This window comes from Pleurodeles waltl, chromosome 4_2, assembly GCF_031143425.1.
Source record: "Pleurodeles waltl isolate 20211129_DDA chromosome 4_2, aPleWal1.hap1.20221129, whole genome shotgun sequence".
Classification (NCBI taxonomy): domain Eukaryota; kingdom Metazoa; phylum Chordata; class Amphibia; order Caudata; family Salamandridae; genus Pleurodeles; species Pleurodeles waltl.
Window position 1 is genome coordinate 383,184,584 of NC_090443.1, and position 288,358 is coordinate 383,472,941.

A 288,358-nucleotide genomic window follows, 5' to 3' on the forward strand; every position below is an offset into this window, starting at 1 on the left:
CTACTTCTGTCATAAAGACACCTTACTGTTTGAACCTCGCCTTTTGGGCTAACACCCTGAGTGCCTATCCTGAGAGAGGAGGTAACACCTAACTCTGCTGCAACTGCCTTTGTTCTTGAGTCTGTGAATCATTCACACATCTCCCCAGGCGGGCAGGAAGCTGTCTGTGTGCCAGGGCCTTTGTGAGGCCGCTGGGATAGCTGGACCACAGAGTGGAAATGTTCTAAAAAGTTGCTAAACATTGACTGTGACATTAAATCAGACCTGGGCATCAGTTTGAGTTTAATGCCATGAATAATTTGATATCTTACATGACCCAGTTAGGAAGTCCTATTCATAAGTTATCTAGGCTGGGGTGCCAACCGGTAACCCTGTGTTAGCCAATGGGGCTACTAACATATTCACAGCAAAATGACAATTTGTTTGTTAAGACATATGAAACTTATATATCCTGGTTAGCAACATACAGCTCCCTGCCCTAGGTAGACAAATATATTGTTAAAGGAAAGAGTGGCATTGCCATTGGTTTGCATGGCAACTTCAAAGTGGCAGAACGGGAACAATTTTGGTTCTTTGCCACACAAAGGGAGGCACAAACAGTGCTCCAGCCCTGAGTGGACATGCCCTGAGTAACATGTAGTAGGGATTTATAAGTAAGTCAGTCCTTGCCAATTGGGTATAGCCAATTCAACATGCAATTTGTATAGGGCCAGAGCACTGGCACTGAGGTCTAGCTAGCAGGCATTTCCTTACAGTACCATCTATCTATCTATCTATCTATCTATCTATCTATCTATCTATCTATCTATCTATCTATCTATCTATTTATCTATCTGTCTCTATCTATCTATCTAACTATCTATCTATATTTCACTTAAAAAAATAAAATCTACAGGGTCTTTATAGTTTGGCTCACATTTTAAACGTACAAAACCATAGAAATTCACCTGCTAGAGTTATCTCAAGTAACTATAACTTGTGCTCTAAGGTAACTATAAGTGATGCCCCCTGCCATCACAGTTTTTCATCAAAAATGGTACTATAAATATTACATTGATATTATCAATGATGTAATCAAAGATGCCATGAGTGCTGTAATTTATGGGGTAATTAGCATTGCATGGCTTGGGCCCAAGTTATAGTTACCTTAGGGCACGAGTTGTGGGGCCAGATGTAGGTAGGTAAAAATTTGCGAATCGGAAATAGCGACTCAATGCAAATTGCTATTTCCGACTCGCAAAATCTAATTCAAGAAATAATTGCGATACCAAATTGCGAGTCGCATAGGTGTCGCATCGCAATTTGCGACCTTCGCTTTTAGAGAGGTCGCAATTTGCGAGAAGGGTGTCGCAAATTGCGACTGACTAGCAAATTGCCTGCAGGTGCTGCACAACAGTTTGGAAACCCACTTCCTGGCTCTTGGTGGTGACTTCAGAACCAGGAAGTCACCAAATACACCTGGAAGGAGGAAGGACCACACCCTTTCCAAACTGCTGTGCCACACGCAGGAGAGGGGAGCTGCTGCAACAATGGAGGAGACAGGCAATGCTGGCAGGAGAAGGAAGGTGAGGTTTTCTGATAAAGAGCTGGAGGTGCTGACTGAAGAAGGCTGCCTGCACCACGATGAACTATTTGGGAAGGCAGCCATGAGTGTCCCAGACACTAAAAAGAAAATGATATGGCAGCAGATCCAGGAAAAGATAAATGCCATAGGGGTGAGCCTCCGCACCCTTGAGGAAATTAGGAAAAGGTGGTATGACCTGCGCTCCAGGAAGAAGGAGAGGGTTGCAGAGCGCCTGAGAGAGATGAGGGGCACCGGAGGAGGCCCATCCACCGTCCCACCCCCCACAGCCATGGAAAGCATGGTTGAGCAGACCCTGGAGCCAGAGGCCGTCATTGGCATGGGAGAAGTGGACAGTTCAGCGCCAGGGACATCCAAAAGTGAGTACCATGTGATATGCTTTGACACCCACAAATGCAGTATACACACTCTCCCAGTACACAGCAGCAGGCACCACCAGACTAGCTCCATTCCAGTCTAGCAACCTCTAGAATAGTGCATTATGGGAAATGTAGTACAGTAGTCAGAATACAGGCAAATGTTTATTGTGAGGCATAAAACAGATGTGAGAGACTGACAGTGTATCCCCTATGTCCCACAGGTCTCCCACAAAACACCCCCAGCAGCGGCACCAGGCAGGGAGGAGAGCATGGGCCAGAGACACTGCAGGAGGCTGCTGCTGAAATTGCTGGGCCCAGCAGGACACCACCAGGGTCCATTGAGGAACATGCACAGGACATGGGGGCAGCTGACATAACCCAAGGGCCCAGCTCCACAGAGAGGCAATCAGAGCCAGCAGCTGGACGAATGCTCAGACGCCGGCGCAGAGTTCAGTCGTTGCCCGAGGAGGAGGTAGGGGAAGCAGGCTTTGTGGGCTTGGAGGCATCCCTCATCCATGGTCAGCGCCTGCAAAATAGACAATTAAGGACAATCACAAGAACCCTCAATAGGATGCAGAGCAGCATGACCAATGGGCTGGCGGATGTGAACAGTCAGTTCACCAGGATGAATGAACATTTGGGGGATTTGACACAGGCCATCCGCCATCTGGTGACTGAACTAGTGGCAGACCGACAACATGCAAGGCGCAGGGAGCGCCACACAGCGGCACATTTTGACCGCCTGGCTGCATCCATTGGGTGTCTTGCAACCAATACTACAGGCCTCTCAAGACGGACAGTCAGCCTACAGGTAGAACTTGGGCACTTTGCTGGCGATGTGGCGCAAGGACTTGCTGTGGACCTGATGGAAAGTAGGCAGGCTGCAAGGGGCACAAGGGAGACCCCTCAGGACAGCGAGGAGGGGTCAACCATCAGTGGCGTGTCTGCAAGTGAGTCCCATGTGCTACGGAGTGGTAGTGCACGGCAGGGGTCAGGGGACCCACCAGGGATGAGCCATGCTGGCCGCTCAAGGAGAAGGGTGTGAGCCACCATACAGCACTGTTCATGAGGCACATGACTTATAATGTGTCTTCATTACATTTGGACAATTACAGACTGTGACAGACAGCACTTTTCTTTTCCCATATAGTTTAGTAATAAAAAGGTTTTGTTTGTTTCACTACACAACTGGGCTATGTGTGTCTGACATCAGTGAGTGTGGTGACAATTGCCACGTACCTGCCAAAGTATTGGGTTGCAATGTGGTTCCGTCTCTGTCTGCCTTGATTTGTGATGCTTCTATCCCCAGGCTGTCGGTGTGGTAGCTCTTGCTCCTCATCCTCCGTGTCTGTGTCTTCAGGGGTGAGATGTAGGCCACGTCTGGTGGCAATGTTGTGTAGGATTGCACAGGCGGCGACAATCTTGAATGCTGTTTCTGGGGCATACTGGAGTGCACCTCCACTTTTGTGGAGGCACCTGAATCTTGCCTTTAACAAGCCAAATGTCCTATCAATGACAGTTCTGGTCCGCCGATGGGCACTGTTATATCACCTCTCGTTCTCATTGCCAGGTGTTAGGTACGGGGTAATTATCCATGGTCTTAGAGCATATGCACTGTCACCTGTTTGACAAAAATAAGCAATTTTAGCAGGGCATGAATGGTTTCCACAGTGACCTGTATGTAAGGCTTCAGGGTGTATTCAGCAATACCTAATGGATATCCTTCTCCAAACTCCCCACATTCTAGGCGTTGGTGTATCCCACTGTGCCTGAATATGTATGAGTCATGTGTACTGCCTGGAAATTTAGCTACAATGTCAGTAATGACATTTTGTGCATCACATACCACCTGGATGTTTAGTGAGTGGGTACATTTCATATTGCGGAACACATATTCTAGATTTGCAGGAGGGCAGATTTGTATATGTGTCCCATCCACACACCCTATTACATGGGGGAAGTTGGCAATTCTGTAGAACCCCAACTTGGTGTTGTTAATTTCTGCCTCATTCCTGGGTAGGTGTATATATCTGGACATGTGTGTGAGTATGGCATCTAGGAATGATCTGAAGAATTGTGAGAGTGAACTCTGGGATACCCCACCTGCTAGGCCAAGAGGTGCAGTGAGCATAGCACTTGCACATGTGTAGGGATGGCGCTGCCGAGCATTGTCTGTTGTTCAAGCTGAGGGTTAAGTAGTTCAATTAATTCTAAAATTGCAGCACTGCTCAGTCTATATTTGTCATAAATCTCCTCCTCAGTTTGTTGAAACAGTGTCTGCCTGGTTCGGTATATCCTCTCCTGTCTCTGCCTCCTCCTCTGCTGGGCGGCGTGGACTCTCCTCCCCCATGCAATCACATACAGTTAAGCCATTTTGAGTAACCCAAATGCCTTCTGGGTCTCCTTTTATACTTATTTTCTGGTTACCCCCTGCTCTGAATCAGTGGTAATCTAGATGTGCAAAATGGGCTTTTTGCGCCTGGTCGCAATTTGCGACTGGCTTTTGCATATGGTTTGCGACTTCCTATTTGCGGGTCGCAAATTTTGCGAGTCGGTAATGGCTTGCATCGCTATTTGCACTTCGGAAATGGGATTTTTGCATCCCATTTCGGATTTTGCGAGGTCGCAAATAGCGAATCGGGCCATTTGCGACTCGCAAATGTTTGCTACATCTGGCCCATAGTTACTTGAGATAACTCTAACTATATTAGGTGAATTTCTATAGTTTTGTACATTTCAAATGTGAGCCTAACTATAACATCCATGTAACCTTTGTTTTTGAAGTGAACATCTATGGTTTTTTTAAATACTATTTTCTAACTATAACATCACTGTAACATTTGTTTTTTTCCGAGAATTTCTGTGGTTTTTGTAGCGCAAAGTAATTTTCATTACTATACATTTCTCCAACCACCGCTGCACATGGCCTTCAGCCGTGCACAGCGGCGGTTGGCTGCAGCACCTGACCTGAGGTCAGGCCCTGTAGCCAACCCTGCTAACCACCCAACCCTGAGACAGAGAGAAAGAGAAAGTGAGAGACTGGGAGAGAGAGAGAGAGATTTAGGCTTTGATGAATTATATACTTAAAATGCAATATTTCCGGACAAATTGAAAAGAAAAATGTTTTTGTCAATTAAAAAGAGTAGGATCACCTTTCAGTATGTAACTTAAATATCTATAGCTGAAAAGAAACTAAAACAGGAAATAACCACAGACTCAAACCATTAACCTTTAGTGTGCATGTCTGAGATCTTAACCACTAGTCCAGAGGTAATTCCTTAATGTACAGTCCCCAGACTTAGGCATGACATGCAACCCACAGGTTTTGAGGAGGAAAAGACTTCAATGTTCCATCATTAGGAATATTTAACAGTGAAACACTAGAAAATAACCAGACACACTGCCAAGCAATACTAGGATTTGAACCTTCAGACTACTGAGTGACAGCAGAAGACCTTGACCATTAGGCCAGAAGTGACTCTGTTCTGTTCTGCATCCAAACGTAACAATAACATTCTTACCAAACATCTTGCGAGTTTGACTCTTTAAAGTCATTGTATGGAGAGACCATTGCAATAACAATCTCTCTCTCTCTTCCATCCCTTTATGGGATGGAAGGGAGAGAAAGAGTGACAGGACCGCAAGGTGAGCCTGAAGGCCCCCACAGTCCTAGCCAGCACCCTATGTCCTGCGGGAGCCAACACTGATCCAACAATGAGGGAACTGCTTCAAATAGCAGCTGTCTGCTTGTGGGGGCACTGTTTTAATCTGTTTCCGTGCAAGCATATTTGTGTGCTGTTTAACAGCTCTCACTTGAAGTGAAGAGTTTGCTCTGACTTGGCGGGAGCTGTCAAAGCTGCCCCCGCATTGTATTTGATTAAATACCCTGGGAAGTTGTGGTCCACAGGGTTAGGGGGGGCACGTGGCCCCCCATATTTACTTCAAAGAAAGCCCCAGGGGGGTGGCGGTCCCCTGGTATGTGGGGGAAGGGTGGCCCCACCACATTTACTTTGATGATAGCCCCTGAGAGGTGGTGGTTCCTGGGGCTGCGGGAAGCTGCGTCGTCCCCGCATTGTATTTGATCAGAGCCCCAGGGAGGTGGTGGTCCCCAGGGCTGCAGGGGGGTCGTGCGCCCCCGCATTCTATTTGCCCAGAGCCCCAGGGAGGAATGGGGCTGTAGGGGGGGCTGTGTGGCCCCTCTACATTGTACTTGATCAGAGCCCTGGAGAGGTGGCGATCCCCGGATCTGTGAGGGGGGCAAGCCCCCCTCCCCCACATTCATTATAAATAAAGCTCCAGGGAAGTGGTGGTCCCTGGGGTATTCAAATGCCCTAGGAGGATGGCCTTTTGTGTCCCCCTCCTTTATTTCAAAATGTTTCTGGGACGAGGTCCACCTGAGACTCCATAAAAACAAGCATGGAAGCCCACACTTCATGGATTTGTGACAATGTCGCAAAATTGTGGTAATGTTTTTTTTTAAAGTGCTTTTTTGTTCTGATGGGGTCCCTCTGGAAACCCAGCACCAGAGCTAAGGGGTCAGGGTGTACCTACCCTGGCCCTTTTTCATTTATTCTCACTTTATTTCTGGGACTCGCTGAAGCCGAGTCCCAAGTTGGATGCGAACACTTCCTAGTTTGAAGTGTTGTAAGCCCATCAGAGCTCTGCAGCTCCACGCATGAGCACTTATTATTCGCAAAGTCATTGAAGAGGATCCAGGGCCCTAGATATACAAATGTATTTTCCCTTTAATAACTCAAAAACTACTGAACGGATTTACAACAAATAGTTCAAAGCGTAATCTATGTACTGAAAGCTACCTTTCGGTCAAATTTGGTGTAATTCTGTCCAGCAGTTTGGGCTGTAGTCATATTCAAATCTCCTATGGGAATTAACATGGGAAACGCATGCTTGTTTACCACCCCCCTTTTTTCTTTTCCCCCGCTTAATGGATCACTTTCAAACTTCCCATGCGCAACAAGAATCGCCAGCACACTTGTTTTGGATAATTTTGTGAATATTCGTCAAACGGTGCCAAAGATATAGACAAGTCAAAAACGTGTTTTCTGTGTAAACATGGTCCTAACTATAACTACCTTGGTGAAATATATATATATATATATATATATATACATATATATATATATATATACACACACACACACATATATACACACACATATATAGTTATATATATATATATATATATGTATATATATATATATACATAATTCGTAACCAAGTCCCGAAATGCAGGAGCTCCACACAGCGGTCCTGGATGGGTTCCGAGAGACCCTAATATAACCTTAGACACTCCTTCAAATATCAGGAGAACCAGGACACCTCCAATATGAAAAATCAATTTATTTCAGCACAAAATCCAACGCGTTTCGGCAACAGCCTTACTCATGGACACCACATAAATAAAGTGCTTCACATATATACAGCCCAAGTTGGTCATAAAAATAAAAAACAGACAAATCCTAATACACCCACAGACGAACACGTCTTTGTGGTGGCCATCTTTAAAGTGCAATTTCAATCTTAATACACTATAATAAATGTTAAATAGTTTTTAAATAATTTATAAATCACACTGATATCCCCCATGAGATTTTCCATATCAAAAGACTTATTCAAAATTACTTCTCATGATGTTGCTCTTCAAACAATTGATAGAAAATATAATAAATAAATAGATATTTGATACTCCATTACAAATTTATAAAATAATTAAATTATTAAATATCTCAATTATTAAATATTTCAATCATTAAATAGTTCATTTCCTGACGTTTGAGTAAAATGTCTATATATATTATCAAGTTGAAATCCAATATATTTTATAAAATATTTCATATAAGTATTTGATACTCAAACCCATATCACAATTATTACTAATAAATCCTTTGTTGCCCAAGTGGGCATATGCGTTTGCAAATAACTGTCACGGAGGATAACATATCACTTCCGATGTTATATATAGATGACCTCGTTCTACTGGTGTATCATGCCTTCTTAACCCCAGTGAGTAGACATACAGATTTCATTCATAATAAAAACTACCACCTCTCCATATCTAAATATACAACACCAACATTACAAACTCATAAAAAAATGCTCATTATAATGCAAATCTCCACATATCCTCCAAATATATCAATTACTCTAGATGGATACTCAGCTCCTCACTCGAATTGAGCCCTACAGGTTCCAATGTCTCAAACTCAATTATGTATTTAGACTCCAAAGTACGTAACGTCTTTACTCTGTTACCACCCCTTTTGTTGATCTTAACTTGATCAATGACCACAAATTTCAATAAATTCTCATTACCAAAATGTTGCTTAAAGAAAGGATTTATTAGTAATAATTGTGATATGGGTTTGAGTATCTTCACAAACCAAATTTATTTTAAAAAGGGAGGGGGACAGCAGGCCCTCCTTCCCTGAGCTGATCCCGGCCTTGGGGGCCCCATCCCCCAGGATCTGAAACTTCACAGTGCTCTGGGAGCACAACCCCAGGACACTGTAGTTTCTTGCTTGGAAGACAGTGGGCATAGGCTACCCACACTTTCCCAGGAAAGGGAAAGAACTTTCCTCCTGCCGAACAGGACCAGTTAAAAAATGCTGCTCCAGCCCAGACAGGAGCAAAGGAAAGTTCTGGCTCTTGCCAGCTCCCAGTATGGGAGCATTGGGGCTCCCACCATGGCCCCTAATGATCCCAGCCTGTTGGGTGCCCTGAGAACTCCACCAGAGGTTTTAAAAAGGGACCGGTTCCAGTCAGGGGAGTCAGACAGGGCAGCTGGGGCCCCGGGGCTCCATCCTGTGACACCAAACAAAATTTAAAATGTGAGTGTCGTATTTGGGCACTATAACACCCAAAAAATAAGTTTCAAAAAAGTGAAAACTAAATGAGAGACAGGAGCTGCTCATTTATAGTTCACTCCCTCCTTGAAGGAAGGCATGCCCCATAATGTCCTGCAAAGGCTCTTTACACTTTTCGTTGCAGCTTGATGATGCAGGGGCACCCTAAGCATTTTTTGTAATATTGTTGGTGGCTGTAAGGAGTGCAGTGGCCCCCAGCAACATTAAGGGGGTCATTCCGACCCTGGCGGTAAAAACCGTCAGGGCCGCGAACGACAGAAAGCACCGCCAACAGGCTGGCGGTGCTTCCTGGGCCATTCCGACCGCGGCTGTAAAGCCCCAGCGGAGCGGCCATATGGCGGTTCCAGCCTCGGTTGGAATGAGGCCCTAAGTCTCCTGGGTAATTAAATCCTTGACCCCAGGAGAACTTCCCATATTATCGAAAAAGACTTCCAGCTGGAGCTCTCGGCTCCTCAGCTTAAGTGCAAGGCCCTCTTGTGGTTGTCTTTATGAAAGAACTAAAGGGTTGGGCTGAAAAATGTTAAAAGAAGACTCAGAAATATGTTTGTTTGATTTGTTTAAAAAAACATGTTTGAGTCTTTCTTTTAACATTTGTCATCCCACAAAATGCAATCATAAAATATATGTTAAAAGAAATACTCACAGACATGTTGATTTTACTTTTTAATAAATATATTATTAAATATTTTATAATAATCACTAATATTAAACATTGCATTGTGTGAATGTCTAACATATACACTTCTTTAAAAATGTTGGAGACCCCATTATTGTTCAGACGTGAAGGCTAGGTACACATATTACCCATAAAAGCCACAATAACCTGTTGAAGGAAGCAAACATGTTACTTCACTCTGCAACTTGAATCTGCAAATAATGCACCAAAGGAATTCTTTCGGACTGCAAAGGATTTTCTTCATCCCAAAGTTTCAACTATTGAAATCCAGTCTATGCAAACTCTGTATGACAGTTTGTCTGAATTCTTTCAACAGATTACTGATTTGATCCAATCAGGGTTTTTATTAAAAAGGTGGAGTCAGTTGCAAGATTCTCTTGCTCCTCCCCACCACAACCCGCTCCCCAGTTCTAACATCTTATTAGCTGACTTTCAACCAATTTCTCTTCTGCAATCTAAACGTGCTATTCAGCTATGTAAATGTGGCTCTGGTCCCAGCCGTCAATTCTTAGAAAGGCCTTTGACATCATAAATCCCGTCCTGACTTATATTTACAATTCCTCATTAGCTTTGACCTTACTACCAGAGATTTTTTATTTGGCTATGTTTAGGCATCTGCTGAAAAAGCCCTCAGCAGACCCCAATATACTTTCTAATTTCAGACCTATTTCCTTGTTCTCTGCACCTGTAAACATATTAGAAAAGCTAGTAAATGTACAAGTAGTAGATTATTTAGAAAGCTTCAGGCTCTTACATCCACTGCAGTCAGGTTTTAGACAGTGGCATTCTTAGACTTAGCCCTGTTTGAAGTGTCTGATTCAGTCAAGATCATGCTGGATAAAGGTTACAATGCTGTCTTTATCCCTTGATCTGTCTGGGGCGTTCAACACTGTGTTACATGCTTTGCTTCTTCAGCGCCTTGCCAACATTGGAATTTATGACCAGGCCTCACCTTGAATGCAATACTTACTTGCTAACAGGAAGCAGGTGGTTACAATTAGTCATTTTATTTCAGTAGAAAAATTACAAAAGTGTAGGGGGCCCACAGAGCTTATCTCTTCGCTTAACTTTTACATGTCCCCTTTGATTTTTTCAATTGAATTGTTTGGAATCACCACCACTTCATATTCAGATGACACTCAAATGGTCATGTCTTTGGATAAGATTTCCTTTTGCTCCAAACAAAATTTCAAGAATTGTTTTACCCAAGTTGTCAGATGGATGGAGTGCAATCACCTGAAGTGCAGCACATAGAAAACAGAAATTCTTCTGTTTGGGAAGAATAATGTGTTCTTGACCCTGGCCCGGGATTGGTGACCTGATGGCCTTGTGAGCCCCCCACCCTTGGGACTGTAGCTAGGAACTTAGGGGGAAAATGTGACAGTGATTTATCTTTTCATCAACGAACTTTGACAGTGTTGGGAATCTGCTTTTCACTCCTTAAATCATGTAAGACTTTTTTTTATTTCTTCCTTTAGCAGCTAGACAAATGGTAGCCCATGCTCTCCTTACCTCCAGAATTGATTCCTGCAATAGTGTCTATCTAGGCATGTAAAACAAATATACTTAATAAGTCACAAGTGGCACAAAATGCAGCCCCTAGGATTGTGTTCAAGGTCCCTCACAGGACCTAGCTACCCGAGGGGCTGAGGACATTTAATTGGCTGCTGGCACATACATTGATTTAATTTAAATCTTTGATTATAGTTGTCAAGGCCCTCCATCTAACAGGTCTGAAATACTTTTCTGACCAGTTTATATGTTATAATACTCAGAAGACTCAGCTCAACTAATAAAAAAACTATTTGAAAGTCCTACTTCATGTTGAAAATCAGAGGAGGAAGATTTATTTCTGTTCTTGGAGCTAGAGCCTTGAATCAGCTCCCTCTCTCTTTGAGACCAGCTGAAACTGAGGCAGGTTTTGGAAAGCAACTTAAAAGGTGGCTCTTCTTGCTGTCGAATGAGTCACTTGGCTGTTTTTTAAGAGCTCTGTTTTTTCCTTCTTTTTCTTTCTCTTTTTGATCTTTTCTTAGCAGTAGTTGTTAGTAAATGTTATGTGCTTGGAATAGTGCAAGGATGTTATGTTGAAGTAGTGTTGTGCTTTATAAATAACACTTTTCATTTTCATTTTATTTTCACTGGGTGCTTGTAGGGGTTTGGGTGCAGAGCCTGTCCACAGGCCAGGCCTTGCATCCAACCCTAAGCAGCACAGGGCTGGAGGGCAAATGCAGCGAGGAGTAGGGTGCTCACAGGAGGATTTGCAAAGATTCTGACCACAGGCTAGGCCCTGAAGCAAACCCCATCTGGCGCATGAGCTTTGGCCATGTGCGGAGTGGGGTTGGTGTTGCAAATGGTAATAAAATATTACTTTAATTTTAAAAAAAACCTAGAAATTCACTGGAAAAAAACAAAGATTAAAATGATGTTATAATTACGTTTGGTCATAATACTTTAGCTTCAATTAAATAAAACTTAGAAATGAACTGTGCGTTAAGACAGTTAAGTCAACATTGGTCTATAAGCAGCCAGTTGTCTCTCCTCAACAGGTCACAGGTGGACTCAGGTGAATGTGATCACCCCACACTGCTTTAGAGGGAGGTACTCGAAACACCTTAACTCAAGGCAATGGGAGGAGCCTGAAAAATATTTGTGGTGTATTTTTGTTCTCTACCCCTTCTCTTCTCGTCTGCTTGCATTTTCAACGGGTGTAAGGCTTCATAAAGGCTTTTAATGTGACCTAAGGGTATTTCTAACTCTCCGTCCCACTGGCTGCACCCTCTGTCTGTGACAATGGCCCAGCAGGAGGTTATATTTGGATATTTTCCTGCCCACCAGTCCCCCTTACACGTCCTATAGAGGACTCATGAACTATAGAGGTGCTAAAGCAGAAAATAAATGTTTTAACAGCAAAGTTAACTCTGAAACAATACATCAAACCCATTTAGTTTACTGTGTACAACGAGTTTTACAAAAATGCAGTTACCAACTTCCACACTGTTTACTTTTTGTTTCACTTTCAGTTATTTACAACGTTAATTACACATTAACAAATGGAAATTATATGTGACTCATGACGAGTAAAGTGGACTTCAAACATTTTTCACATTTCTTTGTGACCTTTTCCCTCTGGCATAATGTAGGGTGCAACTTCACTCTATCTGACATTACTGCACACACTTATTAGAGTCTACCAATATTTTATAAGACTTGTGCCCTGCTCTCCACCCTTCAAATAAATATTGTTTCCAACACCAAACCATTGCTTTCCATTTTCAATATCCGCGAAGGCAAAAAAATAAACATTAGTTTGTAAGACTCCAGCCATCGCACCTTGCTCTGAAGATCAATGCACAAAGTCAATTAAACATTGGTCTAAGGACACAGTCATTAGTTCTCGATTTCCCCGTCCATGTGCACAGCTAGAACATCATTGATATCTAAGGACCCAGAAACGTATTTTATAGTTCCAGATCCATACATCAGCCAAGCCAGCATTAGTCTATTAGTTTGTGGACAAAGCAGTCACATCTCAGCTTCTAGATCATTGAACAAGGCCAAGTGCCCATGTTGTGCTGGCCCCAAATTACTGGGTCACACCTAATAGATCCCTTAATCCTCAAAAGGTAACTTTGACCTTTGCAGAGAAAAGGAGAATTGGCAGATGTCTCACCCCTACTCTACTGCGTTGACAGGCCTTGTCAAGGAATCTCTCATCTGCAGGTAGTTGATACAGAACCCCATCCAATAGCCTGAAATCAGTAAGCGCACACAGTAGTTGGTATTTCACACTATATCACTTTATTATTGTTTTGTATACACTATTCTTCAATTAATCGTATGTATTTAAATGACTGCAAGCACAATAAAAAGCTCAGAAATAATTATACTAATTGGAGCGGAGGTTAAATGAGCTTAAACCATATATCATCACACATCCCTTTCAGTTTTACATCCTACCAAAGTTCCAATCAGTGGTCTAACAGCATGGTTGCATTAGTTCTGTAATATGCCAAACCATGTAATGCCTCCATGTCTACTTTATTGTGCCATAAGGCCTGAAGTCAGAACTTTGTATTTCAGCATTCACCGATCTTCACCATTCCTTAGGTCTCATGCTTTAATGGGTTTTCTGGGGAAACTGGTAACTGATGTGTCATTGCAGTAGTCTGAAGGTTAAGTGTTCGGTTGTTCTGTGATTCTACCATTTGTCTTATGGAACGAAGCATGGTATGTGATGGGTGGTAGTCATGAGGCTTTTAGGTTTGACCGCCTCCTGTGAAGGGGAATAGAAGTGAGAGTGGACATTGGTAAATCACTCTTCAGGATTCCTTTCTGCTTAAATGTTAATTCTGTTACCTCTCCTGATTTTTGTCCCCTGGAATCCTCTTCTCTCGTATGGGGTAAACACCATTTCTTACCCCCTACTCATGTTCTTCATAAGTGTATTGTCTTACGCCACCTCAGAGACTTGTTTCTCTATGATATTTTTCCTCTCTGTCTCCTACCCCATCCAAAGCTCCATATGTAAATGGAGAGCTAAAGTCCATCCACCATCTTGAAATTCAGGAACAAGATTAGTGCGCTAGGCTACAGCTTCAGTACTCATCGCATGGCTCCTTCTCCAGACAGAGTCAGACTCCTAATGGTCCACTGCATTGTACCTGTGGTCTGGTTTTCGTCCCTTGAGTCCTTTTTTCTTGCTAGAACTTTGCCATTCCGAAGACAAGTCTGTCTCTCCTGCTCTTCAATCTGTCATCCTAGTCAACATTGAGCTGAAGTAGAAACCATCATCTGTCTGATTCATGCACGGATCTGTAAGGATTTTTTTCCTTAACTTTCCTGAGCTCTGCTGCTGCAGCTTTTTTCAGCGGCCTCTCTCTACTGCCGTATGTGGGCTCTGCAGTGACAGATTTCCTCTGTGGCCCTAGGCCATGGAACACTACCTTGAAGCGTGTATGGGTCAGCATCCTCGCTGAGCGCCAGTTTGTATTTTTTGCGCTTGTCCGGTTTCCTGATCGTGGTATAAATGATGAGGTGAGTTACTCTGCATGTTGCTTTAGGAATATGTTGCATGCAGGAAAATTATGACCATTGTTTTCCTAGAAACAGTATTAGGAAATCCCATTTGTTTGATGAGAATATGGTATCTATGCACGTATATACCTTTTTTATATTGTCTGTTTAACATTTCTTTCACAGTCCAATCTTTTTGGAATTGTGTCCTGTTCTTCACTATAAAAGGAGCTCTGTTGTTAGTCCAGTTGTGTCGCAATTGTTCCTGAATTATTACTCCCTTCCTGGACTCCATGGACTCTTCTTGGTCTTTCCAGCTCCTGTTACTGTTTCCCAGCTTTTTTCCCTGTTGTGTGGCCTGGTCAGCTAGGTTTTTTCTGGCCTCCAGTTTTTCCTCCTTCGTGCTGGACTATTTTCTGGAGCAATGCTAGACATTCTGTTTCAATCTAGCATCTGGCATTGCCAGGTAAGGGGCCCTTCCTTCAAACCAGGAAGGCACCTAGTTTGTCCGCAGAAGAACAAGCACTTGACAGTATCTTAAGTCAACCACAGTCTCCAATCTCCAACCACCCCTTCCCACTCTTCAAATTAATGCATGCATCTACTGTAATCTTGGTCACCTGAAGGGTGTAGCCGTCGGCCTCCATCCTTAAGGTCCATGTACGCATCCATGTCAACTTTGTCTTCAGAAATTTGTGTTGGCTTGTCGCAGAGTGGCATCTCATGGATGGGTAAACATGCCTCTTTCTAAGAATATTTTCACAAAGATTTAGCAGGGTGGATCCTGGTGGAGGAAATACTCATGAAGCAAAGCAGAAGGGACGCCAAGTTAGGGGAAGACCTAGACACATGGAGGGCCCTAGGAGATAGATTAACCAATCCCAAAGATGTTCCCTCTAGTGAGGTAGATAAAAACACTGACCCTGAAGCCTAGGATGTATGCGTCCCCTAGAGGGAAAGGACTGACTGCGATCTGTCTGGTGAGTTTTCAATGTCTGGTGGTTGGATGAATGACCGCTGATTGCTTATAAATATCTTTTTCAAATTGGGGTCATTCCCTCAGCTGTACACTGTAATTTGCGACTATTGTCTCTTGATGCTGCACTATTACTTTAATAAAAACTGAAAAGAAAGAGTTTTTTTTTTTTTTTAAAGCATTGTCTTCAGAATGCATGCTTCGCATATGGGGGTATATGTTCTGCAGAGTTAAGAGCGGTGATAGGAATGTGTGATTTAAGAGAAGTGTTTTCAACAAGGGCAGGGACCGAAGCAGAGAGAAAGACTTAGAAAGATGGCAGATAACTCTGTAGAATTACTCAGGAATGGAGTCAGCCTGTGACGTGATACATGTTTGTTTTGCATTTGGTGTTAACGGAGATAATCTTTTTAAGAAAATCTACTGTCCCTACCTTCTCTGTCAAGTGAACTTTACCATTGAAAAGACTATGACATTAGTAAGGGCTTCTTGGAAGTCTCCCTGCACTGAAAGAAATGCAAACGTCGCCTAGGGACGGCGCTTTCTAGGTGTGAGATTGTTTTTCTGACATAACCAGTGTGCTGAAAAAGCACCTGCTAGGGTAAGTGCAGTGGCGGAAGGGCGGCATCTTTTTGGATGTCACTCAGGGGCATATTTATGAAAGAGTTTGGTTGCCCTTGCGATATGCAATGGGATGCAAGAGCGACACAATTCTTAAGTAACAATTATCATGCCAGACAAAGCCACCTTGAATGGCCTTGCCTGGCTTGATAAATCTACAGTAGTGCAATGCAGCGCATATCGCTGCATTGCATTACTCTGCCTTGGAAAGGCGTTCAATGGGTAGAGCGTGGGTGTCCCCAGGCATCCATAACTGTGGCACATACCCATATTTACCATTACTGGTAGACTAGGGAATGCGTCAAAATGCTACGGCTCCCCCAAGTGCAGCGTAACTAGGAGAAATACCTTTATTTCTCCTCATTACTTCCTCTTCCTATGTGTGCTGCACTCTGCAGCACGCATAGGAAGAGGAAAATGCCTCTTGGGAATGTTTTTGTGCAGAAATGTGTCTCTTACTGCACAAAAACAGTTCTGCTTACAACACAGGCACCCTTGCGCCATACTCCAATCAAACAATCAAACAGGATTTGTAAAGCACAACTAATCACCCTCAATGGTATCCATGTGCTTGCAGGTCTCAGACGCTCATTAGAACGGCTAGGTCATGATGACTCTGCAGAATTCCGGATGTGAGGTGATGGTCCGGAAATCCATGGGGGGGATGTTCCAGGTTTTTGCTGCTATGTGGGGGAAGGCACGTCCTCTATTTCTGCGTTGGTGGATGACCGGAGTATGGGCAAGTGATAGGGAGGCAGAGCATAGTCTTCTTGACGGGTGGTGGAAATTTAGAAGGTGGTTAATGTAGGTGGGTCCTTGATTGTGTAGAGCTTTGTTTGCGCGGATCAGCAGATTGAATATGCACCTCATCTGCACGGGAAGCCAGTGGAGTTGACTGAGGTCCAGTGTAATTTGGGATCATCCGGAAAGCTCGAGGATGAGTCTTGAGGACTCTGCAGTATTCCGGATGAGAGGTGATGGTCCGGAAATCCATGGAGAGGCTGTTACAGGTTTTTGTTGCTATGTGGGAGAAGGCACGTCCTTCACTTCTGCATTGGTGGATGCGTGGAGTGTGGGCAAGTGATAGGAAGGCAGAGCATAGTCTTCTTGACGGTTGGTGGAAATTTAGATGGTGGTTAATGTAGATGGCCTTGGTTCTGTAGAGCTTTGTGTGTGTGGGTCAGCAGCTTGAATATGCAACTCGTCTGCACGAGGAGCCAGTGGAGTTGACTGAGATGCGGTGTAATGTGGGGTCATCCGGAAAGCTTGAGGATGAGTCTGGCTGCAGCGTTCTGTATTGTCAGAAGTCTTTGTAGGAGTTACGGGGCGATCTGTACATAGAGGGTGCCTGTGTTGGTGCTAGGCAGCACATTGTGCTCCATTGCAAGGGAAAGAACAGAAATAGGAAGTACAAAGTGAAGTACGACGCATTCCTGCCCTTTCCCTATCATACAGCACACACACCACGGTGACTTGCTGCGCTGCATGATTTTATAATGAATATTCCCCTTGGTGCTTAATTTGAGACAGAGGTTTCCTGAGAGGTCCATCAGCATTCTCTTTTGGGGGCAGGGACTTATTTGTGATCCTCGGACTTAGACCCAGAAAGAAGGAGAAAGTGAAAGACGGACAAGAGTGGGGAAGGAAGAAAGTTGAGATAAAATGGAACCTGTGAAGAGTTGATATTCAGAGAGTGCCCATGTGGGCCCGGCACTTATTCTGCTAAAGATTAAACTCTTAATGACACTCATTTGCAATATGAGCTCAGGAAGGAATACAGACCTCTGTGGAAACAAGTATCACCTGGACCATAATACATCCAAAGCTCAGCACCATGTAACCCCTCAGTAAGCCCTGACGTTTTAATACAAAAACATTTTACAAGCTTGGATTTTTAAGCCTATGTGTTAAAACGGGAACCATAAATCCCAATACAGTAAAATCCCAGAACGTGAAAAGCCCATATTTTAAAAGAACAGCTATAAATCACATAATACAAAATGATGTTGACTTAAAAAGTCAAATCTGGTGAAGTTTGTACCCCAGCAGAGTGTCACTTTTTTCCTCTGGTCACCTGAGTTTTGTGAAGTACGTGGTACTTTATTTGATTAATGCTAGCTGTTATAGAGCAGGCTTCGGGTGCAGATACGGATAAAATCAGGTTTGTATCTTTCCCCTCCCAGGCTTTGGCTAGATTCACTGTGTGATCTGGGGTAAATCAAGTTATCTTTGTCACTGTCCTTTGAAGCATCTTTGGGGTGGCATTACGGCAGCCAGGGATAAAAAATCATGCTTCAATCGACTGTAAAGTTCCATGTCTTCCTGTCCATGACATTGTGGGTTAAATAACAGCACTGGGAGACACTGGTGCTTGAAAGATTCCCTTTAATGTATGTAACCCCGGGCTGTCTGCCTTCATACGTTTATTCTTTCATGACCTACATTAATTAAGTCCCCAAGGGTGTCAATCTAACGTAGATACACGTTTACTAATCAGTAGCTTACGAATGGGCTACTTAGCAGTAATGTGATCACGTTATCCACCAGTGATTACGCACATTATTAATTTATCCCAAGTAATCTCTGCAGTAACTTAATTATTTGTATGGAAAACAACGCAGGACACTGTGTTTCTTATCCTCATTTTCTTTCGAAATCCTGCAAAATGTTTTGTTTTCAATTTATCGGGACATAGAATCCGACACCTGTGGACTAGTGTAAAAGGCCATTTATTAGGACAGGCTTGCTCATCATGATAATACATCAACATAACTGGAACTTTAAATGAACAACTTTTCATCTTTAACCTTGTAACTCCCTGTCTTCCATTCTCACTTCAATCCACCACTTATCCTTCGCTCACCCAACTTTCACTTCCATTCCCACACATCCCCCTTTTCCTTTTATCCCCTGCCTGACTTGGGCCTCCCCCAGTCTGTCATCCTTCACCTGCTTCTTTTCCCCCCCCGGAAGGGTGGACAGGCCCGCATCTGACTCCCCACCTTCCCCCATCTACTGCCCTCACCGAGCAACCTCCCCTAAAACTGGCAACAAAATCCACACCCCTCAAAAAAACCCTCATACACACTCTCTCCTTACCCAATGCTTTTCCCCTTCCCTTCATGTAGGGCAGGCTGGTGGCCATCCTCAGCGCAGCGCGACAAGCTGGCGCTGAAGAGGCCGATCCCTTAAACCCACCCCTTCCTGTACCCTCCCCTAAAGCCCTCCCTTGCACACCCCCCAGCTTATCCCTAACCCGGCCGTCTACATCTGGCCCCGAAAGCTTCCGTGGAGAGACTCAACTGCATCCCACTCTCCACGGGGCCCTAGGGACATTCATATGTTCTTCCCCCAAATCCCATACAGCCGTTCAAGCAGTGTGGGTGGAGCATTCCCAAAGTAATCTGTGGCATGTTAGTTACATGTGAAAACTAGTACCTGCGGGATGGTTTCTGTTTCAGCATTCAGAAATATGAGAGATGGGCTTCTGAAAGATATTTTTAAAACCAGTTTAGATTTGTTTGTGCAGCACCAAAGGCACACCAACCTAAAGCATCTGACTAGGTAAGAATTAAGTTGTGCAGTGCTTCGAGGCAGTTATTTGATGCATACGTCGTATTCATTCATCAAAAGTCCCATTTCCCTCTCGCATGCTTAAAACAAACATAACGAGCACGCCTAGAGAGCACACTACAAAATCGGTTGCAGCCTCTCTGAGCTTGTAACAAGCATTACTATTAGTATACTACAAAAGGTCAGTTAAGACACCTTTGGAAGATGAGAGCTCGAGAGGAGACATGAGGGGTTCAAGACAGTGACCAACAGGAGCCACACAGATCTCAGCAGCAGGTACATTAACTCACCGAGCTACTCCAATACGGAGCCATTCTTCTTGCACAACCACATTTAGGGCCAGATGTAGCAAAGGGTTTTACCCATTCTGTGTCTATGGGAAAATGTGTTCGTACATATGGCCCTTAGTGCTGTATGCAGACTGTCTCTCGAGACCTGTCCTTAAACAGCCCAGGTAAAAATGACATGTGACTCAGGGGGGCTATAGCCCAAGTCTGGAAAATTTCCTTTACACTTTAAAGGCTAAAGGCTAATTTCGACGACTTCACACATGAGCTGCCGCACAACCATTCAGGGGCTCCTAAACCTTCAAGGGGCTCCAGGGCAATGCATACCTGTGATATCTACTGGACCCAGGCACCTAGCCTCATCACATTCCGGGGGCCGGGGGGGGGGAGGGGGCAAGGGGGGCGCTACCATTTTATGTTACGCCACTGTTTTCTCAGGCCTGTGCGCCGGGTTGGCTCACGACAGACACCAAATGCAGTTTACGAGTCATTGTTGCTGCACACGTGCTTGGTTACCAAGCGATGGCTTCCAGCATTCGCTCCCTTCCAGCCACAAAGTGCTGCCCATTCGTCTTCTTCCTGGCAGTCAAAAGTGACAAAGGCACGGGGCCAGAGAGTACAAAACGAGCTGCCAGAGAGACGTACCTGCATTCCAGCCTAGGCCGCGCGGAGTACATAGCCAGCTGCCAAGAGGGCCTGGCAGGTATCTAGGCCTTCATATCACTCCAGGCCAAGAGGCTTGCACAGCCAGGATCCGTCAACAACAGCCTGTCTGCTGGTTCTTGCAGAGATCCAGATCGTCGTGCAGGCCGTTTGAGATCACTGAATAGAATTCAGCAATCCTTCTTCATTTTTGTAGGGTTTTGCCTGGAGAAGCTGCCTGCACTTGGACACTTCTTTCGTGTGTGGAGATTTGGAGGGCAGAAAGGAACCCGTGACAGTCCTTTGCCCCTTGGGCAAGACTACAGCGTGCTGTCGAGGTCTTAAGTGGTGTCAGCATCCAAAAAAATCCCACTGCGCTTTATCACTGTACCAGGTAAGTGTCGCCCAGGACTAATCAACATATAACATTAATGCTATTAACTATTTGCATAGCAAATGCGCATCCTAAACCACCTCGCATTAATAAGATGGCTACTCATTTTGCTATCACTGGAAGGATGAAATACTAAGTCATGTTAACTCTGGGAATGAATGACTGCTCTTGTTAGCACACAATGTGAAATCAATCATCTTTATGCCCTTCCGGATTTTTGGTAGATTAGGAAAATGAGGAACAGGTATTTAAAAAAAAGGTTGCCCAGGATCACACTGTTTGATCAAGTAGGGAAGGTGCAAAACTAGGATATAAATATGCAATTTAGCCGCTAGACCTATGACCTACAAGCGGGAAGGCACTTTTGATTTTTTTGAGTTGGCAAACACCTGTTGTGTTGGGCTACTGACTCTGATATTACTGCTGTAACTAACTCCTAGCAAACAAGCATTGGCAAAACCAGTTTGGATGGCTTGCTTTTTGAGTCATGACTAAAATATATATTTTTTATTTCAATCATATATAGTTAATTAAAAAAACTTTACACACACAAAAAGCTTTATAAAGCAAATGGATAAAATAAAACACACAATACATATTTAGAATTGTTCATTTCAAATAAATGAAAAAAGGACAAGTGTTATTGAAGTTCGAAAGTGCTTTGGAATTGATTGAGTAAAACCCACGAGTTACTAAAAATGCATATGGGCTGGTAGGACTGGCAAGCATCAGAAGGGATTCTCTGTGACCAAATACGCCATTTTGGATATGTGGTTAAATAAAATAAAGTACTGGAGTTGATGAAGTTCAATCACACATTTGGGTCGACAGAGCAAAGTGCTGTCATCACAAAAGTGTATGTGGGCAGGTGGGATAGTCATTTCTCTGGACAATTCTTTAAGACCACGGAGACACTCTGAGACCTTTAGATTAATCGTAGATTTTATAATAATCAGAGCCACTAGATAATGCGAGTGTGTGTCCGCAGCATTTTTCGCACAATTATATATTTGCTGCATTTACATCTTAATGCACCCTCTGCTGCATAACCTGCAGATTTGAACAAAAAAAAATCTAGTTGAAACGGTTCAAAAGTTAATAAAAATGCAGTGACACATGTTGAGGCGCAGTGGATGGCCCTTGGCAATGGTTGACCGGTCACCTTTCTGTTGCTGCAGGGTCTTGTGTTACACTCCTGCCCATAACACGCTCGCTACACCTCTTCACACTGTCCTGTTTATAGAAGTGTGGCATGCGTATAGACTACATCCCGGTGTTGTGGCGCTTTGTGATCTTGCTATATGCTTGCCACCATCTTTAAAGTCTGTTGCTTCACTTTTAAGGCACGAAACCCAAGCATCCCACCAGTGTTTAATTTGCAAATACAAAGGTGCCGGTGCCCAAAGCCCTCTTAAACATGCGGCTGCTGTAATTAAATATGTGAACATGGAATACTGAGGCGGCGTAATTCTGAAGCCATCTCGGGCCTCTTTAATCCATTTACAGCCACTTGCTGTCCCTTCAGCTCACTCTTGCAGTTTTTTACTTTCTCCCTTTGTGACGCTTTTTCGTTTTTCCCTTCACCCGTCTTTCCTATTTGTGTCTTTTGCTCGCAGCAAATGCTTGAGGCAGGAGAATAAGCCCCGGTCCTCAAAAATAGGTGCCGGTACTCAGCACCGGAAACAACAAGCACAAATTAAGCACTGCAACCCACCAAACAGTGTGTGCCACACTCCACCCACACCAGCACCGCCGCAAGGCGCAGAACCAGTGCTTTCAATGGAACACAAGAAGCGCCGGTGCTCACTATTTAGGGTACCTGTTTACTCCTGAGAAGTGCCGGTACTGTCCCTGTCAAATTACAGAAGTGCAGATACTCATTACAGCACAGTACCTGTCCATCCGAAGCACTGGGGATAAGCATGCTCTTGGAGCGGGGACATTGAATGCAGCACTTGGCCGAGGGCGAGGCTTTGGAACAGAGCTTTCTTAGCACAACTGAACTTTACTGTCCTGTGCCTGTGTTTGGAGCAGGGTGCAGGGCTGGTCTAAAGCCAGACATAGCACCCAAATGGCTATACAGTGCAGGTGGATTGAACAATTTTAATCATGTCATCCGTGATTTCAATGGGCACGATATAGATGATTGATGCAATCAATGACGTGATTGGTAATATCATCTGTGACTTCATGTGTAACTTTGTACATGGAGGCCCATATTTATACATTTTGACGCAAAACTGCGCCAACTCAGTTTTGCGTCAAAAAAATTAGCGCCGGCTAACGCCATTCTGAAGCGCCATGCGGGCGCCGTATTTATTGAATGACGTTAGCCGGCGGCGCCATCTGGTGTGCGTTAAAAAAAACGACGTACACCAGGCAGCGCCGGCGTAGGGGGATATGGAGCTTGGGCGTCGAGAAATGGGGCAAGTCAGGTTGAGGCAATTTTTTCGCCTCAACCCGATTTGCGCCATTTTTTTTCACTCCCAACCCCCATAGAAATGACTCCTGTCTTAGCAAAGACAGGAGTCATGCCCCCTTGCCCAATGGCCATGCCCAGGGGACTTCTGTCCCCTGGGCATGGTCATTGGGCATAGTGGCATGTAGGGGGCACAAATCAGGCCCCCCCTATGCCACAAAAAAAAAAAAAAAAAACTTACCTGAACTTACCTTAATGTCCCTGGTATGGGTCCCTCCAGCCTTGGGTGTCCTCCTGGGGTGGGCATGGGTGACAGGGGATGTCCCTGGGGGTATGGGGGGGCACCTCTGGGCTCCTTCAGAGCCCACAGGTCCCTTAACGCCTGCCTTTTGCAGGCGCTAAAAAACGGCGCAAAAGCGGCCGTACGTCATTTTTTTTGACCCGCCCACTCCCGGGCGTGATTTTTGCCCGGGAGTATAAATCCCACGCACATGCCTCGGAGTCGATTTTTTAGACGGGAACGCCTACCTTGCATATAATTAACGCAAAGTAGGTGTCCACGCTAAAAAATGACGCTAACTCCATGGACTTTGGCGCTAGACGCGTCTAACGCCAAAGTATAAATATGGAGTTAGTTTTGCGTCGAAATTGCGTAAAAAAAAAAAACAAGCAAATTTCGGCGCAAACGGAGTATAAATATGCCCCGGAAAGTTCTATTTGCGAACACCACTTAAACTAGCGCATTTCACAGTTTTTTTTTAAAAGTTTCGGATAACAACTGTAACTTCCAATCAACTGAAGTTTTGAAAATATGTCTAAACAGTTGTGAACACTCTTTCCAGACTGCAGAAATCTAAAGATGTAATAACACTTTTTGAATTGCCCAATGTTTCGTGCATGTGGTTGTAAGTTCTCAAATTCCTACAGTGCACATTTTACCGGGACCCATCTCCTCTCTAAAATGATTTATAAAGTGGTAATATATAGGAGCAAAAAATATTTTTATATAAGTGTTTTTATTGACATTTTGCATGTACACAGTGCTTAATTTGTGCTTGTTGTTTCCGGTGCTGAGCACCGGCACTTATTTTTGAGGGCCGGGGCTCATTCTTCTGCCTCAAGCGTTTGCTGCGAGCAAAAGACTCATATGGGAACGACGGAGGAAGAGAAAAACGAAAAAGCGTCACAAAGGAAGAAAGCAGAATGCTGCCAGAGTGAGCTGAAGGAGCACGGAGTGGCTTTAAATGGATTGAAGAGGCCCGAGATGGCTTCAGGATTTCGCTGCCTCAGTATTCAGGGGCATATTTATACTCCGTTTGAGCCGAATTTGCGTCGTTTTTTTCGACGCAAATTCGGCGCAAAACTAACGCCATATTTATAGTTTGGCGTTAGACGCGTCTAGTGCCAAAGTATGAGGAATGAGCGTCATTTTTTTGCGTGAACGCCTTCCTTGCGTTAATGAGATGCAAGGTAGGCGTTCCCGTCTAAAAAAATGACTGCGACGCAAATGCGTCGTATTTATACTCCCTGGCAAAAATCACGCCCGGGAGTGGGCGGGGCAAAAAACCCCGCATTTGCGCCTCTTTTTAACGCCTGGGTCAGGGCAGGCGTTAAGGGACCTGTGGGCTCAAAATGAGCCCACAGCTGCCCTCCCATGCCCCCAGGGACCCCCCCTGCCACCCTTGCCCACCCCAGGAGGACACCCAAGGATGGAGGGACCCATCCCAGGGACATTCAGGTAAGTTCAGGTAAGTATAATTTTTTATTTATTTTTATTTATTTTTTTGGCATAGGGGGGCCTGATTTGTGCCCCCCTACATGCCACAATGCCCAATGACCATGCCCAGGGGACATAAGTCCCCTGGGCATGGCCATTGGGCAAGGGGGCATGACTCCTGTCTTTACTAAGACAGGAGTCATGTAAATGGCGTCTGGGCGTCGTTAAAAATGGCGCAAATCGGGTTGAGGCGATTTTTTTGCCTCAACCTGACTTGCCCCATTTTAAGACGCCCTAACGCCATTTTCCCCAACGCCGGCGCTGCCTGGTGTACGTGTTTTTTTTCCACGCACACCAGGCAGCGCCGGTCTGCTAGCACCGGCTAACGCCATTCAATAAATACGGCGCCCGCATGGTGCTTCAGAATGGCGTTAGCCGGCGCTAAACTTTTTGACGCTAAACTGCGTTAGCGCAGTTTAGCGTCAAAAAGTATAAATACGGGCCTCAGTGCTCGCACATTTAAATGCAGCAGCCGGGTGTTTAAGAGGAGGGCTTTGGGCACCAGCACGTTTTTATTTACAAATTAAGCACTGCATGTACAGCCACATCAAACAGCAGTTAGTAAAGCGACATGAGCATCAAGGAAAACTCATGTTTCAACCTTTACAAAGTTTAAAATACTTATAGCATTCAGCGAATTGCCTTTTGGCTTTTTTAGGAGCCCACAGTAACCTCTCACAGGGGCGCTGAATACAGGGATCGGCAACTTCACCCGTGGTTCAGACTTCTGATGACATATCTTCGCTGCAGGCGCTCGGCCGCGGCCCAATGCTACCAGCTAGTCAGGTTGATGACAGACACCACTTAATCTTTTCCTGGCAGCCTCGCTGCCTCCCGTCACGTTACGTTTGCTGTACACAGAGCAGAGGTGCTCAGCTGTCAGCACATAGAGCCAGTGACCTGGTACATTAAAGAGAAGTGCAGAAACAAAGCGTCCAAAAGGAGCCTTCCTGATTCGGACTCTGAGATCCCCTGTTTCACACAATTCTTCATGGTGCTTGATCAGCTTTCCTCAGGCCTCTCAAGTACCTGTTTGTCACACTGTAAAGACAAAACTACAAGTCCCAGAATGCAAAAACTACCTGGACTGGATGGTTGAACTACTCAGACACTGACATGGGAAGCTTGAGAGCTGAACTGTATCTGTTTTATTTCACTTCCCAGCCACTTCCTATGTCTCCCCCTTCCCAGGAAGTGGGCATGGTCCTGTGGAGTCAAGTATTCCCCAGCCACTGAACCCTCTGTAGACCCCTAACTCCAACTCACAAGAGGCCTATGCAGAGCTCAGGCTCTGTTCACCACATGGTCACTGTGTCTCTGTCTGATGTTAGTGGGGTTTCCAGACTTGTTCAAGAATACACCTGGGGTGTGCTAAGCTCTACTAACTTCTCCACCCAAAGAACCTACAACGACCAGAATTCAAATCTGCACACTCTTGAAACTGATAACCCCCATTCCTGCAATACTTTCTTTAATGCAGTGGTTCTGGCTAACATGAAGCTGATATATTTCTCTGCAAGACTGCCGTCCTCCTCAAAGCACTTGGAATTGGTGGGAGGGATCCACTGAGGAAACTGTGGAGATTGAGAACTCAATTATTCCTCTTTCTAATTATGGATCAGAAGATGGGATGATGGAAGGCTAGATGAAAGAATTGAAGAAAAGATGTACAGAAGGATGCCAAAGTGGAAGAAAGGGTGGAAAGAAAAACTGAAGAAAATTGAGGAAAATATCCAAGGTTGGGAGAAAAGTTCATAGGACGGAAGGACGAATACCCGATAATGCAATGTTTTTAATTCAAAATGAGTATTTATGTTTCTCTGGGAATGGAGTTGCTGCACTGGCTGAACATGTTCACCTAAGGCCTGCAATGCTCACAAGACAACTCAAGGTTAAGTTGCCGGCTGTTTAAGAAAGAGACAATCTCTCTCTAAGTCTCTCCTCGACAGTCACCACTATCCAGTTATTTTCAGACCAACCAAATTCAAACATGAGAAGTGGATTCGTGATTGGGGCCTCAGGTGGCGGAACTCCTTACTACCAATCAGCGTTTGTTAAAAAAAAAGAAACATGAGAACTTTTATGAAATTCTATTTCGAAAAGAGCAAACCAGGCTCATACCTTTCCAAACTGGAACTGCTGAACACCAGCTTCTAGAAATGGTATAGCGCATAGATCAGCACTATACGTGGGTGATCATTCAGTCATTCATTCATTTAGGACGGAAACCTGGCCACTCCCATTCATAGCTGTTATGTTCATCCTCCCAATTTGTGTACACAAGTCCTCTCATTAGGACAGCACTAGTCGGTGGATGGAGGTGCTTAGTGTAGTAAGGTCTCTAAATATGAAATAAGCTTCTCTTCCCCCTTTTTTCACCCCTGCCCCGGAAATGCTTGCTTCGAAAAAGATTTTCTAAGTTTTCGGTTGCAAAAATACCAATCAATTCATGATAGTTGTCCAGCTTGCTCATTTCTCTTTCTACGTCCGAGGCTGCTTTTGATTGGATGTTTTAGAGTGTTTGAAGAGTTTAAGCTCAACAAACATAATGTAGGCCTCTCCTTTGTTTAAACACACTAGAGTTTTTCAGTACCAAGCACACTGAACACTTTAAAAAGCGTTGTGCCTGGCCAAGGGTGGCAGACCTGCTGTCCCTCTGGCTGGCAGCAGGACATGCTGTGCAGCAATTTGTGGCTTCAGGCGAGACTTGGCAAGTCTTTAACAGACGGCCAGGCAGAGCCTGGTCTTGGTTCAGAGACATTGTGCTGTCCACTGTACCAGATGAATGCCAACATAACTACGCCGTCACCCATCTGGGTGTAGCAGGTGCTTACCAACGGTATTAGTAGCAAGCCACTAGCAGTCAGTAAAAGAAAAGGCTGAGCTTTTGAGCCGGGTGTTGGCTAGGGTAGGAAAGGTTAAATCACCCAAGAATGTGAAAATAGGCGAAACCTCATCACTGGAGGCAGGAGAAAGATGATCAGCAAAGCTGTTAACACAAATTTGTTACTAATGAATATTGTTGGACCTGTCCTTTTTACAGGGTCATCCCCCAGACTTTTTGCCTTTTGCCTCCTTATTTTTCTGACCTTTGTTGGCTGACGTTATGATTCTGAGCACTTTTGCACTGCTAACCAGTGCTAAAGTGCATGTGCTCTCCCTTGTAAAATTGGTATGATTGGCTTATACCTAATTGGCATATTTAATTTACCTATAAGTCCCTTGTAAAGTGGTATCCCTATACTCAGGGCCTGTAAATTAAATGCTACTAGTGGGCCTGCAGCGCTGCTCGCGCCACCCACTGGAGTAGACTTTCAAACCTATCTCAGGCCTGCTAGTGCAGGGCCTGTGTGCACAGTTTTCTGCCACAGGGACCTGGCATCTAAATTTACTTGCCTGGCCCAGAACTCCCCTTTTACTACATGTAAGTCACCCCTAAGGTACGCCCTAGCTAGCCCTATGGGCCGGGTGCCATGTATGTAGAAGGCAGGAGCTGTACCAGGTTGAGTGGCCTGTCCTGGTAGTGACAAACAGCCTAACTTGGGGCCAGATGTATCAAAGGTTTTTACCCATTCTATGTCTATGGGAAAACGTGTTCGTACATATGGCCCTTGGTGTCTCACTGATGTGAGTGCTGACTTCTCATCGAATTGCATTAGAAATGCCCTGCCTTATGTGTAAGGGGTATTGTCTGATTTATGAGGGGTAGTGTAGGCATGTTTGGTATGGTTGTGATAGTGATAAGAAATGGTGCATACTGGTGTAGGTGTATTTTTTATTACTATTACAGAAATGCCGCTTCTAGAAAGTGCACATTTATCTGTGCTTATGACTCTGGTGTTTTGCAGCTTGCCTCCAATCCACGTCTGGGCAGAGTGACAGTTGGGGCTTTGTGCATACTTTTCAGACAGCCTGTACACAGGGAGGGTGGAGGTGTCACAGAGGTGCATCTACACATTGTATAGCCTTCCTGGGCTGAGAGAAGGGAGAGACGGGGCACACTTGCATTTGTAAAGGCTGTGCCCTGGCCTCGCACAATAGGGTCGCTTACCCCCCACTAATGTTTGGAGCCTGTGCTGGAGGAGAGAAAGGGCACTCCCAGAACCAGTTGCAACCGGTTGCAACCCCCTTTCCTCCCCATTGTAAAACACACTGTAAACTTAGTATAAGTACAGGGGAATTTTCCCCACAATTTAGACATTTTTTTTAACATTCTTGGGACTTGAAACTGGACACAGGACACTGCTGAATGAACTCACCAGGAAACCACCTTGGACTGTTGCTGCTGTGCTGACCTGTGACCTGCCTGGTCACTAGGAGGAACTGCCACCATCTGCACCCCTTGTGCTGGCCTGTAGCTGCGCCCACCAGCCCTGTGCTTCTCATTGCTTTCACTGTTTCCAGTGGCAGGGTGCCGCGGCCCCTGACCCCTGTAATTATTTAGAGCCTGAGGAGTGCTCCAGCTTCATGGGATTCTGAGTGTAGCACTTTGGAGAGTGCCTTACTTTATGTTTGCCCCCCCTAGCGCTTTGCAAAGTGCTTCTTACCATCACCAAAATCACCGCTGCAACCTGGGAGCTTATTTATGCCTCAATGCTTACAAAGCACTTTTTGGTTGCCCGAGATCACCGCCGCAACCCGGGCGCTTGATTGTTGCTCCCTGCGCCTAAAAAGCGCTTTCCAGGCCGCTGTGATCACCGCCTGGGCCGGGGCTCCTTAATTACTCAAGCGCGTTTGAGCGCGCTGTGTTTTGTGCCTCCAGGGCACTTGGAAGACAAAGAGAGGAGCCAGCGCGCTCCTCTCAGTGCCCCGAGGACCAGGCAACCTGAGCGGGGCCCCTAGGGTAAACGCCGGATCCCCTGTTGCCAAGGGGATCACCGCCGCGACCCAGGAGGCACACGATCGGCTCCAGAGAGGAGAACAGCGCGTTGCGAAGAGGCGGCAGCCTCTCCCTTCTTCAAACAGGCAGATGTCCCTGCTGGACGAGGGCAGCTGCCTCCAGTATTGCAGGGCACGGGGCGGAAAGGGAGTTCCTTTCCCCTGCCACACTGCCTTAGGGGTGCGATCGCCCCTTAACTAACTTTTTGGCAATTGTTGGGGGCCCCCCTTTGTGAGAGGGCCATTGGAGGCCCGGGAGGTGGCCCACAGAAATCGCGGGCCACAGGAGGGGCCTGTTCATCATCACAGAGAGGGTGCAGTCCACCCCTCTCCCCCAGGAGCACCATGTGGCCCCCATTTCGCACATAGGAGCACCGGGGGGCCCCATGCTCATCTTCTAGGCACAAAGTGTGACTCTTCTCCATTAAACCAGGTACTTTTAGGGATATATTGGCTCAGTGAGCCTAGTATGGACCTTGTGGGGTTTACATGTTTCCTACCTGCTTTTATGATGCCACATATATGTGCTAATGTTCCTTTTATGGGCATGACATGCGGATTTTCCACTGCATTGGCCAAATGCTCATAGCTGAAATTCTTTCTCATGAGAACTGCTTGCTAGAATATGCTGTACTAGCTAGGGATACATTGTATAATTTAGTTTGTGTAAGGATGACCTTCCCGGGAGAAAACAATGCATGCACTGACTGGAGTATAAGCTGATACAATATTGATAACTGATAAACCCAACAAAGGGAACAGGCGAAGAGGAGCCAATCATATAGACATGTAAACCGGGTACTAGTAAATGCTTAGATTTGGGGTTCTACTTTCATTGGATTAAATGCAAACGTACGACTCTTTGATCAATAGCAACCATGGGAAGTAGTTTTAGGAAATCTAACTTAGCCAGTGTTAGGCCTGACAGCCTTAGGGTGGTCACCCCTAACTTTTGCCTGCCTCCCTCCACTTCTGAGATACTGTTTTTGCTGTTTTTTTTAGACTCTGTGCACTTTACCATGGCTAACTAGTGCTAAAGTGCATATGCTCTCTCCCTTTAAACTTGGTAACATTGGATCACACCCAATTGGACTATTTAATTTACTTATAAGTCCCTAGTAGAGTGCACTATATGTGCCCAGGGGCTGTAGATTAAAAGCTACTAGTGGGCCTGCAGCACTGATTGTGCCACCCACTTCAGTAGCTCCTTAACCTTGTCTCAGGCCTGCCATTGCAAGGCCTGTGTGTGCAGGTTCACTGCCAATTCGACTTGGCATTTAAAAGTACTTGCCAAGCCTAAAACTCCCCTTTTTCTACATATAAGTCACCCCTAAGGTGTGCCCTAGGTAACCCCTAGGGCAGGGTGCTGTGTAGGTAAGAGGCAGGACATGTACCTGTGTAGTTTCCATGTCCTGGTAGTGTAAAACTCCTAAATTCGTTTTTACACTACTGTGAGGCCTGCTCCCTTCATAGCCTAACACTGGGGCTGCTCTCATACATTGTTTGAGTGGTAGCTGCTGATCTGAAAGGAGTAGGAAGGTCATATTTAGTATGGCCAGAATGGTAATACAAAATCCTGCTGACTGGTGAAGTTGGATTTCATATTACTATTTTAGAAATGACACTTTTAGAAAGTGAGCATTTCTCTGCACTTAAATCTTTCTGTGCCTTACAATCCACGTCTGGCTGGGTTTATTTGACAGCTCCTTGTGCATTCAGTCAGACACACCCCAAACACAGGATACTCAGCCTCACTTGCATACATCTGAATTTTGAATGGGTCTTCCTGGGCTGGGAGGGTGGAGGGCCTGCTCTCACACGAAGGACTGTCACACCCCCTACTGGGATCCTGGCAGACAGGGTTGAACTGAAAGGGGACCTGGTGTACTTCTAAGCCACTCTTTGAAGTCTCCCCCACTTCAAAGGCATATTTGGGTATAAAAACAGAGTCTCTACCCTCCCAGCTCAGACACTTCCTGGAGAAGAAACCTGAACCAGAACCTGCACCCTGACAAGAAGAAAAGAAGAACTGCTGGCTGCCTAAAGGACTCACCTGGCTGTTTTCTGAAGAGGACTGCTGCCTTGCTGTTGCCCTGCTGTCTTGTTGCTCTCTTGCCCTGCTGCAGAAGTGCTCCCAAGGGCTTGGATAGAGCTTGCCTCCTGTTCCCTGAAGTCTCAGGACCAAAAAGACTTCTCTCCTGCAGTTGAAATCCACGTGCAGCAAAAATTTGATGCACCGCCTGCCAAGAACGACGCACAATCTGCTCTCGGTGAAAATTTCACTGCACGCAGAGTCCAACGCACAGCCCTCCTGGATCGACGCAAGCCGACTCAGAACGACGCCGCCCGACTTCCTGAGAGGAATCGACGCAGCACCTGCAGTGTGGAAAAAAATTCCACAAATCGACACAGACACTGTGACTTTGCTCCGCAAACCCAGGATTCCCCGCATTGTCCCCGGGCGTCTGAAAACCCTACAACCCGAAGAGGATCCAAATCCGCACGCCGTAAATCGACACAATGTTTTCCCTGCGTAGAGAATAACGACGCAAGTGCGAGGGGGCGAAATTGACGCACATTCACCGTTTTCCCTGCATCTCCTCCGCTGCGGACCCTTGCTAGGAATTTTCAATGCAAACCAGGTACTTTGCCTTGCAAGAGACACTTGTTGTTTCCAGGAGAATTTAAGACACTTTTTATTGCTTTTACCCTAATCTTTTAACTCTAAAGACACTTGATATCACTTTTAGTGATATCTCTACATTTGCTTATTTCATCTTTAATCGTTTTGACATGCATTTATTCAGAGAAATATTATATATTTTTCTAAACACTGTGTGGGGTATTTTCGTGGTGAGATATTGTGGTATTGTATGATTTATTGCACAAAAACTTTACACACTGCCTTCTAAGTTAAGTCCGACTCCTCAGTGCCAAGCTACCAGAGGGTGGGCACAGGATATTTTGGATTGTGTGTGACTTACCCTGACTAGAGTGAGGGTCCTTTCTTGGACAGAGGGTAACCTGACTGCCAACCAAAGACCCCCTTTCTAACAGCCAGGCTGCACTGAGGAGAGAGGCCATTCTCCCCATTTCTTTTGAGCATTTAGATATTATTCTTTCCGAACTGCATGAAGAGACTTTGCTTTCCTGAACTTTAATGCTGAATTCCGATGGCTTGCTGACCGAACTGATGTCCAACTGACGAAGACTATCACAGCTTGCTGAACCCTATTGAGGCAAGGTAAAAGACGATGTTAATGATTGTTATATCTATTTGCTTTTGCTCCTTGGTACCAACCGTTAATTTTTATAGAGCCATAGTTAGATGTTTTTCCAAATGTATGTTGACTAAATTGTTTTTGCATGAAGTCCAAAATGATATTCTAATCTGAAGGTTAGTTAGGGCGCTCACTGATGATGCTCGCTACATGTAATAAAAGCTGATGTCATTTCTTTGCTGAATCTAAATGTATGCTATTTCGTTTTGCCCAATTATTCTTGCTGTTAATTTGTACTGTAACCTTGGAATGTGTAGTGGCCCACGCTTTAATTAAATTGCAATTCTTTAGGCGATTCGGGCAGCCAGTATTTTTTTTGTATGCTTACCATTTGATTTTGAGACTAAGTTACGTGATATTAGCATTGTTAATATAAGGAAATAAACACGAACTTTAACATAAAGGTGTGGTTATTCATGACTGAAAGGTCATGGTGTGTAGAAATTACTGACTCTTATGATTGTCGATGCTATTGATTGTTATTGCTGTTGATTTGTATTGGTAGGGAGTCTCATGGTGGCAACTACTCTAAGCTCAGTCAAAAGGTTTATCGACCTACAAACGCGTCCCCTTATAAATTAATGTAAATTAACCAAATAAGGTCTGATGCGCCAAGAGAGAATCTGAGTACTGGGCCAAGGTGCAGACACATTCTCTAGTTTCATACAGCACCTGAAGCCAACCAAACCCCTTCAGGGTCCTAGATTCCACAAATCTTGTTTGTCGGTGTGTGTGTATTGGGGGCTGGGTGGGCGGGGGAAGGGAGGTGGTAGAGATAAATCTGTTCCTGGGCAGTATGAGAATGATTCTAAAGGAATCTGTAGGGCCAGATGTACGCGTCAGTCTAGTGGAAAAACAGAAATCACCCAATTTCTTACAGTTTGCGCTAGTTTATTTTTTATGTTCTAGTTTGGATGTCCTCTTACTGTCCTTCAGAGATTCCTACACTCAATGTGATGTCCCTCTGATAAAACATGAATATCCATTAAATGATTGTTTCATCAAATCTAAATATTCTGGCATAAATTCACTTAAGAACAGGAAATTATTTATTCAAGAGTAAGCAATGGAAAACATTAAAACATTGCTAAAGTCTAATTCTGTAAGTATATACAACTACCTCTGTTTCACAAATTTCAGTACTCCCACAAAATGCCCCCCCCCCCAAAAAAAGATCTGACGCAGAAAATAAGGAACCGGGGGTGATGATAGGGTAAGTGTGTATTATAAAGAGGATCTATCCAGTTGTATATATTTTAGCAGCTTTAATGAGCTGCTGATTTGTGCGCTACATATTTTGTGCAATTTGGTTTTAGGTATGTTCAGCATATTATATATCACTAATTGCACTTCCCATGTATTTGAGATAATTTTTTCCCCGTGCTGCTTGTGAGCAGAGCCTCCAGTAATATTTTGGCCCGTATTTATACTCCGTTTGCGCCGAATTAGCGTCGTTTTTTTCGACGCAAATTCGGCGCAAAACTAACGCCATATTTATACTTTGGCGTTAGACGCGTCTAGCGCCAAAGTATGGGCAAATAGCGTCATTTTTTTGCGTGAACGCCTTCCTTGCGTTAATGAGATGCAAGGAAGGCGTTCCCGTCTAAAAAAATGACGGCGACGCAAATGCGTCGTATTTATACTCCCGGGCAAAAATCACGCCCGGGAGTTGGCGGGTCAAAAAAACCCGCATTTGCGCCACTATTTAACGCCTGGGTCAGGGTAGGCGTTAAGGGGCCTGTGGGCTCAAAATGAGCCCACAGGTGCCCTCCCCTGCCCCCAGGGACCCCCCCTGCCACCCCTGCCCACCCCAGGAGGACACCCAAGGATGGAGGGACCCACCCCAGGGACATTCAGGTAAGTTCAGGTAAGTATAATTTTTTATATTTCTAATTTTTTTTGGTGGCATAGGGGGGCCTTATTTGTGCCCCCCTACATGCCACTATGCCCAATGACCATGCCCAGGGGACATAAGTCCCCTGGGCATGGCCATTGGGCAAGGGGGCATGACTCCTGTCTTTACTAAGACAGGAGTCATTTAAATGGCGTCTGGGCGTCGAAAAAAATGGCGCAAATCGGGTTGAGGCAATTTTTTTGCCTCAACCTGACTTGCCCCATTTTAAGACGCCCTAACGCCATTTTCCCCCTACGCCGGCACTGCCTGGTCTACGTGGTTTTTTTCCACGCACACCAGGCAGCGCCGGTCTGCTAGCGCCGGCTAACGCCATTCCATAAATACGGCGCCCGCATGGCGCTTCAGAATGGCGTTAGACGGCGCTAAATTTTTTGACGCTAAACTGCGTTAGCGCAGTTTAGCGTCAAAAAGTATAAATATGGGCCTTAATGTGTATGAATTGTGCACACATGACTGTATTATTCCTGCATTTCCAGTTTTTCTTGAAATGGTCTATTGAACTGAATTGTGAGTTTATGTACTTTTTATTTAATCGGTGTCAATGGATTCAGTGATTTTTTCATATTTCTGTGCACCCTAGAGTAAGGCATGCAATCTGCTAAATGTGTTTGCAAGCACCTCCCTTACATGTATTTCTTCATATCAAGGGTCCCTTTACAAGATAGCCGTTTATCTACTCAGCCCCCCACCAGGAGGCACAAATACCAGGAACATCGGGTACTCTTGGGGAAGGAAGGGAAGCGAAGCGGTTTTGGTGGCAAGCTAAACGCATCTGGATCACAAACTGATCCCAGAGGATCCTCTAAAAAACGAGGAATTACTTAGGAAATCGGCAATACCTTACCCAATTCCCATTTTCCTCCATGTTTCACCTGGTCAACAGGTGAAATATCAGATAAAAAACAGCTTGTGGTGTTTCTGCAGGACTTGTAATTCCGTAGCGACAATTGTTCTGAGCATTAAATGGGGACCTGAGTCACAATGTCCAGGTCTGGCATAGATAGCACATGTGCTGTCTCTTCTGGACATTTTGGGGCATATTTATACTCCGTTTGCGCCGAATATGCGTCGTTTTTTTCAACGCAAATTCGACGCAAAACTAACTCCATATTTATACTTTGGCGTTAGACGCGTCTAGCGCCAAAGTTCATGGAGTTAGCGTCATTTTTTGGCGTGAACACCTTCCTTGCGTTAATGAGATGCAAGGTAGGCGTTCCCGTCTTAAAAAATGACTCCCAGGCATGTGCGTGGTATTTATACTCCCGGGCAAAAATGACGCCCGGGAGTGGGCGGGGCAAAAAACCCCGCATTTGCGCCTCTTTTTAACGCCTGGGTCAGGGCAGGCGTTAAGGGACCTGTGGGCTCAGCATGAGCCCAGAGGTGCCCTCCCCTGCCCCCAGGGACACCCCCTGCCACCCTTGCTCACCCCAGGAGGACACCCAAGGATGGAGGGACCCATCCCAGGGAAGAAAAGGTAAGTTGTGGTAAGTATTTTTTTTAATTTTTTTTTGTGGCATAGGGGGGCCTGATTTGTGCCCCCCTACATGCCACTATGCCCAATGACCATGCCCAGGGGACAGAAGTCCCCTGGGCATGGCCATTGGGCAAGGGGGCATGACTCCTGTCTTTGCTAAGACAGGAGTCATGTTAATGGCGTCTGGGCGCCAAAAAAAAATGGCGCAAATCGGGTTAAGACGATTTTTTTGCCTCAGCCTCACTTGCCCCATTTTTGGACGCCCAAACGCCATTTTTCCCTACGCCGGCGCTGCCTGGTGTACGTGGTTTTTTTTCACGCACACCAGGCAGCGCCGGTCGGCTAACGCCGGCTAACGCCATTCAATAAATACGGCGCCCGCATGGCGCTTCAGAATGGCGTTAGCCGGCGCTAATTTTTTTGGCGCAAAACTACGTTAGCGCAGTTTTGCGTCAAAAAGTATAAATATGGCCCTTTATTTACTGTCAGTGGGGTTATGCCCACCCATTGCTTACCATGGGTTGGCTCCATTGTCACTCTCATTTGGCTGCTTCTATTTGGTCAGTGCATGCCTGCTTGACTTCCTTTTCACCTGGTTAACCCTTGCCTAGAGCATGAAACAAGTACTTGTGTCCTTTCACTATTTCTCTTGTGGGAGCTCCTTTTTAATTCTTCCTCAGACAGTCCTTGAGAGTGCTCATTTTTCTCTTACATCCAATCGGATACTTAGTTTTATCTTTCTTTTCGACAGTGTTCAGATACTTTAGGTTTTTGATTTCTTTCTTTTTTAGTATATGTTTTATTGAAGAGTGTGTGTGTACTTTTCCTTATTTGGCTTTTAATTATTGTTAATGTTTTTCCTAGTGTTACATTTCCAACACGTGTTCTAAATAATCATTACAGCACAAATGACTTTACTGTGCCAATAAGACTTTGAAACTTTTGGTGTTGCTTGGGAAAAACTAAGCATTTAGGAGCGAATTTATTAAAGGGTTGCACAACTTTTACACCAGCCAACAGGGTGCAAATGTGACATGGCCCTGAGTGGCTTGATAAATTCAGAGTAATACAACGTAGTGCAAATCACTGAATTGCTTTACTCTGCCAAAGAGAGGCATTCCATGGGTGTTGCTTTGGTGTTCTCACGCAACACCCATGGATTTTGATGCATTCCCAGATTTACTATAAGTGGTAGACCTGGAAGCATACGAAAACTGCTACGTTTCTCCTGGTGAGGCATAACAAAGAAAAATATGTTTATTTTTCCTCATTTTTTCCTATTTCTGTGTGTCCTGCATGTGTGTCCCTTCCTGCACAAAAACAATCCTGCGTACAACTCAGGCAGAAACTTGTGCACCAGCGCTGGCAAAAGGCAGGAATATCCTGAATAATGGTAAATACAGCACATTCCTGCCCTTTCTCTGTCTCACAGCGCATCGAGGTGACTTTCTGCGCTGCATGACATTTTGGTAAACGTACCCCTTATTGTCGCCATCACACATGTTCTTACATTTGTTCACGCAAGGATAACAATTGCCTTCATGTTCGTAGTCTTTATATTCATTTTTTTTTTTTACCACCAGGCCCTTTTATGTTCACGGCATACATCCTTGTATTCAAATGTTATGCCAGAGGTCAAGTTGATTTTTTATGCACAAGCAGATTAAGTGATTTGCCCAGAGTCACAGGATGTAGAGCCCGCACAGGTACTCGGACATGGTTTTCCTGCTGCTAAACTGGCAGTTACGCCTGTAAAGGTACACATAACAATGCTGAAAACGGCACTGAAATCTGCATACTAAATTATTGATAAGAAGGATGTTGCCTTTTTTCTTCCAACATTTCACCTTTGAATTGCGAATAACTTAATGGACGCTTGAAAGAAGTCTCACACATACGTTTTAATACTAAAACTGCTGAGGATCTGTTATGATGGGCACCTCTGTGTTTAAAATATCTGCTTTATGCTATTAAAATGGCAAGCTATAAAGAAACTACACCTTACTGCAGTAATCCCTTCACCTTCTTTCCCTCATGAGTGTTCAACATTAGCCCACAGGCAGTTGCTTATGTGATTACTTTTTCTGCTTCGTTCAGTTCGTGCTAAGACAGCAGCTGCCTTCATGTTCCTGTCCTTTACATTGCATTTTTTGGATTAGTACCCTTTAGGTACACAGCATTTCTCTTTTCTTTCATACACAAAGCATTATTTTTTCGGTGAAAATCCTTTGCCACTTTTTTTTTTAGGCACTCATAAATGGCATGTGTTTGCAGGCCTTCTCCCTCATGTGCTTCTCTCCCTCGCCTCCATGTGCTCTCTCTTACCTGTGTGATTTTGTCCCCCTCCATGTTGTTGCATGCCTGCCCTCCTCCTGCCCCCCCTATTGTGTTTGCCCCCTCTCCCCCTCCATGTTGTTGCTTTTCCTCTTCTGCTATCTAATCTAGTTGCTTGACCCTCCCTGCCCTCCTCTTGTCGTCCATCTTGTTGCTTACTCACTGTGCTATGCTTCTGCCATTATCCATGGTGCCCCAGCCACACCCACCATAGCAAAAAAATACTCTGTCACAGCCCACTGTGATGCGGGCAGCACAGGCCGCATCTTAGCATTTTTTAAACTTTCAGCTATGCTGCACAGCAGCTGCGTGGCTGTCCAAATAGCTTAAAACATTGACAAAACCAACTGTTCGAGCAGGTGAGACCAATTGACTTTGCCAATGCTTGTTTTTAATTGCACACAGGGGTGACCTGTGATCTCATGTCTTAATCTGCATGCTGTTACTCTAGTCACACTTGGTTTGCAGTTCCCATCATGTTTTTGTATTTAGAGCAATGATTAAAGCTGAGACTACAACCATGATTGAGAGTCAGAAAACTGGTAAAAACATCAGATTTATAGTCCGCGCTACGGTGACACATTTACCTATTGATGGTGAGGCGGGTTTGCGAATGCCTCACCAGCCGGAGCTCATAGTACTCTGCCATGTCCCTGGTCATTCTATAAGGGTATAGTGAACATAAATGGTGGTAGTTCGAACACTTGATCCAGAAGGTCTGATGGAGTCACCCCAGTGAAAGTCCATCCCGCCTGTAGTGTCGTACCAGTGACAAAACTGGTCGCGAAACACTACCATAATGAACGACATGTAAACAGAGGGGAGCCGTGCTCCCCTCCGAATCCAAGTTCAATGCGCCTGGCCTGCCGGTCGTCTGCAGGAAGTTATATAAATAAATGGTGGCCAGTGGGAGGGGCAGTAGAAGCGGAAGTGCGGTAGTCCACGCTGCTGTGGCCACTGGTAACGCGTCCAGCCCTTATAAATTACCTGTACCTGGACACGTTGGAGGTCGGTGAATCTTTTAACCGAGTCGGGTTCTCCTCATCCTAAAATAGTCGAGTCACTCAGATCAATAATCAATAACTATTGTAATCGGTAATCAACACTCAATTAATAGATCAATATAACACATCAGAAATCAATAACAGTTGGTATTTCGGCGCACCATGACCTTTCAGTCATGAATAACCACACCAGTTTATTAAAAGTTAGTGAATTTATTTCCCTATATTAACAAAGCTAGCACGATATATATATGTCTCAAAACCAATTGATATATGTATATGAACATTACTAGCTGTCCATAACGGCGGAAGAAACGCAATCTTCGTAAAATCTGAATAATGATACACTCTGTTATCGCAATGCAAATCACCAATATGACTAACTGTATTTGACTAATTGCATACATTGGTCAGCATAACAAGATTTCAATTTAGCATGGTACGTTGAATGAATACCCCGACTAACCTCTAATTAGCATCGGCATGTGGGGCTTCATGCAAAACGAATTTAGTCAACACAAATTTGGAAAACTTCTAGCTAGGACCCTATCAAAATAGCAGTTGGTACCTAAAAGGAAAAACACAATGCATAATACATTTATCCTTTCATATTTACCAAATACAATCAGCATTCAAGAAAAGTCTTCGTCCTTCAGGTACCGGTTGATCAGCATGGGGCAAGTTTCGAAGGGGCAAAGTTAAGGGCAAGCTTCCTTGCAACGGCAAGGAGAATGGGGCAAAGTTACTGCATAGGCAAGACGGGGCAAAACAAAGTTAAAGTCTCTAGGGTGAGAATTCTTAAGTCTCTTTCTCTCGAATAGAGAAAAGGGTATCAGGGTGTCGTCCAAAATGGAGTCTGGCATCAGGCTTCAAACTGGCATCGAGGAAAATGGCTGACTTCTCTTTGTCCGGTGGGTTTAAGTAAGAAACATTCCAAATTCTGCAGGGTCTTCCATTGGAGGGTTCATAGGTTGGCTTCAAATTGTCCAATCAAAATTGTCTTTTGCTAGCGCTCATTTATGCATACACTGTCCTTGGAGCCTTGGAACACAAATTGTAACATGGTTTGCCAATTATTTTACTATCTAACCTTCATTGTCCGCACCTGCAGAGACTGACCTTGTATCAAAGGGGATGTAACCGGCCTAGCACGAAACCTTGGATATAAGTGTACCAGCCAGTTTCTACTGGAAAAAATACAACTTCAAGCAAGAATACATGTTTCATTAGTTCAAGGAAAAAAAGAATCACGCAGTTAGAATTTGAAGCCAGGCAACTAGGCCAAAGCCTATACTAAATTTAAGCTAAGCAAAACAGTTTTCAAACAAGAAATCATGGCATACATTTGCGATTATGACGGATTAGTACATTTTAATACTTCATGATTAATAAAGCTTGTTTATACTGATGGCAAACTACCCCGAGGGCACAATTTCCCTCGTACATTATTTCATTAACTTAAAATCACACTTCAATATATATATCGGTTACACGGTGTACATGAATATATGTCGGACCTTCTATTTCTGCGTCATCACCACCACAGAGAAAACGTCCAGTGTCGGCCTCTTATTTCAGCGCATGCGACCGCGCTTGTCAATGCATAGAGTACCACAACACTACACCGCCAAGAGTGACTTTCTATAAAATACATGTATAATGTCAGAGATCCAACCATCTCCCCTCCCCATCATAGCATGTTTGAGAGACTCAGTTTATAAGCACTCATTATCTATCCCAAGTTCTTGTATACAGTTCCAGTGCCCACATTGTCTGGCAGTATTTCCGCCGTAGTGCCAGACATTGGTGGATTTTCTACTGGAGTGCTTCCGCACTAAAAAGGGCCAGTGGCGAATATAGCCACTTGCTTGGAGGAAACCTCGTCTGCTTTAGCAGAGTATTCTTAATTTAGTGGATTTTTACCCACCACTTTGGCGGGGGAGGACATTCTACTGTAATGGCAGATGCACAATCCACCACCAAACTCTAAATCAAGCCTTAAATGAAACTCAGAATGTATTCTTGGTTCCCAACTACTCTCCTTTTCCCTTCCTCGGCTGTTCTTTAACACTTTTTGGCAACTTCGGAAAACAACACTTCTTATAGGTTTTAAGTAAATGGGTCTCTGTTGCATGAGTTTTAACGCTTGCACTATAAGCATACCTGTTCAGTGAGTGCTTACTGCTCTCACCAGGTGAACATGAGTAAAGTTTCACTGTCCTTGCCTGCTCACTTTCGTCTTGCCTAACACATCCAAGTTGTTTAGCTCTAACCATGACTCTCGTTGGCTCAGCATATGTTTTGTAACCAGTAGCATAACAGCTGCCTCTGAAGCTTAGGAAGGTGTGCTACTTTCTGCAAATATAATCCTCCAAGCATTCTTCATTTACTTAATTAGAGCTTTGAAATATTGTGAGCTTCCCTGATGAGGAAGGAGTGATACAGGGCCAATAATGGCTGGTATAGGTCAGCTGCTCCAGAATGCAGAGATTCGTAGTTACTCCCAGTTTATCGCCTGCTTTATTTTGCATGACAAAAATATTGCATCCACTATATCAAGCTAACCATCACATCACAAGGTAGGTCTAGGTAAGTTGATGTGGAATGAAGAAACAAAATGATATGCTTACCTTGACAATCTAGCGGTAGGTGATGTAGTGGATGCAATATTTCAGTAGGTTGCTGCTATTGACATTGAAATAGTGTCATACAATCCAGTTTTTGGCCTGAACTAAATCTGGGTCATAGGAAAATTTGAGAAGCTGAACTCACCTAAGCAAGACCGAGTGGCATGTACCAGCCAACCAGTATGTTCATATTTTTAGTATATAGTAAAATATATTTTACACAACTGTCCCAGATCAATATAAAGGAAGTCCAAATATTGCTAAAAACACTTTGGATGCTTACCTGGGATAAAAACAGGCTGCTCATGATCAGGATCATCCTTGAAGGGCCAGTAAACAGTGAGTGAGTGATGCCGCCACACACACGCATTTGAGTTTCAGTGGCTGTCATCCTCAACTATCTTGTTTCCTTCGACAACTAGGCTTCTCCTCTGCGTACTCTGTCAGAGGATCACCAATCTCTACTGCCATTCCCAGCTCCAGGTGCTACACATGGTAATTATTTTGTCCGCAAAAGCCACTCTGCATCCCCAAACATAACACTTAACAAACACCCTAATATGTTCTTCAGCAGACATCAACATTCAACAAACATCAATAAACTAGAAACTAAAATACGCAGTGGCACGACCAGACCACGCATAAATACCTCCCACGTCATATCCAACTTGCCACAGAGAACATAGTAAAACAATACACTCTTTAAACCAAATATACAGGCTCGCTTATAATCACCAAAACACTTTGAGAACTACAATGCTGCACCAGTGGTAGATGCAAGCTAGGTAAATGCTCGATAACATAATATATGCACCAAAACCACCTACATAAAAGTGTACTTTGATTGTCGCTCCCCTACTTAATTCCAGGTACTGATACTTGGATCAACCACAAAGACAATGTAGTATTAACTGCCCTCAACACTAAATACACCACCTTCATTGATCCACCCACAGCAACATGGCAGGGGATATAGCATAGGGATCATCAAAACCAATCCCCTAAGTCCTAACCCTCCTTATAGTGTACTACCATAATAGATGAGTTTTTTAATAACATCCTACAAAAAAAGTGTGACAACCTAATGTTGAGGCAAAACTCTAGGAGCTACGCCATCTAATACAAGGCTCAATTGTTACGTTCTAAATGGGCCAACTCATAAAGGTAATTGTAAGTCTTAAATTCACAGTGTAGTCATGATTAATAATGAAGATATAGATTGGACCCTTTCTTATTAAAAATATTGTTGGATTTTTCAATTAAGAAAAGTATTAGAGTCCAAAATGTATCATTTGCTCATATAAATATTGTCTTGGCCAGTCTTGTGATATTTGAAGGTCTTGAAATTCAAATATTTATTCACAAAATAAAACCGACAATTGCGAGCCAAAGAGTCTCTCTGTTACAGTTGTGGCCATCATGGAGAAGATGCAGCTACATTATTTTTTAATCATTAGTTGTACTGAAGAGAGAAGAAAGAAGGACAAAAAACAAAAACTAATTCACTAATACACTGGCACCAAAATATTGCATCTAGAACATTGACTACAGCAATATTGTGAATTTAAGTACATTGAAAGACGTATAGATTTGTTATCCACAATTCCACATCTACAGACCTTGTAGTTATATCTTCGTGGTACTTTCATTCACAATATTGTGGTAGTCAGTATTCTGGATACAATATTTTTGCAGGACAATAAATATCTTCAAGGTACATAGATGTGGAGTGAAAAATAGCAAATCGGTTGTTATCCTTACAATAATGTGGAAGTTGATATTCTGGAGAAAATGTTTTGAAGGAGAATATTTTTGTTATCAATATTCTTACATATCGCCCCGCCCTGACATGTACACACCCTAAAACACATGGCCATCACAGTAAGTGCCTTGTGCACATTATTGTAATCTAATAATCCCCAGTCCCTAAATAAACCTTCTTTGAAGATCTTGACTCAATTCTAGATTCTATTCCATCAAAACACCTCTCAGGTTCTCCTAATTTTCGATGTTGATATGAAGAATCATTCACAAATCACTACGGTCCACCAGATTATTACTGGTTACTTGCTCTCCAGTACACGCCTCCTTTCTGCTGTGCCCTGCACACTCTCTTATACACTGTCTCTCCTCAACATCCACTCTGCTCCAAACTAACAGTTTCATCTCACCACTTCCGTAAAACTGATCTTTATATTTTAAGTGTCCATCCAGCATAATGCTTGCTCCAGCTGTCTCTTTTATCTTTAATTTATCAAACTACTAGCACCATTGTCTAGGTTCCTTATGTGTCTTTAGCCACCGCCTTCTAAATGGCTCCTGCCTGGAATAGTTTTAATCTATGGTTGTCCTATCTTTGCTAACAGAATGAGAGCTGACCCCCTCCTCACCAACTTATTAATGCCCTCAACCTTAACTACTATATATTTCATGGTTTTCCTGTACTGAACAACACAAAAAGTGCCCCAGACATGTTGGAATAAACCTCCAGGCATGTCAGAGACACTTCTCATGTAGGAACTCGAGATGTAACATTCCTTGGAGGTACATATGGCAGCATTGACCCCGAGATGGCTGCCCTGGTGGGGGCTAGTGGGAGTTGCCTTTGGGGAAACAACAGGGAAGGGGGCAGAGGGAAAAGGCAGTCAAAGCGGAAAACTTTAAATGTGGCGGGCCATCCTCCACAGATGTGGGAGAGGTGTTTACTTAACCACAGTGGTGATGGGGGAGGGTGACAACCAAGTGTAAAAGATCCTTATAGTCTCCCTCATTTTAAGACTGTTGAGCATATGTTTCATTGCAGTTCATTTTACATAAAGATATAACTGACAGGTGATTTGACATAAAATCATGTCTGTTTTTAAGCCTTCGCAGAAATGCATCGGACGAACACACAGGTGCAGGACCCAGACAAGCAATGGGAGATCGGTCGACGCGATGACCGACGGGCAGACGTACGGCTGTCTCATGGGCTGCAAGACATTGAGGAGGCCCGGCAGTACCACATCAACAGCATGGCCTGGGAGAAGAAGCGCGTGCAGCAGGATCTGCTGAGGATTAAGCAAGGTGAGGTTGTGAGGGGGCGGGATGTGGAACAGAGGAGTTGGGCTGCTGCTGCCCAGAAAAGGGCTCTAATCCCACTAGCTGGAGGTTGTGCTTAAGGAGATGGGTCAATCTACTGCTGGTCATCGAGGACCCGAGGATCCCTCAAATGAGGTTGGGCAGAGCGAAAAGGGAATGGATAACAGAGAGGTTAGGGTGCTGCTGGTCTGGAAGGGACTGAGGGCCTACCAGCAGCGGATTGGATAGAAATGGATGTATGAAACGGCAGTGTTCTAGGAGAAACTTATGACCCCTCAAGTGGGGTCACTTCCAGTTTTTAATGGACAGCCCTGATATTTTAGGTCGAGCCTAGGCAGCGTGCATGTGCTGTCTCTTGACATGCTGTGATCTACTTCTGTGGGCTTTCACCACGCCCATCACTTTAATTCATTCCTTGGCCTGCCGCTCAAAATTCCTATGGTTTGTTAGGTTAATAATTTAGGTTTGTCCCGCCTTGAAGCTGTTTTGTTACCACCTCGGAGACTGACCCTGTTACATGGATTATTGCACGATTGACCAAATACCTTAGTGTTGGTGTATTACATTTTTCTTTTGCCTCTCAACTTCGAGCTTTTGGCGATATGTTGTTTCTTCCTCTCACATCTCATTGTTTCTTTGAGGTGTCTGCACTTAACAAGGGCTCCAAGCTGGAGGGGGATTCTTTTTTATTTACTTATATAGAGTAAGCTGGACCCGAAGTTTGAAGCGCTTTACATGAGCGTCGGTTAAATTTGCAGCCCCATTCCAAAATTCTTCCCAAGTTTAGCAGTTGAAAAATATACAAACTGGCACCTTTTAAATAGAAAAAAAAACAAGGGAAACCCTCAACACGGCTCTCCCTGGCTCAGGGGGAGCGCCAATACTACAATAATCACTGCACTCGGGAAACTCGCCCCATAACGCTTTGCAGGACATTCCTTTTACAACACATTTGTGCCCATAACTCAGCCTGTGGTGGTCCTAGGACAATGGGACTGCCACCAAAATGTTCAGCACAACATGCTCATCTTCTGGGTCCCCACACTAGGTTGGAGGGGGCAGGATCATAATCTTTCCCACCATTCAATGTCTTTTTCATCTCTCTCATGGATGGAGCTTTTGCTTTACAGCTAGGAGTAGTTTGTCTTTTAAGGGCCTTGTTTGTAATAATATTCTGGTAGGCCTGAAGATGTGTTATACACTAGGCCAGTGGTTCCCAACATTTTGACTCCTAAGGACCCCCATGGAATCACTACTGGAAGCCGGGGATCCCCAAGCAATTTCTACAATTCAAACATTAGAAATGTAATTCACAAAAAATACACAAACGAGTTCAAACCAAACAAATACTCAAATTACTAAAGATATAATTATTTCATATTGACAAAATATGCAAATATTGAAACACTTTAATGGCAAGGTTGGTGCTGCATCTCAGCATCTAACTTTTCAGTGTTTGGTTTTATTTAGGAAAGCTGAATCCTCAGGTCAGATTCTACATTTCCCAAGCGATTTTTGTTTTTATTTTTTTAGGTACGTAAGATCTGAGAAAGCTTTTGTCATATAATATGTGGTAGGGAAAGGAAGTAAAACCATAGGGCCTCTCATAAGGGCTTCTCATCTCTCCACAGCCTCTCTATCACAAGTATTTATTTGTTTTATAGCACCTCTTACACCAGTTTAGGGTGTGGGAGCACTGTACAGGGGTCTACAAGGTATAGGATTCACATGCCATCCTTACTGGTAGGCATTTTCTAAGAGTGCTTGGTCTGGAGAAGTACAAACTCAGGATTCAGAACATAACAAAGTGGCTAGCATTAACTTTAATAATAATGTATTCCTATGCAAGCACACCTTTATTTAGCAGCACAAGGATAAAAACATAACTTTCTAATTTGTTCCATGCAGTTCTTTGTTGGCAGTTCGTAGCTCACTAGATTTCGATTGTAACTTATGAATTGCACAGTAACAAAAGAATCTCTGTGACAAAAAGCAGCAACCCACTATGCTATGCACATAAAATACTTTTCTTTGCATGACACACGTTCTTAGCAGCAGGTATTTTAACCCTCTGTGCTACCTTAGATGAGTCAAAACTGTCACCAGACAAAACTCCCATCTCCCTCCAGCAGGTACATTAATCACTAGAGTTATCTTGACACTTTTATTTTTGTCGGAAAGCTTAAGATACTTTGCAGTGGTTTTAATGCTGCTGCACAAATGAACTACCAAATTAAAAAACATGCACATGTTTCTGTATAGGCCCCAGCTGAAGAAGTGTCTTCCTGCCGGCCCAGACCTGTGGACCTCCTGGGAATGTGTCATGGACCCCTGGGGTCCCCGGACCACAGGTTGGGAACCGCTGCACTAGGCCCTCTAGGGGTCGAATATATGGTTACATAACATGTTTCTTCCAAATGCTGTTTTTATTGTGGTGTCCTCTAGGGGATGTTCTGACCATTACAATCTAATGCCAAGTGTATGAAGGAATACACAAACACAGTTTATTTCTGATAAATGTTTAATGTGCTGCATGGCTAAATACTTATAAGGTCCCAAAGGTGAGACCTATGGGCTATGCCAATGATTGTTTACATCTAGGGCCTGATTACAACTTTGGAGGAGGTGTTAATCCGTCCCAAAAGTGACGGTAAAATGACGGATATACCACCAGCCATATTACGAGTCCATTATATCCTATGGAACTCGTAATACGGCTGGTGGTATATCCGTCACATTTGGGACGGATTAACACCTCCTCCAAAGTTGTAATCAGGCCCCAAATGTTTTGTCCCAGACAACACGTATAGGGCAGAAACGGTTGTTTTTATACATAGGAATGATGTTTATCAATACCTTAGCAAATCAAGAATAAAAGCTTTGGTACGGCACGGAAAAGCAAGGTGCTCAGCATCTGTGCCATTGGGGAGACAGAACAGGGCATGTAGCTATCTACAGTGCAGCAGGTGCAGTGGCACCGGAGTCCAGGGATGTGAGGGGCCCACGGCACCAAAATTACAGTAGTATTAGAATATCCAGCCAGTGGCAAGGGGGACCACTGCTCTTGCATTTGGGCCCAAGACACCCGCGTTGCACCTCTGGAGAACATCTTAGGATGAGGAGGACATTACCTGCAAAGGCGCCCTTACTTTGGCTGAACTCTGCTGCTGTTTGTATTTACCATATGCTGGATTATTATTCTCATTCATTATCCTTTTGCTCACTTCAAAGAATTTAGACCCATTTGCTCGTAATTGTGGGTCTCATCCAGTGGTCGAAGTGGGCTGGATCGGTAGGGAACAGCATACCCATACTTTTATGACTTATGAAACACAGTTCCCCTACTTTTTGTCAAAAGACTACCGTCCCAGGATGGTTAATTCTCACAGTTTAAATGCCTCAATTGAAGTGTCATTCAGTGAGTCTCCTGTGCAGTGAAACCGAAGCTGGAAAGACAGCTAAACAAGCCTTCCTGCCAGGCCGTCTGCTTTCCTGAAAGAAATGCAAATGTGCGCTACAAGTTAATCTGCAAATGTAAAGGATGCTTTGGAGCCAGTATTGGCTTTAATTGACCTAATCACTCAAAGCATTCTGATGACAAAGATGTATTCTTTTTTAATTGGTAGTGCAAAGAGTTAACAAGTGGTCTGTGAAGTGCTTGCTTGTAATAGTATTTATATCTCACTCACTACACCCTGAGGCGTTGAAGGGACAGTAATGTAAAACAATTGCATTATGCACACTCTGGATATTACTAAAATCTATATTTTGAAAGCACCATTTTATCTTAAACATTTTGCACATTTTGTAGCAGTCCGGTCTTATACTGTGTTTACTGCAAGTTAAAAATAATTGAATTACTTATTCACAGTGCTTTCTGTCACAGGCTGTGACCTCAGAGCACAAAAAATACACAAGTCACTTCTCCACTGCAACAACCAAGATTTAATTCTATGGCAGACTGGTTACTTGCAGACCTCTGCAGTATATTAACTAATAGAGGTCTCATAATGTACTATAGTGCATTTCCCAATTGGTAACACCTTTTTTATTTATTTTATCATTTAAGCTGCATGTTATTTTATATGTAGCTACCTAAGAGTAAAAGACCAAAAGAAGTACAGAATATTTGAGTGCCAGAGGTGACCTAACCTCACTTTAACACCTGTGTTTTACTGTGTGATTTTGCAATTGGTTTGTCTCTGCATTTCTGTACCCCAGGTACAGAGAGGCATTACAAGAAGAAATATCTTTATTTCTCCTCGCTATTTTCTCTATGTGTGCTGTATTTTGCAGAATATATAGACAGAGGAAAATGCTTGTAAGGGTTGATTTTGTGCAGGAACGTATCACTTCCTGCACAAAAACAATCCTGCCCATAATGCAGACACCCTTGCACTGTGGCTCAAGGATGCATGCGTTAGTGCTAGGTAGCACACAGCGCACCAGCGCAAAAAGAGGGCAGAAATGCATTGTCAATATGGAGCATTTCTACTCTCTCCCTTTCACACAACACAGCACAGCAACAACTATGAAATGTAATGTAAGGTGAATTTGTAGAGTGGTGATGTTCACACTTAAGGATATCCAGGCACTGAGAGGCAAGTGTAGGTGTGTGGAGAAACTGAGCCTGAGTACAGGCAGTCTCAATGGTCCTGAAGAGAGACTAATTGAAAAGCCAGGTCTTTAGCTTCTTGCAGAATTTAAAAAGTGAGGAGGATGCCCTGATGTATTGGGGTGGGTCGTTTTTAGGATTTGGCATCTTGGTAGGAGAATGATTGACCTCCCGTTCTGCTTCTGTGGATGCGGGGTGTGTGTGCGAGTAAGAGTGATGCTGAGTAAAGTTGTCTGGTGGGTTGGTGGAAGTGAAGCCTATGATTGAGGTATGCGGGTCCTGTGTTGTGTAGTGAGTTGAATGAGTGGGTGAGAAGTTTGAACTGGCAGCGCTTCTGAATGGGGAGTCATTGGAGCTCTCTGGGGAGTGGTGTGGATTCAGCATGGCAGGTCCAGGATGAGTCTGATGGCGACACTTTGGATGATTTGAAATCTGTGAAGAAGATGGGTTAGGATGCCGGTGTAGAGTATGTTGCTGTAGTCCAATTTGCTTGTGATTAGGGCCTGCGTAATGGTACATCTATTGTCCAGTGGGAGCCACTTGAAGATTTTACATAACATGCAGAGGATAAGGAAGCATGAGGAGGGGATGGCCTTGACCTGGGACTTCATGATGAGGTTGGTGTCTAGGATGAGACTTAGGTTCCTAGCATGGTCGGTTAGGATGGGTGTGGGTCCAAGTTCAGTGGACCACCAGGTGGAGTCCCAAGGTGAGCTGCTTTTCCCAAAGATCAGCACTTCCATTTTGTCCTTGTTGAGCTTGAGGCAGTTTTCATTCATCCAGTTGGCCACACTGGTCATGCATTGTTTGAAGTTTGTCTTGGTGGTGACAATGCCATCTGAGAGGGAAAAAAATGAGGTGGGTGTCATCAGCGTAGGAGATGATGTGGATCATGTGGGATCTGATGATGCTAGCCAAAGGAGTCATGTACATGTTGAAAAGTGTGGGTCGGAGTGATGATCCATGTGGGACTCCGCAGATAGGGTTCTTGGGTTCTGATGTGAATGGCGTGAGTCTGACTCGTTGAGTTTCCCCATAGAGGAAAGATGCTGTCCATTTGAGAGGGAGACCTTGTAATCCTGCTGTGTGTAGTTTGGTGATGAGTGTGTGGTGGGAGACAATTTCAAAGGTGGTGGAGAGTTTGAGAAGGATGAGGGCGGTGGTATGTCCACAGTAGAGTATGGTGCGTGTGTCATTTGTGGCAGTGATGAGGGCTGTTTCAGTGCTCTGATAGTTTTGGAATCTCAATTGAGTCGGCCAGGAGTTTGTGAAATGCTGGGTGGTCAGAGGATTGCCTGTTGATGGTCTTCTCAATGACTGTGGCTGTGAAGAGGAGCAGTGATATGGGTCGGTTGTTGCTGAGTACTTCTGGGCCAGCTGACATGTTTTTTGAGGAGGGCGGTGACTTTGGCGTGTTTCCAGCTATCTGGGAAGGTGGCTGTCCAGTGATGATGGAAGTGTGAGCAGTGCTATCGTTGCTCTTCCCAGATTGTAGATATGGTATGGGGAGGGGGCTGTGAAGGCCCCTAAGTGGACTGTCTTCATTATTGCTGCAATGTCCTCAATGGATAGAGAGTTCCATGCTGTCAGTTGTTAGTCTTTGGTTGATGAGGTTAGCAGGCTGGGAAAGTAAAATGGGGGTGGCTGAGGTTCTAAGTTGCTGTAGATCTTGGTGATTTTTTTGTTTATGTTGATGAAGGTGGAGAGGTTGTTGCAGAGTTCTTGTGTAAAGGTGATGGTGTTGGTTGCGGCTTTAGAGTCAGTGAATTCCTTGTTGATGGCAAGAAATGACTTGCAGTTATTGAAGCTAGACTTTGAAGCGATGTGACATTCTCAGAAATACCTTTATCACTTGCAATAAAGTAAGAGGTCAGATTGTTGTAGGTCTTAGTTTGAGGTCTAGAAATGGAGAGGCAGGTGGAATGATGTGATGCTAACAAAGACCTACTACAAACATTTCTGCACTTTTAGAATGTTATTATTGTGGAAGACAGCTTTAGACTGTGTTATAGCATTCTTTTATAGAGCCCGTTCGGCTACATAGACTTTTTTTGTCTGACCCTCTATTGCAGTGGTTTTTAACCTGTGGTCTGAGCACCCCTGGGAATCCATGACTGCTTAGAAAATTAAATTATATTAGTGTTAATAAAGTGTATGTAAAGAAAGAAGCAAAATGTAAAATTGAAAATTTTAAAACGTTCTGTAAATGTGAAAGAATTTGAAATTGTAGGCTAAAAAGTAAGTTTGCATCCTCAGATTGATTAATGAGAGCAGTGCAAGACCATCAAACCAAATATGGTATGAATGTTGAGTAACCACAATTGAATTTAGAAAAGCTCCAACCTTCCCATTAAAATTAAAATGTTGATTTTTTAAAATATTTTTTTGTTAATCAAATAAAATATTTCTAATTTGTGTATTCATTTGATGAATATTTGTTTCTGTATTTGTTGTTTATATGTTTGTGTTTCAAATCATTGAAAATACTTAGGCTGGGGTCCCCGGCTTCCATTAATGACTCTGTGGGTGTCCCTGCTTTCCAATAATGATTCAGTGAGGGTCTTCAGGTTCCAGAAATGATTAAATGGAGATCCACAGAAGTCAAAAGGTTAAGAACCACTGCTCTATAGGATTTCCTCCACAGGTATGCCATCATTTTTTCTGGTGTGGAGTTTGATCTTGTGCAGAGCCTCAGAAAACCCTTGCATTTCGATACTTAGGGACTCTGCTGGAGGGTTTTTTACAGGCATATGTTCCTCAAACATCTCACATTATATAGAGGACATCTCCTGCAGCAGATGTTAGTGCCCTTCTAGTTATAATTCTCTCTCAGATGCATTGAAATGTAATTTGCTATGAGCTTGAAGTTTTTTACCACCTAAGTAAATGGGTGTCTCTGCCTGCGCACTTTAGGAAAGGCATATTTTAGTAGATGAAACTCAGAAGTGCCCACTCTTAGAGTTGCTAAATGACCTGCCTAATGAATATTAATTAGGCAGGTGGTTCTGGTTATTTGGGACCTGCTGTGGTTAAGTGTGAAAGCAGACATGGTGGAGCTGGGGGATGGGCACTTCAGCTACTGTCCAGAGACCTTCACAAGTACTCCAAAGCAATGCCCTAGGGAAGTGAGGAGAAGGCACTTATGGTACGGGACCAAGTTATAGTTGGGTTGCCCAGGTCTATCCTCAAGGGATGCATGGGGAGATCCCTCATTAGGGCAGCCTCTGGCATGGTGGTTTTGGGCTCAGTTTACCAGTTGGTCCAGTTCCCTGGTGTTGGGAGTCAGTGATTTTGGTCTTGAGTGAATTCTGTATGGGGCCCAGAGTGTTAGCTGAGGGAGCTCAATTCAGTTATATGATGCTCGAAGGGCCAGCTTGGTTGTCAACCCTAACTCTGTGAGGATCAAAGTTACAATTTCATATGTCTAGTTATCTGTGCAGGTGTTTTGAATTGGTGATGTAAAATAAATGGTGTTGGTTCATGATCTTATTTGAAATTATTTTTCCTATTGTGAATAAATAAAACCTGATAATTGTTTTCTCAAAACCAAAAGATAGGTCCTAGGCAAATTTGTGGGGAGGGAGGTCTGTATCATTGCTCTTTCTATTTGGTCTCCTCCCACTCATTGGTTCTTCAAGTAGTGCCCTGTCAGCATGAGAGTCTGAAGCTGTGCACCACTGCTTGAGATTAGCGCTGTTTCAGTAGAAAAGCAAACACAAACTGCACAGGTCTAGGCTGGCTCATCTAGGCGGTTGTGCGAGATCTGTTTTCTTAGAGTGCTTACAGGCAGTGCTCTGTTTTAACACAGGCAGGCTACTCAAAGGCCTCACAGCCCTCTAAAGGAGCACTGCGTCTCAGCACTCTGATCGATATCAAGGTCTTAAACAAGGCTGTAGCTATGGGGGCTAGAAGGGCCTGACCACCCATATTTTTAGTTGGTGCCCAAAATCAATATCCCAGACTGGTCTAAACAGTCATCACTGTACCCAGTGCCAGCTTTAGTGTGGCAGCATTTGCCTGCCATGCTGAGGCGAGACAACAGCTGCCCACAGATATCTTTGTTTGCCCCACATTTTCCAGGGGATAATAATAACAAGAAGATAACTCTGGTGGTTAATGCACTCAATAGAGAGATATGTGTGTCGTTTAGTCACAGTTTTGACTCACTTAAGTATACCAGTGTAGAGGGTTAATGTTTCTGCTGCAAGGACCCAACGTGTAACATGCAGATCACAGATCTGTATTTTATGCAGATAGCTTGGTGCATTTTAGTTTTCTCACAGCGATCCTGTTGTTACTTGCAGTTCATAGGTTACAGTCCTTCTAACATAGTACAATGAGCAATAAACTATCATCAAAGATCTGCATACAAACTGCAATGGAAAGGTTTAAAGCCTTATTGTGTTTTACTTTCTTTTGTTATTTTAAGGTTATTTAGAAAGTGTTCCTTTGGGTAGTAATACATCCTTATTAGGAAAGGCAACTCCAACCACTGTGTTACGTTTTAAATCCTGAGTTTATGTGGCAGATTTTCTTTTTGAGCCATGTGGTACAAACGGGGTCATTATGAACATGGCAGTGTTTACCGCCGTGTTCATGCTGGCGGTCATTTCACTGACCGCCAGCCACCTCGAGACCCCGCAGAATTTAGGGTTGGGACATTGCCATGCCGCTGTGCGGTGGGTGCAGCGGCACCCATCGCGCAGATCACTGCCCGTAAATTGGGCAGTGACCTGCGCGACGGGGCACTGAACACCCCTTCCGCCAGCCTTTCCCTGGCGGTGGAACCCTCCAGGGAAAGGCTGGAGGAAAAGGGATCATTATCCGGAGGGCAGCTATTGGATAATGATTTCCGCCATCGTCAGGCTGCCTGTCAGCGCTAGCCTGGCGGTGGTGGAAGGCCACCTGTGCGGTCCCCACAGCCTTCATTATTTGGAGGCTGAGATCGCCATGCCGGTCATTACCGCCGCCACCGGCATGGCGGTCTCAGCCGCCAATGTTCATAATGAGGGCCAAAGTGTTGTGAGATTTACTTCCCAACCAAAATCCTAATTTCCACTGGATAATAGCCCTAAAGCAGAGGTCTTCAAATTGTGGGGCACATCCCCTGGGGGTCCGTGGCTGCATTCCCTGGGCAGCATAAATGGCTCTTCAAATGCTTGTAAGTGAAGGGGGCCTCGAACTGACTATTTGGCACATTTCCAGACAGTCTTGATTCACAAACAGTAGCAGATGGATTCTAAAACATGATTTGAACTGTGATCCTTGATGCCATGGGGTCGAGGTCAAAGAGTGGGGTGACGGAGTCAAACATGTGGCTATAAAGAACAGTATATTCTGTAACTGTTTCGCTATTTTTTAACCTTGGAGTAGCTGCATATAAAATAATGTGCACATTTTAAATGAGAAATAAATGCAAGTTAAACTAATTGACTTTACTATAAAACCTCAGTTGGTAATCAATGCAGATATCTGTGTTATGAGCAGTAAACGGCCACTAGAATTATGGAGGGGAGGGCCAAAATAATATGTCAGGGTTGACTAAATTATGTTGCAAGAAACGGCAAATTATGCAGCTTAATGCTGCACATTTTATGATAGTATTTCAAAATGTAACCATGTTTACACATTAATGAATGCAGTCTAGGCAAAAATGTCAACTCATTAGTACCAGTTTAACACCCATAAACACCTATTATCAATTGAAAGGTGACCAGACACCTTAAGCAAAGGGCTGCCCACTGTGTGGCAACACGTGTTGCTGCATTTTAGTAACTTTTGATCTGTTTGCGCTAGATTTTTTTTTTTTTAATTCTACAGATTATGTAGCAGATGACTGATGAAGCGGTAAATGTGGAAAATCCATAATTAAATTGAACGCATAGCCGAATCACATAAATCTAGTGGTCCAGTCAGTTCATCACATTGAATCCTGTGTGGCACAGTGGAAAATAATGTGTATTTAGAGTGCTCAGAAGTTCGAGCTTGTGACAGAACGCAATGTGAATATGTCAGTTATTATTTATATCTAAATATTTTAGTATTAATTAATTAGACTATATCTGGAAATATTTTGATGTGTCCATTAAAAGGATGCCCTCAAGAACCTAGCTGGTGACACCCTTGCATTACCTCTCAAGAAGAATAAGCCTCCGTGCAGCTCCAAGTGACTTCATCAGTTAGTCTATGCTAACTCCAAAGCTGCCTTTATATTTGGTGATTAACTAGTTGCACACATTTACACTTCGTTCGGGTAGCAGGCACCTAGGTGAGAAGGCTTGTTTATTCTTTAGTTTTATGTCCCAGCTTGGGCTTCACAGCAGAGAAGACCCCCTCTCCATTTACCTACCTTTCAGGCAAAGGCATCTCAAGGTCAGCCTTAACCTTTAAGGCATGGTTGTTTTTATAAAAAGGCAAGTCCAGGGGGTGGAAGGGAAGAGGCCAGCAGTGTTAAAATCAGATGCACATCCTCCAGACCCCTCTGGGCCTCAGAATTGACCAGGAAAAAGAGAAAAGTGAGCTGGGTCCATGGATAGTATTAGAGATGTAGAGTCTCTATTAAAAAATATCAACAAATGGATAGAGAATTGACAGAGACAGCTTTGCCTGATGCATGCCCCTGGGGACGAGGGCAAAATATGGGGGCCTTCTTTTAATTTTAAGACCGTAACTACTATTAGTGCAGCAGGTGGTGGTGAGGCATTGGGACGGGGGTGAGAGTGTCCACTGCTCCCAAGTTATGGCTGTCTTACTATGAGAAATGGGAGCAAAGGCCTGTTTGCTAGTGTTACAATCCATGCTAACCAAGGAACAAGGCCCAAACAACATGGGTGGGTGAGATGTGGGGTTTCTTTATGTTTTTTACACAAAAGTCTAGAAAGGCTGTTTTGTGCTTCAGGCCTATGCCTAGGAGTGATGGTCAAATGGAGTGGGCAGAGTAGACTGCCTGCTTCAATGAACTATAGGTATTGTTTAGTGCTGCAGGTGCAGTTGCACTAGAGCGCAGCGGTTTGAGAGGCCAACTTACTTATGCCTACTACATGTCCTGAAGTATAGGCTGTCAACCAGGACTCTTCAGCCATCTCTGACTTGGGCTTTTCTTTCAGTCTGACTCCAGGTGTAGCCCATCTCCTTGCAGTCACCCACAAGGCCTTCGTGCTAGGTGTTTCTTGGCCTTCTTCTTTTCCTTTTCCTTTTTGGGTTCCAGGTAAGGGCTTGAGTCATGGTGTTTGACGCAGACTTGCGCAGGGTGGGACCTGTCCAGGCCAAGCATATTTTCATGATTTCTTCATCGGCAGGAATTTGGGAAGTCTGTTGCCGTAGATCTTTGTTGCTGATGATGTTTGGCTTGCAAATTTGTAAGATTTCCCTCAGACAGGTGTTGATGACGGTTTAGACTTTGTTGGTGGTGGTTATTGTTGTCCTCCAAGTTTCTGCTCCATATAGAAGTACCGACTTTACGTTAGTATTAAAAAGCCTGATCTTGGTTTGCTGCGTTAGGTCCTTGGAGCTCCACATCTTCTTTAGCAGAAAGAAAGCAGCCTTTGCTTTGCAGATTCATGCCTTGACATTGGCATCTCTGCTGTCCTGTTTGTCTGTGCTACTGCCCAGGTAGGTAAAGGCCTCAACCTCTTCCAACGCATCACCTGCAAGAGTGGCTGCATTGGTGCTGGCTGTGTTAGCCTTCAGGCTCTTGATTTTTCCCCTTTGGATGTTGAGGCCAAGTTGAATTGAAGTTGCTACCACATTGTTGGTCTTCTCTTGCATCTGCTGATGAGTACGGGAGAGTATTGCTAGGTCATCTGCAAAGTCCATGGTGCTGAGTTGCATCAAAGGTGTCCACTGGATCCCATTTGTTCTCCCTGCTGTGGATATTTTTATTATCCAGTCTATGGCCAGCAAGAAGAGAAAAGGTGAGAGTAAATAACCTTGGAGGGCTTTAGTTCTCACTTGAAAAGCTTCTGTGAGCAGTCCTCTATGGACTATCTTGCCAGTCATTCCCTCATAAGAGATCCTGACAGTCCTTATGAGCTTATCTGGTACACCGTAGTGACGGAGGAGTTTCCAAAGGGTCTGTCTGTCCACGCTGCTGAATGCCTTCTCATAGTTGATGAAATTGAGATATCAGGGAGAGTTCCATTCCATCGACTGCTCAATAATGTTGCAATCTGGTCTGTTCAGCATCTTTGCAGAAGCCATCTTGTTGGTCTTGCAACTGAGCGTGGACTTGTTCCTTCATTCTGTTCAGGATGACTCTGTTGAACATTTTGCCTGTGGCTGATAGAAGAGTTATCCCTCTGTGGTTTGCGAAGTTACCCAGATCACCTTTCTTGGGGATCTTGCTGTGATATCCCTCCGTCCAGTCTGATGGCACCTTTTCCTCTTCCTAGTGCTCCACCCATCTTCGTTGTTGGCCTTCGTTACCCATGATCATCTTCCCAGGTTGGTCTTTAACATATCTTTCTGTCTTGCTGTATCTGTCGGAGAGTTTTCCCGTTATGTTGAAGAGTTATTTCAAGTTTCCATGGCTTGCTGCTTCCTGGGCTTCTATAGCAAGGCCATCAATGAATCTTTTCCTGTCTGCTCTTAAGCTTCCCTTTGCCTCCTTGTTGGTTTCGGTGTACTCACCCTGAGCTTTCTCTTTTTGTTCTCTTTGTTGGCTGTGGTTGACTGCAGCTTTCTTTTCCTTTCTCTCTTGGATTTTCAGAGAGTTTTCGTGGAGATCCCTTCTTTGTGCAGGTGTTTCTTGCGACACAGAACCTCCTAGCAGGTTGATGTAAAATTTTTGAGGGGCCAACTAAGCCCCAATTATGGTTGTTTTACAATACTTCCTTCCTGGCAGTAGGGATCAGTGCACACTTGCTTTGACAATGTTACTCTGGGCCTTAGAGAAATGGCCATGGGAGAAAGAAAGGAATCAAAGGAGAGGAGACACCTTAGTTTGGGACTCAGAGAGATGCCAGGAAAGGGGAATTCAGCAAGATGGGAGCCCAGGCTTTTAGTAAAGGGCAGAAATGACAGCCCACTTTGCAAGGCAGTAGCTTTCATTGGAGAAGCTGGTGCAGGTGCAGCAGCACTGGTGTCCAGGGGCGTGGGGCCCTCTGTATCACAATTATAACTGTCTTTCTTTAAAATAAAAAAAACAGTAAAGGGACTCATTTTCCGTGCTAGCTTTAGGGCCTATTTGCTGCAAAACTCTGGCAACATGTGAAAGTTAATTTATTTCTGAAAGGAAGAGGAAGTGGCCTACCTGTGAGAGCTTCTGACTTTAGAACTGGGGAAGCAGGTTAAATTTTCGTTGCTGACTCATCATTCTGTGTTTCTGGGCAAATCACTTAGGCCCCAGTAAAAACCGCCGAGATCAGCGCTGGCGGTCAATAGAAGACGGCCAGCGCGACTACCCACCCCGCCGGCCGTATAATGTTTTCCCCGCCAGCCCAGCAGGGAAAAGGGCCGTAACATTGACAGCAGCTCCAAATGGAGCCACCGCCAATGTTAGTTTGCAGCGGGTGCAGCAGCACCCGTTTCGCAGATCACTACCTGTAAATCGGGCAGTGACCTGCGCGACAGGGCACTGCACTGGGGCACTGCACGGGGGCACTGCACGGGGCCCCCTGCACTGCCCATGCCAAGTGCATGCGCAGTGCAGTGGCCCTGAGGGGGGCCACAAATCGCCCAAAGATACCCGTTCCACCAGACTTTCCCTGGCGGTGTGAACCGCCAGTAAAAGGCTAGTCATTATCCAGAGCAGCGCTGCCCTGTCGGATAGGAATACACCGCCAGCATTACCACTGGGGGTGGCGGTGTCTTCCGCCGTGGGGTTTTGGGTGGTTCATTATATGGCGGTTTGACCGCCATGTACATAATGAGCCCCTTAATATCCATGTGCCTGAAAAATTTATTAATCTGACCTTGTGTAATGTAACTGGTACTCAAGTAAGGCGCACCAATGCCTTTTGGCTGAGTTTATGCCGTAGAACTCTCAAAAACCAAAAAGGACAGATCCTATTTCAAGATTGGAGTGATAAGTAGGCATTGATGGGAAAGGGATGAAAGAGGCACAGGAGATAACTTCTACTCAGGACCGCTGCTATCACTAGTGCAGCAGGGTATGTTATGTTATGTTAAAGGCATTTGAGTGCATTAAACCCGAGGGCATCAAAGCGATAGCACAGACCCAGCAGAAACTGCAATAGCACTCATTTAGGACCGTACTGAGTAAAGAGCCAGTGTTCCAGAACTTAGCTGCCCCAAATAGAAAGCCCTTCCACCCCACCTAACTTTACAAAATCTAGCAGCAACTACCAGTTTGCGCAAGGAAGACCTAAGAGGTATAGGTGGGGTATACCACCGAAGCATAGCATTTAGCTGTTTCGTGTTCCGGAAGTGAAGGGCCTTATGTACCATTCATAGAGCTTTGAAAACAATTCTCTTTCTGAGAGGCAGCCAATGAAGGGCACGCAGGCCCTCTCTCACTGATGCCTGTCTAGGGTTTTTCAAAATGAGACGAGCAACTGCAACTTGTTAACACTAGTATAGTTAGTATTCAGGTATACTGAATTACAGTAATCCAACCGTAATGAGTGCAATGACAACCACCTGACGTAACTCCTTAGAGATAAAAGAAAAAATCTTCCTCAAGATTCTCATGGTGTGAAAACAAGTGCTGGCAGTGCGGCTAGCCTGGTTATCAAAACTCAAGAAATTGTCCAACAAAATACCCAGATTTTTGGCAGATTTCACAGGAGTGGGAAGATGCCCACGTTCCTCAGGCCACCAGATACTATACCAGATTGAGTCTTTGGCACCGAAGTCAAGACCTCTGTCTTACCAGCATAGAGGTTTAACAAGCTGTTGTTCATCCATTTCTCAATACTGGACATGCAGTGCCTCAAAGACTCTGCAACTTCGGTCACATTGTTGGAAATTGACACAATAATTTGAGTGTCATCATCATATGACAGGACCTCAAAGCCAAAAGGCCGCACCAGGACTGCCAAAGGTGCCACATAGATGTTAAAAAGGGTCGGACTCAATGTGGAGCCCTAGGAAACGTCCCAGGGAAGAGTAAAGGCATCCGCTTTAATGTCCCCACAGGAAACCTTCTGGACTCTGTCCATGACAAAGGAAGAAAGCAGACAGAGGACAAAGCCACCCAATCTCCTCCAACCATTGAATCATATGTACTAGCCATATTGTATCAAATGCAGCAGACAAGTCGAGCATTAGAAGTATGGCAGCACCCCCTGGTCAACAAGGCGGCGGATATTGTCAGTTACTGCCACAAGTGCTGTCTCCGTATTGTGTCCAGCTCTCAAGCCATTTTGAGAAGGATCCAGGCAGCCATGTGTTTCTATGAAATTAACAAGTTCCAGATTTAAGAATTTTTCCAAGAATTTGGCTGGAAATGGGAGCAAAGAAATCGGGCAGTAGTTCTTAAAATCGAACATATGAACATTAGGTTTTTTCCAATAAAGGAGTGACCATGGCTCTTTTTCAACATGCGGGAAAAATGCTGGATTGAATAATACCTCTGAAAGTATTATGCAAAAAGTCAGAAATGGGATCGGGGCCAGATCGAATATTTTGGCTGAGCAGGGATCCGGAGGAGAACCAGATTGAGTGCATGAAAGCAACTCTTTGGTCTGCTGAGGAGAAATAGAAGGAAACGCCATTAAGTTTAGGCCCAAGGAGTCTATAGGCAGAGAGCTGCTATCTAAAGAAAGATCAAAGGTAGAGAATAGATCTGGGATCCAGGTTCATTTGCATTGGGGTCAGGAGTGCTATGGGATCACAACACACCAATCATGGCGAGCAGAGTTTTTTGGGCAGTTTCTGTTTTTGTTTGACAACGGTGTCATCTCTCGTTCTGTTCTCGGAGCTAAGCTCCTGAATCTCTCCATCTGGAATCGAGAGAATGCATCTGCTTTAGTATTATTTATGCCTGGGACGTGCCTCACCCTAATGTCTAGGTTTTTTGCTAGCTCTACTTTTACAAGGTGACGCAGCAATTTCAACACTCTTGCACACAGGGACGCCCCTCTATTAAACGTGTGGACTACAGCCTGGTTATCTGACCACAGTGTGATCTTCATGTCCTTCGGCTGTTCCTGTCAAATTGTTAGGGCCACTACAATGGGAAATAATTCAAGGAGCGTGATGTTCCTTGTGAGGCCCTCTGCTGCCCATGTCTGTTGCCACTTCTTGGCGCACCATTTATTCTTTAGTATGGCCCCAAAACCTATGCTGCCTGCTGCATCATTGTAAAGTTCGATCTGCTTTGCGGACACCCAGCCTTCTCTCCATATTAATGTGCCATTGAATTCTTCCAAAAATGACAGCCAAGTCTTCAAATCCTGCTTTACCCCTGAGCCCAACCTGACAAGGTGGTGCTTTTTCTCAAGCTCCCTGGTCAAATGCATGATTCGCCTGGCAAACACCCTTCCTGGTGGGATGACTCTCGCTGCAAAATTCAGTTTACTGATTAGCCCTTAAAGCTCCCCAAGTGTGGCCTTCTGCTTGCTCAGCAACCTTTGGATGTCCTTTGCCAGATCCTGTACTTTGTCCTGGGGTATGCTGGATGTGCATGCTTCTGAGTCCAGTTCTATGCCTAGGAATACCAACTTGGTGGTAGGGCCTGTTGTCTTATCCTCTGCCAGAGGTACCCCCAGCTCTGCCGCTAGAGATTGGAAAGCCTTCAATAAGTTCTGACATTCTGATCCACTGGGCTACCCAACAAATAGGAAATCATCTAGGTAGTGTAGCTTCCCGCCCCTTGGGTGTCGTTTGTGCAGCACCCATTCCATGAATGTGCTGAATTTTTCAAAGTATGCACACGATATGGAGCAACCCATGGGCAGGGCTTTGTCGAAATATGTTTCCCCCTCAAATTTGAAACCAAGAAGGTGGTAACTCTCTTGGTGCATGGGGAGAAGCCTGGATGCAGACTCTATGGGGCATATTTATACTCTGTTTGCGCCTGATCTGCGTCATTTGTTTTACACAAATCCGGGGCAAACTTAGCTCCATATTTATACTTTGGCGCTAGACCAGTCTAGCGCCAAATTTATGGAGTTTGAGCCATTTTTTTACCGAGGTAACCTACCCTGCGTTAATGAGATGCAAGGTAGGCGTTCCAGGGCAAAAAATGACTCTAAGGCCTTTGTGCCTTATTTATACTCCTGTGGAAAAATGGCGCACGGGAGGGGGAGGGCCTTGAAAAATGACTCTAAACCAGTTTAGAGTAATTTTTTAATGCCTGGGTCAGGGCAGGCATAAAGGGACCCGTGGGCTCATTTCCATGGTCTACGACCATGGAAGCAGTCCACAGGTGCCCTTCCCTGCCCCCAGGGACCCTGCCACCCTCGCCCACCCCTGGAGGACACCCATGGATGGGGGACCCATCTACGGTAAGTAGAGCTAAGTATTTATTTGTATTTTTTTAAAGTGGCATGGGGGTCCTAACTTGGGCCCCCCTACATGCCATTGTGCCCAATGGCCATGCCCAGGGGACAGATGTCCCCTGGGCATGGCCATTGGGCAGGGGGGCATGACTCCTGTTTTTGCTACACAACCCTCATTCTTCCCTAGGCCTCTGCTGCCCGGTTAGAGTCATTTATTTTTACGCAAACCAGGCCGCAGCGCCGGCTAACGTAATTCCATAAATAAGGCACCTGGCTGGCGCGTTGGAATGGCTTTAGCCAGCGGTAAACTTTTTAACACAAATCTGCCCAAGCGCTGATTTGCGTCAAAAAGTATAAATATGGGCCTCAGTCTGCTTTCGCCATCAAGGCACCACAGCCTTTTGCACAAACTATTTCTACCGCATCCTCCACTGATGCGTACCCCACCGTGCAGCCATCAGGGTCAATGCCATCAGTCACTAACTCGCCCTCTGGGTGTGATAAGTGGTGAATTAGCCTGAATTTGCCATGTTCTTTTTTGGGGACCACTCCCAAGAGTGATATTACCAGAACGGAGGAGGGGGCTCTGCTCAATGGGCCCTCTACTCTCCCCAGCTCCTTCTCTTTGTTCATTTCTTTCTCTTATTTTCTCAGGGTGTTCGCTTGCTGAGCGCAGATTCCTGGGCTCTACCTTATGGACTTTATCTCTTTACGGGATTCTAAAATCTCCCTCAAAACCTTCACACATTAAACTTGTGTCCTTTTTGTTATCATATTCGTTGGCTAGCTGCTTCAATCTGCCTGTGTTTATGGGGGATCTAGCCATCTCCACTTCTCTCCCCAACCATGCTACGGTGCTGTCCTGATTACTTCTTCTTATCTTCGTCCCTCTTGTGGCTGCTTCCTCTTCCCCTTTTACATTCAGCTGCGGGATGCTCCCTCTGCATGTGGAGCACACATGCCTGAACTTGCAAGCCACCCCACACATGCACACGTCCTGGTCATATTTGAAACATACTGCTGTTGCCCCTTTCCTAGTTTGCATCCCCTTCCACGGCCTATACTGATGCTGTTTGTAAAAGGGCTTCACCTTCTCTTGCCTTCCCTTCTGATTGCTCCTGTGAAAGGAATGATCGCTCTTCCCTGCCCAGCTCTTAGCTTCTTTTGCTATCAGCATCTTCTGCATGTAACCTGACACATCCTCTTCATCCCATTCCATTTCTGGGTGTGCCTGCATTTTTAGCCTGAAACCTTTGTCGTAATCTAGCCAGGTTTCCCCTGTGAACGCCCTCTGGGCTTCGTGTATCTTTGACTCATAGAGCGCATAAATCTTAAAAGATACTTTGGCCCCCATTAGGCCATCCGGGGTTTTGTCCCCTTTCCATTTCTGCCCTGCGCCAAGGGCTTGATGGGGCAGTGGGTTGGGGGAAAGAGTGGGGGGGGGTCACTTCCGGTCCCCCCTTTGTTTGCGCGCCCCCATTGGCGTGCTTTCTGGCAGGCCTCGGAAGGGTTTCCGTTCCAGCCCGTCGAGCCCCCTTCAGGTGTGAGCCTTTGCCCAAAAGTGACAGGGAGATGCACCAAGACTGAGAGAGCATGTGAAAGAGACAGAAAGAACGAGTGAGAGTGTATCGCTTTTCGCTATAGCCAGGGTCAGATTGGCAAGGCGGGCACTCGGGCAATGGCTGATCTGCCCGTGTGAGTTGCAGTTGTGGGCCGCTTTTTAGGGTGGTGACGATTTGAGATTGAACTATGCCGTTCAGATGCCACCAGCAGCCCAATGGGGGCCAAGTGGCCTTCCTGATGGCCTGTATCAGGAGGTGCATGGGCTTCTGTTACCTTCTTTTCTCTAACAAACAGGGCAGGAGTCATCAATGCGAACACCCTGCTGGCCAGCCATTGATATATAAAGCTAACTTGGGCTGGCTAATGTATGCAGATTGAGAAGCACCGGGGGCTGAACAGAAGTGACCTCAGTGATATTCAGCTGTGGTTCACTTCAGTGGACTAATCCATGCACAAGGAGTGCTGGCGATGTTTGCTTCTTTTTTTTTTATCTCACTGGAGTTAAGAAAACAAAAGTTAGGTATCAATAACCACTTCATATATCTTGGCAGCTAGAGTGAGATTATTCCGTTTTTTAGACATGCTTCTTTTGGAGAACACCCCCTTCCTTATTTTGATACTACTTAAAACACAGAAGCATTGTTATGCGAAAAGGCATAATCCGCAGTTGTGGGCCACTTTTTTTATGGTGCCCAGGCTTATTTTTCATCCCAATCTGACCCTGGCTATCGTCCTTTGATTGCAGCTTAGATCCTTTCTTCAGCATGTGCTGTGTGTCTGTCAGTATAGATTTGAAGCAGAGCTGCCTTCTTAATTGATTATGCTAATTCCAGTAGATTGCACCAGATGGCGGCTTTGCCGTGTTGATACGTTCCCTACAGGACGTTTTAATTTAACTCAGAGCCAGGTACTCCAACACTTCAGCTTGTTGACCCTTCCTCGCAAAAACATCTGCCATGCCTGCGCTAAACATGTGGTAAAGGAGTTTGAACTCTGCAGAAGCACGGTTCATGACACCCGCTCCTGAGCTCTCAGGGCAGAGTAGTTTCTATAAGGATTTGTGAAGGCCCACAATGTGCCTGGGGCAGGTTGGACTGGCCTATAGGGCAATCAGGCTGGCTGGTCTCACAGGAAAGCAGGTTTGCCGGGATTTTGGCTGCTTCTGGGCCTGCTTTATGGTTTGTAAGTATGCTGTGGGCTTTTAACCAGACCCATCTCTCTCCCTTCACTTAAACGCGTTCGTGTAAGTGAACTTCCAAAAATCCCTTGATGTCGTTGGTAAATGCTTTGTGTTTGTTCCGCCTTGGGGCGTTTTTGTTACTGCCTTGCAGATTGACCCTGTTACATTAATTATTGCCCTATTGTGGATATGTTTTACTGTAAGCGAACTACTTTTTTTTTTTGTGCCTCTCCTTTACCTTCATGCTCATGGCAGCCATGGTGCTTTGAATCGGCTCGCATTGCTTTCCCCCAGCACCTCTCGCCCGTCCCTAGGTTTACTGTTTGTGTCTGCCCATCCCCACCACCCCTCTTGCTTGTTTCTTTTGTGTCTCTCCTTCGCGCTCATGCTCATGGCGACCATAGAGCTTTGAATCGGCTCGCCCTTGTTCTCTGCCAGGCTCACCGCTACGTAACAAGGATTTCATCAGTCCTGAACTGTATGTACATCTTTCCGCCCGGCCCTGTGAACTTTTACAGCTGCTCGCAAATTGCTGCTCGGGCCGGGCTATTTTTAAGACGCTATTTCTAACATTATTTGAAGCGCCTACTTTCTTCATTATCTTATTGAACAAGTCTCCTGCCCCCCCAGCAGCACCTCCAAAGCATCCCACACGTGGGGTAGCATGAAGAACCGGCATCTCGTTTCTTGCTGCCGCGGAACAAGCTTAGCCACAACGCCTGACCTGGCATTGAGGTCACCGCGCTGGAACTGTTCTGTTCCATCATTGCATAAACATGCAGATCATGTGTCTTCCGCATTGTGCGGTTACATCTGCTCACAACACTGTACCTTTGGGCGTGAAGAATTCCAGGAATGGGTTCTCCTTGTACCACACTGCGCCACACACCGTGGCATACCCAGTTCTAGCGTGCCCCTGTTCTGCGTTGTTGTGAGGTGTTTGTACAGAATAACGATAACAAAAAAGGCTTCAGGTACACAACAAAGACCATTTACTGTAAGCAACGTTTTTGATTGGTATTCAGAATTCTCAGCAACGACATTCCCTAAGTGCCTTCGTGTCCTGTTGTGTGACTTCTAAAAGGAAACAAAATGTAGGCTAGGACACACATCATCGGGCTTAAAAACTCAAACCTTTCACAAATACAAATGGAATAAACTATATTAAATGCTACATTTTTTTAGTTTAATATGTTTGTTGAAGGAAAAGCAAAATATGTGCTGGCTTGTCTCACAAACTCCACTTTGCTTTCCAGCCCAGCCTGCTCCACGTTGATCCCTCCCACTGGTTGGTCCCTTTTTTCCATATATTTTTTTTTGAAGGGCCAGGCTGCAAATTACTACCGGTTGCTCCACCTTATAATATGCTGTTAAAGTAGTTCAGTTTCATATTATTTTTATATACCGATTAACCTTAGATCAGTAAATACAAAAAGGCACCAGCACCATTTTGTAGCTACCCAGGTGGGGTGCCACATGCATACATTTCAAAATGATGTGGCCTGCAAGCTGCTATTTGTGCTGCAAAAAGTGCTCAAAACCACTTTTGCAGTGGAAAGTAAATTCCTTATTAAGACTGCACACCCCTTTGTGTCACTTTGCATGATTTTGAGGTGATACAAAGTGCCTTGTTAAAAAAAATATTTCAGTAGGCCTAATAGCCCTTTAGTTATATCCAGGGTCACTGGAATTATGTGGCAGAAAGGACCAAAATATGTGGCCGGATTGGTCAATTAATGTGGCAAAATAAGTCAAGTGATAAATTTACAATGCCAATAGCTCCATCTCAAGTTAATGCGAGACCTATTGCAATGAAAATGCTTGTTACTGTTTTACTACTAGTGTCGCTGGTATTAAAAAGGCTTTGTCTGCAACAAGCTTCAATCAATACAGTCTTCCATACTTAACAAAACACTAATACAGCATGTCATTTTCAAAACTGTCCCAGTTTGCAAACATGGTCCACTTTTGTTAGGTTTCTAATTCACTAATAAAAGACACTTTTATTTTCGTGCCCGGGCCTATTTTCTGTCCCAGTCCTATGCTGGCCTAGGCTGATATGAGCTAGTGGTCCGGGTGATACCACTGCCCAGAATGGGAGCATTATTGCTTATGGAAGTAAACCCTGCTATAAGGCGCTCACACTACTGCAAGAAAGGAGCAAATGAGTTGTTTCAAGAGACCCCATGCATGACACCAGCACTTGGCATTCTTCCAACCAACTTGTCTTACCGCTGGACACATTGGTTTCTTCATGTTTAAATGGGTCAAAGAAGGGACTGCTTTATTACACTTACCTTTTCGACGCTGTGCTGCGCCCCCGCTCCTCTCCCGTCCTCTGCTGGCTGCAGGTAGGCACAGGCTCCCAGCCTGCCCTGCGGCCAATCCTGACGCTGCTCTGAGCAGCACCAGGATTGGCTGGGAGCGCCCAGCCAGGGCGCTCCCAGGCAGACTGCGAGCCTGTGCAGGCTCTCTCCAGCCCGGCAACTGTGTTGTTGGGCTGGAGAGAGCTTACTGCGCATGTGTGTTTGGCCGGCCCGAGACAGCTGGCCAAACATCCATGCACAGGGAGTGGGAGTGCTGTGCACTCCCCCTCACTGCTCCTCATCCCAGATGACCCGCCCCTTTCACAATGAGGGGATAATAAACATAGGCCCATATTTATACTTTTTGACGCACAACTGCGCCAACGCAGTTGTGCGTTAAAAATGTTACCGCCGGCTAACGCCATTCCAACGCGCCATGCTGGCGCCTTATTTATTGAATGACGTTAGCCGGCACTGCGGACTGGTGTGCGTCAAAAAAAATGACTCACACCAGGCAGCGACGGCGTATGGGAAAATGGGGGTTGTGCGCCAAAAAATGGGGCAAGTCAGGTCTGAGGCAAAATTCAGGCCTCAACCCGATTTGCGCCATTTTTTTTTACGCCCAACCTCCATTGACATGACTCCTATCTTAGCAAAGACAGGAGTCATGCCCCCTTGCCCAATGGCCATGCCCAGGGGACTTATGTCCCCTGGGCATGATCATTGGGCATAGTGGCATGTAGGGGGGCCCAAATCAAGCCCCCTATGCCACAAAAAAAAAACGAAAAAAATACTTACCCCAACTTACCTCAACTTCCCTGGGATGGGTCCCTCCATCCTTGGGTGTCCTCCTGGGGTGGGCAAGGGTGGCAGGGGGTGTCCCTGGGGGCATGGGAGGGCACCCCTGGGCTCCTTCTGAGCCCACAGGTCCCTTAACGCCTGCCCTGACCCAGGCGTTAAAAAACGGCGCCCATCAGGCTGTGCGCCGTTTTTTAAGGCCTGCCCCCTCCTGTGCGTCAAAATGACGTCAGAGTATAAATATGGGGCACAGGCCTTAAAGTCATTTTTTGGAAGGGAACACCTACCTTGCATATAATTAACACAAGGCTGGTTGCCCCTTCCAAAAAATGACGCACATGGTGGAACTTTGACGCCCGCGGGGTCGGACGTCAAAGTATAAATATGGGGCAGGGTTTGCGCCGATTGTGGGTCAAAAATTTTGACGCACATTCGGCGCAAACAGAGTATAAATATGCCCCATAGTTTATTATCCCCTCGTTATGAAAGTTTTGCAGCTTCTGCTGCTGGTAGGGGGGGTGGGAGGGTGGGGGGTTGGGGCGCTCCTCCACTCTAATGGCGCAGCCGCCCCTGGTTGTTCATCCCTCTTTGTGACCTTGTTCCTCTGGGAAATATTTCTTTTGTGGGAGCAGCAGATGCCGAAGGGAATTCTAGTGAAACACTTTAATCAATAATGGCGAGTCACTGCATTGTGGTCAAAATATCAACTCTAAAATAATCACTCCGCAATACCAACTACCACTATATTGTCAAGGGAAGTAGCAGTGGAGTGAAGAATAGTTCATGCATACTTACTTACCTATATATATTTACCTACATGATCACGTCCACCGTTCTCAGAAAAAACGCTAAAGACCCATCTAGAGTTGAAGGGGTCACAGAAGATCATGACATAGAAAAAACTGGTCCAGTGATTATCTGTAGTCATATAGTGATGGGGCCGCACTAGGATAATGGAAACTATTGCATTTGCAGATATGTGTCTCTCTAGTCTTGCAGAATCTACTTGCCTGATGATATCCCCAGAAGTTGCCCATGGTGCACAACAGCCTGCTCATGATTAGTATGAATTGTATCACATGTTTGTTTTCAACAAAGCTTTTAAGCAATAAATGTAGCAATTGTCAATGGATGACATTTGCTTTTTTCTTCTCTTGTTCGCAGCTACTGCAACAAAGAAAGGTTTTGCCGCTGATCCATTGTCCGTTAGGCAGAAAGGGGCTTGGCATGGACGTCAAACAAACGCCCTAGTGAAGAATTCTGCTGCCAGCTCCGATGTAGAGGAGGAAAGGTAAGACTATCATTGGAAAATAAGGATTGTTTTTTTTATTTTATTTTTTATTTTATTGAAGATGCACAGTGTACAAATACCAAAGCAAAAAGAAGGCTGAATAAATACAATAAATACATTAGATAAATACACATCATGACATAAATTCATTTCATCGATCTACAGCAGACATCAAGACCACTGAAAGGGGGCATATGAAATAACCTATTCAAGACCTTTAGAATACAAATAAAGTGCCAAAATTGAACATGATTAAATAAATAGATCCCCTACGAACATGATTTAATTATTACCTAGCCACTGTGCAAACGGGGCCCAGATAGCTTCACCCATCCGTCTACGCCCGCGGCCCTTGCACGCATAAGAACCCATCTCTAGATAAAAAAGAACAAAAAAAAGGAAAATAAGGATTGTGACCACCCTAACATAGTTACTGGGGATGTCTGCCTGACTCATTTATAGGGCCCCTGGGCATATGCAATTCTGCAGCCTCTTTTCCCGCATAATAATACATTTACTGCACTGGCCACATAATCCACCTTCCTTTGCATTACTTGTAGATATCAAGAAAAATTGTTTGTAGCTCAAAGGGGTCAAAAGTTGCTGAAAAAAGTATCTCAAGTGGTGCAACACAGTAACAGATCCCTTGCAAAGGTTCACTGGTCACCTTTTAATTTCTGTTTTTCTTATGGAGCTGTCAAATTGGCACTAAAGAGGTGAAATGTTTGCCCAAATACTAGTAATGTTTGTTATGACGATATAATTGTGAAATATCAGCCACAATGTGCCTTTTCTTGCCACATAATTTAGTCCTCCGTTGCCTCATAATTCCAGTGGGCCTGCTATGACTTGTGCGCACTCATCATGTGCTTCTGAACAGTTTTTTTGTAAATGTAAACACGATGCACACATTCCTGAAGTATGTTGGGCAGTGCTTAATTTGAGCCAGTGGTTTCCGGCGCGGGGCACCGGTACTTATTTTTGAGAGCTGGCACTTATTTTTCTGCCTCAAACATTTACTGCGAGTGAAAGACACATATGGGAAAGAAAAACGAAAAAAGTGTCACAAAGGGAGAAAGCAGAAAGCTGCAAGAGAGAGCTGTAAGAGCAGGAAGTATATGGAAATTGATTAAAGAGGCCTAAGATGGCGTCAGGATTACACTGCCTCAATATTCTGTGCTCGTACATTTAATTGCAGCAGCCCATGTTTCAGAGGAGAGCTTTGGGCACCGGCACGTTTTTATTTACAAAATAAGCACTGATGTTGCAATATAAATGCCACATCCAGTCCAAATGGCTTCTGTTGCCAACCAGGACAAGATCAAGCATTTTTGCTGCCACAAGCAAGCAAAAGACTGTGTGGGCTAGCCAGTGTCGCTCTCACTGTGTTGCACTAGGCAATCTTTGTGTGGAGCTGGTCCTGTATTTAACACTCAAGACTTTGGCTGGGTGAGTTCTGAAACACATTTACAGGGTCACTATGTCGCCTGAAAAAAATAGCTCAACCACTTCTGTTGTATAGCTATTTTAGCCATATTTTAGACACTTTGGGGGTGATTCTAACCCTGGCGGTCGGTGTTAAAGCGGCGGCCAACCCGCCAACAGGCTGGCGGTCAAAAAAATGGAATTCTGACCCTGGCGGGAACCGCCAACACAGACAGCCACTTTAACACTCCGACCGCCACGGCGGTACAAACAAACAGCGCAGCGGTCACTGCCAACAGCCAGGCAGCAGACAATGTACCGCCCACACTATCACAACTCACCAATCCGCCACCTTTTCCGTGGCGGGAGCACCGCCGATAAAAACACGGCGGAAACAGACTACGAACGGGAAAACGCACACCACTACGCACTCCAGGAGGAAGGAGGACAGCATGGAACCCGAATTAAACATCCTACCTGCTCTCGTCTACCTTCTCATCTACCACGAGTACGAAGTCCGGCGCAGATGACAACGGTGAGTACTGCACCTACGACACACAGGAGGGGGAGGATGAAAGGTTACGGCCACACACATATGCGACCCCCCCCCCCCAACTATGTACACACCAATGCAGAGCAACAAGTCACAGTGACACCACCCAAACACCCCTGAAAAATGCTATGACATAATCAAATTTGGAATAAATATTTATGTACCAAAAAGCTCCTGAAAATTATCGTACAACCATGAAAGATATTTACAAGAAAACAAATGATATACACATCAGTGTATAACTGAAGTAACAAGTCCTGCACATCCTACGAATTCATCATGTCCGTGGGCCAAAGTTTTGAGAAACAAGGGCAAAGCCCACACAGGAGACCTGAGTCCTTTGGAGAGAACACTGCAGGGGCATCAGATGTAAAAACTACAGGCACCTCAGGGGGAAGGGAAGGGGGGGGCACCACAGCCACATGAGTCCACGACGCCAGATCCACGAGGAGCCACCATGCCCACTGTACCATCCTGGGGAGTGCAAAGCCACAGTCTCTCAATGTCTCTACAGTGGGTGGGCTGCCCACTGTACCATCCTGGGGAGTGCAAAGCCACAGTCTCTCAATGTCTCTACAGTGGGTGGGCTGCCCACTGTACCATCCTGGGGAGTGCAAAGCCACAGTCCATCAGGTGGATGACAGTCTCCACTGGTCAAGGAGGAGGCATGGTGGGCACAGTGAACCATAAACAGTGCTTGAGACGGCGGTGCCCAGCGGAGCGGTGCTTGAGACGGCGGTGCCCAGCGGAGCGGTGCTTGAGAAGAAGGGCCCAGCGGAGCAGTGCTTGAGACGGCGGTGCCCAGCGGAGCGGTGCTTGAGAAGAAGGGCCCAGCGGAGCGGTGCTTGAGACGGCGGTGCCCAGCGGAGCGGTGCTTGAGACGGCGTTGCCCAGCGGAGCGGTGCTTGAGATGAAGGGCCCAGCGGAGCGGTGCTTGAGACGGCGGTGCCCAGCGGAGCGGTGCTTGAGATGAAGGGCCCAGCGGAGCGGTGCTTGAGACGGCGGTGCCCAGCGGAGCGGTGCTTGAGATGGCGGGGCCCTCTTCAGCGGTGCCTATCTTCACGGCGGGGCCCTCTTCAGCGGTGCTCTTCTGCACGGCGGGCCCTCTTCAGCGGTGCTCTTCTGCACGGCAGGCCCTCTTCAGCGGTGCCTATCTTCACGGCGGGGCCCTGTTCAGCGGTGCTCTTCTGCACCGCGGGCCCTGTTCAGCGGTGCCTATCTTCACGGCGGGGCCCTGTTCAGCGGTGCTCTTCTGCACCGCGGGCCCTGTTCAGCGGTGCCTATCTTCACGGCGGGGCCCTCTTCAGCGGTGCTCTTCTGCACGGCGGGCCCTCTTCAGCGGTGCTCTTCTGCACGGCGGGCCCTCTTAGCGGTGCCTATCTTCACGGCGGGGCCCTGTTCAGCGGTGCTCTTCTGCACGGCGGGCCCTCTTCAGCGGTGCCTATCTTCACGGCGGGGCCCTCTTCAGCGGTGCCTATCTTCACGGCGGGGCCCTCTTCAGCGGTGCTCTTCTGCACCGCGGGCCCAGTTCAGCGGTGCCTATCTTCACGGCGGGGCCCTCTTCAGCGGTGCTCTTCTGCACGGCAGGCCCTCTTCAGCGGTGCCTATCTTCACGGCGGGGCCCTCTTCAGCGGTGCTCTTCTGCACCGCGGGCCCTGTTCAGCGGTGCTCATCCAGCAGGTCAAGGGAGCCAGACCTGGCCTGGACTCCCTGCTCAGTCGCCCTCGGACCGTGACGTTTCTGGACCCTTCGGGGACGGACTCCTGGCCTCTTTAGTGTCCTCCTTCCCAGCTGGGATGTGACATGTGGGGTCCACCTTCTCCGCGCTCCTGCTGCCCTTCCGCTCCTTTGATGGGGCTCTCGGGCCCTTGCCTCCCCTAGATGGTGTGGCTGGTGAAGTGGCCGCACATTGCTCCTTGGGGGCAGCCCTGTCAGTCCTCGCACGGCGGCCCTTGTTTTTGCGGGTCCTCTTGCCGGGGGGGGGGGCTGGACGTGTCCTTGCTGCTGATCGATGTGTCACTGCTGGCAAAGGGTGGACTCTAGAACCCATGCACAACAGTGACACTCGAAGCTGGGCTGGTGGTGGCTGCGGTGCTCTTGGGACTCTTTGCAGATGGAGGGGGGAGCTCATCGGAGGGAAAGAGGTCAAGATTAGCCAGGAAAAGCTTTTTAGGTCCAAGGTAAAGGGTAGGAGAAGTGGTGATGGGAGTGGAGGAAGAGGATGTGGTTGTAGGAGAGTCAGGTGTGCTGTCATTGGGTGAAGGTGCTGGTGCTGTAGGCTGTCGTGAGGTGGATGTCTGTTGGGTGGGTGGCTGCCTGCGTTTGTGTGTCTTGGAAGAGGGGGTGACAGACACAGTGGGAGAGGACACAGGGGACGTGTAAATGGCAGTGGGGGTGGTGACTGCACGAGTGTGGACTGTACTGGAGGGTGAGGTGGTGATGGAAGCACTGGCTGATGTTGGGGTGCATGCAGGTGTGAGTGTAGACGTCACAGGGAGGGAGGAGGGAGAAGAGGAGGAGGGGGACACAGAGGTGGTTGTGACTGCTGGAATGTCTGCATCTGTGTGTTGCTTGGGTGAGTGTTTGTGGGATCTGTGGTGCTTGTGTCTGGATGAGCTGCTCTTGGGTGTTGAGGTGTGTGCAGGCTGGTCTGATGGTGTGGATGGGATAGGCTGAGGAACAGGAGACAGAGACAGGCTGGAGGCAGTAAGAAGAGGGAGGCTGGAAACAGGGACAATGGCTGCCGTCAGTGCTGAGGCCAGAGCAGTGAACGCTCGTTGATGGGCAGCCTGACCCGAATGAATGCCCTCCAGGTACGCATTGCTCTGTTGCACCTCCCTTTGCACACCCTGGATGGCATTCAAAAGGGTCGTCTGCCCAACAATGAGCGTCCTCACCAGGTCAATGAGCTCCGCACTGAGGGCAGCAGGGGCAACAGGGGCAGGGGCTGAGGTGCCTGGGGCGAAGGAGACGCGCGCCTTCCTGGGCGAGCGGGCACGGAGCGTAGGCTGAGGGGCTGCTGGGAGGGCGGTGCTGGTGCGCTGGGTGGCGGCTGTACCTGTAGAGGCGGGGGGCCCGGATGTTGCCGCCACCGCTAGGGAGCTCCCATCCGAGGACGTGTCTGAGTCGCTGGTGTCACCACCGGTCCCCGTTGTGGTGCTCCCCTCGCCCTCCGGATCACTGGTGCCCTCGGTGTCTGTTCCTGGGCCCACCGGGGCCTTGTGTCCTGCAGCTCCCTCGTGCTCCGATGCCAAATCTCCTCCGCCTGATGATGCTAATGCACACATGCACAAGAAGATGAAGAGAAAGGGTGGGGGGAGAAAAAAGAAGACCAGGTTGAGTGCATGCAATGTCAACACCGTTGGCGGAGAGGACAGACACAGGAGCCTCATGCACTAAGCCGCGCATTCGGGGTACACTACTCAATACTACTGACTAGGACAACAGGCCAAGAGACGTCAAACGCGCACATGGGTGATGCTGGACCATCAATGGCTGTACTTGTCACCCTACAGAGGTGGGGGCCGGGGGCACAGGGCCATGCCTAAGGGAGAGGACTACACTACAGAAAGCGCCCTGGCCTAATGTCACCCACAGCCCTCCTCCCCCACCCAGACGCCTCCACTGCGCAGAAAGATAGGAGAATGTGCTGATACTCACCCCCTTGTGTCTGCTGTGATGTCTTAAAGCGCCCATCCAATTCAGGGTAGGCCACCGCCAGGATCCGGGACATCAGGGGGGTCATGGTGCGACTGGCACCCCTCCTAGGTTGGGAGGCCATCCCCAGCAGTGTTTCTGCGGTCTTCCTTGTTCCACGGCGGATGTCCTCCCACCTCTTGCGGCAGTGTGTGCCCCGTCTGTTGTGGACCCCCAAGTTCCGGACTTCCTTGGCGATGGCACGCCAAATCTCGATCTTCTGATGGGCGCTGACCTATTTGACATGTACAGGGTGGAAAGGAGGAAATCATCAATGACCTGCATGTTAGATGTGATTGCCCCCCCCCACCAACTTTGCCATATGGCACATGCTCTCATCTGTCGTGCGTTGCACTCCTCATTCGCCCCCCACCCCACCAACTTACATCCACCCCAATCCACACAGGCATAGCCCATTCCATGTGCACCCGGTGTACTCACTTGTTTGTCTGTAGGACCGTAGAGTAGCGCATACTGGGGGAGGACCCCATCCACGAGCTTCTCCAACTCTTCAGACGTGAAGGCAGGGGCCCTTTTCCCAGTCGCAGCAGCCATTGTCACTTCCAGACCGAGGTCACAGCAGCACTTGCAGTATAGGTCCTCTCCTGTGGATGATCAGCTCTCGAGTGATCAATCAGCTAGGAAATGGCGGTCATGCCCGCGGTGGTGCGTACCGCGGCGGTGCGTACCGCGACCGCCGGCGCACATCATCATTGGCTCCTGAAACCCATAGGGTTCAATGTTAACCAATGCGGCTTTGCGCCACGGTCTTCGACCGCCTACCGCCATGGTGTGCACCGCCAGCGCATTGACCTCACATCCCATTGTCCCACTTCACAGGTCAGGCAGCCGCCATTTCAAGGGCCTACATGGCTTAATTTTGACTGCGACACACAGGCCTAGGCCTTGCATTGCCACACATACACGCCTTTCAACCCATTGCCATTCTTTAACTGTGCAAGCTGTCTGTACGTACCTGTGGTTTGCCTGACTCTGTGCTCCATGTTGTCCTTCCTAGGCACCGTCCGCTGGGACTTGCGAGGAGAAGGACGAATCCTCGCGTGTACCGACCGCTGGTGGACCTGTCGACAATGGAAGAACGCCATATAATACTTCGATACAGACTTGACCGTGCCACTATCCATGAACTGTGTGCCCAGCTGGAGCCAGCCCTGATGTCCCCCATCCGCCAACCCACAGGGATTCCCCCTCTGGTGCAGGTTTTGTCAGTCCTCCATTTTTTGGCAAGTGGGTCATTCCAGACAACAGTGGCCATGTCATCTGGAATGTCTCAGCCTATGTTTTCAAAGATTTTGAGCAGAGTGTTGTCTGCCCTGATGAAACTCATGCGGAGCTACCTCATTTTCCCAGAGGAGGGTGACTTGCCTACAGTGAAGGGTGATTTCTATGCCCTTGGACATATCCCCAACATCATTGGTGCCATTGATGGGACCCATGTGGCTTTGGTACCCCCAAAAGACGATGAGCAGGTGTACAGAAACAGAAAAAGTTATCATTCGATGAATGTCCAGGTGGTCTGTTTGGCTGACCAGTACATCTCCCATGTAAATGCCAAGTTTCCAGGGTCAGTGCATGACGCGTATGTTATGCGAAATAGCAGCATCCCCTATGTGATGGAGCAGCTACAGAGACAACGTGTGTGGCTAATAGGTGACTCTGGTTACCCCAACCTGCCTTGGCTACTGACCCCAGTGAGGAATCCCCGGACCAGGGCAGAGGAACGGTACAATGAGGCCCATGGGCGAACTAGGAGGATCATCGAAAGGACCTTTGGCCTCCTGAAGGCAAGGTTTAGGTGCCTGCATATGACAGGGGGATCCCTGATGTACTCACCAAAGAAGGTGTGCCATATCATCGTGGCCTGCTGTATGCTTCACAATCTGGCATTGCGACGTCAGGTTCCTTTCCTGCAGGAGGATGGTGCAGATGGTGGTGTTGAAGCAGCTGTGGAGCCTGCGGAGAGTGAAGAGGAGGAAGACTCAGAGGACGACACAGACAACAGGGACAGAGTAATAGAACAGTATTTCCAGTAGCACACAGGTAATAATCACCCATGCCATTTTACATTTCCTGAAAGCCTCCTGCATCTCAACTTTGTCGATTTCCCCCCAGAACTATAAACATGATGTTTGATTTTCCCTTCCCTTTTCTGTGCTGTATGAGCCACTGCGTGACCTCGGCTTGGTTGGCCCATGGACTAATGCTAAGTTACCTCGGTATCTGTAATTCACAATGTTAAAAATACGTAACTGATATGTAATGTGTCATACATTTGTAAATAAGACAGGCTGAGTCCTGATTGATTTCAGTGCAATGTGTGATTTATTATTAATGCATAGATATTGGTACATGATAGTGAAACAGTGATGGGTGGGGGTGGAGTAATGTCCATGGCAGAGTCCAGTTCTCAGTCTCACAGGTGCATTGTCCATATGCCTGTGGCAGGATGGAGCATGGGCGGTTCAAGGTTTGACAGGGTGGCAATGTTGAACAGTGGGAGGACTTCAGGGGGTATGTGATGCTGGCGGGGGTCTTGACATCCTACTCTGTCGGTTTTTTTGATCTCAGGCTCCTTTTGCGGGGTGGTTGTTGTTCAGCAGGAGGTGGGGTTCTGGTGGGCTGTCGTTGTGGTGGGGCCTCCTGTCCACTAGCGCCGGCGGAGGTGGTAGGCTGTTCCTGTTCCTGGCTAGTGACAGGGGCCCTGTGTGATGCCACATGGTCCCGAAACGTGTCCTCTATACGGTTCAGGGCCTAGACTATGCTCCCCATAGCGGTTGAGATGTTGGTGAGTTGGTCGCTGAACCCCATGTAGCGTTGCTCCTGCTGTGCCTGGATCTCCTGGAACCTGGCCAGTACCGTCGCCGTCGTCTCTTGTGAGTGGTGGTAGGCTGCCATGATGGTGGTGAGGGCCTCTTGGAGAGTGGGTTCCCTGGGCCTCTCCTCCCCCCCCTGTCGCACAGCAGCCCTCCGAGTTGCCCTGTTTCCCTGGGCCTCTGTCCCCTGGACGGTGTGCCCACTCCGACTGCCCCCAGGTCCCTGTTGTTGTTGGGTTGGTGGGTTACCCTGGGGGCCCTGTAGTGGTAGACACACCGCTGCTTGACCTGTCCTAGAGACAGAGGCATGGGCCCGCTGGGTGGGAGCTGTGCTGTTGTTCCCAGAGGGGGTTGGGTCTGCAGTGGCCTGTGTCTGGGTGAGGGGAACCGACTGCCCAGAGGTCCCCGATGGTCCGGGCTGGTCATCAGGGTCCAGGTCGACAGAGCTGCTGTCATCACTAGGGGCCTGTTCCGGGGGTGGGATGGACATTTCTGGTCCCTCCTGACCGGTGTGTTGTCGTTCGGGTCCTGCATGGGGTAAGAGGGTATGGTTATTGTTTCTGTGTGTGCATTAGCTTGTGTTTTATGGGTGCCCTTGTCCCCCAGTGCTGGCATTCCCTTGGGGGAGGTGTTGTGAGGGTGTTTTGTGGGGGGGGGGATGGGTATGTGCAGTGGTCATGCTTAGGTGATGGGTGTCCATAGTTTGGGGATGGCATGCAGGGGTTGGTGTTGGGTGGGTTGTGCTGGAGAGACATTCTCAGGGAGGATGTGTGCTGGGGGGTTGGGGGTGAGGGTGGGGGTTAGCATGCTGGGGGGGGGTGAAGTGGTTGGCCTTGTACTTACCAGAGTCCATTCCTCTGTGTACTCCAGCGAGGCCATCAGGATGCAGGATGTTGAGTACCTCTTGCTCCCATGCTGTGAATTCGGGTGGAGTGGGTGGGGGTCCCCCGCCAGACTTCTGCACTGCGATGTTGTGTCGCGAGACCATCGATCGCACCTTCCCCCGTAGGTCGTTCCATCGTTTGCGGATGTCGTCCCTATTTCTGGGATGCTGTCCCACCGCGTTGACCCTGTCCACGATCCGCTGCCAGAGCTCCGCCTTCCTTGCTATGGTGGTGTGCTGAACCTGTGAGCCGAAGAGCTGGGGTTCCACTCTTATGATTTCCTCCACCATGACCCGGAGTTCTTGGTCCGAAAAGCGTGGGTGCCTTTGTGGTGCCATGGGGTGGTGTGTATGAGGTGTGGGGTGGTGTATGTGATGATGTGTGTGTTGGTGTGTGGTGCTTTGTGCTTCTATGTGGTGTGTGTGATGTTGTGGTGTGCCTCTGTGTGTCTGGCTATCTATTCTCTGATGTGTCTCTCTCTCCTTCGTCTCTGGTTTTTGTTGGTAGGGGTTTGTGGGTGATGTGGGTGTGTGTTTTATATGGCATTGGATGTGTGGGAGTGGTGTGTGTATGTGTTTCAGGTGTGTGCCTTTCAAATTGTCCAATGTGGTAGGGGTTTGTAAAGGTGTGTGTATTTTGACCGCGGCTGTGTGTACCGCCAATGGAATACCGCTGTTGAATGACCGCCGCGTGGATTTGCGGGTCATAATGGGATGGGCGTATTTCTGTTGGCGTGGCGGTGGAGGTTTGGTCTTCTCCAGTTTACCGCTGGCCGCTGATGTGGCGGACTGCAGTGGAGGGCGGATTTTTGGAGGTTTTGCAGTTGTGGGTCAGAATGTCCGTGGCGGCTGACCGCGGCTGCGGCGGTATTGTGGCGGCCTTCTGACCGGCGGTAAGCGGCTTTTACCGCCGAGGTCAGAATGACCCCCTTTATTTTAGCAAACTAGGCCTGCCATTGTGCACTTTAGCCCAGTTATATTTTATTCAGCATTGCTTTCTTTTTCTAGCAATAGCCATATTTGCAGTGTTGTTTTATTTTCTCTATCTATTTGTTCCTTTGCCTAGGAAAGCATCACTTTCTTAGCATTGCACTCTGTGCTTTGCCCAAGACTGCTGTCAGATACGTTTGCCAGCAAAAGTGGTACGCTGTGCCTGCAACATTCACAAGAACGTACACATTCTTATGTGGGATGTCTTCCCAGGGGGGAAACCTGAAGGCGAATTAGGGCTTATCATGATGTGCTGTAACATAGCTTAGGTAGGAAAGATATATATCACTCCTAGTGACAGTATGGTGGGACTGTTTTTGTGTTTCGCACTCCTTGTCACAATTTTGCTCTTAGTGTGTTTTATCATCCTAGTCATTGCAATATGCCATTTAATCTAAGGTGCAGTTACTTCAATAAATTGTTATTGAACTATACTCTGCCACTGTTGTCTTTGCCTGTGTGAGACTAGTGTAACCGAGAGAAAGTGGTGAGATCTGATCAACCACGATTCCCCTGAGGAGTCTTTCTTGCCGTGCGCCTGGTTGCCACAGTCATCCCAGCTCTTGTGCAGAGATGAGGTGCTGCTAGTTAGCCGGAATACCCGGATTAGGCCAACAGGTGTCACATGGTGTGGAACTGTACTTAGTACCCCACATTTCAGGTGTTTCTTCTGCTCAAATCCAGTAGCCTCATTAGGATATTGAGAACCTATGTGACACTACATTGACACTTTGTTTCACTCATGTCACTGTACTTCCAGTATTGAGCATGGTACTGCCTTTATGAATTATCTTAATAAATATATTTATACTTATATTTGTACCATGGAACTTTGGGTTTTTAACTTTTTATCTAGGACAATAAGAGTAATTTTAGGGAACTAAGGTCCTAGTGAACCCCTGTATTCTCATATGTCCGGAATTCACCTGGCATAAAGGATTATGCCTGTTCTGTGTAAATTGGATAAAACATTCAGTGCTGGTCGGACATTAGATATTTTTTTACCAAAAATGAACCCTTGATTTGGAGGTTTGCCGTCTTAAAAAAACACATATGTGACAACTGGTCCGTGATGCCTCCACATCATGCTGCCACAGTTTTGTTTCCTACGAAGCAGGTACCGCCATGGACGCAGGAAAATATCTGTGCAAATGGCAAAAAATTCTGGATAATTCTGAATTCAGAAGTCTGGACATAGCTGGGATGGCAGAGCGCGTATTGCACTATCATAGTAGTAGGCTGGTTGGCAAATAGTAAATGAAGCCCAGAGACCTCTACGTTCAGTAAGTACTAATTCAGGAGACATGCTGAGAAAGGGAGGAAATTTAACCTGGGCCTCATTGTAAATTTTCTTGCAGATCCATTATTCAGCCAGGTCAATTATATCTCTGGCCAGACGATCATTTTAGAGCAGCATAAACTCTCTCTGTGAATAAATGACAATGAACAAATGAGAATTTTGTATATCATGACTGCTAACCAAATAGGGGGTTCTGGCACTCTGGCAACCAAGGCTGAAAACTATGGAATATACTCAAAAAAGAGAAATGTACAGGGTGCTGGATAGCCAGGTTTTGATTTCCTTTCCAAATAATGGCTCTGAAGGGGAGTTGCATCATTTCTCCGGTTGGAGACCAAAAAGCAGAAGGAGTGACCTCCAGTACGCGATCGGGGTGGGTGGCAAATTAGATTGAAAACTGAAGTCCTTTGAAGGCAAGCAGGATGGTAAGCCTGGATAAGCTGTTAAACTTTATTAGCAAGAGACTTAAAACCTATGCACATTACTTTAGAGGTAGATTGCATGTGGATGGGAAGACAGGGAAGCTTCCTCGGATCTACTGAGATGGGCTGCCATTGAGGTCTGTTTAAAATTAAGTGGACAGTGGAGTTTTGTTCTATTTTATGTCGCTGTAAAAGATAGGATAGAAGGCCAAATACAAGGAGTTGCAATAGTCCAGACCAGAAGTGTTTAGAGCATGTACAGCCGTGTTGAAAGTGGTGGTCGGAGGGAGAAAATGAACGTTCTCATTAACTTCACTTTTTCCCTTGTATGACCTTAGTATTCAAAGAATAAATGTAATTGAAATAACTTGTCAAATAGTTCGATCCTAGTGAATTTGGACTGGTTATACACTAACGTTTCAGTTTACTTCATCTGTAATTGACTTGCGGTTTTAGAGCCAATGAGTGTCGTGGGACAATACTCAGAGTCGCAAAGGACTAATCAGCGGTCCGGCTGGGAGAAGCTGTTGTGTGTGTGGTGGGTGGGGTGGGGCAGGGCCGGGGTGGTGGCGGTGGCAGTTCCACAATAGAAGGCCTTCACCAGCCTGCCTTTTCACCCTTCTTCAGTGGTTCTTTAAAGTCACTCCAACTTCTGCTGACAGTGGTGCTGCCCTCACTATCCTCAAGCATCAACTATATGGGACTTGTGAAACATACTTAAACAGCTGCGTACATTCTTCTAGAAGGATGGCTCTTGGTCTTTTTAACACGTATTAAGACAAGACTATTTGTTTAGGGTTTGCAGGTACTGCATGTGTCTTCCATGCTTCTTTTTAGCACCTGAAGGGTTGCTCGGATGTTGAAGCGGAGGTATTCTTGTCACAGAAATTTCCCTCACCCCTAAAAAGGGTAGTCTTTAAAAACAACATTACATTAAAAAGTATTACAACGAGTTGCATCAGAATAACACTCTTGAAAGTCTTTGCTTAAATAACTTTTGCTTATTTTTGTCATGTTATAAAACATATCTATAAATCATCTTTACCTTCAGATACAGAGTTTTAACATTTTCTCAGTTTAAATTAGAACCTTCACAGCTCTTATTAAGTTTCACATCAATGGCACTGCCTAGCAGCTCTCTGAGCCCAAGGATTATGTTGAGGTTCCTGAAAAAAGCCTCCTCGGTAGATCGCCAGGGAACAACTGAAGGTTGATTTCGAGTATGGTGGAGGGTTTACTCCATCACAATCATTGTATCGCATGGCACTTGTAACAAGATGAACGGATGTCTGCCATGTTTGTGCAACAGTATACCATCGGACAAACTCTAAATCAGGTCCTAAATTCCTTTCTGCTCTGCTGGTGTAAGGAACCTTCCACCTTTGTGTCTGCCCCAGGTTCCAATGATGCTCAGCCCATCAGCCCTTTCACCTCCATGCCTGAAGCAAACCCAACTGCCTCATCTGCCCCAGCCTGGCTGCCCCACTTCTCCCTGCCTCTACTCCTCAAGGCCAGACCAATCTACTTCCCAGGCTCCTAATTCATCCTTGGCAATACCACGTCCCCCTTAGAGAGCTTAATTTGTTCTGGTGTTTTCCGGTGCTCGGCGCTAGCACCTATTTCTTAACTATGTTTTCTTATATACAGTTGGCCCCCGAAACCTTATCCCTGATCAGAGGGTCCACGGTGGACTACACATGGGTACGGTTCCTAGGGACATGATTTCTTCATTACAACGAGTCCCTGTGTGAAGCATGCACACTTTTTGTTTTGGCACAATATGCTTTAGTTGACTGTCACATCACACCACGAGCCACTGTAAATTGATTATGAAGTTGAGTTGTGTTTTGACATTATTTTCTGTCTTACAGCACCTCGACCTTCTGAGAGTATCTAACGTGACGAAATCAGCGTCTCTAAAGGAAAATAAAAAAGGAAACATAATAATTTCTGACAAAATACAATTTCTCTATGTCCTGTTTCCAAAAAGGAAACCTTTTGAAGTTTCATCCAGGCAAAACCTACACCCCCCACTCCCCACCCCTCACCTCTTATCTATTCCTCTCTTCAAGAAAACATCTGCTAGGTCACGGTTTTCTGGACCATCTAAAAAATCTGGGGCACTGGCATCGATTTCTAGTGCTCCGGAGACAGGCCTATGAGATGATTATCACGCACTGATGGAATCCAGTACTGCGGGCTGCGAATGGAGAATAACATATGGATTTGAGTAATTTCGACGTCAATATCCGCGTGTCTCATTATTTATCTGTCTTTCCCCGGTAAATTAACAGTCATTGCATCCGGTAATTTCCGAGTGTGGCAAATTCCACACTACTTTTAATTCACGTCTCTGCGTAAACGAGTTTTGAGTAGGTAAAACAAAATGGACAAGTCATTGTCAGTTTGTTTAAAAGCGTATAACTGCCTTAGGCCGTCTCAAAAAACTGTTTTTTTCCCACAAATCTCATTGGAGTACCAGTTAGCGCCATAAACTTATATTGGCACTTATTAAAACATAACCGTTTAAAATATCATGACGGGAGAGTAATTAAACCCCTTTTTTTATCTGTGTTCAGTAGAGAACTTCTAACTATGTGCCCGAGCTTTATGAGGCAACAAATGTCCCCAGCTGAGAGTGGCTCCCCAAGGCTGACACAGCACTGTACATTGTGATGCAGTCACCCGGGTAAAGGAGGAAGCTGCTCAGATGACCCGCTGCTGTGGGGCAGACACCATGGGGAACCATTCTGGAGGATGATAATATCTGAGAAACACCCAGGAACACAGCTGCCACCCATGGGGTGAGGTACAACCTAACGTGCTGTATTTTTATGCAGGTTACATAGGATTGGTGTGCAGATCTGAGTTGTTAATGGGCCGAGAAGTCTGTTCTTGTGATGCGTGATAGCATTTGCGGAACTATAATTTAATCAGGGAACGACTTTCTCAATGTCACCCAGTGTAAGAACATAGAAGTAGATGGCATGTTTCTAACAGAGCAAAAATCTGATAGCTTTACATTATTATATTAATAATGCTGATCATCTCTGTACTGCATCCCACTAACAAAGCTGTTGCTTGGCCTTTTGTAGAGTCAATTTTATAGTATTCCAACTCAGTGGTACTCATTTTGTAAACCATAGAAGAATTGAACAGTGATTGGGCCCCGCCACGATTCCAGTCTGTCACCTAGCGCGATACAGTCAATCTCTGCAGCAGGTGCTCAAGCCACTGTTCTGTTAAATTAGGGTAGCTCTAGCCCGTAATGTGGTGATAGCTTACATTGTACTGTTGTATGTATGTTCTTCTAAGTTCACGTTTTGAACTGTAGGAGACAAAAACGGCCTTGGCTCCAAAAGTCCACTAACACCAGTGTCTCTAGACAACTGAAGTGAATAATACACTTTCAATTAACATAACATAACATAACATGTGTATTTGTAAAGCGCACGTTCACCCGCAGGCATCTTGGCGCTGAATAACAGATGTTTATTGAGAATTGAGATTTTACTCAGGACAAAAGTTCAGTGTTGTTCAAGGGAGCTGTGCCATTGTCCCACTTTTTTTGGGGGTCCCACCAGAGCTTCTCTATCCCCCCTCTTTTCAGCTTCTCAACTCTTCACAGAGACTATTCACAAGCCTGCTCCAGCCTTATTGAGGGTTATCCAGAATGGTCCTCCTTTCACACACGAGTAATCGCACTCAAGAGCTGTGTAGTTTAGTCTTTTTCTGTACCCATTTGATAAGATCTACTGATGTGTGAAACCTTTCAGCAACCCCACATGTGGCCATTTTTCTTTTTAACAATGTGCATGTGGCAAGACTGAGCTAATGCGTACCCAAGATCGTCCTTCTCATCTATTCCACCTGGTCTTCGTGCCCTTACCATATCTTACCAGTAGAGCTTTCTAGTTGTCTTGTTTTATTTGGCGAATCTACATCTCCATCCTAATAAAACCTACTGTATCAGACTTAGTGAAGAGCGAGCCCTAAAAATGTTTTCTACCCAAATTTGATGGTTGCACAAGGTTCAAACCAAACTCCTGCCAATATTGGAGTTGGAGCCCCCACTTAGCTCACCCCAACCTGGAAAATACAGTAAGTCTTGGTCCAGTTTATGGATGCTGCTGATCCTGAACAAGGCCAAGCATAACCGATGCTGGTGCTACTACAGCCCAGAACCATGAGTCAGTCTTTTTCTAAGGCAAGGACAATAGCTCCATTAAGTGCTGCATTGGAGAAGTGGGTGTGCTGTAGCCAGAAAGTGCTTTCATGCCCATCTGTTCAACTGTCTATGAGCTCGAGGTCCTACCCCAGAGTAAGAGAATGTCAACCAAGTCACAACCAGCCTCTTCTACCTACCTGAGACCATGCACACAGACCAGCAGCAAAGAACACACATCTGTGACGTGATGAGACCAGGAACCAGGAACTGCACCACTGGCACATATCCATGGGAGGACCTCCCTTGAGATGTGACCCAGCAGGTAGGCATTTTCACCAGCATTCCAGTGTGTACCTGTTGTTCACCCCTGAAATAATCTACACCTGTACTGTGGCCCTGAAACCTGCTTTCTCTGTCTAGCAAGACCTCCATCATAGAGACTAAGATCCCCTCTTTTTACAGATATAGCAGGACTCCCTAAGACCTCAATCTGTCTTGGTGTGGAAGGAGCAGCAACCGCCCACCCTTGCATTGGATCCTAAACTTGATACTTGTTGCCACTTAAAAAAATATCTTCTCCTATGTTAGATTGAGCTGAGACAGCGCTTGTGCTATTGCTTATTGACCTGTATTATATGCTTTGTGGGGTTATTTTCTGCCCATTGTTTTTCATTTGTCTATGTCAGTGTCCTTTAAAAATACTTGCATGCTAATCGGCAATCCTTTCTCTTTGTCCCTCCATTTTGACTTTTGTTTACACCCATGGAGCAGGGAGTAAGTATGGTAACTTTATGTTTTGGTTCTTTTTCTGTTACTTGGAGGGACTATTTTATTATTTCTTCCCTGCTCATGTTACACTGTGTTCCAGAGCAGCAGCCACGCTCCCTGTGTGACTGGTAGAGCAAGTCCTTTAATAGGTCTCCCTTCCCCCACTTCACAAGCACTGTTGCTTGCTTTTTTTAAATTATATTGATTGTCTACTGCTTTTGTCTTTGGTGTGTGTTCAGTGTTGCTTCTTGTTTCTCTTTTATGCTCTTTCTTCCTCTCACAACAGCCTCAGTTTTAAAAGAGGCCAGAGGAAGAGTGTGATTTCTTCTATTTTCAAGCTAAGGTTTGCTGCTCTGTGCATGCTGCACATTCAGGACAGGCTGCTGCTCGTCTGGCTCTTGCATGGGGTGGCTGTGGCTGGGAATGCTGGGTGAACGCCTCACCTGTCTCTGGAGTTGGGCTTTCTCCTTTTCTGATTCCACACACCTGCTTCTATCGAAAAATCCCCTTTTTGGTTTCATCTACACAACTGCAGGTTTCGTGCCTTCGAGAAAACTTTGCACAGAGCATTCTCCCCTTTTGCAAAACATCTTCCCTGCTACAAGGGTTTGTTGTGTCTGGGGACAGCAGCCTGCGATCCCTGCTGCTCTAGAACGGGGGAGACTAGTCTTTTGATTTTTCCTTCCTCGGGTTCCTGTTTAAAAGATGTTTCAAGAGAAATGTTTCTTTGTGTGTTTCTTTATTTCCATCACGTCCTCTCTTATTTTCTGTAAAAATGTTTTGTAGCATTAGAACATGTTCCTAGCCCTTCCCCCTCCTTTATTGCTGCTTGTTTACTCAGCTGGCTCCCTTGTGCACCCCCTCTGTGTTCCTCCCGTCCTCCCTCGCCTGTGTGCTTATTTTTCCCTTACCTTGCTGATCAGTACTGTTTCTGTACATTTTGTTAGGAACTTTCACCCCATTCATGTGCTCTTAGCCTTAGTCCCTAATTATATATGTAAATCAAAAACAGCTGTACTGTGCTACGTAACCTCCACACCTGGCCCACTCTATACAGGGTTCACAAGCAAAATAATAAAAATATACCCCTTACCCATTCGAAACTGACAGCATTCCCAAACACATTTTCTCTTTGTCCAGCATGAGTCTGTGGTGTTGTGCACATGCCGTTACAACTACAGATTCATGATAGAGGAAGATAATTTTTTTTGTTTTGTTTTTCAAGTCTTTTAAAGTTCACAGAGTTTGAATCCGACTGCGCATGAGTGTTATTTTAATATTTTAAACTCACTTAATCCTCCCCGGCCCAACCCACTGTCACAGTTGACATATCGCTAGGCTTCCTCCTGCCTCTTGGTGGCTCATCTCAGCCCAAGAGGGAAACTGCTGCCCCAGACTGCGAGTGCTTAGCTAGCTGAAGGTAGAATCAGAAACCCAGGCCTCAAAGCTGCGACTGGCTGGACCTAGAAACGCTGCCTTCTTTGTCTGACTTTAATATAGGGAAGGCAGTCGCTGGTATCCATTAAAAATGAGTACTTTTCCTGGCTCTAAGTGCTTGTATATTTCCTGCATTCTTGTTACGCGTTGTGATTTCCTCCTCCCCTCCAAATATCAGAATGCAAAACCTAGACTGGATGAGCTTCCCATACAATGACCTGGAAATGTCAGTTGTCGGGGACTCCTCTTCCTCAGCTCCAATACTGAGTGTCTGTACTTCCCAACTGCCCCTCCCTAATGAAGGGGTCTTTTCTTCTGAACCGCTAGGATGTTACTCGTCCACAGCCTCCTGTGTCTACTGTTTAGTTTTAGATGTCTGTGAGTAGCCTATTGCGTCCAAGCTGACTTTTCATTCCCGAACTTTTAGTCCTGTTTATCCCATTATATTTGTATTTCATTTGGTGTCATATAGTTGTGTTTTTTTAACTTTCAGTGCAGCTGCATTTCTGTACAGCATGGCTAAAAACAAAAATGACAAAGACAATTGTTCTCACATAGGCGAGACCTATTGGCTATGCCAATGCTTGTGTTGTTCTTGAAACCAGCCTTTACACCATCCCTTGATGTAAGTTTTTGGCTGCTTAACCACAGCTTCCTCTGTAAAATCTAGGATGGTAAGGGAGTTTCTGTTTGATCTTTGCAATATTCATTTATGGGGATTGGTTCGCTAACCAATGCCTGCATTTTTTGACATTGCTCCTTTCATCCACGAAGATCTGATGAAAAGTCAAGACAGTGAAGGTCAGTATTTGGGTTCTATGATTGAAGTGCCCTGAATCTGGGTCCACTGGATTGATTTTGAGTCTTCCTAAAGCATTATAATGATAGCTGCAATCAGCTTGATGTACTTAAATGAGTGGGTGTGTTCCGGCCTCCTTCATAGTTCATTGTTTCCCGTTGGGTGCACACTGACACTTTAAAACATTGTTTATTGCATTATCCATGAAACGAGAAAACTCTATAAAGATATTTTTAAAAAAAGCTGCAGTCCTCGGCAGAATGTGCAAATGTGCCCCTTTCAGCCCATTATTATGCTTCGCTTACGTTCATCTGCGAGGGCCAGGCTTTTGCAGGTCCCCTTCCTGAGCTGCCTTTTTATATTCTTGCTAAAAGAGGGTAGTAGTGTGAACCCATAGCACAAAAGAGCTTTTATTATGCTCACAGGTACAGATGAGGTTTACAGTAGTCTGCGCACTGCTCACAGGCTCTCTCTGACTGCTGGAAGTGATAGACTGAGTGACTGAGTAGTGAGTGGGTGGGTGAGGGCCATTAAGTGACAGAGTGAGTGAGTGGGTGAGGATATTTGGGGACAGGAGATGTTGATCATTGTGCTGAACTTCTGTGAAGTAATTGAATGCTGTTTGCTTTACAAAGCATTATGCATAGTGTTGAGATAAGCAGAAAATACAACAACTAGTTTTTCATCACTTACCAATATATCAGTATATCAATATGATGCTGAACATCCTAATATTAGCCCAAAAGTAATAATCACTTTTCTGTTGTGTCTGATTATGTTTTTGAATATTTTCACCAGCAGAATCTGATGAGCTTTTCGTTTCTCAGTCCACTGCTTCTGTTTTGTTGAATTCTCCAAGTCCGTGAGGAGTTTTTGAATCTACCATCCCTGACAAGAGCTTCCAAACAGGGCCGGCTTTTGGGCGGTGCGACCGCACCGGGCGCTGACCTCTTGGGGGCGCTGTGTTTAGCAATAACTTCCGAAACTTGCGATTTAAAAGCACCTGCTGAAAAGTTGATTGTGCGTTTAGCCTTCCAGAAACAATTAAAATGTCAAGATACCTCTTGTGATTTAATGCTCCTGCTAGAGAGAGAGATGGGAGTTTTTCCTAAGCTTTGACTCAACATAAAGTAGCATAGAGGGTTAATATGCCTGGGGCATATTTAAGAAAAGTGGCACGGCATGCAGTGCAGCACCACTTTTCTTGCACCCCTTAGCGCACCCCTAACGCCCCCATGTGTGCATCATATTTAAAATACGGTGCACCATGGCGGTAGTTAGGGGACTAGCATCAGAACTTTTTTACGTAGTCCGGCGCTTTGCAGGATTAGCGTCAACATTTTTTTACACTAATCTTGCAAAGCACCCAGAGGCCCATTCTAACCAATGGAAGCCCCCTTTTAATGCCTACTCTGAGTAGACTTTAAAAGTGCTGGAAAAAAATGATGCAAAGAAATCTGACATATTTCTTTGCTTCATTTTTTGCCCCCCACCCATAACGGGGGCATGCCCCCTTTGCATACATTATGCCTGACGCAGGCATAATGTAGCAGCAAAGGTTACAAAGTGGTGCAATGCATGCATTGCGCTTCTTTGTAAATATGGCACAGCGCTTTTGGCCTCCTAATGCCACATTAGTGTAAAAAAATGACACTAATGTGGCGTTAGAATGGCACTGGGGGCTCTTAAATATGTCCCTATGGCAGTGCATAATTTGTGCTTGTTGTTTTTGGTGCGGAGCACCGGCACTTATTTTTGAGGGCCGGCTCTTATTTTTCTGTCTCAAGCATTTACTGTGACAAAAAGATACATATGGGAAAGACGGAGGAAGAGAAAAACAAAAAAGCATCACAATGGGAGAAAGTAGAAATCCGCAAGAGTGAGCTGGAGGGACAGGGAGTGCCTGTAAATGGATTGAAGAGGCCAGAGACAGCTTCAGGATTACGCTGCCTCTGTATTCCGTGTTCACACATTTGATTGCAGCAGCCGCGTGTTTAAGAGGAGGGCTTTGGGCACCGGCACCATTTTATTTACAAATGAAGCACTTCCCTATGGGGCATATTTGAAAAAAGCGCCACTTTTCGTGTGCCCCGCAGCCCCCCCCAACACCACCATGTGTGATTCATATTTAAAATACGGCGCACCATGGTGGTAGTTAGGGGACTAGCGTCAGAATTGTTTATGCTAGTCCGGCGCTTTGCAGGATTAGCATAAAAAATGTTGATGCTAATCCTGCAAAGCACTCAGAGGCCCATTGTAACCAATGGAAGCCTCCATTTAATGCCTGCTCTGAGCAGGTGTTAAAAGTGCAGGAAAAAAATGATGCAAGTAAATCTGTCAGATTTCTTTGCACCATTTTTTGGGCCCCGCTAACGGGGGGGATGCCCCCTTTGCATACATTATGCCTGGTGCAGGCATAATGTAGCGCAAAGAGTTAAAAAGTGGCGCAATGCATAAATAGTTACATATTGTGCTTAAATAAAAAGTTATTTCACACTAGACCGTTTAAAAACCCTTAAATCAAGTATGCTTGTCACTCATACTTGGCTAATCCGTTTTACAAAAAGAGCAAAAGAAATGCATGCCTCTCTGTGAAGTGACCAAAAGAGCCCGTTCGTGGAGTGACCAGATCTTGAGAACCAAAAACTGGGACATTTTACAAAAATAGGAGAGCTACAATTTTACATCAACAGAGCAGTGCGGAATTACAGCCCTTATCAATGTAGTAGGACAGAAGAGACACTGAGAACATAAATAAAATATAATTTTTAACACCAGTGTTAGACCTGGCATCCTTGGAGTAGCCTCCCCTGTCTTTGGTGCCTCTCCTTCCTATGTTCTGACTCTGTGCTGGACTATGTTTTTGCTGGTTTTGGTACTCTGGGCACTTTACCACTGCTGACCAGTGCTAAAGTGCAAGTGTTTTCTGTGTAAACTGAATGTGTAATTGGCTTTTCCATGATTGGTATATTTGACTTACTAGAAAGGTAATCTTAAGCGTGTATCTCCATTGCCATGACTAGATTGAGGGTCCCTGCTTGGACAGAGTGCAAACCGACTGCCAACCAGAGACCCCATCTCTAACAACCAGCATCATACCTGATAGTTAAATTGCTTACTTATAACAACTGCTAACTAACACAGCTTTAGAACACCTAAATGCACCTCTCACTGTTTTCAGTCGACCCCTTCTTAAAACCGGGACATGAGCTAAATTTCGTGAAATCTGCCAGGACAGCTGGTAAAAAACTGGGTCTGTCCTGGCAAATTCGGGACACCTGGCCACTCTACCCATTCAGCACTTCTCCAGCAGGCATGCATCACACCAACAGGCCCTTAAACAATAATTGCGACTGAGTATTCTGTCTGCCAAACTCTAAATTGGGCCATTAATGTAGGACAGTGCTTGGTCAGTCATAGAAATATAAAATTCTTCAAACAATGTGGGGAGAATTAAATCTATCTGACAGTAAAAACTTACTATTAATATATGAAATATAAAGCAAAGAGTGGTCATACTCTGAGAATTTCAGAATCTGATAGCACACCTCAAGAAATATTGGCAGAAAATGAGGAGAGATAATGATATTTCTCCTTAATGCATCTCCCCTGAGGAGGAGTAAGGTATTTGTGCATCTCCAGGTTTACAAGGTCTTATAAATCTTGAGTGCATCAAAATCAGTGGGTGTTACGTGGGAACACCCACCACAATGCCCATGGAATGAGTGCCTCCCTGGCGCAGAGTAAGACAACTCAGAGATTTTCATTACCTTGCCTTACTCCATATCTATGAAGCCATTCAAAGTCATGCAAAGTGGGATTGCATGGCCTCATAGATATGAGTTCAAGGTTTGCGCCAGCGTTGCGTCACAAAAAGTCACAATATGCCCCTAAATGCTTTCACAGTCAGGAGGCACTCTCCAAGGCATATTGGTATTTACCTTTTATTTAAATAGTAGCTGGCCTCTCTAGCAATTCTGGTCCTTGTGGTGTCTATGTAGCGATGTATGCATGTATTATTTATTTGTGTAGCGCAAACCTAGGCAAAATGCTGCAGATCACTGAATAGGGCCAAAGGGAAAGATACAGTCAACCAGTGATTGGAAGGGTTGCTTGCTTCTGAAAGCAATATTTGTGATGTAGTGGACTTTAAAGAGGTGGTTCTTCATCTCTTTCTTAAATTGGAGCAGGGTTGGGCAGTCCTGCAGTGTACCAAGTTATTGTTCTCTTTTGGGTCACTAGATGGTGAAGGTCTTTGGCCTTGTTTTTTAGGGTAAAACCTACAAGGGCATGTCCTAGCGCATGCCTCTCTCTTGCGAGTCAGTTGTGTACAGTAAAGGGCTTAGAGCCCATCTGTCACTCACCATTTGTTGGTTTGCATGGCACTCTACTTGACGGCCTCGTAATTCGTCAAGACAGGCCTGGCATTATTTCCATTCCTCTGTATGGAGCAGGGGCCAAGCACTGATTGATTCAACTTAATTTGTGCTCGTCCTGTGCTCCCAATGTGATTTAGATACTATTTTGTTCTATTTAACTTCTAGTGCCTTGCAAACAGAAGGCTGTGACTGGTAAAAATGTGCCCAGCAGAACAAACAGATTTGCAAAATTTTATTTTTAAAGCTAACTTTCTTTTATTTTGCCAAGTTGTCTTTTCTCACTTTCAACTCATGTTTTCTTTGATTTTGCTTGTGGGCACTCTTCTCAAAAGATCACAATTAACTTGTTCACTTGTTTGAAATATTGAAGAGCAACATTGTTTCTGAAATGATGCTTTAACTCATAATCATGCAGTACACCCCAATCCACCCCACTCCAAACCACCCCACTCCAATCCACCCCAATCCACTCCACTTTACCCGAAAACAATCCACCCCATTCCAAACCACTCACCCAAATCCAATCCACTCCATCCAACCCCACTCTAATCCTCCCAACTCCACCCCAATCTAATCTTGCCACTTCAATTTGCCCCACTCTAAGCAAAAACAATCTGCCCCACTCCAATCCAAAACAATCTGCTCCACTCCAATCTTCCCCAATCCAAAACAATCTGCCCCACTCCAATCTGCCCCACTGCAATCCAAAACAATCTGTCTCACTTCAATCTGCCCCACTGCAATCCAGAACTGTACGCCTCACTCCAATCCAAAACAATCTACCCCACTCCAGTCTACCCCACTCCAATCTGCCCCACTTTAATCCAAAACAAATTGCCTCACTCCAATCCACCCCATTCCCGTCAGCCACACTCAGTACAAAACAGTCCACCCACTCCAATCTGCCCCTCAACAGTCTGTCCCACTCCAATCCAAACCAATCTGTCCCACTCTAATCCGCCCCACTCCAATCCAAAACAATACACCCCACTTCAATCCAATTCAACTCACCCCAATCCAGTCTTCCCCACTCCATCCCAAATCACCTCAGTCCCATCAAGTCTATCTCTCTCCCATCCAAGCTACATACCAACCCAATAATTCCCACTCCAATCCACCCCACTCTAATCCAACCCATTCTAATCCACCCAATACAATCTGCCCACTCCAATCTGTACTACTCCAATCCAAAACAATCTGCCTCACTCCAATCCATAACAATCTGTCTCACTCCAAACTGCCCCATTCTAATCAAAACAACCTGCTCCACTCCAATCCAAATCAATCTGCCCCACTCCAATCCAAAACAAACTGCTCCACTTCAATCCAAAATAACCTTCCCCGCTCCAATCCATTTCAGTCTGCCCCACTTTAATCCAAAACAACCTGCCCCAATCCAACCTGCCCTACTCCACCCTGCTCCAATCCCACACCAATCCAATCCACCTCACCTCAATCCAATCCACCTCACCTTACCCCAGTCCACCCCACTCCATCTCAATTCACCTCACTCCAATCCACCACAGTCCACCCACTACAATCCAGTCCACCCTACACCAATCCAATTCACCCCACATCAATCCAGTCCAACCCAATCCAGCTCAATCTAAACTGCCCCACTCCAATCCAATAACCCTCACCCCAATTCAGCCCAATCCACCTCCCTCCAGTTCAATCCACCCCACTTCAGTCCTATCCACTCCATTCTAATCCAACCCACTCCAGTACAACTCACCACACTCCAGTCTATTCCACTCCAATCCAACCCACTCCACTTCAGTCCATCCCACCCCAATCCACCTCACCCAATCCAACCCAATCTACTCCAATCCAACCCACCCCAAACCAATCAAGTCCACTGTTACTCACTCCACCTCACTCCATTCTAATCCACCCACACCACCAAGTATATACCACTCCAATACAATCCACCTTAATCCACCCCACTCCAGTCCAATCTAGTCCTCATTAATCCACCATACTCCAGTCCAATCCACCCCACTCCAAACCACCTTAATCAACCTAACTTCAATCCAGTTCACCCCTCTCCAATACAATCTACCCCACTCCAGTCAAATCCACCACAATCCACTCTGCTATAATCAACCCCACCCCAGTTGAATCCACCCCAATGTAATAGACCCCACCCCAATTCAGTCCACCCACTCCTAACCAGTACACCCCAATCCAATCCACCACACTCCATCCAGTCCACCCAATCCCACCCAAATCCACCCTGTCCTAAACCACCCCACTCAATTTAATCCTCCCCAGTCAATCCAATCCAACTCACTCCAATCCACTCCACCCCACCCCACTCCGATACATCCCAATCCAGTTGACCCCACTCCACCCACCCCAATCCATCCACATTACCTCAATGCAGTCCACCCCAGTCCAATCCACCCCACCCTAATCCAGTGTACCCACTACAGTCCTAATTCCAATCCACTCCTCCCCACTTCAAATCCCTTTTAATCCCCCACTCCACTCCAGCCCACCCCACTCTACCCCAAGCCCCCACACCATCCCAGTTCAGTCGACCGCACTCCAATCCAATCCATCTAGCCTACCCCACTGCAGTTCACACCACTCCAATCCAATCCACTCTGCTCTAATCAATACCACTACAATCCACCTTACCCTACCACAATCCATTCCACCCCATCCTAGTTCAGTCCACCCCACTCCAATCCAATCCATCCACCACACCGCACTCCAATCCACCCCATTTCAATCCAACCAACCCTACTTCTGTCCACCCCACTCTCAATACACCACACTCACTCCAATTCACCACGTTCTGTTCCAGTCCACCCACTTTAATCCACCCCATCCCAGTTCAATCTACCCTACTCCAGTTCATACAGCCTGCCCTCACTCTAATCCATCTAGCCCACCCCAATCCAATCCACCCCACCCCAGTTCAATCCAGTCCACCCCACTCTATAACAATCTACCCAATCCAATCCAATCCACCCACCCCACTCCAATCCTATCCACCCCATCCCATCTACCTCACCCTATTTCAATCCACCCCTTTACAATCCAATCCACCCCACACCAATCCACCCCACTTACTTTACCACAGTCTACCTAATCCAATCCACCCACTACCTCAATCCAAGCCAACCCACTTCACACTATTCCTCTCCACTTCACTCTACTTTACAACACTCCCTGCCACTGAACTCTACTCCCCTCTATGGCACCTAATTCCCTCTATTCCACTCTACGACATTCCAACAAATCCACTCTACGACACCCCCTCACTTTACTCTGTCACTCCACACCACTAACTTTTAGCCATGCTGAACAGCAGCCACTGGTGTACAACATGGCAAAACACATTGCCAAAGCCAATAGCTCTTGCATAGGTGAGACCTACTGGCTTTGTCAATGCTTATTTCTGTTTGCACTTCTTTCGTCTCTAGTCTGACAGTGTAGAGAATGGTGTGGGCCTGCAAAGAGAGCTACTGGAGTTCTTTTGGAGTCTAGGCGATGTGATCATAGTTCTTCAGGCCTTTGATGAAGCATGCTACAGCATGTAACTTCCTCTTAAAGGGGCACTTTGGAGTCTTGGAGATGGTGGAGTAGAGCATTGCCACCGTCCAGGTGCAAGAGAAAGACTTGAATAGCAGCTCTGAAGTCCATTATATGCCACTAAAATAAAACAAGAAAATAAGTAAGCATGCTGCCCGCCACCTAACCACAGTGGCCATAACCCTGCAGTAAAAATGTTATATTTAAAATAGCCTCCAAAAACTATTTCAGAGAACAGTGAGTGCCTCCTAGCAGGCAATGTAAAGACTGAATTAGAAATTATTTTAGCTTCAATGCACAACATAGGAAAATTGAATTCTTGTTCGTACAGAGAAAATATACTATTGCTTTTGAATCACTGTAAGCTGAAGATGAAGTTTAAACACACATGGGTGACTATAAAAAAGGTTAAAGAATGAGAAAAATATTGGCAACATAAAGTATTCACCCACCCGTTCATGCGCTGAAATGTACTTTTTTAGGCTCATGTGCCCATGTGATCAGGCAGCAGTGTTTAATTTGTTAAATAAATGAGTGCCAGGGCACTCTTAAGGAGGACACTGCAGCTTGCACCACCCAGTGCCCCTACCAGGGCTGCCAATGACAACACCAACACAACTACTATCATACACCTACAAGTGTGGCATTTTAGAAAATTCCAGACCCAAAGGGCCATATTTATACTTTTTGACGCAAAACTGCGCTAACGGAGTTGTGCGCCAAAACAAATTAGCGCCGGCTAACGCCATTCTGAAGCGCCATGCGGGCGCCGTATTTATTGAATGGCGTTAGCCGGCGTTAGCCGACCGGCGCTGCCTGGTGTGCGTGAAAAAAAACCACGTACACCAGGCAGCGCCGGCGTAGGGAAAAATGGCGTTTGGGCGTCCAAAAATGGGGCAAGTCAGGCTGAGGCTAAAAAATCATCTTAACCCGATTTGCGCCATTTGTTTTGGGCGCCCAGACGCCATTAACATGACTCCTGTCTTAGCAAAGACAGGAGTCATGCCCCCTTGCCCAATGGCCATGCCCAGGGGGACTTATGTCCCCTGGGCATGGTCATTGGGCATAGTGGCATGTAGGGGGGGGCACAAATCAGGCCCCCCTATGCCACACAAAAAAATAAAAAAAAATACTTACCACAACTTACCTTTTGTTCCCTGGGATGGGTCCCTCCATCCTTGGGTGTCCTCCTGGGGTGGGCAAGGGTGGCAGGGGGTGCCCCTGGGGGCTTGGGAGGGCACCTCTGGGCTCATTCTGAGCCCACAGGTCCATTAACGCCTGCCCTGACCCAGGCGCTAAAATCCGGCGCAAATGCGGGTTTTTTAGTCCCGCCCACTCCCGGGCGTCATTTTTGCCCGGGAGTATAAATAAGACGCATATGCATCGCAGTCATAATTAACGCAAGGAAGGTGTTCACGCAAAAAAATGACGCTAACTCCATGAACTTTGGCGCTAGACGCGTCTAACGCCAAAGTATAAATATGGAGTTAGTTTTGCGTCGAAAAAAACGACGCAAATTCGGCGCAAACGGAGTATAAATATGCCCCAAAATCTTTAAGAATAGCTTGGGAGGCATGTATTAGTCACTTTTAAAGTAAATTAAATTACCAAACAAGTTGTTGTGCTGACCTCTAAATTAGATAAACAGTGCAACTATGTGGCAGACTGTCATAAGTTTAGCAACACAAAAGGATGATGGGCGGGGTGTTAAAACATTTCATACACTCATCCCCACTCACAGATCTGGGTTTAATCAATCATTCTTTTGCTCACCATGCCACCCCAATTTGAACCTAGGCATATGCAAATCAGTCTGCCAGGCCAGGTCCTCCATGGACCAGAAACAAGCACCCTGGGACCAGTTTCAGAGTATCACTCTTCATCAGCCAGGGTAGCTGAATCCAGTGGCACAGTGGGCAAGGGACCCACGTCTGGGCATACCCTTCCCACTTAGGGCAACTTTAGCAACACAAAAGGATGACGGACGGAGGGTTGAAACTTTTCAAACACTCACCCCCAGTCACAGATCTGTGTTTAATCCATTATTCTTTTGCTCACCATGCCACCCCAGCCATATGCAAATCAGTCTTGACCCTATTCCCCATAGGAACAGTCCAGCCTGAACTGCCAGGCCAGGTCCTCCCTGGACCGAAAACAAGCATCCTGGGACCGGTTTCAAGGTATCACCCTTCATCAGCCAGGCTAGCTTGAATCCAGTGGCACAGTGAGCAAGGGACCTACGTCTGGGCATACCCTTCCCACTGAGGCAACTTTAGCAACACAAAAGGATGATAGACAGAGTGTTGAAACCTTTCAAACACTCAACCCCAGTCACAGATCTGGGTTTAATCCATTGTTCTTTTACTCACCATGCCGCACCAGTTTGGACCTAGCAATATGCAAATCAGTCTTGACCTTGTTCCTCATGGCAACAGTCCAGCCCGAACTGCCGGGCCAGGTCCTCACTGGACCTGAAACACCGCTCATCAGCCAGGCTAGCTTGAATCCAGTGGCACAGTGAGCAAGGGACCCACGTCTGGGCATACCCTTCCCACTTAGGACAACTTTAGCAACACAAAAAGATGATGGACGGAGTGTTGAAACCTTTCAAACACTCACCCCCAGTCACAGATCTGGGTTTAATCCATTGTTCTTTTGCTCAACATGCCACCCCAGTTTTGACCCAGCCATATGTAAATCAGTCTTGACCCTGTTCCCCATGGGAACAGTCTAGTCCAAACTGCCAGGACAGGTCCTCCCTGGACCAGAAACAAGCATCCTGGCACCAGTTTCAGGGTATCATCCTTCATCAGCCAGGCTAGCTTGAATCCAGTCACACAGTGAGCAAGGGACCTCAACTAAAAGGTTAGTAGGAAACCAGTCAGTACTCCTGTAGCGATAGCAAGTAAAGTCCATAGCAAAAAAAAAAAAACATGATAAGTCCATTCCTAAAGGGAAGGAGAAGAAAATAAACCATACTAAGGTATAGAAGAACTAACAGAACCAAGTAATACCCAATTTATTGTTGGAAATCAATCTAATGATATACATATATATATATATATATATATATGGCAAATATATTAAAGGTAAACAAAATAGTGCTCCCATCAACAAAAAATAAAACATTTAAAAATAAAATAAAATGGGAATATATGGTCACAGTGAAGGGAAAGCTCACATATATGATACAAAACCGTTTATGTAGCCAAAAAGAGTGAAAAAGACTAACACGCTGATGGAGTGTGTCACCACCAAAATTGTAACCGGCAGTGTCAGTAATTTCAAAAGGTCTCCTAAACACCACAGAGGTTCCCAATCCAATGATGTATTCGCATGCGTGGCTACAAGTGAAACAAAGTATAACAGAAACAAAAGTCAAAAAAACTGGTACCACATTTCTCATAAAGAGACTGCATGCAAAATCGCCCAAACGGAGAAAGGCTAAAACAAAATACATTGGACGATTAAAATGCGGCAATACCAAAAGTCTCATAAAATCGGCAGAAACTACACCTGTGTATGCCGATAATACAGTAAACTCAACCATAACGATAATTACAGCAAATTGCAGAAGACGTCCTAAGTCTGCATAGCGTCGGGATAGCCAATATAATACATGTAGAAGAGCAAACACCTCGAAACAAACTTACTCAATGTATCCGAAGATCAAAATGGCATGCCGAATGTGTGTGGACAATGTGAAAAGTCATCCTGGTTAAAACATGTCACAGAGACAGAAAACGAACAAGACTGTCCAGGAGATGTGACTCAAAATAAAAGTGGCAGCCATCTTAAACCATATTGCAAAGTTCATAAGTACACCAAATGTTGTCCCAAAGAATATAAAAAGAGAAGAGGTCCCTCACAATACGAACCAACGCAAAGCTAGGATCGGTGTCATAACAACTGAATCTCTGTAAGTAAACCCATATGAGTGTTGCAGTGTAAAGTAGTAATGTACATTTTCCTAGTAATTTATGAAGGACATTTTTAATTTTATTAAAGACACGGAGGCGAGTATTATGCTTATTTTCTTGCTTTTATTTTAAATAGCAGCACAGTCAAGAACGAAATCACCAATCCCATAATAGCCAGAGGGGAGATCTAGGCCAATGGGAATAAAACACTGACCAGAATGGGCCAATCAGAACCTAACCTAACCAATATATACCTATCTAAACCGCGAGCAGTCCTCTTTTCTTGAGCAAGAAGTTTAAGTATAAGAAGAAAACATTGGAAAAATGAAACTAATTATAAGAATGGCTAATATCAAAGAAAAACAGTCTTGAACAAGATGAATCCAATTGAGCTCAGCGTTGGAGCACCGGAACTGGCTTGATGGGGAGATCTCGGGAGCACAATGTGTAACTTCAGAAGTCCGTGAAAAGACTACAGGAAGGATCCAATCTTCATGCATTGTTTGCTGTAGTGGCAGAAGATTAAACTGAAGGGTGGGAAAGAAAAATTATTAGTATGAGTTTTGTGGTGGGATAATACTCGCTTCCGTGTCTTTAATAAAATTAAGACTTTCCTTCATAAATTACTAGGAAAATCTACATTTTATGTCAAGACCGGAGGCTCTTATTATGCTTCTTCAAAGCATATCATTCAACACAGAAGCAACAGTATCAATAGGTTTACAATAAAAGGTATGAAAAATGTTATCATTAGACCAATCTGCAGATCTTAGAATGTCCTCTATGCGAGATCCAGCCCAAAAGGCTTTAGAAGCCATAGCACCTCTGGAAGAGTGAGCGCCAAATTTGGAAGTGTTAACGGGTCCTTTTATGGCAGTTTATTACACATTAGGACTAGTTTTATGCCAATGAATCTTGTGACCCAGTGGAGAGACACCGTAGGACGAGATAACTGATCAATATATCAAGCAATATATCAATAATGTCATCAATATTTACCACCACAATGTACTTCACTTTGGATAAAGACATTAACCAAATTGTCGACGCAACCATGACCTTTCAGCCATGAATAACCACACCTTTTGATAGAATTTTATGAATTTTATTCCCTATTGATTACAATATACGAGCAAAAGTGTTAATCTCAATACCAAGAAACATAAGAGCATAGTCACGATATGGCAACTGTGATAAGATTTCATTAATGCAAGAATCACAAACATAAGAACATAGCACGCCGTGAACATAGATCAGAATACAGTGAATATCATATAAGTCTCAGTTCAGCATAGCGCAACGTCAGTCATCTGTCTATTCGCGTCAGTCAGAGTGAACTCCTATCTAACCACTAATAAGCATCAGCATGTTGGGCTTCATGCAAAAACAATTTAGAACATCAATTTAGAAAACATCTAACTATGGTCTCTATCAAAATGAGCAGTTGGTACCTAGAAAGGAAAAGCAAACAGACAAATTACAAATTGCATTGTCATAATTACCCTCCAAAGATTAGGTCAGCGCACAAGATCAGTCTTCGCCTTCAGGACATCAGTCAAAACGCCATCAATCTAAACTCATCTAAAGGACAGGGGACACTTCCCTCATAAGGAGGAGAAGTGAATAGGGCAGTCTATAGGCAAAGATGGTTTAATAAGTCTCAAAGTCACCAGAGTGACAGAGTTTCTGGATAAAATCAATAGCATTCCCTACCTAGTTCTAGCGACTCTTCTGTGACATGGGTTTTTATCCCTTTTTCGTAATACCTTCCCCCAAAATTCTATTTACTATACCCCATTATCTTTAACCTATCAAATTATACATTAGGTAATTCTAATTGTCACCCCACGATAATTCATAACATTTTGATTGGTCTTCATAATTGAAGTCTTCGGAGGTGGCACATCCGGGGGTTACTTCACCGTTTGGCACGTCTTCTTGGGTCATGGGTTCCTTTGTCCATGGTTTAAACGTCCTTGCACATTACATTAATCTACTTTTGTTTCAACTTTGTATATAAACTCATACTAAAGCAGCAAGCATGCGGATGAGAACAAAATTCATAATGATACATTGGAATGAAGAAAATAACATTTGCAGGGTCATGGCCCTTTGCGAGTCAGCACACTGAAAAACAGAAAAATGCTTTTAATATGAGAGTCAGGCAGCTAAAACCCACAGCTTACGCTAACATAAGGCCTATAATATTTTCAGTGCAATATCGTAAATGCTAATATAAGCCTGATTAACCATAGCATAAACAATTTTATTCATTATTGTCATTAGTTCGTATATACATTAGTGGCCACATATATCATAGTTATAATTCAAATGTACATTAAGCAAATCACTAATTACTGTTGTTTTCATATACAGCATCGTTAAGCATTGATATAAGTTTTTCACTTTAGTGTATGTGTTATTTAAACTATGCTCTCTCAGTCCCTCCTCTGATGACGCTCGTCATCACACAAACCTTGCCCTTTGACCTTTCATTGAAATTTTTCACCTTGTGCATAATACGCATGTCAACATCTTTCCCTTTATGTGAGCTTTCCCAAATTTCATTGAACATTTTCTCTCTTTCACTTTCTTCATTTCTTCTGGTTCTTTTAGTCCAATTTTTCTTAATTTTGCCATTGATTTTGCACGCCCCCCATAATCCTAATAGACAGGCCAGAACAATTAATAGACCCATTAGTATTTTTGCAAGCACCCCATTTCAAATATTGGTAAACCAGCTCCCTACTCCGGCGCTTCCCTTTCCAAATTTCTCCCAAACACCAAGGGCCGTATTTATACTTTTTGGCGCACAACTGCGCCAACGCAGTTGTGCGTAAAAAAATGTAACGCCGGCTAACGCCATTCCAAAGCGCCATGCGGGCGCCTTATTTATGGAATGACGTTAACCGGCGGAGCTGCCTGGTGTGCGTAAAAAAAAAATTACTTACACCAGGCAGCGCCGGCGTAGGGGAAAATGGAGCTTGGGCGTCAAAAAATGGGGCAAGTCAGGCTGAGGCAAAATTTTCGCCTCAACCCGATTTGCGCCATTTTTTTTTACTCCCAACCCCCATTTAAATGACTCCTGTCTTAGCAAAGACAGGAGTCATGCCCCCTTGCCCAATGGCCATGCCCAGGGGACTTATGTCCCCTGGGCATGGTCATTGGGCATAGTGGCATGTAGGTGGGCACAAATCAGGCCCCCCTATGCCACCCACAAAAAAAAAAAAAATACTTACCTTAAGTTCCCTGGGATGGGTCCCTCCATCCTTGGGCGTCCTCCTGGGGTGGGCAAGGGTGCAGGGGGTGTCCCTGGGGGCATGGGAGGGCACCTCTGGGCTCCTTCCGAGCCCACAGGTCCCTTTACGCCTGCCCTGACCAGGCGTTAAAAAATGACGCTAAATCGGCTGGACGTCATTTTTTTTGACCCGCCCACTCCCGGGCGTCATTTTTGCCCGGCAGTGTAAATACGGCGCACATGCCTCAGAGTAATTTTTTAGAAGGGAACACCTACCTTGCATATCATTAACGCAAGGAAGGTGTCCACGCTAAAAAATGAGGCAAACTCCAAGATCTTTGGCGCTAGACGGGTCTAACGCCAAAGTATAAATATGGAGTTAGTTTTGCGTCGGATTTGCGTAAAAAAAAACGACGCAAATTCGGCGCAAACAGAGTATAAATATGCCCCCAAGTTCTTTCAAATCCTTCAAATCTGTACTATCTCTAGTTAGGTTAGTAAGCATACCTCTAATCTTTTTACTATTGTCCGGAATGAACGAGCAACAATGGCGCTCGTTAAGCATCTTGCAGACACCTCCACTCTTTGCAAAAAGAAAGTGTAAAGCAAGCCGATTTTGAAGAGTCATAGCTCTTTCTGCAGCAAGTTCAGTATCCATCAGGAGTATAGCTCCTGTGAAATTTGTCAGCATGTTATCCACGATAGTAGACAACTTTTGAATCTTCATAGAATTCAAGATAACCTCCACTGAAGGGATTATAGCTCCAAATATGTCACCAATGACAGCAGCCACTGATTCTCGTTTTTGTCTAGGATGTTGTAATTCAGACATTTTAGGTATTTGTTTTAAGTCATCAATCTGGTAAATCTTTGGGAAAACTATTCCCAAATAACACGTCCCATACCATCCCTTAGGGAGACGGTAATAAGCATTAAGCCCACAGATGTAATAGATCCCAGGGATAGCTGGATCCTGTCCATTCAACATAAATGTCCACTTACTCTGAAACAAAAACACATGTCTGCATTCACTCGTTCCCACAAACAAATTGTCCTGCTCAGATTTTGGCCTATATACACAAAGCCTACCTACATGTAATGCATCTATAGCTAGCTTGCCTTGTGTTTTGATTGCAGTGTAAGCATAATCATTTGCATATGTGTGTTTCTCTAACCCTTTTTCTAATCTTTCCTTCAATGCTTTGCGTCTATCATCAGTGTGATCTAAAAAGCTTTTCTCTACAGGTGATAGTAAGCAAGTCAAATTATTGCGATGTGCATAAGCAGTTCCAAATGTACGTGTCGGCTCAAAGAATCCTCTAACTATCTTTATATCATGTTCCTTAGCTAATTTGTTCAGGAATTCAATCACAGGCACAAAAGAAAACACAACATCCAGATTTGAATAAAAGAATTGCACATGCTCCTGATTATAGAACCTTGTTAGTAGCAAACTACAACTAATCCTGTATGTTAAAGGAAGGCTGTGGTAAGTAACTCCTTCTTGCACAGATGAAGGAATCTTAGTGCACACATAACAGTCTTTTGCATCCATGGTTTCCACATACTCATTCAGCAAGCGATAGAAGACATTAGTAGAAAGTTCCCCTTTAGAATTTGTTCCCTCATGCAGGTGTCTCGCATCTTGCTCAAATCTTTCCCAGGGTGTTAGTGTTGTAGTTTCAGGCTTTGAAGTAGCGTTAATAGTCTCTTTCTCTATCCATGGCATTCCCACAATCACTCCCATAATTATTATTGCACACACAACACCTATTATAAGACCTAGCCAACCACACACTTTACTTCCCTTGTTACTACCTCTATTATAAGCCATGTCTGTATAGAATCAGATAGTAGACTAACAATCAACTCAAGAATGATTTAGAATTTTCTCTTGCTCTCTGCGTGTATTTACAGCTTCTTCACTCACTCCGGGACCCCCTTTTGTCAAATCAGGTTAGCAGCTTGTCACAATCAGGTTTTTCAAAGTCAATCCGGTTCTCATGTCACATTCGGTAATTTATAAAGTCTCTTTTATCGGTTTTCAGATTTTCGATTTTAACCAAGTCTTTCTTTTGAATTAGATCAGGTACCGTAGTACTGGCCTGGTACTTCTCGGTCAAAACAGAATGCTAGGAATTCTTGTTGCCATTCAGATGTTGTAGCATACGCCCATTCAGGACCTGTATATCTTCTGTTTGCGACTCTCTTTCTTTTCAGCCTTCGTTCACCTTGCTGTTCTCCTTCACTTAAGTCTTCCACTCAGGATGTATCGTTCTCCTCTATTATTGTTTCACTTGATGTGTCTCTTATCCTGAAGAGTGGTTTCTCTGGCCAGTTATCACCCTTGTGCGTCTTCTTTCGATGTGTCTTTTCAGGACGCTGGACAGCACCCTCCTCTTGTAATATGGTGTTCTCACTTGATGGACCTGCAGTTGGCTCAGGAGACTCTGGCACGCTCCGATTTTTCTTTACTATTTCTCCTTCTTCTTCTTCTTCTTCTCCTTCTTCTTCTGGGTCTGTACCGGGTTCGAGTTCTAACCCGTATCTGTCTACTTCTGGGAGAATCTCTCCTTGATTTAGTTCTCCTGCTGCCTCTACTGAGATAGGCACTCTGTCACCTCCCTCGAACTCATTGACTGTTTGAGGGACGAGGCAGTTCTCAGTGGCCTCTCCGGCAGTCTCAGTCCCTTCTTGCCTGTTTTCTGGTCCTGAGACTTCTCTTCCTGAAGCTGTTGTGCCGGAAACTTCAAGTTCTTCTTCAACAGGACACGTTACCTTTTTTGTGTGACTGGCATGTATCCAGTTTGGAACTCCTGCACACTTTACAGCAGTAGTAGTTGTCAGGATTACTTAATACGGCCCTTTCCAACGTGGCTCCAGACACGACTTTCTCACATGTTTCTTGACAACCACCCAGTCACCGGCTTGTAGGGTGTGGCCTGGATCGCCAATTGGTGGCAATGTGTTAGCTTCCACCTGGTGAGAGAAAGAGCGAATCACATCAGCCAAACCTTTGCAGTAGTCCAACACCATATCATCTGTGATATTCACTAGAGCATTTGCAGGTACTGCTGGCAGCCTCATAGCTCTACCCATGAGGATTTCATGGGGGGATAGTCCCATTTTCTTGTCTGGGGTGTTTCTCATTGACATCAGCACTAAGGGCAATGCATCTGGTCATTTCATATTGGTAGCTGCGCACATTTTTGCCATTCTCGATTTCAAAGTCCCGTTCATTTGCTCTACTAGTCCTGATGCTTCGGGCGGTAGCTACAATGCAGCTTTTATTCGATGTCAAGCGCGGCACACAGGAGTTTAATCAGCTCATTGTCAGAGTGTCTGCCCCTATCTGACTTCATAGAGACCGGAAACCCGAACCTTGGTATTAGTTCCCTAAGTAGCAGTTTCGCAACTGTGAGACTGTCATTCCTACGTGTGGGGTATGCTTCAATCCAGTGACTGAAAACACACACAATCACCAACACATACTTCAATCCTCCACAAACAGGCATTTCAATGAAGTCCATTTGCATTTTGCTGAATGGACCGCCAGCTCTCCCAGTGTGGCTCAAAGTTACCACTGTACCTTTTCCGGCATTCATCTGTTGACAGATGATGCACCTGTGACAAATGACCTCGGAAGCATGTCTGAATTTTGGGTTGAACCAGTCGATTTTAAATGACTGGATCATTGCATCCCTCCCAAGGTGAGTCTGTCCATGATACAGCCTGGCAAACTGAGATAGGAGGCTGTTCGGCAGAACTAGTTTTCCTTCCTCTGAGACCCATAAATCATCAGCCCTTTGTATACATTGCATTCTCTGCCAGGAACGTTTCTCTTCTTTACTTGTACGACTTTGTAATGTTTTTAACTCGTCTAGCGTGTCAACCACCCGTAATGCAAGGTTCAAACATGTGTCATTTTCAGTTTGCGGTAACAATTCCCATTGCTCCTTGAACGATATACAGTTCAATGCACAAAACCTTGCGACTTGATCTGCATAACCGTTTCCCATGGACACAAAGGGGGTCATTCCAAGTCTGGCGGGCGGCGGAGGCCGCCCGCCAGACTTCCCCCCTCCGAAATACCGCTCCGCGGTCGAAAGACCGCGGAGGGTATTCTAAGTTTTTCCCTGAGCTGGCGGGCGGTCGCCAAAAGACCGCCCGCCAGCCCAGGGAAAAACTCCCTTCCCACAAGGATGCCGGCTCGTAATCGAGCCGGCGGAGTGGGAAGGTGCGACGGGTGCTGTTGCACCCGTCGCGTATTTCACTGTCTGCCAAGCAGACAGTGAAATACTTGTAGGGGCCCTCTTACGGGGGCCCCTGCAGTGCCCATGCCAGTGGCATGGGCACTGCAGGGGCCCCGAGGGGCCCCGCGACCCCCCCTACCGCCATCCGGTTCCCGGCGGGCGGACCGCCGGGAACTGGATGGCGGTAGGGGGGGTCGGAATCCCCTCGGCGGCGCAGCTAGCTGCGCCGCCTTGGAGGATTCCAAAGGGCGGCGGTACACTGGCGGGAGACCGCCAGTGTTGCCGGTCCGACCGCGGCTTTACCGCCACGGTCGGAATGCCCTTGGGAGCACCGCCGGCCTGTCGGCGGTGCTCCCGCGGTCCTCCAACCCGGCGGTCATTGACCGCCAGGGTTGGAATGACCCCTAAAGTCTTGCGACATAACATGGGCATTGCATTTTACCACGGCAATTTCAAGAGGTAACTGAATTGCATGTAACAAATCCTTTATTTGTTCACCATTTTTCACAGGAGAACCAGAAGAGGTCATGAAACCTCTCTGTGACCAAAGTTGGCCAAAATCATGTACATTTCCGAATCCGTATCTGCTGTCAGTATAGATAGTGACTCTCAAGTTCACAGCTGCGTGGCATGCCTTGGTAAGGGCAATTAATTCTGCCACTTGAGCGGAAAACACTCTCTCGAGCCAGGAGGCTTCAATGATACCAGCTATGGTACATACCGCATAGCCAGCTCTCAGTGTTCCAACAGAATCTCTTAAACAGGACCCATCAACAAACATGATACAGTCATTTTCTTTCAACTGTGCGTCCTGAATGTCTGGACGTGGTTTGGTACATAGTTCAGTTACCTCAAGACAGTCATGTTTGAATTCTTCCTCATTGTTGATTTCAGTGTTTTCAACAGGAAGTAAGGTTGCCAGGTTCAATACAGTACATCGCTTTAAAGAGACATTTGGTGACCCCAATATGATTGTCTCATACTTAGTGAGACGAGCATATGTCATGTGCTGAGTTTTAGTTCGAGTCAACAACATTTCAACTGAATGTGGAACCATTACTGTTAGGGGGTATCCCATGACTATGCCTTCACATTGCGTAAGGCTCTGACCAACTGCTGCAACTGCGCGCAAACAACCCAGTAAGGCTGCTGCGACGGGGTCCAAGGTAGCTGAAAAATATGCTACAGGGCGATTTGCACCTCCATGGACCTGTGTTAAGACAGACAAAGAACAAGCATCACGTTCATGACAAAACAGTAGAAAAGGCTTCGTATAATCAGGCATTCCTAACGCTGGTGCCCTGCACATGCATTCTCTCAACTCCATGAATGACTCAAGCTCTTCTTTGGACAAAGCTATGGTATATGGCTCATCCTTGATCTCTTTGCCTGTTAGTTTTATCAAAGGTTTTGAGATGATCGAAAATTTGGGTATCCACTGGCGACAGTAGCCCACCATTCCCAAAAACATCTTGACATCTCTTTTTGTCGTTGGAGGGTTCATCTGCAAAATGGCTGTTATTCTTTCTTTTGATATTCTCCTGGACCCTTTTTCGATCAGGTGCCCTAAGTATTTCACCTCTTTCTGACAGTATTGCAACTTCTTAGGTGACACCTTGTGCCCATTTTTTCCCAAATGATTCAGTAAGGCAATGGTATCGTATTTACAGTTGTCCAAATCATCAATGTACTGCACTAGAGTCGAATTGAAGGGTAGCACCAAGGATTCCATATCCTTTTTCAATATCTGATTGAAGATGGACAGTGATTCAGAAAACCCTTGAGGAATTCTGCACCAACTGTACACCTTATCCAGGAATTTGAAACTGAACAAAAATTTACTATCCTCATGAAGAGGTATCGAAAAGAATGCTTGTGACAAATCTATAACGGTGAACCATTCAGCATCACAGGGAACCTGGAACATGATTACCGCTGGATTGGGCACTACAGGGCAACATTTTACCACAATCTAGTTTATTTTTCTCAAATCCTGCACATTTCGAACCTTTCCACAAGGCTTTTTCAAACCCATTATGGGAGAGTTACACGGACTACTCAAAACCTCTTTCAGGACTCCCTGTCTCAAAAAATCTGCAATTATTTGTGACACTTCGATGAGAACATCTTGTGCCATATGATATTGTGGCACTTGAGGGAACACTGTGTTTGGCTTTATCTGGACTCTAACTGGTTCTACTCCTTTTATTAATCCGACTTCCTTTCCTGTCAGGTCCCACACTTTCTCTGTTACCGTCCCCTGTAACTCAACAGGTAGATCGATCATGGTAAACATCGGAAACAGGGTAATCAAAGGGTAATCCTTATTTGTTGTTCCTGTGTCTTCCTCTGAAAACTGACCTTCATCTCCCTCATCGTCACTATTTGTCTGTACCTCGATTCTGTCATTGGAACAGGTAATTGAACATTTTGTCTTGCACAGTAAGTCCCTTCCCAGTAGGGATACTGGACTTGAATCACAGACTACAAACCTATTGTGCCCCTGGAAGTTGCCGATCTCTACTTGCACTGGATCTGTAATCGGGTTCGTCAGATACTGGTTTGCTACCCTGACCCCCCTTATGGTGCGTCCCGAAAGTGGTAATTTTGGAACCTCTGCACTTCTGACTGTAGAGCGTGTTAGCTCCAGTGTCAACCCTAAACGAGACCTTGTAACCCATCACCTTTCCTTCCACATATGGACCCCTTTAATCCACCTCTAAGCATGCTGCAAGCCTGCATTCCTCACTATCCGAGCTATCATCTGACCATTCCCCATTCATGCCATTTTCACCTCGTAATGGGAACTGTTGTACTGTATTATTTTGACTCATTACCTGACCTGTGACCTGTTGAGGAAGCATCACCTGTTGCTGTCCCATCGGAGCCATTGGTAATTGCATTTGCTGTCTAGGTACCACATGAATCTGCTGTTGTACTGGTTGCATTTGCACTGACTGAAAACTTGGCATTTGTATCTGTTACATGGGCTGTACCCCTTGCATTTGTACCGGATTATTCTGAAAATTTGGGTTTTGATGTCTCATTTTTGGGCCTCTTACATTTTGCAATGTACCAACGTTAGCGCTCTGCTGAACTACACCATCCTGCACCATGTTCGGGCACTCCCGTTTCCAGTGCCCCACGCCCCAGCACGCGTGACATGGTGACATCTTTTTCACCCCTTGTACGTCATTTTGAACCACAACGGTATTCAGATCTGGACCACGATTCACAAACCCTCGGCTTCGACCTGTCGGCTGTGTCTGAAACGCACCATTCATTTGCGGTTGCTGCTGTATCATCTGTTGAACTCCATTTCCCTGTATTCCTGCCTGTGCAGCCCTTATCTGCATCACCATCACTTTCTCTTTCAGCTTTTTCTGCTTCAGCTCAATCTCATCACTACAGTATTTCGCATACTGCAACACTTCATCAATCGGCTTCGCTTGCCAACAAATCAAATGATTCTTAATCATTTGGCTAACTTCTGGTCTCAACCCTTCGACGAATCTAAACACAAGATGGTTCATGTCCTTCGGTTCAATAGTCTCGGTACCACTGTAGTGTTTGAATGCCTTTAACAATCTCTCATAGTAAGCATGTATTGATTCCTTAACCTCTTGAGAAGTCCGGTCAATTTTCTGCCAATCTGTCACCTTCGGCGACACCTTCTGTTTCAAAAACTCAATCACTTTATGATAATAATTTATCACCTCTTCAGAGGGTGCTCCGGTCACCTTATCTCTTGCCGGCTCCTTCGTCGGCCAGTCTACCCCTCTTTTGCACTCGAGCCACAAATCAGGCGGAACAATGATCTCAAACAAGGTATTCAAGTCTTCCCAGAGACACTTCGCAAGTTTCACAAACCTATCTGTTTGCTGATACCACTCGATCGGTTTCTCTCTCAGTCTGGGATAATTATTAGTAAAAGATAGGATGTCTCCTCTGGACCACGGTACATGGACTAAGACACCACCAGCTGTCTCTCTCATGGGTAATATTTTTACTGAATCCACATCGGGGGAGGCTTTAGCTTGGTTAGACCCTGGACTGTCACCCTTCTCCTTATCTCTTTTCTTTGCCCACCTGCCTTCCCATTTTTCCAGCGCACCCCAAACTTGCGCACTTTGCAACAATTCCTTCAAATGTGCCCTCATTCCCGCAGACCTCATGTGCACAAAGTCTTTGGAGTGAAAATCCAATCTGTAACTTCTTTTCAGGTGTTTAGTGTTTCCGATATCAATATTGTATTTATCTGCCAGGTTTGCTAATCTCTGATGCACCTTGCCTACTTCTTTGGTAATCTTGGTGCACAGGAATCTTAATTCTGCTTCCGTATATGACTCCAATCTATTTAGCCCCATCGTACCTTCCACTAATTCAGCAGCTTCTGCCCCTAATCTTACAAAGTTCAGGTACTCGTCTTGCTTTTCCTTTTCTGGTTCAACTGTGACCACTGCAGCCTTTTGTGAAGTATAAGTCTTTTCTAGCCATTCATTTAGCTGTTGAACTGTGAAACCCTGCAATGAGATGTTCCCTGCATGTATCATCGGTAAATGTGAGGTGCTTGTACTCATTGTCTGAGGGGTTAAAACCCCTAACCCTGCTTGACGCATTGCTTCTATGGGTGCCCCCACTGGGCTAAGGTCTATTAAAGACCTCAGCTGTTCAACTGTTTGTTCTCCTGGGGCCATTATCTGGGGAGTTCCCATGGACCCTCCTCTTATCACATCTTGAGTCATTATCCCCTGGTCACACACGCCAGTTTTGCCCTGCGCATACAATGGCACTGGTGGACCAACAGTAATTGGTAATGATATGGCAGCAGGTGTCTGACCCGGTCCCAGACTCCGTGGAGCAGTAACTCCATAAGTCTGTTCCAAAGTACCTGGGACGGGTACTAATGGCGGACCAGCTACTGGGTTGTTCCCTGGTATCAGCTGTGGCTGCGGTTGGGACAATAGTTTTGGAGTTGACTCAATCTGCACTAACTTTGATTTTGTGTATATCGGGTCTGGCAGCACTATCAGATTTGTAGTAGTCTCAAGTACTGGGACGTCTGGGTAGATTCTCTGTATCTGCGGTGGAGGTTGCATCTGTATCGGTATGTCTGGTGCAGTGAGTACACTGACACCATTCTGTATCGAAGCCGTATCACTAGTCTGTACCGTATCAGCAACTCCATTTTCCTGCGGCTGGTTCCTAGGGTCTATGCTAGTACTCGGAGCACTGTCGCTCACCGCATAAGGTGGCGGGCGATCATGTAATAATCTGTCCATTAATTCCTCATCGTCTGAATCATCTTCCTCTTCCCAAGGTCTTTTATTTTCTTAAGAATTGTTCGAGGCTTTGTCTGTCTTACAGGAGGCTTTCTTTCCCTGCGTCTCTTCTCCTTGTGCTATCGCTGGGAACAATTTTATTCCGTCAACAATTCCCCTTCTCCACATTTTACTCTTGTTATCCCATCTAGCCTCAGCATAGGATTTTTCTGCCCTTCTCAGTCTTCTCTGAAACTTTTCTTGCCTTTGTTTAAGAGCCATTAGATCCCAAACTGCTAAAGCTTCATACTGAGCTGGCCTCGGAGGTGGTTTCTGTGTACTTAACATCCATCTCAAATTCTCTAGCACCCTCGTATTGAACGTCCCATGTTCTGGGAATGCTAAACATCCCTCTTTCTCTGTTAATTTGCGCCACTGTTTCATCCATAGACAAGGCGCGACACCTTTCTCTTCCATGACTATATAAGCTGGAGTACCCTCGGTGGTGTAGGCTCCCCATCAGTTGCTACAATATATGCGTCTCCTTTCAGAGCTCTCTTAAATGCCTTGACGAAATTCATTTTGTGGTTTTCTCTTATTTGTAATTTAATCAGAAGTGACTTAGTTCCCAGGACACTCTTCACCCACCTTTCTCAATCTACTGCCTCTCACGGACGGCAGCCAATCCGTGCGCGACCCCTCTCGACATCTGACCTATCTCAGCGCGGCACCACTGACGTCACACCCACACACACTGAAGCTGACAAAGTCTTGCGGCTCGTCCGCTCCTCACTGAATCCATACAACTAATGCAAATTATTGCGAGCACCTTAAATGACAACACAAATCTGCCGGTTTTACTACAGGAAGGGTAACTCATTCGCTTCAGAACTTTACAGAGATTTCACTTGAAGCCTCAGCCGCTACTTTCTCCTTATCAGTTCCCGCATACACAAGCAGAATTCGACCCGCAAATTCTACTCTCGACTTGTCAATGGCTCGTGTAGTGCACTTTAGAACTTGCCAAATCTCCATCGAAGGTTTCACACATATGTCTCAACTCAAACTTGACTTGTCAACCACGCCTGATTGACCTATTAAACCGCACAGATTACAACATAAACCCAAGTGTCTCCTACACTCGTCATCATACTCCGGAGTCTTAGACCACGACGGGTCCATACATAAACAACCAACCACGTGGATAATTTTGGGCACCAAGCGCCACACTCATATGAAGTACGTCGACTTCCCTACTCTCATACTGCGGAGTACGCCTACTCCTACTAAACAACACATACTTGGCCTAAATACACACAAATCTCACAATCACCTGCAAAAGGCATAAGCTAGCAAGCGCAAAACCCTAAACCACACACATTATGGCACAGAGAACATCCCCAACTCAATTAGGCAGGCTCCGAGATCCCGGGAAAGTCATGGTGAATTTAGAAACCCATCATACCTCTAATTTGCATTATCACAGAAAAATAAACTAAACAATGATTCTCCGTCCTAGGGCCCCCAAGGGCCAAACCGTCGCTCTACTACCAGAACTGTTAACGCGTCCTTTTATGGCAGTTTATTACACATTAGGACTCGTTTTATGCCAATGAATCTTGTGACCCAGTGGAGAGACACCGTAGGACGAGATAACGGATCAATATATCAAGCAATATATCAATAATGTCATCAATATTTACCACCACAATGTACTTCACTTTGAATAAAGACATTAATCAAATTGTCGACGCAACCATGACCGTTCAGCCATGAATAACCACACCTTTTGATAACATTTTATGACTTTTATTCCCTATTGATCACAATCTACGAGCAAAAGTGCTAATCTCAATACCAAGAAACATAAGAGCATAGTCACGATATGGCAACTGTGATAAGATTTCATTAATGCAAGAATCACAAACATAAGAACATAGCATGGCGTGAACATAGATCAGAATACAGTGAATATCATATAAGTCTCAGTTCAGCATAGCGCAACATCAGTCATTTGTCTATTCGCGTCAGTCAGAGTGAACTCCTATCCTAACCACTAATTAGCATCAGAATGTTGGGCTTCATGCAAAAACAATTTAGAACATCAATTTAGAAAACATCTAACTATGGTCTCTATCAAAATGAGCAGTTGGTACCTAGAAAGGAAAAGCAAACAGACAAATTACAAATTGCATTGTCACAATTACCCTCCAAAGATTAGGTCAGCGCACAGGATCAGTCTTCGCCTTCAGGACATCAGTCAAAACGCCATCAATCTAAACTCATCTAAAGGACAGGGGACACTTCCCTCATAAGGAGGAGAAGTGAATAGGGCAGTCTATGGGCAAAGATGGTTTAATAAGTCTCAAAGTCAGCAAACAGAGTGACAGAGTTTCTGGATAAAATCAATAGCATTCCCTACCTAGTTCTAGCGACCCTTCTGTGACATGGGTTTTTATCCCTTTTTCGTAATACCTTCCCCCAAAATTCTATTGGACATTTACTATACCCCACTATCTTTAACCTATCAAATTATACATTAGGTAATTCTAATTGTCACCCCACGATAATTCATAACATTTTGATTGGTTTTCATAATTGACATCTTTGGAGGTGGCACATCCGGGGGTTACTTCACCATTTGGCACGTCTTCTCGGGTCATGAGTTCCTTTGTCCATGGTTTAAACGTCCTTGCACATTACATTAATCTACTTTTGTTTCAACTTTGTATATAAACTCATACTAAAGCAGCAAGCATGCGGATGAGAACAAAATTCATACTGATACATTGGAATGAAGAAAAGAACATTTGCAGGGTCATGCCCTTTGCGAGTCAGCACACTGAAAAACAGAAAAATGCTTTTAATATGAGAGTCAGGCAGCTAAAACCCACAGCTTACGCTAACTTAAGGCCTATAATATTTTCAATGCAATATCGTAAATGCTAATATAAGCTTGATTAACCATAGCATAAAATTTTTATTCATTATTGTCATTAGTTCGTATATACATTAGTGGCCACATATATCATAGATATAATTCAAATGTACGTTAAGCAAATCACTAATTACTGTCATTTTCTTATACAGCATCGTTAAGCATTGACATACGTTTTTCACTTTAGTATATGTGTTATTTAAACTACACTTTCTCAGAAGTATCAATTCCTGCCAGTGACATGACCCACTTGACCCAACGGGCTAAAGTAGGAGATAAAACCGGCTTGTGAGGTTTTATGAAGGAGATGAGAAGTTGTGAAACAGAGGACATTCTAGGATGCACTGTCTTTTGTTCATATACTTTCAAGCAATTTCCTACACACAGTTTTGGTTGGTTTGGAAAATAGGGATAGAAAACTGAGGAAATATTAGTTTTGGTTCGTCTGTAAATTTTAAAAAGAATGCCTGTGGGTGTGAAATGACAACCGAATATGTCTAAAGCTTTGACATCTGATAAACGTTTTATGGAAACTTAACATAGCAACATTGTCAATTTAGCGGAAAGCATCTTAAGAGATAAAGAAGAATTTTCTGACCATGAAAGAAACAGTTGTAAAACCACATTAACATCCCATAATTCACTATATTTGGGAGTAGGAGGACTGGGAAATTGTACTCCCTTTAACAGGCGGCAAATAAGGAGGTGTTCTCCGACCGGTTTCCCATTGACGTGGATATGATTAAGGGATATGGCAGAACGATAGAGGTTGATGGTTCTGTACGATTTACCTGAACTTGCTTGGGCAGCTAGAAAATTACCGATTAAAGAGATGTCTACTGAAAATGGATCACAAGATTTTCCCACATACCAGCTATGCCATAAAGACCAAGCTGATTTATAAGCTTTTGTGGTTCCGGGAGCCCATGCTTTAGAGATATTGGCCCTCACCGCCGCCCGCCAAGTGGGAACCGCCAGAAGACCGTCATTCTGACTTTCCCGCTGGGCTGGCGGGCGACCGCCAAAACGCCGCCCGCCCGCCCAGCGGGAAAGCACCAGCAACGAGGAAGCCGGCTCCGAATGGAGCTGGCGGAGTTGCTGGTGTGCGACGGGTGCAGTTGCACCCATCGCGATTTTCAGTGTCTGCCAAGCAGACACTGAAAATCAATGCGGGGCCCTGTTAGGGGCCCCTGCAATGCCCATGCCAGTGGCATGGGCACTGCAGGGGCCCCCATGGGCCCCACGACACCCGTTCCCGCCAGCCTGGTTCTGGCGGTGAAAACCGCCAGAACCAGGCTGGTGGGAAGGGGGTCGGAATCCCCATGGCGGCGCTGCTTGCAGCGCCGCCGTGGAGGATTCACAGGGGCAGCGGGAAACCGGCGGGAAACCGCCGGCTTCCCATTTCTGACCGCGGCTTTACCGCCGCGGTCAGAATAGCCCCAGAAGCACCGCCAGCCTGTTGGCGGTGCTTCCTCCGTCCCCTACCCTGGCGGTCTCGGACCGCCAGGGTAGGAATGACCCCCATAGTCTGAAGCTTCCTTTGAAATTGCTTAACAAGACCTGTTATCTTCCAAGCCGACAGGGTGAGAGAATTGTTGAGAATTAGATTGTGTGGGAAACCTTCCGGATTAAGAAGGAGATCTGGAAACACGGGGAGAAGAATCGGAAAATCCATGGTTAGGTCCAAGAGGAGGGTACTATGCTTGGGATTACCAGAGGGATTGCCAGAGGGGAACTACCGGGATGAGAGAAGCTTTTTGACGTCGAACTTGAGAAAGAACCCTGTTGATCATTAGTAAAGGTGGAAAGGCATAATTGGTTGATTGAAACCAATCTTGTTGGAAGGCATCCGTTGCTAGTGCTAGGGGATCTGGCCTCCAGCTGAAAAAGTGAGGCAATTGAGCATTTAGACGTGATGCAAATAGATCTATGTGTAAGGGTCCCCATTTGTGAAGTAGAGTTTTGAACACGGAAGGATTGAGCTTCCAGTCGCTAGAATCGGTCAGCAATCGGGAATTCCAGTCTGCCACTCGATTGAGATTTCCCGGTAAATATTCTGCCCGAACCAATAACTTCTGATGTAGGCAAAATTCCCAAATACTTTTGGCTAGCTCCGCCAAAGGTTTGGACTTTGTACCTCCCAGATGATTGATGTATCGAACTGCCAACAGATTGTCCATTCGAAGTAGAATAGAACATCAGACCTTGTTTTTTGTAAGGCTTTTGATCGCAAAGACTTCTGTGGAGACCATGTACCTCCAGTCGATATTTGACCACACCTTGTGCCCCAACCGGTCAGACTTGCATCTGATTCTAACACAAGATCTGGGGCTGATGCAAAGGTAGTCTTGCCATTCCAAGCGTCGAGGTGATCTAACCACCATTGGAGTTCTATACGGGACTCGTGGTTTAGAGGGATAGAATCTGCATAAGCAAGACCCTTGCGAAGGTGACAAATCTTTAATCTCTGAAGGGTGTGATAATGAAGAGGACCGGGAAAGATTGCTTGAATTGAGGAGGAGAGTAGACCTACAATCCTTGCAAGAAACCTGAGGGAGATAGAAGGAAGGAGTAAAGAGCGGGTTATCCCTGATTTTATCGCTTTGATTTTTGTCTCGGGTAATTGGAGAGAGGCTTCTACAGAATTTATGAGAAAGCCGAGAAACTCACATTTTTGAGTTGGGACGAGGACTGATTTCTCCTTGTTTATGAGGAAGCCCAAGTCCGTGAGGAAAGAACAAGTCAGACGCAACTGTGAAAGGAGGGATTGAAGATTCTGACCCATTAACAGAATATCGTCTAGATAAATAATGAGACGTATACCCTGAGTCCTGAGATAGGATACCACAGGCTTCATTAATTTAGTAAAACACCAAGGAGCTGAAGAGAGCCGCAAAGGAAGGGAGGAAAACTGGTATGTTGACCCTTGCCACTGGAATTGAAGAAATTTCCTGTGGTCTGGATGAATAGGAATGGTGAGGTAAGCCTCCTGCAGATCCAAACGAACCATCCAATCGTTTTGTTGGAGAGTATCCCTGACATGTAGGATGGTCTCCATTTTGAAGTGACGATATACTACAAAACGGTTGAAATCTCTGAGATTTATGACTGGTCTCAACTTTTTGTTTTTCTTGAGAACTAAGAAGATGGAGCTTAGATAGCCAAGAGAGTGCCGTAATGTGCGTTGAATTGCGTGTTTTTGAAGCAGGAATTGAACTTCTTGAGATACCAGAGAATATATTTGTGCTGAAAAGTGTAAAGGAAGGGGAAGATTTGTTTGAAAAGGAGTGGCGTAAAACTCGATAGAATAGCCCTGAACTGTATTTAGAACCCATGGGTTTGAACTTATCGATTCTCACTTGTGAAGAAAAAACTTTAGGCGACCCCCCACAGAAAGATGGCCAAAAGGAACACTTAATTGCTGGTTGTGCGGACCTTTTGCAACGTTGGTTCCTTCCTCTGAAGCCTCGGGCTCCCTGGGGGTAGAACTGGGGGCAAAATTCCTGTGAGGAGGAATTGTAGGAGCCTCTGAAACCCTGAGATCTTGGGTAGCGGCCGGTAAAGCGACTCCTACCTCTACCGGCCCTGGCAAAAACACGATTGGCAAACACTTTCTTTAAGGATTGCTGGGCCTTGTCCAGTGATGCAAAAGTTGTCACATATTTGCTGTTGGAAAATGGGTTATTGGTAGGGCAGGTAGGTACCTACACCTAGCAACAAGCCACTAACCTCCACATAGGTACAGTTAGGTCTCAGTAAATTAATCCCAGCTCAACCCTTGGTAGCTTGGCAACGAGCGTCAAGGCTTAACTTAGGAGACAAAGTGTAAAGCATTCAAATATCACAAAACAGTAATTAAATAAAACACAGGAAACAGTTTAAAAATCCAAAACCAATTTATAAAAATAGTTTATATTTTTATCTTTAAAATGACACAAAAACGATTAAAATCGGTTCAGGGGAACCGGAGATATGAATTTTTAAAGAATTATTACTTTTCTAGCGCTTAGAAACAAAAAGCGCCAATCGGGTCATCTGGTTGCACCTCGACCGGGGCAAAGTCAAACTTTCAGGCCGACCACGATTGAGCCCTGCTCGGCTACAGGTCGCGGGAGGCCTCGGTTAAAAAGTTACCTTCTGACTTAGGCCCTCATTCTGACCTTGGCGGGCGGCGGAGGCCGCCCGCCAAAGTCCCGCCGTCAGGTTACCGTTCCGCGGTCGAAAGACCGCGGCGGTAATTCTGACATTCCCGCTGGGCTGGCGGGCGGCCGCCTTCAGGCCGCCCGCCAGCCCAGCGGGAAAGAGGCTTCCACGATGAAGCCGGCTCGGAATCGAGCCGGCGGAGTGAAAGCTGTGCGACGGGTGCAGTTGCACCCGTCGCGTATTTCACTGTCTGCGCAGCAGACAGTGAAATACATTTAGGGGCCCTCTTACGGGGGCCCCTGCAGTGCCCATGCCAGTGGCATGGGCACTGCAGGGGCCCCCAGGGGCCACGCGACCCCCCCTACCGCCATCCGGTTCCCGGCGGGCGGACCGCCGGGAACTGGATGGCGGTAGGGGGGGTCGGAATCCCCTCGGCGGCGCAGCTAGCTGCGCCGCCTTGGAGGATTCCAATGGGCGGCGGTACACTGGCGGGTGACCGCCAGTGTTGCCGGTCCGACCGCGGCTTTACCGCCGCGGTCGGAATGCCCATTGGAGCACCGCCGGCCTGTCGGCGGTGCTCCCGCGGTCCTCCAACCCGGCGGTCATGGACCGCCAGGGTTGGAATGACCACCTTAGTCTTTATTTTGAAGTTTTTCTTCACCGGGACTAACCTGCCAGTTGAATCCGACCTCCTGGAGCCCTTGTCCGGATACGCGATGTGGGTTTCCTCGGTGGAGACTTTTACCTTCGGACTTAGTCGTTTTTTCGAGATGAAAATCCTTTGACCGGGGTAAACCTGGATCTTGATCCGACGTCCATGGAGCCCTTCTCGGATACGATGGCTGGGAGGTCCCGGTCAACTTTTTACGTTCGGACTTAGGTGGTCATTCCAACCCTGGCGGTCCATGACCGCCGGGTTGGAGGACCGCGGGAGCACCGCCGACAGGCCGGCGGTGCTCCAATGGGCATTCCGACCGCGGCGGTAAAGCCGCGGTCGGACCGGCAACACTGGCGGTCACCCGCCAGTGTACCGCCGCCCATTGGAATCCTCCAAGGCGGCGCAGCTAGCTGCGCCGCCGAGGGGATTCCGACCCCCCCTACCGCCATCCAGTTCCCGGCGGTCCGCCCGCCGGGAACCGGATGGCGGTAGGGGGGGTCGCGGGGCCCCTGGGGGCCCCTGCAGTGCCCATGCCACTGGCATGGGCACTGCAGGGGCCCCCGTAAGAGGGCCCCTAAATGTATTTCACTGTCTGCTGCGCAGACAGTGAAATACGCGATGGGTGCAACTGCACCCGTCGCACAGCTTTCACTCCGCCGGCTCGATTCCGAGCCGGCTTCATCGTGGAAGCCTCTTTCCCGCTGGGCTGGCGGGCGGCCTGAAGGCGGCCGCCCGCCAGCCCAGCGGGAATGTCAGAATTACCGCCGCGGTCTTTCGACCGCGGAACGGTAACCTGACGGCGGGACTTTGGCGGGCGGCCTCCGCCGCCCGCCAAGGTCAGAATGAGGGCCCTAGTCTCTTTTTTGGATGTTTTTCTTTACCGGGACGAACCACGAAGTCAGGCCGGGTCGCGGTTGAGGCAAGCCGGCTAGAATTTCCGCGGCGGGTCGGTCCCTCTCTGGAGCTTTTTTCCAAAAATTCTCAAATCTTTTCCAAACTTCTGGGGCTTCACCCAGATGTTCTTTTAAGGTTCTTTTGGGATCCACAGCTCACCCCAAGGGTCCAGAAGTTCTGTGATGGTCCTTGGGGGGTGCGGACTTCAACTCCCAGAATGCACCTGGCGCAAACTCCTTTTTGGCCACTGGACAGTGGTCAGCTGGTCGCTTTCTTCAGGAGTTGGTGCAGGGGACTCTGGTTTAGCAATTTTTCACCTGTAGCAAACAGGGAGTCCCTCCTTGAACCAGTTGAAGCCAGGCAAAGTCCTTCTTGTGGTGAAGCCCAAGTGTGCAGCTGGTGCAGTCCTTCTGAGTGCAGGGTCCAGGTGCAGGCCAGGGGTCCAGCAGGGCAGTCCTTCTTCTTCTTTAGTTCCTTTCTTGTTGAATTCTGGAGGGGATCTGAGGCGTGGGTGCAGGTCTGCCAGTTTTATCCTTGTTCCTGGGTGAAAAGCAGGGGGGCCCTGGTTCTCCAATCAGGGACAGGGTCGTCCCCCTGTGATGACCACTTCCTGGGAAGTGTGGCAAACATCCATCCCAGAAGGCAACAGTCTCTAAAAATCCAACATGGATGAATCTGATTTTTGGAGGTTACATCTGGCTGAGCCCACCCACTGGTGTGGCTACAAATCATAAACACACCCCTCTCCTGCCCTCTCCTAATCTAATCAAGGGGGCACCTAGCTGTCTGGGGTTGCAGGATGTGGGGGTGTTGCTGGGTGCTGCAAATGTCCTTCTCTGCCTTTGAAGACCAGTTTGGCAGCCCTCCCCCTTCCTGCCTCACCATCTGCTGAGGGGAGATTCTCTCCCCCAAGCACATTCCTTTGTGTGAAGCCTGGCCACTTCACACCTCATCAAGGCAGCCTGGCAGAAGCTGCTGCAGGCTGGCCAATCAGAGCACAGCAGCAAAAACAATGCAGAGCTGAAATTGGCAACTTTTTAGGTAAAGTCTAAACTTTTTACCTGAACTAGTTATATTAAATCCAACAACTGGAAGTTGTGGGATTTATTACAACAATCAATTTGATACCAAATTCTTGGTATGTAACATTTAAGGAGACTTTAAAATTTAAAATAAAGTCTGCCCATTCTAGCCTATGAAGGCCATTTACTTCCATGAGGGAAAAACGAATTTGGCTGTTTTTACCTCACCAGGGCTTATAAATCTATTTTTATAAAGTCCCTGCTTATAGTTACATGGCACCCAGCCCTAGGGGCACATAGGCCACACCTTAGGGGTGACTTATATGTACAAATAAGGTAGTTTAAGACTTTGGAAGTACCTTTAATTCCAAAGTCGAATTTGCATATAACTTTAATTTAGAAGCAGCCAGCAAGGCAGGCTTGCTTTTAAAATGACACTGGGCACCTCAGCAGTGCACCTAGGTGTGCACCACCTATGCTGTGGTCCCTAAACCTACATGCCCTACCATATACTAGGGACTTATAGGTAGGTTAACTTAGCCAATTATAATTAGCCTAATTTGCATATCCATTTTACACAGAGCACAGGCCCTGGGACTGGTTAGCAGTACCCAGGGCACCTTTAAAGTCAGGAAAACACCAGCAAAAAGTGGAAAATGGGGGCAAAAAGTTATGGGGCCTCTGCAATCAGCCCTGTTTTCTCACATTTGCTCAATTCCTTGATAAAGGAATCTCCAAATAGCAATCTGTCAGCTTTGATGCCAGGGTCCATTGAAGCCAGTTTTGCTCACTTAGGATCTAGTTTAAGGAATAAGCCTTTGCGTCTTTCATGAGTCATTGCTGAATTGCCATTACCCAACAAACAAAAAGCTCTTTGGACCCATAAAGACAATTCTTCTGAATCAATGGACAGGTTGTCTAATCTGGCGCTTTCAGCCAGGTCAAAAATTCGGGATAAAGGACCCACTACATCTAGCATTTTGTCTTGGCACACAGACCATGCTCTATCCACCCCTTTGTGAGGATCTTTCCCAAACTTTGTAAAGAAAGTTAACATAGAAGGGTCTATGGAAGGAGTAGCGGTGATGTGTAGAGGAATGGCAGGTCTTGGGCATTCGGCTTTCAATTTTGCCCTAGTTTGTTTATCCAGGGGAGTGCATAACTTTGCAGATATGTAGTCTCCTACATGAGAGGATGGAAACCATTCAGTGGAATTAGGGTGGTGAATAAGACTTGGATCGAACATGGGATTACCCTCTGTGTCCAAAATAGATTTGGCTGTTGGGGTATCATTGTAAACCACAGTTTTTTGTTTCTTAGGAGGAGGACCAGACCAGGATTCGGAGATATCGTCATCATCATCATAATTGTTATCAGAATCAGGGTCAACCTCATCATCCGTGTCTTGGATGAAGGAAATCACAATCTTTTGCGCACTGTTATTGAAGTGCTTAGTTTTACTTTTACTTTTTTGTCCTGAAAGTTTCCCCTCCTTATTTGGAGGCCTGAGAGGAACTTCGTCCTCAATCTCGTGTGAGATAGACTCACCATCCAGAAGTGCAGGTTTTTTAGGGGTTTGTTGATTTTTAGAAGCCACAGTGGCTTTGCGCTTTCTGCATTCCCCCGCAGATAGGGTCGATGTAGATTGTGACATTAGTGATAGAACAGAATTTTCAAGGTTTTTTGTGACCCTGTTCATGGATAAAGATACAGCTTTAGCAACAGAAGACTGAATAAAAGCATTTAGATTAATTTTAAACTCCTCACTGTCATTGTCATGAAAAACATTTGAAATGTTGTTAGGAGGCATCGAGAAGGAAGCCGGGCGCGTTGCCGGTAACAATGCTAAGTAAGGCAAGCTGTCGGAAGGTGGAAAATAGCTAAAAAATAGCTTGCTTGGAAGGCGAAACTAAAGCTGAAGCGTTCCTGAGGCAAAGGAAGGTTTTGGAACGTTGGCGACTGAGGAAACGGCGCAACGGGCGCCGGGAGGCACCAAACGAAACCGCAAGTAGGGGAAAAGGAAACAGCGTAAAACAAAACAAACGCAATAAATATGAATAAGTGGTAGTTTGAAAAGAAATAACTTTACATTCAATTGAACAGTAAATACAGTTATACGATATATGAGACACATAGAAAATATATACTTATCTTGACTGCGAGCGGCAAGAAAAGAGGACTGCTCACGTTTAGATAGGTATATATTGGTTAGGTTAGGTTCTGATTGGCCCATTATGGGCAGTGTTTTATTCCCATTGTCAAGATCTCCCCCCTAGCCATTATGGGATTGGTGATTTTGTTCTTGACTGTGCTGCTATTTAAAATAAAAGCAAGAAAATAAGCATAATAAGAGCCTCCGGTCTTGACATAAAATTGAGTATGTTAGGTGAGTAAGGAAACCTTATAAATGGTCCAAAAACGTGGGTTGTTGCGGTGGCCATTTTGAAACAATATTGGTCGGCAGGAAGTTAAGGAGGGACTAAAATTATTTTTGAGCAGCACATTAATTTATATTACTATATATGTTGTCCCAGTCATTGGAATGTATCCAAGAAAAGGAGCACACAGGCTACTGGAAAAACCTCAATTAGGATTGCTCAAAGGAAATAAACATATGAAAATTCTAAGACGTTGATTGAAAAAGTTACGAGTGTGATGAAACGCGTGTTGGTTGTGGCTGTGGATTCATACTCATCTTGGCATATTGATGTCTATACCACCAATAAATAAGATCTCACTACTACCGAACTCATCTGGATGACTTTGCTTTTCTGGACTGCTTAGGAGTGCTGCAGTAATTCTAGGATCATATTTATGGTGTCACCCTGTGGGCACCATCATATGCTTTCGGGTAGTAAAGCATACACTACTTTTCAGCACCATGTTATGGTACATTTGGACTGTTTCTGAGTCTAACAACAGATTATGACTTTGGATAAATTTCAAGAAGTGCACCCTTTGGACCACTACTACCCACTGTAGCGGTCTCTAGACCAGACCTAAACATAAGCACCCAGAATTAATCACATGGGAAATTGATCACCAATGATGAAACTCAAACTCTTTAGTTATCCAACAAAAAGCCAGGAAGCTTCGATCAAGCGATTATGACTTACTAAGGAGAAGTGGCAAGACACAATGTAGAGGGCACTGGTTAGCACCAAAGTACAAGGTGTGGAGGGAGGGGACGATGGGACTTACATATAGCCACAGAATGGAACGGTTTCACGCTTTGATGTGGCATTAAGTTCCTTTTGGAAAGGAAATTTCCTTGTGCCCGATTTTTTACAGCCTGAGTTCAAGGAACAGAGGAGGTTTTGTGCTCATACCCTGTCCATTTCATTGATATGAAGCTGAAGTTACCAACAGAACATCAGAGTGGCCTGGTAGAGGATACCTACTCTGTTCTCAGGCCCCCACCTCCCAGAGGTGATTGACAGACAGACTGGTAAGGTGAGGACCAGCGAGAGGCTGCAACTGGTCTAATCTTCACTGATGACACTTAGGGCCATATGTACGAACACTTTTTCCCATAGACACAGAATGGGTAAAAACCTTTGCTACATCTGGCCCTTACTGCTTCTGAACACCCTAAACCCCTTAGAAATCAACACATGCTGATATCCAACTCATCAGCAGAGGCAACATTTGAAGGCATTCTTAGCTCTCGCCTCCAGTTTGTCAGTACCGTTTTGGGGGTCCTGGGGCACAAAGGGGTTACTGGGCCGTAACTGAGGTGGTGGAGGCCTTTTACTACTTATTTCCTGGGGCCTGACCTTCTCTAGTTATGGAAAACACAGCACCAAGTATGCCTCTAGATCACTTGGCAGATAGTCGACGAGATGTCCAGGCTTCTCAGGGAGGTGGTGCGGTTTAGAGATTCACAACTCAACAATCACCCTATAGAATTAAACAATGACTGTCCAGCCAGGCGCTGTAGCTTTAAGAAAAAGAAAAGTACTTTTTTAAGCCAAGTACATAATACACCTGAGAGTACCAGTTTCTGGGCTCTGGTTGATTTACAACTGGTGGTCTGGGGCACAGTTGGACTCCAAACTTGATAACCAAGTATTCATATCCAGCACTTGACTCTTCCAGGGGAGGGAGACAGAGCAGGCCAAGGCTTACTCAAGGAAGTAAAGTGAGTTAGAAATTGTTAGACATTTAGAATACAGTTTATACCATAATACCAGCTAATACAATCAATGTAAAGTCAGTGTTTTACTTTATAAAAGAAACATAGTTTAATACACAGAAGAAAAATATACTACGCAGCTAACTAATATACATAGTGAAAATCAGACACATTTACGACCCTCTGAAACTGAGTTGTGACCTCAAACAGTATTATAGCACTTAGACACCAATCCCTACAAAAAAGTTAATATTGCATTATACAGAACATCTTGCACAAGGTGCAACATGGTCTTCGATGTTAGAGCAACAGTACCAATATTTATATTACAGTAATTTGGCTTCAGCAGTTCATACAAATTCAAATGTTCCTGGTCCACCCACTGTCCCACCACCCAAAGGAACAAAAGTGGCCACACTGCTCTGTTGGTGTCAGGGGTCCATTCAGGGGTGGCAGTGTCTTGGCACAGTTACTGGAGTTTAGTCCAGTAGCCACTGGGTAACTGTTGGACTTTAGTAGCTCGTTAAGGTGCCGTTACTCCCTGACACCCTCAGATGATGCAAACCTGGGTGGGGTCCTGTATAACAGTGTCCACTGTTCGCAGTCTAGAGCAGGGCACGCAATCGGATAGTGATGCTATCTACTGGTGCAGGGCAGGCACGGACAAAGCTGGAGGAAGTACTAGCGCAGGGAGCAAGGGTTCAAATGGAACACTCTTCAACAGGGCACTCCTCCTCAGATACAAATGGTAACTGGAAGCACCCACCAGCTCCCATAGCACAGGGGAGTGGTCATCCGTGAAGCAGTCTCACCTACATTGACAGTAAGCAGCATCCCCTTGTTGATGGCAGCAATGTTCCTTATATTGAGCAGTTGGCTGGAGTCGCTTTGTGCTTCAAGTTGCCAACCGCCGTCACAACCATCACAACGCTCACAAATAGCTGGTTCTCGGCTGGGATGCTGCCTGATGAGCTGAGGCCCAGCTACTGCTGTCAGACTGGTTAATTCCTTTCTAAAGACAGTCCTTCACAGTGACACATTCTCAAGCCCACACTCTGTAATTCTACAGTGAGAGTGGCATTTCAAGGGATCCCACTCCGGTATCACTGCACTCTCAAGCATGCTGGTGTGTGTGGTCTTCTCTGAAAATGGAGGAAGCGTACAGCAATTCACTGGCTGATGAGGCCAAACATATGACTGTCTAATGGACAGGCTGATCTAATCAGTGGGTCTGTTACTTTTGAATCTGGGGTGCACCTTCAGTCCTCTGACATATTTCCTGCCTTTTCACTGTGTGATCAGTGCTGTAGGAGGGCCCGCTGCCCTTCTGCTCTATCTCTTGGTACCTGTGTGTGCTATCTCCAGGGACTAATGCTAATTATTTCCGGGTCGGAAGGCCCTGACCATGAAAAAGAGAGGGGATCATCACAGTAGAGGAAGTCTGAGCCAAACGCAAATAAGACCTGATTCCATCCCCAACCCATCAAGCTTCTGCAAGGACTAGGGAGGGGCACAAAGGAGCTGCACTGTCTGCAGAACAAACCAGCTGTTTGTATTAAACACATTAGCACCGTCCTCTCCCTGTGAACACATTTGCACTCAACACACATATCCCAGACATGATAGATGCAAAAATAATCTAGGTAAGGGAGACTGCACAGACTCTAGCAGGATGGAGTTGGAAGGCACCCCCTCCCAAGGAGTACAGGTACCACTTAGGACAGAGTAATTCTCTTACCCCTGACAGTGTACCACAGCCTGGGTAGAGAGGGTAGTATCCACTCTCTGTAAAAGTGTGTATACTTTGCATATCCCTTTGACCTCAGAGCCACAATGGGCATATGTGATTGTCATATTCAGTGAGGTAAAACATAAAAAATAAAAAGTCCTACAGCAACTTTTCAATGACTTGCCAGGAGATTACGATAGTGCAGGGAAGCACACTCTTCAGGGCCACGCAGTAGATTTTCCCTCCCAGCAACACAAATAGATCATATAAAATATTCCAGGGATCTCATGAAATGCTGCAACTAACGCAACAGCCATTTGTGAAGTTATTACAGACGCAGACTCACAGTGGGAAGTGCAAGCAGATTCCCGTGTCTATGACCCCACAGCTCAGTCTCCTAACGATACCTGTTTTTAGTAGTTAGAAATTAGGCCCACACCACATGTCCTAAACTCTGCATGTCTCTGCGGCAGTTTGTGTTTACCGTTTCGCGCGCAGCAGGGCTCAGCACGACGTCATTACTAGACTCTGCAGAATGTCACCTCTGGTCAGTTCCAAATCCTGGACCTTCCAAGCTATTTCTTATAGTTCCTACTGTTCAATGTTTTTTTTTCCAGCCAGGGAATGTTGATTAGTCTGCCACTGGTCTAGAACCTGTTTGAGGTGGTGGCTGAGTCTCTGACCCACAGATTAGCATCTTAATGATACCTGCTTTTTTAGCACTTGGAAATGAATCCCACACTCTAAGTTCCAAGATGGGTGTTCCTCTGCAATTCAGGACCAAATACAAACCTACATCCCACAGGTTACTGGTGAGCCTGTTGGGGACCCTCGTTGATCAGAGGCAATCTTTGTCTTCTAGTGGTGTTCGCACAACATGGAGTGATAAGTGGTGTGTCCAGGTAGAGCACCCAAAACAAGAGCATAATGAGGAGTGAAGTCCTCCCACTTGAAACCCATCACCCTTTTGGAGTAGCACCTTTGCGAGGGAGAACACACAGCCCTGATAGATTGACTCATCCCACACCTATACAGGAGACTGCTGTCTCCACGATTATCACACCTTTCATCTATGTTAATGGGAATGCTCTTGATGGAATAGTCAACAAGGATACTGCTGAAAGGAAACTACTGCATTTTTACTGGGATCCTGTTTTCCATCCTCCGACCTCTTGATGTCTGGTTCTTCAGGAAGTATTCACGAATGTTAGCAATACATTTACTCATCTAGGAGGTGGATACCGAACATCCAAGCCAAAATGTTTTCCACTGGTCTCATTACCACATCCCTGTGTGGCTTTGAGATTCCTAATACCATTCAGTTAATACTCCTTGTGCCCATACCGCACACTAAGGATATCAGCAATGAACCTTGTCAGAGCACATTAGCGAACCTTTTGTAGAGGGTGGCCAGAATTGTACTGTATTAAACATCTGAGTAGCAGTTATTCTCCCTCTGTAAAGTGGTGAAGCACTTAACCACACGGGTAACATCACTAACATGCTACACCATGTGGGTGTGTGGTTGGAATCAGACAGTATTTAGTTTGAGCCTGTGTGTGAAGAGTTTCCATTTTGTGTGTGATGACCACTGAGGTGTGGTTATCGTGGTATAATGCAGTACCAAGGCCATGAGAAAAGTCCTGCCTGGTACTAAAGATTAAAAAACGCAATGCTGCCATCAAAGCTAAATGTCTGTGAATCAGTATATGGAAGGTCATCCAAAAAAAAGGAAGGCAAAATTGGGGCGCCCTTCCAGACCACAGAGTCTCCCTCTAGGTCTTCAGTGCCTTTAAACATGCAAGGCTTCAGTGCACACGCATGACTGTCGCATCCGCTGGGCACTGTGAATCCAAAATACTGTGTTAACTCTAGGCACAGGTGCATTTTTGCAGAACCATTCATGTCCCAAATCAGCTTTAGCTCTCTGTTATTAAAGACCTATTGCTCACAATGTCATAAATATAGCGTCGATTTTGAGTTGGTTGTATGTCAAAATATCAACTGTGGAAAAACATGCTGCCAAAATATTAAGGGCCAAAAAAATTGAGAAGGCAAGTGCATATATGTAGCTATTGAGTTATTATTCTTAAATCGACTCCTCATCTACATATCTTGAAGTTATATATTGTCAAGATATATATATGGATATACACATAAATATACATATATATATGTATTATGTGTGTGTGTGTGTATATATATGTATATATGTATATATATTTATATCTTATTTTGCTGGAATATATTTGAGACTATATTTGGAATATATATAATGAACTGAAATGGAACTAAAATAAACTTTTGAATTTTCTGCATGGTTATCAAGGAATTAGGGCCTCATTACGACGCCAGGGCCGCGATGGAGGTCAGATCGCTGCCTCCACATTACAACCGTGGTGGAGCCGCCAGGTTGCCGACAGCCTGGCGGCCTCTGCAGTCTCGATCTGCCCTGGGCATTACGAGTCCCCTTTCCGCCAGCCTTTGCATGGCAGTAGCCCGCCAATCAAAGGCAGGCTGAAAGGGAGTGCCGGGGGGACCATGGGGGCCCCTGCACTGCCTATACCCTTGGCATGGGCAGTGCAGGGGCGCCCATTGACAGCCCCATTGCGCGACGTGTGTTGCTGCTCAATTACGAGCCTCCGGCCCTGCGGTAAACTTGTAAAAGGGCCGGTGGTGTCCTGGCCGCACTGGCGGTCAGGTGGCGGTACGAGTTTGGCGGGCAGCCTCTGCCCCGCCAAACTCATAATGAGGGCCATATTGTTTTGGAGCCGGGTCTTAGTGCCACAACCGTCACCGGCTGAGACGGTGGAGGAGAGATATATAGAGAGCTTATCCAGTCAATTGTCTTAGCAATTATTTTCAGGGTGATGAAATTAATTATTCATTTAGGGTGAATATTATATTTAGTTTATATTAATATTTATATTTAGGGTGATGCAAATAATATGCAAAGTAAATTGTGCAATAGTCCAGTTGGGTTAAACTGGAGAACGGTAATTAATCATAAGTTAACCTGATAAATGATGAAAAAATAAAAAAAAAAATCTTTTTTTTTTCTGATGATATTAACAATTCACCATTTAATTCTCTATTGGTTTTCTTTTTTCTATATTGGTGTATCACAATACAGTGCTTTATGTATCAATGTGCAGGTTTGTCTCTAGTTTCTGTGATGATAAAAGGTATTTAAAGTGCCAAAATGGCAGCACAACTGTTGCGTGATTAAGGCCGTCAGTGGCGGCCAAAATGCTTTAAGGCAAACTGTGCGTGGCAGTAAAGAATTAACATTAGAGCAACATTTGGAGTCTGCATCAATCCTGTGTGTGGAAGCATGTTTTATGGATTGTCGGTGATGTTTTTTATATATATATATATATATATACAATATATATATGTACAATATATATATATATATATATATACACACACATATATATATACATATATATATATATATATATATATATATATATATATACATATATATACACACATATACATGTATTAACTTATATATTCAATAAAAAAATCAAAGATTACAGGGACGTTGTAGTTAGGCTCACGTTTTAAACGTACCAAACCATACAAATTCACCTGTTCTGTTAGAGTTAGTCAGCTCCCGCCAAGTCACGTTAAACAGCTATGTCCTGGGTCTGGGCACCCCTGGACAAAGCAGGAGCTGGCCCTAGGGGGTGGTGGTCCACAGGGCAATCTATAGGTTCTTGAGGGGGGCCCCCTTCCAACATGGAAATAGAATCGGGGAGGTGGTGTGCCTGAGGCTGGGAGTTTGCAACTGATCCCCTTCATTATTTTACTTAATGCCCTGGGGAGGTGGCAGTCCCTGGGGTTGTGGTGGGCTGGGCAGACCCCCTCCATTGTGTTTATTCAAAGCCCTGGGGAGGTGGTGGTCTCCGTGGCTCCAAGGAGGCTGGGCCCCTCCTCTGCATTCAAAATTGTAATGCACCCAGGACCTGGCCCATCCCTCACTAAAACAAGCACGGGAGCCTGTGCTTGGTTTTAAAAAAAATAATTGGAAGATTCGTCAAGTGGGGGCAGAGAAGAAGCTGGGGTCAAAAAAGTTGGGTTTCCCATGTTAATTCCCATAGGAATTTTGAACACAACTACAGTTTGAACCACTGAATGGAATTACACCAAATTTGGCAGAAAGCTTTCGCTTATTTGGTGTAAATCTGTTCAGTGGTTTTTGAGAAATTTGAGGAAATCCAAATTTGTATGTCTCTGGCTGTGAAGACTTCACGAATAATGACGAGCTCGGCAGGGAAATGCACAGCTCTGATTGTCTACCAACAATTGAACCAGGAAGTGTTGGCAGCAACCTTGGGACTTTGCTTCAGCCGAGACCCTAAAAATTTTTTTTTTTTAAAGAAAAGGCGCCAGGGTAGGGACACCCTGACCCCTTAGCTCTGGTGCTGTGTTCCCAGAGGGACCCCGCCAGGGCACAATATCATTTTTGTTTTATATTTGTTGCTGCAAAATTCACAGCAAATGTATTTCAATGCAGAGGGGGCATGGACCCCCACAGCCCCAGGGACTGCCAGCTCCTGGGGGCTTCTTTGTATTTCAGTGTGGGGGCCGTGCTGCCCCCCCTGCATCTCCAGGGTCCACCACCCCCCCCGGGGGCACACATGAAAAATAGGGACCCCCACAGCTCCGGGGACTGCCACCTTCCTGGGGCTTCCTTCTATTTCAATGCGAGGGCCGCACCCCCCTGCCCACAGCCCCGAGGTCAACCACCTCCGCAGGGCTAACATGAAGAAAAGAAAGGGGGTCAGTTTTGGACCCCAGCAGCGTGGGGAACTGCCACCTCCCTGGGGGTTCCTTCTATTTCAATGGGCACCCACTCACAGACTCAGACAGACACTGACGCCCCCACTCCCACTCCCACACCTAGCACTGATGCACCCGCTCTCACACCAAGACAGACACTCTCACAGCCACTCTCACACCCAGATACACCCTTTCACACCTATTCTCACATCCAAAGAGACAGGTCACGGGCAACTCCTGCCACGCATGGACAAAAGCTGTGTGCAACATGGGGCTGGGTTGTTATAGGAGTTGGTGGCAGGACTTAGCCACAGGCCAGACCGTGCAGCCAACCACTGCTCACGGGGATGGGTGGTTATAGGGGTTGGGTGCGGCCGTGCTCGGTGGTGGTTGGATTAACGCATAGTAATGAAAATTACTTTATGTTAAAAAATCAAAGGTTTCATGGACGTTATAGTCAGGAAGTAGAATTTTTAAAAATGTAGAAAAACAAAGGTTACAGGGTCGTTATATTTAGGCTCACATTTTGGATGTAAATAACCATAGAGTTCACCTGTTATAGTTAGAGCTATCTCAAGTAACTATAACTTGTGCCCTAAGATATCTATAACACATGCCCTTGCAATGCACTGCTAATTACTCTACAAATTACGGCACTCATGACATTTTTGATAACATCATTGATAATATCAATGTAATATTTTCAGTAAAATGTTTGACGAAAAAACTGTGCATGGGCGGGCTACATCTCTGTAACCTTTGTTTCTTTAAGTGAAATAAGTGGATAAGTATATATATATATGTATATATATATATATATATATATATATAGAGAGAGAGAGAGAGTGAGAGAGTTAAGTACATCTATACTTACCTATGTATACTTGCCTCGTTGATATTTCGGTCCTAAAAAGTTTGTCAAGGATATTCTGATAGCACAATATTCTGGAATCAATATAGGGGTGGGTCAGCCCCTTGCTTATTACTGGATGGCTGTCTTGTCTATCTCGGTTCCATGCTTCTTATTTGATGGCTTTTCTCTCTATTTTTGTGTTTGTCTGGCATCTAAAGTAATCCTTTTTTATCTGATGTGAGGGAACAATTCTTTTAGTTCTCTTTCAGCACTCCAGGGTGTGTGTCACTTTCCTCACTTATTCACACATCCCCGCATTTCATACCCCATTCATCCAGTGCTCCTCTGTCCCCACTTCCCATAAAATCTGCTGGCCACAAGTTTTAATCCCACGAGGCAGAAGCAGTCTTCCACCTTTTTGAGGTCAGTAAACTAATTACTATTAAAATGAATGATAGCAACACCTGTTATTTACAGCATTCAAGACGAATTTCCAGATGATCTGTCAGTTACTATGCTAGCCCTAGGAAAGCCTACACACATTTCACCTTTTTAGACTCTGGTTAGTGTTGTTGGAATAAAGCCCATTTAGTTGGCAAATGCAACAAAGTATTGTGAAAGGTTGTGCAAAAAATCTTTACATTTCTAAATTACATCTTCAGCGTGCAAAGAGATATTGATGCTAGAGCTGGAACAATAAATAGTTCTGAATGTGCCAAAGAGATAACTTACAGGTTTTACAGGTGGAGAACGGGGCTAAATGTGTGAATACCATTTTACACAGGGGCATGTGAACGATAAGGCTATGACATTTTTGTCAGTTATATAGAAAACATGTGCCATGTGTCCTTGTATAGCTTGTGCAGTTGAGTAGGCACCTTTGTGTGTTCACATTGAGGACCAGATTTATCAAAATGTCACGCAACGCAGCAATACAACTTGCTACGGTGTGGTGCATGACTGGGAGAGAGCAGAAATATGCCATATCTACTACAATATGATGCATTCCTGCTGTCTCCCTGCGCTGGCTCACTGAGTGCTGAGTAGCGCCAGTGCAGGCACCTTTACGCCATGATGCAAGGGTGCCTGCGTTACAAGCATAATTGTTTTTATGCAGGAAAGGGCACCTTAGAGGCATTTCCCTCTTTCTGTGTGCTGCAGAATCAGGGCTGGACTGGCCGTAGCGGTGATCGGGCATTTCTCCAGGAGGCTGGAAGGGTGGGGGCCGGTTTGCAGCAGTGGGGGCAGTTTTGTTAATGGGGCACGGTTTTACAGCATTGCTGCAATATCAGCCCCCAGCAACAAAAGCAGCAGTTCTTCACTCTTGTACCCCAAGTCCCAACCCCGCTACTCCACCCCCCTTCCCCCCAGGGTCTAGTCCAACAAGTTTGCCAGGGCTGCTTTGCGTTCCCAGTTTGGCCCTGTGCAGACCACAGCACGCGTAGGAGGAAATAATGAAGAGAAATAAAGATATTTCTCCTTGTTACGTCTCTGTTGGGAAGGCATACCATTTTGACGCAATCCAGGGTTTACTACCCTTAGTAAAGTTGGGATTGCATCAAAATCTATTTGAAGGTGCAGGGGAACACCCGTTCTTTTCCCATGGAATGTCTTCCCAATGCAGAATAACGAAAGGCAGTGATTTTCCCTACCTTGTGTTACTTTGGATTTACTAAACCACGCCGAGCTATGCAAGGTGGGTTTGCGTGGCTTAGTAAATCTCACTTAAGCACTTGCGTTGCCTTGCATTGCCTTGTGTGACGCAAGGACAACTCAAGAGCTTAGTACATCTGGCCCTGAATATGCAGTATGAACAGCACTGTGTGTCATGCATCCGGATCTATGACCTAGGGGGCAACGTGGGTTAAACTGAAACCGGGTACCCTCTCAAAAATATACTTGAGAAAATCAAGAAGTACCCTAGATCTGAAAAAGACTGTAGTTGTGGGTATTTTTAAGCACTTATCCTGTCTGCATTGCACCAAAGGTTTATCCCCACACCATACCACTCAGGCCCCTCTAAATCACCAATCAGTTTCTGTTATTTTCTTTTTTTTAATGTATTTTTATTTTCGATCAGGCACATAGCATAGACCAATAATAAACAACAGTTCTGTAGTTCGACTCCATTGTCTATATATCCATAACAGTAACATTAATAACCCATAACCTTTCACGCCTCCCCACTGCAGACCGACTTTAGTCTATATAAATTCAATGGGGATAGTTTCTGTTATTTTCTTTTTTTTAATGTATTTTTATTTTCGATCAGGCACATAGCATAGACCAATAATAAACAACAGTTCTGTAGGTTCAACTCCATTGTCTGTGTATCCATAACAGTAACATTAATAACCCATAACCTTTTCCCCCTCCCTCCACTGCAGACCTACTTTAGCCTATATAAATTCATTGGGGATAGTTTCTGTTATTTTCACCCAAAGAGCTCCCCTGTTAATCTATGTTGTAGTCCATATTGGTAGTGTTTCACTTGTGAGGAGGGGCTTGATGATGAAGCATGCCATGTCGATGGGCGGAGTCAAGATGGCGGCTAGAGCGGACGCTTGAGTCGGAGCTCCGTAGAGGCCCAGGGGGAAAAATATCCTGGTGCGGCCTCGGCCACGATCTAGGACACTGGGGCATTTAAGTAAGGTTATGGGGGTGCGGCTGGTGCCTTCGTGACTGGCAACCGCGCCCGAGGCAGCGGAGGAGGAGAGGCCGCTGCTGAGGCCTGGGAAGCCCTGGAGTCTGGGTCTCCCCGGAACATGCCAGATCGGCGAAGGGAGTGACCCCATAGGCGATCGTGCCAGGTAATAGGTGCCGGAGTGTTGCCGGACGGGCAGCAGTGAAATGGACGCCCACCTTGGGGCCTGAGAACAACCTGGATGACCGTGGCGGCCCTTGGTGACATTGGCGGACCTGAGGATGGGGGGGCTCCGCCTGACGATTGATGTCCGGAGCGTGGCCTCAAGGGGGACCCTGGTGCTTGGAGACGAACGGCCGCATCCGCAATGGAAGAGAAGGAGGGGTGACGGAGGCCTGAGAGGTTCCGGAGGCTGAGCCTCCCTCACGAAGCACTGAATTGACGGAGGCGAGCGCTGGTGGCCGTGAGCTGAGATCGGCAGCCCGAGACATAAACTACTGTCAACGGTAAGGGAGCCGTTCATTGATTCGTAACCGCATCGAACGGAACCAAACTTGAGAGCATTTTCCAAAGGGAAGCCTAAGACACTGTATGTGAACTATGTTGGAAGGCCCCCCTAAAAACTAGAGGTATCCCTGTGTACATGACTTTAGCCACAAAAAAGTATCTAAACGGTGGGCCCTGACCTACGGAGGGGATGGCAAACTGAGACCTGGACTGGAAATGGAATACCCTGTTTAAGATTTATTGCGACCTAGCAAGAACCGTCGGTCATCCTCTGAAAGACCTCCTTGTCACTATTGCGGTGAGATACAGATTCCCAGAGCCTAGAAATTATGGGCAAAGTTAAGGGTTCCAAAAATGCTGGACCTGACCTTGACCAATCTTTGAGAGAGGGAGGAGCACTGGAAACCCTTGCGCAACTAGATGCTACTCTTAAATCGCACTCCACTAAATTTGACAAAGTACTTCAGGCTATCTTGGACACAAAAACTTCACTGGAAACTAGGATCGACACGATAGCCACAGAGGTTAACTTAATCCGAGTGGACCACCATAACTTGACAGAACAAGTAGAAGGAGCGGAGTCTTCGCTCGCAACTCTTCGCCCCATGGTACAGGATCAACAAGCCCAAATGACGCAGGTACAGCTGGAGATAACTGCTTTACACAAGCGGGCGGAGGACGCGAAGGGAGATCCCGCTGCAATAACGTTAGACTAGTAGGATTTCCTGAACAAGTAGAAGGCACTAATGCCGAACTTTTTGTGGAAAAATGGCTGATCGATAATGTGCTAGACCGCATCCCCTCGAAGTTCTTTTCCGTTGAAAGAGCCCATAGAGTACCTGGCAGGCCTCCGCACCCGGGCGCACCTCCACAACCTATAATCGCTCCACTACTGAATTTCAGGGATCGGGCGCAATTCTGCAGCTCTCCCGCTCACATGGCCCGTGTCGACACGACATCGCAGAGATCTCAGCCTATACAGACTTCACTGCCGAAGTACAAAAACAACGTAATTCCTTTGTTAAGGCGAAACAGCGTTTAAGAGAATTGAAGTATAAACATGCATTACTATTTCCTGCAAAACTTCGAGTGATTGATGGTGAGGCAACACTACTGTTCAACTCACCAGAGGAGCTACATGCAAAGGGACTAATGCACCCAACTCGGGAATCTCAGGAAGAAGCAACTTGGCTGACTCCACGTACTAAATGAAGCAGGTGAAAGTCCAGCAGAGCAAGACCGTCTCGGGCCCAAGCGGTTCCAGAGAAAGAGAAAGCAATAAAAGAAGCATCGCAGTTGTCTAGCAACTCCTTTTTTGCTCCAACAGATAATCCTCCGATCCCCTCTGATACAGACACAGGAGCCTCACCGCCTTCTTGGAGCTCACTTGATGAAGAGGGCCCGAAATTGACCCCACGTATGGCAGACGACCTTTGAAACACCGATACTCTGCGAACTAATGGGATTGCCCCCCCCCCCTCCCCGGGAATAGGGAAATAGGGAGTAGTAGGCACAGTAACCGAACGGATATGTATCATTACAGTTCTTTTGGACGCTAGTTGTATGTCTAGGGTATTTTGGCATGATACTTGACACAAATCAGGCCTGTGTTTGCAGAGTTGTTTTGCATGTTTTTATTGTTTTTAAGTGTTTGGTGACTAAGAAGGATGTGGACAGACAGGGGGCATTGAAGTCTAGGGAGAAGAGGAAACAAGAGGAATGGAACACTAACCCATAACTAATGGCTGCAGAGTATACTATGTTAGCTCAGAACATCCGAGGCATGGGTAATCCCATTAAGCGATATAGGGTGTACTCCTATCTCAGGAGACGTCAGACACATTTTGCCTGTCTACAGGAGACACACTTGACTCAGGGGGAATGACTTAAGCTGGGCCGTCGCTGGAGGGGCCAAATTTATGGTACAGGATACTCAGCATATGCCAGGGGAACATTAATTTGGATAGCACCGGAAGTACCATTTGTTAAAGTTAGGGCACACATTGATCACGAAGGGAGGTACGTTTTATTAGAAGGCCATTTAAATGGCCGCCCCATTATTCTGGTTTCAATATATGGTCCCAACACTACACAAGGGTCCTTTTTAAACAAGCTATCTCCGACTTTGCTGCAAGACCCAAGCGCTCATAGTCTGTGGGGAGGAGACTTTAACTGTATCCAAAACACCATTCTAGATCGGTCGATTCCTCCCTTGCCGAATACCCCTGGCCTGCAGGCCCCTAAGCATTTCCAACAGTGGTCACAATCTATTAATCTACATGATATCTGGCGATTACAACATCCCATGGATAGGGAATACTCTTATTATGCGCCGGGTTACCAAATTCACACAAGACTAGATTACATCTTTTGTGATTCACTTATGTGGCCCGCTATTCGAGGATCTGAGTATTTGGGTAGGACTTTGTCTGATCATAACTCTCTTGGGGTTGCTTTTGGATGGGGTCAATCCAAACCAACATTTCCAATGTGGAGACTACGAGTAGAGGCCCTCCAGGACATGGCATACAGAACTATGATAGGCACCACTATCATAGAGTATTTTCAACATAACAAGGGATCAGTGGAAGACCCTAGGATAGAGTGGGATGCGATGAAAGTGGTTGTATGGGGCCAGTGTATGACCACCTCATGGGGAGTGAAATCAGCCCTCACGCGTAGTATACTGACTATTGAACAGGAAATACGTCGGCTGGAAACGGAAGCTATATCTGATCTTTCAGCACAGCGGTTGTTAACAGCTCAGCGTTCTCAGTACCGAGAGGAGCTATGTAGGATTGGAAGAGTAGATTATAAAGCATATCTGACTCAGCAACACAGAGATGGAGACAAATTGGGACGAACGTTAGCTTGGCTGCTGCGATCAGAGATACCCCGCACGGTGGTAGGAGTGATTAGGAATGACAAAGGGGAGGTGGTCAATACACAGGAGGCAATTAATGAAACCTTTGCACAATACTATAAAATGTTGTACACGGCACCACCGGGCCCCGCTGCTTTCCACGGTCACCCAATACTGCATGACCTTCCCCTGCCTACCCTGACACAGAAACAGAAACAAGATTTGCAGCAACCAATACAGCTAGATGAAGTGAAGCTGGCGATTCAACAGAGGGAAGACCCCAGGCCTAGATGGGTTGTCTGTTGAGTTTTATGCTGCATATGAGGCCACCCTTGTGCCTCGGTTACTAGAAATGTACAGGGCATCATTTTGGCAGAGGGAACTCCCACCCTCGCTGAATGAGGCCCTTATCATGGTACTCCCCAAACCTGGTAAGGACCCTCTGGAAGTGGGCTCATACCGACCCCTATCTATGCTTGATATAGACTATAAGATCCTAAGTAAGACACTGGCAAATAGGTTACTGCCACTGCTCCCCACCTTGATTCACCCTGACCAGAGTGGATTTGTACCAAACAGAGCCACTTATTATAATACCAGACAACCATGCCACATCATAGGTGGGATTTCTAAAGGCGGGGGACACCCACTGGTGGTTTCTCTGGATTTCGAAAAAGCATTTGCTACGATAGGTTGGGCTTACCTGATGTGGACGCTGAGACGTTTTGGGCAAGGTCCCTGATTCCTACAGTGGATACAGCTGCTCTATACTGCCCCCCAGGCAAGAGTCCGTACTGGTCATCAAGTGTCTGGCTCCTTTCCTATTCAGAGAGGGACACGTCAGGGTTGCTCACTATCCCCAGTACTCTTTGCCCTGGCCATGGAGCCCCTGGCGGTGCGCCTGCGGACAAAAGACCTTGACTGGGGATTATGGGTGGATGGACAGTGGCATATTACGTCTCTCTATGCAGACAACATGTTAATCTATCTCCAGGAAACTGACAGTGCCCTACCTGGATTATTCACACTGTTGGAACAATTTAGTGAAGTGTTGGGCCTTAATGTGCATTGGGGTAAGTCCTGTGTGTTCTCCTTACGCGAGGCCAGGGACACACTAAGCCAGCCGATTGATGGTGGGCGCTTAGTATGGGCCACAGGAACTTTCCGTTACTTAGGGATAGATGTGTACCGCTGGGAGATAGACCTAGTGGAAGGCAACTATAACAGAGCATTGACTTCAATTCGTAAGTCCCTACCCTTCTGGATGCGGTGGCCCCTCTCCCCTATGGGTAGAGCAGCTATTATGAAAATGTTGATACTCCCTAGATTGCTTTATTTGTTCCCAGCATTGCCGATCCTGCCTGGAAAGGCCTTCTTTCAGGCTGCATGTAGTTTACTGATAACACTTATAATGGGCTCATGACGCAAGAGAATATCCTTAGACGTGCTGCAGTATCCATTACTTGAAGGTGGTATGGTGATTCCAGACATGGAGCGATATTATGCAGCAGCACAACTGCAATGAATGATGTCCTCGTTGACTGGAAACCAAACAATAGAAGGAACTATGGTGCAGTATACAGCAGGGGAGGAAGGGGCACTCAGATGGCTTCTTATGCAAGACAGAAGCAAGGCAGATTCTGGATTGCTACTGTGTACAGCAGGGGCGGCCTGGACTCGATATATTCATCGGAGATGACGCCCACTCCCCTACTCCCCTAAACTCCCAATATGGGAAATACCTTGGATCCGCGATCTTACATGGACTTTCGTACATGGAGAGAAGGTGGGCTGCTGCACATAGGTGATCTCTATGGGGAGGGCCGACTGCGCTCATTCATGGACTTAAGCGCAACATTTAAATTGGACCCCGGACAGTTTCTTGCCCACGCAGCTCTACAAGCGGTCGTGGGTGGAATCTGGCGGATGGGCCCCCTAGAACCCACAACACACCACGGGCTCCACTATATTTTAATGCGGGGACGGGAAAGGAGGGCAGTCTCTAATTTATATATACTGTTAAGGGAGACTCAGTACATACCGCATCCCCGTAGTAAACCTCGGTGGGTAACTGGGTTAGGAATTGATTTAACTGAGCATCAGTGGAGAATGACGTTAGAGAGGGTGAGATACGTTTCACGCAATACTAGACTGAAATATACGCAGCTTAATTATGTCCACCAAACATACTTGACCCCCCATCGTCTTCATAGAATATTTCCGGACACCTCTCCGGTATGCCCGAGATGTGGTCATGAGGACGCCAACTTCCTACATATGACATGGGAATGCCTGGAGATACGCAACACTTGGACCCATATTATGCAACATGTATCAGATATTATAGATGTGCATCTCCCATTAGACCCTCTCCTTTGCCTGCTGGGGGTAACTAAAAGGAACAAACGGACCAAATACTATATGAAATTTGTAGACCTCACCTTTGCGCTGTTTAAACGTGTTATTGCTATGTCATGGAAGGCACCCCGACCTCCTGATGTACAGGACTGGCTACGAACGGTGTTTCGCCTGGCTACGGCGGAAGCTAGCGCGACGGAACAGGATAAAAGTACCCAGGGTGGAAGGGGCGAGGTAACACTTTGGGACACCTATTTAGGGAAACTGGAAGACAAATTGACCTCGCAGGAGGCTGTGAGCATTGAAGCAGCTAAAATTCCCAGCCGGTAATAGATGCGCCCACTACATATACCACCACTTAATAGTAGGTTTCCATGATTAATAATATACAGATATTCTCTTTAACCCCAACTCCCGCCATCTGAACATCAAATAGTATCCCAGCTGGATTTCCAATGACATTCAAGATCATACTATGATACTGGTATTCAGTTACCCGGTAGGCATACAGTAGATACACTCTGACACTTATATAAAGGATGTAGACCCTGAATTACCTATCTTTCTCTTCCCCCCCACCCCCAATGACCGCCTCTAGACATAGGAAATTAAAATTTCACTACAGAACTGGATAGGGGCACTTACTGATCCGCCCCACTTGCACCAAGCATGTTTTAAAGTTTTAAAATTTTCTAGTTTCTGTTCTTTCCCCTTCTATCACCCAGTTGGGTCCTCTTAACCCCACACTCCCCGCATAAGGGCCTAATATAGGTGAAGCCACCTGACTGCATTGTGAATGAAAAGTAACTGACTGGGGACACTGGAATAAGACTGGACCTACTTAACAAGTGGCGATTTATTCTCCAAATATAGCATAGGTCCACCACCCCATTAAGTTTGTGTGTGTGATAGCAGTCGATTGTGATGCCACAATTTCATGGATATACAGGGGCATATTTATACTCTGTTTGCGCCGGATTTGTGTTGTTTTTTTTTACACAAATCCGACGCAAAGCTAACTCCATATTTATACTTTGGCGTTAGACGCATCTAGCGCCAAAGTTCTTGGAGTTTGCGTCATTTTTTAGCGTGGACACCTACCTTGCGTTAATTATATGCAAGGTAGGCGTTCCCGTCTAAAAAATGACTCCCAGGCCTGTGCGCCTTTTTAAACTCCCGTGCAAAAATGACGCACGGGAGTGGGCGGGTCAAAAAAAATGACTTCCAGCCGCGTTTGCGTCATTTTTTATCGCCTGCTCAGGGCAGGCGTTAAGGGACCTGTGGGCTCGGAAGGAGCCCAGAGGTGCCCTCCCATGTCCCCAGGGACACCCCCTGCCACCCTTGCCCACCCCAGGAGGACGCCCAAGGATGGAGGGACCCACCCCAGGGACATTAAGGTAAGTGCAGGTAAGTATATTTTTCTGTTATTTTTTTGTGGCATAGGGGGGGCTGATTTGTGCCCCCCTACATGCCACTATGCCCAATGACCATGCCCAGGGGACATAAGTCCCCTGGGCATGGCCATTGGGCAAGGGGGCATGACTCCTGACTTTGCTAAGACAGGAGTCATGTCAATGGAGGGTGGGAGTAAAAACAAATGGCGCAAATCGGGTTGAGGCAGATTTTTTACCTCAGACCGACTTGCCCCATTTTTTGACGCCCAAGCTCCATTTTCCCCTACGCCGGCGCTGCCTGGTGTGGGTCATTTTTTTTTACGCACACCAGTCAGCTCCGCCGGCTAACGTAATTCCATAAATAAGGCGCCCGCATGGCGCTTTGGAATGGCGTTACCCGGCGTTAAAATTTTTGACGCACAACTGCGTTGGCGCAGTTGTGCGTCAGAAAGTATAAATATGGCCCACAATGTCATCTCTTTGACTGTAGTTGAGAAACTGTATCCTATTGTTGCCTTTTTTTTTTCTCCGTTGCACTGATGCAATTGATACTGGCTTTGAATTTGCTATTTGAAATTAATAAAAATATTTGTTTAAAAAAAAAAAAAAAAAAAAGCATGCTATCCCATGGTGGGTTAGGACGTTCGTCCTGCAAGCATAAGACTTCACTGTGTCATATGATATGTACATGACACAGCTCTAGTCTGTTTTTTCAGACCTAGGGTACTTCCTGAATTTCTGCCATGCATCAGGGACAGATATGTGCTCCAGATATAAGATGCTTTCATGTGTATCATACTTGAGACCTTGAGATGTGCTTTGACAGTGTGTGACGACGCTGTCGATGAAGCTAAGGTGCAATATATGGAAGGGGAGGCATGAGCCACACAAACCTCTAATATGTATTGATGATAAAGTTAGATAAGTGATTGAGCACCTGTGCCCAGTCAATGAGAAAGTTGAACAGCAGACAGAAAAAAGGCAGTGAGTATGGGTTACCGCTCAATGTTGCTTTTGAAGATGGGCTGGAAAAAACAAATGTATTGACCCTCTGAATGTGAGGTGGTACTCTTCTTTTTTCTATGTGGGTTTGTAGTAAATTCCTTAGGTTGTCAATTTACATGGTGAGGGAAAACCACCCTGGAGAGATTTGTTTAAGGATGGACAATTCAATAATTACTTAGGTGTTGGAAGTAAGGCTTGATCTAGGCTGGGTTCAGCACAGCCTATGGTATAGGAATCTTAATCCTAGTATTCTGTTGAGTATAAAATCTGCTAGTCGTAAGGCTTTGAATGATATTTAGCAGGCCACTGCTAGCTGATGAAGTGCTTACATTCCTGGTGTTATATAATCCAACAGGTCTTGGTGACACAGAGGTTTTGCACCCACATTCTGAATCTTTTGAAGTTTGCACAGGCATTGTGCTGGCACACTTAGAAAGAGCCTATTGGTGTAGCCACGACAGAAGAGAATAAGAGTGATGGTGCCTTGTAGCTGGTATGGAAACTCCAAAAAAGAGAAAATCCATCTGAGGAGGCTGGGGTCATGATAGTAAACTGACAACTGAATTGACCTTAACCGTCAGCATCAGTTCAGTATCAAAGATAACGTTGATGCAGAGCTTGGTATTCCATTGTGGAGCTAGTTCAAAATAAAGATCAGTGTGACAGGTCATGAATTTGATTCTGTTGGTGTTCATCTGTAAGTGGTTTCTGTTTCATCAAGTCATTAACTGCCATAAGACACATTCGAGGTGCACACAAATTAAAGCTGGATGGCTGTTCATTTTATGACCTGGACATTATTTATGTAACAGGCAACACCTAAACAGTGAATGTAAGTGGAAAGTGTGCTTTGGCAGTGATTAATCATCGTAGGGGACCCAAAATGACCCAAAAGAAAAGGTTAAAGAGAAAGAGAATATATGGCTGTGATTTAATAGGAATGGGATTATCCGGTGCAAGGCTTTGTCATTGATGCCAATCTTTGATAGGCAGTTGACAAGGTGTGGGATGATGATGTACTGTATCAAATGTAGCACATAGACCTACAGGGGTTGAGCTAGATGTTGATAAAAAATAAAGGCTTTTTCAAGGGATTTCAATGAATAGAGGAAGAGTCCCAATAGAAGGCGGCAAAGTAGTCCTATGCAGAGAACTGCAGCAATGATTGAAGACTTTAAAGAGTTGAAGATGAGGTGTGGCAGGACTTGCAGATGTTAAGTTGCTTGTAGAAGGTGGAAATGGTAGTTGAAGGTGGACATCTGGAGTGCACTTTCAAAATACGCCCTAAAGTTTCAGGTCTGTGGCAAGGGAATGATAGAAGTGGGAGAAAACAATGTAGCAGATGAAATGGGCCTAGAGGCAGTGGAGAAGGAATAGCAGACTACCTCACTCTATGTAGCATTAAGCATTGAACAGCACACATCCATACTGTGGGGCAGGTCAGAGAGAGACAGTCTGATATAGTAGTATGGTGTGAGACAAAGGAAAGGGAAAGAAAATAATATTTCACTATCATAAGGAAGGAGGTGTAAGGAGACGTTGAATCAGAAGAACATGTCTCTGAGGACAAGGAGTGAAGAGAAAGTAATGTATCGTTTAAGTGTAATGAAAGAGCTTTTGAGTGTGGTGGAATGAGAATGTGCCCTACTATTGCGTTTCCTTGCCCTGAGTACTCAACCACAAGTATTTGGAATACTGGAAGTTTAATTTTGGCCACAGCCTCACATGAATCTAGCATGTGTGCGAAGCCTGTGCCTGTTCATAGACCGGAGTGGGGTCTTGGACCTGTCTTAGACCTGGAGATGTGCACCAAATGTGCTCTCACTTGTTTGGCAGTGGACTACTGTCCCTGTCATGTGATGAGCCTGTAGAGGGTGGAGTCAGTGTGCCATGTTGGGAATCAGTAGTTGTGACCAAACCATATTATTTGCGTTCCGGGAGGCCCACTCGGGTATCGTTTCGCTTCTACATCCTGCTCCTAGTACTAACACACCAGTCCATGTTATGCATTTGTGTATGTGCATAGCCTGTGTGATGCATTCATGGTGTGTACAAGTTAACCACAGTAATGCAGGCCTCTAGATTCCATTTTGGAAGCCTCTGCCAGTGAGGTTGTTTTCCCAGACTATATAAATGTATTGCTGACATTCTGAAGCTTGAGGGAGGATATCAAGCCAATGAAATTGAGAAAGATCAGACTGGGCTCCATTTAGAAATCGAATTAGGTTCTTTTACTGCAAGACACTGCTGATTAGTCTTCTTGAGTGTAGCTTTTTGGTACATGGGGGTGAGGGATGAACCGCAGCCCCTTTTGTTGAGAGTTTAAAGAGTGCTTTAAGTGATGCTAGCCTTTCGCTGTCTTTTCTGGTCACTGTTCAGTGCTGCGGATGATAACCAGATGCAGAATGCTAACACCTCTTTGTGTCTAGGTTGTGGGTGCTCCAAACTGGAGGTGACCCAGTTGTAAGGAGCATCTCTCTACACAAAGGGTGTGTGCCTGGAAGACAGACTGGAGAGGACACATGAACGAAGAACCAACCCAAACCAGTATTTACAGTGCAGACAAAGATTACACATTCTGTCTGCTTTTATCTGTGTGAGAGTGGGAGCTGCTGACCTGCCTATTGACAAGTTCACTTTGACCAAGAAAGGAAGTGCTTCTCAGAGTACTCAGTAGACAGCTGGTCAACCAGAGCTCGTGTCTGTCGTATAGCCAGCTTCCCAGAGGTGAGGGGACATCACCTGCTGTCTGACCTGGAAGGAAGGACTCTGTCCCTGTTCTAAAGTGCATGAAAACTGACCTGCCTCAGAAGAGAGGGAGGGAAGACGTATGCCGACCCTGCAGGATGTGTGATCAACTAGGATCAACCAAAGCAGATAACCCTAGGACTGAGGGTCAGTCAACGCAGAGAAACACAAGACATTTTGATCTGTTTGCTCCCAGGATGGGAACGCAGACTCTCTTTCCTAAGTGGCCTGCAGCATGGCACTGCACTGAAGTGTCCCTTAGTGTACTGCACCACTACGACCTTGAGGTGGATTACATTGTGGCACTGCCTCAAAGTGAGCACGAGTGAGCTGTGCCATGTGAAACTGAACATTGTGCCTCAGCAAACCGTGCTGCTGCAAGTCTTAAAGTTGTGGCTGCAATGACCAACTAGACCTGTCCTGTCCCATCGCCTTGAGCTGTGTCTGAACTGCGTCACCACCAAGAAGTGCCTGTGGCGTGCCCTGTGACCTCTGCCCTCGCAACTCACTGTCAGACTCAACTGAAGCCCAGAAGTGGACCTGTGACCAGGTGAAGAACACTGATGACTCTGGAGCCTGTTGCAAGAGCAGCCTCTGGGTGTTGGCCTCCACTGCTGCTGACAATGACTGGTTTTGAGTGCTGCAGCACTCCTACCCGACCCCTTTCCTCCCAGAAGAGGAAGGGAGTATCAGACGTGCGTTGTGTGCTCCAATTGCAACTGAAACTGCAGAAGAACTCACAATGGTGAGATTTCAACATTGGGACTGAGTGTGCAAACTGAGCACACACATTCTAATCAAGAGCGGAACACTGCACATGTACCTGAAATCGGTCATACAGAATTCCTAAGTATCCTAAAAAGGAGCTAAGAGAGAATTTAAAGAAAGGGGCAACCCTCCACCCAAATATGTACTCACAATAAAGAGCCCCAATGTATGTCTGGGATGCTACCAGATAGGCTGGCAACAGAAGGAAACGTTTCTTTTGTTATGGCGTTGCACATCACTTGTGTCATACTGTAACCTTGGTACCCGGTAACTAAGGGTGTGTCAGCAAGGGATCAAATAATCCCATTAGTGTAGATAGGAGACACCAGGTCATCGGTGTGGTATGTGCGTGCGGGGCAGGGGTAAGGGATCCTGATAATTAAATTTACTGAGTCCAAGGCTTATTATTGGTGCTCCCACATAATTGGAGGCCGAAATCTATCAGAGGGTTCGGGTCAAATGTCCTCTTAACAAATGGTGCATAGATACGATGTAGTAGGCTGACCCATCACAGGCACTTTTTTTAAGTAAACAGGGACAGATTTATGGAAAGTGGCGCTGCACCGAATGCAGCACCACTTTCCTTGCGCCCCTTAGCACCTCCCTACTGCCACCATGTGTGCGCTGTATTGAAAATACGGCGCACCATGGCGCAGGGTAGGGGGCAATAGCATCATTTTTCATGACCAAAATATTGGTGCTACTCCTGCAGAGTACATAGGGCCCCATTCTAAAGAATGGAAGCCTCCGTTTAACGCCTGCTCTTAAGCAGGCGTTAAAAGTGCCGTAAAAAATGGCGCAAGGAAATCTCATAGATTTCCTTACTCCATTTTTCCAGCTCCCCTAATAGGGGAACGCCCTGTTTGCATACATTCTGCCTGGCGCAGGCATAATGTAGCTCAAAGGATTACAAAGTGGCACAATGCATGCATTGCGCCAACCTGTAAATAAGGCGCAGGGCTTTTGGCCTCGTTGGGCCACATTAATGTCAAAAACAATTACATTAATGTGGCGCAAGGTGGTACTAGGGCATTGTAAATATGCCCCACAGTTTTTTATGATGTGAAATGAGACCTGGAGGAGGTGCGTCCACTTGGAAAACCGAATGGAATTAATAAAAATGCATCAAGTTAATGTATATATAGGTATATGTTCTGCAGTCACCCCTTGACACATACTAAAACAGTGGACATGTAGAAACAGAGTTATAAAAAAAATGTTCAATTTGTTTCATTGCCACCAACCTTACAGCAAATTCATCAGGACAAATAATAACAAGCCCTATCAATGGTGAAAGATGCCTATGAGCCCACTGGGGTGAATACATAGCAGGCAACACAGAGTAAGATGCATAAACAGTTTAAACGTATGCCTTAGATAAATTATATTTTTAGTGTCGGCAGCCACCAAGGCAGAGGGTCAGTTTGTCACCAGGAGGGAGTTGGTCACTTCACAGACAAGTATGGGGGATATTTCTGTTGAGGATACCAAATTCTTTACTAGGTAAAACAGGAAGGCTGCAGGAGGGAGATTGTGATCCCTGGGTACAGCAGCCCCTCACCACTGGGCTCTGTAATCACATGTTGCAGTGTTTAGTATTTCATTTTGAACGCATTACTACTGGGGTTGTACTTGGCCCAATTTGCAGATCCATAGTAGTGAAGTAAAATTAGTAGCATGACTTAAAAGGCCATGGACAGTCACAGATTAGTAATTGTAGTGCTGGAGATAAAGTAGAACATATGGGGCGCTATAACCCTAGAACTGGGCAGTTTAGCTGTGTCTCACTTTGTAGTGTAGAATGTGGGGCACTGCAAGTGATACCTAACACACTATTTGTTTTCTGTTTGCAGAGCGGGGTCTTTCATCACCAATGAGTCTGTGACAAGATTGAGCACCCCCCCAACATTACAGTCACGTATCAATGACTTTATTAGCATGACCAGCACCAATAAGTTCAAGACCCCTTCTGTGAATCCGAGCAGTGCACTCAGTGAAGATTCCTCCACCGAAGACAGTGATGTGGTGGATGTCAAACAGCTAATGGCAAATAGAATGAACATCTCTGCAAAGGCTGCATCAGCGGCTGAAGCAAGCAAGGACAAAGCCCATAAGGATGCCAGCCTCACTGTATCAACCAGAAGCAGTACGGACGAAACCATCATGGTGTCAACTGACAGTAAAACCTCAAATCAGCCTTCTTCAACAACTCCACGTCGACCCTCTATCCCTGCAGATGTCCTGACGTTTGATGAGGAAATATACGCACCTGATGGCTACCTCAGGACCATGCATACCATGCCAGACTTTGAACAGTCCATCGAGCAGGCTAAGAAAGCACGGTACGTCCGCCACAGGGTCAACCCTGAGTGGAACAAGGAGCTGAGTGTCGATGAAATATTTGAAAGGAAGAAGGATCAGCAATCTTCAGTGGCTCAAAAGACCAATGCAGGAGGATCCCAGGAGTTTCATCTGCAGTGACTGTAATTTGAAGTGTGACAACTGAATAGTGGAAGAGAACGAACATTAACATGGGTGCTACTACCCTGATCTGTAATCATAGAACATGTTGGACAAGGCTAGACCAATTACCAGCCTTCTGATATAAACGATTCACTGTCAGTTTATGGTTGTCCTGATAATTCACCTGAGCACCACCATGGTGTTGTATCGTTAATGCTTAGATCGCGTGGTGGAGTTCTTCTTGTTGTGTGCACATGCCATTTCCCCGTCTCTTTAAGTAAACTCTTTTTTTTTTATAAATGAATGAACATTTGCTTAGACCTGTATCGTCCTTTCCTTTTAATCATCTTGTGTGACAGATAAGTAACTAGGATTCAGAATCAATTCCACCCCTAGAGCAGAGGTTTGAGTGTCTTTCTGGATTGACAGACTGCTCCAAACAACTCAGTAATTTGCAGAATCTTCATTTACAGACTTAGACAGGTATATATGAGGTGGTCCTACACGATCTCCATAGACGACTGGCAGCTGTGGGCCAGATGGTACACCATCTGTCCTGGGGATGGGAAAGCCAGAAGACCACTGCCAGTATGTGGGTTCTGATAGATAAATGGACTACCATCATCAAGTCGGTCCCCTCTATCACCTGTATACATATTGCATAACTTTTACCTAAGCCATTTCTAAATACAACCTAGCATCAAGCAATGCCACCTTGCTTGCACACTCCAGGCCTATTGCTAAGTTACATGGAGACAGATCAATTCAGGTGCTGGGAGCCCAGCTGTAGAAGACTTTGAGGCCACAGTTAAGGCACCAACCAAACCTGATTGTCTTCAGGAGAAAGGGAATGCAAGTCTCCTCAAAGAGGCCTCCCTATTTCTTCAGTAAAACACCAGAACTAATGCCCTTTAGGCTCCCAAAAAGGAAAAAGGAACATGGTCTCGATAAAAGCAGTTTGATCCCTGCTGATGATCATATCTGAAATCCTAATGAAAATGTGGTCCTTTAACCACATCAGACTAGGCGCCATCTAGGAACAGGATTAGATTTTTCCTATTACTGCCCTCATTTTAATATCAGAACTACTAGGTGGCTCCCGGCCACAAGTCGGCATTTTACAAAACAATCCAAGTAAATAAATAGATTCAATACACAACACAATTAGTAACAAACCCGAACTCTTGACCTGTACTTTTAACCATTGGCCACTTTCTCACAAAGAGTAATTATTTTGATTCATTATAACAGGAGATGGCAGAGAGATTTTTTAGATCTGGTTGTAGAAAGATGTTGCTAACTACCAGACACAATTATGGTGCGAATGGGCAGCTAGAAGTGAGAGGAACAAACATAAGAACCGGCTCTTCATAGCTAGATGGAGTTATATAAAAAACACAACAATGCACCACTGTTCAGTGGTGCTTCTAAAGGTGATGTACATTTTTCATTGATGGGTGAATGCACCTCCCTTCAGTAAGGCAAAGATTAATCTTCACCGGAGCTCCCTGGGTGCACTTTGGTCCTACCACCATGGAGCATGACCCCTGGATCTTGATGAGAGATGTGTGGTCACAGCGTTGCTCCAACTGAATGCTTGCAGGGGTGGCTACTTTTAGGTGGGTCTGTGGTCAGTGTCCTTATATTGGCCATGTTGATTTCAGGCACTGCTGTAACTGGTGATGTGCGAAATACAGACATTCTAAGTCTAACATCCCCTTCATCCGAAGCTCAGCGCACACTTACAAAAGCACACACACCACCTTTATGCTTAGCTTACAAAAACTTTTCACAATAAATCAGATTGACTTAGTTGAATTTGAAGTATGTGTTTTATTAGATCGTATCTAACTGTGCATGGTAAAGAAAAAAATGGATGAGAGATGAGGAATGAGACACATATACGGTAAAAATAGGGGGCATTTAATGTACTTTGGGTAGAGATCTTTGAGTAGAGGGTCAGTGGATGATCTCTCTCTTGATATAGCTGCCCCTAGCAAAGAGGACCCCAAAGCATAGCTCAAAAGGAAATGCAAGCAGAAGTCTTGTGCAGAGTACAGAACTCGTGGAGACATGGTTTTCAGTTGTTTTATCAGCATTTGTATAGATCATGTCTACCATTAGTGTGATATTGTAGCACTTGTGGAAGTTGGGTCTCCTTTTCAATTCTGTTTTGGGATTTCTCATTGACCCTAGTCTGCGGTTTAAAAGGAAGAACACATTCTCGATGCCTGAAGTACGGTACGATGGATGGCCATACTCATCATCCGCACCATGTCAGAGGGAAGAGCCTTAGTTGAAACATTTGTGCCAGTGAGGAAGAGCACATGAATTGCATGTTAGACAATTGAAGCGTTGATTGACGACCCTCTAACTAGGCAGTTATTAATTTCATACAAAGCTGTGCTAGCCATCCAGGATAAATTATTCTGGATCAAAAAACTTACATGAAAACAGTATGGCCCTCATTCTGACCTTGGCGGGCGGCGGAGGCCGCCCGCCAAAGTCCCGCCGTCAGCTTACCGTTCCACGGTCGAAAGACCGCGGCGGTAATTCTGACTTTCCCGCTGGGCTGGCGGGCGGTCGCCTTCAGACCGCCAGCCAGCCCAGCGGGAAAGAGGCTTCCACGATGAAGCCGGCTCGGAATCGAGCCGGCGGAGTGGAAGCTGTGCGACGGGTGCAGTTGCACCCGTCGCGTATTTCACTGTCTGCGCAGCAGACAGTGAAATACATGTAGGGGCCCTCTTACGGGGGCCCCTGCAATGCCCATGCCAGTGGCATGGGCACTGCAGGGGCCCCCAGGGGCCCCGCGACCCCCCCTACCGCCATCCGGATCTCGGCGGTCCGACCGCCGGGATCTGGATGGCGGTAGGGGGGGTCGGAATCCCCGCGGCGGTGCAGCAAGCTGCGCCGCCGCGGAGGATTCAATGGGGCCGCGGTACACTGGCGGGACCCCGCCAGTGGTGCCGATCCGACCGCGGCTTTACCGCCGCTGTCGGAATCCCCATTGGAGCACCGCCGGCCTGTCGGCGGTGCTCCCGCGGTCCTCCGCCCTGGCGGTCAAAGACCGCCAGGGTCAGAATGACCACCAGTATGTGTCATAAAAAATGGGCATTGCCTCTTTGAAGGTGGACGAAATGCCTCAGCAAATGAGCTGCTGAATATTGCACTAAATACAATCTCTGTGGCAGCGGAACAGGGTGCTCTGTATGATGGATGGTTCCATAAAAAGTATAGCACGTAGGTTATGCTGGTTTAGTGACGCCAGTTTGGGAACAACCAGAAGTTGACAGAATCGCCACACAAGACCATTCACAGAAAAATAAAATTTTCCAGCCTTGTTATCTCATGCCCCAGGTCTACTGACTTATCTTGCTTATTGATGCATTGCCCTGTTTCCATGTTAACAGTTGGTCATAAAATAGGCGCAATGTGATTTCACTTGCTGATAATACTAGCAGTTTGCTGTCAACGAAAGGAGGAGAGGGGAAGAGGAGTGGGTCGTCCATGATTCCTTCCATCCAGTCATGTACTATATAATCAAAAAGGCAACCAGGACGTTAGAGCTATCGCCAAAAAATCAACCTAAATTCAGTTGTACCCTAATGTCTAATCTGTGGATCTCATAAAAATGTAAGGCAAACCCTCACCCGCATCCCAGGTGGGATGCTTCGTCATTGGGGTTGCCTCATCCATTCAAATTTATTATAGGGAAGAATGGGCTCCCTGTTTTCAGGGAGGGTTTATTTTGGAGGTATAAGTGCCTTCTGTTGTTTTGAGAGCCAACAAGTATGGGTAAGAATCCCTATAGATAATCCATAAGAACCTTTAATGACGGATTCTGATGAACCCATGGATGGGGAGTACATGGAATGCCCCCTATATTCACACACTACTGTAAAAAGTAAATTAAGTAAAAACTAAAAAAGTGATGGGAAAAAATGAAGGTGCCGATCATTAGTGACAATCTAACTTATGCAAAAACAACAAGTGATGGACGGAATGCTGAACATTGTCGAACATTCACCCCCAGTCACAGATCTGGGTTTAATCCATCGTTTTTTTGCTGCCCATGCCATTCCAGTTTGGACCCGGCCATATGCAAATCAGTCTTGACCCTGTTCCCCATGGGAACAGTCCAGCCCGAACTGCTAGGCCAGGTCTTCCCTGGACTGGAAACAAGCATCCTGGGACCGGTTTCGGGGTTTCACCCCTCATCAGCCAGGCTAGCTTGAATCCAGTGGCATGGGAAGCACGGGACCCACGTCTGGGCATACCCTTCCCACTTAGGGTGAAAAATGCAAAAACAACAAGTGATGGACGGAATGCTGAACATTGTCGAACATTCACCCCCAGTCACAGATCTGGGTTTAATCCATCGTTTTTTTGCTGCCCATGCCATTCCAGTTTGGACCCGGCCATATGCAAATCAGTCTTGACCCTGTTCCCCATGGGAACAGTCCAGCCCGAACTGCTAGGCCAGGTCTTCCCTGGACTGGAAACAAGCATCCTGGGACCGGTTTCGGGGTTTCACCCCTCATCAGCCAGGCTAGCTTGAATCCAGTGGCATGGGAAGCACGGGACCCACGTCTGGGCATACCCTTCCCACTTAGGGTGAAAAATGCAAAAACAACAAGTGATGGACGGAATGCTGAACATTGTCGAACATTCACCCCCAGTCACAGATCTGGGTTTAATCCATCGTTTTTTTGCTGCCCATGCCATTCCAGTTTGGACCCGGCCATATGCAAATCAGTCTTGACCCTGTTCCCCATGGGAACAGTCCAGCCCGAACTGCTAGGCCAGGTCTTCCCTGGACTGGAAACAAGCATCCTGGGACCGGTTTCGGGGTTTCACCCCTCATCAGCCAGGCTAGCTTGAATCCAGTGGCATGGGAAGCACGGGACCCACGTCTGGGCATACCCTTCCCACTTAGGGTGAAAAATGCAAAAACAACAAGTGATGGACGGAATGCTGAACATTGTCGAACATTCACCCCCAGTCACAGATCTGGGTTTAATCCATCGTTTTTTTGCTGCCCATGCCATTCCAGTTTGGACCCGGCCATATGCAAATCAGTCTTGACCCTGTTCCCCATGGGAACAGTCCAGCCCGAACTGCTAGGCCAGGTCTTCCCTGGACTGGAAACAAGCATCCTGGGACCGGTTTCGGGGTTTCACCCCTCATCAGCCAGGCTAGCTTGAATCCAGTGGCATGGGAAGCACGGGACCCACGTCTGGGCATACCCTTCCCACTTAGGGTGAAAAATGCAAAAACAACAAGTGATGGACGGAATGCTGAACATTGTCGAACATTCACCCCCAGTCACAGATCTGGGTTTAATCCATCGTTTTTTTGCTGCCCATGCCATTCCAGTTTGGACCCGGCCATATGCAAATCAGTCTTGACCCTGTTCCCCATGGGAACAGTCCAGCCCGAACTGCTAGGCCAGGTCTTCCCTGGACTGGAAACAAGCATCCTGGGACCGGTTTCGGGGTTTCACCCCTCATCAGCCAGGCTAGCTTGAATCCAGTGGCATGGGAAGCACGGGACCCACGTCTGGGCATACCCTTCCCACTTAGGGTGAAAAATGCAAAAACAACAAGTGATGGACGGAATGCTGAACATTGTCGAACATTCACCCCCAGTCACAGATCTGGGTTTAATCCATCGTTTTTTTGCTGCCCATGCCATTCCAGTTTGGACCCGGCCATATGCAAATCAGTCTTGACCCTGTTCCCCATGGGAACAGTCCAGCCCGAACTGCTAGGCCAGGTCTTCCCTGGACTGGAAACAAGCATCCTGGGACCGGTTTCGGGGTTTCACCCCTCATCAGCCAGGCTAGCTTGAATCCAGTGGCATGGGAAGCACGGGACCCACGTCTGGGCATACCCTTCCCACTTAGGGTGAAAAATGCAAAAACAACAAGTGATGGACGGAATGCTGAACATTGTCGAACATTCACCCCCAGTCACAGATCTGGGTTTAATCCATCGTTTTTTTGCTGCCCATGCCATTCCAGTTTGGACCCGGCCATATGCAAATCAGTCTTGACCCTGTTCCCCATGGGAACAGTCCAGCCCGAACTGCTAGGCCAGGTCTTCCCTGGACTGGAAACAAGCATCCTGGGACCGGTTTCGGGGTTTCACCCCTCATCAGCCAGGCTAGCTTGAATCCAGTGGCATGGGAAGCACGGGACCCACGTCTGGGCATACCCTTCCCACTTAGGGTGAAAAATGCAAAAACAACAAGTGATGGACGGAATGCTGAACATTGTCGAACATTCACCCCCAGTCACAGATCTGGGTTTAATCCATCGTTTTTTTGCTGCCCATGCCATTCCAGTTTGGACCCGGCCATATGCAAATCAGTCTTGACCCTGTTCCCCATGGGAACAGTCCAGCCCGAACTGCTAGGCCAGGTCTTCCCTGGACTGGAAACAAGCATCCTGGGACCGGTTTCGGGGTTTCACCCCTCATCAGCCAGGCTAGCTTGAATCCAGTGGCATGGGAAGCACGGGACCCACGTCTGGGCATACCCTTCCCACTTAGGGTGAAAAATGCAAAAACAACAAGTGATGGACGGAATGCTGAACATTGTCGAACATTCACCCCCAGTCACAGATCTGGGTTTAATCCATCGTTTTTTTGCTGCCCATGCCATTCCAGTTTGGACCCGGCCATATGCAAATCAGTCTTGACCCTGTTCCCCATGGGAACAGTCCAGCCCGAACTGCTAGGCCAGGTCTTCCCTGGACTGGAAACAAGCATCCTGGGACCGGTTTCGGGGTTTCACCCCTCATCAGCCAGGCTAGCTTGAATCCAGTGGCATGGGAAGCACGGGACCCACGTCTGGGCATACCCTTCCCACTTAGGGTGAAAAATGCAAAAACAACAAGTGATGGACGGAATGCTGAACATTGTCGAACATTCACCCCCAGTCACAGATCTGGGTTTAATCCATCGTTTTTTTGCTGCCCATGCCATTCCAGTTTGGACCCGGCCATATGCAAATCAGTCTTGACCCTGTTCCCCATGGGAACAGTCCAGCCCGAACTGCTAGGCCAGGTCTTCCCTGGACTGGAAACAAGCATCCTGGGACCGGTTTCGGGGTTTCACCCCTCATCAGCCAGGCTAGCTTGAATCCAGTGGCATGGGAAGCACGGGACCCACGTCTGGGCATACCCTTCCCACTTAGGGTGAAAAATGCAAAAACAACAAGTGATGGACGGAATGCTGAACATTGTCGAACATTCACCCCCAGTCACAGATCTGGGTTTAATCCATCGTTTTTTTGCTGCCCATGCCATTCCAGTTTGGACCCGGCCATATGCAAATCAGTCTTGACCCTGTTCCCCATGGGAACAGTCCAGCCCGAACTGCTAGGCCAGGTCTTCCCTGGACTGGAAACAAGCATCCTGGGACCGGTTTCGGGGTTTCACCCCTCATCAGCCAGGCTAGCTTGAATCCAGTGGCATGGGAAGCACGGGACCCACGTCTGGGCATACCCTTCCCACTTAGGGTGAAAAATGCAAAAACAACAAGTGATGGACGGAATGCTGAACATTGTCGAACATTCACCCCCAGTCACAGATCTGGGTTTAATCCATCGTTTTTTTGCTGCCCATGCCATTCCAGTTTGGACCCGGCCATATGCAAATCAGTCTTGACCCTGTTCCCCATGGGAACAGTCCAGCCCGAACTGCTAGGCCAGGTCTTCCCTGGACTGGAAACAAGCATCCTGGGACCGGTTTCGGGGTTTCACCCCTCATCAGCCAGGCTAGCTTGAATCCAGTGGCATGGGAAGCACGGGACCCACGTCTGGGCATACCCTTCCCACTTAGGGTGAAAAATGCAAAAACAACAAGTGATGGACGGAATGCTGAACATTGTCGAACATTCACCCCCAGTCACAGATCTGGGTTTAATCCATCGTTTTTTTGCTGCCCATGCCATTCCAGTTTGGACCCGGCCATATGCAAATCAGTCTTGACCCTGTTCCCCATGGGAACAGTCCAGCCCGAACTGCTAGGCCAGGTCTTCCCTGGACTGGAAACAAGCATCCTGGGACCGGTTTCGGGGTTTCACCCCTCATCAGCCAGGCTAGCTTGAATCCAGTGGCATGGGAAGCACGGGACCCACGTCTGGGCATACCCTTCCCACTTAGGGTGAAAAATGCAAAAACAACAAGTGATGGACGGAATGCTGAACATTGTCGAACATTCACCCCCAGTCACAGATCTGGGTTTAATCCATCGTTTTTTTGCTGCCCATGCCATTCCAGTTTGGACCCGGCCATATGCAAATCAGTCTTGACCCTGTTCCCCATGGGAACAGTCCAGCCCGAACTGCTAGGCCAGGTCTTCCCTGGACTGGAAACAAGCATCCTGGGACCGGTTTCGGGGTTTCACCCCTCATCAGCCAGGCTAGCTTGAATCCAGTGGCATGGGAAGCACGGGACCCACGTCTGGGCATACCCTTCCCACTTAGGGTGAAAAATGCAAAAACAACAAGTGATGGACGGAATGCTGAACATTGTCGAACATTCACCCCCAGTCACAGATCTGGGTTTAATCCATCGTTTTTTTGCTGCCCATGCCATTCCAGTTTGGACCCGGCCATATGCAAATCAGTCTTGACCCTGTTCCCCATGGGAACAGTCCAGCCCGAACTGCTAGGCCAGGTCTTCCCTGGACTGGAAACAAGCATCCTGGGACCGGTTTCGGGGTTTCACCCCTCATCAGCCAGGCTAGCTTGAATCCACGTGGGTCCCGTGCTTCCCATGCCACTGGATTCAAGCTAGCCTGGCTGATGAGGGGTGAAACCCCGAAACCGGTCCCAGGATGCTTGTTTCCGGTCCAGTGAGGACCTGGCTTGGCAGTTCGGGCTGGACTGTTCCCATGAGGAACAGGGTCAAGACTGATTTGCATATGGCTGGGTCCAAACTGGGGTGGCATGGTGAGCAAAAGAACGATGGATTAAACCCAGATCTGTGACTGGGGGTGAGTGTTTGACAATGTTCATCATTCCGTCCATCACTTGTTGTTTTTGCTTTGTCGCCCTAAGTGGGAAGGGTATGCCCAGACGTGGGTCCCGTGCTTCCCATGCCACTGGATTCAAGCTAGCCTGGCTGATGAGGGGTGAAACCCCGAAACCGGTCCCAGGATGCTTGTTTCCGGTCCAGTGAGGACCTGGCTTGGCAGTTCGGGCTGGACTGTTCCCATGAGGAACAGGGTCAAGACTGATTTGCATATGGCTGGGTCCAAACTGGGGTGGCATGGTGAGCAAAAGAACGATGGATTAAACCCAGATCTGTGACTGGGGGTGAGTGTTTGACAATGTTCATCATTCCGTCCATCACTTGTTGTTTTTGCTTTGTCGCCCTAAGTGGGAAGGGTATGCCCAGACGTGGGTCCCGTGCTTCCCATGCCACTGGATTCAAGCTAGCCTGGCTGATGAGGGGTGAAACCCCGAAACCGGTCCCAGGATGCTTGTTTCCGGTCCAGTGAGGACCTGGCTTGGCAGTTCGGGCTGGACTGTTCCCATGAGGAACAGGGTCAAGACTGATTTGCATATGGCTGGGTCCAAACTGGGGTGGCATGGTGAGCAAAAGAACGATGGATTAAACCCAGATCTGTGACTGGGGGTGAGTGTTTGACAATGTTCATCATTCCGTCCATCACTTGTTGTTTTTGCTTTGTCGCCCTAAGTGGGAAGGGTATGCCCAGACGTGGGTCCCGTGCTTCCCATGCCACTGGATTCAAGCTAGCCTGGCTGATGAGGGGTGAAACCCCGAAACCGGTCCCAGGATGCTTGTTTCCGGTCCAGTGAGGACCTGGCTTGGCAGTTCGGGCTGGACTGTTCCCATGAGGAACAGGGTCAAGACTGATTTGCATATGGCTGGGTCCAAACTGGGGTGGCATGGTGAGCAAAAGAACGATGGATTAAACCCAGATCTGTGACTGGGGGTGAGTGTTTGACAATGTTCATCATTCCGTCCATCACTTGTTGTTTTTGCTTTGTCGCCCTAAGTGGGAAGGGTATGCCCAGACGTGGGTCCCGTGCTTCCCATGCCACTGGATTCAAGCTAGCCTGGCTGATGAGGGGTGAAACCCCGAAACCGGTCCCAGGATGCTTGTTTCCGGTCCAGTGAGGACCTGGCTTGGCAGTTCGGGCTGGACTGTTCCCATGAGGAACAGGGTCAAGACTGATTTGCATATGGCTGGGTCCAAACTGGGGTGGCATGGTGAGCAAAAGAACGATGGATTAAACCCAGATCTGTGACTGGGGGTGAGTGTTTGACAATGTTCATCATTCCGTCCATCACTTGTTGTTTTTGCTTTGTCGCCCTAAGTGGGAAGGGTATGCCCAGACGTGGGTCCCGTGCTTCCCATGCCACTGGATTCAAGCTAGCCTGGCTGATGAGGGGTGAAACCCCGAAACCGGTCCCAGGATGCTTGTTTCCGGTCCAGTGAGGACCTGGCTTGGCAGTTCGGGCTGGACTGTTCCCATGAGGAACAGGGTCAAGACTGATTTGCATATGGCTGGGTCCAAACTGGGGTGGCATGGTGAGCAAAAGAACGATGGATTAAACCCAGATCTGTGACTGGGGGTGAGTGTTTGACAATGTTCATCATTCCGTCCATCACTTGTTGTTTTTGCTTTGTCGCCCTAAGTGGGAAGGGTATGCCCAGACGTGGGTCCCGTGCTTCCCATGCCACTGGATTCAAGCTAGCCTGGCTGATGAGGGGTGAAACCCCGAAACCGGTCCCAGGATGCTTGTTTCCGGTCCAGTGAGGACCTGGCTTGGCAGTTCGGGCTGGACTGTTCCCATGAGGAACAGGGTCAAGACTGATTTGCATATGGCTGGGTCCAAACTGGGGTGGCATGGTGAGCAAAAGAACGATGGATTAAACCCAGATCTGTGACTGGGGGTGAGTGTTTGACAATGTTCATCATTCCGTCCATCACTTGTTGTTTTTGCTTTGTCGCCCTAAGTGGGAAGGGTATGCCCAGACGTGGGTCCCGTGCTTCCCATGCCACTGGATTCAAGCTAGCCTGGCTGATGAGGGGTGAAACCCCGAAACCGGTCCCAGGATGCTTGTTTCCGGTCCAGTGAGGACCTGGCTTGGCAGTTCGGGCTGGACTGTTCCCATGAGGAACAGGGTCAAGACTGATTTGCATATGGCTGGGTCCAAACTGGGGTGGCATGGTGAGCAAAAGAACGATGGATTAAACCCAGATCTGTGACTGGGGGTGAGTGTTTGACAATGTTCATCATTCCGTCCATCACTTGTTGTTTTTGCTTTGTCGCCCTAAGTGGGAAGGGTATGCCCAGACGTGGGTCCCGTGCTTCCCATGCCACTGGATTCAAGCTAGCCTGGCTGATGAGGGGTGAAACCCCGAAACCGGTCCCAGGATGCTTGTTTCCGGTCCAGTGAGGACTTGGCTTGGCAGTTCGGGCTGGACTGTTCCCATGAGGAACAGGGTCAAGACTGATTTGCATATGGCTGGGTCCAAACTGGGGTGGCATGGTGAGCAAAAGAACGATGGATTAAACCCAGATCTGTGACTGGGGGTGAGTGTTTGACAATGTTCATCATTCCGTCCATCACTTGTTGTTTTTGCTTTGTCGCCCTAAGTGGGAAGGGTATGCCCAGACGTGGGTCCCGTGCTTCCCATGCCACTGGATTCAAGCTAGCCTGGCTGATGAGGGGTGAAACCCCGAAACCGGTCCCAGGATGCTTGTTTCCGGTCCAGTGAGGACCTGGCTTGGCAGTTCGGGCTGGACTGTTCCCATGAGGAACAGGGTCAAGACTGATTTGCATATGGCTGGGTCCAAACTGGGGTGGCATGGTGAGCAAAAGAACGATGGATTAAACCCAGATCTGTGACTGGGGGTGAGTGTTTGACAATGTTCATCATTCCGTCCATCACTTGTTGTTTTTGCTTTGTCGCCCTAAGTGGGAAGGGTATGCCCAGACGTGGGTCCCGTGCTTCCCATGCCACTGGATTCAAGCTAGCCTGGCTGATGAGGGGTGAAACCCCGAAACCGGTCCCAGGATGCTTGTTTCCGGTCCAGTGAGGACCTGGCTTGGCAGTTCGGGCTGGACTGTTCCCATGAGGAACAGGGTCAAGACTGATTTGCATATGGCTGGGTCCAAACTGGGGTGGCATGGTGAGCAAAAGAACGATGGATTAAACCCAGATCTGTGACTGGGGGTGAGTGTTTGACAATGTTCATCATTCCGTCCATCACTTGTTGTTTTTGCTTTGTCGCCCTAAGTGGGAAGGGTATGCCCAGACGTGGGTCCCGTGCTTCCCATGCCACTGGATTCAAGCTAGCCTGGCTGATGAGGGGTGAAACCCCGAAACCGGTCCCAGGATGCTTGTTTCCGGTCCAGTGAGGACCTGGCTTGGCAGTTCGGGCTGGACTGTTCCCATGAGGAACAGGGTCAAGACTGATTTGCATATGGCTGGGTCCAAACTGGGGTGGCATGGTGAGCAAAAGAACGATGGATTAAACCCAGATCTGTGACTGGGGGTGAGTGTTTGACAATGTTCATCATTCCGTCCATCACTTGTTGTTTTTGCTTTGTCGCCCTAAGTGGGAAGGGTATGCCCAGACGTGGGTCCCGTGCTTCCCATGCCACTGGATTCAAGCTAGCCTGGCTGATGAGGGGTGAAACCCCGAAACCGGTCCCAGGATGCTTGTTTCCGGTCCAGTGAGGACCTGGCTTGGCAGTTCGGGCTGGACTGTTCCCATGAGGAACAGGGTCAAGACTGATTTGCATATGGCTGGGTCCAAACTGGGGTGGCATGGTGAGCAAAAGAACGATGGATTAAACCCAGATCTGTGACTGGGGGTGAGTGTTTGACAATGTTCATCATTCCGTCCATCACTTGTTGTTTTTGCTTTGTCGCCCTAAGTGGGAAGGGTATGCCCAGACGTGGGTCCCGTGCTTCCCATGCCACTGGATTCAAGCTAGCCTGGCTGATGAGGGGTGAAACCCCGAAACCGGTCCCAGGATGCTTGTTTCCGGTCCAGTGAGGACCTGGCTTGGCAGTTCGGGCTGGACTGTTCCCATGAGGAACAGGGTCAAGACTGATTTGCATATGGCTGGGTCCAAACTGGGGTGGCATGGTGAGCAAAAGAACGATGGATTAAACCCAGATCTGTGACTGGGGGTGAGTGTTTGACAATGTTCATCATTCCGTCCATCACTTGTTGTTTTTGCTTTGTCGCCCTAAGTGGGAAGGGTATGCCCAGACGTGGGTCCCGTGCTTCCCATGCCACTGGATTCAAGCTAGCCTGGCTGATGAGGGGTGAAACCCCGAAACCGGTCCCAGGATGCTTGTTTCCGGTCCAGTGAGGACCTGGCTTGGCAGTTCGGGCTGGACTGTTCCCATGAGGAACAGGGTCAAGACTGATTTGCATATGGCTGGGTCCAAACTGGGGTGGCATGGTGAGCAAAAGAACGATGGATTAAACCCAGATCTGTGACTGGGGGTGAGTGTTTGACAATGTTCATCATTCCGTCCATCACTTGTTGTTTTTGCTTTGTCGCCCTAAGTGGGAAGGGTATGCCCAGACGTGGGTCCCGTGCTTCCCATGCCACTGGATTCAAGCTAGCCTGGCTGATGAGGGGTGAAACCCCGAAACCGGTCCCAGGATGCTTGTTTCCGGTCCAGTGAGGACCTGGCTTGGCAGTTCGGGCTGGACTGTTCCCATGAGGAACAGGGTCAAGACTGATTTGCATATGGCTGGGTCCAAACTGGGGTGGCATGGTGAGCAAAAGAACGATGGATTAAACCCAGATCTGTGACTGGGGGTGAGTGTTTGACAATGTTCATCATTCCGTCCATCACTTGTTGTTTTTGCGACAATCTAACTTATGTCATCAAAGGAGCTTCCTGCCGTGTCAATCACCTACTAACAGAGCAGATGTGTAAGTATGCAGTTGAACAAGGGTTGAGAGAATACACCAATCTGTACCATTACATTATAAACCTACCTGCCATCATTCCAGTGTAGTCCATGTGTGAGTTTCTTTCAGTCTTGATTCACACTATGGACTAACTCTAAAAACTACTATAACTGCAGTATCACTGCCCTCCCTTATGAAGACATGTCCATATGTTTCTCAAAAAAGACATTTGCAAACTATCGTCAAGTCCATGAAAATGGTGCTTCAAGTGTCACAGCATCACCTTAGTTCATCATCTCCAAGGGTAAGGCACATGAAACTGATATGCATGTTTTGAGGCCATCTTCAGGTACAAAATACTTATCAACTAAACACCTCCTATTCGTTTATCAGATGAAATACATAGACACAAATGTTCAAGGAAACAAAATCATTTTTTACAATAGACATTTGTTTCTTGAATATTACCAAACATTAATATGGATCTCTGCAGTTCAAGTTATTACCTCTAGTCAATTTACCCTTCTGACATTTATTATCAATGAAAAAGAGTGGATTGAAATGAGAAACAGCAAATAAACAAAACAATTTATAATGAGAAAATATAATGTTTAGTTTACTTTGGGTAATGCCCATAGTGTCTAGACTTAGGGCCTGATTTAGATTTTGGCGGACGGGATATTCCATCACAACGGTGATGGATATCCAATCTGATGAAAATGAAATCCCATAGGAAATAATGGGATTTATATTTTGGCGGACAGGATATCTGTCGCTGTTGTGATGGAGTAACCCATCCGCTGAAATCTAAATTGGACCCTTAGTGCACTCATTTATGTTCTGATTTAAATCTTGATGGATTCAGTAATTACCATTGCCATGGTGGAGTACTTTACTCCTGCCATACTGAGGGTGTTCCGCCCACCATATTTAAAGACGTCCGCTCCCTCTGCAGACATTTCTTGCATTTCCAAGAACCACGGTCACAGTACCTGGAAATGCCCTGTAAGTCTGATGGACAGCTGTGTCAATATAACAGAGTCGTACGCTACAATTCTTTTTTTTATTTTCAAAGAGAAAATCCCAAAGCAGGATTTTCTTTTTGAAGACAAAAATAACAATGGGCAGCTTGCCATGTGAGAATTCATCCATGGCTTCGGTGTCATTTTCAAGTTTTCACTGCCCCTTAATTGGCAGTTGTGTTTTGCTGTGATAAGCAATAAAAACTGGCCATGTGTCCACCTACTCTAAATAGGGTCGGCGGACACTTCGCCAAACCTCTGATGGCCCTTACTCCGTCAGGCTGTTGGAGGTGTGTGCAGATGGAGGAGATGGAGTAGTCACCGCCATCTATACACTGAAGGTCTGCCTGACTCCAAATGAGGCGAGTCAACCATCTGGTCAGCAGAAAGGGCCCTCCACCCCCATTGCTCACACAGCATGGATTTACTGGCAGCAGAGACAAAACCAGCTTCTCTGTCCACTGAAACAATGGTTTTTTTACCTGCATCAACAGCTTGACCTTGGTTCTACCCTTATATAGGCTTTGGCCACCACTTAGTCTGTCTGAGTCAACACTGGCTTACCGCCTAGCTAATAAGCAAATGCCAGCACGCCCATCTTGAGTGCCTGCAGCTCCCTCCTGCTTGTTGACCTCAGACTCTTGGCATGAGACCACTTCCCTTCACCCTCCAAGCCCGCAATGGTGGCTCTCCAACCTGAGGTAGTGGAATCCTTTGTGACAAGACATGAGGCTGGAGGATTGAACTCAGCACCTACTAAAAGATGGTGAGAGTCCATCCCCCACAACAGATTTGGACTCTCTGACCCTGGACACCAAAACTCTGGGGGATGTTAGGCCAGATGCTTCAAACAGGTGCATCTCTAGCTTTCAACAATGCTCTCAGGTGTCCCTAGAGAACCATGATCCTGAACTCATGAAACATCTTGCTTATTCTGTCTCTGTAGGAAGGCCCCAAGGAACTCCAGTAACTGGTATATAATTAGGAAGGATTTAGACATGTTGGTCAGAAACGTTGGTTCAACACACAACAAACCAGCTGGTGATTGGTACTGGAAGATGGGAGAAGGGTGCATGTTGTCCAGAGAAGGCAGTGCCATCATCCCATAATGCCTTACTCATGTAGAAGACCTACCAGAGGAGCCAACAGCTTAGTGAATACCAGGGGTGCGTGCTTAAGGCAGAAGGGTAAAATGGTGAAATAGAGTTGAAGATTGCACAAGAGAAACTTCTGGTGAGGTCTGCAAATCCATATATGGTGGTAAGCGTCCTATGCATTGACATGTATATCCACTGGTGCCAGGAGCTCCTAAGACCTCATTATTTGGATGAGTTGGTACTTTGTCAACACCCTGAATAAGACACCCTTAACCCAGGAATTCACTCTCATTAAGTCCAACACCAACCTGCATCTGCCGTTCACCTTAGGCACCACAAATGTTATAGAGTACAACCATAATTCCCTCTTGTTGGATGGAATGGGACACAGGGAATTCTTGTGTGGGAAGTCCCCAACTATCTCCCTTATCACTCAGCGCTTTTATGGCAAACAGGGCCACAGTGAGAATCAACCGGGATTCCAAAAGAGTAGAGAGGAACTCACTCATTAACCCCAGTACGCTATTGATACTAACCAAAGACTTTGGGAGTAGTTGGCCCATGAACATTGGAGCAGATGAGCTCCCCCCCTTCTGGAACCTTCAGTGAGGAAGGGGAAAGGGGGATGAGAGAACATATAGTCAGGACTGTTCCTCTTTCTTAGAATAATATGCATGAAAACAGATGTTGCCAGAAACCCTTTCGGGAAAATTGTGAGAGCAGCCATAGGTCTTGGAAGAAGATCCAACACCAGACTTGTGACCAGAGTATTAAGAGTTGGCTGGTTGATATTTCTGTTTCCCGTGGACTAGTAAAACATATTACGGATTCTCAAAAGCATTGTGAACCATATTGCCAACACAGGAGTCAAAATCTGCCTCAAAAAAGGAATATGGAGCATCATCAAATTTTGGTTAAAAGCAGTATGCCATAACAGGATCCAAATTTCCCTATGAGCCACCACTAGAGACCCCACAAAGAAGGTGGGTGTGGAAGTGGAGGTCAAATCCACATCTGTTTATTAATCCACCTGTTGCTATGTGAACCATAAATCCTCAATCTTGTGATTCCTGTGTGCGACCAGATAGAAGCCAAAAATTCTGCTTCAGAGACGCAGCCCTGAAAGAGATTGCTCTGCCCCTGTCGTCTCAACTGACTTACAGAATTATTTGCAGGTTGCCATTATCAACACCAAAACACAGGTGCAAACACATCCTTACCAGGATAGCCACTAAAAGACATCTACATCACCAGAAAAACCCAGAGAGCTTGCAGTCTTTTGTGATATTGTTGTACCCACCAACAGCCCCCTATCCTGCCATTGCCTGACCTTCCAGTAACACAATTACATCCGCCTGAGAGTGTAGGGTTATGAAAGAAAATAGGCCCTGGGACCAAAATAAAAATGGCCCCCCTTAGCAAATCAGATAGCTAATGTGGCCCATGTTTGCAAATTGGGGAAGTTTGAAACTTGTAAATACACACTTGCAAAACAGGTGTTTTGCAAGGTATGAAAGACTGCATGCATCTGTGCTTACTGCAGGCAATATTTATGGTAATATTGGGACAATCAAGAGCACATACCGGCCCACCAGACCATTAAATCGGCCCACAAATACTTCAGAGTTTTCTGGGTGCAGTAAATTGCATCTACTCCAGTTGTTTGGGTGATAACATGAGGATGTTGTGCTTAACACAGCACAATTCATGTCTTGGTAAATACAGTACTCTTTCCACATGCTAAATTCTAGCAGGTTTTACCTGCAGAAAGATAACAATGGGTGCAGACTTTATTGCTCCTGTCTGGTGCTGTGAACTCTACACAATTCGGAATTCTGACCTTGGGCCAACAGGTGTTTGAACATGAGTTGAAAAACTCTGGGCCATATTTATACCTTTTGACGCAAAACTGCGCCAACGCAGTTTTGCGCCAAAAAAATTTGCGCCGGCTAACGCCATTCTGAAGCGCCATGCGGGCGCCGTATTTATTGAATGGCGTTAGCCGGCGTTAGCCGACCGGCGCTGCCTGGTGTGCGTGAAAAAAAACCACGTACACCAGGCAGCGCCGGCGTAGGGAAAAATGGCGTTTGGGCGTCCAAAAATGGGGCAAGTCAGGCTGAGGCAAAAAAATCGTCTTAACCCGATTTGCGCCATTTTTTTGGGGCGCCCAGACGCCATTAACATGCCTCCTGTCTTAACAAAGACAGGAGTCATGCCCCCTTGCCCAATGGCCATGCCCAGGGGACTTTTGTCCCCTGGGCATGGTCATTGGGCATAGTGGCATGTAGGGGGGCACAAATCAGGCCCCCCTATGCCACATAAAAAAAATTAAAAAAAATACTTACCACAACTTACCTTTTCTTCCCTGGGATGGGTCCCTCCATCCTTGGGTGTCCTCCTGGGGTGGGTAAGGGTGGCAGGGGGTGTCCCTGGGGGCAGGGGAGGGCACCTATGGGCTCCTTCTGAGCCCACAGGTCCCTTAACGCCTGCCCTGACCCAGGCGTTAAAAAGAGGCGCAAATGCGGGGTTTTTTGCCCCGCCCACTCCCGGGCGTCATTTTTGCCCGGGAGTATAAATACCACGCACATGCATCGCAGTCATTTTTTAAGACGGGAACGCCTACCTTGCATCTCATTAACGCAAGGAAGGTGTTCACGCAAAAAAATGACGCTAACTCCATGAACTTTGGCGCTAGACGCGTCTAACAGCAAAGTATAAATATGGAGTTAGTTTTGCGTCGAAATTGCATCAAAAAAAACGACGCAATTTCAGCGCAAACGGAGTATAAATATGCCCCTCTGAATCAGTTATAATCTGGGCAAAAAAGTTACTAATAACAAAGAATAATTTAAGACAATAACGTGTCATATTCAATGTAAAGTCTCCTTTTTTAAACTGTTTTCCTTACCTTATGCTTTATCTATACATTTATTGGTTGGGGACCATTAAATAATGATAGTTTATGGCTTAAATAATTTAGGTGCTCAGTGCTGTGCTGTGTTTTTGGTACTATATTCTCCTCTTCAAATAAACACAAAATCTTTCATATAGTACAAAGAGAAACGATTGGCATAACATATCAATACCCTATTAAAAAATAAGTTTAATCTCAAATAGACACTTATGTATGTCTTATTATATTAATCATGCAGTTATTATGGAACTTCATGGCATTCTGGAGAATCGACTGCCATGGTCTCCCTTTAAGGTTATGTAATGCAATGAAGACGCAGCTGTTCCTGTAATTATAATTTGGGGTGATTACATATAACTGTTGACAGATTTAGGGAGTCCTCATAGGGGTAGTGAGTGAGAGAATTGTGAAGAATTTACAGATTGCCACATGGGTGTATTGTTGGTAAGTGGACTGCAATGGTGTTGATGTGTAGTGATATAAAGCAGGACATGTAAGATGTGGGTTTGTATGGTGAGAGGGTCTGCAGAAAGGCATCAACGGGGAGATATAACCTCAGGGAATCTATGCAAAGCGTTATAAGATAGAATTCAGTGAGTTGTTGGCTGCAATGCGAATGTCAATGTTTATAGATTTTCTGAAAGCGTGTTACAAACGATGCTTGTCTGAGTTGGATTGGCATGGAGTTCCAGATCCTGGGGACCCTGTCAGAAACACAGCACTTGTTGGTGGATAGTTCGTTAAAGTGTGGTGTTTCAGGTCGATTTGCCTCACAGTGATCTCAAAGCACAAAAGCTGACTGTAAGTTTTCATGTTAGATAAAAGGGAAGGTTTATAAGAAGCACTTTATACATGAACCAAGTTTTCAAACACGGCTCCTCCGCTATGGCGGAGGAGCATCAACTCCCCGCCAGCAGGAGCAGCTACAAACCTTTTACCAAAAAACTAAAATAAACTATGTTTATTATTGTTTTTTGGTAAAAGGGGTGGGCCAACAGACTGTGATGAGCCCTCACTGCGCATGTAGGTTTGACCGGCTTTCTCGGGCTGGCCAAACACACATGCACAGTAGGCTCTCTCCAGGCCAGCAACACAGAGCTCCCTGGCAAACTGGGAGCAGCGCGGAAACGGTAGCAGTAACTATTTAGTTATATATATATTTTTTATTATTAATCCCCACCCCACACACCCAACCCTGCATGCGCCGCCCCACCCCTCATTTTCACTGCAAGATGCTCCTGCAAGTTTTCTTGAAGGTGTTATGGAAGCCATTTTAGGGATGTCAGTGCTGGTGTGATATGCTTCTATTTCTTAGTTCCAGAAATGAGCCAAGCGGCACAGTGTAGGTGTGTTCCTTTGTTAAAAAATATGCTGAGTGGGTAGTAAAAACAGTTTATAAAGGCACCTCTGTTGCTGGAGCAGATAGTGGTTCATCTACATGCAGCACAGAACCTTGAACCAAGGATCTTACTTTTTTTTTAACATAATATGGAATAGTTTGGGGAGTGCACTAACGTGAGTTATGGCTTGAAGTTATGTAACAATAATTTACATATGCCGTTTACTCTCCAATCCCATTGCATATATTGGAGTACTATTTGTAAAACTGAGATTTGAATTTAAGAGGTGAAAATGGTTCCGACATACTCTGCCGAAATGGCCTTTTTCGTTTGCTGTACATTGGAGAAACTACGAGACAGTTGCACAGCTTATAAATGTGAAATCAGAGTTTAAACAATGTCCATTGGCTGGCCTGTTTGAAAAGGAGACATACAATGTCTCAATTACAATTCAGAATTTTGCAAGAGCTGACCATCACTAAAGAGGATGCAGCAGAAAGAGGAAACTTGAATAGCTTGAGAAATACTGGATAAAACATTTGGAGACTCTTCAACCCAGTGGCCCAAACAAGTAGCTGGACAACAAGGGTTACCATGAATCAATTTTCATTTGTTTCACAAGAGGCTGAATCAGGCTTGCAGCTTTCAATTTGTTTATTTGAATTTACAAATTAAGGCCCTCATTACGAGTCTGGCGGTGGGACCACCACAGTCGGACCACCAAGCCGGCAGCCTGGCAGTCACAGTGGTTTTCATCCCCCAGGGCAGCGCAGCTTGTAGCCCCGCCCTGGGGATTACGAGTCCCCATACCACCAGCCTTCCCATGGCGGTTTACACCACCATGAAACGGCTAGCGGAAAGGGGGCGTCAGGGGGCCCCTGCACTGCCCATGCACTTTGCATGGGCAGTGCAGGGGCCCCCATGCGCAGCCCTGTTGTGCATTCCACTGTCTGAATTATGGGCAGTGGGATGTGCGATGGGTGCTGCTGCACCTGCCTCACCGCCACATTGACACCGGCTCCATTAGGAGCCAGAGTCAATGTTAAAGCCCTGCTCACCGCACAGCCGGCCAGTGGAAACACTGTTTCCGGCCGCCGGCCCTGCGGTGAACTCTTAAAAGGGCTGTCGGGGTTCAGGCCGCGTAGGTGGTCTGAAGGTGCGAAGAGTTTGATGAGCGGCCTCTGCCGCCCGCCAAACTCGTAATGAGGGCCTAAATGTCATTGCCAGATAGCAGGGGTATAAATACATCTTGTTGATTAAAAAACTCTTAGAATTGTGCACCCCAACATTGAAAGAGGATCATGAGTTATTAATTGTTCTTGACACTCTTTTCTGCCTTAAAATTAAATAAAATTCTTGATTTACGTGAAGTATTGTTATTTTTTTAAGCTACCAGTGTAGGAAAGTACCCTCTTGCCTGGCATGTTACCCCCATATTTCACTGTATATATGTTGTTTTAGTTGTATGTGTCACTGGGACCCTGCCAGCCAGGGCCCCAGTGCTCATAAGTGTGCCCTGTATGTGTTACCTGTGTTATGACTAACTGTCTCACTGAGGCTCTGCTATTCAGAACCTCAGTGGTTATGCTCTCTCATTTCTTTCCAAATTGTCACTAACAGGCTAGTGACCAATTTCACCAATTCACATTGGCATACTGGAACACCCTTATAATTCCCTAGTATATGGTACTGAGGTACCCAGGGTATTGGGGTTCCAGGAGATCCCTATGGGCTGCAGCATTTCTTTTGCCACCCATAGGGAGCTCTGACAATTCTTACACAGGCCTGCCACTGCAGCCTGAGTGAAATAACGTCCATGTCATTTCACAGCCATTTACCACTGCACTTAAGTAACTTATAAGTCACCTATATGTCTAACCTTTACCTGGTAACGGTTGGGTGCTAAGTTACTTAGTGTGTGGGCACCCTGGCACTAGCCAAGGTGCCCCCACATTGTTCAGGGCAAATTCCCCGGACTTTGTGAGTGCGGGGACACCATTACACGCGTGCACTACACATAGGTCACTACCTATGTGTAGCTTCACAATGGTAACTCCGAATATGGCCATGTAACATGTCTAAGATCATGGAATTGCCCCACCAATGCCATCCTGGTATTGGGGAGACAATCCCATGATTCCCCGGGTCTCTAGCACAGACCCGGGTACTGCCAAACTGCCTTTTCAGGGGTTTCACTGCAGCTGCTGCTGCTGCCAACCCCTCAGACAGGTTTCTGCCCTTCTGGGGTCCAGCCAGGCTTGGCCCAGGAAGGCAGAACAAAGGACTTCCTCAGAGAGAGGGTGTTACACTCTCTCCCTTTGGAAAAAAATGTTAAGGCAGGGGAGGAGTAGCCTCCCCAGCCTCTGGAAATGTTTTCATGGGCACAGATAGTGCCCATTTCTGCATAAGCCAGTCTACACCGGTTCAGGGACCCCTCAGCCCTGCTCTGGCGTGAAACTGGACAAAGAAAAGGGGAGTGACCACTCCCCTGACCTGCACCTCCCCTGGGAGGTGCCCAGAGCTCCTCCAGTGTGCTCAAGACCTCTGCCATCTTGGAAACAGAGGTGCTGCTGGCACACTGGACTGCTCTGAGTGGCCAGGGCCAGCAGGTGATGTCAGAGACTCCTTCTGATAGGCTCCTTCAGGTGTTGCTAGCCTATCCTCTCTCCTAAGTAGCCAAACCCTCTTTTCTGGCTATTTAGGGTCTCTGCTTTGGGGAATTCCTTAGATAACGAATGCAAGAGCTCATCAGAGTTCCTCTGCATCTCTCTCTTCACCTTCTGCCAAGGAATCGACTGCTGACCATGCTGGAAGCCTGCAAAACTGCAACAAAGTAGCAAAGACGACTACTGCGACCTTGTAACGCTGATTCTGCCGCCTTCTCGACTGTTTTCCTGGTGGTGCATGCTGTGGAGGTAGTCTGCCTCCTCTCTGCACTAGAAGCTCAGAAGAAATCTCCTGTGGGTCGATGGAATCTTCCACCTGCAACCGCAGGCACCAAAGAACTGCATCACTGGTCCTCTGGGTCTCCTCTCAGCATAAAGAGCGAGGTCCCTTGAACTCAGCAACTCTGTCCAAGTGACTCCCATAGTCCAGTGACTCTTCAGTCCAAGTTTGGTGGAGGTAAGTCCTTGCCTCCCCACGCTAGCCTGCATTGCTGGGAAGCGCGTGTTTTGCAGCTACTCCGGCTCCTGTGCACTCCACAAAGATTTCCTTTGTGCACAGCCAAGCCTGGGTCCACGGCACACTAACCTGCATTGCACAACCTCCTGAGTTGTCCTCCGGTGGCGTGGGACTCTCTTGTGTAACTTCGGGTGAGCACTGTTTCACTCCATTTTGTAGTGCCTGTTCCGGCACTTCTGTGGGTGCTACTTGCTTCTGAGAGGGCTCCTTGTCTTGCTGGACGCCCCCTCTGTCCCCTCACGCAATTGGTGACATCCTGGTCCCTCCTGGGCCACAGCAGCATCCAAAAACCCTAACCGCAAGCTTTGCAGCTAGCAAGGCTTGTTTGCAGTCTTTCCGCGGGAAAACACTTCTGCACGACTCTTCACAATGTGGGACATCCATCCTCCAAAGGGGAAGTTTCTAGCCCTTGTCGTTCTTGCAAAATCCTCAGCTTCTACCATCCAGTGGCAGCTTCTTTGCACCCACAGCTGGCATTTCCTGGGCATCTGCCCACTCCCGACTTGATCATGACTTTTGGACTTGGTCCCCTTGTTCCACAGGTACTCTCGTCTGGAAATCCATCGTTGTTGCATTGCTGGTGTTGGTCTTTCCTGCAGAATTCCCCTATCACGACTTCTGTGCTCTTTGGGGAACTTAGGTGCACTTTGCACCCACTTTTCAGGGTCTTGGGGTGGGCTATTTTTCTAACCCTCACTGTTTTCTTACAGTCCCAGCGACCCTCTACAAGGTCACATAGATTTGGGGTCCATTCGTGGTTCGCATTCCACTTCTAGAGTATATGGTTTGTGTTACCCCTATCCCTATGTGCCCCCATTGCATTCTATTGTGACTATACATTGTTTGCACTGTTTTCTATTGCTATTATTGCATATTTTGGTATTGTGTACATATATCTTGTGTATATTTGCTATCCTCATACTGAGGGTACTCACTGAGATACTTTGGCATATTGTCATAAAAATAAGGGCCCGTATTTATACTCCGTTTGCGCCGAATTAGCGTCGTTTTTTCGACGCAAATTCGGCGCAAAACTAACGCCATATTTATACTTTGGCGTTAGACGCGTCTAGCGCCAAAGTATGGGCAAATAGCGTCATTTTTTTGCGTGAACGCCTTCCTTGCGTTAATGAGATGCAAGGAAGGCGTTCCCGTCTAAAAAAATGACGGCGACGCAAATGCGTCGTATTTATACTCCCGGGCAAAAGTCACGCCCGGGAGGTGGCGGGTCAAAAAACCCCGCATTTGCGCCACTATTTAACGCCTGGGTCAGGGTAGGCGTTAAGGGGCCTGTGGGCTCAAAATGAGCCCACAGGTGCCCTCCCCTGCCCCCAGGGACCCCCCCTGCCACCCCTGCCCACCCCAGGAGGACACCCAAGGATGGAGGGACCCACCCCAGGGACATTCAGGTAAGTTCAAGTAAGTATAATTTTTTATATTTTTTAATTTTTTTGGGGTGGCATAGGGGGGCCTTATTTGTGCCCCCCTACATGCCACTATGCCCAATGACCATGCCCAGGGGACATAAGTCCCCTGGGCATGGCCATTGGGCAAGGGGGCATGACTCCTGTCTTTACTAAGACAGGAGTCATTTAAATGGCGTCTGGGCGGCGAAAATAATGGCGCAAATCGGGTTGAGGCGATTTTTTTGCCTCAACCTGACTTGCCCCATTTTAAGACGCCCTAACGCCATTTTCCCCCTACGCCGGCGCTGCCTGGTCTACGTGTTTTTTTTCCACGCACACCAGGCAGCGCCGGTCTGCTAGCGCCGGCTAACGCCATTCCATAAATACGGCGCCCGCATGGCGCTTCAGAATGGCGTTAGACGGCGCTAAATTTTTTGACGCTAAACTGCGTTAGCGCAGTTTAGCGTCAAAAAGTATAAATATGGGCCAAAGTACCTTTATTTTTAGTATATCTGTGTATTGTGTTTTCTTATGATATTGTGCAAATGACACTAGTGGTACTGTAGGAGCTTCACTCGTCTCCTAGTTCAGCCTAAGCTGCTCTGCTAAGCTACCTTTTCTATCAGCCTAAGCTGCTAGACACCCGTCTACACTAATAAGGGATACCTGGGCCTGGTGCAAGGTTTAAGTACCACTTGGTACTCACTACAAGCCAGTCCAGCCTCCTACATTGGTTGTGCAGCGGTGGGATAAGTACTTTGCAACTACTTACCACTTTTGTCATTGTACTTTTCATAACAGAAAAATATACAAAACAAGTTCAGTGTATGTACACATAACCAAAAAGTTTTGCTTTTCCTCTTTCACTTCTTTGCTAAGTGCTGAAAAGTACCTCTAAACTTTCTAAAAAGTTCATTAAAAGTTTTTAAAGTTTTTTTTTCTGTCTTTCAAAAAGTTCTGAAAAACTTTTTCTCACTTTTTCTATCCCTTAAACACTGTCTAAAATGTCTGGTACAGGCCAAACTCTTGATCTGTCCAACATAGCTTATGACAACCTTAGCTGGAAGGAAGCAAGGAGTCTCTGCATAGATAGAGGTTTAGGAGTGGGGAAGAATCCCTCAAGACAACTGTTGGTTAATATGCTCATTGAACAAGATAAGACCTTAGGTGGCACTTCTGGTGAGAAATTAGCTGATGGTTCCCAATCTGATCCTGGGGCACCCCTAGCAAAAGATTTGGGAGGGACCTGCCCATTAGCAGACCACCTAGCATAGCTGGTACTGATGTGATTTCACACCACAGTAATAGTGTTGCCTCACATCACAGTAAGGGTGTTCCTTCTCATCATAGTAGGAGTATTCATTCTGTTAGCCAAGTTGTTAGAGTGCCATCTGTTAGGGCCAGGTCTCCTTCTGTACATTCTCAGCATACTTCTGTTTCTAGACATGCCTCACCCACCCACCCTGATGACAGAATGTTAGAAAGGGAGCTCAATAGATTTAGAGTGGAACAATCCAGACTGAAGCTCAAGAAACAACAGCTGGATTTAGATAGGCAGTCCTTGGAGATAGAAAGAGAAAGACAGAAATTGGGGGGTGAACCCCATGGTGGCAGCAGCAGTATTTCCAATAGTCATCCTGCAAGAGAGCATGATTCTAGGAATCTGCACAAAATAGTTCCCCCTTACAAGGAGGGGGATGACATTAACAAGTGGTTTGCTGCACTTGAGAGGGCCTGTGTTGTACAGGATGTCCCTCAAAGGCAGTGGACTGCTATCCTATGGCTATCTTTCAGTGGAAAGGGTAGGGATAGGCTCCTTACTGTTAAAGAAAGTGATGCCAATAATTTCACAGTTCTTAAGAATGCACTCCTAGATGGTTATGGCTTAACCACTGAACAGTACAGGATGAAGTTCAGAGAAACCAAAAAGGAGGCTTCACAAGACTGGGTAGACTTTGTTGACCATTCAGTGAAGGCCTTAGAGGGGTGGTTACATGGCAGTAAAGTTACTGATTATGAAAGCCTGTATAACTTAATCCTGAGAGAGCATATTCTTAATAATTGTGTGTCTGATTTGTTACACCAGTACCTGGTAGACTCTGATCTGACCTCTCCCCAAGAATTGGGAAAGAAGGCAGACAAAAGGGTCAGAACAAGGGTGATCAGAAAAGTTCATACAGGGGGTGACAAAGATGGCAAGAAGAAGGATGGTAAGTCTTCTGACAAGGGTGGGGACAAATCTAAAAATGAGTCTTCATCAGGCCCACAAAAACACTCTGGTGGGGGTGGTGGGCCCAAATCCTCTTCAAATCAAAACAAAGAAAAGAAACCATGGTGCTATTTATGTAAAATAAAAGGCCATTGGACAACAGATCCCAGTTGTCCAAAGAAAAGTACCAAGCCTCCTACCACTACAACCCCTGCTGCTACACCTAGTGCCCCTAACAATAGCAGTGGTGGTGGGAGCACACCTACTAATAGCCAAACCAAGGGAGTAGCTGGGCTCACTTTTGGAAATTTAGTTGGGGTTGGTCTGATTAGGGAGACCACAGAGGCTGTGTTAGTCTCTGAGGGGGCTATAGATTTAGCCACCTTGGTTGCTTGTCCCCTTAACATGGATAAGTACAAGCAACTACCCCTAATAAATGGTGTTGAGGTTCAGGCCTACAGGGACACAGGTGCCAGTGTTACAATGGTAATAGAGAAACTGGTCCACCCTGAACAACACCTACTTGGTCACCAGTACCAAGTAACCAATGCTCATAACAACACTCTTAGCCACCCCATGGCTGTTGTGAATCTCAACTGGGGGGGGGGGGTTACTGGTCCAAAGAAAGTTGTGGTTGCCTCAGATTTACCTGTAGACTGTCTATTAGGGAATGATTTAGAGACATCAGCTTGGACAGAAGTGGAGTTGGAGGCTCATGCAGCAATGCTGGGCATTCCAGGGCATATTTTTGCTTTAACTAGGGCTCAGGCCAAAAAGCAAAAAGGACAGGGTGACTTGGATCCTGGAAGAATGGACCAAGTACTCCCTAAAGCCAGGGTTAGTAAAGGTAAAACACTACCTACTATCCCTCCCTCTACAGTGGATTCTACTTCTGAGGAAGAAGAATTTCCACCCTGTGCAGAACCTACACCAGAGGAGCTGGAAGCAGACACTGCTGAGCTTTTGGGTGAAGGGGGGCCTGCCAGGGAGGAGCTGAGTGTGGCACAGCATACCTGTCCCACACTAGAGGGTCTAAGGCAGCAAGCTGTCAAACAAGCAAATGGGGATGTCAGTGACTCTCACAGAGTTTACTGGGAGGATAACCTTTTGTACACTGAAGCAAGGGATCCAAAACCTGGAGTTGCCAGGAGATTGGTGATTCCTCAGGAGTACAGAAAGTTCCTCCTAACTCTAGCCCACGACATTCCCTTAGCTGGACATTTGGGGCAAATAAAAACTTGGGACAGGCTTGTCCCCTTGTTTCATTGGCCTAGAATGTCAGAGGACACAAAGGAATTTTGTAAGTCCTGTGAAACCTGTCAAGCCAGTGGCAAGACAGGTGGAACTCCAAAGGCACCCCTTATTCCACTGCCTGTGGTTGGGATTCCCTTTGAAAGGGTAGGGGTTGACATAGTTGGCCCCCTTGACCCTCCTACTGCTTCAGGCAATAGGTTTATCTTGGTGGTAGTGGACCATGCCACCAGATATCCTGAAGCAATACCTCTAAGGACCACTACAGCTCCTGGAGTGGCAAAGGCCCTCCTGGGAATCTTTTCCAGGGTGTGCTTCCCAAAAGAGGTGGTATCAGACAGGGGAAGCAATTTCATGTCTGCTTACTTAAAGGCCATGTGGAAGGAGTGTGGTGTTACATACAAGTTCACTACACCCTATCATCCACAAACAAATGGACTGGTGGAGAGATTTAACAAAACTCTCAAAGGTATGATAATGGGACTCCCTGAAAAACTCCGCAGGAGATGGGATATCCTGTTACCTTGCCTCCTTTTTGCTTACAGGGAGGTACCCCAAAAAGGAGTGGGCTTCAGCCCCTTTGAACTCCTATTTGGTCACCCTGTGAGAGGTCCTCTAACACTTGTTAAGGAGGGTTGGGAACAACCTTTCAAAGCTCCAAAGCAAGACATAGTGGACTATGTACTTGGCCTAAGATCTAGGATGGCTGAGTACATGAAAAAGGCCAGTAAAAACCTTCAGGCCAGCCAAGAGCTCCAAAAGCAATGGCATGACCAGAAGGCTGTTTTGGTTCAGTACCAACCAGGGCAGAAAGTGTGGGTCTTGGAGCCTGTGGCCCCAAGAGCACTCCAGGACAAATGGAGTGGACCCCACATAATTGTTGAGAAAAAGGGTGAAGACACCTACTTAGTTGACTTAGGCACTGCCAGGAGTCCCCTTAGGGTGCTCCATGTCAATCGCCTGAAACCCTACTATGACAGGGCTGATCTCACCCTGCTCATGGCAACAGATGAGGGACAGGAAGAAGAGAGTGACCCTCTCCCTGATCTCTTCTCTTCCACAGAACAAGATGCTCTAGTGGAAGGTGTAGTACTGGCAGATTGTCTTACTGCTGAGCAGAAAGACCACTGCATAAATCTCCTGGGTCAGTTTTCTGAACTCTTCTCTACTGTGCCAGGCACCACTTCTTGGTGTAAGCACACTATAGATACTGGAGACAGCTTGCCTGTCAAAAGTAAGATCTATAGGCAGCCTGAACATGTCAGAGACTGTATAAAGCAAGAGGTGCAGAAAATGCTTGAACTCGGAGTGGTTGAGCACTCTGAAAGTCCATGGGCCTCTCCTGTGGTACTTGTACCAAAACCTCATTCCAAGGATGGAAAGAAGGAAATGCGGTTTTGCGTAGACGACAGAGGTCTCAACCAGGTAACCAAAACTGATGCTCACCCTATACCCAGGGCAGATGAGCTAATAGATACACTGGCATCTGCCAAGTATCTAAGCACTTTTGATTTGACTGCAGGGTATTGGCAGATCAAATTATCAGAAGATGCAAAAGCAAAAACTGCATTTTCAACCATTGGAGGCCATTACCAATTCACAGTAATGCCTTTCGGATTGAAAAATGCACCTGCCACTTTTCAGAGGTTGGTGAACACAGTCCTGCAAGGCCTGGAAGCTTTTAGTGCAGCATATCTAGATGATATAGCTGTCTTTAGCTCCAGCTGGGATGATCACCTGGTCCACCTATGGAAAGTTTTGGAGGCCCTGCAAAAGGCAGGCCTCACTATCAAGGCTTCAAAGTGCCAGATAGGGCAGGGGAAAGTAGTTTATCTGGGACACCTGGTAGGTGGAGAACAGATTGCACCACTTCAGGGGAAAATCCAAACTATTATAGATTGGGTTCCCCCTACAACTCAGACTCAGGTGAGAGCCTTTTTAGGCCTCACTGGGTACTACAGGAGGTTCATAAAGAACTATGGCTCCATTGCAGCCCCTCTTAATGACCTCACATCTAAGAAAATGCCTAAGAAGGTATTATGGACAGCAAACTGTCAGAAAGCTTTTGAGGAGCTGAAGCAGGCCATGTGCTCTGCACCTGTCCTGAAAAGCCCCTGTTACTCCAAAAAATTCATTGTCCAAACTGATGCATCTGAATTAGGGGTAGGGGCCGTCTTATCACAACTTAATTCTGAGGGCCAGGATCAACCTGTTGCTTTTATCAGCAGGAGGTTGACCCCTAGAGAAAAGCGTTGGTCTACCATAGAGAGGGAGGCCTTTGCTGTGGTCTGGGCACTGAAGAAGTTGAGGCCATACCTGTTTGGCACTCACTTCATTGTTCAGACAGACCACAAACCTCTACTTTGGCTAAAACAAATGAAAGGTGAAAACCCTAAATTATTGAGGTGGTCCATATCTCTACAGGGGATGGACTATACAGTGGAACATAGACCTGGGAGTACCCACTCCAATGCAGATGGACTCTCCAGATATTTCCACTTAGACAATGAAGACTCATCAGGTCATGGCTAGTCTTATTGTCCTTCTTTTGGGGGGGGGAGGTGTTGTAGGAAAGTACCATCTTGCCTGGCATGTTACCCCCATATTTCACTGTATATATGTTGTTATAGTTGTATGTGTCACTGAGACCCTGCCAGCCAGGGCCCCAGTGCTCAGAAGTGTGCCCTGTATGTGTTACCTGTGTTATGACTAACTGTCTCACTGAGGCTCTGCTATTCAGAACCTCAGTGGTTATGCTCTCTCATTTCTTTCCAAATTGTCACTAACAGGCTAGTGACCAATTTCACCAATTCACATTGGCATACTGGAACACCCTTATAATTCCCTAGTATATGGTACTGAGGTACCCAGGGTATTGGGGTTCCAGGAGATCCCTATGGGCTGCAGCATTTCTTTTGCCACCCATAGGGAGCTCTGACAATTCTTACACAGGCCCGCCACTGCAGCCTGAGTGAAATAACGTCCACGTTATTTCACAGCCATTTACCACTGCACTTAAGTAACTTATAAGTCACCTATATGTCTAACCTTTACCTGGTAAAGGTTGGGTGCTAAGTTACTTAGTGTGTGGGCACCCTGGCACTAGCCAAGGTGCCCCCACATTGTTCAGGTCAAATTCCCCGGACTTTGTGAGTGCGGGGACACCATTACACGCGTGCACTACACATAGGTCACTACCTATGTGTAGCTTCACAATGGTAACTCCGAATATGGCCATGTAACATGTCTAAGATCATGGAATTGTCCCACCAATGCCATCCTGGTATTGGGGAGACAATCCCATGATTCCCCGGGTATCTAGCACAGACCCGGGTACTGCCAAACTGCCTCTTCAGGGGTTTCACTGCAGCTGCTGCTGCGGCCAACCCCTCAGACAGGTTTCTGCCCTCCTGGGGTCCAGCTAGGCTTGGCCCAGGAAAACAGAACAAAGGACTTCCTCAGAGAGAGGGTGTTACACCCTCTCCCTTTGGAAAAAGGTGTTAAGGCAGGGGAGGAGTAGCCTCCCCCAGCCTCTGGAAATGCTTTCATGGGCACAGATGGTGCCCATTTCTGCATAAGCCAGTCTACACCGGTTCAGGGACCCCTCAGCCCTGCTCTGGCGTGAAACTGGACAAAGGAAAGGGGAGTGACCACTCCCCTGACCTGCACCTCCCCTGGGAGGTGCCCAGAGCTCCTCCATTGTGCTCAAGACCTCTGCCATCTTGGAAACAGAGGTGCTGCTGGCAGACTGGACTGCTCTGAGTGGCCAGGGCCAGCAGGTGACGTCAGAGACTCCTTCTGATAGGCTCCTTCAGGTGTTGCTAGCCTATCCTCTCTCCTAAGTAGCCAAACCCTCTTTTCTGGCTATTTAGGTTCTCTGCTTTGGGGAATTCCTTAGATAACGAATGCAAGAGCTCATCAGAGTTCCTCCGCATCTCTTTCTTCACCTTCTGCCAAGGAATCGACTGCTGACCGCGCTGGAAGCCTGCAAAACTGCAACAAAGTAGCAAAGACGACTACTGCGACCTTGTAACGCTGATTCTGCCGCCTTCTCGACTGTTTTCCTGGTGGTGCATGCTGTGGGGGTAGTCTGCCTTCTCTCTGCACTAGAAGCTCCGAAGAAATCTCCCGTGGGTCGACGGAATCTTCCCCCTGCAACCGCAGGCACCAAAGAACTGCATCACCGGTCCTCTGGGTCTCCTCTCAGCACGACGAGCGAGGTCCCTTGAACTCAGCAACTCTGTCCAAGTGACTCCCACAGTCCAGTGACTCTTCAGTCCAAGTTTGGTGGAGGTAAGTCCTTGCCTCCCCACGCTAGATTGCATTGCTGGGAACTGCGTGTTTTGCAGCTACTCCGGCTCCTGTGCACTCCACGAAGATTTCCTTTGTGCACAGCCAAGCCTGGGTCCACGGCACTCTAACCTGCATTGCACAACCTCCTGAGTTGTCCTCCGGCGGTGTGGGACTCTCTTGTGTAACTTCGGGTGAGCACTGTTTCACTCCACTTCGTAGTGCCTGTTCCGGCACTTCTGCGGGTGCTGCTTGCTTCTGAGAGGGCTCCTTGTCTTGCTGGATGCCCCCTCTGTCCCCTCACGCAATTGGTGACATCCTGGTCCCTCCTGGCCCACAGCAGCATCCAAAAACCCTAACCGCAAGCTTTGCAGCTAGCAAGGCTTGTTTGCGGTCTTTCCGCGGGAAAACACTTCTGCACGACTCTTCACGACGTGGGACATCCATCCTCCAAAGGGAAAGTTTCTAGCCCTTGTCGTTCTTGCAAAATCCTCAGCTTCTACCATCCGGTGGCAGCTTCTTTGCACCCACAGCTGGCATTTCCTGGGCACCTGCCACTCCCGACTTGATCGTGACTTTTGGACTTGGTCCCCTTGTTCCACAGGTACTCTAGTCTGGAAATCCATTGTTGTTGCATTGCTGGTGTTGGTCTTTCCTGCAGAATTCCCCTATCACGACTTCTGTGCTCTTTGGGGAACTTTTCAGGGTCTTGGGGTGGGTTATTTTTCTAACCCTCACAGTTTTCTTACAGTCCCAGCGACCCTCTACAAGGTTACATAGGTTTGGGGTCCATTCGTGATTCGCATTCCACTTCTAGAGTATATGGTTTGTGTTGCCCCTATCCCTATGTGCCCCCATTGCATTCTATTGTGACTATACATTGTTTGCACTGTTTTCTATTGCTATTATTGCATATTTTGGTATTGTGTACATATATCTTGTGTATATTTGCTATCCTCATACTGAGGGTACTCACTGAGATACTTTGGCATATTGTCATAAAAATAAAGTACCTTTATCTTTAGTATATCTGTGTATTGTGTTTTCTTATGATATTGTGCAAATGACACTAGTGGTACTGTAGGAGCTTCACACGCCTCCTAGTTCAGCCTAAGCTGCTCTGCTAAGCTACCTTTTCTATCAGCCTAAGCTGCTATACACCCCTCTACACTAATAAGGTGTACCTGGGCCTGGTGCAAGGTGTAAGTACCCCTTGGTACTCACTACAAGCCAGTCCAGCCTCCTACAACCAATGCTTAATTTGGGCCAGTAGTTGCCGGTGGGGCCCACCGCGCTGATCTTTGGGGGCCGGCACTTATTTTTGTTCATCAGATATTACCCGTAAGCAAAAGAGGTAAAACACACAAATTAGAAAAGAGAAAGACGGAAAAACAGTGTTAAAGGGAGAAAGGAGCGACTGGAAAGAGTGAGATAAAGGGGCAACAATGTCTGATAGTGGATTAGAGAGGCCTGAGGTGAATTCAAGACTTCACAGCCTTGCTATTTGGTGTGTTTATTTTTAATAGCACCGCTGGAGCAGGGGTTTGTGCACCGGTACTCATTCTTTTACAAGCACTGGACTCTACAAATGTTGTCCAAGGCAGGAGCAGTGAAGCTAGCCCTATGTGGTTAGAAGTGGTAACATTTAAGAGGGGTCAGTTTAGAGGCGCTTTCCTTGTTAAGAAGTACTGTGACCGAAACATGTCTTGTGCCATTCCTAGGATTCTGTGCTCTGCATATCCTATCATAAGCATTATGTACGGAGAAAATTGGTTGCAGTTATGGCGCAATATTTCAAAATGCCATTATTACACTAAAAAGTATTAGAGATCTCGTGTTTGAAAGTCATATGGATACACCTTCTTGAGCAGCCATGAACCAGTGGATGCACTATCCAATACACCAAATTTGTGAAGATGAAAAGTTTAGTTGCCCATTGAGGATTTGAATTTGTGACCTGCAGATTTCAACTGATGTCAGCAGTGAATACTTAACTCACTGAGCCACCTTGCCAATATTACCTTACTGTCTAGATTAATTATATCTTATTTTATGAAGTGCTTACTGCAACTGCTACTCTAAATAAAAGGTGTTATTACTCAGTTAACCTACTCTGCACAAAATGAAGACTGACCAGGCCAAGATTTAAATTTCCAATGAGAAGATCACATCAGAAGTCTGCAGCAAGTGCCTAACTCTCGGAGTCATTTTATAATAAAACGATGATGCGTAGTGGCAACTGTATGTTAATGCCATGCTCTTCCAGCAGTACTCTTACGTGTGTAGCAGCAGCAATATGGAGATGTACATTGTAGGCCCTGATACCATCTGATGAGCTGCTAGGGAAATAAATCAATATTGCAACAAAAATTTCAAGAAGCCCAAAGAGAACTGAGATTGTTCCAAGCCAGCAGCGAGATGGCAGCCAGTTTGTGCTTTTTTCTTTTTAGAAGTATTTTCTTCTGCAAATAAAATAAAAGTACACCAAAGCAATGTCATTTAAAACAGTATTGGCCGTGCAACACACACACGCACACAATATATTGTAACCAGACTTGTAGTAGTGGGGGGTGTCGTGGGGTTATTTTAGCACTCTACACAGGCAGATTTATTTTAGCTCTGGGCCTGAGGCCTGTGCCATTTTCCCTAGTTGCATTTCATTGTATTCCTTTTATTATTTTAGCTAAAGCTTCATTTTATTGGTGCTGTTTTATTATTTTTATCAGCTGCCCTGAGGAGGACTGCTAGCAGACCAATAGGCAATCCCCTGCTTATTATCCAGGTATGGGGATGGGTCATCCTTGTAGAGACAAAGGAGAATATTTATAATGCTCTAGGCACCACCTTTAACGTATTTACAGGGTGGTGTAATGGATGCATTGTGCCACTCTGTAACCCTTTGCGCTACATTATGCCTGCGCCAGGCATAATGTATGTAAAGGGGGCGTTCCTCCGTTAGGGGAGCTGGAAAAATGGTGTAAGGAAATCTATAACATTTCCTTGCGCCATTTTTTACAGCACATAGAATTCTCACAATGTGCTTGCCCTTTAGTGTGGTTCCCTCAGTGGGCAACTGCACCACATGGGGTGCAGTATTTGCTGCACTCTACACTACCGCACACAGTACACCAACACTTGCAAATCTTCCGGAAGTGTTAAAACAGATTCAAGATGAATATAGGGCAGCCCCAGCCCAGGACATGGGGATGCAATTAATGGGTAATTTTGCCTCATTTATATTAAATAACTTAAAAGGGGAAGCAGTAGCATTGAGAGTACGCCAGCGGCTCCGGGACATTCCTCAACAGAAAAAAGAACATGCGCTGCCAAACATTATCACCAACACCTATACTAGTATATGTAGGGATAGTCTGGGAGCGAGACCAGATAAACCACAACTACAAGGTAAATCCAATAAGGATTCCACCAAGCAAGCACAGGAGGGTTCTACAAATGCTGAGATAAACAAAATAAAGATAATAAAAAAGAAAGAGGAGAATCTCCACCTTCGGAGACCTTAGAGAAACAATACAATCTTAGTAATGGGGAAACTTTAAAAACTCCCAATAGAAACCTATATATTGACATGTGACAATTTAGTTCCTTTCAGGATCCACCAGAAAAATGCAGTAAGAGAAGCGGATGGTCAGACCACTGAAAGGAGTATGTTAAACCGAGAAAAAATTCACAATGCCCATCTGAGGTTTCATTAAAAAAGGAATAGAAACTTCCACAACAGAAACCCCAACTCATAAAGAAAAAAGATTGCGGCCATCTCAACGAAAAATGCCCCACATATTGAGAACTTTACTGAAGAATAGGACATGAGCAGTGACTCTGCTAGACAGCATGGCAGAGGTCACAATAGTTCGCCTGGATCTTTAAGAACTTCTGGATGTGACAGCAACAAATTACTTTCTTGAAGTCGAAACTGCGGATAGGCACATTTCCCCACCCGACAGAGTTTATAAATTAAAAATACAAATAGAGGGAGACATAGAGTGCTCTATTAAAGTTATATTTTTGGGAAGATTACCACTCTTTATGTTATCTCTCTGGCAGAAAACGATTGGCCACTAGAATTTGCGCATAATCTCCCACGAGGGGAAGAGGTAATTTTACCTTCTTTCTTCATCTTCTTTCCACTTAAAGAAGCTTACGCTATAGATTGGGTATTAGCGGAGGCTCCAGCGATGTACCACAACTACATAGTGTGGGATAAAGACTCCCCCTATCATGTAATCCAAATTAGGTCAACACCACAGGTTCAACCACAATACCCCATTTAACATGAGGCTGAAAAAAACAGTGAGAGAAATACTCTCACAACGCGAGTACTAGGGAGTAATTGAATCCTGCGTATCTCCAATGAATATCTCGTTGTTTCCCGTAGCTAAGCCGAACCATTTGTACAGAATACTCCTAGGTTACAGACATCTTAATAGTCATACACACACATTTGGAATACAAAATACACACAGCACAGCACTTCTTAACTTAGGGCCTGATTTATACTTTTTTAACACCACATTTGTGTAATTTTTTGACGCAAAAGCGGCGCAAATTTACAAAATATAATTTAATTTTGTAAGTTTGTGCCGCATTTGCATCAAAAAATGACGCAAACGCAGTGCTAAAAAAGTATAAATCAGGCCCTTAGTGCACAAAAAATACAAAACAACCTTGGATAGTTGCAACATTTTTATCTGCCAAAATCTAGTGCCTGAAAATCAGGTTTGTAGTGCACTTGGCTCTGAAAAGAAATTGCAGACTCCCACAGAGGTATAAGAACAGTCCAGAATTGTTCTGAGCCCATGCATTATCAATATACATGATACTGATCCAGGCGTTGGCATAAGGCGTTGTCTTATGTCGATGACATTTACCTCACAGATGACAACCTCAGATACACCTAAAACAGGTGGACAGCATGGTTGTGGGATTTGTCGAGTGAGGCTATAAATTAAATTTTTTGTTTTTGTCAGTGTCCTATTTTTGGGATATGAGTCATCAGGTGAAGGAAAGAGTCTGGCACCCCACTTTCTAGAAAAGTGCACACAGTTACAACCTCAGTCACTGCTGGGCTTTTTCAATTTTGGCAGACTTTATATTCCAGATTATGCACAATGCATAAAACCAATTTATGATTTAATAGGTCTAGACTTTTCAGGCATACATTGGACACCTGAACACACACACATTCTCAGAGCATTGCAACAGAATATGCTTGAAGCAAAACACATGCACACACATGATAACAAATCAAACTTGGTCATCAGAGTAATTGCTGGTGTCATCAGATTCACCTATGTAACATTCAATGAAGGTGACACCATTCCTATAGCATACAAATCACAGTTATACTCCAAAGCTGAACTACGTTTTACTCCCAATGAAAAAATTCTGACTGTTTTTCAGATGGTTGTCTTAAAAGAGAGACCTCTTGCTCAGGGCAAACACATTATTGGCATTACCTCAATACCAGCCCCTGAGTCTGTTACCAAAGCTAGCGTACTGAACACAAAAGCATTACATCCATGGCGGATCCAACGGGCAATGTCTCTGACAGTCACTGATGTTGATTGTGTTTTTGATTCAAAACTGCAGAAACAAGAATCCCTACAATATGAACTATAATACCCAATACCTACAAACGTTTTGGCCCTAATTACAACCCTTGCGTTTGGTGTAAATTTGGCGGTAATACCGCCAACAGGCTGGCGGTAATTACTGCCCAATTATGACCATGGCAGAAAGATCTCCGAAAGACAGCCAATGTACCACATCGACCGCCAGGGCGGAAACCACAGCCACCACGGCGGTAGCCACCTACAGCCAGGCGGAAGTCAATGTTCCACCCACCATATAATGACCTCGGAAACTGCCACCTTTTCCGGGGCGGTACCAACAACATCAAAAGCCTGGCAGAATCAGAGCTCAGAAGGGAAAGGACTCACCATTAGAGACACAGGGAACAACCACGCCGCCCTGGAGCCCGAGCTGCATGTCTTCCCCATGGTCTTCTACGTGCTGCTCCACCACGAACACGAACGACGGCGAAGACGACGACGGTGAGTACAGCCGCCTAGCACACAAGGGAGGGGGGGAGGAAAACAACAGTGACACATACACGCACAACACCCCCCAACACCATACACACAATCAGCTGCATTACTAAAACATTTTTAACCCGTACCTCGGATAAATAATGCAAGGACAAAACGTTTTAGAAAAAGTGAATGTAATGAGAGCAACACAAGGCCACAGTCTCTCAAGTGGGTGACTTGCCCACATGCTCTGGAGGGGGCAACATGCCCTGTGCTTGGTCCTGGGAAGTGCAAGGCCACAGTCTCTCAAGTGGGTGACTTGCCCACATACTCTGGAGGGGGCAACATGCCCTGTGCTTGGTCCTGGGGAGTGAAAGGCCACAGTCTCTCAAGTGGGTGACTTGCCCACATGCTGTGGAGGGGGCATCGTGCCCTGTGCTCTTGATCCTGGGGAGGCTGGGGTTGGTTGGTGTCTTACCCACTGGTTCTAGAGGGAGCATCGTGCCCTGTGCTCTTGATCCTGGGGAGGCTGTGGTTGGTTGGTGTCTTACCCACTGGTTCTGGAGGGGGCACCACGCCCTGTGCTCTTGATCCTGGGGAGTGCAAGGTCACAGTCTCTCAGGTGGGTGTAATACCCACTGGATTTGCAGGGGGCAGCATTCACCGAAGCCCATGGAGGCAGGATTACATACAGTCCACCAGCGGTGACGGCTGCTCAATGCTGTTGGTGGTGGTGCTGGTGCTGCTGGTAGGGGGAGGTTCGTGCCCATCCCCTGCAGCCTCGGACGGCTGCTCAGTGGTGGTGGTGGTGGTGCTACTGCTGGTGGGGGAGGCTCCTGCCCATCCCCTGCAGCCTCGGAAAGCTGCTCAATGGTGGTGGTGGTGCTGCTGCTGGTGGGGGGATGCTCCTTGTCATCCCCTTCAGCTCGGACGGCTGCTCAATGGTGGTGGTGGTGCTGCTGCTGCTGGAGGGGGAAGCCTCCTGCCCATCCCCTGCAGCCTCGGACAGCAGCTCAATGGTGGTTGGTGGTGGGGGGCTCCGTCACAGTTCCAGTCCCAGGCCCCTTGCTCTTCCTGCCTGCTGGTGCAGGCTCCTTGCCCTTCCTGGCAGCAGCTGGGGCAGGCTCCTCAGTCTTCCTGGCAGCAGCTGGGGCAGGCAACTTTAACTTCTTACCAGCAGCTGGGGCAGGCTCCTTAGTCTTCCTGGCAGCAGCTGGGGCAGGTCCCTTAGTCTTCCTGGCAGCAGCTTGGGCAGGTTCCTTGCTCCTTTCGGCAGCTGTGGCAGGCTCCTTTTCATTGAGGCTGCCTGTTGCAGGCTCCTTCACTCTCAGGACATGTGCACTGGATCCTTTCCCACCACAAGTGGGTATGGTGACGACTAGGCCTGCAGACTGGGTGGCTGATTGTGGTTGGCTGTGTTTTTGCTACCCTGGCCAGACATGCAGGGCGGGGGGAGGGGTAGTGAAGAGGTAAATGGTGGATAGGAAAAGTTTTTTAGTGACACTGGGGTGGGAAGAGGGAGAAGGTTTGGGAGTGGAGGAAGAGGGAGTGGTTGTAGGATGTGTCTGCTGATTTTGGGTGCAGGTGCATGGGCTGTTGTGAGGTGGATGGCAGTTGGGTGTCTGAGTGCTTGCGTTTGTGTACCTTGGGGGGAGGGCAGACACAGTGGGAGAGGACACAGGGGATGTGTGCATGGCTGTTGTGGAGGTGTCTGCCAGTGAGGTGTGTGTTCTGCTAGGTGTGGTGGTGATGCTGGTAGTGGATGATGGTGTAGTGCATGCAGGTGTGAGTGTAGACGGAACTGGGAGGGAGGTGGAGGAGGAGGGAGACACAGTGGAAATTGTGGATATTGGTATGTCTTCATCGGGATGGTGTTTGTGTGAGTGCCTGTGGGATGAAGTGTGGTGCTTATGTTTGCCTGAACCACTCTTGTGTGCATGCTTGTCTGCCTGTGTGCTTGGGATAGGTTGGGGTTGAGGAGAATGGGATTGGGAAGAGGAAGTTGGTGGGGGGAGGGTGGAAACAGGGACAATGGCTGCCATCAGAGAGGAGGCCAGAGCCTGGACTGATCTCTGTTGGGCCGCCAAGCCAGTGTGAATACCCTCCAGGAATACATTAGTCTGTTGCACCTGGGCTGCCAGCACCTGGATGGCCTTCACAATGGTTGACTGCCCTACAGAGATGGATCTCAGGAGGTCAATAGCCTCGTCTCTCAGGGCAGCAGGGCGTACTGGGGCAGGGCCTGAGGTGCCTGGAGCAAAGGAGATGCCCACCCTCCTGGGAGAGTGGGCACGGACAACTCAATGAGGGGCTGCTGGGAGGGCGGTGCTGGTACGGGGGTGGCGGCTGTACCTGTAGCTGGGTTGGTCACAGAGGTGTCTGCCACCACCAGGGAGCTTCCATTGGAGGAAGCATCTTTGTCAGAACTGTCCCCTCCTGTCTCCGCCACAGTGCTCCCCTCGCCCTCCGTCCCACTGGTGCCCTCAGCATCGGTGGACACTGCCTCCTGGGTCCTGTGGGATGCAGCTCCCTTCGTCACCGGTGCCTCTGCTCCTCCACCAGATGATGCTAATGCACATAAGGACAGGGTAACAAAACAAGAAGGGGGAATAGAGGGAGACAAAGGATACATTTGGTCAATGGCTGCACCAACACCACTGTTGGTGTACACAGCACCCTCACCCACAGGGAACAGCCCTACGCACTATGCATTGCACTACCAGTGATATTGCTAGCCACCAAGGCATGGGGAGTGGCAAATCCAGCACACCTGGGACCCACGCAGCCCTGACCAGTAGTGGATGCCTAGGAGCTAGGTAGCAGGACTATCCCTTCAAAACCCTAGCCACCAGGGGACGTACGCTGCAATGTCAGGCCTGGCTTAGGGGCACCCACTGACACACATCCTCCACCCGATACCACCACGCCAGGCATTAGTAGTAATGATGGGCACTGTACTCACCCCCTTGTGGCTGCTGTGATGCCCTCAAGTGACCATCCACCTCTAGATAGGTCACCGCCAGTATGCGGGCCATCAGTGGAATCAGGGCTTGACGGGCACCCCTTCCTCGTTGGGAGGCCATCCCCAGCTGGGCCTCTGCCGTCTTCCATGCCCAGCGTCTCAGGTACTCCCACCGTTTCTGACAGTGGGTTCTCCGCCTGCCGTCAATGTCCGCACGTCCTTGGCGATGGCACGCCATATACCCTTTTTTTGATGCCCGCTGACCTGCAGAGGAAATACACACAGGAAAATAGTATTAGTCAAACAGTCCTGCCTGTTACACTTATGGCCCACTATACCCCTTCACATCACCATTTGCATACACATGGCCCAGCACACAACCAATATGCGGCCCACAGGACACCCCCCACCCCTCTTACACGAGGCCTTCACACACACCACTCCATGCATTCATGCCATATGCATTGTGCTCACCTGTTGGTCTAGAGACCCATACAGCAGTCCATACTGGGGTAGGACCCCATCCACCAGTCTCTCCAACTCCGCCGAAGTGAAGACAGGGGCCCTTTCCCCAGTCACATGGGCCATAGTAGGTTCCAGACACAGGTCACAGCAGCACATGCAGTGTAGGTCCTCTCCTGTTGAAGATCAGGTAGCAAGTGAGGAGTCTGATGTTCGCGGCGGTGCATACAGTCACCGCCGGCGTAGATCACCATTGGCCAATGTAACCCATAGGGCCCAATGTTACCCAATGAGGAGTTGCACGGTGGTTCCCGACCGCCTCCCGCAACTGTGCACAACATCTGCGGAATTACCTCACTTCCACCTGTCCCTTCACACAGGTCAGGCGGATGCCATTTCAGGGGTGGGGGGCAAGCCCTGGATAGTTGCAGCGTCACTGTTTAAATTTGGACATATTGGATAATTCACACTGACCCTTAAACAATTTAACAGCATGCAATGTTCTGTTGTAGCCCGATTGTTCAGTTTGTGACCGGCTCCTCAATCTTTTGCCCCATTGATTGCTACAGCTGTGGATGAATAGGAGTTGGAGACATACCCCCATGTACAGACCCCTGGTGGACTTGGCAAAAATGGAGGACAGGCACAAAATACTCACCTGTAGACTTGACAGGGCCACAATCACAGAGCTGTGTGCCCAATTGGAGCCTGACGTGATCTCCGCTATCTGTCACCCCACTGGAATCCCCCCTCTTGTGCAAATTCTATCTGTGCTCCATTTCCTGGCAACTGGTTCTTTCCAAGTGACAGTGGGCTTGGCAGCAGGAATGTCACAGCCTATGTTCTCAATAGTGCTGACAAGAGTGTTGTCTGCTTTGATTAAACACATGTGCAGCTACATTGTATTTCCCCAGGTGGAAGATTTGGCCACAGTGAAGGCCGAGCTCTATGCAATGGGACATATCCCCAACATAATAGAGGCGATTGATGGAACACATATTGCATTTGTCCCCCGTCAAAATGAACAGGTGTACAGAAATTGCAAGAGTTTCCACTCTATGAATGTACAGATGGTGTGCTTGGCAGACTAGTACATCTCCCACGTCAATGCTAAGTATCCTGGGTTGGTGCATGATGCCTTTGTCCTGAGGAATAGCAGCATCCAAAATGTGACGGGCCAACTACAGAGGCACATGGTGTGGCTAATAGGTGAGCCCTGGTCCCCACCCAGTATATGTTGGTGTATGGGTATGGTGTGGGCCATGTGGGATAGTGTGTGGCTAAATGTTGTCCCTCAATATTTGCAGGTGACTCTGGTTACCCCAACCTCTCTTGGCTGCTGACCCCTGTGAGGAATGCCAGGACAAGGGCAGAAGAACGTTACAATGAGACACATGGGCAAACCAGAAGGATTATAGAATGGACCTTTGGCCTCCTGAAGGCCAGGTTCAGGTGCCTCCATCTAACAGGTGGATACCTGTTCTACTCACCCAAGAAGGTCTGCCAGATAACAGTGGCATGCTGCATGTTGCACAACCTTGTCCTGAGACACCATGTGCCTTTTCTGCAGGAGGAGGAGGCTGGAGATGCCCGTGTGGCAGCAGTGGACCCTGTGGACAGTGAGGATGAGGAGGCAGAGGATGAGGACAGCAGGTGACTCTGGTTACCCCAACCTCTCTTGGCTGCTGACCCCTGTGAGGAATGCCAGGACAAGGGCAGAAGAACGTTACAATGAGACACATGGGCAAACCAGAAGGATTATAGAATGGACCTTTGGCCTCCTGAAGGCCAGGTTCAGGTGCCTCCATCTAACAGGTGGATACCTGTTCTACTCACCCAAGAAGGTCTGCCAGATAACAGTGGCATGCTGCATGTTGCACAACCTTGTCCTGAGACACCATGTGCCTTTTCTGCAGGAGGAGGAGGCTGGAGATGCCCGTGTGGCAGCAGTGGACCCTGTGGACAGTGAGGATGAGGAGGCAGAGGATGAGGACAACAGAACAGCAGTCATCAGACAGTACTTCCAATGACACATAGGTAAGAGAGTGTTACTTCACATTTCATTGTAATTATTGTTAACGTCTGTGGCACTGGCATGCTGTTATTTCCCACTTCCATGCCCACTTGCTGTACCCTTTGGCATTTCATTTTACAGATGTTGTTGCCTCACAATATTTCCTGGTAGGATCACTGCAGCCAGCTACATATCATTAACATATGTTCATTTACTGTACAGTTGAATTGCAATGTTTGAACCTGGTTAAATGAATACATAGTTGAAAAATTTGACATACTCCATGCGTCTATTTTTTCCAAGGGTGTTTATTGAAGTGCTAAGAAAAAGAGTGGCAAGTGCAATGGGATGGGGTAATGAAGGAGGAAAGCACAGGGTATTGTTCAAGTCTATTTGTAGCACAGATGCATTGTTCAAGGGGACATAGGAAGGGGAGCAATGGCAGTTCAAGGTGGACAGGGTGGCAGTGTGGGACACAAGGGTGACAATCAGAAGAGTCTCATTTCCTGGTGGGGGTCTTGGCAAATATCTCTGGCTTCTGTCTGGATCACAGGGAATGCTTGCGGAGTGGTTCTCCTTCTGCAGGGGGAGGTGTGCTGGTGGCCTGTTGGTCCTGTGGCGGGACCTCCTGTGGAAGGCAGTTCAGATGTCTGGCTAGAGGCAGGGGCCCTCTGTTTTGAGACTGCCGCCCTCATAATATTGGCCATGTCTGCCAGCACCCCTGCTATGGAAACCAGGGTGCTGTTGATGGGCTACAAGTCCTCCCTGATCCTCTAGTACTGTCCCTCCTGCAGCCGCCTGTTCTCCTGTACATTGTCCAGAATCTGGCCCATTGTGTCCTGAGAATGTTGATAGGCTCCCAGGATCTCTTCAAGTGCCTCCTGGAGAGTCGGTTCCCTGGGCATGTCCTCCCCCTGGCGCACCTCACTCCTCCCAGTTTCCCTGTGCCTCTGTACCTGAACTGTGTGCCCACTGCCACTGACCCCAGGTCCCTGATTGTCTTGGGTATGAGGTGTGGCCTGGGATCCCTGTAGAGGTGGACACACTGCTGATTGACGTGACCTGGGGACAGAGGTATGGGTACCTTGGGTGGGTGATATGGTGGTGCTTCCTGATGGGGGAGGCTCTGTGGTGGTGTGTGACTGGGCATGGGTAACCAGCTGTCAATAGGCCCCTGATGGGCCTGGTTGGTCATCCAGATCCTGAAGTCCAGAGTTGCTGTCATCACTGTGGGCCTCTTCTGTGGGGGACTGGATATTGCTGGCACCTCCTCTCCGGTGACATTGGCTGGGGTACCTGTGGGGATGTAAACGATGTGTTATGGTTTCTCTGTCTGACTTATTGTGCATCCGTGGCTTGCCCTCTTTGGTTGTATTTGCCCTGGCAGCTTTCACTTGTGTACGTTGGTAAGTGGTGGGGTAGCTGATTCTCTCTAGTGTGCACGCTTTAGTGATAGGTGTCCATGCAGGGCTGTGAATTGTGTCCATGCATTGGTATGGCATGCAGGGCTTGGCATTGGGATGAGTGAGATGTGATGGTGAGGGGTGTGGGACGTGGTGACGTGATGGGAGTGAGGGTGAGGGTGAGGGTATGTGATGGCATGCAGGTAGTGGGATGATAATAGTAGAGAGTTGACTTACCAGAGTCCAGTCCTCCTACTCCAGCCAGGCCCTCAGGATGCATGACTTGCTCCTCCCATGTTGTGGGGGAGGAGGTGAGGATCCACAGCCAGTCCTCTTACATCGAGTTGGTGCCTTGCTGCAATGGAACGTACCTTACCCCGTAGGTCGTTCCACCTCTTCCTGATGTCATCCTTAGTTCTTTGATGCTGTCCCAAGGCGTTGACCCTGTCCACGATTCTCCGCCATAGCTCCATCTTCCTAGCTATAGATATCTGCTGCACCTGTGCACCATATAGCTGTGGCTCTACCCTGATGATTTCCTCCACCATGACCCTTAGCTCCTCCTGAGAATCGGGGGTGTCTTTGTAGTGCCATGGGTGTTGTGTGATGTGTGTAGGTGAGGGTGCGTACAGTGATGTGCTGGGGTGTGTGATGTGGGGTACGTGGGTGGTATATAGGTGTAGGTAGTGTGTGGTTTTGGTTTTGTCTGTGCTCGTGGTGTCTGTCTCATGGCAATGGTTTATATTCGTAAAGGGTTGGGGGTAATGTGGGTGTGTGTTTTATAGTGGTGTGGGTGTGGTGTGTGTATGGATGTCAGGTGTATGTTGTTTGAATTGTCCAGTGTGGTGGTGTTTTGTTTGAGTGTCTGTATTTTGAGCGTGGCAGTATGTACCACCAATGGTTTCCTGCTATTGAATGTCCGCCATGGTGATTCGTGGGTCATAATGTGATGGGCTTTGTTCTGTTGGCGTAACTGTGTGGGTTTTAATACTACCACTTTATCACTGACCTTTGGACTGGCAGAATTGTGTCTGTGGCTGAATAGTGACGGATTGGTGTATGTGACAAAATATGGTGGACGGATATCTGCGGCAGTAAGTTGGTGGCAGTCAGCGTGGTGGTAAGTGGGATTTTCCACCAGTGTCATAATGAGGGCCTTTGTCTTTTGAACAATTCCGATCATCATTTACACAGATGGTTCATCCCAACCAGCTGTAGGTACTCAGGGGCATATTTATACTCTGTTTGCGCCGGAATTGCGTCATTTTTTTTTACGCAATTCCGACGCAAAACTAACTCCATATTTATACTTTGGCGTTAGACGCGTCTAGCGCCAAAGTCCATGGAGTTTGCGTCATTTTTTAGCGTGGACACCAACTTTGCGTTAATGATATGCAAGGTAGGCGTTCCCGTCTAAAAAATTGACTCCGAGGCATGTGCGCCGTATTTACACTCCCGGGCAAAATTCACGCCCGGGAGTGGGCGGGTCAAAAAAAATGACGTCTGGCCGCTTTTGCGCCGTTTTTTAGCGCCTGGTCAGGGCAGGCGTTAAGGGACCTGTGGGCTCGGAAGGAGCCCAGATGTGCCCTCCCATGCCCCCAGGGACCCCCCCGTCACCCTTGCCCACCCTAGGAGGACGCCTAAGGATGGAGGCACCCATCCCAGGTACATTAAGGTAAGTTCAGGTAAGTGTTTTTTTTGTTTTTTTTTTGTGGCATAGGGGTGCCTGATTTGTGCCCCCCTACATGCCACTATGCCCAATGACCATGCCCAGGGGACAGAAGTCCCCTGGGCATGGCCATTGGGCAAGGGGGCATGACTAAGTCATTTCTATGGGGGTTGGGAGTCGAAAAAAATGGCGCAAATCGGGTTGAGGTGAAAAAATTGCCTCAGCCTGACTGGCCCCATTTATTGGCGCCCAAGCTCCATATCCCCCTATGCCGGCGCTGCCTGGTGTACGTCGTTTTTTTTCACGCACACCAGGCAGCGCCGGCGGCTAACGCCGGCTAACGTCATTGAATAAATACGGCACCCTCATGGCGCTTCAGAATGGCGTTAGCCGGCGCTATTTTTTTTTACGCAAAACTGCGTTAGCGCAGTTTTGCGTCAAAAAGTATAAATATGGCCCTAAACATCAATACTCCGCCACGTGAGCAACTGTGAGCGAGGTAATAAGGGATGGTACTTTACTCACTCCAAATACCTACATGCAGAACCTAGAGGACTGCACTGCACAACTTGCAGAGCTTAAAGCTCTAATTTTGGCACTGGAACACACAGATACAGAACTTTCTACATTGAATGTGTGTGATTCGTACTACTGTTTCAAGTCCTTCATTGACTATCTGCATTATTGGCACCAAAATGGGTTCAGAGATTCCAAAGGGAACATCATCAAACACAAACTCTTGTGGGGGAGGGTAGCAGATCTTAAGGACAAGATACAAAAGGCTCATGTAGTTCATACATTGGGGCATGAATATGTTGGAGTACGAGTTGTAGGAAACACTTTGGCCGATGAGGCAGCCAAATCACCAGTAGCCCAGGCTTCTGTTGCTCTGATTACTCGTACTCATATGAGACTTGATGATGACAAACTAGCTGCTGTGAAGGCTTCAGCTGATAGCAAGCCCTTGCCAACAGCATATACTTCCAAATATTTCTACCACTTAAGGGCCCAAAACATTGCATTTGCAACAATACCAGGGATGGATGATCCTGTGATCCCCAATAAAGACCAAAGACTATGGGGGTCTTTACAACATTGGCGGTAAAAGCCACTTACCGCCGTGCAAAAGACCGCCAACACACCGCCGCGGATTTCCGCCATGGTCATTATGACCCACAGTTCAGAATCCGCCAAAATTTAGACACCAACACAAGTCTGCCACACCAAAGGTCAGTGCTAAACTGGCAAAAACAAAACCTCCACCATCATACCAACAAGAATACGCCCACACTATCACGACCCACGAATCCACGCAGCGGTCTTTCAACCGCGGTATTCCATTGGCGGTACACACCGCCGCGCTCAAAATACACACACATTTACAAAACACAACCACATTGGACAATTCAAAATACATACACCTGATACACATACACACACCACTCCCACACACCCAATACAATATAAAACACACACCCACATCACCCAAAAACCCCTACGACCAAAAATTCCCATCCATTCCACACCATGGCACACACAGATGCAATAATCATGCTTTTACACCCCTGCAGGACCCCTACCCAACGTCACCGCACAGGAGGGTCCAGACATGTCCACACCACCAACAGAAGAGGCCCACAGTGATGACAGCAGCTCTGTCCAACTGGATCTAGACGACCAGCCCGGCCAATCTGGGACCTCGGGACAGTCGGTTCCCCTCACACAGCCACAGGCCACCACAGAGCTTCCCCCATCTGGAAACACCAGCACATCACCCACCTAGCGGGCACATACCTCTGTCCCCAGGACACGTCAATCAGCAGTGTGTCCACCACTACAGGGAACCCAGGCTAACCCACCACCACAACAACAACAGGGACCTGGGGGCAGTGGCAGTGGGCACACCGTTCAGGGGACAGAGGCCCAGGGAAACAGGGGAACTGGGAGGGCTGCTGTGCGACAGGGGGAGGACAGGCCCAGCGAACCCACTTTCCACGAGGCCCTCTCCAACATCATGGGAGCCTACCATCATTCCCATGAGACGATGGAAATGGTACTGGCCAAGTTTCAGGAGACCCAGCGGCTGCAGGAGGAACAGTATTTGGGTTTCAGGGAGGAACTCAGATCCATCATTTCCACCCTGGGCACCATCGTAGGGGTGCTGAAGGAAGTCCTCAAAACCAGGAGGGACACTGTGGCACAACAAGGGGCCCCTGACACTAGCCTGGGCGATGAACTGCCCACCACCTCCGCCGGCGCTAGTGGACAGGAGGCACCACACCAGCACCCTACCCCCTGCAGAGGGAGAACCACCCTGCAAACGGTCCCTGAGATCCAGGACAAAGACAGAGAACGATGCCAAGACCCCCGCCAAGAAATGAGACCACCCTGAATATCATCCTTTTGTCCCACCTTGTCACCCTGTCCATCCTCAAACTGCCCCAGCTCCACTTCCTATGCCCCTTTGGACAATGCACCTGTGAGACTAATAGACAGGACTCTGCAATGTACATTCCTCCACCATCACCCCTCACCATTTTACAACACCCTCCAATATTGAGCACTTAAATAAACACCCTTAAAGCACAAAACAATCTGGAGTCTGTCTGTGATTTTGAAAATGTGTATTAGCAATTACAGTGACAAAATGCTCCTTCAATTGTAATGTCAACATACCTATGTCACACAGCTCTAGTCCATGAGGAAACAAAGCAGATGTCACACAGTGGGACAGACATCTGTGAAATCGTAAGGGAAAGTGACAACTCAGTGACCATACACTGGGTGAAAAGGACAGACAGTAGAGAGGTAGTAGTGTTAAAGTACATGTAGTAGGCAGGTTTGTCTTCTTACCTGTGTCTCACTGGAAGTATTGCAGGATCACAGAGTTCCTGTTGTCGATGTCCTCTTCTTCTGCTTCCTCGTCTTTGCTGTCCACAGGCTCCACAGCTGCCACAACACCTCCATCCTCCTGCAGAAAAGGCACCAGTCGTCGCAAAGCCAAGTTGTGAAGCATACAGCAGGCCACGATGATCTGGCACACCTTCTTTGGTGAGTAGAATAGGGAACCACCTGTCATATGGAGGCACCGGAACCTGGCCTTAAGGAGGCCGAAGGTCCTCTCTATAATCCTCCTAGTTCGCCCATGGGCCTCATTGTAGCGTTCCTCTGCCCTTGTCCTGGGATTCCTCACTGGGGTCAGTAGCCATGACAGGTTGGGGTAACCAGAGTCACCTGCAAATGGCGAGGGACAACTGTTAGACACACACCAACTCTTAGGGATATCCACAGACCCAGACAACTAGTCCCACTGATTTGGTTCCAGGTGCTCACCTAATAGCCACACCCGGTGCCTCTGTAGTTGCCCCATCACATGAGGGATGCTGCTATTCCGCAGGATGTAAGCGTCATGCACTGAGCCAGGAAATTTAGCATTCAAATGGGAGATGTACTGGTCTGCCAAACACACCATCTGCACATTCATCGAATGGTAACTCTTCCGGTTTCTGTACACCTGTTCACTCCTGCGGGGGGGACAAGGCCACATGTGTCCCATCAATGGCACCTATGATGTTGGGGATATGTCCTAGGGCATAGAAGTCACCTTTCACTGTACGCAAATCCTCCACCTGAGGTAAAACGATGTAGCTCTGCATGTGTTTCAGCAGGGCAGACAACACTCTGGTCAGCACGTTGGAAAACATAGGCTGGGACATCCCTGATGCTATGGCCACTGCAGTCTGAAAAGACCCACTTGCAAGGAAATGGAGTACTGACAGCACCTGCACTTGAGGGGGGATTCCTGTGGGATGGCGGTTAGCTGACATTAGGTCTGGCTTCAACTGGGCACACAGTTTCAGGATTGTGGCACGATCAAGCCTGTAGGTGATGATTAAATGTCTTTCCTCCATTGTCGACAGGTCCACCAGCGGTCTGTACACTGGAGGATGCCGCCATCTCCTCACCTGCCCCAGCGGACGTGCTCTATGGAGGAGAACAGCGAGCAGAGAGTCAACCAACTCAGAGGTACGTAAACACAGCTTACTCAGAAAACTATTCATAACCCGAAATTTGCCTGTATGAGTGTTGAGCCAAGGCCTCGGTATGTGTGACGCACTTAAAAATAAACCATGTGGGCCCCTGAAATGGCGGCTGCCTGACCTGTAAAGTGGAACAATGGGATGTGAGGTAACTGTGCTGGCGTTGTACACCGTCGCGGTAGGCGGTCGAAGACCGCGGCGCAATTCTGCATTGGTTAACATTGGGCCCTATGGGTCCCAGGAGCCAATGACGATGTGACGATGTACGCCGGCGGTGACGGTATGCACCGCCGCGGACGTGACCGCCATTTTCTATCTGTTCAATCACTTGATACCTGATCTTCGACAGGAGAGGACCTACATTGCAAGTGTTGCTGTGACCTCAGTCTGGAAGAGACAATGGCTCGTGCGTCTGGGGAAAGGGCCCCTGCCTTCAGCACGGAGGAGTTAGAGAAACTCATGGATGGGGTCCTCCCCAGTCCACGCTACTCTACGGTCCTCCAGACAAACAGGTAAGTACACTGTAAGCATGCTGTATGGGCAATGCCTGTGTGGAGTGGTGTGGATGAAAGATAGGGGGGGGAGAATGATGCGTGCATGAAACGACGGTGAGTGCATGTGCGTCATGGCAAGGGTAGGGATGCGGGCCAATGACTGTGACAGTGCAGTTCGTAATGACTTCTCTTTTTCCCCAGTACAATTCCTGTAGGTCACCGCCCACCAGAAGAAGGATATTTGGCGTGCCATCGCCAAGGACGTCTGGACCCTGGGGGTCTACCACAGACGGAGCCCCACTGCCGGAAAAGATGGGAGGATATTCGTTGCTGGAGCAAGAAGATGGCGGAGGCCCAGCTGGGGGTGGCCTCCAAACGTGGGAGGGGTGCCCGTCGCACCATGACCCCCCTGATGTTCAGGATCCTGGTGGTGGAGTATCCGGACTTGGATGGGCGCTTGAGGGCATCACAGCACCAACAAGGGGGTGAGTACACTCTCATTCTGCTGATTCAGCGCGCAGTGGAAGTGTCAGGGTAGGGGAGGTGGGCTGTGGGTTTCCCTAGGCCAGGGTGAGTGTGCTAGTTAAGTCCCTTTTTTCAGGCAGACCCTGTGGCACCCCACCCCACCTGGGTACAGTGCCAACTACACCTATTCAGGCTCCTGTGACATCCATGTGTGCAGATATCGGCCATAGCCTTGTAAGCCATGTCCCAGGGATTGAATAGTGGACCCCAAGTGCGTGGCGTAGTGCAGGGGGCTTCTGTGTATGTCGTGTCCGCCACCGGTAGCGGTAATGCATGCACTCAACATGTCTTTCTTCTGTCTCCCCCCCTTTTTGTGGTCTCCCTGTACTTGTGTGCATTAGCATCATCAGGCAGAGGAGCAGTGGCACCGGAGCAGGAGGGAGCTGCATCCCACATGGCCCTGGAGGGCGACACTACGGAGAGCTCCATGGCGGGGACAGGAGCTGACACCAGTGATACGGACTTGTCCTCTGACGGGAGCTCCCTTGTGATGGCGGCCCCATCTGTGCCCCCGCATCTACAGATACAGCCGCCACTCCCCCCCTCCAGCACCGCCCTCCCAGCAGCCCCTCAGCCTTTGCCCCGTGCCCGCTCACCCAGAAGGGTGGGCATCTCCTTCGCTCCAGGCACCTCAGCCCCTGCCCCACTCACCCCTGCTGCCCTCAGTGAGGAGGCCATTGACCTCCTGAGGTCCCTCACTGTTGGGCAGTCTACCATTTTGAATGCCATCCAGGGTGTAGAGAGGCAGTTGCAACAAACCAATGCATTCCTGGAGGGCATTCATTCTGGTCAGGCAGCCCTTCAGCGAGCTTTTCAGACTCTGACCTCAGCACTGATGGCAGCCATTGTCCCTGTTTCTAACCTCCCCCTCCAACTTCCTCCACCCAGACCCAATCCCCTGTACCTCAGCCTATCCCAAGCACACCATCAGACCAGCATGCACGCACCTCAACACACAAAGGAAGCTCAGGCAAACATAAGCACCACACATCCCACAGGCACTCACGCAAGCATCACACACATGCAGACATAGCAACATCCACTGCCTCCCCCTTCCCCCTCCTACTCTTCTCCCTCATCCCTCCCAGTCTCGTCTCCACTCACACCTGCATGCACTACTTCTACAGCCACTACTTCCATCACCAGCACACCCATCACCACACCCCGCTCATGTGCACTCACCACCCCCACTACCATTCACACATCCCCTGTGTCCTCTCCCAGTGTGTCTGTGAGGCCACCTCCCAAGGTACACAAACGCAGAACAGCCATCCACCTCACGACAGCCTCCAGCGCATGCACTTTCACCCAAAGTCACCAAACGGACACCTCCTAAAACCACAACCTCTTCCTCCACTCCCAAACCCCCTCCATCTACCCGTCCCAGTGTTCCTAAGAAACTTTTCCTTGCCAGCCTTGACCTCTTTCCCTCACCTCCCCCACCCCGTCAGTCTCCTAGGGCCCGACTCTCCAGGTCCCAACCTAGCACCTCAGCCACAACATCGGTGGGACCAGTGGTGCCAGTAGTCACCAGATTCTGGAGTGCACCAGGCAGCAGGGCAGCCAGTGTGGCAAGGAGCCACAGCATGGACAGTCCCCCACCTGTCAAGCATCAAAAGTTTGCCAGTGCCCCGAGGGAGAGGGGGAAGACACCAGCCACCAAAGCCGCTCCCAGGGATACAGGTGGGAGTGTGGAGTCAGCTGCGAAACTTTCCAAGGTGGGGAAGGGGCACAAGAAACCCGGCAAGTCTGGGAAGATCAGCACGGTGGAGAAGACCGCCATCAGCCCCGCTGCCCAGGAGCTGGCCAGCAGCAGCCCTGCTGCCCCTGACAGGACCGCCAGCAGCAGCCCCGCTACCCAGGAGCCGGCCAGCAGCAGTCCCGCTGCCCCAGACAGGACCGGCAGCAGCAGCCCCGCTGCCCCAGACAGGACCGCCAGCAGCAGCCCCGCTGCCACAGACAGGACCGCCAGCAGCAGCCCCGCTGCCCCAGACAGGACCTCCAGCAGCAGCCCCGCTGCCCAGGAGGCAACCGCCAGCAGCCCCGCTGCCCCAGACAGGACCGCCAGCAGCAGCCCCGCTGCCCAGGAGGCGACCGCCAGCAGCCCCGCTGCCCCAGAGAGGACCGCCAGCAGCAGCCCGCTGCCCCAGACAGGACCACCAGCAGCAGCCCCGCTGCCCAGGAGGCGACCGCCAGCAGCCCGCTGCCCCAGACAGGACCGCCAGCAGCAGCCCTGCTGCCACAGACAAGACTGCCAGCAGCAGCCCCGCTGCCACAGACAAGACCGCCAGCAGCAGCCCCGCTGCCCAAGACAGGACCGCCAGCAGCTGACCACTGCCAAAGACACCGCCGCCACAAGCACCGCTGCCAAAGACACCGCCGCCACAAGCACCGCTGCAAAAGACACCGCTGCCACAAGCACCGCAGGCCCATGAGCGCCAAAAGCTCTGACGCTACTGAGGCCACCACGAGCAGGATGAAGCACTCTGGGCACAAAGCCCCCTCCAGAACCTGTGGAGATTTACATCCACTACCTCTGTCCTTGGCAGGATGAAGCACTCTGGGCACAAAGCCCCCTCCAGAACCAGTGGAGATTTACATCCACTACCTCTGTCCTTGGCAGGATGAAGCACTCTGGGCACCAAGCCCCCTCCAGAACCAGTGGAGAAAGACATCCACTACCTCTGTCCTTGGCAGGATGAAGCACTCTGGGCACAAAGCCCGCTCCAGAACCAGTGGAGACTGTTATCCACTTGAGAGACTATGGCTTTGCACTCCCCAGGATTGAACAGTGGGCAACCCACCCACTGTAGAGACTTGTGAGACTGTGGCTTTGCTCTCCCCAGGATTGAACAGTGGGCAACCCACCCACTGGAGAGACTTGAGAGACTGTGGCTTTGCACTCCCCAGGATTGAACAGTGGGCAACCCACCCACTGTAGAGACTTGAGAGACTGTGGCTTTGCACTCCCCAGGATTGAACAGTGGGCAACCCACCCACTGTAGAGACTTGAGAGACTGTGGCTTTGCACTCCCCAGGATTGAACAGTGGGCAACCCACACATGGTAGAGACTTGAGAGACTGTGGCTTTGCACTCCCCAGGATTGAACAGTGGGCAAACCACCCACTGTAGAGACTTGTGAGACTGTGGCTTTGCACTCCCCAGGATTGAACAGTGGGCAACCCACCCACTGTAGAGACTTGAGAGACTGTGGCTTTGCACTGCCCAGGATTGAACAGTGGGCAACCCACCCACTGTAGAGACTTGAGAGACTGTGGCTTTGCACTCCCCAGGTTTGGACAGTGGGCATAGGGCCCCCTCGTGGATTTGGCGTTGTGCACTGAACCGGCTAAGGTGCCCACCCTTCCCCTTCCCCCTGAGGTGCCTGTTTTATTTCTATCTGATGCCCCTGCAGTGTTCTCTCCGTCTTGTTCAGGTATTTTGTGTGGGCCTCACCCATGCATTGTGGGCTCAGTGGTCCACGGATTTTAAGGGTGGAATAACTTGGACTAATATTCTTGGTGTATATATTTGTAATTAGTGGATGTATAATATTTGAATACTGAATTTTAATATATTACAATCGTGCACCTCATTTCCTTTTGTCTTTGCATTCTTCCAGGGGGATTGGGGTGTGTAACTGTAATGTATCATGCTGTATTAGTGTGTGTGTTGTCGTGGGTGAGGGTGGGGGTGGGGTTGTTGCGTATTGCGTGTGTGTCACTGTTTTTTCCCTCCTCCTTCCCATGTGTCGTAGGTGCAGTACTCACCGTGGTCTTCGCCGCCGCCGGTTGTGCTCCTCGTAGAGGAGCAAGAAGATAATGGCTGGAAAAATGTGGAGCTCTGGTTCCATGGCGTCCTGGTTCCTCGTGGGGTGTGCAGAGGTGAGCGTTTTCTCTTCGAAGTCCTGTTTCCGCCGTGTTTTTGTTCACGGCGAATCCGCCCCGGAAAAGGTGTCGGATTGGTAGGTTGTAATAGTGTGAGCGGTACATTGTCCTCCACCTGTCAGTTGGCGGTGACGGCATGATGTTTGTTTGTACCGCCATGGCAGTCGGAGTGTTAAAGTGGCTGTCTTTGTTGGCGGTTTCCGCCACGGTCGTTATTCCATTTTTCTTTTCCCCGGCCTGTTGGCGGTCTTACCACCGCTTTAACACCGACCGCCAGGGTTGTAATGACCACGTATATCTCATCAAAGCAGCACATGAGGGGGTTGCTTCTGTCCATGTTGGTGTGGAGTCTACTATTTCATTACTTCAAAAATGCTACTGGTGTCCAGGTCATACAAACAGACTAGACAGTATGGGGCATATTTATACTCTGTTTGTGCCGAATGTGCGTCAAAAATTTGGACGCACAATCGGCGCAAACCCTGCCCCATATTTATACTTTGACGTCCGACCCCGCAGGCGTCAAAATTCCACCATGTGCGTCATTTTTTGGAAGGGTGAACCAGCCTTGCGTTAATTATATGCAAGGTAGGCGTTCCCGTCCAAAAAATGACTTTAAGGCCTGTGCCCCATATTTATACTCTGACGTCATTTTGACGCACAGGAGGGGGTGGGCCTTAAAAAACGGCGCACAGCCCGATGGGCGCCGCTTTTTAACGCCTGGGTCAGGGCAGGCGTTAAGGGACCTGTGGGCTTGGAAGGAGCCCAGAGGTGCCCTCCCCTGCCCCCAGGGACACCCCCTGCCACCCTTGCCCACCCCAGGAGGACACCCAAGGATGGAGGGACCCATCCCAGGGAAATAAAGGTAAGTTTGGGTAAGTATTTTTTTCTGTTTGTTTTGTGGCATAGGGGGGGCCTGATTGGGGCCCCCCTACATGCCACTATGCCCAATGACCATGCCCAGGGGACATAAGTCCCCTGGGCATGGCCATTGGGCAAGGGGGCATGACTCCTGTGTTTGCTAAGACAGGAGTCATGTCAATGGAGGTTGGGTGTAAAAAAAAATGGCGCAAATCCGGTTTGAGGCCTGAATTTTGCCTCAGACCTGACTTGCCCCATTTTTTGACGCACAACCCCCATTTTCCCATACGCCGGCGCTGCCTGGTGTGAGTCATTTTTTTTTACGCACACCAGTCCGCAGCGCCGGCTAACGTCATTCCATAAATAAGGCGCCCGCATGGTGCGTTGGAATGGCGTTAGCCGGCGGTAACATTTTTGACGCACAACTGCGTTGGCGCAGTTGTGCGTCAAAAGTATAAATATGGGCCTATGTCCTTTGTTGTGAAATCTGCCAACAAATTAGAGAGTCCACCGTCAAGCACCCACTACAGATACCTCTTCTGGTTTCCAACAAAACACTTCAATGTGTGTACCTGGACCATTGTTGGCCCTTACAACCTGATGGTGCATATAAATACATCTCAGTCGCTTTTGATTCATGTTCTAGATTCCTATAGGTATGGCCACAACGATCGACTGATGCTCGAATTGTTATTAAAGTTTTGCAAGCCTTGTTCAGGACATATGCTGTACAGCAGCACTTCACACAGACCAGGGACCTGCCTTTGCCTTCGGGGCATTCAGAGACACCATGGCAACGTTGGGTGTTCAACTGCATTTCTCGTCTCTCTATCATCCCGAGGAAAACACAATTATGGAGCAGAAAAACTGAGACTTAAAGCAATTGTTAACAGCAAATGTACTGGAAACAGGTCGTAGCTGGCTGCGTCACCTGTATGGAGTCCAGAGAGCACTAAATATGCTGCCCAGAAGGTCTCTGGGGGGACAGACACCATGCGATGTCCAGTTTGGGACACCTATGTATGTCTGAGATCTTGTTGGCTCTGGCGTAGTGGCGGCAGAAACACCTCTTGACAGAAAGGAAAGTGTCACTATCTTGCAGAAATTACAAAACTCATCTGCATGTGCCACCACCTTGAGAATGAGGGATTTGCCAATAACTTCCACCGGCTGGATTCCTAAAGTTGGGGATCTAGTTAGTGAAAAAAATTGACGTAAAAAAGGAGTTTGGCCCAGCATCCAGAGCACGGGTTCCAGTCTTGGGAATACCCGGTACAAGAACTGTAATTTTACCACTGCTGCCTGGTTCTAAAGAAACCGCTTTGTCTCAATTGACAATGTCAAGCTACACTATGTGGCCAGTCCTGCACAGTAGACCAAGAGGACTCCTGGGTAGTTCCCGCACCCCTCTCACTGCCCATCAGGATGTGCCTCTACAACAACTAAACAACGATGAAGAAACTTTGTTGAGCTTGGGGAGGGTAGAAAATGATCTTTTATTGGTTCCTGTCACCACATTATAGACAAGAAATGTCAAAAATTCTGATTTATTTTATTCAAATTCAACAAAAACGGATGGAATCATTTACTACGAGCCACCAATGGATAACTCTGCCGGTTCTCCTGCACTGATTCCAGTATTTTCAAGAACTGCTTCTGGTTGTTTTGCCAAGATCAACAATTCAATTTCAAATTCTTCCGCGTCTTCTGTAGTACCTGTATCAAGAACACGTAAGCTTTTCAATTATTTTAAAACAACTATTTGATACTGACTTTACTTGCTTTCTTTCCTTGGGTTGGTTTTGTCATTGTTTTCTTTTTTATTGATACATGGTCATTATCTACCTGAACGCTCTGCTGTTGAACTGGTGAATGAGGTTTTAAAACCGTACCTGTCCTCACATAAGGTTCGAAAAGACTTGGCCCCAGTGAACATTTCAGCTTTTCCTATACCTGATGGATGAAGTTCCACTTGATATCTTCGTTCCTATGGAAATTATTCAAATTTCACATGTATTCAAAGTTTCTGTTAATTATATTATAGCACCAGGGATTATGTCTGATGATTGGGATGTAAAAAAAGTTGAGTCTATGCTTCCTGAGCTTGAATATTACACTGTTTTTGAAAGTGAAGATATTTATCAAACATTTGTGAATTATGGGGAACTGTTCTGCTACCATCATTACGGACATTGGGGCAGATTTAAGGAAAGTGGCGCTGCATCCAGTGCAGCACCACTTTCTTTGTGCCCCTTAGCGCCCCCCTAACGCTACCATGTGGGCGCTGTATCTACGATACAGAGCACCATGGCGCAGAGTAGTGCAATAGCATCAACATTTTTTATGCTATTGATGTACTGTTCAGGGTTAGTGCCAACTAACCCTAAACAGTACATGGGGGCCCCCGGGGAGTGGATTGGAGATTATTGCCCCATCTTCCCACTGGTGGGCAGAACAACTTTGGCCCCATTTATTTGGGGTGGGGGTATGGCCGTACCCCCACTCTCTTTTTTTTGTTTTTTAATCTTCCCTGGTCTCTGGTGGGCTTTCTGCCCCCCTTGGGGGCAGATGCACCTTCCAAAAATAGGCCGATCTGCCCACAAGGGGGCAGATATGGCCAACAGTAATGTGCACCCATGGGGAGTGACCCTTGCCCAAGGGGCTGACCCCCCCAAACAAAACACACACATACACATACCAATCCCCGGGGACTAAGTGGTTTCTGCCCTCCAGGGATAGATCGGCCTAATAGAAATAGGCCAATCTGCTCCCAAGGGGGGCAGAAATGGCCTAAAATAAATGTGCCCCTCCCCAGAGGAGCCAGCCTTGGTAAGGGTCGCCCCCCTTGCGTGACATTGGCGCAAGAAAAAAAATCCTTGGTGCAGAAATGCCAAAATAAATTTGACCCCCAGGGAAATGACCCTTGCCTAAGGGGTCGCTCCCCTTGCGAGAAACTGACAAAAAAAATCCTTGTTGTCTTGTGGTTTCTGCCCAATAAAAACAGGCCGCTCTGACCCCAAGGGGGGCAGAAATGGCCTTAAAAGATATTCCCCCCCAGGGGAGCGACCTATGCCGAAGGGGTAGCTCCCCACATCTAAAAAATAAAACAAAACAAAAAAAGAAGATTCCCTGGTGCCTAGAGGTTTCTGCCCCCCCCCCCCCGGGGCAAGTCAGCCTAATTACAATAGGGGATCTGCCCCCAAGGGGGGTAGAAATGGCCTAAAACAAATTTGCTCCCCCAGGGGAGAGACCCTTGCTTAAGGGGTCGCTCCCCTCACGTGAAACTGACCTAAAAAAAAATCCCTGGTGTCTAGTGGTTTCTGTCCCCCTTGGGGGCAGATTGGCCTAATAAAAATAGGCTGATCTGCCCCCAAGGAGGGCAGAAATGGCCGAAAGTAAATTTTGCCCACGTATCAAATAAAAAAATAAAAAAATAATAAGATCCCTGGCGTCTAGTGGTTTGTGTCCCCCCGGGGGCAGATCGGCCTAATTAGAAAATGATGATCTGCCCCCAGGGAGGGGGGGGCAGAAATGACCTTGAAATAATTTGCCCCCCTGAGGAGTGGCCCTTGCTTAAGGGGCCGTTCCATTTATAGATAAAAAACAAAACAAAAAAAAACTCCCTGGTGTCTAGTGGGCATTTCTGCTGCCTGATCGCATAGCGATTGGGCAGCAGAAATGCTGAGAGAGACATCAAAGGAATGGAAGGCCTTCCCTTTCCTTTGATACCTCTCTCGCCCCTTCTATGTGATCGGAGGAGAAATGCTGGGCTTCCAGCACGGTGGGGGCAGCCTCTGATGAGGTCAGCGGGCGATTGTGCGCTGAGGTTATCAGATGCCACAGAGGGTTTCGTGGGACGGGGTTGAAGGGGAAGCGATTCACCTTCCATCCCTGCCCTTGGGGCGTGGAGGCAAGGCTCATAGGGGGAGCGCTAGCACTCCCCCATGATCCGATCGAAGGACATATAGGTTACATCTTTGGTGCCTCAGTGCCGCAGTCAAGGCCGTAACCATTATGTCCTTGGTTGCGAAGGGGTGAATGCCTGCTCTCAGCAGGCATTAAAAGTGCCAAAAAAATGACGCCCAGAAATCTCTTAGATTTCTTTGCTACATTTTTTTCATCCCCCTTAACGGGGGAACACCCCCTTTGCATACATTATGCCTGGCGCAGGCATAATGCAGCGCAAAGGGTTACAAAGTGGCACAATACATGCATTGTGCCACTTTGTAAAATTTGCACAAGGAAAAGGCCATCTTAGCGCCACCTTAGTGTCCAAACAAATGATGCTATGGTGGCGCTAGGCCCTCTTAAATCATTTTCTACACAAAGCTAGCACTCTGAGAACTGTTTATAATTACACGCAATGAGAACATTGTACGACCCCACCAGTGGGGAGTTCAAAAACATACACTGAACAGTTTTCATATTTTACTGGGCATGTAGTTACAAGTGCTGAGTCTTATTATTTTAAATTGCTGCCTTCCAAATTGTGGAACATTTTGTTAACTGATACCAAATTGATTTATTCTGATTCCTTTGTTTTCCTGTTGGCTATAGAAGGCTTTGAATATTGTTTGAAGTCGATTGACTTAAAAAGCATGTGGGGAACGAGGAATTGGCAAATACAGAGTAGGGAAGCTTTATTTAGAGCATGCTTTATTCTGTAGCAAATTATATTTCTCAATGAAACTGTACCACAATCATGTTGTTTAGGCTTAGCAAAAATTGAAGAATTGAATGCGCCCAGGATTCCCTCACCAGCTAAATTTGAAAAATAGCAAAAGATCTTAAATGTCAGAACAGCTCGAATGATAGGTCCAGAACAGCACCTTTAATTCAACACTTTCCGGTCTAAACGGGTAGTTATTATAGCCAGTGAGCACAAATGGTTGTCATGCGCATTTTGTAAACTCCACTTGGGGTTTTAGAGGAAGCCGAGCTGACCCTTGTTACATAGAGCACACTACATTCTGGTATTGTCACCACATATAGCGTGGGCAAACTAGGTCAACAATAGTTAAAAGCTTCCACACTAACAGCTGTTAAAGAACACCTTAATCTCCTGTCAGAAATAGACTTACAAGATTTCTTGTTAGGCCCTAGAAAACCACGCACAAAGCGATTTTAGGCCCATATTTATACTTTTTGACGCTAAATTGCGCTAACGCAGTTTAGCGTCAAAAAATTTAGCGCCGTCTAACGCCATTCTGAAGCGCCATGCGGGCGCCGTATTTATGGAATGGCGTTAGCCGGCGCTAGCAGACCGGCGCTGCCTGGTGTGCGTGGAAAAAAAACACGTAGACCAGGCAGCGCCGGCGTAGGGGGAAAATGGCGTTAGGGCGTCTTAAAATGGGGCAAGTCAGGTTGAGGCAAAAAAATCGCCTCAACCCGATTTGCGCCATTTTTTTCGACGCCCAGACGCCATTTAAATGACTCCTGTCTTAGTAAAGACAGGAGTCATGCCCCCTTGCCCAATGGCCATGCCCAGGGGACTTATGTCCCCTGGGCATGGCCATTGGGCATAGTGGCATGTAGGGGGGCACAAATAAGGCCCCCGTATGCCACCAAAAATTTTTTACAAATATAGAAAATTATACTTACCTGAACTTACCTGAATGTCCCTGGGGTGGGTCCCTCCATCCTTGGGTGTCCTCCTGGGGTGGGCAGGGGTGGCAGGGGGGTCCCTGGGGGCAGGGGAGGGCACCTGTGGGCTCATTTTGAGCCCACAGGCCCCTTAACGCCTACCCTGACCCAGGCGTTAAATAGTGGCGCAAATGCGGGGTTTTTTGACCCGCCAACTCCCGGGCGTGATTTTTGCCCGGGAGTATAAATACGCCGTCATTTTTTTAGACGGGAACGCCTTCCTTGCATCTCATTAACGCAAGGAAGGCGTTCACGCAAAAAAATGACGCTATTTGCCCATACTTTGGCGCTAGACGCGTCTAACGCCAAAGTATAAATATGGCGTTAGTTTTGCGCCGAATTTGCGTCGAAAAAAACGACGCTAATTCGGCGCAAACGGAGTATAAATACGGGCCTTAATATGCAATATATAATGAAATTTGGAAGCTTTCCCAAAAGGAAGCCGCAGTTCAGTTATGGCAAATAAATCAGGAAAACTTGCAGAAAGCTCTGGCCATTGTTGAAAATGGTATGAACATATTGTCCAACAGCATTTATACCTTAAACAACATTGTCATCTGCAATTGACATAATTCAAAACAATATGTAATTTTTACATCATGGACAGAGTCAACTTAAGTCCATTATGCAGTTAGGTTGGATGTTACAAGTTCTGAAAAGCGGCAGTGTGCCCTGGCAATACATCAACTCCAGGGACTTGTTTGCTGCATTTAATTTGACATGGAAACAACAGATAATGGCTAAGAAAGAAGTAACTTGCATTATGCTTAACATCGAAAAGTTAGAAAAGTTACCTTTTACTGTGGTGGGAATTCCATTTGCAGTTTGATTAATACACAGGGTTATTAATCTGCCCATTTCAACATTTCAATTTACAACTTGCTTAAAACACATTCCAGTAGGCAGATTTGAGAGGCTTGGATATTTCTACATTCACAAGGTGTGGGAGCTACCATTTATGTACAGATGTTTCAATGGTATGAAGGAAGTCTTTCTTAGCGGCAGAAAATGCAAGACTACTGTGAGCCATTCAATGAACAGCTGTCGTAGCTCAGAGCATGTACTGCTTCAGTAGCGACTTTTGCTTGTTATCTGAAGGGTGTTCCTGTCCCTTTGATTCGCTCAGTGTTCCAGTTGCTCTCGAATGAGAATTAAGTGATACTGAATGAAAAAAGCTGTTGTGGTATGCAGGCCGAAATCGCCTATGTGGTTTCAGTCTCCAGAACTGTGACCTGTTGGAGGAATGTGCTTTTTCCCCCCACATGAGAGTTAAAAGTAGCAGACATATGGCCTCATACTGCTACTTCTAATGTAAACTTTAACAAGCTGAGCAGACTGAAGGCTCTTTTGTTTAAAAAACACATGGCACTTACATCTGCCCACGAGACCTATGATATCCAAGTAGCAAAGTCGTCCACTGAGGTACATTCCCTTTTAAATACCAATTTTCCAAAACATTTGGATTAATTGCTTTATTGAATTTTCTATGCCTCTAGCACCGCTGGGATTCTACACTTTTTTTTAAGGCTGTTGGTCCTGGTTTTGTCAGCACCTTTCAAACTGTCTTTGGTGTAATACCGTTAGCCATACATTCACTGTTTGTGATTGTCTTTGGGGGATTCCCAATAGCTTTGGCAGTGATTGGCGGTATTCTGCTGTTACTGTTTTTCATTTGCAATGGCTGCCCCATTAAAACAAAGAGGAATGATGGTGGTTCCACCAGCCCAACTGTGTTGTGAACGCATGATGCAGTACTTTAGCGAACCACTCCTGGATGAACTGGAGTCAAACTGTTCACTGTCATTCAGACCAGTTCTGGAGTGCGTGCAGCTTGTTTTTCTATGCTTCTGGTGCCCATTTGAACATGCACCAGAAGTGTGTCTTGCTCTGTAGCGCATACCTTCTTTGGATGTGAGTCTGCTGGTATTCTCGATGAGGGATCATTGCCAGACGTGTCCATTGAGACTGGGGTTGCTGCGGGATGCCTCCTATGACCCACCCTTTGTGGATCTTGTAACTCCTGGTGCTATAATACCTGCCACTGCACGGGATGCTGCCTCCTCAGCTGAATCTATGGCTGAGGCACCGGAACATTAGTGCTCCCTCGCTTTGATTGCCAATGAGCTGGTTAACACTGCATGTCACAGTGGGATCTTTCCCGGATTCCATCACCATTGACAAATTTTGTATTTTTTTGTGGTATCACCACTGTTCCTAAACATTTATACTTGGCCTTAATTTGCAGCAATATTTGTTCAAATTCTAAATTGAGGATTTCAATTCGGCCTGACTTTGGTCTGTCCTACTTGTCAACATGGACATTTTATCTTTTTTATGAATATTTTCGCCTGCTTTTAAGTAGTTGTGTAGGACTATTGATTATAATATTGGGTAATATAGGATTTTTAGATTTGACCTCTGCACTCTTGCAGTGACAATGGGGAGGGTGTTGTGGGATTATTTTAGCGCTCTACACAGCCACATTTATTTTAGCTCTGGGCCTGAGGCCTGTTCCCTTTTCCCTAGTTGTATTTAATTGTATTCCTTTTGTTGTTTTAGGAAAAGCTTTATTTTATCAGTGCTGTTTTATTATTTTTACAAGCTGCCCTTCCATGCAGGATTTGTTTAGTTATTTTGCATGACATCGTATCTTGTGCTCAGTCCAAGGCTGTACATGATTGTTTACTAAGAGTACAATATTTACCCTACACAGACAAGATATTTTATCACGTCTGGGCAGTTGTCAGACCAACAACACATTTTATTATAAAACAGCAAACTGCCACAAACCAGGCTAGAGGGAAACATTCCAGTCAGCCTTCTGATGCTGTACCATGTCATCGCACTTCTTCTAGACTTGGCCTCTTTGTTCCAAACACCTGGGAAGGCTGCCAAAAGACCAACAAGCAACTCCCCTGCTTATTATCCAGGTATGGGAATGGGTCTTCCTTGCAGAGACTAAGGGGCATATTTGAGAGCCCGTAGCACCTCCTTGCGCCACATTAGCGTCATTTATTTTGACGGTAATTTAGCTCAATGAGGCCAAAATTCCCATGTCATATTTACAAAGTGCTGCAATGCATGGATTGTGCCACTTTGTAACCCTTTGCACAACAATATGCCTGCACCAGGCATAATGTATTCAAAGGGGGTTTTCCCCCATTAAGGGGGCCGAAAAAATGGACCAAAGAAATCGAACAGATTTCTTTGCATTATTTTTTTCAGCACTTTTAACACGTGCTCAGAGCAGACATTAAAAAGAGGCACGCCATTGATTACAATGGGCCTCAATGAGCTTTGCAGGATTAGCGTCAACATTTTCTACGCTAATCCTGCAAAGCGCTACACTAGCGTCAAAAATTCTGACACTAGTCCCCTAACTACTGCCATGGTGCACCGTATTTTAAATATAGCGCACACATGGTGGTGTTAGGGGGGGCTAAGGGGCTCTAAGGGGCACAATGTGCAGCACTGCTTTTCTTAAATGTGCCCCCAAGTGCAGGCAGATGAAGGCTAACACTGCTATTTGCTCTCATGTAGATTTTTAGTAGTGCAGGTAGGGATTTTAGATTCACTAGTGTTGGGACTCTGTTTCTCAGTTTTTATCACAATGATAAGAGTGTTGTGTTTTACTGTCCTAATAATCGCAATTTATACCTCAATATGTAGAACGCAGGTGCTTCAATAAATTGTATTGAACCAAATCTTGCTTCTATCTGTCTTGTGCATGTATGAGACTTATGTAACTGAGAAAAAGGGGTAAGATCTGTTCCACCATGACTTCCCTGAGAATTCATAGTGTCATGCGTCAAGCTGCAACAAATCACCTTTACTCTTGGGTTTTGGTGAGGTGCTGCTAGCTATACAAAAGGGTTAGGCCAGCGGCTCCCTGGTGGTGGGGGATAAGGCCCTGTCCCCCATACATGGTGGTGCAGCTGCCCAAAACCAGCAGTCTCTGCCCCATTACGGGAGTGCTAAGACAGGGGTAATTTGATTTTTACTAGGTGGCAGGTATCTGCATACTTAAACGTCTGTTGCTGATAAAAGCAGGTTGTGGGTGAGATCTCTGCAATCGTAAGGTTCAGCAAGATGGTACCAAGAGCCCAGAAATCATGAGGGCTAGCCAGAGACATTGATACCTGCCTTGGAGTAGAAAGGGGTAGTTTGATTTTACCTCCTTGGTTCGGCCTGACTTATTTGAACTTCTACTGCTGATAACAATAGATTGTGGGTGACATCTTTACAATGATATGGCTCAACTGTCTAGAACAGCAGATGGCACATGTTGGGTACTATTGTTGTGGATCAAAGGTCTCTTACTAGAGACAAGTCCAGAGTTAATAGGTGATGTGAAGAGGAAGAATGCGAAGGGTCCAGCCAGAGGATATCGGAATGAAAGAGAACTTGTGGAGACAACTCCTTTTCTCAAGGTTCGCAGGCCAGAGAAGAACTTGGCTAAGACTGACCAAAATTAGAATTACCAAGTCTATACCAAATAATTGATGGATGGTAAGTCTCTTTTCACATTGAAATGTCATTCACTACTTTTAAGAGTCTTTGGGAGCTTAAACAGAACTTGGGCCATGGACCCCAGCTCAAAAGTTTGGTCTTCCTTCTGCCTTGCAGGCGTTGGTGGGATCTTGTCTTTTTAAAAATTGTGTAGTTTCTGCTCAAGTTGCCAACCTTGATTGCTCTTCCTATTCTTTCTTTACTCATGATGTGTATTTGTATGGCAGTAGACACCATTTCTTTCTTTAAATAAGGTTCATGGAATACTGCTCATGTCACTATCTTCCATTCTTGCTCATTTAGACTTAGGTTAAGCATTTGCAGCATCTCTGCCTGAATGTTGCCGGGACGATTACTCAGCCTTCTTTGATTATTTTCTTTTTCAGTGTACACACTCACAGCAACTTGCTGCTCCTTTAAGTAGATTGATGCTGTGTAGTTGCCTATATGTTTGAGTTTCCCTAACCCCACCTGGCTACCTGTAGCACATACCATCCTGAAAAATCTCTGCCTCTTCCCCTGCCTCTAGTTAAGAAAACCCTTGAAAGATAGCATGTTAACTGCAGAGTGAAACGCTATCTAATTACAATGATTTTTTGCACACCTATCACTCACACTTCTTCCACCACCACACTGTTAGGTGTTGTGCCCAAACCAGGATAAGAACACCTCTCTGGTCACTCGGGACGGCAAATTTCTGCCAACCACAAGCTTCCACAAGATGTAGCATGCTCCTTGCCTGAAATGATTTAGACTATACGTTGCTCTACAAAAATCTGGGCCACGTACTGGGTTTATATGGCAACTGCCATGCTTCATAGTTCGCTAATGGTTTATGTTTAAAACCTATCAATTTAAAAAAAGTACATCTCAGTGCAGTGTGGTAATGTGACATATTAATGTCATAGCTTGCATGTGTTAAATAAATACTTTTTTTAATTTTAAAGAGACTTTGTCATATTTATTGTGATGTTTGCAGTATGATTTTCAAAGCAAACATTTTCAGGACTTGGCTTGTGCACATGCTCTAAGATCCAAGCCAGACCCTTGGATTGATTCCAGCAAACCCTCCCAACGTCCATGCTAAACAGTGCCTCTTACATCAAAGCTCTTCCTCCCCTAGCCTGACTGCTGGACACTGTGTGCATTAAAAGCATTTCTGGCAGATAATTTACTTTTTCTTCCTGTGTGGCCCTGGGATAGCCAGGTGGGTCAGGAACAGAATATAAAGTGCCCAATATGGCATCAGCTTGAATCTTTTTTTTCCTTTGCTGGGGCCTGGTCCTGGCATCCAACAGCTCTATTAGAACCCATATGCTGGTGTCTGCTATGCCGAATCAGCCAGAGCAGTGGTTCTTGACCTGTGGTTTGGGGGACATAGGGGTCTGCAAAGTTTTCTCTGATGTTCTGCCACTGCTTAGAAAATTAAATAATATTAACAAATTCACAAAGTGTATATAAATAAATAAGCAAAATGTTCAGCTGTACATTTTAAAACATTTTGGAAATGTGAAGGAATTTTAAATTAGAGGCTAAACATTTAGTTAAAAGCCTCATGTTAATACATGGGAGCAGTGCAAATGCATCAAACAGAATATAGTATGGTAGAGTGGCCTCAGTTCAATTAAGAAAATCTCCAACCTTCCCATTAAAATTAAAATTTTGATTTTTCTATATTTGTAAATTAAATAAAATATTTGATAATATGTATATTTGTTCATGAATGCTTGTGACTGTATTTATTGTTTTACGGTTCAAATTACTGAAAATAATTATGCTGCAGTCCCAGGCTTCAAGTAAATACTCAGTAGGGGGTCACCGAATCCCAATAATGATTCAGTGTGGTCCCTGGGTTCCAGTAGTGATTAGGCTGGGTCCACAGAAGTCAAAAGTTTAAGAACCACTGTGCTAGAGTAAGCATATGTGCAGCTGATACATGACAAATTGTCTAGTGGCCCCTTCTTTTGCCCAGCAAAGAATAGTGCCTAATTAGTTAAGAATTGACCCCAAGCCACTCGGCACTCAGATTGGTTTGTGAATCTGACTTATTAGCAATAAGTTATTGCAACTTAATTCAAAAGTAATTCAGGCAGTGGCCATGTTGTTGTTCACGACACAAAGACATATATGCTGACTTCCACTTCTGTGTTGCCCAAAGGGGAGCAGTAATACAAAAAATGCTCTCCACTTTACAGATCACATTGGACTCAAATGAAGAATGTCACTTCTAACGACTGACATAATTTTAATAACCAGGCTACTTACCACTATCCTTCACTCTGAGTCCTTGTTCTTAGTGAAACAGTCCTTACTAGGGTGAAGCCCCTTCCAGAAATAGTCCGGCCTGACCCTGCTTAATAGAACTAGTTCTATGGTGAAAAACGTTTTTAAATCTCCCACTAAAAGCTGTATGTGAACTTCCAGCATGGATGCTACTTCCTATATGGCACCAAGTAAAACTTTGTGGTCATGTCTGTAGTGTCGTGAAACTAGGTGCGCTAGGACCCTTGTGGTTCAGGGCAGACTTAGAAGAGAGATTGCATAACCTACTGGGAAGTGTTAAGGTGTGGTTTTTCACGGATATGATGTGATCAGTGATTTTGTGTGAGATTGTATGCTGAGGAATAAAGACGTCAACTGAATAGCTCTGTGTATGGCACGGTCTTTGTATGCTCCCAGGCTGGGGAGGATGCTACAACTGACGACAAGCAGGGTCTACTTGCCCCAAAGAAACAAGGCTGTTTTCCCTGATTGTTTGCAATGACCCAGCAGACTGCTTGTATGTGCCATGTGCACTCGACTTGAACAGAAGCAGGTCAGAGTTGGCACATGTAGAATTGACGCAGCGCTCAAGCCCTCATGCGGCTCTCAAGGAAGTGGAAGGCCCTATGGAGCAGAGCATTCAAAAGGACCACCAGAATCCGTGACGAGGCCGAAGGAAGCAAGACTGGTGCGCCATAACACAGAGCCACCGTTGATTCAAGCGAAAGACTAAAGGCAGTGACAACCAAGTACAATGCAAAAAGATAAGCACAACAGCAATCAAGTGTGACAAAAAGAATCAATACTTACCGTCAAGAAAGAGGCAATGATTTACGACCTCTTCTTGGAGAGGACAATCCAAGCGCAAGCAAGAGGCCTGTGCTTGCAACAATTACAGTTGCCACTGGTGAGCGGCTGCTGCCACCTGAACAGCATACCCTCTCAGTAGTAGTAGAAAAGGACGTGAAGTATGATGCTGCTGCACTTCTGAAACCCCCACTGCCAAGAAAAAGAATATTGGCACCAGGTGGACTGTGTGAATCGAGAAGTCTGATGACTTCATAGATGGCCTAGAAGAAAATCGTTAAGTATTTAAAGAACCTTGCCGGTGATGAAGTAAAAGAAGCCTTGAAGAAAATCATGCAGCCTGATGCAATATCTTACTGTCAGATCAAGGAAGCATTGAATACCAAATTACATCCGATGCCAAATGTCAACCATGAAAGGTATATTTTCAATCAAGCGAGACAACAAGATGGTGAAGCGATGGATGAGTTTGTTGAAAGACTTGAGGTGCTCAACTAACACTGTAAGTTCAGTGAATTTAACGAAGAAGAAGCCATATGCATTATAGTCATTGATGGCTAACGATCCTAAGGGAGGACAGGTGCATAATATACCCACCCTCCTAACACCCCTTTTTAATCATATCACCCCTGTGAGACATATTAAATTAGTAACATCATCCAGAGCGGGGTATTTTTAACTTACCAAGACCCCACCACTCCTATCCTTTTCTAGCATTCACATCGTTGATACCAACAGTGCTCCCACGTATTACGTCGGTCGCAGCATGCCTCGTTCTGCAGCAGAACGGGAGGAAACCCAATGATGAAGCATGCCACCAAGGGGTAACCCTGTTGGGTGAGGGTTTTTCTAACAAAAAAACCTTTTTTCTGTGGAAGTTTCCCCTTCTGGGTTGGGTCTCTGAATATGTTTACTGAAGCTTTAAGGAGGATAGACCCTCCCCCTTAAACCCTCCTTTTCCCCCTTTTGTTTGGCATTGATGGCTATCTGTCAGACTCTTTTAGATGAATCATGTTGAGATGGACAATCAGCTTAGACAAAATACTAATGGCTGCAAGAGCAAAATGACAAGCTGCTGATATGGAAGCTGGAACAACAAAAAGTGAATCAGCAGTGCTAATGAAAAGCAAGTACAAGCAGATGCACACAAGTTGACGTCTTCAAAGAAGGAAAAGGTGTGTTTCCGATCTTGATTTTCATATCCCCACGAGAGAAAATGTCCAGCCATGGAACAAACGTGCATAGGCTGCGGAAAAGAAAACCACTTCATAATGATTTGCAATGCAAAAGAGAAACCAAATGCATCACCACGAGAAGATAAAATGGGTGTCAGTGAGTGCCCCATTGAGAGAGTTGACAAAACTATATTTTCCTTTTCAGTAGTCTGTGGAATGTGATCAGAGATTCAAAAAATAAAACATGCACTTGGGAATGAGACTGAGATGGTCTATTTCGACCCCATGCTATATACTGAGATCACCGTAGATGCGAGCCCCATGGAGCTCAACATAATGATCAACTGAATACTCAGAGACACTATGGGGGTCATTCTGACCCCGGCGGCCAGGGTTGGCGGGAGCACCGCCAACAGGCTGGCGGTGCCCCGCAGGGCATTCTGACCGCGGCGCTTTGGCCGCGGTCAGAAGAGGAAAACCGGCGGTCTCCCGACGGTTTTCCGCTGCCCATAAGAATCCTCCATGGCGGCGCAGCTCGCTGCGCCGCCATGGGGATTCTGACACCCCATACCGCCATCCTGTTCCTGGTGGCAGGATGGGGGTATGGGGTGTCGTGGGGCCCCCGTAAGAGGGCCCCACTTTGTATTTCAGTGTCTGCTTTGCAGACACTGAAATACGCGACGGGTGCAACAGCACCCGTCACACCTTCCCACTCCGCCGGCTCCATTCAGAGCCGGCGTCCTCGTGGGAAGGTTGATTTCCACTGGGCTGGCGGGCGGCCTTTTGGCGGTCACCCGCCAGCCCAGTGGAAATCCCAGAATCACCGCAGCGGTCTGACGACCGCGGTGCGGTGTTCTGGCGGGGGTACTTTGGCGGGCGGCCTCCGCCGCCCGCCAAGGTAAGAATCAGGCCCTATGTGGCCTATGCCAGCCGAAGCCTGTCTGACACAGAACAAGCTTTTTTCAACCGGAGAAGGAGAGTCTGGCTGTTGTCTGGGCCTGCAAACATTTTCAAGTGTTTCTATACGGAAAATGTTTTACTATCATTACAGACCACCAAGTGCTACTTGCTATCTTTGGGAACCCAAAAGTCAACATGCCCTTTTGCAATGAGAGGTGGAGGTGGAGGTTGCGACTGCTAGAGTACGACTATGTGATTGTGTACAAGCCAGGTAAAGATTAGAACCCTGCTGATTACTTTTTATGAGTATCACTACACAGTCACAGTTAGACATCTAAAACTGCTGAAGAAAACTTCAATTTAATTATAAAACCCAGCATGCCTGTAGCATTTTCCATTAAAGAGATTATTGCAGCTTCTAAAACAGACAAGAACATGATTATTCTCAGAGACATCAACTCAGTCATGGAAAAAGAGTGTTCCAGCTCTAGAGGATGATATTTAATTTCAAATGTTTAAAAATTTACAGGATTAATGTTTGTTACAAAGGAAGGGGTTGTGCTCAGAGACCTGGGAATCACCATACCTGAGAGCCTACTACAGCAAATCCTTGAACTGGCTCATGAAGGACATTGTGGCATCGAAGCCACCAAAAGAGCCCTAAGAGACCGACTGTGGTTCCCACGCATAGATGAACGAGTTGATAGGGAACTGAATGAGTGCCATCTTTGCAACTGTCTTTCCCCTAAAGTGACTTAACACCCATTGACATTGTCTAGCCTTCCTACACAGGCTTGGGAAAGAGTTGCTGTTGACTTCTTTGGGCCCTTGGGGAACAGACACCACCTCATCTTAGTCATTGATACGTATTCACACTCTCTGGGGTGGAGGAAATGTCATTGGCCACCCATGACAACCTCAGTGACCAGCTGGATGACATCTTCAAACGGATTATTGGTATACGGCTTCTGGAAGACCATCATTCTTCTGTACAGTTCACTGGGAGTGCGGTTTGTGCCTTAATAGTCAAGCCCTTCCATCTTCAGTTTCTTGTATTGCTACTCAAATCAGACAATGGCCCACCGTTCAATGCTCATAAGTTCAGGGAGTTTCTAGTTAGACTGAATGTCAAGCATCAAAATATCATAACTCAGTGGCTTCAAGCCAATGCTGTTGTTGAATGATTCATGGGCACCCTCGAGAAAGTAATTCAGCGAGCGGCGATGGAGGGAAATGAACTGAAACAAACCCTGTGCCAATCCCTCAGTGCTTATCGCTCAACTCCTCACTCCACAACTGGTGAGAGTCCTGACACCTTACTGTTTGGGAGAGCTATTCGAACCCAATTACCACAGTGGACAGTGGATCGATCTTTGGATACCGACAAGGTTTGGGCGCTGGACATTTCTTGAAAATGCTAAATGAATGCCTGTCTGCATTGAGGAGCTCGGGAAATAGTCGTTGAAAATGACTGGGTCCTGGTCAAACATAAACAAAAGCGGAAAAAAGATGCTCCGTTTGATGTTGAAACTCGGACTGGGGTGATTTGCAAAGGACACATGGTGTCGGCTAGTGTCCCAGAAAAGCCATTACCCGGGACGCATCACATTTCACGCACCTTGACGTTTGCAATTTACGTTGACGCAATTACGCCGGACAGTCCAGAGCATGCATCAGAATCTACACCCTTGGTGCTCGGTCAGAGTATATCTCAACCACCTCAAACCACTCGATCTGACCAACTAGTGCAAGCGTCTCGACTCATTAAAGACAGCTGATATAACTGATATAACTATTGTTTGTACTTTTTATTTAACAAGGGCAGATATGTTATGTTGTGAAACTAGGTCTACTAGGACCCTCGCAATTCTGGGCTGTGTTAGAAGAGAGATTATGTAGCCTGTTGGGTGGAGTTAAGGTCTGGTTCTTGATGGATGTGAGGTATTCAGTGATTTAGTATATGACTGCATGCTGAGGAATAAAGAAGTCTACTCAAGAATTCTGTGTGTGGCGTGATCTTTGTATGCTACTTGACTAGGGAGGATGCTATAATGGCCTGATGGGAGCAAAGCATGCAAGAACTTTGCTGTGGAGAAAAGATGATTACTAGTAAGTCAGAAGGCCATTGCCACCTAGTTTTTCTTCATCATCACAGATCTTACTATACTAAGGATCCATCCAAGCCAAAGCCGTGACCACGATGTAAATACGAAAGAGGTTGGAACACATTAAAATACTGAAACCCAGAGTGACTTCATTTTCACAACCCTATTTATTATAAATATACAGGTAAGTGAACCCTGCTCCAAAGTATGCAGATTGTGAGCATCCCTCCATCAACATACAATTGATGAAAGTGTTGAGGGACTCCCAAATGGTTGCATTACAAGTGTCTCACCTCATCTTTTTGTGCCCCTAGTGGACCGGCACAGAACTAAATACAGTACAAGAACACAAAGCATCTGTGTAAAACACAAAATTGCCAACTCTATCCAAAGATTGAAAGAGGAAATTGCAAGCTTTTATTTTGTCCCATCGCCCAGACATGGAAATTAGCTAAAGGTTGCTACTACACAGTGATTTGAAAAAGTGCTGATTTCCTGTGTTTACTATGACACAGTAAAAATTGTATGCATCATTTGTCACATGAGGTTATATGTTTTTTATGTTAGAACTTGGTGAGGACTAGATGAAAGTCAGATATGTCTTAACATATAAAACAAAAACACCTTAAGATGATGTACTTCCATTGTCTTGTGTCTGTTTGAACAGCGTGCTGCATGTTTTTTCAAAATGGTTTACATTCAATATTTTTCAGGAGATGGTGAAGGATGAACACAGGGTGTGCAACAGTCTTTTTTTCCACTCAAACCAACAAGGAACAACAACATTGACTCTGAAATATGTCCACGTTTTACATGGATATTACATAGTGACTTATCACCCTAAGCCAATGAACCATAGTTATACTATTTTAAATCTGGCTACAAATGAAGGTTAAAAGGGTGAAAAACAATATACAATATCAGCTTAACAGGAGTATAGGAGGCTGACCTGGTGTGTGGTGGATACCTATGATGTTGGCACCTTATACCAGGTCCAGGCAACCCTTATTAGTATCGCAGTGTCTAGGAAGTCAGGGCTCTCTAGGGGTAGCTGTTAATAAGCAGCCAAGACTTATCTAGGAGGATTGTGAAGCACTTGCAATACCACAGCAGTCACACAGTAGCTTATCACACATGAGAGGAACCTCACAGTGTTACAAAAAAAAAGGTACTTTATTATAGTAATACTGAACCAAAATACTGTAGGCACCCCCCTCTCTGGAGGTACGTGCACACAAAATATACACAGGTAAGTACTAGGAATTAGCATAACAACATTAGAAATAGCAAGGGCCCTTTAGGGGGGCTAAACCATATATTAAAGTAGTGGAATGTGAGAATAGGTCCCCCACCAGAGGAAATGGAGTTGTTAGCCAAGGGCTGGGAGAGTATGGAGCCCCAAAAGGTGAACATCTAGAAGATCCCCAGTGACCAGGAGAGCAGAGGTAAGTTAGCTGGTCCTCCGATAGGCTAACATGGGGACTTAGAATTGGAGCAATGCAAGAACAGGGCCAGACTGGTGGAACTCAACTATGGATTTCAGATGAAAAGGACCTGTACTAGAAGGGGACAGAGTCCAGACCACACAGGAATGTCCAGAGGAGGCTATGCCCATCCATCTGTAGGTGAAGATCCGGGACAACGGTGATCAGTAAAAGCCAGCTGCGGAGTGCAGGAGCTGCAGAGGAATCCCTGAAGTTGTCTAGGAGCAGTCCCTCAACGGTTGCAGACAGGACAGTGAACAGGAGGACCACCAACAAGCACAAGCAAATGCAAGTTGGAGCTGAAGGAGATTTGTAGGGCTGGAGAGGACCAACAAGGTCCTGGGGACTCGAACCTTGGAGGAGAGTCCAGCTGACCCTAGGAAGACAGAAGAGCCAGTAGAAGCAGTTAGGGCCCCCACAAGTAACCCACTGGCAGCAGGCACAGGAGGGTCCCACGTCGCTGGAGCAGCAGAGAGGAGACTGTCCTTGCAGAGGTAGAGTGCTGATGGCTGGGGCTACTGGGAGGCTGAAGATCCCTCAGAGCAGGAGTCAACAAGCCTTGGTTGCTGCAACAGTCATGATGCACTGGGATTCCGTCCTGGAGGAAGAGGCAAAGGCTCACCATCGCCCAAGTTGGAAAGAAGGCAGAGAGGACCCAGGGGCCCTTCATAACCACCACCTGTGTTGGAGAATCTTTGCAGATCCAGAGGACAACAGATCTTAGCAGCCAGACATTGTTGCCGTAGATGCCTACAGATGCAGGGGAGTGACTCCTTCACTCCAAGGGAAATTCCTTCTTGCTTCTATTTGATGCAGCTGATGTCTTGCCAACCCCAGAGGATGCATAGTTGTGGAAATGTTGCAAGATGCTGATAGGAGCCTCAAAAACAATGTTGCAGGGTGAGTTGTCTCGGTGTTGCAGTCTTGTTTGGTCCTGTGAAATCCAGAAGCGGTTCCAGTGGCCAGGAGCAGAAGAGGTCATTGCAGAGGAGTCCTGATGGAGTCTTGCACACCTAATCTGGGGACCCACCTGCAAAGGAGTCCCTAAATGGCCCAAAAAGGGGCTTAGCTACTTTGCAAGGTGACCACTCATCAGGGGGGTCACTGATGTCACCTGCCTAATGTGACAACTCTGATGCTCCCAGAGGCCTCAGCCCATCTTGGTTTCAAGATGGCAGAATCAAGTGGCCACCCGTAGGAGCTCTGGGCACCACCCGTGGGGTGGTGAGGGACAGGGGAGTGGTCACTACCCTTTCCTTTGTGTAATTTCACACCAGAGAAGGGACCAGGGTCCCTGGACTAGTGCAAATGGGATTATACAAGGAGGGCATCAAATGTGCCCTTCAAAGAAATCCGGTGGAGTGGGGAAGCTACCCCTCCCCAGCCTTGTAACACCTATTTGCAAGGGAGAGGAGGTTGCACCCCTGTCCCACAGGAAAACCTTTGTTCTGCCTTCCCCTGATTGAGCTGGTCAAGCAGCAGTAGGGCAGAATCCTGTCTGCAGGGCTGCAGCACCGTGGGTTGCTCGCAGATCCTGGAAGACTGGTAGGAGCATTACTGGGGGGGTCCTCTAAGGAGCCCCCAGAGTGCATGGAATCATGCCACCAGTGCTGGCATCAGTATTGTGGTATGATTATGACATGTTTGATACCAAACATGCCTAGGTTCGGAGTTACCAATATGTATCTGAACCGTAGGTAGTGACCAATGGCCAGTACATAGCTAAAATGGCTTCCCCACACTTACGAAGTCCAGACAATTGGAACTGGAGTTCGTAGGGGCACTTCTGCTCTTGCAGGGTTGCCCTCACACACAGGGACCTGCACCCTGCCCTCTGGGCTGGGAGGGCCTACCATTGGGTTAACTTACAGTGACCTCTTGCAGTGACCTTTGGTGAAAGGGTGGATGCACCTTTTCTCGCAGGCTGCAAATGGCAGCCTGCTGACACAGTTTGTATGGGCTCCCCTAGGTGGCATAATACTTGCTGCAGCCCAAGGGGGAGACCTGGTGTACCAATGCCCTGGGTACCTAAGTACCATATACTAGGGACTTACAGTGGTACACCAGTATGCCAATTGTGGGGTGTAAATGGTACCAAGACAAACTTTAGAGGAAAAAGCACAATCACTGGGGTCCTGGTGAGCAGGATCCCAGTGAAAACAGTCTAAGAACACTGACAACAGGCAAAAAGTGAGGGTAACCATGCTAAAAAGAGTGATTTTTCTACAAGGAGGCTCGAAAGCAATCCAACATTCCTTTGAATTACCATCCAGCAGTCGCCATCCTTTCATTGAACATACCATCACCTCATGCAAAAATCTTCATTAACATCCTCCTTCAACAATACAGAGTGTCACCCTCCCACCCCTTTCCCCATCTGCTGGCTGTCTTCTTATTGTCATAAATATTAATTGAATTGAGCAGTATGATGGCCCCATTCACATTTATCTTGCACAAAGCCTCAAGTATGAAGGATAACTAAAAGTCTGGGTCAGGATGTCTAAAGGTCGGGTACTACATGGTAGGGCGAATTAGGCAAGGTGAATATACTGGGAATTCACAGAGGGCGCTTGAGCTAAACGGAGTACCATCAAACTAGACTCAATGGTGCCACATTGGAATAACCACAAGGCCCACAAAGATTTACTAACATCTCCTATTAGTATTACCTCAGCCCTCATACAGTAATGCCGCAATGTAACCAACAAAAATGCCTTCTGTCCCAGATTGGATCACCATTTTAAATGTAAAGCATACTTTGCCCCTCTTTTGAAGCAGGAACCCAGTCCAAACCTCTGGGCTTTTTCACGGATACAGGCCCTCCCTGGCCAATATTTTTGCTCCCTCTGGACTTTAGAAGAAGACTGTTCAGTCCAGCTGTTGGAGGACAAGTGCATTCTTTGACGATGACTCTGTTGTGGCACCCCCTTAGGTTTGTACCAAGTCTGAAGGTCACCCTGAAAAAGTCATGCCATGCAATCTACTTCTGACAAATGAGGGCTCGTCTGAGGACCAGGAGCTGCCGCTACAAAGAGAGGACCCCAGCCCAACATTACCAGCTGAGCCCCTCCAAGAGAGGACCGGCAGGTAATTCAAAATGAAGATCAGCCAAGCACATAATGGGTTTCTCCTGAGCTGTACATTGCATTAACTGCATAATGCATTTCACCTGAGCTGTACGTGACATTAACTACAGAATGTATTTAACCTGATCTGTATGTTGCATGAACTGCAGAATGCATTTCATCTGAGCTGCATGTGGCATTAACTGAGGAATGCATGTTACCTGAGCTGTATGCAGCATTAACTGCAGAATGAATTTCTCCTTAGCTGCACAAGGCATTAACTGCAGAATGCATTTCTCCTGAGTGGTATATTGCATTAACTGCAGAAGGAATTTCATCTGAACTGCACGAGGCATTAACTTCAGAATGCATTTCATCTGAGCTGTACCTTACATTAACTGCAGAATGTATTTCACCTGAGCCGTATGAGGCATTAACTTCAGAATGGGTTTCTCCCGAGCTGTACATTGCATTAACCGCAGAATGCATTTCACCTGAGCTGTAAGTGACATTAACTGCAGAATGTATTTAACCTGAGCTGTATGTTTCATTAACTGCAGAATGCATTTCATCTGAGCTGCATGTGGCAATTAACTGCAGAATGCATTTCACCTCAGCTGTATGCTGCATTAACTGCAGAAGGAATACCTCCTGAGCTGCACAAGGCAGTAACTGCAAAATGCATTTCCCCTGAGCTGTACGCTGCATTAACTGCAGAAGGAATTGCACCTGAGCTGCATGCGGCGTTAGCTGCAGAAGGAATTTCTCCTGAACTGCACAATGCATTAATTGCAGATTTCTTCTGAGGTATACACAGCATTGACTCCAGAAAGAATTTCATCTGAAGTGTACTCGGCACTAATTGAGGGTGGTACTTGTTATCCACTTTGTTTAATTTGAGCTGTATATTGAAATTACTGCAGAGGGCACCTCATGTGAAATGTATACAACTTAATCAGTATGCCGTTTGGCATGAGGTTCGCATATTTAACAGCAACCGTAGCAACGCTTCTTCGCTGTACATAGCAACAACGCACTGCGAGCACACCAGTTCTCCTCTGTATAAAGCAATAACTGCTGCACATCACTTCTCAGCGGTGTCCAACAACTACTGCAGGCCCGCCATTCCTTTGCTGTGTACGGTAGCACCAGCAAGCACACAGCTTCGCCACTGTGCACAGCAACAAGCACAGGCATATCAGTCATTAGCTGGGTGTATTGTATTGTAATCGTATTTATATAGCGCTTACTACCCCTGATGAGGCGTCGAAGCGCTTTTCGATGAGTAGCATGCTTCTCCGGAACCCAACAAGAATTAGTGATGGATTAGTATTGTTAAATAATGAGTACAGTTTTAGTATTATTATGAGTTAATTTGAGCCGCGGATATGAGAGTTTGTTAGTTAGATTGACTGGAGTAATGGAGGGGTGGAGGAGGAAAGAAATCCAGAAGTGTTAATTGGGAGTATATCCTTAATTTACTCAACCCAAAGGCTTGGGCTGAGTAAAGGGGGGGCGGAGGGGGAAGAGTATGTGGAAGGGTTAGGGAGAGCATAGTAGCAGGGTGAGATGAATGCAGGAGAATTTAGTAGGGTTGTGTGGGAGGTCACAGAGGTAGAGGGAGGTTTGGTGAGTTAGATGTGGAAGTGGAGGTAAGAGCTTAGGCAGAGATATTTAGGAGATGAAAGTGGTAGAAGGGATTTGGGATGAGTCAGAGTGAGAATGGAGGATAGTTTGATAGAGACATGACATAAGAGTGATGAGTAGATAAGTGTGATAAGATGAGAGCAGGAATTCATAGATATCTAGTATAACAACCCACCCAGGAGCCATGCAATGATCCACGAACATGCCAAGCACAGAAACAACATATACACATACATACATATATATATATATATATATGAAAGAAAAGATGTCCTGATCTGCGTGTTACGGCGCACTTAATTCTCCGGTGGTGCTGGTTTGAGGCAGGACAACCATATTTTCAAAAAACAAGATTCTCTTTCTGTTTTAGCAAGAGAAAACCGCACTCTGTCGTTGTGCCAAAAATACCTTAACTTTTAATACATTAGTGAGATCATAAACAAACAAACAGGAATCCCCTGACGCGTTTCGGTCTCACCAGACCTTGTTCACAGGTGGATATATATATATATATACACACGCACAGACATGAATACACACACATATGCACATACAATACATAATTAGAATCATGGGTAAAAAATACTTAGACAGGTTTAAAGAGTGCGTGTGTATTTTATTGTTATGACATAGTAGCAATACATATTTTCCAAAGAAACTATAAATAAATAGAAATATACATATAATCTGAAAAAAATATTTATCCACATAGGCATATGCAGTTCATAGTTGTTTGAAAAAGGTGGTTATGAAGGAAAGAGCCAACTCTTGAGTAGTTTTCTGAAGACAAGAAAGTTATTTGTGGCTCTTATAGTTGGGGGTAATGAATTCCATAGTTTGGCTGCTTGGACGGAGAAGGATGTACCACCTATAGTCTTTTTCTTGTATGGTGGTGTTCTAAGGCGGGGTGCCAATCTTGAGCGGAGGGTTCTTTGTTGAATGTATTTGGTAATTTTCTTTCTGATAAAAAGCGGTCCTGTTCCATGTATAACTTTGTGGGTGATACAAAGCAGCTTGAAAGTGCATCTTCTGGCAACGGGTAACCAGTGTAGTGCTCTCAAGGCAGGGGAGATGTGGGTAGCAACAACTGCAGCAGCCCTGCCAAGTGTCACACCTCTCGCATTAGAATAACGCATATCCGGTCCTTTTCCCGCATTACTGCAATGCCTGGGATTGTCACACAAAAGAATTGTGTCCTGAAGTGCGGTAAAACCTTCTTATTCCAGTTTCTCACTTTTCTAGGTAAGCTCCGAGTAGTGTTTATCAAAGGCCACCAGGTGCCGCTGGTGTACAAGGTGAGGTATACGATTCTCAATATATTACGATTTTTCTATGGTTCCCTCGTCTTCATCGCTTGATTTCACTTGCAAGAAACTGACACTCATAGAATGTTGAAATGTCACTCATAATTACACTGAAATTATGAAAGTGTCACACAGCAATCTGAAACATTGGCAGCTATGCTGCAGGGATCACACCTCTCAAATGTGTTTAGTAAACAGTACTCTATCTAGCAATAACTGTGGAACACCAAGTCTGAGCTGTTTATAGCACCAGCTGTGGACACACAGTTTCCTAGCTGTATAAAATAACAACACTGAGCAAACTACTTCCCAGTTATGTGCAGCAAGAACCATACCACTTTTGAGAGATGCATAGCACCAACTGCAGGTTCCACACTTCTCACATGTGTATGGTAACAAATGCAGGCACACCATTTTAATCTGGACAGAGGAAAACCGCAGGCATCCACCACTCTTGGCCCTGTATAGAAACACCTGCATGCACACTACTTCTCAGCTGTGTACAGTAGCAAAAATAGGTGGACTGCTTCTCGTTTGTGTCCAGGGGCTTAGCTTCGGGGGTGAGCGGTGTACGGGGTGTTACACACCCCTGATAAATGTATTTTCTGAAAAATAGTTGAGTACAGGAGCTTTCTGTCGGGTATGGTGAGGTGTCTGTCGGATTTCACAAGGATTTGTTACACAAATACCAACAAAAACGCACACACTCGCTTTCCTTCTCTGCTTTGAAAGTCTTCAAAATTGTTGAATATTTTACAAAATGATGTGTTTTCTCTCACTTAGTACCCCTGCCAATCTGCATTTGTCTCCCATCTCACTGCACTCGTATCCCCTCTCATGTGCCCTGCTTGTCCTATGAGGTACATTGACATTATATGCCAGAGTGATTGTTGGGAAATCTGAAGGTCACACCTCTACACCCCCCCGGCCCCCCACCCCCAAGCCCTATTGACCAAGTTACGCCCTTGTCTGTGTCTACACTGACTTAGGGTACATCACCTCTGCGCTCTAACAGCATCCACTGGCATATCAGTTCTCAGAACCGCGTACAGGAACGCTGCAGCTACCACTCTTCGCACACACGTAAAGCATCATCTGCAGGTACCACACCACAACTGAGCAAAGCAACAACTAACCATTTCAATAACTTCAGGCACGATCCTCCGCTGCATACAGCAATAACCAGTCATTCAACCGCAGGTACACCTTCAGCTGTGTCTAGGACCAAAACAGACACATTCCTCAACTGTACACAGCAAGAGCAGCAAGCAGTCAACGGCAGCCACACTCATCGGCTGTCGAGAGCAGCAGTTTTAGGATAACGCACTTCTCGCCCGTCTGTCAGTGGCAGCTTCTGGGGATTTTGAATCTGAGCTGTACAGAGTAGTAAATGCAGAGACTCGAGAGTGGTTTAAGCTGTACCAAGAGCTGTCCTTAAGAAGTTGCTTCAGACGTCCACTTTGTAACCTAAGCTCGAAGGAAGGGGCTCGTGTAACTTTAATGAGCTGCTCACCCGTGCGAGCCCTCGGGAACTGTAGCTCCTGAAGAAAGAAGCTGCGGACTTACACAGAACAGGCAGACTTGGGGACCTTCGCCCCCTCAAAAGCGAGAGGGCGGGTGTCTGGCAAGCGCGCCGAAGAAATACCCCACGCACAAAAAGGCGAGGCCCGGGTGGCTCGCTAAAACGGCGAATCTGAGGCAACGTACTGCAACCTACAGACGACAAGCTACAAACGACCGACTGAAAACGACACACCTGGGACGAAGAGCTTCAAAGTACGCACGAAAATGACAAAGATGTTCCACTGAGCCATGGGCCACAATCACCATGTTCCAAATAACATGTTACAAAAGTTGCTCCTGAAACGACACTTCAGTTCCAACATGCTACAAACTTCTCCTACAAACGTCATGCTACGAAAAAACACCTGAAACAACGCATTCGAAACCACGCACTACAAACGTCGTGACACAGATGAGAAAACACCAACGACGTGCGACAAACGAAGCACCTGAAGCAAATTGCTACAAACGACGTACCCTAAACAACACAACGAAAACAATGACCCTTCACACTATTTCTATTCCACTTTTGACTCTTTGAGGTGTCACAAATGTGAAGAACACCCTTCAAGTGCAAGAAACACTAAAAGTAAGGATGAATGGTCTGTTGAAAAGTGGCGGAGCTGGTCAGTATTCAGTAGACCTCAGTGGACAAGGCGCTGGAGTAGAATGATATCAAGAAATAACCAAGTGTTCCCCTTTGTGCCAACTGAGGCACTCAACAATGCCGGGCAGAGAGGCACAGCACTGCCCTACAACCATGGCGGGGGATCTGGGGGAGCGCTGCCCCAAAGTGGGCGCTCACTGTGCACCACTCAGGACTCTGCAGGACGCATGGTAACCACCCGAAGGCACTGGCCTCCTGGCAAGCCCTCCAGAGTTGCCCCTCTACACAGCTCTTACTCCTCTACAATGAATGGTCACCCTCGAACATCACAAACTCCCCCCACACAGTATTACCAGCTCCCTAACAGGGCCGATCCAAAGTACAAGATTTCCGCTTCATCCCAGTACCATCAGGAAGGGGGTGGGCGTGGTCCTCAAAAGCCACGCTTACTGCCTCAACCTGCAGGCTCCTCTTCCTTGCTTTCACATCCTGATCATGTGGTACCACCCATTGGGTCCACCCAAAGCCAGCCCCACAGCCTCACTGTGCATCAGGAAGGTAAGACCAAATCTGATGTGTGTCCTGAAGAATCGGGGGTTAATTTAATGACAGTGTTTAATTTGTGCAGGTGATTGCCAGTGGTGGGTATTGCCACTCATTTTTAGGAGCTTGGACTTATTTTTCGACAACCGACGTTACACCACAGCAAGACAGAGAGAGGCAGAAAAGGGTGAAAAAAGGAGAAAAAGAAGGGGACACTGAAAAATGGAACACGCCTGGGCAAAGCTTCTAGGTTTGATATATGTATGGCGTGTGGATTGGGCATCTGCATGCCACACAAATGTCAAATGTACTGGCTTTGCCAATTCTTGTTTGTATATTGGGGTGCAAGCTTAGATAAAAATATCTGAAAAATCGATGCTCCAGAAAAAGATTGATTTCTTTCTGTGCCATCTATTTGTCAGGTGCCTTTTCAGTGCTCATTCGCCAGTGCTACCAGTCCAATCGCTTACTGATTTCCAAAGTAATATAGTCCCTCATGCATTGCAGTAGAGGTAGTCACAGTCAAACAGCCAACATAAACACAGTGAGAGTAAAACACTCCTGTAGGCTGATCCAGATGTGATTGACAGTGTCTCAAGGCAACTGTGAAGGATACGGAGAAAAAAGAAGTCAGTGTTTTAAGGGACTGACCAATAGCCTGTAATGTAAGTATAGACTATAATATGTTTGCCATGAATAGTGCAAGCGCCGTACACATCATATTTAGCAAGCAATGACAATGCCAATAAGTCTGGCATATAACTGAAAATGCCTCATCAGTCACTGATCAGTTTATGCACTTAATAAGTCACCATAAATGCAGTCTGTCACTCATGCTTGCACTCACACATCTATTTATCGAGTCATCGATTCACTATTGCATAAAACAGACAAACTCAACAAGCGTGTTCAAGATAAATTAAAAGAATGTAGAAAAATTAAAAAATGCTGTTACTAAAGTCTGGCAGACACATACTTTGAATACAAAAATAAAATTAATCGTAGCAGCAGGTGACTAACTTTTAGTGGAACTGTACATAGTGTATCTTTGTTTTAAAGTTCCAACATAGCAGCCATATATAGAAGCAACAGGTTGGCCTTCTTGGAGAGGCAAAACAATAATACTCTATGAAAAACACCACTCCATGGCTAATAAGTAAACATCACACTGGGCAGTCATCTTCGTGTATAGTGTACCACTGCTGTACTGTTCGAAGGTGGCAACATAATACTTCCAAGACTGGTGTTTATATTTGAATGATAAAACAGTAATACACCTTGGACAATACCATTTCAAGCTGGCCACCCAGTCTAAAAATGGTTTGAGTAGAATGCAGCACACTGCAGATCAAATGAGAGGCAAGCCAGTAGCCCATCTGGGATTTTTGGGCAGCTGCAGGACACACTAGAAAATATAAGAAGAATGAAGAAAATGGAAGGGGACCTTAAAAAAGAAAAAGTGGAAGGTTGAAGGACTGGCCACCAGCTCAGACACGATAGTGAGCTTTTTTCTAGTAAATGGGCAGGCAAAATTTCTGTCACTCCCTAGGCAATAAAACCAATGACGGAAATGGGCTAACCGATTACCCAATGCAGTATAATGTCTTGGGGGGAAAACAGAATGTGAATGAATCTCAGCCAGAAGAGGGTTGAGTCAAAGGCCTCATAAGTATGTATTGTTTAATTTCTTTACTGTTTTATTACAAGGGTCTGGCAGACAAATACACCCGACAGCCACTCCTTAGAGGGTCTAGCAAGGGATATCAAAGTGAAAATTGTCTGCCTCCAGCACTTGTCAAAGGAAGTAATCAAAACCAAAATTCTTGCTTACTACAGTAATCTGTAGAACTCCATGTAACAAAAAACCTATCTACAGGCATTAACAGTGTAATATCAATCTACACTTAAAGGTCTATGGGATGTAACATACGTTTTTAACAATAAATATGTCAGGTCCACTGCCTCTGTTGTAAATTGTCATAATAAACAGATCAGACGTATGGAATGTGACATAACTTTTTCTAATGAAACGAACAGGCCATATATCACTGGATCCTCATGATTAGCATTGCATGTCTTTCATACTGGGCATACACGTTTCTAGAAAGGTAACTACCAAGTTTACAATCACAAAAATAGAAATATGTACAACACTAGGGTTGGCAGAACAATATACAGCCCCTCTTAACAAGGATTCCCACGGGGCAAATCTAACCCCTGGGTTTTGTTTGATGGGTAACCAGCACAAGGCACCATGCCTTTTAAAGTAATCTGTGAGTATCCATGCAACAGAATACCTTTCTACAGACTTTAACACAGTGTAATAACAATCCAAGATTAAAGGTCTATTGGTTTTAAGGTATGCTTTTCACAATAGATAATTCAAGCCTACTGCTTTGTCTGAACGTTTCATAATAAACAGATCAGGCCTATGGCATCTGACATAACATTTTCCAAATAATTAATCAGACCTATAGCCTTTATCATTGGGTTGTCACCATAAAACAACTCAACCCTACTGTACTGAGCACAAGGCTGCTGTAAAGCAACCATTGTTATACAGTCATAATATTACAAGTATGTTAAATATTACACCTAGCAAAACTCTATACAACCCACCCTGAAAACAAGGATTCTCAAAATTCAAATCTACTAGCAGGGTTTGTCACAGTGGATAACCAACACCAAAGGTCTGGTCTACTAACATAATGTCTGAAATTCCATGTAACCAAGTTCCTGTCTACAGTGATCAACTTAGTGCAACAGCAGTTGACTATTAAAGATCTATTGGGTTCAACATATGCTTTTCACAATAGATATGTCAAGCCTACTACCTTTGTCATAACTTTTTGTAACAAACAGATCAATTCTTATGACATCTGACATAGCTTTCCCAAATTAACCAATCATGCCTGTGACCTTCATTGTTGTCTTGTCACTATCATCAGCTCAGGCCTACTAAATTGAGCACAAGCTTTCTCACAAATAAGCGATCTGGCAAACATTCAGCAAAATTTCAATTTATTGTTGGCACAGAAATATACAATCCTCTCTAGAAGGTCTGTCAAGGATTATGACAGTGACAAGGCCTCCTATATTGCACATAAGTTGGCAACCACCATCCACACAATCATAAAATTACAAACATAGACAAATTTACAGTTGGCAAAACAATATACCTCCCATCTGAAAAGGATTATTACATTGCAAATCTTCAACTCCAGCTATTTGTCAAACGGATAACCAACACCAAAACCCTTGCCTAATGTCTCGATCTGTTAGATTCTGTGTTAAAAAATCTGTGTATAGCCTTTAAAACAGTGTAATGACAATCCACCCTCAAAGGCCTATTGGGTATGACATTTGCTTTTTTACAAAAAATAAGTGAGGCTTACTGCTTTTGTCATAATGTTTTATAATAATCAGATTAGGCCTTTGGCTTTAATCAGTGGCTCGTCATCATAACTAACTCAGTTTTGCTATGATTATCAAAAACATTCCTAAAAGGCATAAAATGCAACAGAAGCTCTATGTTTCAGTGGAAGCACATAACCTATGCCTAATCAAAATCTGTGAATTAACATTTGGGCAGAACCAAAGCTCATCTCTCAATAGTTCTTCTTAAATCTCTTTTTCTGTTGAACATATAAAGTCAGGCAAAAGCCACCCTGCCAAGACAGACTTAAAAAATCAGGGATGAAAATGAACCTGCAAGAGTGAGATACTGACAAAAAGTTAAGGTGGCCAAAGAAAGAGGCATGATGGTTATTCAAGATTGGGCAGACTTTGTATTAGGCAATTTGGTAAAGCCAGTGGTGGACTCCTAAGGAAATCTTTGACCACTGATCTCACATTGAGTACAAGTCAGGGACCACGTACCAAAAAACTTTGTTTTACTGTCTATATTCACTTCCATCAACTGAAACAATAGAAAGCATTTTTAAGAGAAAGGGTTAAGGAGCGACCTCCATGCATTAGTGATTTGGAAAACATTGTACAGAACAAGAACACTGTGATGAAAATGCTTGAGCTACATTTCTAAGCAATTAACAACTGAAGAAAACATTTTCACAATTTTTAGATCAGTTGTTTTTTTCAGCCCCACATGTATATTTATTTACACAACGTTTTATGAAGTGGTGGCACATTAATTAAGTAATTTCAGAGTGCTGGCAGATTAAAAAGAAACTACAGCAAGAATAAGTTAGAATACAGCTGGAATTAGCGGCTCGTAAATCAAAAGTCTTCTATCCCACACAATATATTTATGGTCCTAGTTGAAACCTTAATGCAACTGTGTTCTGCTTTTGAGAGCTTTCTGATTCGGAGGTCATTTTCTTCAGCATGGGAATCAAGGGCTGAGGGTGTTCCAATGGACTTGAACCGCGAAGACTCCGACAATGACTTTTAGTTTCCTGAAAGTGCATTGTAAGATTAGAGGAGAGCAAGCTGATCACGATTTTCTGACTGATTTGTAATGGCAAACTATTATTTTGAATCTTACAGGGGGTCAGCAGAGTTCTTTCGTGGCTGCCTTGTTGGGTTTACATTTCCATATATACGAAGGCACTTTCTGGCTACTCAGTTTTGCAGTCTTTGAAGCTTAGTAATGAGTTTTTTGTTGAGTCACGAATAGACAACAATGCAATAATCCAAGCATACCACCACCAAAGCTTGAGCAACCTGTAAACAGCGATTAGCTAGTCGAAGCACGAGGATTTTCGATAGGTAGCTGAAAATGTGTTAACAGCTGCATTAATTTGAGGAATGTTGTTAAGGTCAGAATGGAAAAATGCCACCCCCTGGCTTCTGACATACATTTTCCAAGGTTCCCTCTCACAGATGTTGGTACTTTATGATGTAGGGTCCGATTTAAATATTGGCAGACAAGTTACTCTGTCACAACTGTGACGGATATCCCGTCCACCGAAAGTTAAATCCCATAGAATATAATGAGATATAGATTCCAGCGGATGGGATATCTTTCACTGTAGTGACGGAGTAACTTGTCTGTCAATATCTAAATCAGGCCCTTAGTCACTGTCACAGGTAGGCTTTCTGGTAGAAAGAGACCCTGCCTTTGTCTGCAAAAACAACAAGGGGATGAATGGAATGCTTGAATTTATCTCAACCACTGGCAATCGCTTGGGCTGCACCCTAATCCATAATTCTTTAGCCCATCATGCCACCTCTGTTTGGACCCAGCCATATGCAAATTAGTCTTGACCCTGCTCCTTATGGGAACAATCTAGTCCGAACTGGTAACCTAGGTAATCCCTGAACCAGAAAACAAGCAATCTAGGAGTGATTTTGCCCTAGTTAGGGCTCTTCAGGCAGGTATAGTTTAGTCCAGTGCACAGTGAGCTAGGGACCCCGTCTGGGCATACCCAGCGCATTTAGGGTGCCAAATGCAAAACTGCAAGGTGATGGTTAGGATTCTTGAGTTAATCTCAGCCACTGGCAATCGCTTGAAGCTGAATCCTAATCCATATTTATTTTGCCCACCACGCCACCGCAGTTTGGGCCCAGCCATAGGCAAATCAGTCTTGACCCTGCTCTTTATGGGAACAGTCCAGCCCGAACTGCCAAGTCAGGTCCTCCCTGAACCAAAGCACAAGCAATTTAGGACCGGTTTTGCCCTATGTAAGGCTCTTCAACCAAGTATAGGTTGGTTCCAGTGGCACAGTGAGCTCGGGACACACGTCTGCACATACCCGGCCTCTTAGGGGGCAAATACAAAAACAACAAGGTGATGGATGGAATGCTTTATTTAATCTTAGCCACACCAATCACTCGGACTGCATTCCAATCCATCATTTGTTTGTCCACCATGCCACCTCAGTTTGGACCCAGCCACATGCAAATCAGTCTTGACACTGCTTCTTATGGGAACAGTCCAGCCCGAACTGCCAAGCCAGGTCCTCCCTGAACCAGAACACAAGCAACCTAGGACTGGTTTCGCCCTACGTAGGACTCTTCAGCCAGGTATTTGGTTCTAGTGGCACAGTGAGCTTAGGGCCCACATCTGGCATACCCAGTGCACTTAGGGGTCAAATGCAAAAACAGCAAGGTGATGGATGGACTGCTTGAATTAATCTCAGCCACTGGCAATCACTCGGGCTGCATCGCAATCCATCATTGTTTAGCCCACCATGCTACCTCAGTTTGGACCCAGCCTCTGCAAATCAGTCTTGACTCTGCTCCTTTATGGGAACAGTCCAGCCTGAATTGCCAAGCCAGATCTTCCCTGACCCAGAACACAAGCAACCTAGGAGCAGTGTCACCCTCTTTTATATGCAACAAAAATATAACCTAGTGCCTTCTTTATTCCACTGAGCTAGGCTCTCCTTCAATCCTAACTTGCACCTGGGCCTACCAACCCAGCCCTTCAAATCTCAAGGAAATGTGCTCCAAGCCTTGTATTGGGCCAGGCTCAAGTGTTTTTTTCTCTCCCCTACAGAATAAAAGGAAAAAAAGTATTTAGAAGCAGGTGAGCCCCAGGGAATCCTGAGCTAATATTCTGTTTATCTCGGCCTTTTAGTATCTGCTTGTTCTGCCAGCTGCTGGTTCTAATTGGAGAGAAGTGTGAGTTAGGTGTGAAGTGAGTGGAGTCGTACTCAAGGAGGATCTGCCTTTTGTTGGGCATACATTTGCACTACGTTTTATAGGTAATACAAATCTGACCATGCAAATAGTCTTTTCAGACCTATTTACTGATATGCAGCAAAGTTGGTTACAGATACCTTTTTCCTATCAAGGGTTGATGAGTTGAAAAAATTCATGTTCGGCATAACGATATGGTGCTTATTTTGGTGGTTCCTTCCACAATTTACACACGCTGACAATAGAGGAGACTACATAGAAGAGCATGGAAGAATGAACTTCTGTTTCCAGCAAGAGTCTGCTGATGCCACTGAAGGAAAGATCACCCATGCATAATTTTCCCTTCTAATCTAGATCATGGTCAGCTAGTGCCCAAACTTCTCTCCAGAGGTCATGCTGCACTAAATAATTTGATTACCGTTCTGCTTTTTCCACCTCTTCTAACAGTTTCTTTTCTTCAAGGTTGTCATCGATGCCATGGCTGTCCAAAACACCGAAGTCTAGATGATCATCAAAAGGTACTAAACATCAAAGCACCCTCTTATGACAGTTCCTTCAAACTTTCCCCACCAGAAATTTAAGAAACAGCACTCTGTCATATCTCCCATGGGGAAGTACGTCAAGGGCTTCGTCCACAATCATGCAGGAATAACCAAACTGACTGATTAAATGATCTTGGAAAAAAGTGCCACCCTTTCACATGTCCCCAATCCCAAATCACAATGTGCTGTGTGTCATTATTTTTTTTTTTAATGTTTAGCCACAATGCAAACTCACAAAGTCAAATTGCAAGAGATATGTACATTTATCTCCCCCAATCAACCAGGAAAGTATTTTTAGGTCCTTTGAAAAGTATGGTTTTGCAATATCTATGGCAGCCTAGAGGTTATTGTGCCACACAGAGGTAATGACAAACACAATCTAGGTATGTTGATGCTCAGTTGTGTTAAAGTGAAAGCTGGTCAGAGGATGTAAGCAACATATCTATTTTTGTGGTCACGAATGGAATTTAAATTTATGGTATGATTCATTTGTCTGACGAAAACCATACTCGGTAATCAAATGGTTTAAACTCAGTTGGATTTATACTATGCACTTGCTTTGTAATTGTAATATATTTGGTCAAATAGGTTCAAATGTACGCTTTTTCAAATATTTACTTTCTTTAAAAAGGTAGTAGGTCACTCCAGCACTCCTTCTTCCTCACTGTCCACTTCCCCTCTTGCCCCTCCTTCTATTTCTCCATGTTCTGAACAAACATCCACTTTTTTCTGACTTTTCATGTTTTCTTCATATACCCGTACCTCAGGTACCACATTGTTAATGTCCTCCGACCACCGGTGTTCCTTCCCTCCCGCCCTGTGTCCCCTAGATAAAAGTTCTGTGTGGAGAGTGGGAGAAGCAGGATTGATCTCTGCAGGCAGGCAGGCAGGCAATCTCATTGTTTGTGTGGCGCGGGAAGCCAGCAGTGGACTTTCAGAAGAAATAAAGTAATTTTTAATTTGTTATTTAGAGAAGACGGAATCCGTCCATCTATCATGGCACTGTTTTTGTCTCTAAAATCTTCGCAAGGGGAGCTTACAATCTCATTAGCAATAGTGGGCCCGTCGCAGGATACTGTAGTGTTGGGGGCCTGTGCTGGATGGGCGTGGGGTGTGAGTGTAAGGCCAGCTGTGCTGGGCTGCGTAAAGGCCTCTCTAGGACGCTGCAGGCTCTCCGACAGGCACCGCGGTCAAGTCATTCGTGCAGCCACAAGGATGGATGATTCGTAGTCAGTGCACTTGCCAACATGGACCAGGTGTAGGTGGGCTTCCAGATGTTCTCAGGGCAATTGTCTCTCACGTTGCCAGGAGGGTGTCTAGTTGATGTCCTTGTATCGCGGAGGTGATGATCCACCTTGATGTTTATCTGCTCCTTTGATGGATACTGTGATGCACATGTCAATGATGGTGCTTGCCATTCGGTGACCTAGATGACAAGTGATGTTGCTGGAGTGAGGGTGACTGGAGGGTCTTCACCAATAGCTAGTGCAGTTTTTATTTTCCTCACATGCAGATGTTAGCAGTGTTGCCATCTGCTTCAAGCAGCCGGTGACAGGTATCTGAACAGTCACACTGTGAAGCATGGGGCAAGTACACGGTTCGCGCATTTAGGTGTCTTACGTTTGGCACTCCAGCTGATCTGTCTCCAGTGGCGTAGCTGCACTCCTGTGGCTATCTTGTCTGTGGGTGCACTCTTCTTTCGTGGCATGAGTCCTCCATCTCTCCACCCTGTGACCTTTCGCTCTTGTACTCCTGTGGTCGTCAGGTGTTGCAGTGTGACCGGTGTTGTCACACAAAACTCCTCTCTTCCCTTTTCACAGTGTGGCGTCAAGCCACGCTCTCTTCTACTTTGCTGTGGCACTTTCTCAGTGTTGCAGTGGTGGCATCTGCCACTCAGGGTGTGAGACTCTTTTCTTGCCTGTTGCGAGTTGCGTCTTGAGGCAGCGTGGGGGAGGACAGTCCTTGATTAGTCTTGTGCCTTCAAGGCAGCGCCGTCGCGGCACTAAGTCCTGCTTGAACCTTGGCGTGCTTTTCACGGTTGGTCACTTCTCACGACCTGCTGTGTGATGGGCCAACGGTGGCCATCTTGTATCACGGTAAGGCCGGCTAGCACGGCCTCATCTCCCGTGCTTTACATCAAGCTCTCGGGTCTCTCTCCATCTTCTCGGGCTCCTGTCTGTGTTGTCAGCTTCAGTGGCGCAGCTCACTGTGCACCTCTGACATTGTCCCTTTCCTTCTGGGCATCTTTTGTGACGGCTGGCATGTCCCTCTCTTATCTTGCGGTGATGTCCAACACTGCTGGGGCATGTAGCGTTCTTTTGGCAGTGGCGGCGGCTGCAGACGGCCACCAGGGGCTGCGCAGGCCATGCGCGCTGTCCTAGTGCCTCGCATGGCACTTAAACCCATTTTTCGCTATTACAGCTAGGCTGGGACAGCTGCAGTCTTCTCCTTCATTGTGCAGCGTTGTACACATCATTTCCGTCTTCTGTGCTGTTTCCATCTGTGGGCGCACTGCTGGTCTTGCGCAGACACTCGCTGGGGTGTTGCTGGCAACTTGCTGTTGCTTGTGCTTGTTTCCTGCTTTAAAATAGAAATAGGGAGCAGTACCTTTCTTTGGCACTAGATGCCACTGTGGCGCTACTTTCCAGCTTGAAGACAGTCTTTCTTCCTACCGGGCCACGTTTGTCCAAGCTGATGCCGGTGAGGAGCCACGCTGCCAGGGAAGAGTTCATCAGGCTGGAGGGGGCTGCAGGTAAGTGCATTCATCTTCTTTTTTATCCTTATCTCTTCCATTTTTTCATTCTTTCTTTTATTGTAATTTTTTTAATAACATTTTTTAGCTATAGCCTCGTAGTGAAGAGGCTCACTCTTGCTGTGGGGACCCCTTTGGGCAGTTCAAATTTCTTTTGGTGCGTGGCAGCTCCTTTAGCTTTTCTTTATTTTTTACACGGCCAAAGCAGCCTTCCCTCATGCTGCGGGCAGAATTACTTTGCTAGGGGCCGGCCCTGGCCATTGTATTCAACGATTTTCTCGGTGCGCATCAGCACCATTTGCCCTCCTACGCGGCTGTAGCAGCCTTCCTTCACGCTGCGGGACGTGCTTCTGGCGTTATTATTTGGAAAGGGGGGGGGCAGCTCTGGGCATGACAACACTATCTCATCTCCCACGTCGCGGCAGCTTTCCCTAATGCTGTGGGACGTTTCTTCTGATAAGGGAGGTGGGGGGCGGCCCCGGCATTTTCTCACTCAGTGCGCAACAGCACCACTGCGTCTCTCTTATAGCGGCCACGGCAGTCTTATTGAGGCTGTGAGGGCTGCGAGCCGTGCCTTTCTTTGCAGGCTTGAGTCTGTGTATAGAGTGGGGTGCGCTCTCGCAGGGGATTGTCCTCAGCGGGCGGGACCTTCTCACTGTGCTGTTCGGCCAGAGACGTTCCCCCATGTACAGCGAGCTGACCTGGTTTCAGTCTTTCGTGGGCTGGTACTATCTGACTCACGGGGCATGTGTGGGCAACCTCCCTCGTCGCCTTTTTAGTGTTGGGGGCCTTAGGCTCCCATGCTACTAAAAGAAGTGACGCAGACACTGTAGTAGGGTGCTGTAAAATGGGCCCTGGGCACGTGCGCCCAGGCCATTTTATTGGCAGGGTCACCTGACTGGTGACGCCTGTGCTGGATGGGTGTGGGGTGTGAGTGTAAGGTCAGCCCTAGCCGAGTGCCTAGTGAAACACTAGAATGTGTCCCGCAGGACACTACAGATACCTCTCATGCTCCTTTGTGCATGAAATCAGGATCTTCTATGCCAGCTGATTTGACATCTGCCAGAGACATAGAGAACAGCCCCCCTTTTGCTTAATGTCATGAAAGTTAGTCGATTAGGCCTGGAGACTTAGGCTAGACTTGAAGCATTAAAAATTAATAAAGGGTGGCTTTCCACTTGTTAATGCGACTTGGGTGGGCTGGGGGACTCCTTTGAGGGGCTGGCAACCCCCCATACCCTGGTCTGCTTTCATCCTTCTTTTATCAATAGCGTATTCATTTGTAACTAGTTTCTATAGTTAGTTACAATTGCTAGAAACTGCAGTATAAATTACTTTATGTACAACAGATATTTATTAATGGTCACTTTACTTTTAGACCTTTGTCTTTTGAAAAGGTGCACGATGAGCAGTTTGAGGGTAAAGAAATCTGGTATTAGTAGGTTCCTTGCTGAATATTGCTATTTGTTTGTAGATGTGGCAGTACTCGTAATCCAGTGTCCAACACTCTACCCTTCTACATACATATTGCTGTGTATGGAAGTAACTGCCTTTTGCATGTGTATAATTGAGTATCAATTGGACTCAGCGTTGGCTGCCCCACTTTCACGAAAGGGCAAAAGAATGGACAAACATTTCAGTCCCAGATTTCTCATTTTCTGAGAGCACAGAATATATAGAACAAAAATAATACTCTGAGCTGCTGAAACTTTGTGAAAATCTATTGTCCACTCCCTCCCATAACACTAATGTTGAAAAAGTTGCTTTCTTCCGTAAATGTTTTGAGAAATTAGGTTATTGTTTGAAAGGTGTGAAACCCTACTCAGGCAACAACCGCACTTCTGGTCAGGATGAAACACATTTATGTATAACCAAGGTTATACATAATTGATTATATAGGAGCATGTATGCTGGACCTAAAAGCGCTCCTGGTCCCGTGTTTTGATTTGTGAGACTGGGTGAAACAAAAGCAAACCCCAAATTAACCTGTGTTTAACCCTCTGGTAGCTTGGCACAAAAGCAGTCAAACTTAACTTAGAGGCAATGTGTAAAGTATTTATGCAACAGTTAAACAGAAATAAGGTGAAAACACAACACAAGTAAAATCTCCCACCAATTTAGAAAGACAGAGTAAATTATTTCACACAAAAACAACAAAAATCCAATCAGTAGGGGGCGTGTCCAAGATGGCGACCGGGTCGGACGCATAAATCGTAGCTCCGACCCGGCCTATAACAAGAATCCTGAGTTAAAGACGCCTCGTCCTGCGACAGAGGTGTGTATCCTCTCCCTTCGACCGGGACACAAGCGGGACGGAGGCGACGTCGAGCGACGGACCGAGGGAGCTGCTCGCGACACCAGGCGGGTGCCTGAATCGCGGGACGCCTGAGGCATCATTTCACGTTGCGCTACTGCGCTGGGAGACGCATGTGAGTGGCCACCAGCGGAAAAACGAGGCACCAGGAGCCGCGATCATAAGGAGCGGCGGAGGTGAGATCCCTTTCCTCCCAACCAAGACATAAATAGATCAGAGGAGATAAAGAGTGTCGGGTCGGGAGAGCTACCCGGGAGGCTCGGCGTGCACCCAAATTGCGGGGCTCCTGAGGCGCTTTCTCCCGCTACGAGATTGCGCAGGGAGTTCCCCGAGCGCGGCAGACAGAAAAACGCCGAGATATTAGGAGCCGCGATCACAAAGGGCGGCGGAGATAGGAACCCTCACCTTCCAACCAAGACACAGGCAGGTCGGAAGAGAAGACGAGCGTCGGAGCGTGGGAGCTGCTCGGGACGCCTGGCGCGCGTTTGACTCGCGTGGCGCCCCTCCTAGTTGCATGATCGCGCTGGGACTGATCCGAATGCGGCCTCCAGTGGAAAAACGAGGCATCTGGAGCCGCGATCGCAAGGAGTGACAGGGGCAAGGACCCTCTCCTACTAATCAGGATATAAATAGATTGGAAACAACGGCGAGTAGCGGGCCGAAGGAACTGTCCGGGACATCCGGCGGGCGCCTGACTCACGGGATGTTTGTGGCATCCTTTATAGAAACACGGTTACGTTAGGGGACACCCGAACGCGGCCGCCACGGAAAAAAAAAGGGGGCGACTGGAGTCGTGATTATAGTAGACGGTGAAGCGTCTCATGGGTGGTAAGTGGTAAACTGCCCCTTCGGTCACTGAAAAAGGATATGCCCGGAAGACACCGGTGTGCTCAATAGAACTCTCAGAGTACCCCTTGGGAAGCACTGGAGTGCACGTAGGCCCAGGATCAGAAAAAGTCTGAAAGGCTGACAATACCTAAAAAGTATAGGTCCCAAAGGGTCCAAAGTAGTGCAAGTCAACCATAACGGGTCGAGACCAAGTGTGAGCGCGTCGTATACTCACAGAGTGGTCCAGCAAAGAAACGTAGTACCTGATCTGGGGGTGGATGAAGAGTACATGACATGTTAGCGTAAAATTAATTGACATGAAGATGTAAATAAGCCGCAGAAGCAATTGGCTAAGATAGCGCCTACTGACGAGTGCGTAGTGGGTGAGGAGGAGCTCTGTCTTGGATCCTCAGGCATCGTGTCGCAGTTGGATTGCTACTTGCCACACATGACGCAACACCGACGATGTAATATTCACCCACTGCGATAAAGTCAAGCAACACAACGTTGAACCCAGAGATAAATAAAAACATTGCACAGAAATCTCCTGATGGGTAAACCAAAAACTTCGCGTGCACCCCCAGACACCATGGATTCCACTAAGACGCCTTTAACAACCGGACCTATTGACACACACCAAACCCTCCAGAAAATGGAAGAGACATTACATGCGCACTCAACACAATTCGAAAGAGTGCTGCAAGCCATCCTTGACACTAAAACAACGCTGGAAGCGAAAATGGGATCACTCACGGAAGATGTGAATCTACTCCGCGCAGACCATCAGTTACTAGCCGAAAAGGTATCTGAGCTCGAAAAGGATACGTCACACCTCACACCATCTATGATGGCAGTAAAATCCCAAATGAGCGCTATAAATGCAGAAGTCGAGACACTCAAACGCAGGGCCGAAGAAATCGAAGGCAGATCGCGGCGAAATAACATCCGGTTTGTGGGATTCCCGGAACGCGTCGAAAACCCCAATACGGAACTTTTTGGCGAAAAATGGCTAATTGAAACGGTGCTGAAAAATAATGTTCCAAAGTTTTTTTCAATAGAGCGCGCCCACAGGGTCCCGGGCAGGCCCCCACCTCCGGGTGCTTATCCACGTCCCCTCATAGCAAAATTACTGAACTACCGCGATAGAGACCTTATATTACAGCTATTCCGGAAAATTGGCCCAATATACTTTGAGGGCACACAAATATCAGCCTATCCGGATTTTACAGCTGAAGTTAATAAAAAACTAAATTCATTCTACCGGATCAAAGAGCATCTAAGAGGGCACAATATTAAATACTCCTTGTTGTTCCCCGCTAAACTCCGCGTACAAGACAATACCCGTACTCTTTTTTTCACTACTCCTGAAGACGCATGGACATGGCTCCATGCAAAAGGTCTGGGGGACCCTCTATCCCCTAACGATAAAGGCCTTCCTCTGAGGAATAAACGGAGACCCCGCAACAAGCAAAACAACAAACCCTCCCCTGAACAATCACGTGTCGAACGTTCACTATTGTTACAATCTACGTCACGCTTTGCCAAGACGTCTCCGACATCCCTATCTGGGCAATCAGATGCAGACCTTGACCTAGAGTTAAACTCCGACTCAATGGAAATTGATCGGGGTCCTACCCTCACACCAAGATCAGCAGATGACATCTGACATATGTTAGATATCAGTCTCTAAGCACTAGAGTACACCCCGTCCGCTGTCCCTGACTGGAGATTTTTATCGTTTGGGTCTGCGTAATCCTAGGATGCTCGGGTTGCTGCCGACACTGCTTGATAAGGGCACCAACATACGCAAAATAGGCCGGGTCTAAGTCACTTAACCACCCATAGCCATGGACCACCCTCCGATCCGTATGGACTGTTACCCTAAGTTGACAAGTTTCGTCACTCCCCTGTCTTTATCACTACTACTATTGTTGCTATATATAGTGGATATTATTGTAGTAGTTGAACAGTACGTTTTATTGTTACAGGTATTGACACATATCATTTGCAGAGCGTCACATCACAATGTAAACCTTAAAGGCTGGACTCCTACATCAATAACCAAGCGGCTAGATATTATGAATAGGGGTCAAATAGCAAAGATAATCGGGCTTCTGCAGACACAAGCTGCATCCCCCCACATCACCTCACTCAAATTCCATGGCGACCCAAAATAATCGCTATAATACACATTACAAAATCCTCACATGGAATGTAAAGGGCATGGCATCTGTAAACAAAAGGCAACGGATTTATACATACCTTAGGAGACACCAGATACATATAGCAATGCTGCAGGAAACCCACTTAGATGAGTCCTCGTTAGCATACACAAAAACAAAATGGAAAGGCCAATTGTATGGTACCACTTTCTCGACATTCTCCAGAGGTACGATAATCTGGATAGCCCCTGGAATCCCATACACTATGTCCCGCACTCAATGCGATACCAGCGGGCGATACGTAATACTGGAGGGTACTCTAGATGGAAGTCCCTTAGCTCTGATAACATTATACGCTCCTAACACAAACCAACGCGACTTCCTAGTGTCATTGGGCAGCAGCATGCTCAGCGACCCCGCAACAGATGCCATATGGGGTGGGGATTTCAACTGCGTTCTAGATATTTTGAAAGACCGCTCTACCCCTCCACTGGAGCACACTCCGGCTAAACGAGCATCGCTAGACCTGATAGATTGGGCATCGAATAATGGGCTGAGCGAAATGTGGAGAACTTTCCATCCCACATCGCGCGAGTATTCGTTTTACTCACCAGTGCATAAACTTTACACTAGGTTGGATATGCTCTTCGCTACATCTAACATAATCCCAAAGGTAACTACATGTGGCTATCTAGCCCGCACTATATCAGACCATAACCCACACTATTCCGTATTGCTATGGGGATACATACACTCCTGCATTCCTACATGGCGCTTGCAGCCAGATGCCCTGACTGACCCTCCTTTTAACTCTGAACTGGCCACATGCTTGACGACCTATTTCTCATTAAATAAAAACACAACATTGAATCGTGCTACTGAGTGGGATGCCCATAAAGTAGTAATCAGAGGGCACTGCTTGGCAGCATTGGTGGGCATTAAGAAAATGCTTACCACGGAGTTACTAAAATTAGAAACCAAAATACACAGGGCGGAGATTGAAGTCTCAACAAACAATACCTCACAAGAAACACTGATTTCACTGAAAGCAAAATACAGAGAAACGGATGACAGCCTTAGCAGACACGACTATAGACACTTCAAAACGAGACAACATGCTGAGGGAGACAGATCGGGCAAGATGCTGGCGTGGCTGGTGCGACAGTCCCCACAATCATCACCAATAGGAGCTATTAAATTACAAACAGGTATAGAGGTTAACACTCAAGCTGATATTAATAAGGCCTTCTACAACTATTATCACACGCTATACCAATCCTCTACCCCTCCTAAAGAACAACAATTGGCCGAATTCCTAGTTCAGATTCCTCAAAATTCGAGCATCGTTAATAATGCGGATATCTTAGACGGTCCCATTACTATGGAGGAGCTTCGCCTGGCCCTCTCTCAGATGGCACGTGGTAAGACCCCTGGCACAGATGGCCTACCGCCAGAATATTACAATTCGCACAGCATTCACTTGTTACGGCCCCTGCTGGAAGTGTTTAATGAAGCATGCAATAGAAAACAATTGCCAGATTCTATGAGGGAAGCATTGATAGTGGTCCTGCCAAAACCAGGGCGTGACCCACTGGATGTCAGATCATATAGACCACTCTCTCTTCTGAATACTGACTGCAAACTTCTAGGGAAAATCCTAGCAAATAGACTGCTCCCCCATCTGTCACACTTAATACATTCTGACCAGTCGGGATTTATCCCGGAAAGAACTACTTTTTTTAATATAAGACGTCTAATCCGTATCATGCACAACACCACGGACCCAGATAGTGTGACTGTATCACTGGACATAGAGAAGGCGTTTGATACGTTGGGCTGGGAATATCTATTCAGTACCCTTAAGGCGTTTGGATTCCAGAGAGGCTTCATTAACTGGATCACTACATTATATTCCAAACCAATAGCTCGAGTTAAAACTGGTCAGGTGGTCTCGGAAGCCTTTCCGGTGAACAGGGGAACTAGACAGGGCTGCCCACTTTCGCCATTGCTGTTCGCAATAGCTATGGAACCACTTGCAATTAAGCTTAGGAGCTGTGCACATAAATGGGGCATAAAGGAGTTCGACACATATCACATAGTATCCTTGTACGCTGACGACGCCTTGATATATTTGCGTAATCACTCTGTCTCCCTACCTGAAATAATGCAAGTATTGAACAGGTTCGCTCTTGTGTCTGGCTTACATGTGAATTGGACTAAGTCCTGTATCTTCCCCCTGACCTGTTTGTCCCCTGAACAACGAGCATCTCTCCCCATGCACCAACTGCCATGGTCGCACCAAACCTTCAAATACTTGGGGGTTCAAGTATATCATTCTATGTCAGACATTAGAGAAGGTAATTTAGATAGCCTGCTCCGCTCCACCCGCGGCTCCTTGTCATTTTGGAGCTCTCTACCCTTATCGCCTATGGGCCGAACAGCATTAGTCAAAATGCTAATTTTACCGAGGTTCTTATACTACTTCTCTGCACTTCCGCTGAACTTACCACGCTCATTTTTCCACAAGGTGCACTCTCTATTAACTGAACTGCTATGGGGCAGAGACAGACGCAGAGTAGCCCTAACCACTACACAATACCTACAAGAGGAGGGGGGCCTAGGCATGCCGAATCTTGAGCTGTATTATGCAGCAGCCCAACTTCAATGGGTCACTAAATGGCTAAATGAGCCGTCCAATATAGAGTCTACAGCAATAATGGCTTATACAACCCCAACAACGATACTGACATGGTTATTAACAGGTCTCCCTCATCTATTATATAATACTCCCTTGCTTGACTCGGCCAGATTCTGTTGGAAGAGATATGTACAGGGCAAAATGCAACCCCTCCCTTACTCTCCCCTAATCCCAATACCACAATTACCGGGTATCTACGCACTTTCCTCTCATCATGATGTACAGGCGATTAACACTCTGAACATAGGGGACCTATATAGTGACGCTAGAGCAATCAAATTTGCAGACTTGGTGGTTGCGGGGGTTATGCAACCACGAACCTTTCTGACATTCAATGCCATAACTAACCTCCTACGTAACATATGGGGCTGTGGACAAAATGAGCCAAACAAATCCCTACTACTTACAACAATGCTCTCTATGGGCGCGGCAAAGCACGTTGTTACTAAACTATACAAAATACTCTTAACAAAGAGCTGTAAAGCTCTAACCCAAGCCAAGCATCGTTGGGACTCTGTTCTTCCCGCACCAATGACGCAAAAATCCTGGGACATGGCCCTCACCTCGATCAAATCCGTATCTCGCAACTTTAGACTAAGATACACGCAATTTAATTATATGCATCACACATACCTTTCCCCTGCTCGTATTCATAAAATATACCCAGGAGCTAATTCCATATGCCCAAGATGCGCTATCCCTGCAGCCACTTTTTACCATATGGTCTGGGAATGTCACATGATCAATACTGGCTTTAATCAAATAGTTGCTACATCTGCAGACCTAGTAGGCCAACCACTGACCCCTACTCCAGAATCCTGCCTGCTTAACGTACGGCATCGTACAAAAAGTGATAAACATAAGCATAGGTTTATAGATTTAGCATTCGTGACATACAAACGTCTGATAGCTACACATTGGAAGGCCCCAAACGCCCCCTCCCAGTCCCTCTGGTTACGAGACCTATATGATTATACACTGGCGGAATCTCGAACCTTGAGGCAATTACAGCACAGAGGTCAGGCACAGAGCGGGATTGACAGTTGGGACCTCTTTGTAGTTGGAATTGAATCCAAAAATGACAAATACCCACCTTGAAGTAATCTCTTCAAAATTCTAAAGATACGCTAATACTAAAACTATCCATAGCAATCGAGATTGCCGTAAACTGCCTCATGCCATTGTAACATCAGGTCTAACCCATTATATATCTGCCCAGCGGTTGTGCTATGACAATGTTATTCCCCTATACCAAAGCACATACACAGAAAAAGGAGTATCCACGACCTGTACAGTTCCCTGCTTTTACCATAATAACCGACGCCAACATATATATTTTAGAACAACAATCTCCATGTTATGTGTTATTAGTTATATAATGTTTATGAAAATCAGTACATTCAGATACAGTTTTGTTGTGCAGTATATTGTACAAATGTTAAAAAAACAAAAACAAATGGAGAAGTGCCGGATACTCTCTCAACAATTCATACGTAATGTACTGATACTTTTGCATTTTGTTTTGTATTAAGTTTAATAAACAGATTTTTAAAAAAAATAAAAAAAATCCAATCAGTAGAACCAGAGATATGGAATTCTGAATGTTTTGAAGAAATCAAGCACTAAGAGTCACAAAGCACCAACTGCAGTTATCTGGTCATAGTGGACTGGGTCCAAGTCACAAGTTCAGGCTGAGCGCAGGCCAGACACAGGATTGAGTCAGTCAGCTGAGAAAGTACATTGTAGCCTGGGTGCTGAGTTGCAGAGTCCTTGCACTGAGCTGCCCGGGTCGGCGTTGAAGAGTTATCAATGAGAAGCTGCGATGTGAGGTCCAGCCTCGAGATTCGTGACTCAGCAGCAGAGTTGATGAAGTCGTTGACAATTACTTGTGATGCAAGGACTTCAGCTGTCGTCAAGAAAGCTTTCAACTAGAGCTTGTGAGGATTTGTGCTGAGATGCATCAGCGCCAAGGAGGAGATAAATTGCGCTGGTGCTGAGCTGTGCTTCGTTGAGATGCGAAGACTTGCGTTGACATCAAAGAAGCCTGGTACATCCCAGTGGCTTTAAACACTTAGAGATTTGTTGTCTTGGTTCCACACAGGCAGGCTGGGTTCAGCAGGGCAGGTTACAGTGGTAGAAGAGACCTGGTGCAGCAGCAACAGCAGACCTTAGGCAGCAAAGCAGTCCTTGGTCAGCAAAACAGAGCTTGGGCAGCAGGGAAGGCTTCACAGCTGGGGAGTCTTTCCTGGAAGAGTCGTCCATAGGTCCAGAAGTGATTGTCTTAAGAGTTGGGTCTGAGGGTCCACTACTTATACCTGGTGCCCACTTTGAAGTGGGAGAAGCTTCTATAGTCCTCCCCCTACAGAGAAGTCTGGGATTTCCTTCCTTCCTGCCCTGACCCCAGCTTGTCTGGGGGCACAAAAGACTACTGTAAAACCCTTTGTGAATGCGAGAGTCAGCATCTTTGTGATGCGCAAATGCTCGTAGGTGACAGCTCTTCCTTCTCATCCTGACACAGATGGCCCATCCTGACAAAGCCTATTCCCCATTTGTCTTACTGCCTGGGAGTGATACACATAGACCAACTGCCTGCTACACCTTGTCATTTGACCCAGGATACAGGCTGCAGGCACCAAATGGTTAGGACAAGGAAATTACAACTTTCTAAAATGGACAGTTTCAGAAATGTGGCTTAGAATCTAACTTTACCATTACATTTCTTTAGAGACCAAACTTGATTTTTCTACCTGCTCCCAATTGAAAGTTATCACTTATTAAATGTAATAGGGTAATCCAATGTTATCTTCTGGGAGAGGCAGACCTTGCAGTAGTGAAAAAAGAATGTAAGAGTTTTTCACTACCAGAACATGTAAACATTAAACTTACAGGCCCCACTTTTTAAATACACTGTACCCTGCTCTATGGGCAGTGTAGGGCCTACCATAGGGATGACTTACATGTATTAAAAAGGAAGGTTTAGGCCTGATAAAGTGTTATTTTGTCAGGTTGAAATGGCAGTTTGAGACTGCACACACAGACTACATTGACAGGCCTGAGACATGGTTATAGGGCTACTTAAGTGGGTAGTACAATGAGTGCTGTAGTCCCACTAGTAACATTTAATTTACACGCCCTGGGTACAAGCAGTATCACTTTACTACGGGCTTACAGGTAAAATAAATGTTTCAATTCGGTGTACACTGATTTCACCATGTTTAAAAAAGAGAACAGAAGCACTTCAGCTCTGGTAGGCAGTGGTAAAGTGCGCAGACTCCTAAGGCCAATAAATGAGAAATCAGCCAAAATAGGAAAGTAAGTTTGGGAGAAGACCACCCTTAGGCTGACAGGTATAACAAGTGTTCAATGCAGGGATGAGAGAAACTGCTTGGAGGTCACAACCTGGCAGTCTAGATTGCAAGTGTGGGTTAACTTCAGGAATTTTTCATCCTCTAAATTTTAAGTCTATATAGAAGACCCTAAAAATAAACAGGGTCTACAGAAAATGTCAACATCTAATGAATATTTAGGCAGCTAACTTAAACCCTTACCTTTTAGCGTCAATTAGCCTGTATTCATTGTTTGTGGCTTAAGAGCATAATTGACACCCAAACTATATGACCACGTCACTTGCATGCAGTCCTAATTCTGTGTTGGCTGCAAGATTGTAGTCCATCGTTTACATCAGTGACCATATTTAAGTCATTTTTTCTGTATTGCTGTGAGGTCATCGGAATGTCCCAATTTGCAGCTTTAGTAATGTGGTCACTCTAACCATGGTAAAGCAGTGTAATCTACAGGAGGAGACCACCTCATAAGGCTTTGTAAAGAGAATACAGTCGCAATGGGACCTTCAAGAATCAGAAAAAACCTTCCCTGTCTTTCTAAGAAGAAGCAAGGCTGAGCCTCAAGAGAAACGCATGTCCAGATATTCTACACTGCGACTAAGCAGATAAATCTTTGCAGGGTGAACAAGGAAATGCAAGGTCGAATACAAACATCTTTCTAGCATTGCACATGAAAAGATTAATTCTATGTGATCTGCGAATCAGTATAAGCCTGGTTTAGATGAACATGGATCACACATCAAATGCTGTTAGTCTGCCAAAAACCAATGCATGTCAAAAACTATAGAGCCTCTAATAATATAAGACATGGTTCAAAGAGAATTGAATGTCAGAACAGATTAAAGTGATATGGGGTCGTCAGAAATGGCATGCCACGGGCCGAGTAGTACTACCACTTGCTTTTAGAGTTTTTTTTTTACTTGTTCTAAAGTGCTCTGTTAGAAGTGTATGTTCAGATGTTGGGATTCGATAGAGAGAACCATGGCCCATATTTATACTTTTTGACGCTAAACTGCGCTAACGCAGTTTAGCGTCAAAAAATTTAGCGCCGTCTAACGCCATTCTGAAGCGCATGCGGGCGCCGTATTTATGGAATGGCGTTAGCCGGCGCTAGCAGACCGGCGCTGCCTGGTGTGCGTGGAAAAAAACCACGTAGACCAGGCAGCGCCGGCGTAGGGGGAAAATGGCGTTAGGGCGTCTTAAAATGGGGCAAGTCAGGTTGAGGCAAAAAAATCGCCTCAACCCGGTTTGCGCCATTATTTTCGACGCCCAGACGCCATTTAAATGACTCCTGTCTTAGTAAAGACAGGAGTCATGCCCCCTTGCCCAATGGCCATGCCCAGGGGACTTATGTCCCCTGGGCATGGTCATTGGGCATAGTGGCATGTAGGGGGGCACAAATAAGGCCCCCTATGCCACCCAAAAAAAAATAAAAAATATAAAAAATTATACTTACCTGAACTTACCTGAATGTCCCTGGGGTGGGTCCCTCCATCCTTGGGTGTCCTCCTGGGGTGGGCAGGGGTGGCAGGGGGGGTCCCTGGGGGCAGGGGAGGGCACCTGTGGGCTCATTTTGAGCCCACAGGCCCCTTAACGCCTACCCTGACCCAGGCGTTAAATAGTGGCGCAAATGCGGGGTTTTTTGACCCGCCACCTCCCGGGCGTGACTTTTGCCCGGGAGTATAAATACGACGCATTTGCGTCGCCGTCATTTTTTTAGACGGGAACGCCTTCCTTGCATCCCATTAACGCAAGGAAGGCGTTCACGCAAAAAAATGACGCTATTTGCCCATACTTTGGCGCTAGACGCGTCTAACGCCAAAGTATAAATATGGCGTTAGTTTTGCGCCGAATTTGCGTCGAAAAAAACGACGCTAATTCGGCGCAAACGGAGTATAAATACGGGCCCATGTACGCGAGAACTGATCATAGACACACACTCAATCCTACAGCACTTCTGTAGCCTGTGGCTTCAGCAGAAGCAGCCAGATACATCCACCAGTGTCTGCTGGCAGGTCCAATAGCACCCTACTGTCCACTACAGTGTTTTTTCCATTTCAATTGTATGCACACATTCGCAGACAGAGGAGGAACTATCCTGACACAAAGACGAACTAAGGAAGTGACAGACTACATTTACCCACCGGTTCTAGTCCAAGGCAAGCGATGAGTTACAAACAAAATTTGTCAGTCCCACCCCCTACTTGGTTAACCTATTCTAGTTACAACAGGAGCACAGCTTTCTGGGATCTATTTTAAAATAACGGTTTTTACTGTTTAAAGTCCAGTCTGTAATAGTAACTCTGTATCCATGTACTCACAAGGACGTTTTTTCTTTAAAATATATATATATATTTATTTATTTAAAAGGACCAGTATTGACGTAATAATTGGAACAAAAATAAAAAGAGATATTTAATACATATTTTCTTTTTTTTTTAACCTGCCACATCCATTAGCAGAATATGACAATCAATCCAGAAGCCCACTCCTATCCGACACACCAGCTCCTAGCTGCCCCTGTACCTCAAGGCGCATTTGGCAAAGTAGGAGTGGACAAAACAGCTGCTCTGGAATATGCTACCTACCTGCGAAACAAAGAAAGAGACCATTCGGCCAACAAGATCCAACAGCAGATCATAAAACGCAAGCCTCACTGCCTCCGAACCCTTCTGAATGGTTGCACAAGCGGCAACACGTTCACATGCATTCCCAGAGCGGGAGATTCAACCTGCCAACACTGCTATGTGATGTCCTCAGTCTGTTGGTTGGCTGTTATAATCACCATCCTCATCTTCATTGTGACCAAGGTAACCCTTGGTTAAAGAATAAGCAGAGTCAAGTGAGAATGTGGGACAACCCAGATCGTATCTGAGGTCAATACGATGAAACAAACATTTGAGAACAGAGGCACTATCTCTGGCACTTGCCTCAAGGAGAGGACAACCGTGTGAAGGAATGTGAATTGCATATAATATATTTACCCAGGATAACTTCGATGTTGTTAAATTCATATTTTCCTGCTTGTGGGGTTTCCAAAATAAAGATCACAATTGGCCTTAAAATGAGAACATGTAGTAGGAATGAGAGTTAAGATGTCGGACAAGTGTGCCGGTTCAGTGGCATGTACATGATCTCCACAATAAAGCAAGATTCTTCATCAAGACACAACAGAAGAAAATGGCCAATATCACAATTTTTCGCACTTGTCCGAAGGAATCGAGGGAAGGTGTGTACAACTAGTAAGTATGGGAGATAATCAGGTAAACTAGAAGTTTCAGCCTGTTCAGATGGTTCTTACCCTATCCATTTGGAAGTAGGCATTGTAGTTATAGAGCAGAGGACTCGCGGGATATCAATGAAGCACTATACTAAATAGTGAAGACACATGATAGTGTTTAAAATGGTGATTGAAGAGGGAGCGTGAATCCACTTAAAATGGAGTTGGGTGGCATCTTGGGATGGGGAGTGCGAGGCTGCCAAGGGCTGTTTCTGAATAAGATGTTCCTTAAACCTAAGTGTGTTCCGCTCTTTTCTGAATTGTGAGAGCAAAGGTGCTAGTCTGGTGCGTGCAAAGCATATAGCTGGAGGACTGCCTCCATGTTGTATCTTCACTTCCAGTTAGGCAAAGACCTGACTCCTTGTGTTGTTTTGGGCCCTCGGGGATTAGTGACAGAAATTATTTTGGGGGTCCTGACAAGACATATGATGGGGCCCAATGTTCAGAATGTCTTAGAATTCCTTACACATATTTAACTAACTCAAGTCTTCATGAAGACAGACCATATTAAACTATACATTACATGTTTAAAGAAATGAGGCACACGAAAAAGGCCTAAAACACAAACTTTGTCACCGAAGAGAACCAAAAGAAAGCTTGAACGTGCATGGTTAATGCCATTTCTTTTTGTGCTTTTAAGTAGATTTTTTACTTGAAATAGTCATATTTTACATTGATGTCACAGTTTAACCTGCCTGGTATTTCCATTGTGAGCAAGGCATTGTAAGGGTAACTTGATGGATGTTTAGTGGGTTGGGCATTACATTAAATGAGACATGTGCTCTCAGCACTTTAAATTGTAACTTTAATTGCCAGATAGTTGTGATCACAAATCCATCCCTCTTCACAACTGGAATCTTCGCTGCAAGATGAAAAATCCAAGCACACTTCGAGGATCTCAGCATCCCATCGGATGATTCTCCCCATTGTTCTCTTCCCCTGCCTTGTACCTCCATCGCCTCATCTTGTGAGAGTGTACACACCTCTGGCTAGACAGTTACCCTTGGGTCTGCTGAGTAAGGGGTGAGAAGAAAAGAAAGGTAAGAGAACAGTTTCATGAGAGCGGTACAAAGGAGATAGAGGTGAGGTAGAGAGGGGGGACAGGGAGAGACGTAAGTTAAAGAGAGAAAGATGAAGGCCCATATTTATACTTTTTGACGCTAAACTGCGCTAACGCAGTTTAGCGTCAAAAAATTTTGCGCCGTCTAACGCCATTCTGAAGCACCATGCGGGCGCCGTATTTATGGAATGGCGTTAGACGGCGCAATCAGACCGGCGCTGCCTGGTGTGCGTGGCAAAAAACCACGTAGACCAGGCAGCTCCGGCGTTGGGAAAAAATGACGTTAGGGCGTCTTAAAATGGCGCAAGTCAGGTTGACGCTAAAAAATCGTCGTAACCCGACTTGCGCCATTTTTTTTCGACGCCCATCCCCCATCAACATGACTCCTATCATTGTAAAGATAGGAGTCATGCCCCCTTGCCCAATGGCCATGCCCAGGGGACTTCTGTCCCCTGGGCATGGTCATTGGGCATAGTGGCATGTAGGGGGGCACAAATCAGGCCCCCCTATGCCCAAAAAAATTATTAAAAAAAAAAAAAAAAATACTTACCTGAACTTACCTGAATGTCCCTGGGGTGGGTCCCTCCGTCCTTGGGTGTCCTCCTGGGGTGGGCAAGGGTGGCAGGGGGGGTCCCTGGGGGCAGGGGAGGGCACTCTGGGCTCATTTTGAGCCCACTTGTCCCTTAACGCCATGCCTGACCCAGGCGTTAAAAAGCGGCGCAAATGCGCCGTTTTTGGCCACGCCCACTCCCGGGCGTCATTTTTGCCCGGGAGTATAAATACCACGTAAAGGCCTGGGAGTCATTTTTTAAGACGGGAACGCCTCCCTTGCATATCATTAACGCAAGGAAGGGGTTCACGCTAAAAAATGACGCCCACTCCGGGCACTTTGGCGCCCGAAGCGTCTAACGCCATAGTATAAATATGGCGTTAGTTTGCGTTAGTTTAGCGTCAAATTTGCGTCGAAAAAAACGACGCAAATTCGGCGCAACCAGAGTATAAATACGGCCCGAAGTAGCCAAAAAGATAGATACAGAGAGGTAGAAAGAGGAAGAGGTAAGTCAAGAAAGATAGGTAGAGTGATAATGAAGGTTTTAGAGGGCGTCAGTGCCAGAAACAGGTGAATGGAAACAGAGACAGGAAGAGCAGTGGCGTACAACGAGAGGCAAGGTATAGAGGTAAGTTAGAAACAAGAGAATTGTGAGAGGTTGAGGTAGGTGGAGAAGTGAGGCATGGAATGACAGGTCAGGTAAAGAGAATAGTGAGGCAGATAAAAACAGAGATGGAGGAGTTTGGAATAGAAAGAAAGATGAGATGTAGAGAGAAAAGAGGTGGAGTACAGAGATAGGGTGAGGTATGGAAGGAGAGATGAGGCGAGAGAATGGAGAGGTGTGGAGAAAGGCAGCGATAGAGAGGCGAGCTAGATAGGCGTATTAAATAAAAGAGATGAGGTGGAGACGGTGAGTCAAAAAAGCCAAGGAGATACAGCAAGATAAGAGAGCGAAGGTTATGACAGAGAATAATAGGTAGCGGTTTAGAAAGTGAGGCAGTAAGAAAGGAGTAAGGTAATCAGAGAGGTGAATTAAAGAAAACAGTGGTGGAAAGAGACGGAGGAGATGGAGGAGTGAGGTAGCTAATGCATGGTGAGGTAAACTGAGAGGTTAGATAATGAAATAGGTATGTGGTAGAGAGGGATGAAGTATCACATAGTGAAATAGAGAGAGGGGTGGGCGAGAGGTAGAGGGAGTTGAGGTAAAGATAGAGCGAGTGATAGGGAGGTTTGATGATGAGTTGGAATTGTCAGGTGAGAAGCAGATGGAAGTGGAATACAGGGAAGTGAGACGAAACAGTAGGGAACTGTAGAGAAAAAGATGGGAGAGTTGAAGTGAAGAGAATGGACAGAGTTTTAGTTCCAGAAGTAGTTGGAGAGAGTGGTGGAGAGGTGATGCAATGAGACGGGTGATATGATGTGGGACAGGGAGATGTACTGAAAGGCGTAAAGTAGAAAGTGACAGATCAGTGGGTACGTAGATATGTAGAAGAAAGAGGGAATATCGAGGTAGAGGCCTCAGACATGGGACAAAAGTAAGTGAGGTAGAGAAAGGAGGTGGTATAGATAGGTAACAGAGAAGTGAAGTAGAGAAAAGGACAGGAAGAGAAAGGTGGATTACAACATGGTAGGAATGAAGAGTGAGAAAAAGCAGTGAAAGTAAGTAGAAAGAGCAGGAACGTAGAGAGGAAAGATAAACCGGAAGGCAAGTGTAAGTTAACAGGAGGTCAACAGAAAAAGAGGTAATGAGGTGCGCACAAAGAAGGGAGAGATAGGGCCTGATTACCAGTTGCTCCTTAAATTCCATCCTGTGAGTAAAGCAGTGTTTACGCACGGGGTGGAATTACAAGTTGTTCGGTATTTAATATATTCTATAATTATCGGATGCATTAAATAACTCAACCTTCATTCAATTGTGGTCGGTCAAACCTGCTGAAATTTAACAGAGGAAAAACATATGGGAATTACCGTATCACACAGATTTTTGTGCGTTAAACGCAAAATCTGCAATTATTTCCCAACAACTCGTAAGAGGTGGTATTTATTGCACTCAATAAATAACATACCCGGTGGTATTGTTCTTTATCATGTACACTCGTAATCTGGCCCATAGAGAAAGAGATAGATAAGGCAGAGGAAGAGGTAGAGAGTGGCGAAGTAGGGAGAGGTAGAGGACGATAGAGGTATGCAGAGGGAGACAGGTTAACCTAGAGAAAGAGAGTCTCCTGACTGTTCGATCACTTTGCCAGGGGGCCCACGGGAAGGTGGGATCCCATGGCAATTGCCCACTTTGTCCAATTGTTTCTGGTGGATATGTCCACATTTTCAACACACCCGAATGTGACCTAACTTGGTGCTTGTTGTGAAGTCACAAAGCAAAGCTTGCATACATTGACAAATTAATGTTGATAGTACATAAGAGTGAAGAGAAGGGAAGAAGTTCCAAATGTAAATTGTGTTTACACAAAATCTTGAGATCAGGATGTAATACCAGTGTATTCTCAAATATTCACATTTCATACTCCTCTGTTTGTGTTGCCTCCTGGTGCACAGTCCGAGTTCCACATGATGTTGTGCTACATAAATCTTTTATAACTACTTCAGAAGCCTCCAGGTCCCCATGTACGGTTTAAACGGACCCTTTGTTAGCATGAAAAGCACCGATTCTTTTTTGTGAAAAACTGTGAACACACGTTCTCGTGCTATTGTAACTGTCGTCACACTTTCACGGATGTACATCCTTGTCCGACAAGGATGTAAATTAATTGAAGAGTGACATCAGTTACAATAAACAAGGCTATAACAAGTGTATAAACAAAGGTATACACAACCCATTTTACCCGTTAACAACTTCGCACCGTGGTGATTATTACGATGTCTGGCAGTTTGTTTGTGTAACTTAGGAAAATTAGCAGTATCTCTGCGCGTCGGTAGGTGGTCTTGTTTGGGTCTGCATGGCGTCATCCACACCAGAAGTGATGTGCATTCTGCCTATATAGGCGCTAACCCAGCGAAGTGACATCCATTTCTTTTCTCGACTTTCCACGGCAAGATCGTGGAGCCATGAAGAACACTGACCGCTGGTGTGGAAAACTAGGGCATTGAAAGGGGAAAAACCCTATCTCTAGAAATCCATTTGCAAAGTCGGTAGGGTGTGTGGGTCGGTAAGGAATCTGCGACTAGGTAGCCTCTACCAGATAAGGTGTTACCAAAGGTAAGTAACATTCAACTGATATAGACTTATAGCCGCAGTTTCCTTACCTTAGAATAAATACCCAATCAATACCTCACAAGAGGTAGGTCTGCAAAACCATTTCACATCAAAAAGTCCTGTAGGACCGAACTGGCAAAGTGCCCATCCCAAAAGACCTGACTGTCCAGGCAGTAGTGCTTTGTGAACATGTGCAGAGGAGCCCAAGTTACTGCCTGGCAGATGCCCAATACCAAGACTCTGCTTTCTAACTGGTCACAGCCTGTGCTCTGATGAAATCAGCACACAAACACTCTAGGGGTTGCTTCTTGGGCAATGCATGGCAGATTAATGCAGAGCATGATTCATCAGGACAAGGTCTGTTTCTGCATGGCCTTCCCTTTCTTGACTCTGACATACCCCACGAAGAGTTGGTCGTCTACCTGGAACTCTTTTGTGCTGTCAAGATAGAAAGACAATGGCCCTCATTAGGACATTGGTGGTGTACTGACCGCCACTGTTAAAGTGACAGTAATAATGCCAACAGGCTGGCGGTAATTACTGCGAAATTGTGAGCATGGCGGTGAGACCTCCCATAGACAGCCAATGTACCACACCAACCACCAGGGCAATAACACCACCGGCCTCGGCGGTAGCCACCTACAGGCAGGCGAAAGTCAAGGTACCGCCCACCATATTATGACATAGCAAACCACCAGGATCTCCAGGGTGTTAGTAACTCCATCAAAAGCCTGGCAGAAACATATTACAGAAAAGGAAAGACTCTCCTTCAGGGACACATAGCACTCTGCTGCCGCCATGGAACCTGAACCCCAAGTCTTCCCGATGCACTACCACGCCATGGCCGTCCTAGAGCACCAACACCGACGAAGACGATGACAGTGAGTACAGCCTCCTAGCACAAAAGGGAGGGAGGGAGGAAAAGAAGAGTGACACACACACACAACACACACCATACACAATCACAACCAGCGGCCCAGTACAGCAACAGTTACAGGACCCAGGAGCAAAGAATGCAAGGACACATACCTGTAGTACAACCACTGTAATTTGTTGCCAACAGACAAGATAATGAATAAAATAAATAACTATATACATGTCAATGTACAGATTGGGCCAATGGCCAGTCCAGAGTATTAAAGGGGTACATGGCCACAGGGCATCGTCCAAGCCCCATCTTGACTCCTGACATCATCCGGACTCCACTGTTCAGGGGCATCATGTTGGAAATGGGCAGGCACCTCAGGGGGGAAGGAGGGTGGGGGGCACCTCAGCTGGTGTGGGTATCATGCTTACTGGTTCTGGAGGGGGCTCCTTGCCCACTGTCCCTGGAGGGGGGCTACATGGCCTCTGGTGGTGGAGGGGGATCCTTGCCCTCTGGTGGTGGATGGGGATCCTTGCCCTCAGGTGGTGGATGGGAATCCTTGCCCTTAGTTGGTGGATGGTGATCCTTCGGTTCATTCGTGGGAGGGGCCCCCTTGGCCTTAGTCATGTGACTTGTGTCCTTGCCTCCAGGTTTAGGAGGTGGCTCCACCGACCCCGTCCTCTGTATCTTAGGTTTCGCCACCCTAGACATCCGTTTTTGAAGCAGAGGTGTGTCCTTGCTGGGAGTGGCTGCCATCCCACTCAGGGGCCCCTTAGTGCCAGCAGTAGATTTGTGGGTGGGAGCAGTGGCAGACTGGTTGGCTGAAGTGCTGGGCTTGATGTTTGGGACCTTGCACTTATGGGAAGTAGGGGTAGAAAAGAGGTCAAGATGGGCAAGGAAACCTTCTTGGGGACCTTTGGGCGGGGTGTGGGAGGAGGGATGGGAGTGGAGGGAGAGTGAGTGGTAGGAGGAAGAGTAGGTGTGCTGGACTTGGGTGCAGGTGCAATGACAGTGTGTGTGTGTGAGGTGGATGGTTGTTGAGGGTCTGAGTGCGAGCGTTTGTGTTTCTTTGGAGGGGCAGACAGTGTGAGAGAGGACAAACAGGATGTGTGGATGGATGTTGTGGTGGATGTGCTACATGAGGTGGTGATGGTGGTGGTGGTGACTGGGCATGTGGCGTGTGGGGTGCATGTCTGCGGGCCTGCCCTTGTGATGTCTGTGGGCAAGGGAGTACAGGTGGCAGGGTCTGGGACTACTGATGCAGTGCATGCAGGTGTGACTGTGAGGGAGGAGGAGTGGGGGACAGTGAAGGCAGTGGATGTTGTGTGTGCATCTGTCTGTTGTTTGTGTGAGTGCTTGTGGCTTGAGGTGTGGTGCCTGTGTTTGTCTGTTCCACTCTTGTGTGATGTTTTGTGTGCATGCTTGTCTGTATGTGTGCATGGGATGGGTTGGGGTTGAGGAGACAGAGACTGGAAAGTGGTAGTTGGAGGGGGGGCGGTAGGACCAGGGACACTGGCTGCTATCAGAGAGGAGGCCAGAGCCTGAAACGATCTCTGTAGGGCCGCCAAGCCACCGTGAATGCCCTCCCGGAAGGCATTGCACTGAGGCATCTGGGAAGCCAGCCCCTGGATGGCATAAACTATGGCTTGACTGCCCTTTGACTGCCCTACAGAGTTGGATCTCAGGAGGTCAATAGCATCCTCACTGAGGGCAGCAGGGCTCACTGGGGTAGGGCCTGAGGTGCCCTGGGGGAAGGAGATGCCCACCCTCCTGGGTGATCTGGCACGGGCAACTCTGTGGGAGGCTACTGGAACTGCGGTGCTGGTACCAGCTGGCGGCTGTACCTGCAACTGGGATGGTTCCTGAGGTGTCCACCTCCACCACGGGCTCCCATTGGAGAAGGTTTCAGAATCAGTTTTGTCACCTCCTGTCCCCGCTGTGGTGCTCCTGTTGCGCTCCGTCCCACTGGTCCCCTCGGCATCAGTAGACTCTGCCTCCTGAGTCCTGTGGGCAGCAGCTCCCTCACTCGCTGGTGCCCCGGGCTCCTTCACTAGATGCTGCTAATGCACACATGGACAGGATGACAGAATATAGGAAAAAGGGGGGGGAGAAAGAAAGGGAGTGCAGGGTAAATGACAGCACCAACACCACAGATGGCATACACATCACCATCACACACAGGGACCAAGATTGAGCAGTATGCACCACACTGGCATACCATTGGCTAGGTACCACAGCAGGTAAGAGCCAAACACTGCCATATGCACCCCTCCTGGGACCTACTAAGCCCTGCCTGACATGGAAAGCCACCTAGCTAGCTTTCCAGATTTTGCTTTTCACCCAAAAACCCTGAGCTGGACCATGCAGCAATGTATGAGCTGGTAGAAAGGGGCATCCACTGACTAAAACCCACCACCAGAATCCCATCCCAGGCAACAAAGATGGTTGTGCCACACACTAGACTTACCCCCTTGTGGCTGCTGTGATACCCTCAAGCGCCCATCCATCTCTGGATAGGCCACCGCTAGTATGCGGGCCATCAGGGGGGTCAGGATCCGATGGGCACCCCTTCCTCGTTGGGAGGCCGTCCCCAGCTGGGCCTCCTCTGTCTTCGGGCCCAGCGTCTCAGGTCCTCTCACCGTTCCTTGCAGTGGGTGTTCCGCCTTCTATAAACCTCCAGGGTCCGCACATCCTTGGCAATGGCATGCCATAAGCCCTTCTTCTAACACAAACAGAGGGACACCAGGAATCAGAATATTCAGCCTGTCACACATATAGCGTTTAGACATAATTTGCCCCTCAAATGGCACACACATCACCCGGAGCCCTGCATGTACACTACCACCTGCCATACCCCCCATCCAAATGGCACACTGCCAGCACACACATCTCCATGTAGCCTTGTTGCATGCAATGTCCCCATGGTGTACTTCCTGTTGGTCAGGAGGCCCATGCAGCTGTCCATACAGGGGTAGGACCCCATCCACCAGGTGCTCTAACTCCTCCGATGTGAACGCTGGGGCCCTTTCCCCTGTTGCACGGGCCATGGCAGGTTAGAGACACAGGTCACAGCAGCACACACAGTGGAGGTGTTGTTCTGTGGAAAGTCAGGAATCAAGTGAGGTTATAGCAGAAAATGGCAGTCACGTCTGCGGTAGTGTACACTGTCACCGAAGGCAGTGATCCTCATTGGATACTGTACTCCATAGAGCCCCATGGTAGCCAATGAGGAATTGCACGGTGGTGCAGACCGCTTCCCGCCATGATGCCCAACGTCGGCGGAGTGAGATCACTTCCACCTGTCCCTACGTACAGGACAGGCGGTTGTCATGCTATAGTCCTGGTACACAATTTGAGAATAAAAACTGTCATTGGTGTTGATTGTACATACATAGCCATTTACATTGTCCATATACATACAGGCGCAATGTACACGGAAGTGGTGAATCCATTTTTCATGTTGTCACTCCCTTATCACTCTTCTGTCCTTTAGGTACCTACCACTGTGGAGGAATAAGAGGAGGAGGCAAGCCCCCGTGTGCGGACCCCTTATGGACTTGGCTACACTGGAGGACAGGCACATAATACTCATCTATAGGCTGGACAGGGCCACAATCACAGAGCTGTGTGCTCAATTGGATATCTGCTATCCGTCATCCAACTGGGTTCCCCCATCTTGTGCAGGTGCTATCAGTGCTCCATTTCCAGGCAGCAGGCTTTTTCCAAGTGACAGTGGGCTTGGCTGCAGTACTGTCACAGCCAATGTTCTCAATAGTGCTGGCAAGGGTTTTGACTGCCTTCCTCAAACAAATGGGCAGCTACAACGCTTTCCCGCAAGTAGAAGATTTGGTCACTGTGAAGCATGGATTCTATGCAGTGGGACATATTCCACATGTTAATGAGGCCATTGATGGAACGCATATAGGATATGTCCCTCCCCCCTTCCCGGGCCAATGAACAGGTGTTCACGAATAGGAAGAGTTTCCACTCACTCAATGTCCAGATGGTGTGCCTTGCTGACGAGTACATCTCCCACGTCACTGCCAAGTATCCTAGGTCAGTGCGTGACCTTCGTCCTGAGAAATTGCAGCATCCCACAACTGATGGCACAACTACAGAGGCATAGAGTGTGGCTTATAGGTGAGCCTGAGTCCCCACCCAATGTATGTCAGTTTATGCCTTCAGGATTCATCTCCATGCCATTGTGCAAGGTTAATCTTTGACCCTCACACCTTGCAGGTGACTCTGCCTACCCAAACCTGTCCTGGCTCTTGACCACCTGTAAGGAATCTAAGGACAGTGGCTGAGTTTAGGTACAATGATGCTCATGAGCGTACCAGGAGGATTATTGAAAGTGGACCCTGAGGACAGTGAGGAGGAGAAGGAAGAGGATGAGGATGTGGACAACAGGACATCAGTTATACAACAGTACTTCCAACGACACACAGGTAAGACAGTAGAACTGACCATTCCTCTAATAAATAATTTTTCTGTGTGGCTCTAGCATGATGGCAGTCACTTCCTTAGCATCCCAACTGACTGTCATCTATGCCTTCCCATTTTGCAGATGTTGGTGTGGTTACAACTGTGTACTGATGTGATGACTACAAACTGCTGCAGGCCATTTGTTGTATAGAATCACAAAGTTCTGGACAATTGCACAGGATGATACAATTCAATACATTGCACATTTCTGTCAGATAAAGCACTATTACTTCAGTTGTGTTCAAGGTTTATTGAAGTGAAAATTATGAAGGAATAGTGTAATGGAATGGGGTGATGGTAGAGGAAAGTCCAGTGTAGCGGGCCAGTCTGAGTGTAGCACAGGTCAAGTGTCCAAGGGGCCATAAGAAGGGAAGCAATGGCTGTTCAAAGTGGACAAGGTGACAAAGTGGAACACAAGGGGGATATTGAAGGAGGGACTAATTTCCTGGCAGTGGTCTTGGAAAGTGTCTTGGTGTCTGTCTGGGTTGCAGGGACAGTTTGCGGGGTGGTTCACCTTCTGCAGGGGGAGGAGTGCTGGTGGCCTGTGAGTCCTGTGGCAGGGGCTCCAGTCCACTAGCTGCAGCAGGTGTGGAGGGCTGGTCAGTTGACTGGCTAGTGGAAGGGACCCACTGGTGGGATGTGTACTCCCTCGTGATGGTGGCCATATCACCCAGCACCCCTGCTATGGAGACCATGGTGGCGTTCAGGGCCTGCAATTCTTTCTTGATTTCCTGGTGGTGTTCTTCCCGAAGCCATTGGTTCTCCTGCATGATGTCTGACCCATATTGTCCTGGGATTGTTGGTAAGCCCCCAGGACATTAGTGAGTGCCTGCTGGAGAGTCGGTTCCCTGGGCCTATCCTCTCCCTGGCACACAGCTGTCCTCAGAGTGTCCTGTGCTCCCTGAGTCTGTGTCCCCTGAATGGTGTGCCCACTGCCACTGACCCCAGGACCCTTATTGTCTTGCTTGTGAGGTGTGGACCTGGTCCTGTACAGGTGGGCACACTGCTGATTGATGTGTCCTGGGGACAGAGGTCTGGGTACATTGGGTGGCTGCTGTGGTGTTGGATACTAAGAGGGAGGGTCTGTGGTCGACTGGGTGTGGGCTGGGGTAGCCGACTGACCAGTGGTCCTTGATGGGCCAGGGAGTTCATCCAGAAGTCCAGAGTTGCTGTCATCACTTGGGGCATCTTCTGGTGGGAGAGGGAGTAGCCTCCTTGCCGCTGAGATTGGCTGGGGCAACCAGTGGGATGTAAGTGGTGTATTATGCTACATGTCTGTGACATATTCTACATCCTGAGCTTCCCCTATATTGTTGCTGTCACAGTGCCACCTTTGTTTGTGTATGGTGATGTATTGTGGGATTGCTAGTTCTCCATGCTGTGCATGTATTGGTGGTGGGTATACGTGAGGGCTGGGAGGGATGTCCATGCAGTGGGTATGGCATGCAGGGCTTGGCATTTAGGTTAGGTAATTGTGGTGGTGCACTGTGTGGGATGGAGTGGAGTAATGGGTGTCAGAGTGAGGGGTGGTGGTGGCATACAGGCATGGTAGTAAATATTGACTCACCAGTGTCCAGTCCTCTGGCAACTCCAGTGAGTCCCTCAGGATTGCCAAGACTTGCTCCTCCCATGCTGTCAGCTGTGGGGGAGGAGCTGGGGGTCCACTGACAGTCCTCTGGATAGTGAGCTGGTGCCTTGCTGCTATTGAGCGTACCTTCCCCCGTAGGTCGTTCCACCTCTTCCTGATGTCGTCCTTGTTCATAGATGCTGTCCCATTGCGTTCACACGGTCCATGATTCTCCGCCGTAGCTCCATCTTCCTGGCAATGGAGATCTGCTGGATCTATGCTCTAAACAGCTGTGGCTCTACCCTGACTATTTCCTTAACCATGATCCGCGACTCCTCATCAGTGAAATGGGGGTGCCTTTGTGGGGACATGGGTGTTGTGTGGTGTGTGTTGTGCAGAGAGTGTTGAGTAATGTGGTGGGGTGTGGGGTGTATGACGGATAAATGGGTGGTTGTGGTGTGCATGTGTGTAGTTGTCTCTGTGATGTGCGTGGCTAGCTATTGCAGTCTTTTTGTGTTAGCAAAGGGTTGTGGGTAATGTGGGTGTGTATTTTATAGTGCTTTTGGTGGGTGGGTGAGGTGTGTGTATTAGTGTCAGATGTTTGTTTTTGGTATTGGCCAAAGTTGTGTTGTTTTGTATTTGGTTGGCCATTATGACCGCGCCGGTATGTACCGTCAGTGGTTTACCACTGTTGAATGTCTGCTGTGGTGATTAGCGGGTCATAATGTGGAGGGTGTTGTTTTGTTGGCGTAATGGTATGGGTGTTTATACCAACAGTTTAACACTTACCTTTGGTCTGGCGGATTTGTGTTTGTGGCAGTATTCTGTCGGTTTGGTGTGTGTGTGTCATAATATGGCGTCCGGATGTTCGCCTCCACGACGGTATGTTGGCGGTCCAATTGGAGTCGCTTCTCTTCCGTAGAGGGATGCAGCAGAGCAAAAAAGGTAGGCAGGGTGATGGATTGGCCTACATGAGAGGGAGTAACCACCTTCGGAACAAAGGAAGCCCTAGTGATCAGGACCAGCTTGTCCAGGAAGATATTGTGGTACGGAGGCTAAGATGACAAAGCCTGTAGCTCACTGGCCCTCCAGCAGATGTTAAGGACACAAGAAAGGCCATTTTGATGGTAAGGAACCTGGTAAGTCAGTTGTGTAGCGGCTAGAAGGGAGGGCCCATGAGAAAAGTGAGTACTACATTTAGGTTCACTGAGGCATACTAAAGGGTCAAGGAGGAAACATTTGCTGGAGACCTTAGAAAAACCTAGGTACGAAAGGGTATTTGAAGAGGGGTGGCTGATTTGGCAACTGCAAAAATGCAGAGATGGCAGAAAGGTAGCATTTTAAGGAGCCCAAATCAGAGCCCTGCTGGGCAAGAGAAAGAATTAATAGAAGTACCTGAGAGAGGGGAGCACAAAGGGGTAAACCTGTTTTTCTGCACACCATGACAAATGTTCAAATGGCAGGCGTATATCGTCTTGGTGGAGGGACGCCTGGCTGCCCAGACGCCACTACAGACTTCGGGCGGAAAGTTGAAAGCTGTCAACTGTTGCCACTCAATCTCCACACCTGAAGGCATAGCGTTGACAGGTTCAGGTGGAAAACCCTCCCATGTTGTGGTGACAGAAGATCCTTTAAAAGGGGCAGGCTGACCAGAAGATCAATGGCCATGCTTAACAGCTCAGGACAGCAAACTCTCCAAGCCCAGTTCAGAGCCACAAAGACGACTTGGGCACGGTCATTCCTGATCTTCTTAACAACTCTGGGCAGGAGTGGTATGAGCAGAATGGCATACAGGTGGTCTGAGCTCCACTCGGAGCACCCTTGCGTTTAGAGAGCCTGCCAGATGTTGAATAACCAGGGATATGCCCTGATGTTCCACCCATGTACAGAGGCAAAGGGCCTCTTGACAAAGAGTCCACAACCCCACCCCAGTTCCACATGGCAGTGGTGTTTTGCTTGAACACCTCCACTATCCTTCCCTTGATGGAGGGTGGAAAGGCCTTCAATACTAGCCAGATCATTCAGAGCTCCAGTAGATTAACGTGAAGTCCGGATTCTGTCAGAGACCAAAGGCCTCTGATCTCCACTTCTCCCAGATGGCCGCCCCATCCCAAGAATAATGCATCTGTCAATACTGTCAGATCGGGTTAGGGAAGGGAAAGGGATCTGTCGTTGACTAAATCGCAGTTTGTTAACCACCACTGAAGATCTTTAACTGTACCCTCTGAGATCCGTATCATGTCGAAGAGATTGCCATGCTGGCTGCACCCGCTAAAACTTCAGGTCCCCCTGCAGAGCCCACATAAGCCAGCGGGCATGTATCACAAGCAGGATGCAGGAGGCCATGAGGCCAAGCAGTCTGAGTCAGTTCACCAAAGCCCAGGATAGAGGCAGAAACATCAGTATCATAAATTGAATATCCTGGACTCTTCATTTGGGAGGATAAACTGCACCGTGTCCATACTAGCTCTGATGAAAGGGAGCATCTGAGAGGGAATCAGATGTGACTTTGTAACATTGTTAGTGAACCCCAGCGATTGCAGAAGGTCCGGCATAGTCTAGAAGTGGGAGGTGACTGTCTGGGGCAAGCCCACAGTCAACAGCCAGGGAACACCTGAAAGGCACTGGTAAGGCCAAAAGGGAGCACAGCAAACTGAAAGTGCTTGTGGCCCACCATGAACCACAGGTAATTCATGTGGGCAAGTAGGACAGGAATGTGGAAGTATGCAGCCTGCATGTCCAGCACTACCATCCAGTCTCCCGGGTAGAGGGCAGACAGAACTTGAGTGAGCATGAGAATTCTGAATCTCTCCTTTGCAAGAAGAAATTGAGAGGGTGCAGGTCTAGTATATGCCAAAGGTCTCCATCCTTCTTGGGCACCAGAAAGTTTGAGGTATAACAACCACAACCTACTTCTGATGTCAACACCCTCTCTATGGTTACCTTGGCCAAGAGATCAGCCACTTCCTGTTGGAGTAAAGAGAGATAGTCCTCTGTCTGTCTGTTGAGAGTGGGTAGAATGGGTGGAGGGGCGGTCGTGACAAACTGGAGAACCTAGCAGTAGGATGTTATTGACCTCCAGTGGTGCAGGTGATAGCGTATCCTGCCTTCTACTGGATGCGCATGATGTTTGGGGGGCTAACTAAAGAGGCTTGGAGGCTGGGGCTGCTGAGTGTTGGTGGACTGGCCCGACCCATGGGGACTGTAGGTAAAGCATCCTCAACCATGCAGAGGCTGGAGACCCTGCATGCCTTGGTGGGTGGACGAGTAGAGACGTGGCTGGAAATCCTTTTGTGGCCACAAAAAGGTTAAAAGGCAGACTGGAGTTGGCAAGGGGCCATGGAAAGGCCCAAGGACCTGACCGTATCTCTGCTAACCTTGAAGCACTCCAACGCCGAGTCCTCCTTGTTTCTGAAGAAGGGAGCCATTGAAGGCCATGTTTATACGTAAAGCTTGGATATCCCCTGAAACGCCACTCATCTTCAGCCAGGCGTGGCGCCGAAAGGCCACCAATGAAGAACCGCTCTGCCTAGACAGTCAGTCGTGTACATTCCACATCGGATGGTGAATTTAGCTCAGCCTCCTCCGGGACCATAGGCAGCACTTGCGCAAGTGAATCCCAGAGTGAATGGGAGTAATAGTCCAAAAGGCACACAGTGTTCACTGACCGTGGTGACAGGCTGGCAGAAGAAAACAATTTCCTGCCCAAGGTGTCCAGACTTTTGGATTCCCTGTCTGGTAGGGTGTAGGGAATGCACCAGGATTTACTCGGAAAGTGTAAGCTTGGACAATCAAGCTCTCCTGGGTAGGGTGTTGTGTGAGAAAATTGAGGTTCCCTGGGGCAGGGTAGGGTGGGGTATGGCAGGGTGGGGGTGATGGCAGTGGGTGGGCAATTGTCCTGTTCACAGGAGCCCCTGAGCAAGGCTTGGACCAGGCTCTGAGCAGGACATCTGTGAAGTCTTCATTAAATGAGAAATGTGGTTCTGAGGGAGTAACTTCTGGCTGAAGCACCTACGTCAAGATGTTAGTCTTAACTACCACTGGGGCAGGCTAAAGTCCAGAACATCTGCCCCCTTCTCACCACCATAGCAAATTAGGCTCTTCCTCCATGGCCATTGTAAGAGGAGAGACCAAGTCAGTATCTAAGGAGGTGTCCAGTCTACTGGCATCTGCCAAATCCTTACACCAGCCCATATTGGGGGCTAGGGTCTGGTATTCTTCAAGATCCAGGGTCCCTCCCAATCTTTCCCAAGTTCCAGCCCACTGGAATAGGGCTGAAGCTCTGACCTAGAGGGAATGGCTCCAGTCAGCATGGGGCAACGCCCCTCCGGCTGTGTCAGAGTTGGTGTTTATAATGGGGACAGCATCGCCGAAGGGGGCCGGTGGCGTCAACAGCAGGACCAGCACTGGGGAAGGTTGAGGTGGCTCGACTGGTGCTAGTCTGGACCCATCTGTGGATCCAAGTGGCCACACTGGGAACCAGTAGGACCCCTCCCAAACCTGCGGGACCCAAAAGCACTCCAGCAGGGACGGCCTTCCCAAATATGATGTGCATGGCTCATAAACTTCTTGGAGTTGGGTGGGGGTTGCTCCAGCTCCCAGAAACTCGGGGAGGCTGAGAGAAAGGCTCAACTGCAGAGCCAAGCCTCACGTGACAATGCTCCCTTGTGTCTTCAGATGACTTCAATGCACGGGTAAAGATGAATACCTCTTACTCTTCTTTTTCTTGTGGGACTTACCGGAGTGAAATGACTTCAAATGTTACAAAGAACAACCATTCCTGGGACTTTCCTCTCGGTTAGGATAGAGACCGTTGCAGTGTTGGGGGCTCTCCTTAGTGCCTGGGTTGGACACCCTTATTTTAGCATTAGGCCAGTAGCCTGCGCCTTTGACATGTAGACACTTTTTTGTATTAATTTCATATTTTTTAACACAGCCAGCTTTAAGCTAGTTGTTTTTATATTTTAATCAGTTGTTTCAATCTGAGAAGACACTGTTCTTCACACAGCACATTTTATCAGCCCTTTGCACACATTTAACTTTGTGCCCTGTTCAAGGCTGTCATGTGTGGTACATGATATTCTAACTCGTATTGTCACTTGAGGAGCTCAGGAGTCAGTCCCTAACTCCTAGACATATTAGCATGTTAGGCATGTTCTTAGAAAACTACAGGATTTATTATATAAACACCACATAGGACTAATGAGGCAGTGGGCATTCCAGTCATGGCCACCTTGTGGCGTGCACAATTCCATTGACAGCTTCAACCAACAGAGAGGACTGCTATCCAGACAACAGGCAAACCCTTGCCAGCCTTTGCAGGTATAGAATCAGGGTCCTTCTCTTAGACTGGGATAGGCAGAAGGGTTACCACTGCTATGTTCTCAGATTTTAAACATAGGTTGTAGGTAGGGATTTTTAGGCTTTCAGGATCATACAAAATGGTGGGGTTGTTTCTCCTCTTCACACTAATTGTAACAATGATCGCTCTATTATGTCTCATCTGCCTAATCATCACAGCCTATGCTTTTTATAATAGAATTTCAATAAATGCATTGAAATCCATTTTGCGTCTCTCATTCCATCTTGGCATATATGAGTCTCTGAGTAACTGAGAGAAAGGGGGATAATCTGTTCACCAAGACCTCCCTGAGGAGTCATAGTGTCATGTTTAGGTTGCCACAAATCATCTTTCCTTTCTAGGGTTGGGTGAGTCTCTGCGGGATAGCCAGGAGTGAGCCCAACAGCTTCCAGACAGTGCGGGAATAACTCAGTCACCCACATGCTGTAGTGTTGCCACCATAAAACATTCAGTCTTATTACTATAGTAGGAACCGCACGACAGTGGTGTGGCACATTGAGCTACAAGGAGCTTAAAGGAACTCCCTCAAGGCCTGGGCGTGCATGCAAGACAATCAATGCAGATCTTTACGTTGTGATCACGCTCAAGACACCAGAGACAGAAGAGGTGCAAGTCAATCACCAATATTCACAGATGACATGCATCATGGCAATACCCCACCCCCAATAAATGGGGACAAAGTTGTTCTGCCCACTGGTGGGCAGATGGAGCAATTACCCCAATCCATTGCCCTGGGGGCAGAAAGCCTACTAGATGCCAGGGAATTTAAAAAAATAGTGGGGTGGTGGCTACCAACCAGTATGGGCATGGTTATGCCCCCACCCCAACTAAAGGGGCTAACAATCTTTCAGCTCTCCCACCGCATACTAAAATATCTTATCCCAACAGTAAGCAAGAGGACATTTGATTATTTTGGGTTTTGACTTTACATGTGGGCCATAAGAGCTTGGCTAACTCTCAAAATCGTCCCACTTGGAATGGTGAGGGCTGCACTTTTTGGACTTTGGGATGCTGCCATGTAGAAAAATCTACGAGCCCTAGACACATCTGAAAACTAAACATCTTGGTGAGTCCAGGGTGGTGTGCCTCACATGCACCCCGCACCATTTTCTTACCCATAATGCCCTGCAAACCTCCAACTTTGCTTGAAATCACACATTTTCCCTACATTTTTGTGTTGGAATCTTCCGGAATCTGCAGGAATCCACAAAATTCCTACCAGCCAGCATTGCCGCATCTATACCGATGAAAATTCTGCCCCACTTGTCAGCCTAAAATGTTTTTTTTCAAACTGCCCTTTTGGACCCGCTATGGTTCTCCCTCAATTTCAATATGTTTTTGGCTCTTCCCTGTCACAGGCACTTGGCCCACCTACACAAGTGAGGTATCATTTTTATCAGGAGCCTGAGGGGAATGTTGGGCGGGAGGAAATTTGTGCCGGTGCGGTGATCCCACACTGAAATGTGGGAAAAATGTGATTTTTGTAGCTAAATTTGAGGTTTGCTGAGGATTCTGGGTAGGAAAACACTGGGGGATCCACGCAAGACACACCTCCCTGGACTCCCTCAGGTGTCTAGTTTTCAGAAATGGGTTTGGTAGGTTTCCTAGATGGCTGCTGAGCCCAGGACCAAAAGCGCAGGTGCACCCTCCGGCAAAAATAGGTACTTTTGTATTTGATCATTTAGATGTGTCCACGTAGTGTTTTGGGGCATTTCCTGTCGCGGGCATTAGGCCTACCCACACAAGTGAGGTACCATTTTTATCAGGAGACCTGGGGGAATGCTGGGTGGAAGGAAGTTTGTGGCTCCCCTCCGATTCCAGAACTTTCCATCACTAAAATATGAGGAAAAAGTGTTTTTTTAATTGCCAAATTTTGAGGTTTGAAAAGGATTCTGGTTAACAGAACCTGGTGAGAGCCCTACAAGTCATCCTATCCTGGATCCCCCTAGGTGTCTAGTTTTCAAAAATGCACAGGTTTGGTAGGTTTCTCTAGGTGACGGCTGAGCTATAGGCCAAAATCCACAACTAGGCACTTTGCAAAAAACAGGTCAGTTTTCATTGGGAAAATGTGATGTGTCCATGTTGTGTTTTGGGTCATTTCCTGTCCCGGGTACTAGGCCTACCCACACAAGTGAGGTACCATTTTTATCGGGAGACTTGGGGGAATGATGGATGGAAGGAAATTTGTGGCTCCTCTCAGATTCCAGAACTTTCTGTAACCGAAATGTGAGTAAAAAGTGTTGTTTTTGCCAAAGCTTGAAGTTTGCAAAGGATTCTGGGTAACAGAACCTGGTGAAAGGCCCACAAGTTACTCCATCCTGAATTCCCCTAGGTGTCTAGTTTTGAAAAATGTACAGGTTTGGTAGGTTTCCCTGGGTGCCGGCTGAGGTAGAGCCCAAAATTCACAGCTAGGCCCTTTAAAAAAAATAAGTCCAATTTTAATGGAAAAATGTGATGTGTTGTGTTTCCTGTTGCGGGCATTAGGCCTACCTACGCAAGTGAGGTACCATTTTTATCCGGAGACTTGGGGGAACACAGAATTGAAGAACAAGTTTTATTGCCCCTACATTTTTGTCTCTCCAAATGTATGACAGTGTGTGAAAAAGATGACTATTGAGAAATGTCTTGTAATTCACATGCTAGTATGTGGACCACAGAATTCAGAGATGTGCAAATAACCACTGCTTCTCAACACCTTATCTAATGCCCATCTTGGAAATACAAAGGTTTCCTTGATACCATTTTTCACTCTTTATATTTCACCAAATGAATTGCTGTATACCTGGTATACAATGAAAACCCATTGCAAGGTACAGCTCCTTTATTGGCTCTGGGTACCTAGAGTTCTTGATGAACCTACAAGCCCTATATATCCCCGCAACCAGAAAAGTCCAGCAGACATAACGGTATATTGCTTTTGAAAATCTAACATCGAAGGAAAAAGTTACAGAGTATTTTGTTATTTCTACTGTTATTTTCTGTGGGAAAAGTTGTAGGATCTACACAAATGACCCCTTGCTGTATTAAACATTTTGTCTACGTTTCAGAAATGTTTAGCTGGAAGGGATCCAGCATTGTTTTCACACGCCTTTCTGTCACTAACAGAAAGGAGGCTAAAAGTACAAATATTAGTCAAAATGGGGTAGGTCGTAGTAAATGACAAAATTGTGTTGAAAAATTGGGTTTTCTGATTCAAATCTGCCTGTTCCTGAAAGCTGGGAAGATGGTGATTGAGGCACAGCAAACCCTTTGTTGGTGCCATTTTCAGGGGAAAAAACACATTTTTTTCTGCAGCACTTTTTCCCCCACTTTTTGCACACAAAAAACACGAAATGTTAGCTGTATTTTGGCAACTTCTTGGTCTCCTCCAGGGCAACCCACAAACGCTGGGTACCTCTAGAATCCCTAGGATGTTGCAAAAAAAGGACACAAATTTGGCACTTGTAGATAATATGGACATAAAGGTATGAGGGCCTAAGCGCGAACTGCCCCAAACAGCAAAAAAATGCTTGGCACAGGAGGGGGAAAAGGCCTGGCAGCGAAGGGCTTAAAGAGGGACATGCAAATAAAAACCTTCACCCTCAAAAGAGTGAGCCCATTGCTAGTCACAGACTACGCTTCTAAAGTAGTCACATCTAAAAGGTCCAAATAAGTAGTAAATGTACTCCAGCTCAGCCTTGGAGCAAGTTTCTTTTTAGAAATAATTATGTTACACTTTAAAACTTTTTAAAACAAAAACAAAATGATTTTCAAAAAATACAGAAACACATTACTATTGTTTTAAAATATGTATTTAATAAACATTTAATTTAATGAGTCCATGTACTGCAACATTTTATTCATTAGCAAGGTTACTAATAATTCTAAATATTTTTATTTAATTTAATTTAATATATTTAAAGAAATAACATTTATTAGATGCGCCATGCTACCTGTATTATAGACCACCCTTGACAAGTGACATAACAATACAACTCATAGCCCTTTATACATGGCTGCAAGCTCACTCTAATCGAGTACCTCCTTAAACATTGCCACTAGCCTGAAAGTAAAAGTGGAAGTGCAGTGAGCTTGATCAAACTTGGCAGGGAGGCCAATTATACTATGTGCACACAACATAGGAAAAGGAGGAATAGATGATGTTCCTATAAATTCCAGAGCAACATCAGTTAGGAAACAACGCTAGGTTCTTAAAAATTGCCCTCACGGACTAGTCGTGCCATGCTTCATCATCAGGCTTGCTACAACATCCCTGCGTTAGCCATGTCAGGGTTGGAGCACAAGGTAAAGGGAAGACAATACAGTACACACATCTAGGAATTTACTCTACAGAACACACAAATTAAATGGATAAACCTATATCATAAGAGCCCTACACAATCTTTATTCATGGATTCCCTGGATAGGATTAACAATTATATCATGGTGATGAACTTAGGATATTACTGCCCTTTCCTCCCTGTCATCTTCTTATTTGTCAACATGTTTCGAAATTCAACATCACCCTTATGGATTGTACGGCCTTCCTCAGAACTTAAGATCCCTCCTAAGTTTCAAACTACCCGTATCTGCAATCATATCTTTAGGAATCTGGATGTGATGACCTTAGTGGTCCCTTACCAGTAAACATGTGATGATTCCTAAAATAAAATTAAAGAAACAAACAATAAATAAAACAAGAACCCAGTTTGTTTTCACACACACTTATGGTACCACAACCATGCAATGGTTTATTCTAATTTAATCTCTTTAACAATTATTTATACACAGGATTCCTAGTCCGGAATATCCTATTTCTAGATCCTTATCATCTCTCCAGTGGTCATCCCACCACCACAAACACACATCACTCACAGGCTTTGTGAGGTTATTTGAAGACCTCTGCAGATATAGCTTACTGCGTTTCACTCATGATTGCTCCGGAGTGCCAGTGGGAGAGCCTCCATGTAGTCAATCATCAAAGGTCAGGCGCTGCATCTCCGGAGTAAGTGTGCATCCTTTTTTTTATTCCTGTTGCCCCATTCTGAGGCCACAGTATCTGTATCATGTGGTCTAATGTGGTTCATCACGAATATGGTTAACAAGTCCCAACTAAGAAAAGAACTGGCAGAATTATTTAGAAGGGTACATCTCAGGATCTTTTTTGATAATAAAGAAGTTTTCACACAGCAGGGGGACATGGCTCCCCGTCACGGATCAACTTTTGTAGCGATGTTGTCACAATTACCACCAGAAGTGGCAGCATTTGAACAGGCCGTCGGTCACACATGAAGTTGTAATTGTGTTTATATAGCACTTACTACCCCTGACGAGGCATCGAAGCGCTATTTGGTGAGTAGCACACTTCTCTGGAACCCAAAAGGATTAGTTGGGGAAATGAGAAAAAATGATGACCAACCTTCCAGAAACCTCTCAAGACTTGAGGTGCAAGCTACACAACAGCTTAAGCTGAACCCTAATATAGTCATAAAACCTGCTGACAAGGGGGGAGCAATTGTAATCCAGAAAAAAAAAGGCCTACGATCAGGAGTGTTTACGTCTACTGTCAGATGAACGCAATTACAGAGTTCTGCCTGTAGGTCCCATGCAGGAAATACAGAGGGAGATTGAATTACTGGTGAATGAGGCAGTGAACAATGGGTGGATCTCTCTTAATAAAGGTGAGTTTTTGTGCAAAGAGAGGACAGTGACCCCATATTTCTACTTGTTATCTAAGGTACACAAACCTACGAGACCTCCTCTGGGGCATCCAATGGTATCAGGAATAGGGTCACTATTGGAACCCTTTCACAGTTTTGTGATTTTTTTATGAAACCATTAGTTCACAAAATGGAATCCTAAGCGAAGAATACAAGGGATGGTCTGAATCTGATCAAGGGCATGGAATTCAACCCAGAGATTGACTTCTTGGTGGGCCTAGATATTGAATCCATTTACGCCAACATCCCTCAGAGGGAAACTCTGAGGGTAGTTGAGGATGTCTTGTACCAACAAGATTGGGATTTTTCAAACACTGAGCTCCTTCATATTAGATCTGGCACAAATAGCGCTGAACAAGAACATTTTTTAATTCAAGGGAACCATCTATCTCAAGACCCACAGCACTTCTATCGGCAGCATATTTGTGCTGAGCCTGTCGTATTTGTATGTTTCAGAATTTTAGAAGGAGTTCATCTTTGGGTCAGATAAGCCATGGAATTACATTATTAGACTCTGGCATCGCTTCATAGATGATGTCCTCCTGATATGGAGAGTTGACCAAAGTTCTCTAAACAAATTCCTGGAGTGGCTGAATGGAAGGAACCATCTCTTACTTTTTACTTCTACTATTTCTAACATGACAGTGCTGTTCCTGGATTTCGAAATAAGGGCGAGGGATGGTAGATTGGTCACAAGAATGTACCATAAACCGACTGACAGGAACAACCTCCCTTTTTTCAACAGCCTTCATCTGAAATCCCTAAGGGAAAATCTCCCATATAGGCAGTTCTTGCGACTTCGGAGGAATCTGTCTGAAGTGGGTGACTTTAAGGAGGAGTCTCCCAAACTAGTGAGAAAACTAGTGGAGCAGGATTACTTGCCCCAAGTGGTAAACCGGGCACAGCAGAGAGCAAGGAATTGTGACTGAGATGTGCTAGTTGGAATGAACCAAAATAGAAAGATCAATTTGTGTAATAAAATTCAGCACTGCATCTAATCATGTGAAACAAATCATTACAAGAAATTGGCGTATCCTGCACTCCAATGGCTTGAACCTAAAGATACCTAAATTCTCATTTAAAAAGAGCATTGTTTCCTAAGAGATGTTGCTCTGGGTTCTATAGGAGCATCATCTATTCCTCCTTTTCCTATGTTGTGTGCACAAGGTTGATGGAGATATGGGAGGACAGAAAAGAAGAAGTACCTCTCTCCCCTTCTTTTGTGTTGTGTGGCCCATTATACCGGGCATCATCCCCTCCCCAGGTGTTTATTTTTAACACTTTTACACTTCACCAATAAGCAAGACACAAAGCAGTCGAAACAACACCTTAGTAGCACCATTATGTTGTCAGAAAGTGTAGTACACCAGTACATCTTCTACTTCATGGTCAGTATGGCCAGACTGGCCTTTTGTGCTATTGGGCATTCATCCGGTTGCCTGGAGCCACTCAAGGCTGGTTTTGAAAGCCCAGGGCCACTGCTGGCTCCTCAGGCACTTTCCTCAACTCCCTAAGGCTAACTGCAGCATGCTCAAGGGGGCTTCCATAGAGAGAGGGAGGAAGGATGCAAGGAAGGGAGAGAAAAAGAGATCAGAGAGTGAGAAGAGAATGCAAAGAGAAGATGAGCGGATTGGATGAACGGTGTTAGAAATGGGGACTCAAGTTGGCAGTCGGTTTGAACCCTGTCCAAGTGGGGACCCTCACTCTAGTCAGGATAAGGGAAAGACCCGCTCAGATAACCCCTGCTCACCCCCTTTGTAGCTTGGCATGAGCAGTCAGGCTTATCTCAGAAGTAATGTGTAAAGCATTTGCACATAACACACAGTAACACAGTGAAAACACTACAAAAGGACACCACACCAGTTTTACAAAGATAGCCAGTATCTATCTACTTAAAACAAGACCAAATACGCTAAAAAAAATCCAACATACAGTAATAAAAATATGAATTCTGCAAGATTTACTCAAAGATTCAGTTCCTTGAAGTCAACAGCTCCACCTGGGGCTATCACGGCATCGTGAGCAACAAAACCAACAGTTCAGGCCGGCTGCACTGTTGCAAGACATCTACGGTGTCAGGAAGACCTGCAAACAGTACATTAGATTTGTATGGTATCGTGTTCCTTGCGGTGAGCTCCGGAGAGCGGCGTCATGGACGTCACGGTGTAGGTTCCAGAGTTGGTGCAGGAGTCGTCGGGTCACACGCCTTGCGGATCGAACTCCGGGCTGATGAAATCAGGTGCACTGGCATTGATGCCATTGGGGCTGCGGTGCGAAGCGGGACGATGCGACGTGCGGTGTCCACAGGTCATGCTGCACACAGCGTCGCTATCGTTGCGGAAGCGCTGCGTCGGTAGGCCCAAGCCAGCGCAGTGCGGGACGGGACGCTGCTTTGTGACCCTCACGAGTGGTGTCCACAGGCCACAGTGCAGGCAAGGATGCCTGGTGACGACACTGTAGTCGATGGTGCTGGTGTCAGTGGACTGGGGCTGTGGTGCGGGATGGGACGGTGCTTCGTGCTCCTCACGAGTAGTGTCCACAGGCCATGGTGCATGAAGCGGCGCCGGCGTCATCGGGGAGGCCCAGGCTGCGGTGTGAGCATGCGATGCCGGAGTGCGGAGCCCACAGGTTGCGGTGCCAGGAGAGGCTCGGTGAAGTAGTCTGATGACGGCATCGGTGACACCAGGGTCGTGGTGCGAAGCAGGGTAATGCAACTCTGTGCAGCGTCGGCAGGTCACGGTGCAGGCCAGCGGCAGCATTGGAGGTGGTGGAGTGGTTTCTCCTCTTGAACAGCACAAAACACACAGTTTGTAGTGCTGCAGGTCGAGGAAACTGAAGTCTTTGGTGTTCCTGAGACTTCCAACAGGAAGCAAGCTCTACTCCAAGCCCTTGGAGAGCTTTCTCAAGCAGGACACCCAGCAAAGTTCACCCTTTACACTCTTTTCAGGCAGAAGCAGCAACTGCAGGCCAGTCCAGCAAAGCAGCACAGCAAATAGACAGTACTCCTCCTCCAGCTCTTCTCCTTGGCAGAGTTTCCTCTTGATTCCAGAAAGATTCTAAAAGTCTGGGTTTTGTGTCTTCTTCTTATACCCTGTTCTGCCTATGAAGTTGACAAACTTCAAAGCAAAGTCTCAAGTGTTTGCAAGATCCTTCCTTGTCCAGGCCAGGCCCCAGGCGCACACAAGGGGGTCAGAGACTGCATTGTGTGAGGGCAGGCACAGTCCTTTCAGCTGAGTGACCACTCCTCCCCTTCCTTCCAGCACCGATGGCTCATCAAGATATGCAGGCTACACTCCACCCACCTTTGTCACGGTCTAAAGGAGAGGTGTTTACAGGCTAACTGTCAAACTGACCCAGATGGGGAATCCACATGGACAGAGCAACAGAATGGATGGAGCAAGAAAATGCCTACTTTCTAAAAGTGGCATTTTCAAACTAACAATCTAAAAACCAACTTCAATAAAATATGTATTTTTAAATTGTGAGTTCAGAGACCCTAAACTCCATGTTTCTATCTGCTCCCAAAGGAAATCTGTACTTTAGAGTTATTTAAAGGCAGTCCCCATGTTAACCTATGAGAGAGGTAGGCATTGCAACAGTGAAAACCGAATGTGGCAGTATTTCACTGTTAGGACATGTAAAACACACCAGTACATGTCCTACCTTAAACCTATCCTGCAGCC

The 288,358-nt window shown here is 46.5% G+C and overlaps 1 protein-coding gene and 1 long non-coding RNA gene across 3 annotated transcripts; both read left to right on the forward strand.

Moving 5' to 3' along the window:
* The first annotated feature begins 20,557 nt into the window (after nucleotides 1–20,557).
* On the forward strand, nucleotides 20,558–153,053 carry CCDC190 (coiled-coil domain containing 190). The gene is made up of 4 exons (XM_069231506.1): nucleotides 20,558–21,007; nucleotides 45,582–45,782; nucleotides 70,827–70,953; nucleotides 152,126–153,053. The coding sequence occupies exons 2-4, from the start codon at nucleotides 45,593–45,595 to the stop codon at nucleotides 152,751–152,753; spliced, it is 945 nt and encodes a 314-aa protein (XP_069087607.1). The 5' UTR covers nucleotides 20,558–21,007; nucleotides 45,582–45,592; the 3' UTR covers nucleotides 152,754–153,053.
* A 93,998-nt stretch (nucleotides 153,054–247,051) lies between these two features.
* On the forward strand, nucleotides 247,052–261,661 carry LOC138294147 (uncharacterized). 2 transcript variants are annotated; one of them, XR_011203222.1, is made up of 2 exons: nucleotides 247,052–247,250; nucleotides 261,056–261,661. It is a non-coding gene; the product is annotated as an uncharacterized lncRNA (long non-coding RNA). The 2 variants fall into 2 exon arrangements; XR_011203223.1 differs by having other exon boundaries at nucleotides 261,059–261,661.
* The last annotated feature ends 26,697 nt before the right edge of the window (nucleotides 261,662–288,358 follow it).

What these genes read in the sequence shown, in the direction of transcription:
- CCDC190 (XM_069231506.1), top strand. Translation starts at nt 45,593, where the DNA reads ATGCATCGGACGAACACACAGGTGCAGGACCCAGACAAGCAATGGGAG. An exon ending in TCTGCTGAGGATTAAGCAAG is followed by an intron (nt 45,783 to 70,826) that starts GTGAGGTTGTGA and finishes TCTTGTTCGCAG; the next exon opens with CTACTGCAACAAAGAAAGGT. An exon ending in TCCGATGTAGAGGAGGAAAG is followed by an intron (nt 70,954 to 152,125) that starts GTAAGACTATCA and finishes TTCTGTTTGCAG; the next exon opens with AGCGGGGTCTTTCATCACCA.